Below are 286,985 nucleotides of genomic sequence, written 5' to 3' on the forward strand. Positions count from 1 at the left end.
TTATTAATAATAAAAAATATTTTAAATACTAATTTTTTTATATCAATTTAATTACAAACTAATTTCTAAACTTTTATTAATAATAAAAAATATTTTAAATACTAATTTTTTATATCAATTTAATTACAAACTAATTTTAAATTTTTATTAATAATAAAAACTATTTTAAATACTAATTTTTATGTTTATAAAATATGATTTAATTTATTTTATATAGTAATTAATTATTTCTTTTAAATTATTTTTTATTTAGTACTCTTTTGAATAAATAATAATCTTTTTATTGTTAATTAGAATTTTTTTTAAAAAAATTATAAGGAAGGTTTACCAAATTTTCTAGCTTTTGTTACTTATTTTATTCATGATAATTAATAATATTAAATACAGATTAAATGACTATAAATAAATTTAAACTCCTTTCCATAATTTTATCATTAAAAACTAATTTTTTAGACAATCTAACCAAAACATATATGATCTTTAAATCACCTTACCTAACATATTCAAACATTATCTTATGAAGTTAATCTATTATTCAAACAATTTCCTGAAAATTAACCCAAACATTCGCATATGCACATGTGCATTAGTGTATCTAATTTTTTTAAAAATAATTTTTTATTAATTTAATAGAATGATGAAAAAAAAAGGGAATACTACTTTTACATTTAACATGTTTTTCATGTTTCCAAACCTGTAATAAAGTCATTCAAAAACTGGTCAGTTTCTTGTGCTGTCATCATTCTTGCATTAAAAGTTTTAGCCTTTTTTGTTTTAGGTTTAGATTGAAAGTGGTGATCATGGTTTTAAGCCACAAATAATTTGCAAATGGCAATTATGCAATGCATGTGCTATTTATGGATAGCTAACTCTTTGCTGGGTCAATTTTTGGAAAAAAAACATGCTTAGATTAATTTATTATTAAATTATCAAGACTCAATACAGTAATAGATTCTCATTAAAGTAAGTAATATAAAAATAAAGAAACTAATAAACATATTTTATGTACAAGAATATACATAGAAATACTCATTTTATATACAACAATAAATATATTTTAAATCTCGAAGTATTATTATGTTAGAAATAAAATAAAAAATAATAAAGATAAACTATTTATATTTTTAAAATAACTAAATACATCACTTTTTTATAATATAATTATCTTTTTATTTTTTTTATATAAATGTTAAAATGATCACCAGTGTAGAAAAAGTTAAAGAGAATGACTCTTTTAGTAATCTATCAGCAAACAATCTATTTTAATGAGGTATAGATGGTGGTTCTAGAAACGCCATCTATAAGTCACATATAGATAAAAAAAATAAAAACAACACTAACTTCAAGGTTATGGCAACGACAACTGTGGAGGCCAGTGGTGAAGGGCAACATCGACAATAACGACAACGATAACAACAGTGAAGGACAACAACGACAGCGGTGGAGGGAATAGCGGAGCGTGGTGGTGGAGCAATGAACAAAAACATTAAACAATGAATCAATGAAAGAATGAGCAATGAACCAATAGGAAGAATGGAGGAAGAGTAAAAAATGAGGGTAAGAAAAACTTACAAAAGCGATGAGTGAAGAGAACGTTCAAAAGAGTTGAAGAGAAGACACAAAGAAAAAGAAAGAAATCGTAGAGAACGAAAGTGTAAATGACGCGAGACTTCGAATTAAGATAATAACAAGGGTATAAACAACGGTTGTAAGAGGGATATAGACAGCGGTTGTTGGGTTAGTATCACTGTCTATTTCTTATGTGATTTAAATAGACAACGATTCTTCTTACTACCGTTATCTATCTACCCATTTTAATTTAAAAATATTACCGCATTTTAATAAACAATGTTTGGTAATGAAATATTGTATATTAGCGGTCATAAATAAGCGTTTTTCAGTAGTGAAAGGATTTTTTAAAATATTTTCGTAAAGAATTTGGAAAAGATAGCAAAGTTAATAGAAGCATAAACAATTTATTCTACTCCAAAAATACCTTTATTTTTAAACATTTTTTCTTTCTACAAAATCATTTTAAACATATAGCAACAAAAAGTTGGTATCTTATGTCAGATCATTTATAGCAATTGATGAGTCAACATGTTCATGGCTATGCAGAATGGTATAATAGACTCAAAGCTACCCATTGTAATGGATCATCATCTTTGAGCCTTGTATATTCCATTATATGAACTTTAAGAAAGCTTTAACTCTAAAACATGTATAAGATAAGATGATGTGAGACTTAACAAAGTCTGAGATTCTTATACAAATGGCCTTATAGCTTTTCATGATAATCATAGTTACAACATAAATATTAATTTACTCAAAATTCGACATTATTTATTATTTTTATTATAATTAATGTTCATCTAAACTATATTATCTTAAAACTAGACATTATTTGTTATGATTAGAATTAATGTTCTTCTAAACTATCCTCTGTGAAAAGTAAACTGTTTTTAGATTAATGAGATCAAACAGTTAGATATTAGATAATTTGATTTTCACATATATTAGGAAAATAATATATATATATATATATATATATATATATATATATAATAGAAATCTCTTTTGCCTTTTTTTTGTACTTATCTCTTTTACCATTTATTTTTAATATAATTTATCTCTAATTTTAAATTGAATTTCAATATTTTTAAATAAAATATTCTTCAATAATTAAAAATGATTTTTTGAATAATAAATATCTATTAAGAGACCTTGAGAATTATTCCCAATTTCACAAAAATACACCACAATAATTTTCCTTTTATCACAACTTGAGTTATTTATTATAAATTTAAAATATAAGTTATATATATTTAAAATATTTATTTATTAGCTATAGCAAAAAAATATTTATTTAATATTTTTTTGACCCCAAATCTCCCAAGTCAAAATCATTAAGATCAAATATCATTCTATTATTCTTGGTTAACTTTATCGTTAAAAAACATTTTAGAAAATGACCAAGTATTACAATAAACAATTTGCATCGATTTTTTCTTGATTTAATACTAAGCAATCACTACAAGAGAATCATCAAATAAAAACCAATTTTTAGAAACCAAAATAATTAGTTGCAATAGTAACTAAATTAGAGACCATTTTAGAAACTAAAACAAAAATTGGTTTCTAAATTAGTTTCTATTATTTTCTATTATTGTTAAATATTGATATCTAATTAGCAACCAATGTTTTATCTACCAATTATTTAGTTTCTAAATTTAGTCTCTAAAACCTTGGTTGCTAATTAGAGACCAATTTAGAAACTATTTAACAATAATAGAAAATAATAGAAACTAATTTAGAAACCAATTTTTGTTTTAGTTTTTAAAATGGTTTCTAATTTAGTTACTGTTGCAACTAATTATTTTGGTCTCTAAAAATTGTTTCTATTTCATGATTTTCTTGTAGTGAATATGCACTGTAAAATCGATTAGACGATAAAAGGTTTGCACCAATTATTTTTTTGTTAAAGCACAAAAAAGTGTGCACCAATTAGTGGTTAAATGTTAATCTTTGTGCACCAATATATTTGTGGTTAAATATAAATCTTTGTGCACCAGCATCTCTGCTAAACCATAGTGTACTAATAATCCATATATTAAACATTTTGCACTACTAATCCTTATATTAACCATTTTGCACTAAGCTCTCTGAAGCACTAACAATTGAAACCATTTATATAAAGTTTAAGAGTTCTATAAGCGTTAACCAACGCATGCTTCAAAATTTAAAAACAAATACTAAACACGATGCTTCATTCTTTAAGAAAGAGCACTAAACATTGTACATGCTCCAATCTATGTAAACAAATACTAAAGTTATTCTTCAATATTTATAAAACGAGCACTAAACATTGTGATTCACTATTTATAAACTAGCACTAAAGTTTGTGGTTATAAGAAGTACTAAACGTTGTACGGTTGATTAAAGAGATTAGTACAAAATATTTGATGGTGGATCATGGAGAGTATTATTTCAGGGTTTGAAGAGTAAATTTGATTCTGTGGAGAAACATAAAGAGATTAGTTCTTTTCCAAGTCCGGAGAAATTGGTTCTTGGAAAATATCACATGAAAATTGGGAAACAAGAATAAAATTATGTTTTGGAAAGATTTTTGGATAGGGTAAGTTATCTTGAAAGAATGGTTCATCTCACTAATGAAAGACAATTAGTTTACGCATCATGATGAATGGGTATGGAAAGATGTGAGTTTGGAGAAATATACTCTTAATTTTTCATATAGGATTCTGTCAAAGGTTCAAATGGAACAAGAATTTGAGGTTTATACCAAATTTTGGAAATTTAAAGTATTACTCACTGCCACTATTTTCTGTTGGCGTGTTTTCATGATAAAATTGTAACAATTCAGAACCTTCTTCATAGAAATACTCGTCCACAAAAGCTAAATTGTGTTATGTGTGATAGGGAGTTAGAGAATTTAGATCACTTATTTTTCAACTGCTCGAAAGTTGTGAAAATTTGGAATATGATTGCTAATTGGTTAGGACTTGTAATCACACAGGCCTGGAAATGTACACTTTTGTGATTTTGATTTTGCGAGTTTTAATGCAAACAAAAATGATATCTTGAAGATTATTTAGATAGCTACAATTTGAAATATTTGGAATAGGAGAAGAAACAATATCATTTTTAATAATAAAATCCAGATGAACAACCAGTATTCATGATGGGACAATTAAAATCTTGGGTTTAGATTACAACTAAGTTCTCACTGACCATTTTTTCTTATTCTAACTGGTGTTTAAACCCTATCATTTGTATTCAAGGGTTAAACTAAACAAGATTTCAAGCCCAGATAAAAGCTTTCTTTGCAGCTTGTTAAGGATCAATGCCTAATGCAAGTCACGTTGGAAAAGTTGGTCTCATGAAGCATAGGCTTGGAGCGAAATTCCAACAGATAGACAAAATTGCAGTGTAAAGGATCAAAGTATAAGACACAAGTGTTTATTGTAGAACACCTCATGACAACTGCTGATGTATGATTTGCAAGTCTAAGGAAGGTTTTTGTTCATAGCTACTAGAACTTTGGCAAGGGTTTGTATGGTTGTACGAATCCTTTTGTATTTAAATTGTAAAAGCTCATCTACATATGCTCGCATTAGGTCCAACTTCTTATATTTGTGTAAGGAACCTTGAGGTTCAGGAGGGTCATGTGAGATGTCATTTTTATTTTAATCTCAACTTTTAACCCTTCTTTAATTTTTTATTATTAATATCTAAACAAATAAATGTTTATTAGTAAGAATTTGATTAATTTTTAAATTTAATTGTTATGGTTCTATATTTTATTCAGCGATTCTTTCTTTTATTTGTCAACAATATTATTATAAATAAACAACATCCTCATTGGTGTAAATGAATGAGAGACACTAGTATATCAATATTATAGAATTTATCATCAGTAGCCTCTACTTGTTTTTTCCTGTGTAAAATAACATACTAATGTTTTGAGTAGGATCTTTCACATAAAACACCTGAGGTGCTTGATGAGACATGGTAAAGGGCTCATTCTGATAACCTATCTTTTGAAAGTCAACTAATGTGAATCTTGATAAATGTGCTTTTGCAAAAGACTCAACTCCAACATCACGAATCATGTCCTCCAATCGATCATCAGTCACTGCATCATCCATGGTAGACTAAACATATTCTTGGGATACATACACACTTGGTAAATGTAATAATTCATCATGCCATGTTCAAGTTGTATAAGATTGTAAAATCCTATCACATAGAAAGTGCTCTCTGATATTGTTAACATTCAATTTTCTCTCATTCAAACAATTAACGCACGGACACCTAAACCTTACTCCATCACTATTATTGTTGGCATTACGTTGTATATATTCCTCTACTCCTCGTATTCATCACTTATGCAGGCTAAATTAATCTAATCCCGATCCATATGTATGTTTTGTAATGGTCATTGAGGTGTTGACTAATGCATATAAAATCTCATATTTTTTTTATTAAAGGTATGAACCTATCACATACGAGAAGATTCACTTTTATTATAATTCAATACTACATACACTTTAATCACCATCCCTTATATTTCACGAAATTTTGGTAGTATTTCACATTGGTCTTCAAGTGGCACGAAATGAAAGTGGTAACACAAAATCTCCACAATCAAATATACATTCGAAGAACACAAAATGCAATTAACCAAAATTACGTAAAATATATGAGATGTAGATTATAAGTTATGTACTATTGAACTAATAAAAAATGATTGTTCTTCCTAGATTGTCCAACTAAACAATTCAAGACTCAATAAATTTACTGTCATCAGAACCTTTTCTTCTTTTTATAAAATGTTTTAATTTTTTTTACAATTGGAGTAGTAGTAGACAAATACATGTATTAAATCACAAACAGGAAACTAAGGATCCCTCCATGAAAGTCTACTAAATTTGCATTCTTAATCCAAAATCTAACAATTTGCCAAAGGTCGGACACTTTCGGACTCAATAACAACACATATTAAAGAATTATAAATATACATGAAATTTAAAAAATTAACAATTCTTATTATAAATATTACAACTAATAATCAAATTAATCATTTAAATAATAAACTAAGTAAAATATTAATTATAAAACAAAAATTTCATTCATATTAGTAATATAAATAAAATAATATTAACTAAAATAATATTAATTGTAAACTCTAATATTAATTATAAAATTTTATTAATACTAATTATAAACCCTAATATTAACTAAAATAATACTAATTATAAACCCTAATATTAACTAAAATAATACTAATTATAAACCCTAATATTAACTAAAACTCTACTTGCAAAAAAGGTTAAGTTGCTTCCTTTCCACTTAGATAGTTTCTTTCTTATTTTATCAATGAACTCTTTCCAAAACTCATTCTTTCATTAAAGCGCAGTCTATGTAACATTGTAAATTTTTCCAGAAATACCACAAAATTAAAATAAAAATTCCAAAAATACCATAATGCCCAAATTATTTTCCAAAGTACCATATTCTTTTGAAGTTCAAAAAACTGCTCCACCAAACTTGACTTCTCATGAGCTAATTTTTATTTTCATCTCAACTTTTTACCCTCCCTTTAGTTTTTTAATTATTAATATCTGGACAAATTATATGTTTATTAGCAAGAATTTGATTAATTTTTAAATTCAACTGTTATGGTTCTTTATTTTATTCAGTGATTCTTTCTTTTTTGTGCCAGCAATATTATCATAAGTTACTCTGGTAGTTCAAGCATTATGTTTTCTAATCAATGTATCATTGTTTTAATCTATGCTTCTAATTTATGGCGATGATTACACTCTTGTCATAGTGAATACTGGGAAATGGAGTGTCCAATTTAGCAAAACAATAAGTGCAATGAAGATCAGAATGTTGTGGTGTAGGGATGAATGGATGAATCATACATTCAGTAGAAACTTGGGGGTGAGCCTGCAGAAAAGAATACACAGAAGCTCACCTATGGTGTTTTGCTTGTGGCCTTTAGTCAGAAAAATGGAGAAATCATATTGGAAAATATTTAGATGAAAAGGGTAAGAAAAAGGCTGATGAAAATTTATGAAGAAACCAATATTAAGACCTTATTGTAAATAGTATGTTGAAAATTTAGTTCTTATCAGAGATCAATGGCTTGATGCATGCAATTCACCTCTAGTGGGAATAATAAGGCTTGGTTGTTGTTGCTATAAAGAAACACAATGAAAAATGAAACAAGTTAGTGGAAAACTTTGTTTCAAGATCCACCAACAAATGTACAAGAATACTTGGAAGTCCAATAACTTGAACTTAGCTATCACTTTCTTCAGATATCTAGATATGAATTAGATGGGTTGAAAGTGCATGCAAAAATATAATTTAAAGGAACTTCATTAGGTCATTGCAGAATATAATATAGTAAGAACTAAAAACTAACTTGTCATAGCAGTAAAGTTTGATGGTTTCACATTATGGATACAGGCACAAAATTGTTTGACATGCATGCAAACCAGAAAATTGGCAATCATTTACCAACAAGTTTATTGTTCCATTGAAGCTTCTTGAATTTCCTTCTTAGGGTTAGGAAATTCAAGAAACGTTTGATGATAGAAAACTACACAATATGTTCTTAACATAATAAAACATAAATTTTGAAAATTGAGAAGAGACATGGAAAAGAAACCCAATCTACTTCAGAGGAAGCTGTGCAATGATGAAGACTAAGTTCATAATGCTCAGTAAAAGAATACTTTGCAAGAAATCTGGACAATGAGAAACACAATTACTTAAAAAAAATGTGAGAAGTGTAAACAGAGAAGAGGGCAGGCTTATCCAACAAGTCAAAGATGAAACCACCATACTCTTAATGATATATAGAGTTCTCTTCCCTCAATAGACTCTAAAACTTCTGCATATCACCACCTTCACCAATCACCAATTTCCTACACTGTCCTAAATACAAGCTACACATTTGATTGGAATTCTATTTCAACAGTGGATATTGATAATAGAAATTCTAGCATGTAAAACATAATTTTTTTTTAAACAAAGATGTGTGAATGAGGAAGGCAGTTCACACACCCTCCTTCAACAAACTAGTAATAAAATTTAGGTATAACATGTGTTGTTGCTGTTGTTTGCTAAATGTCAACTTTGAGAGTGAAATACCATTCCAATAAAGAAGATTGAATTTCAAAATCTGGAATGATAGTGCATGGAATTGTGACCTGATGAAAAGGGTAGACATATTAGAATCGGTACTTGAGTAATTTCGAAATTTAGTTCATCTAACTGATTTAATTATCAACCAGTTTGCTGTCAATGTGAGCAATCTTTCCTCAGTCCTTGCCTTTTGGTTTTTGGCAACTCTGTTTTGCAGTGGACTACCCAATTTGGAGAGTTGAAATGGATTGGGGTAGAGCATTGGAGGTTGGGGGCAGTGTTCAAGAATCAGTTCCTCAAGAAAAGAGAGGAGGCAGAGACTCTTGTAGTCCAGATTTTGAAGATCTCCACAACTATAGATCCACATAGAAGTAAGAGAGAGTGGCAACAAACTTTCTTCAGGAAAAGACTTCACATTCATGTTTCCAATCGACAAGGTTTCCAAAGAGGTGTTGGTTCCCAAATCCCTTTCAAGTGAGGCTAAAAGTTTGGATAATGAATTATCAAATAACCAACTTGGAAATTGAGTACACCATAGTTGCTGATTGACAAAGATTTAAGTGTTTCAAAGGTAGTAGATTCTGAAGTACTTCCCTCTCTTTCAACGAATAACTAGGGTGTTGGTTCAAATTCCATTCTAACTGTAGCTTCACAATGTTTGTTTTATTTTCAAATCTGCTGCTAATGCATTTAAGGGATTCACATATATTGAATACTTTAAATCTACAAAGTGTAAATATATTCTAAACATTATTATTTATACTAATTCAAGTTAATCTATAACTATTAGCAGGGATTGATTTTGTATAACAAACAACATCACTACTATATGTACAGTTTTTGAATGTGCGCAATCTTTTCCCAGTCTTCGTCTCCTTCTTTCTGGAAACGCTGTTCCAGCAAAGGACACTGCTTTATTGTAAGACTTAAAATTGATTTGGGAAGACCCTCCTCTGGTAGGCGTTGGAGGTTGGGGCAGTCAAAAAGTGTCATTGTTTGAAGGGATGAGAGTTGATAGAGACCCTTGTACTCCAGTTTCTCTAGATTTGGACAATGATAGATGGATAGAGAAGTAAGAGAGACTGGAAGCAAATCTTCATCAGGAAAACATTTTGCAACCAGCTTATCAATCCACAAGTTTTTCAAAGAAGAACTGTCTCCGAAAGCTCCTTTCAGTGAGCCAACAAGCCTAGAGCAATTCTTGAGAGTTATGTAATCTAGATTTGATTGGAAACCTCTTTGAGGGAAGGACTCAAGTCTTGGACAGTCTTCTATTTTCAGCTCTTCTAGATTTGATGAAAAACCTCCCTCAGGGAACGACTTCAGTTCTGTACAACCTTTTATTGTCAGAGTCTGGAGATTTGATGGGAAACCTTCATCAGGGAAGGACTCAAGTTTTGGACAGTCTTTTATTGTGAGAGTCTGGAGATTTGATGGGAAATCTCCATCAGGGAATGTCTTTAGTCCTGGACAGTCTCTTATGTATAACATCCTGAGAGATGGAAGCAGCATATGCATGCTTCCAGGCAATGATTCAAATTTAGGACAATTCTTGAGTGTCAGCTTTTTTAGATGATTAAGGATGAGACTCTGTGAAATCATCTCTAGATTATCAAACCCACACAAATCAAGCGTCCTGAGTGTTGGGAACAAATCCAGTTGAAAGGTCAGTAGAGAGTCCAGGGGTGAATCAATGCGCAAGTCTTCAAGAGTGTTGGACCTAACAATTTCCAGCAATGATGCTTTTTCCATTCTGAGTTTTTTCATTGTAGCACAGTCCAACTGCAGCTTTCCACAGTCACGTAGTTCTAAATCAAGAGCTCTGAGAGTGGAAGCCTCAAGTTGTTGGCAATCTGTAATGTGTAGTATTTTCAAAGGAACAAGTTGCTCTGGCAGTTGTCCTTTCAGCTTTGGACAATTTCTTATCACAAGAAATTGAAGATTTGGAAAAGCACCTGTCACAGCTTGGCATTCCCATTTTTCCCATTGTTTCATATCCTGGAACTCCAACCTTTCCAGGGACTTAAATGAAGAAGAGTTGTTGCCATGAAAATCAGCATCAATACTCACTATCTCATCAAACCCTGAAATCTCCAGCTTCTTCAGAAACGGCAAAAGACCAAGCGGAGGAAAACGTTGGCAACATATACAATTGCGCAGCTCTAAGGACACCAGATTTGGTAATGAATTATCGAGTAACCAATTTGGAAATTGTTTACCAATATAGTACCATATTGATAACTCCTTCAAGTGTTTTGAAGGTCGAAGATTCTCAATTACATCCCCAGCTTTTGTTGAATCAATAGAGGAGCTGCTCATAATATTCCACTCTAAATATAGCTTCACAAGGTGTGGTTTGTTCTTCAAATCTGCTTCTAATGCATAAGAGGGATTCTCAATATTCTGCAGCTCATGAATTGTTAGACTTCCATGGAGATTCAGTTCTCCTAATTGCTGAATACTGAATTCCTTACTTTTCTCAACGTCAAACGAACTCATCAATACTTGGAGATTCTTCAGCTTTCCCAAATGTGGTGGCACATTTTTCACTCCAGTATTTATAAATTCAAGGCAACGCAAATTGTAGAGTTGATGTAAACATGAGGGAAGCTCCTCTAGTTCTGTACAGTGGTTCAGCTTCAGTATTTGCAACTTATAGAGTAAACTTATTGAGTCAGGAAGTTTTTCTATGTCAGTATAGGAGAGATCTAATGAACGGAGATGCTTAAGATTTTCTACAGATTTAGGCACCTCTGTAAGATTACAACAGTTAGACAAAGATAAGACACGTATCAACTTAAATTTGGAAAACAGGTCATCTATTGGCATCGTGCAATGCCACTCCCAAGCTGTTTGTATAAATGTATGCAACTTTTGAGTATCAATCAAACTCCCAAACCCATCAAAATGTAAATCACGAGTGGTTGTAGATGACAAATGACGGATTGTTTTGGGTATACCTTTTGGTTCATCAACTCCTAACCTGATGCAGATGTCCTCATTCACGTATTTTGCCAAATCATTCAGAAGGTCATGCATGATAAAATGCTCTTTCGCTTCGTTGCCGGATTGTTGAAAGAAGGACCACGATAACAGATCATTGAAATATTGTTCTCCAACTTCTTTAGGACTCTTTTTCTGTAGAGGGCTTTCTAGAAAATTTTCAGCCAACCACAGTTGAATTAAACACTCCTTGTCAAACTCATAACCCTTGGGAAATAAGGCACAAAAAGCAAAACATTTCTTCAGATGAGAAGGAAGGTGGACGTAACTCAATCTTAAAGCAGGGAGTATATCACTATCATTTTCTGACAAATCCCATATCTCACTTTTCATAATGCTTTCCCATTCCCAAAAGGATGATTTATTGTGTAATAGACTTCCCATTGTTTTCAAGGCTAAAGGAAGCCCATTACATTTTTCAACTATCTTCTTACCAATCTCCACGAAGTCTGGATCCGGTTGAGGACTAACATTTTGGAATGCATGTTTTGCGAACAAGTCCCAGCAATAGTCTTTTCTTAATAGCTGCAGGAGGTGTTCTTCTGACCGCATGGCATTAGCAACATTCTTACTGCGTGTCGTCACAAGAAGCCTACTTCCTTGGGCCCCAAAACCAAGAGCTTTTTGCACTTGTTCCCATTTAGATTGGTTTTCGTTCCAATTGTCATCCAAAACAAGAAGAAATTTCTTCCCCGTCAATTTTTCTTTCAGTCTTCTCTGAACCACTTCCTGCTGTATACTATGCTCAGTTGAACCAGTAATTGTGTCAAGAATTGCTCTTGATACATTGAGAACATCAAATTCCTGTGGAACACTGATCCAAGCTTTAATATCAAATTTACCTTCAATCCTTGGGTCATTGAATACATGTTGGGCAAGTGAGGTCTTACCCAACCCACCCATGCCCACAATAGAAAGTATAGATAGGTTTCTATGAGTGTCAGATGTGAGCCAGTTAAACACAAAGTCTCTGTCTTCATCTCTGCCATACATAACACTTTCATTTGGCAAAGATGTATATGTTAATTTACTACTCGATGCCGATCCAACCCCAACACCACTAACCTTTTTCAAACCTAGAAAATCGCTTTGGGTTGCAAGATCTTCTAGGTCTTCAGTGACTTGTTCCATTCTGGATTCAATTTCATTTTCAAAGAAAGTGACAAAAGAAGATTTGAGGGAATTCCACACCTTGTTAGTAGCACTCTGAGACTCAGCTTCCACTTGGGTTTTGAAGAGTTCATAATCTATTTCCTCCAAGAGATCTTCTGCATCAAACACAACATCTTTGGCCCTGAGAAGCCAATCTCTCACACGTGGATCTGTGAACTGCTTTTGCTCTGCATCAAAAGCCACAACATCAATGGCTAGGAGCTTCATCTTCAAGTGGCTGAGTTGCTTCTTATTGTGTTTTCTTGCACCGAATATGTGGACAAAACGGGAAGCCAAAGTGTCAATAGTCCTATCGAGGAAAACAGAAAAAAGAGCACCGGTAACAATTTCTGCCATGGTAAGAATAGGAAAGGGAGTGGATAAATGAAACTGATAAGGGACTGCAATGGAAATAATAGTAATAAGCTAAGTTTTGAATGATGGGCTTGAGTTAAAGTTTAGTAATAAGCTTGGTGGGCATTTTTCCACGATGGCTCGTCAACAAGCAAAAGGTGTCGAGTGTTTCCACGGCTCTGTCATTGAAAAGCATTACTGAATTCCAAGACTTGTGAGTTATTACGTACAAGAGTAGAAAATGAATCACATGCATCCTTCTCCACTTGGATTGAATGGGGTCCATGGAAGAACAAGATAAATAAAAAGAGACTAATTCATAATTACAGAGACTAATGAGATAATAATAAAAAAGAAAGCAAAGAAAAGATAGAATAGAGAAAATAGTTGTATTTCCTTTTAAGTTAGATTTTTATCCATGGAAGTTTCACCCTTAGTAATCCCATAACAAGGTAAATCTAGCAACATATTTGGTATATTTTTAGAACACTACAAACAACATTGTTTAGTTTGTGTAACTAACCCCGAACTAATGAAAATAAGGATTATGTTATTGTTGATGTCACCATTGTTGACTTGGTGGATGTTATTATTTACAGTATATTACTAAGTTCTTTTTTGTGTCTAGTGTTATCTTCACATCCATATCATCTGGATCAGGTGCCACGTGGGAGTCATAGATTTCAGAATCCATTTCTGCCACACCACTTGTTATGAAGCTTTTTGTTTCCTAGAAAAAGATGGGAATTGAATAGGGACGCGGCACTGGTTCTTTCTTATCACATGCTTCCGTAGCAGAGACGTCTCTAACATTCAGATTCGTTTTTGCTGCATACTGTAAAACTCTAAACAGCTTCAACATGTACCATAGGAGCCCACAGAAACACCGACCGTTCTGCATTATTTAAATTATTTAATTTAATATACATTAACAAGAAATTTAAAATCAAAATAAAGTACATAAGTACTGATCTTAGTGATTTAAATAACTAAAGATATTGAACAGTTAGTCAACGTGGAGAACCACTTTGAAAGTTCATGATATAATATTATTCTTTTGTATCAAAATTTTAACAAGTTCCTCCATTATTAGTTCATTTTGGTGAATCATTTAACTATTATCTTCTCCACTTACACCACCAGAGGTCAACAATGGTGGTCTTATCTTCTTTCTGGGGCTCTGCACAATCACTGCTTGCCCTTGTGGCTATCATTATTGTGCTATTCCGGCAAACTCACGGTGCCCAGGATCGTCCATTCTGTGCTCCTTCTTCCTGTGGCAAAATTGGCAACATTAGTTATCCTTTCCGACTCAAAGGCGACCCACCTGGTTGCGGCCTCCCAAGGTACGAACTAGATTGTGTAAAGAATGTGACAGTGTTCACTTTATTTTCAGGGAAATACCATGTTCAGAATATCAACTATGAAACATACAAGATCCAATTGAGTGATGCAGGTCTTGAGGAGGACACTGCTTGCTTCATTCCTCGCTATTTCATCTCTACATGGAACTTCACTTACATTGGTGGTCCTCAAAGTTACGCCACCGATCCACTAACTTTCTGGAATGGGAATGAGACTCCTGATTGGCCTCCTTATGTAGCATTTCTAAACTGCAGTGATCCAGTGAGTGATGATCCTCGATACGTGGAAGTGAATGGCAGACTTTGTGATTCTGGAGGCCATGTCTATGCTGTTCTTTCTTCTTCTTCTAAATTCACAATGATGGACATCAAGGTTGGCTGCCATTTACAGTCTGCTACCTTTACAAACAATAACCATTGCAACAACCTTTCCTATGCTCATATCCATGACTGCCTGCATAATGGGTTTTCGTTGTCTTGGGTGATGCCAGTTATTTGTACAGACCAATGTGGAAAGGGTGCGAGATGCCTCATCAATCAAACCACTCATCAAATTGGATGTGTACAAGATTCCTATTGCCAAGTTTTGGGCGTAGGATTGGAAAAGAGGCACTGTGGTGAGAAAACATTCTTGTACCTGCAATTTTTCTGTCTCTTTTGTGAAGTACAAAATTTAATAAAAGGTGTGGTACAAAGAAATAGCTTTAGTCTTTACAATATAAGCTAATGTTTTCTTTTTCTGTTTAAGGAATTGAACACCAGATTCTTCAATATGCAGTTGGAATTCTAAACTATATAGCACGTAAGATGTCTCTTCCATATCTCTGTTCTTTCAGTTTGTAATGACTGCTTAAAGTTCATCATTTTGATTAATTAGTAAGCTATACAACTTCTGTACTATTCGTTCTAATAACCTGAAAGTTGTGCATCAAAGTTAATAAATTTTGAAACCCAAATCGTTCTATACTGAACTCACAAGTAGTTGACAGGATTTTCTAAACAAAAGCCTTGAAGGGATGTTCAATGGGAGTTTTCAGAGCATTCCTCCATAATGCATCATCTTTCTTTTTTCCTGCAAAACATAATTAACTAAAAGGGAGCATTTGATGGATGCTCAAACCCTTTTACACAAAAGAGGCAAGAAACCTCCCAAAGAAACAAAACCAGCAAGGCTATGATCCAACTCAGAAAAATTCTTCAAAACTCCAACAATTCTGCATGAAATGGTTTATACAGATCCTATTCCCCAGCTCCCACAAAAAACTTACAATCCCAAAAACAAAGCTAATAATTCCCCAGCCATAAGGCATCATCTATATTGCCATTATGCATTCACGATATTTCCAAATTCATTTCAACATTAACCAAGATATATTTGTTTGAAAATGATTTTGGGAAAAGACCATGAACTTCATTCCCCAAACACCAGATATATCAGAAACCAAAAAGTTATTTGAATGCATTGCATGACGCTAGAAATGCATAGAATCTTTAGACATAGACATTTGGTGGAAAAAGAAAAACTTAAGTTTTTTTATACTGTATCCAAAGTATATATCCTTTGAATATTGAGTGTTCTTTTCTTTTGATACTATTATATTTCTATTTTGCAGGCTATGTTGAATTCTTCATAATGGGTAATGGCTTGTCAACTGATTTCATATTTGAATAAACTTACTTATTAGACCAACCATGGTTTATTTCCTTACACATTCAATGAAATCTATCCTCACAGGACTAATCTATAGAATAACACGTTCACAGCACTTCTCGAAATGGAAAGTGGAAGGAGATTTGATTTTAATAGCCCCTGTTCTAATATTTGTGGCTGCAAGATTTTTATTTGGAGTGACACTTTTGCTTGCACTATTTATCCATACGTGGCGACGTAGGCATTACTCGATGTATGAAAACATTGAAACTTTTTTGCTAAACAACAATCTAAATCCTATTAGGTACGAATACAGAGAAATTAAGAAAATGAGCAGAGGTTACAAAGTTAAATTGGGTGAAGGAGGTTTCGGATCTGTATACAAAGGAAAACTTCGAAGTGGGTCAGAAGTAGCAATAAAGATGTTGAAAAAATCGAAAGCTGATGGACAAGATTTTATGAATGAAGTGGCTAGCATTGGAAGAATACATCATGTGAATGTGGTACATCTCATTGGATATTGTGCTGAAGGACAAAAGCGTGCTCTAGTTTATGACTACATGCCAAATGGTTCATTGGATAAATACATCTTCTCCAAAGAGGAAAGTATCCCTTTAAGTTATGAGAAAACATATGAAATATCTCTTGGCATAGCTCGTGGGATTGCTTATCTCCATCAAGGCTGTGATGTGCAAATTCTACATTTTGATATTAAGCCTCATAATATTCTTCTAGATGATGACTTCATTCCAAAGGTTTCAGATTTTGGACTTGCAAAGCTATATTCTTGCGAAGATACGTCTGTTGCTTTAACTATGGCTAGAGGAACTTTAGGTTACATGGCTCCAGAACTATTCTACAATAATATTGGTGGAGTATCCAATAAGGCCGATGTGTATAGTTTTGGAATGCTTTTGATGGAAATTGGAAGTAGGAGAAGGAACTCAAATCCTCATGCAGAACATTCAAGCCAACAGTACTTCCCCTTTTGGATATATGATCAAATTAAAGATGAAAAAGAGACTCACATAGAAGATGCCTCAGAAGAGGATAAGATTTTGGTGAAAAAAATGTATGTAGTTGCGCTTTGGTGTATACAACTGAAACCAAATGACCGTCCTACAATGAAGAGAGTTGTGGAGATGCTTGAAGAAAAAGTTGAAAGTCTTGAAATGCCTCCTAAGCCTGTTTATTATCCCCATGAAACAGTTGAACATGACTGTGGAGACAACTCAAACCAAACATCATGGAGTGGTTCAACTAGTTCTAGCGAATATGTTGGCAAAACCAACACTAACATCCATGGGAGAGCAACGATTTGACGAACAAGAAAATTGCTTAGAGCTAAATGTTGGTCGTCCTTTAACAGTTTGATTTGGAAGGACTTAGCTGTTAACAGGGAAAAAGGTTTTTAATTTTAGAGTTGTTGCTATTATATTTATTGTTCCCTAGTATACATCATGACCAAGAAAGTTTCATTTGATAATATATTTGAATAAATTGATTCTCCAAATTAAATGTACGTGAAGCTGTTGGCAAAACTTTGGGTTTCAAAGAACTATCAGTTGCACTTATGGATGACTAAAGACTCTCAGATAAAGTGAGTTTAATTGGACATGAGATAAAATCATGTCTATTTTGCCAAATTTATATATGCATACAAGTCTTTAGTTTTGGCATTTTGGCAATCTGTGCAGGCAAAGCTTCTTGAGTTCAGTTTTACATCATTCACCAAGTTTGCTGCCATGCTGATAATTACTCATTTTTCACTCCCTTCTGTTACACTTGCTGCACCTTTAATCATTTTTCTTTTTATATATGAACACTATGATATATGAAGATTCCCTAGTGATAGACACTTAAACACAAATGAATCATCTCTTGTTAGTTGTTTTCCAAAAATATGTCATTGTTTTTGTTCCAATTATCAGTGGCCTTTTTTCTGGCTGATGAACCAGCATTTAAAAAGGTTCCCCTCTCGATGTTGCAGTGCCTAGGGATATCCGGAATTAGCATGTTCATCAAATTTTATTTGAAATACTGGCTTTGGGGCCATAATACCAGATTTCTTCAATATCTCAAGATGAAATGTGACATGAAAGAATGGTGGACCTTTATCCTATTTACATAGATATTTTACTTTTATTGAATATAATACTTCAAGTAATATTTATTCATTTTATATAATTCTAATATCTTGAAAATAAAGAGTTATAAAATTAAATCCACACAAGATCTTGCTCAACTAAGTTTCAGACTCAAGCGAGAAAATCAAGAATGGAAACTATTTAAAACTTTCGACTCAAACTAGTTTTAAGATTTTTTTTCTCCTATTCTTGGAATAAATTATGCCATATTCATGTCAACGACAGTCTCCTATAATGCAATGAAATTAATTTCACATTACTCAACATATATGCATACTTCAATCAGAAATAAAAATGTACAAGGTAAAACCACTTTTGGCTATATTTTAGCTGTGTTGTGGAATAAAAAGAACGTTTTTTTTTTCTTGAAAATCAATTCTCATGCAATTTTGGAAACAAAATGAAAAAGTGGATTATTTTGTCTCAATAAATTCCCAGATCAGTGTAGCACATGAAAACCCTTTGATGATTATTTACAAAATCTACGAGTCCAAACCAAAAAACAACTTTGTGACATGTTGACCAAAGTCATGACAAAGGCCAGCTGACCTACATGGATAGGCGAATAGACATGGGTTGAACTTCCGAACTATTGGGATACTCAAATGTTCAAATAAAAATCAACTTAGAATAAAATTAATAGGGCTTCAACTCATGGTGGAGCATTGCACTCCACAGGCCGAAAATCACATTTAGATATACATTTAGATATTGCAGTGATCTTGGTAAGCACTCATCACTTTCTTACATGTAATTCATTTTACTTTTACAACATATACTGTTTCTAATTGTACAACATTATTAGAAGCGCCAATATGGTCATCCCCCTGAACCTGATGAACTCTTTATGGTTACCCACACAAACAAGAAGGGTGACTAGGTTGATACTCATGCTCGTGAAACTTATATAAGTTATTGTCTAAGGTTTTTTTAATTTCCTAACGTTTCCATCTCCTAATGACCTGTGTAGAAAAGCTATCATGAGCGCTTGAGAACCCTTCAAGCAAATAGTTCTCAAGACTCAAGCACTGATGTCCATCAAGTAGATCATACAACAAAGCTTCAAGCTTGAAAGGAAGTTGTTGGAAGAAAGAGTAGAGGTTAAGTTTATGGTACGACAGACTTGGTTGGTAACTTCCGCCAAGGACTCTCTTCCCTCTCGGCCTTCCTCTGGTTTTGACGCTTCTCAATTTGATCAATTGACTGAAAATCAACAACTTCGTGTAGAAGTTAGTATGTGGGGTCAAAAGTATGCATTCTTGGTAACAACGTGGTAATGCTTCCACTAATACAAGTCAATTGCACCATCAGTATGCTCTAGAGTATGATGACCAACCCCTTCCTTGAAGTGCATCCCATACTTTAAGTTGAATTATTTTACTATTCTATTATATACTAAATATTTTAGTTATTCACACTGTTTGTATTTTTTTACAGGTTTTTATGGATCACATCAGTGGTATTTCTACTTCATGGGACACATTTCATATTTTTAATTTGTAGTACTTTTTTATATAATTGTATCATGGTACATTTAGAGTTCTAGAACTTTTGGTTAATTTTTAATTTACAATTTTATTTTATACTTTATTTTATAGTAACATTATACATTTTAATTGCCAAGTTTTCTTTTATGCATTAATATTTAGTTTGACTAGAAATTATTTCGATATTTGAATGATTTTAATGGTTTGAATAAGTGGAATGAAATAGATAATTATCTAGATATTTAAATGAATTGGATGATTTTTCTGAATGAATATGAAAACTTTTTACCGGTGAAAACGAGTAGAGAAATAAAAATAAATTGCATTTTTTTCCAGATTTTATGCGTAAGCCAAACCCACACAAATCATTATTAATCCTTAATATATTTTTCTAGCTTGCATTTTTGTGTGGGTCAGACCCACGCTAGCTTTTATTTTTATTTTTATTTTTATTCTTTTTGCATTCTGCTTGGTCGACGCATTTTAGTGTTTTTGATACATTGCGTCGGTCTGACCAACAATATTTCATCCTCGTTTACGTCGATTATGTCACAATATTCGTGTTTGTCTCACTTCGGTTTAATCCATGCTATTTGCGTCATTCTCAGTGGCCGACACAAATTAACTTTGCTTCCACGTTTTTCTTGTCGACTTCTTGATCGACGCATAACCAACGTTTATTTGTCGTTTTTTTCTTTAATTTTCGTCCATCTTTTACCATTGAAAAATGATGTTTCTGTTGTAGTTATTTTACTATTCCGAAAGAATTGTTTCTTCTCTATTATATTGCCTAATATACAACATTGAACAATTCTTAATACAGAACTCGAGAGTCATAGTTAAAAAAATTGTAAGAGACAAGAAGTTAGAAGGTAGATAATTTTTTTTATTGGTCTGAAGATATAAAAACATAGTTCTTTATTTATCCAAAGCGTAAAAACACATCTTTATTTATGAAAAGTAAAGATCACAATATCATTTGTTCTACACAATACGACATGTTGGCTCTTGTGGACTCGCATATTACATTGGAATCTAGGAATGCACTTTAAATGATAGACCTGATCCACCTAATTTTTCTTCAATGATTTTGGATAATTTTTCTATCATAGAAGGAGAAAAGTAATTCATCCAATCTCCTATTTCACCCTTTCGAAAGAAATTTTTCTTCTCAAGAACATCGAATATACATCCTGATTTGTTCACTTCCAAATCCTTCATCTTCTCAAATCTACATAGTTTTATTATGTTTTCAATCACTGTGCTACTCTCTTCTCCTTGAATGATAGGAGAGTCCAAAAACTTTGCAATTCTTTTCACATGAAATACTGTATCCTCTTTAAGATCTTCATACTTTAAGAACAAAACTTTGTTTGGTGTAGTTATGCTCTCATTCCAGTAACCTAACATATGACTCCACCATGGACCAAACACGGTTATTCCGTTACAATACTTTTCAAATGCTTCCTCGAAAGTGAATTCAGGCTTTATTTTAGTAAAGAATTCCCATGCTGAAACAAAAGTATCAAATGGATTTCTACATATATAAATGATCTTGCAATTGGATTTTGTGATGGATTCAGGTAATGAATGGAATGGTAAGTGGGTAGAAAGAAGTCTTGGCTCACTCATGTTGGAGAGGGAAAGAATTTGGTCATGCATATCATTAGAATACATAAATTCAGGGTAGGGCACAAGTTCATGAGGATTGGAAGAGAGTAATGGATGGTTGTCCACAGAGGAAAAACGTTGATGGTTTGCAATTGCAAAAGTAAGAGCTTTCAACCAGGTAGTACCTGACTTCGGAAAGCTGGCAACAAAAACATCGTTGTCTTTTGCATCAAAATGTTTTTGAAACTTGTTAACTCCTTCAACATAAAATGTTGGGCACCAAAAATCTTGAAATAGATTTTTGAAACTTGTTAACTCCTTCAACATAAAATGTTGGGCACCAAAAATCTTGAAATAGATGGAGATAGGGAGTTGAACTCAAACCCGTCTCCTTCGGAAGGGAGAGGATGAACTCATTTTCTTCATTTGCTTCTTTGTGACTTGCCAAAGCCATTGGAGTAGCTTCAATATGAATGATGAGTGAATACTAGAATTGGATGAAAACATAGTTTAGCACGAGATAGCTTTTATAGAACTTTTTAAATTAATTTCTAGATTTTCAGCTTTTTACTTGCATTAATTATGGTATTTAGTTTTTTCGGATTTACCTTTTATTCTTCCATATGATAGAAAAATAATTTTTATTCATAATCACAACCAATATTTATTAAATATTTTTTCTATAAAAAATATCAAAGAAATAAAATATTCCAAAAAATTGTGAATATATATTAATTTAAAAATGCAAATAATATTATAAAATATTATGTATAAATATTTTAATTTTAAAAGAACGTGAAATAAAATAATAATTTAAATATTTTTTTTTATAAAAAATACTTTTTAAATTTTTTTAAAATTAAGTAAACTTTAAATCCTAAATCTAAATTAACTAACTTTAATTTTTTTATTTTTTTCATAAAACCTAATCAAATTAATTAAATCTGGTCAAAAATTAGTTAAAGAAAGGGGTGGCAGACATATAATTGATAGGTTGGGTAAATGAGCAATCATCAACAAATAAATAAATTAAAAATAATATTTCAGAAATATCATAACCTGTTCATCTTCTAAATTACAAACCAAAAAATATAACAATCACAAAGAACTAGATTTCATTGACACTTCTCCTCTTGCTTTAACATAACAATAATAAAGTGAAATATTACTTTAAAATACTATTTATATGAGAAAAGAATTGGAAAATTAGTTAAATTTTGGAAATAAATTATTATAATTGCGAACAAATATCACTACAAGAAGTTATTTAACGGAAATTAATATGACTGTGAAAATTGATTTAATTAACTGAGATTCTTTTTAACATTTCTTATGTAGATGTTTTTTAACCTTTGTTAAATTTTAAAGGTACATTTCAAAATCTTAATAAAATAACAAAGGTTTTTTTTACTTAAGTTAAACAAAATCAATCAAGAACCAAACTATTAGAGCAATACTGAATGCGAGAAGTAGTGTGAACAAGAACCCTAATCATAGTGAATGAGAGAGAACATAGAGAAGAAAAGAATGATAAAAGTGAAAGTGAGAATGAAGAGTATTATATAGAAGCGTAAAAGTAATTCAGTGTCAAATAGAAAAATGAAAGAGTATATATAGAAAAACGGTGCCTAAAAAGTTGGCAAAAAAACAGAAAAATAGTATGGGCCTAATGGAGGTCCAGAAGCTTTAACAATAAATATTACTAGAATTATCATATATATATATATATATATATATATCATGGGAATGAAAACAACATTGGGGAATTAACCATTTTTTGTTAGCATTATACAACATCATGACTAGTATTGATTCCTATGCAATGAGTTCAAAACACAATCCGAATAACGTAAATACCTAAATCCAATTACAATGAATGAAGATATGTTATGCATAGTACTCAAGTGAATGTTCTCCAAGCACTAGGAGCTAAAGGTAGAAAAAATATGTTTGATTGATTCTGATATAAAATTGGTAATTTGAATGAAGAACAATGAGCCACATTATAGTTAGCATGTTGAACTCTTGTAAAAATTTATTATCATGGATTATTGACACATGGGCTTCGCCTCACATTATATTGTGTCATCTTTGGTTGGGTTTCTAAAGGCAATTTCTTCCTCCACCATATCACTTTTAACCTGCACCATATCACTTTTTTTAAATTTCCAAAATTACCCTTATTTTGTATTTAAAAATCTAAAATAATAAATAAAATTTAAAACTAAAAAAATACATTCCAGATAAAAAAATCCAAAACAAAAAATTGAAAATATATTCCAGATAAGAATTTCTTAAATTTAAAAATGTGTTCTGGAAATTTAAATCCAGAATATTTCCGTAAAAAGAGTTTTGAAAGTAATTTTTATCCACACCCTCTTTATATCTAAGGTTATTTTCGTCATTTGTGGGGGTATTTTTGTCATTTTAAATAGTAAATTGGGTGTATGTTAGAATTGATATGGTGCCGGAAGAATTTGCCATTTCTAAATGGTGCAAAGGTCACATGTTTTTGACTGTTTCTTCCTACACCTCCATATTTTCTTCTGGCACCTCCATACACAACATGAAAATACATTTTTACCCTTCTTGTGCCACCTCATAGAATAACTTCCAGATTATGTAATCCGGAAACGCATTTGAAAAAAGACTTCCGAATTATGTAATCCGGAAGTTAAAAAAGACTTCCAGATTATGTAATCCGGAAAGTAATCATGCATCTGAAAAAAGACTTCTAGATTATATAATCCAGAAGCTAATTACAAATTTGAAAAATAACTTCCGGATTATGTAATCCGGAATATTATAGAGGAGCATTTTTGGAAATACGAAAATCTATGGAGGTGAGAGAAGAAGGTATGGAGGTGCAGGAAGAAGCAGCCCATGTTTTTTAATGAAGGAACTCTGGTTTTGGAAAAGAATTTGAAACTAGAGCATGTTCTTTTGTGTCTTAAATTGAAGTGTAGTCAGATTTATGTTTCGTTCCTAGTTCATTATTCTGGTTTTCTTATCCAATTAATTGAAAAATATTGTGTTAATCTATAGGTGTATGTTAAACTTTGTTCAGTTTTTTAAAGTTTATAATTAATCGCGGAGACAGTAAAAGACCAAATGAAAAATACTTCTTATTAAGTGATTTTAGTAGCTTTTATCTTTCAGTAGAGAAGATTTTTTCTTTTTGAAATTAGAATAATTTGTAAAATAATTTAAACGTATCCTTAAAGAAATATGGAGTGTAATTTCCACTGTTTTTCTATTAAGATTGTTGAGTTCCTCTTAACTTAACTGACTTCTATTAAGTAATGTTTTACCTTCAAATCTTTCAATGTAACCTCAACTACAATTTTCCGTTGAGCCTAAACTCATAATGACCATCAAATTTTGGGATGACAGGTTGAACAAATTTACGTGACTTAGACATCCTTCTTTCCTTTGTTTATGCACTCATAGTGTCTCCCAAACCTCACATAAAAATGTAAAAATAAACTAACAAACACATCTTTATTTAGCAAAAAGAAAGATCGAATATCATTTCATCTGCACGATACAACATGTTAGCTCTTATCTAGTTTCATATTACATTGGAATTTAAGAATGCACTTTAAATGATAAACCTGATCCACCTAATTTTTCTTCAACAATTTTGGATAACTTTTCTATCATAGAAGGAGAAAAGTAATTTATCCAATCTCCTATTTCACCCTTCCGAAAGAAGTGCTTCTTCTCTACAATATTGTCTATATATCCTGATTTGTTCACTTCCAAATCCTTCATCTTCTCAAATCTACATAGATTGACTATGTTTTCAATCACTGTGCTACTCTCTCCTCCTTGAATGATAGGAGAGTCCAAGAACTCTACAATTCTTTTCACATGAAATACTGTATCCTCTTTAAGATCTTCATACTTTAAGAACAAAACTTTGTTTGGTCTAGTTTTACTCTCATTCCAGTAACCTAACATATGCCTCCACCATGGACCAAACACGGTTATCCCGTTGCAATAGTTTTCAAATGCTTCCTCCAAAGTGAATTCAAGTGAAGACACTGACTTCATTTTAGTAACAAATTCCCATAACGAAACAAAAGTATCAAATGGATTTCTACATATATAAATGATCTTGCAACTGGATTTTGTGATGGATTCAGCTAAAGAAGAAAATGGTAAGTGAGTACCAAGAACTCTTGGCTCACTCATGTTGGAAAGGGAAAGAAGTTGGTCATGCAAATCATGAGACAAGATAAATTCAAGGCTGGACACAAGTTGATGAGGATTGGAAGAGAGTAATGGATGGTGGTCGAAAGAGGAAAAACGTTGATGGTTTACAATGGCAAAAGCAAGGGCTTTCAACCATGTAGTACCTGATTTTGGAAAGCTGGCAAGAAAAACATCATTGTCTTTTGCATGAAAATGTTTTTGAGAGTTGTTCACACCTTGAATACGAGATGGTAGGCACCAGAAATCTTGAAATAGATAGAGATAGGGAGATGAACTAAAACCCCTCTCCTTGGGAAGGGAGAGGATGAACTCATTTTCTTCATTTGCTTCTTTGTCACTTGCCAAAGACATTGGAGTAGCTTTGATACTAGAATTGGATGAAAACATAGCTTAGCAAGAGGTAGCTTTTATAGAACATTTTCAACTAGTTTCTAGATTTCCAGCTTTTTACTTGTATTAATTGTAGTATTTAGTTTGTTCGGAATCACAACCAAATATTTATGAAATAATATTTTCTATAAAAGTAAAAAATCAAATTAAAAGAAATAAAATAATATTATAAAAAATTGTGAATATATTAATTTAAAAATGCGAATAATATTATAAATATTATGTATAAATATTTTAATTTTAAAAGAACGTAAAATAAAGTAATAATTTAAATATCTTTTATAGAAAATACTTTTTTAAAAACTTTTGAAATTAACTAACTTTATCCAAAAAAATGCTAACCCTACAAAAAAACTGACCACAAATGCAAATTAAATATGGTAAAAAAATTAGTTAAAGAAAGGAGTGGCAGATATATAATTGATAGGTAGAGTAAATGAGAAATAATGAAGAACACCTACCACTACTGTGGGGGCAACAAGCTAATGCTCACACACTTTTCTTTTTTGCTAATGTTGAAGGAATTGGAACCAAGAATCAAGTGGAATGGGGAGGCAATGACATTACCCCTCCGTGATGACTTTTTAGGTACGTGCATCCGTTGTCAGAATTAATAATTAGATAATGAAAGATATCAAACCAAACAAAAAAATATCAAGTAAAATATTTAGTAAATGTAAAATAGAATAATAAAAGTTTGTAAGTTTGTTGAGAGTTGTTATGATGGCATGGATTAACAAGAAAATAAGTTACATAGTTGTTACTTCAATTGGGAAAATAGGAATTTGATTTCATCCTTTTCACTTTTTTGTATTTTGATTAGCATGAGAATATTGTGCTCTTTGATTGATATTGATGTGCGTATAAAAATAATTTATATCGATTTCTCGTATATAAAATTATTAAGATGCTTCCTAACATGGATTCTTAACACTCAAATATGTTAAATATTATTTATAGTTTAGGTCAGAACCCTAAAATGCTTTCCAGTCAAGTATAAGATTCAATATTATGAAAACCAATAGCATTTAAAAGAAAAACAAAAATACCAAACATCAATCAAGAACAAAATATTATGTTTAGATATCACCTCAATACATAAGAGTTTGAACAGATTACTCTCAATCCTAAAGGGTAGAATTAGCCACACATGATGACTGTTACACGCAGGGAGATTGACGACTGACTGTCTCCTCTAATGTTTCTCACACTTCCTATTCTCCTAATTGGGTTACAAGTCACTCAATGATGTTTTCCTCTCAATCTTGCACACTAGGGTTGTGCCTCAAGCCCCCTATTTAACCTAATTTGATTGGGCTTAAGTGAATTCTCACTCAAGCGAGAATGGGCTCGCTTGAGCGAGCAAAACGTCGTTCAACCCAATTTCATTAGTGCTATCTCATTCAAGCGAGATATAGCTCACTTGAGCAAGCTCAACAGGTGGTGAGACGACTCTTTTGCTCATTTGGGCAACATTAGTGAGTGTTCATGCATTCTAGCTTTCTCTTTTTAGTTTTGTATATTTTTCTTTTACCCAATTATCTCCATTCTTCTCTAGAATGGTTAAATTAACTCAAAATCTAGAAAAAAATTGTTCCTATTCAATTAAAAATCACAAAATATGTAAAAATGTATAAATTAATAAACTATTAATTATTTCATACTTATTTTAACAATTAATATTCATAAATATCTATATTTTAATATAAAATATTACTAAAATTTAACATTACCTACAGAGACAACCTCAATTAGACCACCGTTAGTATCTAATTTCTTGAGTAATTTCTGAGGGTGACAATATTATTAATTATAATAGAAGGTTTTGGAACTCACTAGACATACTTGAACTTAAATTATAGGAGATAATTATAAACAGATAAAGATAAAATGGTCACTAGATATAGTTAAGTTATAGGAGATAGTTAAATAGATAAGGATAAGATGTGGTGGGAATGAAGAAGAGGTAATAAGTTAAATTAAATATCCAAAAACTGACAATAAATGTAATGTTTATCTTAAAAACTCAAACAGCCAAAAACTGAAATTTTTGAAAATGCAAATTAAATCTGGTCCAAAAATTTGTTAAAAAAAGGGGTGGCAGACATATAAATAGGTGGGGTAAATGATAAATAATGAACAACACCCCTGCTGCTACTGTAGGGACACCAAGTTAATGCTCACACACTTTTTTTTTTTTTTGACTGATAAAAATTAATAAATTAAATAAAATATTTATAAGATGTTAACCTTAGAGATATATGTGTTTCTTTCAAATAACAAGATACATCTTCTTCAACTAACATATATTTTTATGAAATCATTTACCACAAAAAAATCCTCACTATTAACATTATAAAAAAATTATAAAATAAAAACTAATTTTAAAGATCAAAATAATTAATTATTATACAATTAAATTAAATTTTTTATAAATTAAAAAAATTCTTAATTCTAAATTACTTTCTATTATTAATAAAATTTTATAAAATTATTTTGTTATTAAGATTTTAGTTACTTACCATTTTATATTTTAAATTAGTTTCTAATAATTTTTTTAAAGATTAACTTAAAATTTAAAATATTAATCGCTAAAATTTAGATAATTAATTTAGATACAAATTTATAAATTATTTTATTAAATTTTATTAATAATTAATAAAAATGATTTAGATATAAAAAAATTTAATCTCTAATATCTAATTTAATTAATATAATTAATTAATTTTAATTTTTAAATTCGGTTATTATTTTATGATTTTTTTTATTATATAATAATATAAAGAAAATATTACATTAAATGATGTGTATCAGAAAACAGTTTAGAGACTAACATTGTCATCAAATCATTTATCAGAAAATCCTCTATTAATGATATAATAAAGTAAAATATTACTTTAAAGTACTATTTTTATTAGAAAAGAATTGGAAAAATAGTTAAATTTTAGAGATAGATTATTACAATAAATATTATTATTCAAATAAGAATTATAACCTTTTTCACACAATTGAAAGAGAAAATAAAACCTATAACTCTGTCCATTGTCAAACCAATCTCTTTTTAAAGAAAATAAGTCATAATCACCTTGTTAACACGTCTAGCCAACGAAGAAGATAGATTTTGTGCTTTCTCTTCATCAAACCAATTCATAGCTCCCAGAAAATAAACGTGTATTATTATAATTCCGTACAAATATATTAATAAGATTACTAACAAAGAAAAATTTATCAAAATTATACGCGTAGCATTGGTAAAAAATATATTTCCAACAACTATTATAATTTTATATAAAATTATATAGTAATAATAAGAATAAATCAAATTTTTTTTACCAAGATTTATGTTTAAAATAAAGGTTTTGCCAACTAAAATAATGAAATATATGATATTTATAATCTTAAAATTCAAAGGGTAAATATTAGGATAAACAAACTTCAAATTCCATAAAAAAACTTCAAAGGGTGATAACTTTTTTCCGAGAAGTCAGACAAAAAATGAATATTGCTCGAAACGGGGGTGGCGATTTGCATGTGTTATGTGCTGATTTGTCAGTAGTTTGAGGTTTGTGGAGACTTCATCTAGTAAATATTAGGATAAACAAACTTCAAATGACCATAAAAATACTTCAAAAGGTGATAACTTTTGACGGAGAAGTCAGACAAAAAATGAAAGTTGCTCGGAACGACGATGGCGATTTGCATGTGTTATGTGCTGATTTGTCAGTAGTTTGGGGTTTGTGGAGATTTCATTTAGTGAGTATTAGGTTAAAAAAACATCAAAATATGATATCTTTTGACGGAGAAGTCAGACAAAAAATGAAAGTTGCTCGGAACGGATTTTTCAACACTTTTGTGCAAACCAAGGCTATCCTCTACCTAAACTTGCGAAATTTCTCCCTACTCTCTGCAATTTTATTCTGGGTCCGTATTGCGTTGAAAAAATTCACACAAGTACTTTCATATGTTTTTTGCACCCAGGTAACGAGGCAGATCCATAAACAAATCACAAAAAGAAAATGCGGGGAAGAAAAGCTAGGACTTTTTGTTTTTGGAAAACCAGTTTTGTTCACTCTCGGTCTGAGACTTACTATGCCTGATTCCTTGGGTATTTTGGTCTGAAATTTTTACCAAACATTTGTCATTATATCCATTGAGTGTTGGCCGAGACTTGAGCACCAAATTCGTCCCAGAAGATTTGTAATAAATTTTTTATTCATCACTGCCAGGGCTGAAAAGAAGTTTCGTTTGTGTGTGAAACCGTTTGATTTTTTTGCTATGTGAATACTCATCCATTCCACCTGAAATTTGTCGCGTTTTGTCTCAAATTCAGTCAAGATTCTTACCTGAAATTTCAGGAAAAAACTATTTTGGGAGAATTTTACACAAACCAAGGCTATCTCCTCTACCAAAACTTGCGAAATTTCGCCTACTTTCTGCAATTTTATTCTAGGTGCGTATTGCATTTCAAAATTTCACACAAGTACTTTCATATGTTGTTTTCACCCAGGTAAGGTGGCAGGTCCATAAAAAAATCACAAAAAGAAGATACGGGGAAGAAAAGCAAGGACGTTTTATTTTCGGAAAACCAGTTTTGTTCACTCTCGGTCCGGGACTTACTACGCCTTACTCCTTGAGTATTTTGGTATGAAATTTTTACCTGACATTCGTCATTGTTTCCATTGAGTTTTGGCTGAGGCTTGAGCCCCAAATTCGTCTCACAAGATTTGCAATAAATTTTTTATTCATATCTGTCACGGCTGAAAGGAAGGTTCGTTTGTGTGTGAAACTGTTTGATTTTTTGGCTAAGTGAATACTCATCCGTTTGACCTGAACTTTATCGTGTTTTGCCCCAAATTCAGTCGAGATTCTAACCTGAAATTTCAGGAAAAAACATTTTTCGGAAGAATTTTCTAGAAATTTTGTGCAAACCAAGGCTATCCTCTACCAAAACTTTCAAAATTTCGCCCTACTTTTCGCAATTTTATTCTGGGTTTGTATTGCGTTGAAAAAATTCACCGAAGTACATTCATATGTTTTTTTGCACCCAGGTAAGGAGACAGGTCAATAAAAAAATCACAAAACGAATATACGGGGAAGAAAAGCCATGACGTTTTGTTTTCGGAACACCAGTTTTGATCACTCTCGGTCTGAGACTTACTACGCCTTACTCCTTGGGTATTTTTGTCTGAAATTTTTACCAGATATTCGCCATTGTTTCCATTGAGTTTTGGCTGAGACTTGAGCCCCAAGTTCGTCTCACAAGATTTGCAATAAATTTTTTATTCATCACTGCTGGGGTTGAAAGAAAGTTTCGTTTGTGTGAAACTGTTTGATTTTTTTGCTACCTAAACACTCATCCGTTTGACCTGAAATTTTTCGCATTTGGTCCCAAATTCAATCGAGATTCTTACCTGGAATTTCAAGAAAAATATATTTTGGGAGAATTTTACACAAACCAAGACTATCCTTTACCAAAACTTGCGAAATTTCGCCTACTTTCTGCAATTTTCTTCTAGGTCCGTATTGCATTTAAAAAATTCACACAAGTACTTTCATATGTTGTTTCCACCAAAGTAAGGTGGCAGGTCCATAAACAAATAACGAAAAGAAAAGAATATATGGGGAAGAAAAGCCAGGACATTTTGTTTTCGGAAAACCAGTTTTGTCCATTCTCGGTCTGGGACTTACTACGCCTTACTCCTTGGGTATTTTGGGCTGAAAATTTTACCAGACATTCGTCATTGTGTCCATTGAGTTTTGGCTGAGACTTGAGTCCCAAATTCGTCCCACAAGATTTTCAATAAATTTTTTATTCATCACTGCTAGGGTTGAAAGAAAGTTTCGTTTGTGTGTGAAACTGTTTGATTTTTTTGCTACCTAAACACTCATCCGTTTGACCTGAAATTTTTCGCGTTTGGTCCCAAATTCAATCGAGATTCTTACCTGGAATTTCAAGAAAAATATATTTTGGGAGAATTTTACACAAACCAAAACTATCCTTTACCAAAACTTGCGAAATTTCGCCTACTTTCTGCAATTTTCTTCTAGGTTCGTATTGCATTTAAAAAATTCACACAAGTACTTTCATATGTTGTTTCCACCAAAGTAAGGTGGCAGGTCCATAAACAAATAACGAAAAGAATATATGGGGAAGAAAAGCCAGGACATTTTGTTTTCGGAAAACCAGTTTTGTCCATTCTTGGTCTGGGACTTACTACGCCTTACTCCTTGGGTATTTTGGGCTGAAAATTTTACCAGACATTCGTCATTGTGTCCATTGAGTTTTTGCTGAGACTTGAGTCCCAAATTCGTCCCACAAGATTTTCAATAAATTTTTTATTCATCACTGCCAGGGCTGAAACGAAGGTTCGTTTGTGTGTGAAATTGTTTGATTTTCTAGCTAGGTGAATGCTCATCCCTTTGACCTGAACTTTATCACGTTTTGCCCCAAATTCAGTCTAGATTCTAATCAGAAATTTCAGGAGAAAAAATTTTTCAGGAGAATTTTCCAGAAATTTTGTGCAAACCAAGGCTATCCTCTACCAAAACTTTCGAAATTTCGCCCTACGTTCCGCAATTTTATCATGGGTCCTTATTGCATTGAAAAAATTCACCAAAGTACTTTCATATGTTTTTTGCACCCAGGTAAGGACGCAGGTCCATAAACAAATCACAAAACAAATATACGGGGAATAAAAGCCAGGACGTTTTGTTTTAGGAACACCAGTTTTGATCACTCTCGGTGTGGAACTTACTACTTCTTACTCCTTGGGTATTTTGGTCTGAAATTTTTACCAGACATTCGTCATTGTGTCCATTGTGTTTTGGTTGAGACCTTAGCCCCAAATTCGTCCCACAAGATTTGCTATAAATTTTTTATTCATCACTGCCAGGGGTGAAAGGAAGGTTCGTTTGTGTGTGAAATTGTTTGATTTTTTTGCTAGGTGAATACTCATCCGTTTGACCTGAAACTTCTAGTTTTTTGCCGCAAATTCAGTTGAGATTCTTACCATAAATTTTAGGAAAAAAATTTTTCCGGGAGAATTTTTCAGAAATTTTGTGCAAACCAAGGCTATCCTCTACCAAAAGTTGCGAAATTTGGCCCAACTTTCCACAATTTTATTCTGGGTCCGTATTGCGTTGAAAAAATTCACTGAAGTACTTTCATATGTTTTTTGCACCCAGGTATGGAGGCAGGTCTATAAACAAATCACAAAACGAATATCCGGGAAAGAAAAGTCAGGACGTTTTGTTTTCGGAACACCAGTTTTGATCACTCTCGGTCTGGGACTTACTACGCCTTACTCCTTAGGTATTTTTGTTTGAAATTTTTGGAAGACATTCGCCATTTTTCCATTGAGTTTTGGTTGAGACTTGAGCCCCAAGTTCGTCCCCCAAGATTTGCAATAAAATTTTTATTCATCACTTCCAGGGCTGGAAGTTTCGTTTGTGTGTGAAACTGTTTGATTTTTTTGCTACCTGAATACTCATCCGTTTGACCTGAAACTTTTCGCATTTGGTTCCAAATTTAATCGATATTCTTACCTAAAATTTCAAGAAAAATATAATTTGGGAGAATTTTACACAACCAAGACTATCCTCTACCAAAACTTGCGAAATTTCGCTTACTTTCTGCAATTTTCTTCTAGGTCCATATTGCATTTAAAAAAATTCACTCAAGTACTTTCATATGTTGTTTCCACCCAGGTAAGGTGGTACGTTCATAAACAAATAACAAAAAAAATATATGGGGAAGAAAAACCAGGACGTTTTGTTTTCGGAAAACCAGTTTTGTTCATTCTCGGTCTAACACTTACTATGCCTTAATCCTTGGGTATTTTGTTCTGAAATTTTTACCAGACATTCGTCATTGTGTCCATTAAGTTTTATTTGAGACTTGAGCCCCAAATTCGTCCCACAGGATTTGCAATAAATTTTTTATTCATCACTGCCAGGGTTGAAAAGAAAGTTTGTTTGTGTGTGAAACTGTTTGATTTTTTTGCTACGTGAATACTCATCCGTTTGACCTTAAACTTGTCGTGTTTTGCCGCAAATTCAGTTGAGATTCATACCATAAAATTTATGAAAAAACTATTTCGGGAGAATTTTTCAGAAATTTTGTGCAAACCAAGGCTGTCCTCTACCAAAACTTGTGTAATTTTGCCCTACTTTCTGAAATATTATTATGGGTCGCTGAAAAAATTTCACGCATGTACTTTCATATGTATTTTGCACCCAGGTAAGGAGGTACGTCCATAAACGAATCACAAAAAGAAGATACGGGGAAGCAAATCCAGGACGTTTTGTTTTCGGAAAACCAGTTTTGTTCACTCTCGGTCTGGGACTTACTACACCTTACTCCTTTGGTGTTTTGGCCTGAATTTTTTACCAGACGTTCGTCACTGTGTCTGCTGAGTTTCGGTTGAGATTTGAGTCCTAGATTCGTTCCACAAGATTGGCAATAAATTTTTTATTCATCACTGCCAGGGCTGAAAGGAAGGTTCTTCTGTGTACGAAACTGTTTGATTTTTTCGGTGGGTGAATACTCATCCGTTTGACCTGAAATTTGTCGCGTTTTGTCCCAAATTCAGTGGAGATTCTTACGTGGAATTTCAGGAAAAAACTCTTTCGGGAGAATTTTTCAGAAATTTTGTGCAAACCAAGGCTAACCTCTACCAAAACTTGTGAAATTTCGCCCTACTTTATGCTATTTCATTTCAGGCTCGTATTGCGCTGAAAAAATTCACACCATTACTTTCATATGTTGTTTGCACCTAGGTAAGGAGGCTCGTCCATAAACAAATCACAAAAAGAAGATACGTGGAAGAAAAGCCAGGACGTTTTGTTTTCGAAAAGCCAGTTTAGTTCACTCTCGGTCTGGGACTTACTACACCTTACTCTCTGGGTGTTTTGGTCTGAAATTTATACCAGACGTTCGTCATAGTGTCTGCTGAGTTTTGACTGAGATTTGAGCCACAGATTCGTCCCACAAGATTGACAATAAATTTTTTATTCATCACTGTTAGGGCTGAAAGGAAGGTTCGTCTATGTGCGAAACTGTTTGATTTTTTTCGTGGGTGAATACTCATCCGTTTGACCTGAAATTTGTCGCGTTTTGTCCCAAATTCAGTGGGGATTCTTAGGTGGAATTTCAGGAAAAAACTATTTTGGGAGAATTTTTCAGAAATTTTGTGCAAACCAAGGCTATCCTTTACCAAGACTTGGTGAAATTTTGCCTTACTATTTGCAATTTTATTCCGGGTCTGTATGGGGCTGGGAAAATTCACACAAGTACTTTCATATGTTGTTTGCCCTTAGGTAAGGAGGCACGTCCGTAAAAGAATCACAAAGAGAAGATATGGGGAAGAAAAACCAGCACGTTTTATTTTTGGAAAACCAGTTTTGTTCACTCTCGGTCTTGGACTTACTACACCATACTCCTTCGGTGTTTTCGTCTGAAATTTTTACCAGACGTTGGACACTGTGTCTATTGAGTTTTGGCTGAGATTTGAGCCCATATTCATCCCACTAGATTGGCAATAAAGTTTTCTTAATCACTGCCAGAGATGAAAGGAAGGTTCGTTTGTGTGTGAAACTATTTGATTTTTCTCGTGGTCTAATACTCATCCGTTTGACCTTAAATTTGTCGCGTTTTGTTTCAAATTCAGGGAAGATTCTTAGGTGGAATTTCAGGAAAAATATATTTCGGCAGAATTTTTAAAAAGGTTTGTGCAATACAAGGCTATCCTCTACCAAAACTTGTGAAATTTCGCCCTACTTTCGGCAATTTTATTCCGGGTACGTATTGCGTTGAAAGAATGCACACAAGTACTTTCATGTGTTGTTTGCACCCAGGTAAGGAGGCACGTCCGTAAACAAATAACAAAAAGAAGACACGGGGAAGATAAGCCAGGGTGTTTTGTTTTGGGAAAGCTAGTTTTGTTCACTCTCGGTCTGGGACTTATTACGTCTTACTCCTTTGGTGTTTTGCTTTGAAATTTTTACCAGACGTTCGTCACTGTGTCTGCTGAGTTTTGGCTGAGATTTGAGCCCCAGATTCGTCCCACAAGATTGGAAATAAATTTTTTATTCATCAATGCCAGGGCTGAAAGGAAGGTTTGTCTGTGTGCGAAACTCTTTAATTTTTTTCATGGGTGAATACTCATCCATTTTACCTAAAATTAGTCATGTTTTGTCCCAAATTCAGTGGAGATTCTTACGTGGAATTTTAGGAAAAAACTATTTCAGGAAAAAATTATTTCAGGACAATTTTTCAAAATTTTTTGTGCAAACCAAGGCTATCATCCTCTACCAAAACTTGTGAAATTTCTCTCTACTTTCTGGAATTTTATTCCGGGTCCGTATTGCGCTGAAAAAATAAACACAAGTATTTTCATATGTTGTTTGCACCCAGGTAAGGAGGCACGTCTGTAACCAAATCACAAAAAGAAGACACGGGAATGAAAAGCCAGGACGTTTTGTTTTCGGAAAGCTAATTTTGTTCACCCTCGGTCTGGGACATAATACGCCTTACTCCTTGGGTGTTTTGGTGTGAATTTTGTACCAGACGTTCGTCACTGTGTCTGCTGAGTTTTGGCTGAGAGTTCAGCGCGAGAAATGTCCCACAAGATGGGCAATAAATTTTTTATTCATCACTGTCAGAGCTGAAATGAAGGTTCGTCTATGTACGAAACTGTTTGATATTTTTCGTGGGTGAATACTCATCCGTTTGACCAGAAATTTGTCGCGTTTTGTCCCAAATTCAGTGGGGATTCTGACGTGGAATTTCAGGAAAAAACTATTTCGGGATAATTTCTGAGAAATTTTGTGCAAACCAAGCCTATCCTCTACCAAAACTTGTGAAATTTCGCCCTACTTTCTGGAATTTTATTCCGGGTGCTTATTGCGCTGAAAAAATTCACACAAGTACTTTCTTATATTGTTTGCACCCAGGTAAGGAGGCACGTCCGTAAATACATCACAACAAAAAGAGATGGGGGAAGAAAAGCCAATTTTGTTCACTCTCGGTCTAGGACTTACTACGCCTTACTCCTTGGGTGTTTTGGTATGAAATTTTTACCAGACGTTCGTCACTGTGTCTGCTGAGTTTTGGCTGAGATTTGAGCCCCACATTCATCCCACATGATTGGCTATAAATTTTTTATTCATCATTGCCAGGACTTAAAGGAAGATTCGTCTGTGTGCGAAACTGTTTGATTTTTTTCGTGGGTGAATACTCATTCGTTTGACCTGAAACTTTTTGCGTTTTGTCCCAAATTCAGTGGAGATTCTTACGTGTTATTTCAGGAAAAAACTATTTCAGGACGTTTGGTTTTCGAAAAGCCAGTTTTGTTCACTCTCGGTCTGGGACTTACTACGCCTTACTCCTTGGGTGTTTTGGCCTGAATTTTTTACCAGACGTTCGTCACTGTGTCTGCTGAGTTTCGGCTGAGATTTGAGTCCTAGATTCGTTCCACAAGATTGTCAATAAATTTTTTATTCATCACTGCCAGGGCTGAAAGGAAGGTTCTTCTGTGTGTGAAACTGTTTGATTTTTTCGGTGGGTGAATACTCATCCGTTTGACCTGAAATTTGTCGCGTTTTGTCCCAAATTCAGTGGAGATTCTTACGTGGAATTTCAGGAAAAAACTCTTTCGGGAGAATTTTTCAGAAATTTTGTGCAAACCAAGGCTAACCTCTACCAAAACTTGTGAAATTTCGCCCTACTTTCTGCTATTTCATTTCATGTTCGTATTGTGCTGAAAAAATTCACACAATTACTTTCATATGTTGTTTGCACCAAGGTAAGGAGGCTCGTCCGTAAACAAATCACAAAAAGAAGATACATGGAAGAAAAGCCAGGACGTTTTGTTTTCGAAAAGCCAGTTTTGTTCACTCTTGGTCTGGGACTTACTATGCCTTACTCCTTGGGTGTTTTGGTCTGAAATTTTTACCAGGCGTTCGTCACTGTGTCTGCTGAGTTTTAGCTGATATTTGAGCCCCAGATTTGTCCCACAAGAATGGAAATAAATTTTTTATTCATCACTGCCAGGGCTGAAAGGAAGGTTCCAATGTGTGCGAAACAATTTGATTTTTTTTGTGGGTGAATAATCACCCATTTGACCTGAAATTTCTCGTGTTTTGTCCCAAATTCAGTGGACATTTTTACGTAAAATTTCAGCAAAAAAGTATTTCGGGAGATATTCTAAAAAATTTTGTGCATATTTTATTCTGCAATTTCGCACTACTTTCTGCAATTTTATTCTGGGTCCGTATTGCGCTTAAAAAATTCACACAAGTACTTTCATATGTTGTTTGTACCCAGGTAAGGAGGCACGTCCGTAAACAAATCACAAAAAGAAGATATCGGGAAGAAAAACCAGGAAGTTTTGTTTTCGGAAAGCAAGTTTTGTTCACTCTTGGTCTGGGACTTACTACGCCTTACTCCTTGGGTGTTTTGGTCTGAAATTTTTACCAGACGTTCGTCACTGTGTGTTATGAGTTTTGGCTGATATTTGAGCCCCATATTTGTCCCACAAGATTGGAAATAAATTTTTTATTCATCACTGCCAAGGCCGAAAGGAAGTTTTGTCTATGTGCGAAATTGTTTCATTTTTTTCGTGGGTGAATACTCATCTGTTTTACCTGAAATTTTTCCCGTTTTGTCCCAAATTATGTGGAGATTATTACGTGGAATTTCAGGAAAAAAATATTTCGGGAGAATTTTTCAGAAATTTTGTGCAAACCAAGGCTCTAGCAAAACTTGTGAAATTTCGCTCTGACTTTCTGCAATTTTATTCCAGGTCCGTATTGTGCTGAAAAAATTCACACAACTACTTTCATATGTTGTTTGTACCCAGGTAAGGAGGCACGTTCGTAAAAAAATCAAAAAAACAATATACGGGGAAGAAAAGCCAGGACGTTTTGTTTTCGGAAAGCCAGTTTAGTTCACTCTCGGTCTGGGATTTACTACACCTTACTCCTTGGGTGTTTTGGTATGAAATTTCTACCAGACAATCTTCACTTTGTTTGCTAAGTATTGGCTGATATTTGATCCCCAGATTCGTCCCACAAGATTGAAAATAAATTTTTATTCATCATTGCCAGGGCCCAAAGGAAGGTTCGTCTGTGTTCAAAACTGTTTGATTTTTTTCGTGGGTGAATACTCATCCGTTTCACCTGAAATTTGTCGTGTTTTATCCCATATTTAGTGGATATTCTTACGTGGAATTTTAGGAAAAAACTGTTTCGGGAGAATTTTTCAGAAATTTTGTGTAAACCAAGGCTATCCTCTACCAAAACTTGTGAAATTTCGCCCTACTTTCTGCAATTTTATTCCAGGTGCGTATTTCGCTGAAAAAATTCACACAAGTAGTTTCATATGTTGTTTGCACCGAGGTAAGGAGCCACGTCCGTAAACAAATCACAAAAAAGAAAATACGGGGTAGAAAAACCAGGATGTTTTGTTTTCGGAAAGCCAGTTTTGTTCACTCTCGATCTGGGACTTAGTACGCCTTACTGCTTGGGTGTTTTGGTCTGAAATTTTTACCAGACGTTCGTCACTGTGTCTGTTGAGTTTTGGCTGAGATTTGAGCCCCAGATTCGTCCCACAAGATTGACAATAAATTTTTTAATCATTATTGCCAGAGCTGAAAGGAAGATTCGCCTGTGTGCAAAACTGTTTGATTTTTTTCGTGAGTGAATACTCATCCGTTTTACCTGAAATTTGTTGCGTTTTGTCCCAAATTCAGTAGAGATTCATACGTGGAAGTTCAGGAAAAAACTACTTCGGGATAATTTTTCAGAAGATTTGTACAAACCAAAGCTATCCTCTACCAAAACTTGTGAAATTTCGCCCTACTTTCTGCAATTTTATTCCAGGTCCGTATTGTGCTGAAAAAATTCACACATGTACTTTCATATGTTGTTTGCACGCAGGTAAGGAGGCACGTCCGTCAACAAATCGCAAAAAGAAGATACGGGGAAGAAAAGCCAGGACGTTTTGTTTTCGGAAAGCCAAGTTTGTTCACTCTCGGTCTAAGACTTACTACGCCTTACTCCTTGGGTGTTTTGGTCTGAAATTTTTACCAGAAAATCTTCACTGTGTCTGCTAAGTATTGGCTGATATTTGAGCCCCAGATTTGTCCCATAAGATTGGAAATAAATCTTTTATTAATCACTGCCATGGCCGAAAGGAAGATTCGTATGTGTTTGAAACAATTTGATTTTTTTCGTGGGTGAATACTCATCCGTTTGACCTGGAATAAATTGAAGAATAGAAGTATGATGATTTGATCCGTACAAATACATTGTTGAAATTAATTTTCTTAGCAGCAATTAATTGTCATATGTATCTATTTTGCCTTGTAGGAAATCTCTAAACCAAATGGCAGATAACTTTGGATATCTTTTGAGGTTATGGTAATCTACAAAGATTGTTCCAAACCTTGAAATGTACCCTAAATTCCATTCGAAGCTGTCAGTTAAAGACCATGCAAAATATCCTTTCACATTCACGCCATTCCTTATAAAATCAAACAAAAAAGTAATACATTATCATCATATAATTAGGAAGCTTTTTTCTGCCCTTAGCACATTTTGAACATGGTGTAAAGTACTTACTCGATTGCACTTTGAAGATAATAGAGGTGATCATAAAAGTAATCAATTCTTGAAGTATCTGCTAAGGCTTCTTCAAGTGATAGAGTGTGATCATTGAATTCATCTATACCTATATACACAAGTGAATAAATTGTTTCAGTATGAGAAGGGAAAACACATTATATCAATTCTCTCTCTTACTTCAATGATTTAAACTTTCATACATGAAAATTTCATGATTAAACTCAACTGCTACATTACCATTTTCAGTGATGTAGATCAAAGGGTTGTTGTACTTTTTTTTTATATACAGCAACAGATCATGAATTCCTTTTGGACAAACATACAACCATTTTGAAGTAGTCTGCAGAATACAACTTTCATTTTCTTCATTGAAAAACTAATTGAAATGAAGCTTTGATATGTAGTTACAGTTTCAATAAAATGTAATCACAAATTTACCATTTTACCAATAGGTGTTCCATTTCGCTCACCTGTCAATATTCTACATCATTCTCTACTATTAACAAAAATTAACAATATAAATACTTGATTTTGATTCATCAGCTGCAATTTGTGTTGGACCTCAAACATATATATAACTAAATTCCGTCATTTATCTTCTTTCACACGTTAAAGTCTATAATCAATAATGAGATAGATATTAAGGAGCCCTTACTTGTAAGAATAAGAAGAGAATCTGTGAGGTAGCTAGGCCTTGCTTCACTTAACTCAGGTGTATCAGTAGCATAATAAGAAGTATAGTAGTTTAATCCAATAAAATCAAAGGACCCTCTTACAAGTTTGATCTCATCAGCAGAAAACTTTGGTAATCGACTCCCTACCAAAGATTGCAAGGATTTAGGGTATTCTCCAATTGTCAATGGCTCCATAAACCTACAATACAGTAGTTGAATAAATTAGTTATAGAGATTATTAGTTTAATCCTAGCATTATAGTTGAGTAGATAATGAGTATTTATTGTAGGATTTTTCATCTGAATAACCTGTCATGGATTGGACTGCTCTTTTGGTGTTCTTCATGATAAGTTTTGTGTTCTTATCTGACCACTATATCAAGCTTTTGTCCCTTTAGTCAGACTATATATGTCTCTGACTAATCATAAAATGAAAGTAATTTCTCTAAGTACACACACATTCTATAACGTTCCAGAGTTAAATTGTTATGAGGAAAACATATTTCTCCTACAATATATTGACTTAAAATGAAAAAATAAGTTAGAATCACTATCATACTGTAGTTGAGCTCCACATAAGAATTTAGGTTCATAAAGTAGTTACCATCCAAACATAAAATCAAGGGCTCTTTCTGCAGCAAACTGATCGGACTCTGTATCATAGAGTGGTACTATCCAATGACATGACAGTGATATCCCATCACACCCTTTTGAGACACCTACATACATGAAGCAAAATTTAAGTTTAGGACTAGTTTATTATGACTCTTTGATTGAATAAGGAAACCAATACACTTATTTTGATTGCATTTCAAAATACAAAATTTGTAATTGAACCTGATATTTTGTCTTATAGACATTGAAAGCAGCCGCATGAGCAAGTAATTGATTGCAACTCACTGTGTAGGGTTCAATGGCTGAATCACCATCAGTACAAGATAAGTTTTGCCAGGTTGAACAAATTCTAGGTGGTGAAATAGCATCAGCATACCCATATTTACTAAAGGTCCATGGTTCATTTAATGTAATCCAATGTTTTACCCTGTCTCCAAATTCTTTAAAACAAAGTTCTGAAAATCTTGAAAATCATTCCTAGATAATGGTAAAAAAAAGTAGATATCAGTTAAAGTATGTTTACACAAATAATATATTTTGACTATTAAATATAAGAAATGTGAATTACACTATATCAAGACTTAAAAAACCATCATATTCGTAATGGTCACAAAGGTTTAAGACCTGCATTATGCCAACTCTATCGACATCTTGCAATGCCAACTCCAATCTGTTGGCATAAATGTGTGTAACCTTTCAACATCATGTACACTTCCAAACTCATCAAAATATTCTACATAATTGTTTGCAAATGTAAAATGACGGGTTGTTTTGGAATACCTTTTGCTTTGTCAACTCCCAATCTGAAACAGACGTCCTCACAAACATATTTTGCCAGATCGGTCATGCATGACAAAACATGTTTTATAACTGTTTGATTGTTGAAAGAAAGACCTCGATAATAGATCATTAAAATATTGTTCACCTGTATCTTCTGGACTCTTCTTAGCATGTTTATGACATTGTACAAAATTTTCAGCAATCCACTCCACAATTGAATTAAGCACTCCTTATCAAACTCATAATCTTTATGAAATAACGCACAATAAGCAATCTCTTGAGATGGGAGGGAAGATGGTTATATCTCAGTGATAAAGCAAGAATAACATCACTATCCTATAATTCCCAAATTTCACATTCTAATACATTTTTCCATTCTGAAACGGATGATTTATTCCATAGCAGTCTGTATTTGGTTGAGTATCATTTTGAAATACATGTTTTGCAAACAACTGCCAGCAATAGTCTTCTTGTAATTCCTTCAGGTGGTGTTCTTCTGAGTGCATGGGGAGAGCAACTTTCTTACTGCGTGTGGTCACAAGAATCCAACTTCCATAAGCCCTAGAATCAAGAGTTTTCTGCATTTGTTCCCATCTAGACCTTGTAGAGAAGCCAGCCTGTGAAATGCAACCTGAAGGAAAGCAGAGAGAAGAGCAGCACCAACCAACTCTGCAGCCATGGTAGGAACTCGGAAAGGGAGTAGAGTAGATGAATGAAAATTGCAGCTAGTGGCAATGGCTCAGTGCAGGGTTAATGTTCTGAGTCAATTGATCTTCTTTAATGCTGCTGAATCAACATAATCATCTTTTTCTTTGATTCCCAATCAATCAATAATAATGGTCAATTTTGGTGGAAACTAGTCAATAAATAAACCCAAATGATATAACATTGCGTTTATATCTGAAAACACCATATTATATATGACAAAGAGATTGATTTTAAATTTAAAAGTATTATTAACTAAAAATATAATATGATATTAAAACAAAAATACAAATAAACACAATTTTAAAATATATTAAAAACATAGAATTTATTTAAGGTTTATAAGTATTGCATTTATATTTCCTAATTAAAATGATGGAGGGTGAATGGTTACAAACTTTCTGCAGCACTACCAACAAAAGAGAAAAATAGTTGATACACAATCAAAACAAAAATAAATTGTTGCTCACCAAAACCACATTATTTAAAATAGTTCTCTATATATCTAGGCGTTGAATGTGAGCAATCTTTTCCCAGTCTTGGCCTCCTTCTTCGCAACGCTGTTTGAGCAAAGGACACTTGTATATTTCAAGATATGAAATTGATTTTGGAAGACCCTCCTTCGGTAAGCGTTGGAGGTTGCGGCAGACCAAAAGTCTGAGTGATTGAAGGGATGAGAGTTGATGGAGACCCTTGTAATCCAGTTTTTCTAGATTTGTACAATGAGAGATGGTTAGAGAAGTAAGAGAGAGTGGAAGCAAACCTTCAACAGGAAAACATTTTGCATCCACTTCTTCAATGCTCAACCTTTCAAGAGAAGAACTGTGTACGATAGCTCCTTTCGGTGAGCCAACAAGTCTAGAGCAGTTATTGATTTTCATCTCTTCTAGATTTGATGGCAAACCTCTGTCAGGGAACGACTCAAGTCTTGGACAGTCTTCTATGGATAGATACCTGAGAGATGGAAGCAGCATATGCATGTTTGCAGGCAATGATTCTAATTTATGGCACCTACTGATTTCCAGATGCTTCAGATGATTATGGATGAGACTCTGTGAAATCATCTGTAAATTACAAATCCCATTTAGTTGAAGGGTCGTGAGTGTTTGGAAGAAATCCAGTGGAAAGATACACAGAGAGACACAGTCATCAGTTATTGACTCCACAATTGAATATATCCGTAACTGATCAAAAGTGTTGGACGACCCTACAATTTCCCGAAATGATGCTTCCATGATGTGCCAACCAATTGTAAGCCATCTCATTGTAGCCAACTCCAACAGCAGCTTTCCACAGTCATGTAGTTTTAAATATATTGCCCTGGGAGCGCAACCCTCAAGTTGTTGGCAGTCTTCAATTTGTAGTCTTTCCAAAGGAACATCTGGCAGCTGTCCTTTCAGCTTCGGACAATTTCTTATGGAAAGCTGTCGTAGACATGGAAAAGCACCTGTAAGAGCTTGGCACTCCCATTTTTCCCATTGACTCATATTGGAGAACTCCAATGTTTCAAGCGATTTAAATGAACAAGAGTTGTTCCCATGAAAATCACCATCAATTCTCACTATCTCATCAAACCCTGAAATCTCCAGCTTCTTCAGAAATGGCAAAAGACCAAGCGGAGGAAAATGTTGGCAACATGTACATTTCATCAACGCTAAGGACACCAGATTCAGTAACGAATTATCGAGTAACCAATTTGGAAGTTGTTTACCAACATATTTCCTTACTGTTAACTTCTTCAAGTAGTTTGAAGGTCGTAGATTCTCAATTACATCCCCAACTTTGGTTGAATCAACAGAGGAGCTGCCCATAATATTCCATTCTAACTGTAGCTCCACAAGGTCTGGTTTGTTCTTCAAATCTGCTTCTAATGCATAAGAGGGATTCTCTATATTCTGCAGCTCATGAATTGTTAGACTTCCATGGAGATTGAGTTCTCCTAATTGCTGAATACTGAATTCCTTATTTTTCTCAACGTAAAACGAACTCATGGATACTTGGAGATTCTTCCGCTTTCCCAAATATGCTGGCACAATTTTCACTCCAGTTTTCATAAATTCAAGGCATCGCAAATTGTCCAGTTGTTGCAAATATGAGGGAAGCTCCTTCAATCTTGGACAATAGTTCAACTTCAGTATTTGCAACTTGTAGAGTAAACTTATGGAGTCAGGTAGTTTTTCTATGTCAGTAGAAGAGAGATCTAATGAACGGAGATGTTTAAGATTTCCTATAGATTTAGGCACCTCTGTAAGGTTACGACAATGAGACAAAGAGAAGACGCGTATGAACTTAAATTTGGAGAACAAGTCATCTATCGACATCTTACAATACCAAAACCAAAAAAAACTATACATTCCCCGATCAGTTGGCATAAATGTATGCAACTTTTGAGTATCAATCAAACTTCCAAACCCATCAAAATATTTGACACGAGTAGTTGGAAATGAAAAATGACGGCTAGTCTTGGGTATACCTTTTGGTTCATCAACTCCTAACCTGATGCAGATGTCCTCACAAACGAATTTTGCCAAATCATTTAGAAGGTCATGCATGATAAAATGCTTTGCCCCTTCTTTTCCGGATTCTTGAAAGAAGGACCAAGATAACAGATCATTGAAATAGTGTTCTCCAACCTCTTTAGGACTCCTTTTCTGTAGAGGGCTTTCTAGAAAATTTTCAGCCAACCACAGTTGAATTAAACACTCCTTGTCAAACTCATAACCTTTGGGAAACACCGCACAAAAAGCAAAGCATTTTTTCAGATGAGAAGGAAGGTGGTGATAACTCAGTCTTAAAGCAGGGAGAACATTACTTTCATTTTCTGAAAAATCCCATATCTCACTTTTCATAATGTTTTCCCATTCCCAAAAGGATGATTTATTGTGTAATAGACTTCCCATTGTTTTCAAGGCTAAAGGAAGCCCATTACATTTTTCAACTATCTTCTTACCAATCTCCATGAACTCTGGATCCGGTTGAGGACTACCACTTTGGAATGCATGTTTTGCGAACAGGGCCCGACAATAATCTTCTTTTAATACCTTCAAATGGTGTTCTTCTGACCGCATGGCAACAGCAACCTTCTCACTTCGTGTAGTGACAAGAATCCTACTTCCTTGGGCCCCAAAACGAAGAGCTTTCTGCACTTGTTCCCATTTAGATTGGTTTTCGTTCCAATTGTCATCCAAAACCAGAAGAAATTTCTTCCCCGTCAATTTTTCTTTCAGTCTTCTCTGAACCACTTCCTGCTGTATACTATGATCAGTTGAACCTGTAATTGTGTCAAGAATTGCTCTTGATACATTGAGAACATCAAATTCTTGTAAAACACTGACCCAAGCTTTAATATCAAATTTACCTTCAATCCTTGGGTCATTGAATACATGTTGAGCAAGTGAGGTCTTACCCAATCCACCCATGCCCAGAACAGAAAGTATAGAAAGGTTGCTGTGAGTGTCAGATGTGAGCCAGTTAAGGACAAATTCTTTGTCATCATCTCTGCCATAAATAACACTTTCATTTGGCAAGGATGTATATGTTAATTTACTACTCGATCCTGATCCAACCCCAACACCACTAGTCTTTTTCAAACCTAGAAATTCGCTTTGGGTTGCAAGATCTTCTAGGTCCTCAATGACTTGTTCCATCTTGGATTCAATTTCATTTTCAAAGAAAGTGACAAAAGAAGATTTGAGGGAATTCCACACCTTGTTAGTAGCACTCTGAGACTCAGCTTCCACTTGCCGGCTTTTGGAGAGTTCATAATCAATTTCTTCCAAGAGATCTTCTGCATCAAACACAACATCTTTGGCCCTGAGAAGCCAATCTCTCACACGTGGATCTGTGAACTGCTTTTGCTCTGCATCAAAAGCCACAGCATCAATGGCTAGGAGTTTCATCTTCAAGTCGCTGAGTTGCTTCTTTTTGTGTTTTCTTGCACGAAATATGTCGACAAAACGGGAAGCCAAAGTGTCAATAGTCCTCTCGATGAAAGTAGAAAGAAGAGCACCAGTAACCATTTCTGCTGCCATGGTAAGAAGAGGAAAGGGAGTGGATGAATGAAACTGAGTAATTTGGTGTGAAGCTTAGGCCTTTGATTGGGTGCAGTGCAATGGAAATAATAGTTAGCCAATAATGATGGTCAATTTCGGTGGCTAACTAATCAATAAATAAACCCAAATCATCTAACATTGCATGTATATATTTAGAAATAACATTGTAAAGGACAAAAAGAAATTGATGTTGCAGTAAAGTATAATATAACTGCAACTCATTACATGAATAATTAGATTATAACTAAGTATGATGCAGCTGCTATATAGTAGTAGATTAAAGTATGAGGCAGGTAACAGCAGTGTATTATAATAATGAGGAATTTTATGCATGGTTGCTTAAAGATGGTTCTGAAGTGCAGATAGTGGCAAGTTCTGACGAAATGAGTGGTAATGAGTTATTTTATGAATGATTGCTTTATTTTAAGGTTGGTGAGCATAATTTGTTTGTGATGGCCTAAGCCAATAATAATTATAAATTTCAGCCACAAACTAACAAGTAAATAAATCCAAGAAATCTAACATTGTGTGAATATTTGAAAACACCATATAGTATTGGACAAAGAGAAATTGAGTTTGCAGTAAAATATAATATAACATACCTGCAACTCTTTCCATATAATGCAACTCATTTCATAATATGCAAATAAAGTTACATTAATTGGTTAACATTCTCTTCATTTCAAAGGGAAAACCACATAATCAAAATTCTGTTGTCCATATAACGTCTTTCAATAATATTTTACAAAACTTCTTCCTTAACCTCCATTTTCCCTTTTAACTCCTTATTTTAAGTTTCAAAAATATTTTAACTCCCCACTTTTTTATTAACCTCCACACTTCCTCTAACTCTTATTTTGAGTTACTAACCCACAATCCTTTTGGGAAGGAATTCTTTTCAGAGAATAGGAAGAAGGCAAAAGTAACAGAAGTATCATTCTTTCTATTCCTAATTCCTATGTTTGCTCTCTAACGCAAGTTCCCTTCTATCTGAAAAGGCCGAGCAAATTAAAACAAATACCATCATAGTGCCGGGGAGATCCAACGGGTCATGAAGAGCTCCGACGAGGTCATGAAGGTTGAGCTTTTGCTTTCTTTCGCTTCCCCTTGAACATCACAGTTCCCCATGTAGAGCTCTTCCAAGCTTGTCAACCTCGATATCACGTTGCCAGGAATTCCTCCTAGTGTTGAGCAATCAGTCAAATCTAGCAACCGAAGATTACTTAATCCTCCTATTTCTGCAGGGAGCTCTTTAAGCTCAGATTTCTCCAAGCTGAGAATCTCTAAACTTGTGATTTCTCCAACAGTTGCTATGTCTTCCAACATGCACTGAAAGTGTGGAACAGGGAGGTTTTTGGGAATCTTCATACTACGAAGAGTAGGATTCTACAGGAGTTGGAGGTTCTAGACGGCAGAGACTGTAATGGGGGTCTAGAGGAAAGCGATAGAATCAAAAGAATGGAGCTGACAAGCCATTTGGTAGAGAATGATAAAAAACTTGAGTCTCTTATATGCCAAAAGGCTAGAACAAATTGGTTTAAGAGTGGAGATTCGTGTACTAGGTTTTTTCACTCATCTTTGAGGTGGAGAAGACTTAGGAACGAAGTGAAGGGTGTCCAGGTGGGGGACCGATGGTGTGAGGAACCGGGAACAGTCCGGTTGGAGGCGAAAAAGCTGTTTGAAGCCAGGTTCAATGCTACGAAAGATCTGGGGGTGAGGTTGGATGAGGTTGAGTTCAAGACTCTAACCTTAACGGATAATGAGGGGCTGGTGGCTGGTTTCACTGAGAAAGAGATTAAGGATGCTGTGTGGCAGTGTGATGGATCAAAGAGCCCAGGCCCAGATGGGTTCAATTTTAATTTTATCTGGAAAAGTTGGGACTTTGTGAAAGAGGAGTTAATGGTAACAATGGCCTCTTTTCAAGCAACAGGGAACATCCCGAAGGGTTGTAATGCTTCATTCATTGCACTTATCCCGAAGGTGAGGGACCCCGCTATGCTGGAGCAATACAAACCCATATCTTTGGTGGGTGTCATTTATAAAATTTGTACCGTCCCGTATCCGGGCGTTGACAAAGTCAAGGTCAAAGTCAACACCAGGAGTCAAGGTCAACACAAGGCGTCGCCTAGGTGAAGAGACGCCACGTACCAGTGTCGCCAAGAGGAAGCGTCGCCAAGGCAAGGCGTCGCCTAGGTGAAGGCGTCACCCAACCAGGGCGTCGCCAAGATCAAATATTACTAAGGCAAGGCAATCACAGTGTGGTTCCCCGATACCCATGGATAGGAAAGACCATGGAGGGAGCGACGCCGTGGGAAGGCCTCAGGTCCCGATGACCCGGGGGAGTGATAAAGAGAAGAGAAAGGTGGCTTCAAGGCCATAGTAACAACACCAGTGTAGGGTAGCCTGACTCGTGAAGTACCCCTGCCGCCCCAGAGACGCCTTTGGGACAGATACGACTCAAGAGGAAGGTCACGCCCAGGGTAGCCGGGTGCAGGGTGCGAGAGGAAGGCAGATACGCTCTCAAAGTGAGTGACTAGATGATTGGGGGCATGAGTTGGCACCCAAAAAGTCACCCCTTGCGTAGTAGCACTCCCAAGCAGGAGGACTCACACGTAGAAACGTCCCCGGATGGGGCCATGGCGCTGTGAGTCCCTCCACGAGTACGACAGCCAGGTCAGAATAGAAACACCCTTTAGCCAGGTACCAGGTAATTAAAGTCATTTAATACAGTTTCTGTTTCGAGCGTTTAAGGTACTATAAAGGCTCCCAAGCGTTTCAACGTCTTAAATGCGCTACGTTTTCTAATTAGACACGCTGATTGAGTGCGTTACGTTTGTGATTAAAAGCGCTTTAAGGCGCTTTAAATGCTTGGGTAGTTTAAATAGCGCTGAGAATGTTGGGAACGGGGTTGGGACTTTTGGCAAATTTTCCAGAAACTCTTTAGTTGCTTGCTCGAGCCTTGAGGTTACGCACAAGGGACTAGGGAAAGATCTTTGCCAAAAGGAGAAAATATACACTAGACACAGTTCCTTTTTTACCACCTTCAGAGTGCCATACGCGGTGCTCCGATACGGAGGTGCATAGTTTTTGGTGTTTCTTGCTGGCTGACTTGAGCGTCGGAGTGCAAACGGCCGCTAGGGCGCCCCTTTGTCTTTTTTTTGCAGGAATCCACAGGTACCCAAGGGAAAGGAGTCCCTAGCTGACGGTTGAGGTCGCGCACGAAGACGTCCCAGGTCAACCGGACGGAACAAAATCATTACAAAGGTGTTTGCTGGAAGATTGAAGAAGGTGTTGCCTGCGATTATTGATGAAAGCCAATCAGCGTTCCTTAAGGGTAGAGGGATCTTGGATAGTGTTCTGATGGCTAATGAAGTGGTGGAAGACCTCAGAAAGAAGGGGAGAAGCGGTATTTGCCTAAAAGTGGACTTTGAGAAGGCCTACGACTCGGTTAGATGGGATTTCCTTTATGATATGTTACACAAATTGGGGTTCCACAATGTTTGGATTTCGTGGATCAGAGGGTGTCTGGAATCTGCTACTGTGTTAGTCTTAGTGAATGGGAGTCCTACGGAGGAGTTTAAACCTTCTAGAGGGTTGCGACAGGGTGACCCCCTGGCACCCTTCTTGTTTATAGTGGTAGCTGAAGGACTTGCAGGGTTAGTAAGACAAGCGTTGAAGGTTAATTTGCTTACGGGCCTTAAGATAGGAAGGAATGAGGTGGAGATGTGTATGTTACAGTTTGCGGACGACACTCTCTTTCTGTGTGATGACACCTTTGGAAATGTGCTAACCTTGAAGGCCATTTTGAGGGGCTTTGAGCTAGCCTCAGGTCTGAAGATCAACTTCCATAAGTCAAGGTTAGCAGGCATTAATGTACAAAGCAGTAAGATAGGGTGTTTCACTAAGACGTTGAATTGCATTCAGATGGAAGTACCGTTCAAATATTTGGGTCTGGAGGTGGGAGGGAACCCAAGAAAGAAGCAATTCTGGAAACCAGTTATAAGCAAGTTGAAAGCAAAACTCAGTGTTTGGAAGGGGAGATTTTTATCCATGGCAAGGAGGATATGCCTAATCAATTCTGTTTTAACCGCAATTCCTTTGTATTACCTCTCTCTTTTCAGAGTACTGGCTTCGGTGTGTAAAAGGATTATTAGTATTCAAACAAGATTTTTATGGGGCTGGGGGAAACTAACCAAGCCAATTGCTTGGGTTAGCTGGAATGATGTTTGCAGACCAAAAGAGGAGAGAGGGTTGGGGTGTAGAGATATACGCTTGTTTAATCAAGCTCTACTAGCCAAGTGGAGATGGAGGTTTCTTTCGGAGGAGAACGGAAGATGGAAGATGCTGTTGGATTCTAAATACAACATGGGGGATGGAAACAGTCAAACACCTGTCAAATATCAATCTTGGTGGTGGAGAGACCTCGCTAAAGTATGCAAGGTTGGCGGAGGAAGAGGGTGGTTTCAGGAAGAGCTAGGTTGGGATGTAGGTTGTGGTGACAAAGCAAAGTTCTGGGAGGATGTATGGATTGGTAGTGTCGATCTTAAGTCCTTGTTCCCGCGCTTATACTCTTTATCTTTAAACCAAGGTAAAGCAGTGGGGGAGATGGGTGTATGGGATGATACGGAGTGGAGGTGGGACTTGAGGTGGAGGCGTGACAGATTTGTATGGGAATCATCTCTGGAGAGGGACCTTATTCTACTTCTATCAAGGGTCATTATGAGAAAGAATGTCCAGGATATCCAGGTTTGGGGGAAGGAGATACCGGGGCTGTTTTCGGTGAGCTCGGCGTATGAGTGTCTATCTAAGCATGGTAGAGGGAACAATGTCGAAGTGTTTAAGCTTCTGTGGGAGGTGAAGGCCTTTCCAAATGTATTGGTAACTGCCTGGAGGGTGTTTAAGGGGAGAATCCCCACTAGAGTGAGTTTGAGCCGGAGAGGAATGATATTGAACTCAACAGTGTGTCCCTTGTGTCTGCTACAGGAAGAGACCTGTCAACATCTCTTCATGGATTGTAAATATGCTCAACAGGTATGGTCTCAATGCCTTCAGTGGGTAGGCATTTCTTTTGTGGAGCATCATGATCTTAAGCGGCATTTCCTAAGTTTCCACTTGTTTCAAGTTAGTAACAAGCAGAATAAGATCTGGAAAGGGGTCTGGGTTAATGTTATTAGAAGTATATGGGACCAAAGGAATCTGATTACCTTTCATCAAGGGGTGGTAGATGCAGAGGAGATATTCCAGAGGGCCCAACTTAAGTCTTGGATGTGGCTGAAGCATAAAGCCCATTCGTTTTCTTATTCTTTTACAGATTGGATTTTCAACCCAATTATCTGCATTAAAAGCTGCTAATGTTTCCTGGTTTTGGGTCTCCTGAAGAAGCTGGTTTTTCTGGTTGGTATCATGTGAAGGTTATGGTTCGGTTGGAACCTGTGATGGTGATGGAGTGAATCCCTTGGGGTTGCTGCTGTTACCTGCATTGGGGTTGGTCGTGTAAAGGTGGACTGGTTGGCTGGTTGGACTGCTATATTTCGTATGTGTAGGGGGGTCGGTGAAGGAATGAAGGTTTCAATTGGAGAGGGTGTGATTAGAAGGGTGCCGTGGGGAGCAGCTTGGAAAACTGGTGAAGAGTGTTAGGATTTTTTAGGTGCTGTTGTGCTGTTCTTTGGAGTGCAGTTTGGTGTTGGGTGCTGTTATTTTATTGGTTCTGTCATTTGGTTCTTTTATAAGTGATGGTTTGGGTTTGACATTCCCTTTTGTAGACTTAGGGTTTTGGTTATACTTTCTTTTGTGGAAGTGTAACTTTGTGGCTGTGGTACACGGGTTGGGATACCCCTTAAGTATCCCCTTAATTTTATTATTGCTGATAAAAAAAAAATGAAGGTTGAGCTTGAAGAACGTCAAGGTTTGGATCTACACAAGAGTAACAACATCACAATCGAAGGTTGTTCGATTTGGACACAGTGGAAGAATTAAGGAGCAAGGCAATAATACAAAAAACAACTCAGAAAATGAGATTGGAGGCAAAATACTTGAGCAGGGTATGTCCAACAGAATTCAGAGAGATAGATCTGGTATTAAGGAAAGCAGGAGAATCAAATATGCATAGCAAGTTAGCACCAAAATGGATCAAACCTTATCAAATTCGAGAGGTGATCGGAAGAGGAGCATATCGATTGAAAATGTTAAATGGTGGACTCATACCAAGAACTTGGAACATGACTAATCTACGTTTTTATTACAGTTAATTAAACATTTGTGAAATATCTGTTGGTTTGTTTAAGTTGAATTTGATACAGTTTAATTTGTTTAAAAATTCATGTTTCTTGGAAATAAGATCGTTTATTCAGTATATTACAACATGGTGTGTACAAGTTTGTAATTCACAGGAGATCAGCCTCGGTCCTTTGAAAAACAAAAAAACCATGTAAGGGTCTTAATACAAAAACCATGTGTGGGTTCTTATCCTGCACGGTATGTAGCACAATTGTCGCTTCCTTGTGAATGAAGAACCAAGCATGAATGCCATAAGACAAAAAATAGTTGAGAGTCGAGAAATAAAAGAAAACCGGGAATGATCTCGGTCTAAAGCAAGGTACGAGGACTGCATAAAGCATATCATTATTCATAAATTATCTGTGTAAGTCATTCCAATTCGAATTTGCTTAAACATAAAGCATATCTTAGTGTATGAAAATTATAGTATTTGTTCAGAAGATGAGCAGGATCATAAACATGTTTGTTAAATAAGAGAGGTGGGATCATGGAAGAGACTAGTGGAATATATATACGTAGAGGCAATTCATTAAGCAGTTGCTAAAACAAAATATAAATATAGTAGCTCATAGTTAAAGTGTTTCTAAGAGTTTTTCAAGTTAAGACAGTAAAGAACTGAAAGTCATTGATCAACACTTTTGAAGGGATCAAACGTGGACGTATCCAGATGAGGGTAAAGAACGTGAAATTGCTCAAGTGCTCCATTGAAACCTTCGACAAAGCACCGACCACTCTCATCTTTGACAGTTTCCAAGGCAGTATTCAGGGTCGATATCTTGCCTTGGAGCATGTTCTCTGTAGACTCCCAAGCCCAATTTGCGGCTTCACGTTCATCGATGGTCCTTTGAAGTTTGGCAAGGGCATCGTCCCTATCTTGAGCCATTTCAGAAAGCTTGGCTTCAAGCTGAGCGACCTTCAGATTGGCGTCTTCAAGCTCTTTCTTGGATTTTTGAATTTCCTCGACTTCGTGTTTCAACTGATTCTGAACCATTCGATCAAAGGTAGAGAGGATTTCGGGCCACGAGGACTTCTGGCTTTGGAGAACAAGGGCATTGTCTCCTCTTTGACATGACCACGTGGAAGATGAGCCCTGATGGTTGGAAGCTTGCTCCTGGTGCAAGTCAGTATAGTAAGCAGAAGGGCGATTGGGAACAAGACGTTTTGTTTCGAAGGGCACGATGGCTGTCTTTTCGGAGTCGACGGCAGTAGGAGCGGTATTGGTTTTTTCCTTGATTTGATGTTCTCTTAATACCGGCAGGAGGTGCTTTTCTGATCGCATGGTAACAGAAACCTTCTCACTACGTGTAGTGACAATAATCTTACTGCCTTGGCCTCCGAAAAGTAGGGGCTTCTGCACATCTTTCCATTTCGATCGTCTTTCGTTCCCAACGTCATCCAAAATGAGAAGAAATTTCTTCCCTGTTAATTCTTCTTTCAGTCTTCTCTGAACCACTTCCTGCTCTATACTATGATCAGTTGAACCAGTAACTATGTCAAGAATTGCTCTTGATACATTGAGAACATCAAATTCAAGTCGAACACTCACCCAAACTTTAATATCAAAGTCAATCCTTGGGTCATTGAATACATGTTGGGCAAGTACAGTCTTACCCAAACCACCCATGCCCATAATAGAAAGTATAGATAGGTTTTTGTGAGTGTTAGATGTGAGCCATTTAAACACAAATTCTATGTCTTTATCTCTGCCATACATAACACCTTCATTTGGCAAAGATGTATATGTTAATTTACTACTTCATCCTGATCCAACACCAATACCACTAACCTTTTTCAAACCTAGAAAATCGCTTTGGGTTACAAGTTCTTCTAGGTCTTCAATGACTTGTTCCATCCTGGATTCAATTTCATTTTCAAAGAAAGTGACAAAAGAAGATTTGACAGAATTCCACACCTTGTTGGTAACAGTCTGAGACTCAGCTTCCACTTGGCTTTTGGAGAGTTCATACTCTATTTCCTTTAAGAGATCTTCTGCATCACACACAACATCTTTGGCCCTGAGAAGCCAATCTCTTACACGTGGATCTGTGAACTGCTTTTGCTTTGCATGAAAACCCACAACATCAATGGCTAGGAGCTTCGTCTTCAAGTCGCTGAGTTGCTTCTTTTTGTGTTTTCTTGCACGAAATATGTCGACAAAACGGGAAGCCAAAGTGTCAATAATCTTCTCGAGGAAAACAGAAACAAGAGCATCGGTAACAGTTTCTTTCATGGTAAGAAGAGGAAAGGGAGTGGATGAATGAAACTGAGTAATTTGGAGTGAAGCCTATGCCTTTGAATCGGTGAAGTGATATGTAAATAACAGTAACAACCTATTCTTTTTAAAGATGCCTTTGAAAGCTACTGGCTAACTAATTAATGAATAAACCCCAATCATCTAACATTGCATTGCATGTATAAACTTGGAAATAACATTGTAAAGGACAAAAAGATGATGTTGCAGTAAAATATAATTTAACTGCAACTTTAAACAAAATATTGTTTTTTGGCACCTTCACCAGAATTTTCACAATTAGTCTAAAATCAAAAAACTTTTTCCGGATAATTTAATCTTATTAGCATCTTTCAACAACAATTTATTTGAGTATTTTTTAATTGGTCATTGTTTGGACTTCCTTGTTAAATTTAATAATTTTATGCCATAAATATTAGTATTTCCTTCATATTCTTCTTTCAAGTAATCTTTAATTTGTTTGGACGATTTGAGGTTCTTGATTTTGGTAAAAAAATATTTTTTCAAGAACTTCAATTAAAGTTTTGTAATTTATTGAATACTTATTTTGAAAAGAAAAATATTATTAAATACTCAAATTAAAATCATTTCTGTCATGGTAAGAATAGTAAAGGGAGTGGATGAATGAAAGTGAGTAATTTGGAGTCACTAGTAAAAAAGGTAGATTAATGACGGTTAAAATCAACATTTAAAGACGGTTCCAGAACCGTCGTTATTATCGGCGTCGTTAAAAGGTTTAGTTTTTCACGACGGTTCTGGAACCGTTGTTAAAACCCCTACTTATAACGACGGTTCTCCCACAACCGTCGTTAAAGGTGACTTTTTTTTATTTTTTTTTAAAACGCACGGGGTCGCTGGAACGGTCAAGGTCGCGGTTGCAGGAGGTGCGGTCGGCGCGCGATCGCGATGCGGGGTCGCGGTCGCGGGCGGTGCGGTGTGGGGTCCCGGGCGGCGCGCAGTCGCGGGTTCGCGCGGGTGGTGCGGGGTCGCGGGCGGCGCGCGGTCACGGGTTCGCGCGGGCGGTGCGGTGCGGTGCGGGGTCGCGGGTTCGCGCGGGCTGTGCGGTCGTGGTGCGGGGGTCGCGGTGCGGTGCGGGATCGCGGGTTCGCGCGGGCTGTGCGGTCGTGGTGCGGGGGTCGCGGTGCGGTGCGGGGTCGCGGGTGGCGCGATCGCGGGTGGCGCGGTCGCCATGCGGGGGTCGCGGTGCGCAGTCGCGGCAGGGGTGCCGTCGCGGTCGACGCGGGGTCACGGGTCGTGCAGGCGGTGCGAGGTTTAGGGTCGCGGTGCGGTCGAGCGTTAGGGTTGCGGTCGCAGGTGGCAGTCGCAGTTGTGAGAAAGAAGGCAAGTTTTCTGAATGAAAATGGGAGAGTGTGAAAAGTGTTTAAAAAATTTGAGTGTGAAAAAGAAGCTTTTAACGACGGTTCTGGATGAACCGTCATAAAAAAAACCAAGCTTTTAACGACGGTTCTGGTTGAACCGTCGTTGTATCTCACCCATGCCACTTTTAACGACGGTTCTGGGTTGAACCGTCGTTAAAAGTCCAAAAAAAATTCGAAAAAATTACAGGATTGCCACCGCCTAGTTTTTAACGATGGTTGTCTTCAAACCGTCTTTGAAAGGTGTCGTTATTGAAGAATTTTGTACTAGTGAGTGAAGCTTAGGTCTTTGATTGGGGGCAGTGCAATGGAAATAATAGTAATAAGCTAATTTTTGAATGATGGGCTTAAGTTACAAAATAATAGTAATAACAGTACAAAATGAATCACATGCATCCTTCTCCTCTTCGATTGAATGGGGTCTATGGAAGAACAAGATAATAAAAAGAGACTGATTCAAAATTACAGAGTATACTGAGATAATAATAAAAAAGAAATGCTAAGAAAAGATACAATAGGGAAAATAGTTGTATTTCCTTCGAAGTTATATTTTAATCCATGGAAGTTTCACCCTTAATAACCCCATAACAAGGTAAATCTAGCAACATATTTGGTATATTTTTAGAAAATACAACAACATTGTTTAAGTTGTGTAACTAACCCCAAAGTAGTGAAAATAAGGAGTGTGTTATTATTGATTTCACCATTATTGCCTTGATGGATGTTATTATGTACAGTATATTACTCAAGTTATTGTGCCATGTGGGAGTCATAGATTTCAGAATCCTTTTCTGTCACATCACTTGTTATGAAGCTTGTTGTTTCCTAGAAAAAGATGAGAATTGCACTGGTTATTGCTTATCACACGCTTCCGTAGAGACGTTTCTTAACATTCAGATTCGTTTTTGTTTGTGTGCTGCATACTGTAAAACTCTACACACCTTCAACATCTACCATAGGAGCTCACAGAGATGAAATTGAGTGCCATATGTTGGTTTTTATGCTGGTTTTATATTGGATTTTACAATAATAATTTTCTTTCTCATAGAAATTCATAGAAGATTCCAACTCAAAAATAGACACTAACAAAACCATACTTTTACTTTATTGACACATAAATTGAAGAATAGAAGTATGATGATTTGATCCATACAAATACATTGTTGAAATTAATTTTCTTAGAAGCAATTAATTGTCATATGTATCTATTTTGATTGGGTGCAGTGCAGTGGAAATAATAGTAATAAGCTAATTTTTTAATGATGGGCTTGAGTTAAGGTTGGTGACCATTTTTGCTGCCATGGTAAGAATAGGAAAGGGAGTTGATGAATGGAACTGACTAATTTGAAGTGAAGCTTATGCCTTTGAATCTGTGCAATGATATGTAAATAACAGTAACACCTATTTTTTGTAATGATGCCTTTGAAGACTAGTGAGCCAATTATTTTTTTTAATGATGACTTTGAAGGCTAGTGAGCCAATAGTTGATCAATTTCGGTGGCTAACTAATCAATAAATAAACTCAAGGTGTGGTGTTGTGGGGATTAAAAGGAGGTTGTCAAGGAATATTCGTGTATGGAAACAAGAGACTTGGAGTTTATGGAAATTTTCGAGGAGGGTAAGAAGGATGGGGCTTTATGATTATAGTAAACTTAAACATTAGAGGTTTAGGGAGAGGCACAAAGGCACGGTATATGAGACATATTATAGGAAGGGAGGGAGCAGATTTTGTCTGTGTGCAAGAAACTAAGTCTAAAGAACTCTCAGATGCAAGATGTTTTTCTCTATGGGGTGATAATAAGGTGAGGTCGATGCATAACAAAGGAGACGAAGGAAGTGGAAGCTTGTTGTCTATGTGGAATAAAGAAGCCTTTGAATACGAAAATCATTTGATGGGAACAAGCTTTATTATCATCTTTGGCCATTACATAAAATCATCCTCTAAGTGTGTGGTGGTAAACATCTACTCTCCAAGCACGCTAAATGGTAAAAAGAGTTTGTGGGAGGACCTTACTAAAGTAAAAATGGCTCGCCATGAACCAGCTTGGTGCTTTTGTGGGGATTTCAACGCGATAAGAAGCAGAAGTGAAAGGAAAGGTGTTAGAGGTAGGGGAGAGCAGACAAGTGAGTTAATTGGCTTTAATAGTTTCATTGACTCCACCTTTCTACTAGATTTATCTCTAGTAGGTAAGAAGTTTACGTGGTTTAAACCTGATGGAACAGCAAAAAGTAGAATTGATAGAGTGTTTGTAAACGAAGAGTGGTTGCAGCTTTGGCCCATGAGTAAACAATATATATTAAGAAGGGAAGTGCCAGACCACTGTGCTATGGTGGTTAAGTCTGTAGAGAAAGACTGGGGTCCCAAACCCTTCAGAACCATTAATGCTTGGTTCCTGGAGAGAGGTTTCAGCAGGATGGTGCAAGACAAATGGCGGTCCTACTCGGTGCAGGGGTATGGCTTGACAAAGATTAAAGAAAAGCTTAAACTCCTCAAATCAGATCTGAAGTCCTGGAACAAGGATGTTTTTGGCAACCTTGACACTACCAAGAGAAGGATATTTCAGGATCTGAAGGCTCTAGATTGTCAAGATTGCTTGGGGGGTTTAGTGGAAAACGATAGATTGAAAAGATTGGAGTTGGTTAGTCACCTGAAAGAGAATGATAAGAAAATTGAATCTCTTAGTTTCCAAAAGGCGAGAGCTAACTGGTTCAAGAATGGTGATTCCTGTATTAGGTTTTTTCATTCCTCCTTGGGGTAGAGAAGGCTCAAAAACGAAGTGAAGGGCGTCCAGGTGGGGGACCATTGGTGTGAGGAACCAAGCATTGTCCGTTCAGAAGCAAATAAGCTTTTCGAAGCTAGATTCAAAAGCAACGAAAGATTTATAGGTAAGACTGGATGAAGTTGAATTCAAGTCGTTATCTCCGACTGATAACGAGGGTCTCCTAGCATCTTTCTCTGAGAAAGAGATTAGGGATGAATGTGGCAATGTGAAGGTACAAAAAGTTCGGGCCCAGATGGTTATAACTTCAACTTCATCAAAAAGAATTGGGAGTTGCTAAAAGAAGATTTTGTGGCAGCGCTGTCCCTGTTTAATGAGACGGGATGTATCCCAAAGGGCTATAACGCCTCTTTCATTGCCTTGGTTCCTAAAGTTAGGGACCCGTCACTAGAAGAAAAACACGAATTACATACAGATTGTTACATACGGATCAAAATCCGTATGTAAAATCAACATTACATACGGATTTTTACATACGGATTAAATTCCGCATGTAAACAAGTATTACATACGGATTTTTTCGTATGTAATTACATACGGATTTTTCCGTATGTAATTTTTGGCGCCATGGAGCGGGAATTAAACAGTTAGAATGTAAACAGGTTATTAAAAGCAACATTTTGTCAAATAGTTAGAAGACCAACATTTTTCAGGTTTCATTACTTTGTATGAGCATCTCTATGGCCACTTTTAAATTGTTCTATTAGAAAAAGCAAAAGAAAAACAAGAGATCAATTAGCTATATTTGGACTGTGTGCATCACTATGGTTTCATTAAATTCTAAATCATACCAATAGTACATTCTATTTAGAAGCAATTAAATTTTTCTCAAGAAAAGATATTGTCTGAAATAAGATAATTGAGAATTTTCAGGATTTTGAGGTTAGTCGGAAACAAAAACAATAAGACAGTATAAAACTTGAGAATTTTCAGGATTGCTTCACTTTTGAAGATCTAACATCTTTAAATGAAGAAGTTGTTGTGGCAGGTTTCCCCTTCATCTTGAAGCAATTCCTTACAGAATGACTTTGAACACATGCAAAAGCATCTATGATGTTGAACCAATTTTCCCATTGTCCCATAAAGGAGAACATCAATGTTTCCAAATTATGAGAATGATGTTGAGTAGCTGCCATAGAAGTCAGCATCAATACTCCTTGAGAAGGGGCAAAAGTCCAAGGGGAGGCAAACATGTGAAAGAATTACAGTTATTCAGCACCAAGCACACTACTTTTGATGATGAATTATCAAATGACCAGCTTGGAAATCCACAATAGTTCTTGATTGACAACAACTGTTTTGAAGGTGGCAGATTATCAAATACAGTTGCATTCCTTTCTTTGGCTAGATTATCAGCGTTTTGGTGCAAATCCCAGTCTGACTTGAGATCCAAATATTTATAACTAGTATAAGTTGTTCTAGCATTGTTACATGTTTTAAAATTTTGAAATACAAGAGTATTTATTAAAAGGCAGAAGAAGAAATCTTAAAACATGCATAAGGAATGCAATGATTCAGCTTATGATTTATTACATAAGCTCCTATAAGGAGACCAATGCAGAATAAAAATGGTGTAACAATGATGAGAGCTAACACAAAATACCAGCACTACCAAAACAGATCAGTAGTTTCCCTGCATAAATGTTGACATTCAACATGTTCATTCTACGCACCATCATGTCAATCGGTTTCCTATAATTTCAATTGTTTGCTACAATCTACATATTCAAATTATTCAAGTCGGGAAAAGTAAAACATTATGCATTCTTGAGAGTTTTTCTTTCGACAAAGAATGAAAGAATATATTAAAAACAGAACACTAACTCTTGTACAAAAGATGCTTCAGAGAGGTAGTTTATCTGTAATAGAGAATAAATTGTCGCAAAAAAAAAAACACATTTGACATAATAATGATTGGATATTCCAAAATTGGTGTCCAAAACAATCCATGTATAGTATAAGCATATGATAATTGTTCCATAGGTAGATTGCACTCCAGCATCTTTGAATATGCTTTCCTAAGCATTAGAGTTGGTTCCGTTAGTCTGGAAATCTTTAACCATTATTGAGAGTTGATACATACAAACTATAAAAAGTTGAACCTGAATTTCTTTCCCCATTGTTAATCACTACAAGAAAATCATACTGACATCTCAAGTAACAACAATTATATATCATTACACGAAAAAGTATTATTGAAAAAACACAAATATGGGAGGATCTAGACCAAAATCCATATGTTAAAAAAAATGGTACATAGGTACACTATACCTATTCATAAAAAATTCTAAAACAGACTAGAAGGAGACCTATTTTACCAATGAAATTATTTTCTATGAATAAATCCAAAATTAACCAACTTATCAGCACACACATTTCCTTCACGAAAAATATGAGTAAAAGTAAACCTGATTTTGTCACTGTAACTAAGACAAGTATTTCATCAATTACAAAGCATCCACGATACATTATTCCTAGTAGTAAATGCAACACAAACCAAGACAGAATCACATTCAAGCCATACACTAGTAAGCTTCATCCTTTAAGCTTCCTCCATAGCATATATAACTCCATAAAACTCAGCAACCAAAGCAGTCTAAATGTCAAGAAACGCATAGAACCCACTAATAAACTACCACATGCTCCCACGGAAAATACCTCCACAATTAGCAAGACCAGGATATCCCCGAGCAGCCCCGTCAGTGTTAATTTTAACCCAGCCTGGTGAAGGGAACTTCCATATAACAAGAATAGAACGAAGAATTTTACCAGTACGGTTATTAATACCAAAAAATTTAATGACATTGAAATCCAACATATCATTCTTCATTGAAGCTTTAGAGGAATTTCCCACAAGACAAGTTAAATATTTAATTACCAAAAATAAGCCTAGAAACATCAATTTTATCCTGAAATCTAGGATAATTCTTCATACGTCATATCATACAAAGAGAAAAAGTTATCACAACAAGCTTAAGTATTTAACTCATCACTCTTAATAAAATAAAGAAGATCATCCTTATTAGAGAATTGAGGAGTAAGAAAAATCTATCAAAGCCAACTCCAAATACGCAAAGCATTAGAACATTCAAAAAATAAATGTTGAATAGATTCTCCTTGCTTTCCACAAAGCAGATACATAGAACATATATGCAAACCTTTATACTGAATATGGTGATATGTAGGAAGTCACCCATGAAAAACTTTCCAGAGTACTAGAGTTTTGGAAGGCGGAATAGATGAAGACAAAATGAATTTACCCCAACCACAGAGAACTCTTAGTTCCAAGAAAAAAGTTTTTGCCGATTTAAGAGTGAAACGACCAGATCTGGAATGTTAGCACCATCAGATAACGCTGCAATATTTGCTAAAGAAGTAGTACAACACCATCTATCATTCTAAAAATTAACACTACACCAGTCCTGTTTTGTTGAGATATGTCCATAGAAGCTTTAACCATTACACCAGTCAAGTTTTGTTGTCATGTTATAATTATAATTCTATTTATAAGTATGATTATCAATATTAATATAATTAATAAAATAAAAATTAATAACATTTTTCATATATTTAATATCATTATTATTATTAATATTATAAATATTGTTTAATATTATTAATATTATTAATATCATTAAATATTACTAAATATTAGTAATATTATTAATATTATTAATATTATTAATATTATTAATATTATTATTTATTAATATTATTAATATTATTAATATTATTAATATTATTAATATTATTAAATATTATTAATATTATTAATATTATTAATATTATTAATATTATTAAATATTATTAATATTATTTTTATTAATATTATTAATATTATTAATATTATTAAATATTATTAATATTATTAATATTATTAATATTATTAAATTAATATTATTAATATTATTAATATTATTAATATTATTAATATTATTAATATTATTAAATATTATTAATATTATTAATATTATTAATATTATTAATATTATTAATATTATTAAATATTATTAATATTATTAATATTATTAATATTATTAATATTATTAAATATTATTAATATTATTAATATTATTAATATTATTAAATATTATTAATATTATTAATATTATTAATATTATTAAATATTATTAATATTATTAATATTATTTTTTTATATTATTAATATTATTAAATATTATTAATATTATTAATATTATTAATATTATTAATATTATTAATATTATTAATATTATTAATATTTTTTTTATTAATATTATTAATATTATTAATATTATTAATATTATTAATATTATTAATATTATTAATATTATTAATATTATTAATATTATTAATATTATTAATATTATTAATATTATTAATATTATTAATATTATTAATATTATTAAATATTATTAATATTATTAATATTATTAATATTATTAATATTATTAAATATTATTAATATTATTAATATTATTAAATATTAAATATTATTAATATTATTAATATTATTAATATTATTAAATATTATTAATATTATTAATATTATTAATATTATTAAATATTATTAATATTATTAATATTATTAATATTATTAAATATTATTAATATTATTAATATTATTAATATTATTAAATATTATTAATATTATTAATATTATTAATATTATTAAATATTATTAATATTATTAATATTATTAATATTATTAAATATTATTAATATTATTAATATTATTAATATTATTAAATATTATTAATATTATTAAATATTATTAATATTATTAATATTATTAATATTATTAAATATTATTAATATTATTAATATTATTAATATTATTAAATATTATTAATATTATTAATATTATTAATATTATTAATATTATTAATATTATTAATATTATTAAATATTATTAATATTATTAATATTATTAATATTATTAATATTATTAATATTATTAATATTATTAATATTATTAATATTATTAATATTATTAATATTATTAAATATTATTAATATTATTAAATATTATTAATATTATTAATATTATTAATATTATTAAATATTATTAATATTATTAATATTATTAATATTATTAAATATTATTAATATTATTAATATTATTAATATTATTAAATATTATTAATATTATTAATATTATTAATATTATTAAATATTATTAATATTATTAATATTATTAATATTATTAAATATTATTAATATTATTAATATTATTAATATTATTAAATATTATTAATATTATTAATATTATTAATATTATTAAATATTATTAATATTATTAATATTATTAATATTATTAAATATTATTAATATTATTAATATTATTAATATTATTAATATTATTAATATTATTAATATTATTAATATTATTAATATTATTAAATATTATTAATATTATTAATATTATTAATATTATTAAATATTATTAATATTATTATTATTATTATTATTAATATTATTAAATATTATTAATATTATTATTATTATTAATATTATTAAATATTATTAATATTATTAATTATTATTAATATTATTAAATATTATTAATATTATTAATTATTATTAATATTATTAAATATTATTAATATTATTAAATATTTATTAATATTAATATAATATAATTTTTTATATTATATTAATATTTTTAATATTATGTATATAATTATTATGATAATACTTGGTAGGTAATAATGATAAGTGGGTGATAGTTCGTAGGTAATCAAGATTCGTGAGTAATAGTTGATAGGTAATAGAGATCCGTAGGTAATAAGATCCGTAGGTAATAGTTGGTAGATAATGCTGAATTTACCTACGAATTCAGAATTTGTGGGTAATAGTTTGTAGGTAATGCTGAATTTACCTTTGGATTCAGAATCTGTAGGTAATGTCCGTAGGTAATGTTGTTCGTAGGTAATATCCGTAGGTAACGCTGAATTTACCTACGGACTCAGATCCGTGGGTAAAAATCCGTAGATAATACTGATTTTTTTTGTAGTGTAATAAAATTGAAATGTACCAACAATACAAAAAGTATTATAAGTATAGTAGAATAAAATTGCTTAATTTCGAACAAGAAAAATGAGAATCTATAAATCATTCTAAGCTCAGACACAGTTTGCAGGTCCCCGGTAACATATTTGCTTGTGTTCTTGGAATAAGAGAGTCCATCACCAAGAGAATCCAAATATATGATGTTGGAAACCTGACATTAATTCAGATGGATAAACACAGTTACTCTACAGATTATAAATTATTTGAGAAATAACTGTTTAATCACCTTAATTAATTGAGAAATAACTGCTGTTTTAATTAGATGGAAACTAATATAAACATTGACTTAACCCAACCTTGGAGCAGCGGTTGATATGCAAAGTGGGTAGATTCCCTTTTGATTTTGCAACCTCAAAGTTGAATGGTCCTGCATGCACCCACATTTCACAGTCAGATGTATATTATCAACAAAAGTAAAAATGATATAATAGTATTGATTCAAGGTGAGTAAAAAGGATGCACGTATTGGAAAAGTTGAAGTGAGAAATTAATACAAAACGCGTTATATTTATTAAAACTTGGTCCCCAACTTGATAAAGAAAGGCAACATCCAACCAGAAAAAAAAAGAGTGACAAAGATGGAACATGATGAGGTTAATGAATTAATTAACGTAGACCCCATTCCATACCCAAACAGTTGGAGATTAAATATCATGAGACATACAAGTAAAGTTCCCCAGGAATAAGAAAGAAGGCTACAATGATTAACATACCATGCTCATAAACGAACCCATCGAAGCACCATTCAGCCATAGATAGTATCTCCGTGAAAAATAGAAAAAAATAATTATAAGATCACTATGATACTACCAATCTCCACATGAAATGTAACTATATGTTAATAACTGAGTTGTAATTTGAAAATTTTGATTTAGTGATGAAAAGATGGTTGGGACAATAAACGTGTGGTGGGACAGAAGCATAAAGTAATGCTAACACTGCTCAAGATGATAAAGCTCCTAATTCCTAATTCTTCATGAACAAATGTCATGTGACTCACCAAATCGCGGAACTTGAGAATATACAACATCTCAATATTGTTGAATAAACTTTAATGTAATTTGTGGGTTTTAAAGTTAGAAGTTACTAAAAAAGAGTAGAATGGGAGTTTAGATATGTAAAAGGTCAAAAGTTGTGAGTGGGATTTTAATTGTGTTGTTAGTGGGATTTTAAGGCCATAATGAAGAATTTTCTAGAAGAGCTTCCTAAAGCCTGTAAATAGGATGCTCTCTCAATTGTAAGATACACCACAGAAAGAAACACAATAGAGAGAATTACAAAGAAGAGTGTTTCTTTTGGAGAGAATTTAAGTGTGAGTGAGTGTCTGTTTTTTACAATTTGGTATCAAGAGCCAATGGCGAATGTGATGGGTCAAATACCGCTACCACGGTTAACGAAGGTGACCAGATATGACAACTGGAGCATTCAAATGAAAGCTCTTCTCGGTTCTCAGGATTCATGGGAGGTGGTCGAAGAAGGTTTTGAAGAACCTACCAATACCACGGGTTATACGGCAGCTCAAACCAAGGCATTGAAAGAGATGCGATCGAAAGATAAGGCAGCTTTGTACATGTTGTATAGAGCTGTTGATGAGGCAATTTTTGAGAAGATTGTTGGTGCGTCCACTTCAAAGGAAGCATGGGACATATTGGAGAAGGTGTTCAAAGGAGCTGACCGAGTTAAGCAAGTGCGTCTACAAACTCTGTGTGGCGAGTTGGAGAACATGAAGATGATGGAGTTAGAAAGTGTATCTGACTACATCACGCGTGTACAGGCTGTGGTGAATCAACTCAGCCGAAACGATGAAACTCTGACCGATGCACGAGTTGTGGAGAAGATTTTGAGAACATTAACAGACAATTTTGAGAGTATTGTGTGCGCGATAGAAGAGTCAAAGGACCTTGCGATGCTCACAGTCGACGAGCTCGCCGGTTCTCTCGAGGCACACGAGCAACGAAAGAAGAAGAAGAAGGAGGAAACACTCGAGCAAGCACTTCAAACCAAGACGTTAATCAAAGACGAAAAGGTACTCTATCATCAAAATTCTCAATATAGAGGGCGTGGTCGTGGAAGTCGTGGAAACGGTCGTGGTGTAAAAGGCAGCAACCATGAAGGGTACTATAAGGAGAAGGAACAGTCGAGCCAACCAAATTGGCGTGGAAGAGGCGGCCGATCGAATTATTCCAACATCGAGTGCTACAAATGTCACAAATATGGTCACTATGCGAAGGATTGTAACTCTGACAAATGTTACAATTGTGGTAAAGTGGGGCATTTTGCAAAAGATTGTCGTGCTGATATAAAGATAGAAGAAACAACCAACCTAGCCTTGGAAGTCGAAACGAATGAAGGTGTTCTCTTGATGGCTCAAGATGAAGTCAACATTAACAATGACACTCTGTGGTACCTTGACTCTGGAGCAAGCAACCATATGTGCGGTCACGAGTACCTATTCAAAGATATGCAAAAGATTGAAGATGGTCATGTTTCATTTGGAGATGCATCAAAGGTGGAGGTCAAAGGGCGAGGTACGATTTGCTACTTACAAAAGGATGGCTTAATTGGGTCACTCCAAGATGTTTATTACGTACCAGACCTCAAGACCAACATTTTGAGTATGGGGCAACTCACGGAGAAAGGTTACTCGATATTTTTGAAAGATCGACTCCTACACTTGAAGAACAAGCAAGGGCGTTTGGTTGCTCGAATTGAGATGGCAAGAAATCGGATGTACAAGCTAAATTTGAGAAGCATACGAGAAAAATGTTTGCAAGTCAACCTAGAAGATAAGGCATCGTTGTGGCATCTCCGTTTTGGTCACCTACATCATGGTGGACTAAAAAAGTTAGCGAAGAAGAATATGGTGCACGAGCTACCCAACATGGACTACGAGGGAAAATTTTGTGAAGAATGTGTGCTCAGCAAGCATGTGAGAATCTCGTTTCCAAAGAAGGCTCAATATTGGGCTAAGCAAGCATGTGAGAACCTCTCGAATTGATTCATACCGACATATGTGGACCAATTACTCCAGATTCCTTCAACGGTAAAAGGTATTTCATTACCTTCATTGATGATTTCTCACGGAAAACTTGGGTTTACTTTCTGAAAGAAAAATTCGAGGCATTTGAGGTGTTCAAAAAGTTCAAGGTGATGGTGGAAAGGACAACTGATAAACAGATCAAAGTTGTACGATCTGATAGAGATGGCGAGTATACTTCAACGACTTTCATGGAGTATTGCGAGGAGCAAGGCATAAGGCGATTTCTAACTGCACCATACACTCCTCAACAAAATGGTGTGGTCGAGAGGAAGAATCGGACCATTCTCAACATGGTTCGATCAATGCTTAAGAGCAAAAAGATGCCAAAGGAATTTTGGGCGGAAGCTGTGCAATGCGCCATCTATGTGCAAAATCGATGTCCACATGTGAAGTTAGATGATCAAACACCACAAGAGGCATGGAGCGGACAAAAGCCAACAGTTTCTCATCTCAAAGTGTTTGGTAGTGTGGCTTATGCACACGTACCAGATCAACGAAGAACGAAGCTCGAAGACAAAAGCAAAAGGTATGTTTTTATTGGGTATGATGAGAAGACAAAAGGATACAAGCTCCTTGACCCGATAAGCAAGAAGGTGATGGTGAGTCGTGATGTGCAAATAAATGAAGCAAGCGAGTGGGATTGGAACAATTCTTCAGAGGTTATGATTGAAGTTGGAGAATCATCACCGACAAGTATAAATTCCGAAACAACCGATGATGAAGATGAACCACGACAACCTAAAATTCGAAGTTTGCATGATTTGTATGATTCGACAAATGAGGTACACCTAGTATGTCTTTTGGCAGATGCTGAAAATATCAGCTTTGAAGAGGCGGTGCGAGACAAGAAGTGGCAAACTGCCATGGATGAGGAGATTAAAGCGATTGACCGCAACAACACATGGGAGCTAACAGAATTGCCAGAGGGAAGTCAGCCCATTGGTGTGAAGTGGATATTCAAGAAAAAGATGAATGTTCAAGGTGAGATAGAGAGGTACAAGGCGCGACTCGTTGCGAAGGGATACAAACAAAATGAGGGAATTGACTACGATGAGGTGTTTGCTCCCGTTGTAAGAATGGAGACAATTCGATTGCTCATTTCCCAAGCGACTCAATTTAAATGGCCGATATTTCAAATGGATGTCAAGTCAGCATTCTTGAATGGTGTGCTTGAAGAAGAAGTCTACATCGAACAACCACCTGGGTACATGAAAATCGGAGAGAAGAAGAAGGTGCTAAAATTGAAGAAGGCCCTTTACGGGTTGAAGCAAGCACCGCGGGCATGGAATACTCGTATCGATACATACTTCAAGGAGAACGGGTTCAAGCAATGTCCTTACGAACATGCTCTTTACGCAAAGAACAGTGGAGGTAACATGATATTTGTTGCTCTTTATGTTGATGATCTCTTTTTTATGGGTAACAATAATGAGATGATAGAAGAGTTTAAGGACACAATGAGACGAGAATTCGAGATGACAGATTTGGGATTGATGAAGTTTTTCCTTGGCTTGGAAGTTAGACAAAAAGAGACAGGTATTTTTGTATCACAGCAGAAATATGCAAAGGAGATTTTGAAGAAGTACAAGATGGAAAATTGCAACCCAGTATCAATACCAATGGAACCAGGTGCAAAACTCTCAAAGTTCGATGGAGGAGAACGTGTCGATGCAAGTAGATACCGGAGTTTGGTAGGAAGCCTTCGTTATCTCACATGCACAAGGCCGGATCTTTCATTAAGTGTCGGCATCATAAGTCGATTCATGGAGGAACCGGTTTACTCACATTGGAAGGCGTTGAAGCGAGTCCTACGGTACATCCAAGGTACTGTATCACTCGGATTGTTCTACTCAAAAGCAGAGGATTACAAGTTGGTGGGTTACTCTGACAGCGATTGGTGCGGAGACATAGATGATCGGAAAAGTACATCGGGATATGTATTCTTTATGGGCAACACAACATTTTCTTGGCTTTCAAATAAGCAACCGATCGTGACGCTATCGACGTGTGAAGCTGAATATGTGGCAGCATCTTGGTGTGTATGTCATGCGATATGGCTAAGAAACTTGTTGAGTAAGATGGAGCTAAAGCAACTAGATGCAACTATGATTCAAGTTGACAACAAATCAGCAATTGAGTTGGCAAAGAACCCAGTGAACCATGAAAGAAGCAAACATATTGACATTCGTTTTCACTTTATTCGTGATCATGTGAAGAAAGGAAGTGTGGAATTGGTGCATGTGGCAAGTCAAGATCAAGTTGCTGATATCTTCACAAAACCGCTACCGAAAGTCTTTTTCGACAAATTCAAGAAGATGATTGGCATGATGGATGGTAGAAACATTTAAGTTTATGGGGGAGTTTTGTTGAATAAACTTTAATGTAATTTGTGGGTTTTAAAGTTAGAAGTTACTAGAAAAGAGTAGAATGGGAGTTTGGATATGTAAAAGGTCAAAAGTTGTGAGTGGGATTTTAATTGTGTTGTTAGTGGGGTTTTAAGGCCATAATGAAGACTTTTCTAGAAGAGCTTCCTAAAGCCTATAAATAGGATGCTCTCTCAATTGTAAGATACACCACAAAAAGAAATACAATAGAGAGAATTACAAAGAAGAGTGTTTCTTTTGGAGAGAATTTAAGTGTGAGTGAGTGTCTGTTTTTTACAAATATATCTTCCAGTTTCACGCCTCTCTATATTGATTCGACATTATGGAGAATTATGTTTTAGTTTTGGTTAGACTTACAACACATCATTTACTTTCTGTTCCCCATTTTCATTTTCATATGCTAGGACTGAATCTAAACTCTTTATGGACATTGTTGGAGGCATTTTGGGAAAACTGACTGCTAGATACCCAAATGAACTTAAAGGTTTGGTTGCAATTGAAGAAAATTATGAACAAATTGAATCATTGCTAAGAATTGGGTGAAGAGTAGTTAGAATGGTTGGAATATGGGGCATGGGTGGCATAGGAAAGACCACCCTTGCTACTGCTTTGTATGCACAACTTTTTCCTGAGTTCGAAGGTGGTTGCTTCCTCACAAATGTAAGGGAAGAAAATTCAAGTATTGAAACATAACTTGGTATAACTTCTGGATTGAAGTTGATGGATCAAATAATGAAAATGAGTGGAAAGAACTTCTTCATGTGATTACTTGATCGGTATGAAACTTCACCCACTCGTTCATCTAGCTTCCTTATTTTTATTTCTTTAATGAAACTAGTACTTCAAATATAGAATTTTTTACTTGGAATCTTGCTTCTATTGCAATAACAATGTGTTATACTTCAATTTTAGCAGGTTTTCTTTTGAAACACTTGTGGAGAAATTCATGGAAAATGAGTGAGTGCAGCATGCAGGAGAGTTGTTGAAAGTTGAATCTTAGTATTATATATTGGCCACACACCTTGCATTACTGTAACTATCTCAAACAAGGACAATCTTTCATATCATTTCCACTATCCTCTCCTATTCAACTTAACCCAAGACTACTGTTAGTCGTCCTTCTTCACCTATTCCTGAATTTGGCTTCCCCAAACAAAATTATGTATTGTGCAATCATTATTACAATTCAACAAATAAAAAAAATATATGTATCTCATCAATGGCTTATGATATATGAGGCAAGGAAGAAATAAACGAAAAGAAATACTGATTTTTATTGTTTGTAGAGAATGCTACTCTGTCATTTGGGTCCTTACTATTATCAATTTCCACTTTGTGCTCCTCTTTGTAAATTCATTGCAACCAAAGACATTAGCAATAGCACTCAACAAGGAGTGTGGATGGCAATTATATGGGTTTTATGGGCTCATAGAAATTCTGTCATTTTCAGGAATGGAGTAATAAATAGAGTTGAGGTTTTTACAGGAGTACAACTTAGAAGTCGAGGATGGTTAATAGCAAGATAAGCGAAGAAAATTTTAGCTATTGTGCTTAAGTCCTATAATTTGCCTTTAAGTCCATAGGATACTACTGATCAATAATCAGTGGTATCTCTTACTTATTTCAAATGTCTTTTGCATACCTCAGCATAAAAAAGACAGAAATACATATTAATCTCAAAGGTAGTATTCAATCAATTCTCATAGTTATTTATATATTTATAATTCTCTACATTCTTAATAAGGTGAACGTAATAGAATTTTCTACTTGTGAATCTCTCTCATCATCTTTGACAAACTCAATGATCATGATTCATATCTCTAAATGATCATATCTCTAAATAATAGCTTGACTCCCAAAACAAACTACCTTCTTCCACCTTGGTATAACAATACTCTCTTTTTTAGAACAATACTACTTCGTCATAAATTATTTGAGTTTTCTCGTGTTGCTTAATTATTTATTTTTTTGAAGTTGATGATAAATAAATGTGATAGACTAATATTATAAATTAAGCATCTAAAATTTATTTAACCTACTTTATTATTTTATATTTATACAACATTGAACAAAAAAATCACATCCTAGAAGATTACTTAAATAGGGAGATATAGGAAAAGTGGATCACAAATTTCATGTCAACACATTTATATATATTATCCGAAAGAATTCACTCTATACAAGTTATTAGTTAATTATACTCGCATAATTTATTGTTTTGCCTTCATAAATTTTAAAATTAATTATTATATATAATTTTTATTTATTGTTAGTTAATATATAAATATATATATATATATATATTTATTTATTTTCCATTTTGTAATGAATGAAGACAAAATATGTCAAGCTGATACAATTAATAACCGCAACAAAGTATAAAAAATGTTTATTGATACAGTGGCTGAGTTTTTTTTTGAAGGGGAGGTTTCTATCTTTGGCAGGTAGGAGTTGTGTAATTAAATCTGTGCTCACAGCAATGCCCCTCTTCTACCTATCTGTTTTCAAAGCCCCGGAATCGGTTTACAAAAGCATTATCAACATTCAAAGAAGATTCCTATGGGGGTGGGGTAAGGAGAATAGACCGATCTCATGGGTAAGCTGGGAAGACGTATGCAAAACAAAAGAAGAGGGAGGACTGGGAATCAAAGACATCAGAAAGCTAAACTGTGCCATGTTAGTGAAATGGAGATGGAGACTTATTTCGCAAGAGAAAGGGAAGTGGAAGGAGGTGCTTTTGTCAAAATATGGTCTCCAGCAAGAGGGTTCAAGTTATACAAGTATTCATGTGAAGTACCAGTCGTGGTGGTGGAGGGACATGGGAAAGGTCTGTAAGGAGGGGGAAGGAGAAGGGTGGTTCCAAAAAGAGTTACGGTGGAAACTAGGGAGAGGAGACAAGGTGAGATTCTGGGAGGATGTGTGGGTTGGTAATGCAAGTCTAAAAACATCCTTTCAGAGGTTGTTTTCTCTATCGGCTAACCAGGAGCAAAAGGTGGAAGAAGTTGGTGGGTGGGAGGGTTCCGAGTGGCAGTGGAGGTTATAGTGGCGGAGGAATAGATTTGAGTGGGAATCAGAATTGGTGATAAATCTCCACCAATGTATTACAAGGGCATCTGTGAAGAGATACATATCTGATGTCCGAGTGTGGGGGGAGGAGGAACTAGAGAAATATTCAGTGAACTCAGCATACAAATGTCTAGCAAGGAGAGCGAATGGGACACAGCAGGAGGTTTTTGAAATTCTTTGGAAAGCTACTGCTTTTCCAAGCGTGCTGACAACAGCTTGGAGAGCTCTTTTGGATAGAATTCCAACAAGGGAAGGCCTATATAGAAGAGGAGTGCAGGTCACCACTACCGAATGCGGACTGTGTCGGAGTAAGGAGGAATCTTCTAAGCATTTATTCATAGAATGCGTATATGCACAACGTGTATGGTCCTTATGCCAAAGGTGGTTGGGAATTACGTTAGTGCAACATAATGAGATTAAGAACCATTTTGAAAGTTTTCACTGCAGTCAGGCAAGTGTTAAGCAGAATCAAGTTTGGAAAGGTATTTGGGTAGCTGTTGTGAGGTGTATATGGGACCAAAGGAACACAATTCTATTCAAACAGGGAGTTGTTGATGTAGAAGAGATACTGCAGATGACTCAACTTAAATCGTGGTCTTGGTTGAAACACGGGACTAAATCTTTTAACTACTCTTTTGTAGACTGGACTTTGAATCTCGGCATCTGTATAGAGAGGTTGAAATAAGCTAGAACGAATGACAGAGGAAAATCTGAGGTGCAGTAATAAGACTGGCAAAGCAGGGCAGAGGGATAGGTGGAGAATTTCTCTGTTTGGCGCTGACAGGTGCTTTTGCTGGTAAATGCTGAAGTGTGGTTAGTCAGCAGTGACAACACTTATTCAGAATATCCTTAGTCAGGATCACCCAAAACGTTGTTAGTTGAGGGCTGTGGTACTGAGTTTATTTTTCTGGACCAGTAATTCAAATACAAACAATCGCATATGGAACCTCTCAAAGGTGTGCTTCAGGGGAGGTGCTGGAACAGGATATAAGCAAATAAACAAGCATGAGTGGTGGCTGCTGATTGAAGAACTTGTAGGTTTGAATGTGCGCCGCTGGTTTAGAGGGAGATGGGATAGCAAGCTGTAAGAAGAGGAAACCTGAAAAGTCATCGTGAAATCAACTATTTGGATGATATCTGCAATGTTGAGGCTTTTGTCAAACGTGGTGCGAACTGTTGTTGGAGGGTCCAATGCTTGGTTATCTATCAGGTTTCCTGTGTGGTGATCATAGCAGATCCAAAGATTTGCAATATAGCAAGGGCTGAACTAAAGGTCACATTTCTCTCAGCAATGTGCTTGTGGTGATAGGCTAACTGTAGGTACTGGGTTTTTGAATTTTATGCAAGTGCAGGTGCAAGTTGAGGTGCTATGATTTCAGTTAGATTGAAATTTCTTTGGGCTGATTTAACTGCTATTGGTGACCTGCGGTACCTCCAACCTTTTGTGGTCACTAGTTTAGTTAAATAGTATGGTGGTGGAGAAAGCACTTTTGCTCATTGTAGCTCTTTAGATTAAATTTACGCTTTTTTCAGTACATTCTTGGGTGCCCTGAATGTGAAGGTTGAAACCAAATTTTATCTAAATTAGGAGCACCTATATGATGTATACGGGTTTGGACATCCCTGAAATGTTCAATTTTAATTATATTTATTCTTTGCTGATAAAAAAAAAAACAGTAGCTGAGTTTTACATTTGATTAATGAATTATCATAAAAATATACATGAATGAACAAATATAAATATTCAATGATTTAAAATTTAAATTTCATTTCAAATTTAAAATAATAGTAATTATGATAATTGCTATACAATATATTCCTCTAATAAGAAAATTGTAACACATATATATATATATATAAAATGAAATTCATTAAACATGTAAAGATGATTTTAAACACATTATAATCAAATGAATTTTAGTTAGTAAAATAGTTTCAAATCTATAATATATATATATATATATAATATTTAACAAAAAAAATTGGTATATTAAAATTATTTCAAAAATTGTTTAAAAAATAATATAATATTAAAAATATGAATAAATATATTTTTAGAAAATGTAAACTAAACTTTTGTAATTTATTAAGTATTTGATCGAAAGAAAATAATTTATTAAATACGAAAGAAAAAAAAAATATTGAAAACACAAAACTAAGCTTATAATTATTGTATTTTATATTCCGTAACTTAATTGAAACTTTAAATCTACAAAGAGTAAATATATTTGGTATAACATAATATATTCTAAACATAAAAGGAAAAGGACTGATTTGTTAAAAGGTATCGCAGGAATACCAGCAAGAGAGGAACAGGAAAGTAGTTGATATACATTCTAAACAAAAGCAAAATAAGTAACCCAACAAATGCATCACTGTTCAAAACAAACAACATCATTGTCGTATAAACAAAATTTTAATGTGCGCAATCTTTTTCCAGTCTTCACCTCCTTCTTCCTGACAACGCGGTTCTAGCAAAGGACAACCACGAATATTAAGATATGAAATTGATTTGGGAAGACCCTCCTCAGGTAGGTGTTGGAGATTGGGGCACTTGTTAAGATTCAACTTCTGAAGGGATGAGAGTTGATGGAGACCCTTGTAGTCCAATTTTTCTAGATTTGGACAATCATAGATGATTAGAGAAGTAAGAGAGGGTGGAAGCAAACCTTCATCTGGAAAACATTTTGCATCTACTCCATGAATTCTCAAGGTTTTCAAAGAAGGACTGTCTGTGAAAACTCCTTTCAGTGAGCCAACAAGTCTAGAGCAATTTATGATTGTCAGATCCTTGAGTTCTGATGGGAAACCTTTGTCAGGGAACGTCTTTAGTCCTGGACAGTCTCTTATGGATAACTTCCTCAAAGATGGAAGCAACATATGCATGCTTCCAGGCAATGATTCTAATTTAGGACAATAGTTGAGTGTTAACTCCTCTAGATGATTATTGACGAGACTCTGTGAAATCATCTCTAGATTATCAAACCTACTGAGAGTAAGCGTCCTGAGTGTTGGGAACAAATCCAGTGGAAAGCTTCGTACAGAGACACAATCATCTTTGATTGACTCCAAGGGTGAATCAATCTGCAAGTTTTCAAGAGTGTCGGATAACCCAACAATTTCATGTAATGATGTTGTCATTGTGAGGCTTTTCATTGTACCCCACTCTAACTGCAGCTTTTCATCGTGAGCCCTTAGAACGGAAGCCTCAAGTTGTTGGCAGTCTTCAATTTCTAGTGTTTCCAAAGTAATAAGTTGCTTTGGCAGTTCTCCTTTCAGCTCCGGACAATTTCTTATGGAAAGATGTCGTAGACGTGGAAAAGCATTTGTCACAGCTTCGCAGTCCCACTTTTCCCATCGAATCATATTGGAGAACTCCAATGTTTCAAGGGATTTAAATGAACAAAAGTTGTTCCCATGAAAATCACCATCAATACTCACTATCCCATCAAGTTTTGTAATTCTCAAGAACTTGAGAAATGGCAAAATTCCAAGGGGAGGTAAATATTCACAAGATTCACATTCATTCAACACTAAGGACTCCATATTCCACAATAAGTTTCCTAGTAACCAATTTGGAAATTGTTTTCCACCATACCTAAAGATTGACAACTCCTTTAAGTTTTTGGAAGGTTGCAGATTCTCAATTACCTTCTCTTCTTTATTTGAATCAATAGAGTTCCGATTCCACCCCAATTCTAAGGTCAGGGCCACAAGGTGTGTTTTATTCTTCAAATACGCGGTTAATGCGTCCTCGGAATTCTCAACATTCTGCAGCTCCTCAATTGATAGAATTCCCTCAAGGTTGAGCTCTCCTATCAGTTGAACACCAAACTCCCTCCCATGGCCAACAATAAAGGAACTCATTACTACTTTAAGATTCTTCAATTTTCCCAAACACGGTGGAATCTTTCTCACTTTTGTCTGTATAAGTTCAAGGCGACACAAATTGGTGAGTAAGTGCAAATTTGAAGGTAGCTCTTCCAAATCTCTACAGTAGTTCAACTTTAGTATTTGCAAGTGGGAGAGTGAACATATTTTTTCGGTTAATTTTTTTATTGCAGTAAGGGAGAGGTCTAAGGAACGGAGATGCTCAAGATTGGAAACAGAGTCAGGTAACTCTTGAAGGTCAGAACAATGAGACAGAGATAAGATTCGTATGAACTTAAACTTGGAGAACAATTCATGTATCGACATTTTGATACTCCAAAGGAAACTATGTATCGACACAAATGTACGTAACTTTTCTGTATTACATAAAGTTCCAAACCCATCAAAACATTTGGGGTAACCAAGTTCAAATGAAAAATGACGAGTTACTTTTTGTATCTTTTCTATTTGATCAAGTTCGCACCTGAAGTATATGCCTCCACCGACATATGTTGCCAAATCATGTTGAAGGTCATGCATGAGAAATACTTCTTTATTTCCATCTGGTTGTTGGAAGAAGGACCTTAATAGTAGATCATTGAAGTATTGTTGGCAAACTTCTTCTGGAGTCCTACTATGTTGATGATAGTGAGCGAAATTTTCAGTCATCCATAACTGAATCAAATCCTCCTTTTTAAACTCATAATCCTTGGGGAATAAGGCACAATAAGCAAAGCACACCTTTAGATGGGAAGGAAGGTGGATATAGCTCAATGCTAAAGCAGGAATAATATCACAACGCTCTTTTGAAAATTCCCATATTTCACTTTGGAACACAGTTTTCCATTCTGTAATAGATGATTTGTTGTATAACATACTTCCCATTGTTTTCAAGGCGAGAGGTAGTCCTTTACATTTTTTAACAATCTTCATGCCAATATCCCTACACTCTGGATTTAGTTGAGTATCATCACCTCGAAATGCATATTTAGCAAACAACTTCCAACAATCATCTTCTTGTAATTGTTGTAGGGAGTATTCTTTTGACCACATGGTAGAAGCAACTTCCTTACTGCGTGTGGTAACAAGAATCTTACTCCCTTGGGCTCCTAAAACAAGGGGCTTCCGCACTTCCTCCCACTTAGTTTGGTTTTCGTTCCAAACATCATCCAAAACAAGAAGAAATTTCTTTCCCGTCAATTTTTCTCCCAATTTTTTGTGAACCATCTCCAGATCTCTGCTATCATCAGTTGATTTAGTAACTGCCTCAAGAATTGCTCTTGATATCTTGAAAACATCAAATTCTTCTGAAACACAAACCCAAGCTTTGACATCAAATTTAGCTTCATCCGCCCATGAGTCATTGAATACATGTTGAACAAGAGTGGTCTTACCCACCCCTCCCATTCCCACAATAGAAAGTATTAATGGCTGGTTACGATCGTTGAGGTCAGATGTCAGTGATTCAATGATTAGTCTTTTATCATGATCTCTGCCATAGATATCAGTTCCAACAACCAACGATGTTGTTTGTGATTTTTGTGGCAGTTCATTACTCGACCTAGATCTAAAACTGGTTGCTGTTTTCAAACCTAGATCACCCCTTAGGCTTGAGAGAAATTCTAAATAGTTAAGGATTTGGTTCATCTTACACTCAATTTCCTTGTTAAGGGAACTAATAGTAATAGGAGAAGATTTGAAGAAATTGAGTACCTTACAAGTACAGCCTGAGGTTTGAGATTCAGATTCAGCATCTACTTGTCTTTTGGAGAGCATTTGTATATCATCCAAGAGATCCTCTGCATTAAGGACAGCATCTTTGACCTTAAGCAGCCAGTTTCTGACAATAGGATCCGTAAACTGCTTTCGCTCTGCATCATCAGCCAAAGAATGGATGGAGTGCAGCTTGATTTCCAACTTGTTGAGCAGATTTTGATCAAGCTTTCTTGCATGAAAGAAATCGAGAATTTGAGGAGAAGCTAGCTTCTGGAATGCAACCTGAAGGAAAGCAGAAAGAAGAGCACCACCAACAAGTTCTAATGCCATGGTAGGAGAAAGATGAATGGATTCAACTTCTGCTAGCTTTTGCCAATGACTCGGTGGTTCATGAAAAGGGGAATAATCAGATATTTGATCAAAAAATTCTTCTTCAATAGTTAGTCAACATCATTTATGAATTAGTAGCTATTATTATACTATTCACCCAATAAGTGAATTGTTGAAATTAAGAGGTATATGAAAAAGCATGTTAAAATCTATTATTTTATTAGTTGATATATTAACTTTTAATGTGATTTTTTAATGCTGGCTTGCTTTTAAACAACTAATCAACAAGAAAATAAAGCAAGAGCTCATTACTACAACAACTACCCTCCTCTCCTCTGCATAAAATGCCTTCAACTACCATCCAGCTTAGATCACATTTAGGTTGACTTATAAAATTTACAGAAAATTATTTTCCATCAAAAAATTACCTACAGAATTATATCATAACAATTTGTGAAAGATGAGTTATTTCTGATCTTATTTTAAGAGTTCACAAAAAGAAATGCACTTAGTAGATGAAGATTTAATTGTGAAGTTGTTAAACATTGACTTAAATTATCTCGTCCATGAAATTTTATAATTAAAATCAGTATATTTGAAATAGTTGTTAGAACTTTATGAGAATTACAGAAATAATTTGTATTAAATTATAATTAAAACTTTAAAAATGAATTCATATATTATATTTAAAATTAGATTATTCAGAAGTAAATCATATTAATTTGGAAATAATAAGCTGTTAAGTTTCAGAATGAATCCTACCAGCATTTATTAGATTTAAGTTGGAAGAATTATGAGATTGCAAAAAAAAATTAAGGCAAAATTTAAAACTTATCAAATTTATAAAAATATTTAAACACTATGACATCACATAAATTCTGTCTTTTTAATCTATATTTTCCACCATTTTTTTAAACTTTGATCAATATTCTACCATGATTGAAACTACTATAAGCATATGCAATCCATACTTAGTCTAAACTTATGAAAATGAGAAACATTAGGTGATAATTTTAATGCTAAATTTAAATTACAAGTAAATTGTCACACAAAATATTGATTGTTCAATGTGTGTAAAAAGGACCTTCCAGAGAACAAAAAATCCAACATTTTCCACTTATATGCACGTATTCGAAAAGTTGAAGTGGAAATTAGTACAAAACACGTTATATTTATTAAAACTTGGTCCCCAACTTGATAAAGAAACGGCAACATCCAACCAGAAAAAAAAAGAGAGAGAGAAAAAGTTAGAAATGTTCCTAGAGTAGATGGAACATGATGAGGTTAATGAATTAATTAACGTAGACCCCTTTCCATACCGAAACAGTTGGATATTAAATATGATGAGACATACAAGTAACAATGATTAACATACCATGTCCTTCTCTGCACTTCTTTCTCAACTCACCAAGTAGTAAAACAGCTTCTTCCCATTCTCATCATTTCTAAATTTTGTTTCACAGAAAACTCAAGTTGTTGAATGCATAACTTTAGATACGTGTAATTTAAACAATATATTATCCTAGGCAATTTGAGGGTGGATGTGTCGTTTTCCCTGGAGACCATATCATGAATCACTGCGGATTTCATATTGGAGATAGTTCAATCACTATTCCTTATCTCTCACTACCTGAATTCTGTGGTTTCATCTGTTGTGTCATTGTTTCTGAGGGATCAGTAGAAGGAAATTTTCGTGTTCTATCTATCAAGAGGGATTGTAGTATTGATATAAATAGACAATAGAATAGAGAGAAAAAGGTTGCCCCCAAACTCCTATATAGAAAGATACCAGAGTCTACACTTTGCCTGCAACCCCCTTCACATTAGGCTATACCTTGCTGGATTCCAACTTTAATGCTCCCTCCTCGGCACATTAATGCCACTTGAAAAGAGTAATCAAGTGCTGGACACTGAAACACCATTCCCTCAATTGTGCAGCACTTAATCAGAATTTATGCACCAATTTTTCCTCAATTATGCAGAAACTTTATGCACCAATTTTAACTCAATTATGCAGAAACTTTATGCACAAATTTTAACTCAATTATGCAGAAACTTTATGCATAATTCACTACGTTCACATCAAACACTACTCAAACAGTCCAAGATGGAGACCCTTGTAGTCCAGTTTTTCTAAATTTGGACAATGAGAGATAATTAGAAAAGTAAGAGAGAGTGGAAGCAAACCCTTATCTGGAAAACATTTTGCATCCACTTCATCAATCTCTAATATTTTCAAAGAAGGACTATCTCTGAAAGCTCCTTTCAGTGACCCAACAAGTCTAGAGCACTTACTGATTTCCAGCTCTTCTAGATTTGATGGCAAGCCTCCGTCAGGGAACGACTCAAGTCTTGGACAGTCTCTTATCGATAAACTCCTGAGAGATGGAAGCAGCATATGCATGCTTCCAGGCAATGATTCAAATTTAAGACAATACTCGAGTTTTAGGTGTTCTAGATGATTATGGACGAAACTCTGTGAAATCATCTCTAGATTATCAAACCCACTGAGAGCAAGCGTCTTGAGTTTTGGGAACAAATCCAGTGGAAAGCTTCGTAGAGAGATACAACCATCATTGATTGACTCCAAGGGTGAATCAATGTACAAGTCTTCAAGAGTGTCGTACAACCCAACAATTTCAAACAATGATGTTTCCATTGTGAGCCTTTTCATTGTACCACACTCTAACTGCAGTTTTCCACAATTACGTAGTTGTAAATCTAGAGCCCTAGGAGCGAAAGCCTCAAGTTGTTGGCAGTCTTTAATTTGTAGTTTTTCCAGAGGAATAAGTTGCTTTGGCAACTGTCCTTTCAGCTTTGGACATTTTCTTATGGAAAGATCTCGTAGACGTGGAAAAGCATCTGCTTGACAATCCCATTTTTCCCATTGACGCATATAGGAGAAGTGCAATGTTTCAAGGGATTTAAATGAAGAAATGTTGTTCCCATGAAAATCACCATCAACAATACTCACTACGCCATCAAGTTTTATAATCTTCAAGACCTTCAGAAATGGCAAAAGTCCAAGGGGAGGTAAACGTTCACAAAATTCACATTCATCCAACACTAAGGACACTATATTCCACAATGAATTATCTAGTAACCAATTTGGAAATCGTTTCCCACCATAGTTAACGATTGACAACTCCTTTAAGTTTTTGGAAGGTTGCAGATTCACAATTACATCCTCTTCGCTTTTTGAGTCAATAGAGTCCCGATCCCAATCCCATCGCAACTTCAGCGTCACAAGGTGTGTTTTATTCTTCAAATCTGCTTCTAATGCATCCAGGGAATTCTCAACATTCTGCAGCTCCTCAATTGATATACTTCCCTCAAGGTTGAGCTCTCCTAGCTGTTGAATGCCATGGCCAACATTAAAGGAACTCATTACTACTTTAAGATTCGTCAGTTTTCCCAAATACGGTGGCATCTTTCTCACATTCGTCACTTTAATTTCAAGGCGACACAAATTGGTGAGTAAATGCAAATTTGAGGGTAACTCCTCCAAATCTCTACAATAATTCAACTTCAGTATTTGCAAGTAGGGAAGTACACATATCCTTTCGGATAGTTTTTCTATAGCAGTATGGGAAAGGTTTATCGAACGAAGATGCTCAAGATTGCTCACATAGTCAGGTAACTCTTTAAGGTCAGAACAATGAGAGAGTGATAAGATACGCAAGAACTTAAACTTGGTGAACAATTCATGTATCGAAATGTTGCAATGCCAATGATAGTAAAGTTGATATGTGTTCCTAGCTTTTGGCATAAATGTACGTAACCTTTTTGAATTACATAAAGTTCCAAACTCATCAAAATGTTGATTGTGACCAAGTTCAACTGAAAAATGACGAGTTACTTTTGGTATCTTTTCTGTTTGATCAAGTTCGCACCTGAAGTATAGGCCTCCACAAACATATTTTGCCAAATCATGTAGAAGGTCATGCATAACAAATACTTCTTTATTTTCATCTAATTTTTGTAAGAAAGATCTTGATACTAGATCATTGAAGTATTGTTGGCAAACTTCTTCTGGAGTCTTACTATGTTGACGACAGTGTGGGAGGTTTTCAGTCATCCACAAATGAATTAAACACTCCTTTTTAAACTCATAATCCTTAGGGAACAGGGCACAGTAAGCAAAGCATACCTTGAGTTGAGATGGAAGGTGGATATAACTCAATGCTAAAGAAGGAATAATGTTGCAACACTCATTCAAAAATTCCCATATTTCGCTTTGGAACACGGTTTTCCAATCTGAAATAGATGATTTGTTGTATAACAGACTTCCCATTGTTTTCAAGGCCAGAGGTAGTCCTTTACATTTTCTAACAATCTCCATGCCAATCTTCCTGCACTCTGGATCTGATTGAGTATCATCATCTCGGAAGGCATGTTTAGAAAACAACTTCCAACAATCATCTTCTTGTAATTGTTGTAGGGAGTGTTCATCTGATCGCATGGTAGAACAAACTTCCTTGCTACGCGTAGTCATAAGAATTCTACTTCCTTGGGCTCCGAAAAGAAGGGGCTTTTGCACTTCTTCCCATTTAAATTGGTTTTCGTTCCCAACATCATCCAAAATAAGAAGAAACTTTTTCCCTGTCAATTCTTCCTTCAAACTTGTGTGAACCATCTCTGTATCTCTACTGTCATCAGTTGATTTAGTAATTGCCTCAAGAATTGCTCTTGATATCTTGAAAACATCAAATTCATGTGAAACACAAACCCAAACTTTGACATCAAATTTAGCCTCATCCACCCTCGGGTCATTGAATACATGTTGAGTGAGAGTGGTCTTACCCACTCCACCCATTCCCACAATACAAAGTATTGATGGTTGGTTACCAGTGTTGATGTCAGAAGTCAGTCAGTCAATGATCAGTCTTTTATCATCATCTCTGCCATAGATATCACTTCCAACAACCAAAGATGTTTGTGATTTATGTGGCAGTTCATTACTCAACCCAGATTCAACACCGCCAGCAGTTTTCAATCCTAGATCACCCCTTTGGCTTGAGAGAAATTCTAAATCGTCAAGGATTTGTTCCATCTTACACTGAATTTCCTTGTTAAGGGAACTAATAGTAATAGGAGAAGATTTGAAGAAATTGAGTACCTTGCAAGTAGAGTCTGAGGTTTGAGATTCAGATTCAGCATCTAGTTGTCTTTTGGAGAGCTTTTGTATATCATCTAAGAGATCCTCTGCATCAAGGACAATATCTTTGACCTTAAGCAGCCAGTTTCTGACATGTGGATCCGCGAACTGCTTTCGCTCTGTATCATCAGCCAGAGAATGGATGGAATGCATCTTGGTTTCCAACTGGTTGAGCAGCTTTTGATCAAGCTCTCTTGCATGAAAAAAATCGAGAATTTGAGGAGAAGCTAGCTTCTGGAATGCAACCTGAAGGAAAGCCGAGAGAAGAGCACCACCAACAAGTTTGAATGCCATGGTAGGAGAAAGATGAATGGATTCAACTGCTGCTAGCTTTTGCCAATGACTCAATTGTTCATAAAAAGATATTTGATCAACATTTTTGTTCTTCAATAGTTAGTAAATCTATAATTTTTTATTCTTCCCAACATTACAAACTGCAACAGCTGTATTTCACTTATGAATGAGTGGGTATTGTTAAAGTATTAACTAAGTAAGGGAATTGTTTAAATTAAGAGATGTATTAAAAAGCGTGTTAACATTTATTACTTTATTAGTTGATATATTAAGTTTTAATGTGATTGTTTAGCTCTGCAGTGGGAATTTTTTCATGTGACAACAGTCTTCCACTTGAGTAAAGCACGAGATTTGATGCATTGTTTCTGGCAACAATAGAAATTGTAATGTTATTCATATTACAATAGTGAGTCACTTGAGTAAAGCACAACATTTGCACTATGCAACTGAGAAAAAGTAATGATTGAGTGCTGGAATCAAATGTAGTTTAACCTGGCTGATTATATCAAAACTTTGGCAAAACTTTCCGCTAATGATTGTAATGTTAAAAGGAGAAGGTAATATGAGATCAAACGAAGGTAAATGTTGGCTAGATTCACATTCATTCAACTTTAAGGACACCAAATTCGATAATGAATTTTCTAGTAACCAATTTGGAAATTGTTTGTCAACACAGTCAAAGATTGCCAACTCCTTTAATTTCTTGGAAGGTTGCAGAACGTCCTCAACATTTAATCTTTGTAGAATAATGTAACACTACATGTATTTTCTTTGTTGGAATTTTATATATTCTGCTATAGTTTACATATTTAAGATGACAGAGTGCATGAAACAACTTAACTAAGTCAGCAAATAGTTAAATAACTAAAAGATTCTTCTCTTTCACGTCAATTTTGACTGGCCAGACAATATGGCAGGGTTAGCATTACGATGAAACCAACGTTGATATTCTATTTTATGTTTACTGATAGCACTTTCAAATGGCTAGTAGCCTAGTATTACATTCTCGGTTTGAGCTGTTTCTTATTTTTAAAATCTCTATTCTTTCTTGTTATGAGAAACAAAATCAATTAAATCATCATAAACAAATTCAAAATTTGAAATGAAAATAGACATTTAACTCCACTTTAGATCCGTACGAGTGCACCTAATGGTCTTGATAAAACATTGACTTACCATGCTTACCAACTACCTTCTATATCTTGTGAGATTAAAATAAATTTTTCCTTGGTTAGATACAAGTTTGAATCCATTGGTATGCTACAGGCTTAGCATGTTTCATTTATCATCCATCATCCATGTGTCTTCTTGAATGTTAAGAGAATATTTTCTTTGAAATATGATCAAACCAACATTGAATTGTGCCACTTATATACCAAGGAAACACTTCAAGTGTCCAAGATATTTTATTTAGAACTTTTGATCAAGGTATTGTTTTATTTGTACAATCCACTCCTTATCACTACATGTGATAACAATGTCGTCCACGTGTACAATTCTTCCTTGAGCATGGAAGGATAATGAATTGAATTAGAAAGATTAGTGTAAAGTATGGTTGAGGGAAACATATTAATGGAATATATTGTTGTTCTAAGTTACTGTAAAATGAATTCTCAGTACCCTCTTTCTCTGTTTTCGAGGCAATTATGCAAGGGTTGAGAGAAAAAGATAAAATGAAGTACCTATGATTTTTGGTTAATGTGTACCTTGTTCAACACAAATTTAAAGTTCAATTACTCTATGCCAGAAGAATGTTCTATAGTAGATAAATTCTACTATGTTAATTTTCTGTACCTCCTTTCTTTATATACTTCTTATAACTGTTTGGGATCTTACTCTACTTTAAATTTTATGGTCAATGATTCGAATCCTTTAGGAGACCTTGTTTGACACTCTTAAACGCTTATCCAACATTCTTATGTTTCAATTTTATTATTATTTTATATTTATACAACATTGAATAGAAAAGTTATATCCCAGAAGATTACTTAAATAAGGAGATAGGTAGAGTGGATCACAAATTTCAATTTCAACATCTTTATGTTATCTGAAAGAAAACTTAGTTGCAGTAAAAAATTGAAGGCGAAACTTCCACTAGTAATTGTAGTAATTGTAATCTTAAAAGGAAAAGGAATGAATTGTTAAAAGCTATGGCAGAACTACTAAAATATTCTGAACAAAAACAAAATTAGGAACCCACCAAATGGATCACCATTCAGAACAAACGACATGACTACAATATATATAGTGTTTGAATGTGAGCAATCTTTTCCCAGTCTTTGCCTCCTTCTTTTTGGCAACACTGCTTCAACAAAGGACATCGGTCTATACACAGATACTTCAAATTTGATGGTAGACCTACGTCAGGGAATGACTCAAGCCTAGGAATGCCAACTATTACCAGATTTTCTAGATTTGATGGGAAACCTCCATATGGGAATGACTCAAGTTTTGGACAGTCTGCTATGTATAACTTTCTGAGAGATGGAAGTAGCATATGCATGTTTTCAGGCAATGATTTAAATTTATGGCAGCTAATGATTGTCAGCTCTTCTAGATTTGATGGGAAACCTCTGTCAAAGAACAACTCAAGTCTTGGACAGTCTTGTATGAATAACTTCCTGAGAGATGGAAGGTGCATATGCATGTTTCCAGGAAATGATTCAAATTTATGGCACCTAATGATTTCCAGACACTCTAGATGATTATGGATGAGACACTGTGAAATCATTTGAAAATTAACAAGCCCTATAAGATTAAGGGTCGAGAGTTTTGGGAAGAAATCCAGTGGAAAGGTCCATAGAGAAACACAGTCATCAGTGATTGACTCTGGGGGTGCAAAAATTTGTAAGTATTCAAGACTGTCGGACCCAACAATTTCCAACCATGAAGCTTCCATGTTGTGCCCACCCATTGTAAGCCTTTTCATTGTAGCCCACTCCAACTGCAACTTTCCACAGTCACGAAGTTCCAAATCTAGAGCCCTCGGAGCGGATGCATCAAGTTGTTGGCAGAATATAATGTCTAGTATTTCCAAAGGAACAAGTTGCTTTGGTAGTTGTCCTTTCAGCTTGGGACAATTTGATATGAAAAGCCTTATTAGACGTGGAAAGGCACCTATCACAACTTGGCAGTCCCACTTTTCCCATTGACTCATATGGGAGAAGTCCAATATTTCTAGGGATTTAAATGAACAAGAGTTGTTCCCATGAAAATCACCATCAACACTCACTATTTTATCAAACCCTGAAATCTTCAGCCTCTTCAGATAAGGCAAAAGACCAAGCGGAGGTAAACGTTGGCAAGATTCACATTTATCTAACTCTAAGAACACCAAATTCAAAAATGACTTATCCAGTAACCAATTTGGAAATTGTTTCCCGCCATACTTAAAAATTGACAACTTCCTTAAGTTTTTGGAAGGTTGCAGATTCTCAATTGTGTCCTCTTCTTTTTTTGAATCAATAGAGTTCCCATTCCTCCCCCATCCCAAGCTCAGCTCCACAAGGTGTGTTTTATTCTTCAAATCTGCTTCTAATGCTTCCGTGGAATCCTCAATGTTCTGCAGCTCCCCAATTGATATGCTTCCATCAAGGTTGATCTCTCTTAGCTGTTGAATACCCAACTCTTTGCTAAGGCCAACATTAAAGGAATTCATTACTACTTTAAGATTCTTCAGTTTTCCCAAATGCGGTGGCACCTTTCTCACTTTCGTCTCTTTTAATTCAAGGCGACACAAATTGCTTAATAAATGCAAATTTGAGGGCAACTCTTCCAAATGTATACAGTAGTTCAAATTCAGTATTTGCAAGTGGGAGAGTGAACATATCTTTTCAGTCAATCTTTTTATCATAGTATGGGAAAGGTCTAAGGAACGGAGATACTCAAGATTACCAAAAGAATCAGGTAACTCTTGAAGGTCAGAGCAATGAGATAGAGATAAGATACGTATGAACTTAAACTTCGAGAACAATTCATCTATCGACATTTTGATATCCCAACTCCACAAATAATTTAGGCTACTAGCATTTGGCATAAATGTACGTAACCTTTTTGTATTACATAAAGTTCCAAACCCATCAAAATATTGTTTGTGTTGAAATTCAAATGAAATATGACGAGCTACTTCCTGTATCTTTTCTGTTTGATCAAGTTCACACCTAAAGTATAGGCCTCCACCGACATATTTTGCCAAATCATGTAGAAGGTCATGCATGATAAATACTTCTTTATTTTCATTTGGTTGTTGGAAGAAGGACCTTGATAGTAGATCATTGAAGTATTGTTGGCAAACTTCTTCTGGAGTCCTACTATGTTGATGACAATGTGCAAAATTTTCAGTCATCCACAACTGAATCAACTCCTTCTTTTCTAACTCATAATCCTTGGGGAATAAGGCACAGTAAGCAAAGCATACCTTGAGATGAGAAGGAAGGTGGATATAGCTCAATGCTAAAGCGGGAATAATATCACAACGCTCTTTTGAAAATTCCCATATTTCGCTTTGGAGCACAGTTTTCCACTCTGAAACAGATGATTTGTTGTATAACATACTTCCCATTGTTTTCAAGGCGAGAGGTAATCCTTTACATTTCTTAACAATCTTCATTCCAATCTTCTTGCACTCTGGGTTTAGTTGAGTACAATCACCTCGAAATGCATGTTTAGCAAACAACTTCCAACAATCATCTTCTTGTAATTGTTGTAGGGAGTATTCTTCTGAACGCATGGTAGAAGCAACTTCCTTACTACGTGTGGTCACAAGAATCTTACTCCCTTGGACTCCTAAAACAAGGGGCTTCTGCACTTCCTCCCATTTAGGTTGGTTTTCGTTCCAAACGTCATCCAAAACAAGAAGAAATTTCTTTCCCGTCAATTCTTCTTTCATTCTTCTATGGACCATCTCCAGATCTCTACTATCATCGGTTGATTTAGTAACTGCCTCAAGAATTGCTCTAGATATCTTGAAAACATCAAATTCATCTGAAACACAAACCCAAACTTTAACATCAAATTTAGCCTCATCCACCCTCAGGTCATTGAATACATGTTGAGCGAGAGTGGTCTTACCCACTCCACCCATTCCCACAATAGAAATTATTGATGGTTGGTTACCACAATTGATGTCAGAAGTCAGCCAATCAATGATCAGTCTTTTATCATCATCTCTGCCATAGATATCAGTTCCAACAACCAACGATGTTGTTTGTGATTTTTGTGACAGATCATTACTCAACCCAGATCCAACACCGCCAGCGATTTTCAATCCTAGATCACCCCTTTGGGTTGAGAGAAATTCTAAATCATCAAGGATTTGTTCCATCCTACACTCAATTTCCTTGTTAAGGGAACTAATAGTAATAGGAGAAGATTTGAAGAAATTGAGTACCTTGCAAGTACAGCCTGAGGTTTGAGATTCAGATTCAGCATCTTGTCTTTTGGAGATCTTTTGTATATCATCCAAGAGATCCTCGGCATTAAGGACAGCATCTTTGACCTTAAGCAGCCAGTTTCTGACATGTGGATCCGTGAACTGCTTTCGCTCTGCATCATCAGCCAGAGAATGGATGGAGTGCATCTTGGTTTCCAACTTGTTGAGCAGCTTTTGATCAAGCTCTCTTGCATGAAAGAAATCGAGAATTTGAGGAGAAGCTAACTTGTCGAATGCAACCTGAAGGAAAGCAGAGAGAAGAGCACCACCAACAAGTTCTAAGGCCATGGTAGGAGAAAGATGAGTGGATTCAACTGCTGCTAGCTTTTGCCAATGACTCAGTGGTTCATAAAAAGATATTTGATCAACATTTTTGTTCTTCAAAAGTTAGTGAACCTATAATTTTTTATTCTTCCCAACATCACAAACTACAACAGCTGTATTGCACTTATGAATGAGTGGGAATTATTAAACTATTAACTAAGTAAGGGAATTGTTTAAATTAAGAGATATATTAAAAAGCATGTTAAAGTCTATTATTTTAATGTGATTTTTGTAGCTCTGCAGTGGGAATTCTTTTCATGAATTAAAATAATATTTACAGTAACAATCCATCATTTAATCTTTCTAGAATAATGTAACACTACATGTATTTTGTTTGTTGGAATTTTATATATTCTGGTATGGTTTACATATTTAAGATGACAGAGTGCATGAATCAACTTAACTAAGTCAACAAATAGTTAAATTACTGAAAGATTCTTCTCTTTCACATCAATTTTGACTGGGCAGAGCATGTGCAGAGTTAGCATTACGATGAAACCAACGTTGGTATTCTATTTTATGTTTACTGATAACACTTGCAAATGGCTAGTATTACATTCTCGGTTGGAGCTCTCTTATTTTTAAATCATCATAAACAAATTTGTTAACTACATTAACCGGAAAGGTAAGTGTTTCAAGATATAAAAGGAAAACTAAGATCAAAATAGTTGTGCCACTCAATCATATTCTACATTCAAAATTGTTAACTACAGAAAAAAAATCTCCGCTATGTTTCCTGAAGGCAGGACAGAAAAGCAGAGGTGTTGGCCTTAAACAATGTTGCAGAAGTAACAAATACATAACATAACTGATTGGACAATCCCTCAAATTGTATCAATGAATCTCCAAGTGTCGAATAGAATTTAAATGCAATGATGCTTACTGGGTTTAAAATGAAAAGTATGGAGCTTCTAGGTCCTCCATGACTTGTTCCATCTTTGATTCAATTTCGTTTTCAAATAATCTGAAAAAAGAAGATTTGAGGGAATTCCACACCTTCTTAGTAGCACTCTTAGACTCAGCTTCCACTTGGATTCATTTTTTTATCAGCTCCACTTGGCTTCATAATCTATTTCCTCCAAGAGATGTTCTGCATCAAACACAACATCTTTGGCCTTGAGAAGCCAATCTCTCACACGTGGATCTGTCAAGTGCTTTTGTTCTTCATCAAAAGCCACAACATCAATGGCTAGGAGATTCATCTTCAAGTCGCTGAATTGCTTCTTTTTGTGTTTTCTTCCACGAAATGTTGACAAAACGGGAAGCCAAAGTGTCAATAGTCCTCTCCAACAGAAGTAGAAACAAGAGCACCGGTAACAATTTAGAGTACTGCCATGGTTAGAATAGGAAAGGGAGTTGATGAATAAAACTGAGAAGGAAGTGCAATGGAAATAATAGTAATAAACTAATTTTTGAATGATGGGTTTGAGTTAAGGTCTGTGAACAACCAATAAGTGTTGAGTCTTCCCTCAGCTCTGTGATTCACAAGCTATACCAATCAGCATGAGTTTTTTATCCTTAACGTTCTCATATATGAAAGCAGCATATTCATGATTCCAGGTAATGATTCTAATTTATAGCACCTAATGATCTCCGGAAATCTTAGATTATTATGGATGAGACACTGTGAAATCATTTCTAGATTACCTCATTGAATCATATTGGATAAATACAATGCTTCAAGGGATTTAAATGAAGAAGAGTTGTTTCCATGAAAATCAGCATCAATATTCATTATCCCATCAAGTTTTGTAATGTTCAAAACCTTGAGAAATGACAAAAATCCAAGGGGAGGTGAACGTTGGCAAGATCCACATTCCTCTAACACTAAGGACACCATATTCCATAATGAATTCTCTAGTAACCATTTCGGAAATTGATTGCCACCATAGTCAAAGATTGCCAACTCGCTTGAGTTGTTGGAAGGTTGCAGATTCTCAATTAGGTTCTCTTCTTTTTTTTGAATCAATAGAGTTCCCATTCCTTCTCCATCGCAAATTTAGCTTCAGAAGGAGTGTTTTATTTTTCAAATATGCTTCTAATGCATCCAGGTAATTCTCAACATTCTGCAGCTCCTGAATTGATAGACTTCCATCAAGGTTGAGCTCTCGTAGCTGTTGAACACCCAAGTCCCTGCTAAAGTCAACATTAAAAGAATTCATTATTACTTTTAGAATCTTCGGTTTTCCCAAATGCAGTGACACCTTCACTTAAGTCTGTATAAGTTCAAGACGGCCCAAATTGGTGAGTAAATGCAAATTAGGGGACAACTCCTTCAAATCTCTACAGTAGTTCAACTTAAGTATTTGCAAGTGGGAGACTTGTTAGCATTAAACTCAAAGCCTTCAGCTGTCATCAGTTTTATTTTAGCATCTGAATAGACAATAATTATTATCTTTAATTCTAGTTTTGAAAGTCATTTATACTATGATTTAAATGTAAATTATAGTATAGGTTTTATGAGAGAGAAGGTAGAATTTGAGAAGTCTATTGTAAGACTATTTAGAGAGATTGTATTCTTATTTGAAAAATAACAGTGAAATAAAATATATATTTTCTGTTCACAAATATCTTGCTCTGTTTTTTTCCCTCAACACCAACAAGACTGAACATATTTTTTCGATTATTCTTTTTTCTATTGCAGTATGGGAGACGTCTAAGGAACGGAGATGTTCAAGATTGGCAACAGAGTCAGGTAAGTCTTGAGGGTCAGAACAATGAAACAGATATAAGATACGTATACACGAACATAAACTTGGAGAACAATTCATGTATGGACATTTTGATATTCCAACTCCAAATATAATTCAAGCTACAGCTTTTGGCATAAATGTACGTAACCTTTTTTGTATTACATAGAGTTCCAAACCCATCAAAATATTTAGTGTGACCAAGTTCAAGTGAAAAATGACGAGTTACCTTTTGTATCTTTTCTCGTTAATCAATTGCGCATCTGGTAATCATGTCCCCACCAACATATTTTGCCAAATCATTTAGAAGGTCATGCATAACAAATACGTCTCCTTTTTTACCTGATGGTTGAAAGAAGGACCTTGATAGTAGAACATTGAAGAATTGTTGGCAAACTTCTTCTCAAGTCATACTATGTTGACGAAAGTGGGGGAAATTTTCGAACATCCACAACTGAGTTAAACTCTCTTTTTTAAACTTATAATCCTTGGGTAATATGGCACAGTAAGTAAAGCATATAAGGTTAAGTCTGCTATTAGCTCTGAATTTGAACAACACATGATACTTAAGATGCCAAAAAGTTGAGTAATCAATTGCTAAAAAATATCAACTACTTAGCTGAACCATCAACTTGCAGGCGAGGCGAGACATACATAAGAGATTTCATTGTATATTAATCTCTTTAAGTTTCAACATTTGTTTTAAGTTTCAACATTTGTTGTTGAGTTTCAACCTTTGTTGTTGAGTCTTACAAGAGTATCTCCACAACCATCCATTACTTGAACTTAGTGATGTGTTGTTCTATTGGACATGGTAGTCCTTTATGACATATGCAGGTATTCTCTTAATATTCATAGACCAATGATCAACCCTATGTCATTTAAGCGCATCAAACAAATTTGTAGCATAAAAATATGTAGTTTTTAGAATTAATCCACATCATATTGATAAGGAACATGAATCATTATTCCAATTTTAATTCAACAATTTTAAAATACACTCTTTGCATATCTCTTCAGGGACTACAACCTGAGGCAATCCTTCAACCATTTTGTGGTTAGTGAATATATATATACAGATCCTTAAAGTTGAGGTGACCAAACCTAATATGCCATAACAATCCACCTTATCACACCTTATTCTTTACTAAAGCAAAACTCAGATGATTCATGATATTCATTCCAATCTGAAAAGTTAGGTTCAGAGATAGATTTGCATGTTTGACAAGTTTGTGATTTTTGTCAAACATCTTAAGGAAATTATCCTCCATTGTCATGACAAATCCTTTATGCAGCAGGTGGCCTAAACTCAACAGGTTTGTTTGTCTTCATGCCAGGCAGGCACATATACAACCTCATCAATGATTGTTTCTTTGCCATCTTTGTCTCTAAAAAAAACTCTGCCAATGCCTTTTGTAGTGAGACTGCTATCATCTGCAAGACCAACTCTTCTCTGCGATAAATCATTCAAACTAATGAACCATTCCCCCTTTCTTGTCGTATTTATATTTTGGCTGCTCATCAGATTCAATCATTGTTGTGATTGATGAGTTTGTTTTTCCATTTGGAAAGTGAGTTTCATATATATACATAATACTAGTTTGAATCACACTTCCTGAATTAAGCAAGTATAACATTGCTATAAACAAGTTTCATATATATGCATTCTAGTTTGAATCACACTTCCAGAATTAAGCAAGCTTAACATTACTGTAAACAAGTGTAATTATGCAGGCTGTTTACTTTTTACTGCAATATTTCAATGCTTATATATTACATGCAATACTTATCAAATGAACTTTGGAGAATGAATTAAATTAGAAAGACTGCTACAATATGTTTGAAGGAAATATACTGTTCTTCCACGTTACTTTGAAATGAATTTTCAATTCCCTCAAAACAAACAACATCCTTAGCATATATACCTAGGAATAGTTGCAACAAAAAGTTGAAAGCATTTGTGCTGAATGCGAAACTGTGCAGTAGTAATTGTTGTAATTCTAATGTTAAAAGGAAAAGGAATGAATAAAAGGTATAGCAGGAATACCACCAAAATAGGAAGAGGAAAGTAGTTGATACACATTCTAAACAAAAACAAAATAAGTAACCCACAAGTGCATCACTCTTCAAAACAAACAACATCATTACCATATATACAAACTTTTAATGTGCGCAATCTTTTCCCAGTCTTCGCCTCTTTCTTTCCTGCAACGCGGTACCAGCAAAGAACAATCACGAATACTAAGAATTGAAATTGATTTGGGAAGACCCTCCTCGGGTAAGCGTTGGAGATTGGGGCAGTTTTTAAGATTCAAATACTGAAGGGATGAGAGTTGATGGAGACCCTTGTAGTTCAGTTTTTCTAGATTTGGACAATCAGAGATGGCTAGAGAAGTAAGAGAGAGTGGAACCAAACCTTCATCTGGAAAACATTTTGCATCTACATCTTCAATCCACAAGCTTTTCAAAGAAGAATTGTCTGTGAAAGCTCCTTTCAGTGAGCTAACAAATCTAGAGCAATTAATGATTCTTAGATCCTTGAGATTTGATGGGAAACCTCCGCCAGGGAACAACTCAAGTACTGAACAACCTTCTATTCTCAGAGTATGGAGATTTGATGGGAAACCTCTGTGAGGGAACGACTTAAGTCTTGGACAATATTTTATTAATAAACGCTTGAGAATTGATGGGAAACCTTCGCGAGGGAATGACTCAAGTTCTGAACAGTCTTCTATTACCAGACTCTCAAGATTTGATGGGAAACCTCCGTCAGGGAATGACTTCAGTACTGAACAACCTTGTATCCATAACGTCCTCAGAGATGGAAGCAACATATGCATGCTTCCAGGCAATGATTCTAATTTATGACAATACTTGAGTGTTAGGTGTTCTAGATGAATATGGATGAGACTCTGTGAAATCATCTCTAGATTATCAAACCCGCTGAGATCAAGCTTCCTGAGCTTTGGGAATAAATCTAGTGGAAAGCTTTGTAAAGAGACACCATCATCATAGAGAGAATCAATCTGCAAGTTCTCAAGAGTGTCAGACGATCCAACAATTTCCAGCAATGATGTTTCCACTGTGAGGCTTTTCATTGTACCCCACTCTAATTGCAGCTTTCCACAATCACTTAGTTGTAAATCCAGAGCCCTAGGAGCGAAAGTCTCAAGTTGTTGGCAGTATTTAATTTGTAGCATTTCCAAAGGAATAAGTTGCTCTGGAAGCTGCCCTTTCAGCTTTGGACATTTTCTTATGGAAAGATGTCGTAGACGTGGAAAAGCATTTGTCACTGCTTGGCAATCCCACTTTTCCCATCGACTCAGAGATGAAAACTCCAATGTTTCAAGGGATTTAAATGAAGAAGAGTTGTTCCCATGAAAATCACCATCAATACTCACTATCCCATCAAGTTTTATAATACTCAAGACCTTGAGAAATGGCAAAAGTCCAAGGGGAGGTAAACGTTGGCAAGATTCACATTGATTCAACAATAACGACACCATATTCCACAATGAATTTTCTAGTAACCAATTTGGAAATCGTTTTCCACCATATCCATAGATTGACAACTCCTTTATGTTTTTAGAAGGATGCAGATTCTCAATTACGTCCTCTTCTTTTTTTGAATCAATAGAGTTCTGATTCCACCCCCAATTTAAGGTTAGCGCCACAAGGTCTGTTTTATTCTTCAAATCTGCTTTTAATGTATCCAAGGAATTCTCAACATTCTGCAGCTCCTCAATTGATAGACTTCCCTCAAGGTTGAGCTCTCCTAACTGTTGAAAGCCATGGCCAACATTAAAGGAACTCATTACTACTTTAAGATTCTTCAATTTTCCCAAATACGGTGGCATCTTTGTCACATTTGTCAGTCTAAGTTCAAGGTGACACAAATTGGTGAGTAAATGCAAATTTGAGGGTAGCTCCACCAAATATGTACAGTGGTTCAACATCAGTATTTGCAAGTGGGAGAGTGAACATATCTTTTCGCTTAATTTTTTCATTGCAGTACCCGAGAGGTCGAAGGAACGAAGATGCTCAAGATTGGCAACAGAGTCAGGTAACTCTTCAAGGTCAGAACAATCAGACAAAGATAAGACACGTAAGAACTTAAACTTGGACAACAATTCATGGATCGACATTTTGAAATAACTTAGGCTCCCATCTTTTGCCATAAATGTACGTAACCTTTCTATATTACATAAAGTTCCAAACCCATCGAAATATTGTCTGTATTTAACTTCGACTGAAAAATGACGAGTTACTTTTTGTACCTTTTCTGTTTGATCAAGTTCGCACCTGAAGTATAGGCCCCCACCGACATATTTTTCCAAATCATATAGAAGGTCATGCATTACAAATTCTTCTTTATTTTCATCTGGTTGTTGGAAAAAGGACCTTGATAGTAGATCATTGAAGTATTGTTGGCAAACTTCTTCTCGAGTCTTACTATGTTGATGACACTGGGCGAAATTTTCAATCATCCACAGTTGAATCAAATCCTTCTTTTTAAACTCATAATCCTTGGGGAATAAGGCACAATAAGCAAAGCATACCTTGAGATGGGAAGGAAGGTGGATATAGCTCAATGCTAAAGCAGGAATAATATCACAACGCTCTTTTGAAAATTCCCATATTTCACTTTGGAATACAGTTTTCCATTCTGAAAAAGATGATTTGTTATATAACATACTTCCCATTGTTTTTAAGGCTAGAGGTAGTACTTTACATTTTTTAACAATCTTCATGCTAATCTCCCTACACTCTGGATTTAGTTGAGTATCATCATCTCGGAATGCATGTTTAGCAAACAACTTCCAGCAATGATCTTCTTGTAATTGTTGTAGGGAGTATTCTTCTGACCACATGGTAGAAGCAACTTCCTTACTACGTGTGGTGACAAGAATCTTACTCCCTTTGGCCCTTAAAAGAAGGGGCTTCCTCACTTCCTCCCATTTAGGTTGGGTTTCGTTCCAAACATCATCCAAAATAAGAAGAAACCTTTTCCCTGTCAAATTTTCTTTCAATCTTATGTGAACCATCTCTGTATCTCTACTGTCATCCGTAGATGAAGTAACATGCTCAAGAATTGCTTTTGATACCTTGAAAACATCAAATTCATCTGAAACACAAACCCAAGCTTTGACATCAAATTTATCCTCATTCATCCTTGGGTCATTGAATACATGTTGGGCAAGAGTGGTCTTACCCATCCCTCCCATTCCCACAATAGAAAGTATTGATGGCTGGTTACGATCGTTGATGTCAGATGTCAGCCACTTAAAGATCAGTTCTTTATCATCATCTCTGCCATAAATATCAGTTCCAACAACCAAAGATGTTGTTTGTGATTGCTGTGGCAGTTCATTACTCAACCCATATCCAACACCGGTAGCTGTTTTCAATCCTAGATGACCCCTTTGGCTTGAGAGAAATTCTAAATCTTCAAGGATTTGTTCCATCTTACATTCAATTTCCTTGTTAAGGGAACTAATAGGAGAATATTTGAAGAAATTGAGTACCTTGCAAATACATCCTGAGGTTTGAGATTCAGATTCAGCATCTTGTCTTTTGGAGAGATTTTGTATATCATCCAAGAGATCCTCTGCATCAAGAACAACATCTTTGACCTTAAGCAGCCAGTTTCTGACATGTGGATCCGTGAACTGCTTTCGCTCTGCATCATCCGCCAGAGAATGGATGGAGTGCAACTTGATTTCTGTTCTCGAACTAGGTTGGGGGCTGGGAGAACTATTGTCTTCGGATGTCACTCGGTCGGTCGTACTTCACTTCCTCCTTCGGTCCTTCTCGTAGGATGACTCCTCAGGCGGGTGGGGTACCTGTAGATGGCACTCCAACGCTCAAGTCAGTGGGGTATCGTATTCGGCTGGCTGGAATACTGTAGATAATGACGTACCTTGTTCCTTGGAATGCGTGATATTTATATTACCTTGATGGGCCCTCGCTGTTGGGCCGGATTAGGGGGTTACTTAGCGATTAGGGTTGGATTAGGTCGTTTCCTAACCATAGGTTAACCTTCGTTAATTGGGTCAACCTTTGACTTGAGCACTTTGTGTCGGTCGGCCACGTGTGACACATGGTCGACCTCGTACCTTCAAGTATGGTCTTGACACATGGGTTGACCGGGTCAGAAGACCGGTCGGTCATCCCAGTACAGTTGCCTCCCAGGCTCTAGAGATGGTACAGCCGAAGAGTCTGAAGAATGGGTCCCGGGCGGACGGTGTAATGATGAGTGAAGTGATGTTTGGGGGCGTCTGAGTGATTGACGTGACGCGCATTAATGAGGGGTTTTTCTGGGCGCGAAGCGATGCGAACCGTTGGATCAAACGAATCCAACGGTTGGGGTTCTTGTGACGTTTGGGATTCCGAGGCCCTCCCGGGCTATAAATAGGGGCTGGGAATAGTAGCGTTCCACGCGTTATCTTTGCTTGAGCTCCGACACCTCGAATCAAACCGACCGCTCTTAGTTGCTTTCCTCGTTCGTTTTCAAGGTTAGTTATGTCTGCTCTTGCCGAGTCTCCCCCGGCTTGCTCGTCTTCTTCTTCGTCTTCTTCCTCTTCTTCTTCTTCTTCTTCTTCTTCTTCTGGCCAGGCTTCCCCGGTCGGGGACGTGCAGAGGGTTCCTTCTCCAGGCTTGGTGAGGGAAGACGCTGGTAATGCGTCGGACCGCTCGGCCCCTTTTGAGGGGCCGCGACCCCATGTGGGGCCGGCCTGGGTAGATCCCCGGGTATGTGAGGTGTCGTCCTCTTTTCTTACCGACACTTCTGTTGCCGAATTTTTGGATGAGGTTCCTGTCTTGAAGGCTTCGGCCGAGGAATCCTTGTTGGCGTTCGGTCCTTGCTCTTTGGAGGACCGTGTGTACCGGGAGCGGTCATCTACCGAGCCTCCTTTTTTCTTCATGTATGCTTGTCTTTTTTCAGACTTACATGTGTCTCTGCCCTTTGATGCCTTTACGGTCGGGGTTCTGAAGGAGCTGAACGTGGCTCTGACTCAGCTTCACCCCAACTCGTGGGCGTCGATGCAAGCGTTTCGCATTGTTTGCCGGACGTTTGGGTTGCGCCCTCTTCCCTCCTGCTTTCTTCATTTCTATTCGTCATACCCGGCCAAGCTTGCCAGTTGGCAATCGCTGGTCAGCCGGGCGGGTAGTGTGTTGTTCAAGCCCTTCACGGCCTCTTATAAGAACTTCAAGGAGAAGTTCTTTAAAGTGTACGTGGAGCCGGCCGGGACACGTTATTTTTTTGACGAGGTTGGCCGGTCTCGTTTCCCTCTTTTTTGGTCGAGGAGTCCGACGAAGATAACGGATTGGCCGAGGCCGGCGCATCCGAGCGAGCATGAGCGGCTCGTTTTTTCTTTATTTGATAGTCTCCCCAGGAAGCTCCCCGCACGACCGCTCATGTCGCTGTACAATGCGACCGATCGCGCGGAGGCTTTCGAGGGTATGTTCTTTTTCATGCACTTAGTCTTGTTATTTTCTGCGCTTTGTTCTGACTGACCGTTCTTTGTTTGGTTTGTAGAAATCGCCAAAAGAGAAATCCCCCAAGCCGTTGGGATGTTGCACTCGTTCAAGAACAAACTGAACGAGAAGAGGGGAGCCACCAGTGCTAGGCCCCGGGCGGAGGAGGCTGGCCCCTCCAAGAAGCGTGGCCGCGAGGGCGGCAATATTGCCCGAACCGTTCGGGCAGCGGGTCAGATGACCACCCCTCCTCCAGCGCGGTCCTCTAGGCCGACTGCCCCCCTACTGACGACTTTAACTGCCCTATTCCGACGGGGGTGGCGGTGCCTTTGGCCACAGCGGGCGGATCAATGCTCGCGCTCGGGGACGACCGGTCCTTCTCCAGGGCCGTGAGCTTCAAACTGCCCTCCAATATCGAGGGTGAGATCCGGTCGGTCCCTGACGACGACCTCCTTGACAGCGGCATCGAGATGATCTGCCGGGGTTTATTTTTGGCCCGCCGGGGCGCAGACGCTCGGAGAAGCCGGGTCGAGGACATATCGCGCCTCGAGCACGATCTCCAGGAGGTCGGCCAAAACCTAAAGCAGGCCGTGGAGGCCAACACAACTTACGAAAAGAAGTTGTGTGCACAAGCGGCCGAGCTGGAGCTGCGCCAGAATAGAGTGGCCGAGCTGGAGAAGGCCGATGCCGATAAAGCTGCGGAGGTTATTCTCCTTCGCAAGGCATTGGAAGCGGCCGACCGTCGGGCCACCCTAAAGGAGGAGGAAGTTGCGGCCGAACGCGAGGCCAAGAGGGTGGCGGAGGCTGAAGTTCTGAAGACCATGGAGGACACCATGGTGCTCATCGGCCAGAGCTTCGATCTTGCCGTTCGACAGGCTGAGGTGCTGTATGGCGGTCCACCTCCTTCTGGTCAATTTGACCAAGACATGGAAGTTGTGGATGGGCGTTTGGTCCCTGCAGCGGCCGGTCCTCCTCCTGCTGAAGAAGTTGAAGCTGATCCCTCTAATGAGGTGTTGAATATCGTAGATTAGGCGGTCAGCTTTAATTTTGGACCCTTGGGGCCGGGGTGTGGCCCCCACCTATCTTCAATTTAATATAAGTTTCCTTCTTTAATTGTTTCTGCATTTTCTGGACGATCGAGCCTTTACGAGCCGAATGGGCTGGAGTGGTTAAACTTAAATCATGGTGAAATTAACAAAGTAAAAAGAACTGAGCGACCGGTCGGTTAGATGAAATCAATTGAGTAACTTGCGATAAGTAAAATCAACTAAGTGATTGTAACGGACTTTGGTAAGTCGGCCGTCCTTTAGCGAATTCGATTGTTTAGGCGAACTGGTGCCGATCGTTGTGTATGCCGGTTGGGCCTCGGGGGGGTATGCCGGTTAAGGCTACGTCCTGGCCGAGTGGGTTCGGGAGGGTATGCCGATTAAGGCTACGTCCTGGCCGAGTGGGTTCGGGAGGGTATGCCGATTAAGGCTACATCCTGGCCGAGTGGGTTCGGGAGGGTATGCCGATTAAGGCTACATCCTGGCCGAGTGGGTTCGGGAGGGTATGCCGGTTAAGGCTACATCCTGGCCGAGTGGGTACGAGTTCGGGAGGGTATGCCGGTTGAGGCTACGTCCTGGCCGAACCGTGCATGTGACGGGAGGGTATGCCGATTAAGGCTACATCCTGGCCGAACCATTTTTGTCGTTCATTGTATACACTTATGTATGAAACGCCTCGTTAAAACCTCTCCGACCGATGGACCGGCCGGGCGAGGAAAGAGTGCGTATATTTTATTCATGTTTTTAGCTGAAATAAAACTTTAGGTGCGTGGCATTCCACGTCCTAGGTACAATTTTTCCCGATAGGTGTTCTAAGTGATAAGCTCCCCCTTCTCCCACTTCTCGGATTCGGAATGATCATTCCCAATTTGATGAGAACTTGCCGTCCGACTTCCTAGCGTTGCTGCGCATTCCCCAGACGAGGTCACCTTGTTGAAGCTTCTGGGTTGGACCTTTGAGTTGTATCTCCTTGCCGCTCGGAGCTTGCATGCCGCTTCTCGTATCTTGCTCTTATCTCGAAGCTCGTTCAAGAGGTCGAGGCCGACCGCCAGACTTTCCTTGTTGAGGGATAAGTCAAAGAGTTGGCGTCGGATGGATGGCTCCCCGACTTCTACTGGTATCATGGCCTCGGTGCCGTACGTGAGGCTGTAAGGGGTTTCTTGTGTGGTGGATTGTGGGGTGCAGCGGTATGCCCATAAGACTTCGGGCAGTTCCTCCGTCCATCTTCCCTTGGCGGTGCCGAGCCTCTTCCTTAGCTCGTTCAACAGAACCTTGTTGGCCGCTTCAGCTTGTCCGTTCGTCTGTGGGTGCTCAACGGAGCTTGTGAGGGATTTGATGCCGAGGTCGTCGTAGAAAGTCATGAGGCCTTGATCGATGAACTGCCGGCCGTTATCGGAGACTATCGAGTGTGGTATGCCGAACCGGCATACTACGTTTTTCCACACGAAGTTTTGGACGTTTCGGGCGGTGATTGTGGCCAGTGGTTCGGCCTCGATCCACTTGGTGAAGTAATCTACCGCGACCAGCAGATGCTTTGTCTGGCCTTTGCCTGGTGAGAATGGGCCGATGATGTCCATTCCCCACATGGCGAACGGCCAGGGTGATGTCATGCTGTGCAGCTCTTCTGGTTTTCGGTGGTGGAGGGGGCCAAACTCTTGGCATTTTTGGCATTTCTTGACGTAGTCAGCGCTGTCCCCGTGGACGGTCGGCCAATAATACCCTGCGCGGATTATTTTGGCTGCCATCGTTCGGGCTCCGGAGTGGCTCCCGCACGCCCCTTCGTGGATCTCTTGCAGCACGTATTGGGATTGTTCCTTGGTGAGGCACTTTAGGAGTGGCGTAGAGTACCCCCTTCGGTATAGATCCTGACCGATCATAGTGTACCGGGCGCACTGCCGTCTGATGTTCTTCTCTTCCCCCGGTTGGCATGTCCCGTGCTCCAAGTACTGAGTGATTGGGGTCATCCATGTGTGGGTCTCGGTGATTGTCATGCACTCGGCGTCGCCTACGCTCGGCTGTGCTAGTCGCACCTGGACGACCGATCGGTGGTGGCTTTGTTTTTTCGTAGATGCCAGGCGAGAGAGTGCATCGGCACGTTCGTTTTCCTCCCGTGGTATGTGTTGGACCGTTACCGTGTCGAATTTGGTCATGACGTTCTGGACGGTGTGGTAATATCGTTGGAGGAGGGGCTCCTTGACTTCGAACTCTCCTTTGATTTGACCGACGACCAACTGGGAGTCGCTCTTGCATTCAACCTCCCGCGCGCCTAGGTCATTTGCTAAGTTGAGGCCGGCCAGTATGGCCTCGTATTCCGCCTGGTTGTTCGTTGCTTTGAAGGAGAACTGGAGGGCTTGCTCAATCAGCAAGTCCCCAGGCCCTTCGAGGACGACCCCGGCTTCGCAGGCCGTTTTATTGGAAGAGCCGTCCACGTAGAGGACCCATTTGGCTGAGGTTTCTGTGTTCTTGGGGAGCTCGGCTGCGAAATCCGCTAGGCATTGGGATTTGATGGCACCCCTCAGTTCGTACTTGATGTCGAACACTGAAAGCTCGACCGACCACCCTATCATTCGTCCTGCAAGATCGGGTTTAGACAAAATTTTATATATGGGATAGTTGGTCTTTACCCTGATTTCGTGGTTCTGGAAGTATGGGCGCATTCTCCTTGCTGTCAGCACCAGGGCCAGTGCCACCTTCTCTATCATTTGGTACCTGGTCTCGGCTGCATGGAGAGTCCGGCTGACAAAGTATACCGGGTGTTCTTCGCGGTCCACCTCTTGGACGAGGGCGGCACTGACCGCCTCCTCTGATACCGCTAGGTAGACTACAATGGGTAGGTCTAGGCGGGGCTTTTGGATGACGGCCGGCGAGGACAGGAATTCTTTGAGCTGGCCGAAGATTTGCTCGCACTCCTCGTTCCAGCTAAATTTCGAAGTTTTGCGGAGCATTGTGGCTATCGGCCTGATCCGTTCGGCGAGGCAGGGTACGAATCTGGAAAGTGCTGTCAGCCGGCCAAGCAGTTGTTGAATTTCTTTCAAGTTTTTCAGGCTTCTCATCTCCGTTATGGCCTTGCACTTGTCGGGGTTCGCTTCGATTCCTCTGTGGGTCAGCATAAAGCCGAGGAACTTGCCGCCTTCAACGCCGAACGCGCACTTCTCGGGGTTAAGGCGCATGTTGACCCTTCTTAAGGCGTCGAAGACTTCTTGTAGGTCTTTGATGTGTTGGCCGCACGAGTCGGACTTCACCACGATATCGTCCACATACACCTCTACGCTTCGGCCAATCATTCCTTTGAAAATCTTGTCCATGAGCCTCTGGTAGGTAGCCCCGGCGTTCTTTAGGCCGAACGGCATTACCTAGTAGAAGTAGTTTGCACCGTCCGTCGTGAAGGCCGTTTTACCTCTATCGCTATGGTGCATGCTGATCTGGTTGTAGCCGGAGTAGGCGTCTAAGAAACTCAATATCTTATGGCCGGTCGCTCCGTCTACGAGCCTGTCGATGTTAGGAAGGGGATATGAGTCCTTGGGGCACGCCTTGTTGAGGTCTTTGTAGTCTACACACATCCGCCATTTGCCGCTTGACTTTTTGACCATCACGACGTTGGCCAGCCAAGTGGAGTATCGTGCCTCGACTATGAAGCCGGCTTTCAAGAGCTTCTCGGCCTCACTCCTGGCGGCCAGCCGCTTGTCCTCACCATGGTTCCTCTTCTTTTGCGCGACCGGGCGGGCTTCTTTATATACCGAGAGGCGATGGGTGATGATGTCCGGATGGACTCCTGGTACATCGGCCGTCGTCCAGGCAAAGAGGTCTACGTTTCTTTTGAGGGTTTGGTGAACGAAGTCCGCATCGGCGACGGCCATTGTCGTGCCTATGCTTGTATACCGATCCTCCCCGTCGAGTTTGGCTTGTCGCAGCTCGTCCTTGGCTTCAAGTCTTGGCTCAACTTCCCTGGGATCCAGGTCTGCCATGGTGATGCCCTTCTTTGGCTGGGGTGAGTGTCAGCGGGGGCTTCTTCCACGGCCGGCGATCTTTCGTCTGGGCGAGCGGCTGCCGCTGGGCCCCGGTTGTGTGGGCTCGACCCGCAGGCTTTCGGCGTAACATTCTCGGGCGACCTTTTGATCTACATGTATGGTCAGGATGTCGCCCGAGAGGGAAGGGAACTTCATTGCTAGATGGGGTGTGGAGACGATCGCTCCAAGTTTGTTGAGGGACGACCTGCCGAGGAGGATGTTGTAGGACGTGTTGGCGTTTATGACCAAGTATCTGATCTTGAGGGTTTTGCTGGCCCCTTCCAGGCCAAACGTTGTGTACAGCTCTATGTAGCCCCTCGTCCCTACGCGCTCCCCTGAGAAGCCGACCACGTGGTCGTTGTAGGGTATCATTTCTTCCTCCGGTATTCTCATGGCTTTGAAGGTATTCCAGTACAATATGTCGACCGAGCTCCCTTGGTCCACGAGGGTCTTTTTGATCGTGAAGTTATCGATATCGACCGATATCACCATGGGGTCGTCCTGGGTTGGGTTTATCCCCTTGAAATCTTCGTCTGTGAACGTGATTGGTGGCATTCTTGGTCGGGCGGAGACGAGATTTACCTGGTGGACGGCGCGAAGGTGTTTCTTGCGTGCGCTGTTGGTACTGCCTCCACCGCCGAACCCCCCAGCTATGGTGTTAATCACCTCTCGGCCTCTGCGAGTGTCGGTTTGTGGGAGGTCGTCTCTTCGTCCCCGTCGGTCTCCCCGCCTGTCACCCTCTCGCGGGCCTGGGGGGTTCGGTCTCTTCTCCTAACCGTTTGCTCCTTGCATGGGGAGCGGCGCGTTTCTCGGGTCCCACGCACGAAGCGTCTGAGGTGCCCGGCTTGGATAAGTTCCTCAATTTTGTCCTTCAGGGCTTGGCACTCTTCGGTAGAGTGGCCGGTATTCTTATGGTACCGGCATCGTTTGTTGCGGTCGGCATTTTCTGGGCTCAAGGCTATTCGGGGCGATGGTATTAGCTCGGCGTTCAGGGCCTCTTGCAAAATTTTGCTCCTCTCCGCGTTCAAAGGTGTGTAGCGGGAGAAGCAGGGTCCGCGATTGTCCCTTTTCTGGTCCCGACCGGTTCGGGACCTTCCTTGCCGTTCTCTGTCTTCTTTCTTTTCCCCGTTTGCCTCGGCTCGGGCGTTGTTTCTGAATTCACGAAGTTCCTCCAGCTGCATGAATTTGGCCGCTCGGCGTCTCAGGTCATCCAGGTTGGTAGCAGGCTGCATGCACAGGCTGTCGGCGAATGGGCCGGGTCTGAGGGCGGTCAGCATGTGATGCATCGCCACCTCAGGGCTGAGGTTGCGAATGCTCATAGCGGTCTTGCTGAACCGGTCAATGAACGTTCGGAGGGACTCTCCCTTCTCTTGACGAATGCCGACCAGGGCTATGGATGTCAGATGGTGGGGGCGGCTTGTTGCGAACTGGACGTCGAACTTGGCTACCAGGGTTTCGAAACAGTCTATAGAGTGTGCTGGGAGCTTGGTGAACCAGCTCAGAGCGCTGCCCTTCAGTGAGGTTGGAAAGACTCAGCAGAATACTGCGTCGTCCGTGGTGTACAGGCTCATATGGGTCGTGTACGCGTCCACATGTTCATCTGGGTCGGTCGTTCCATCATAACGATCCCTGTTAAAGCCTTTCCACTTGTCTGGCAAGGGGGTTTCCATGACACGGTCGGTGAAGGGATGGCGTCGGTCCGGACCCGCTGGAGCGGTGGTGTTGATTGTCTTGCTGGGATGGGACTCCCCATCCATTTCCAGAGTGAAGTCATTCTTGGTGTCTTTCTCGGCCTGGATGCCGGCCCCGGTGGCGTGGGACCTGCCGGCCTGATTAGTCATGGCGAGGGACGGCACCCCCTCGACCAGTCTCTTCATTCGCTTGTTCTCTTCTTGGAGGTTTTTGATCTCCTCCTCGTTCTTCTTAGCAGTTTCCTCGTGCGCCTTCTTCATCTCTGCTAGCTCCTTCTGAAGGGCCATCATCATTGCTGTTTGGTCTGCTTCGGTCATGCTTGCCATGCTGCGGGTAGATACCATCTACTGTTGTGGTTGTTGCTGGCTCTCCTCGGCCCCACGATGGGCGCCAATTGTTCTCGAACTAGGTTAGGGGCTGGGAGAACTATTGTCTTCGGATGTCACTCGGTCGGTCGTACTTCACTTCCTCCTTCGGTCCTTCTCGTAGGATGACTCCTCAGGCGGGTGGGGTACCTGCAGATGGCACTCCAACGCTCAAGTCAGTGGGGTATCGTATTCGGCTGGCTGGAATACTGTAGATAATGACGTACCTTGTTCCTTGGAATGCGTGATATTTATATTACCTTGATGGGCCCTCGCTGTTGGGCTGGATTAGGGGGTTACTTAGCTATTAGGGTTGGATTAGGTCGTTTCCTAACCATAAGTTAACCTTCGTTAATTGGGTCAACCTTTGACTTGAGCACTTTGTGTCGGTCGGCCACGTGTGACACATGGTCGACCTCGTACCTTAAAGTATGGTCTTGACACATGGGTTGACCGGGTCAGAAGACCGGTCGGTCATCCCAGTACAATTTCCAACTTGTTGAGAAGCTTTTGATGAAGCTGTCTTGCATGAAAGAAATGGAGAATTTGAGGAGAAGCAAGCTTCTGGAATGCAACCTGAAGGAAAGCAGAGAGAAGAGCACCACCAACAAGTTCTAACGCCATGGTAAGACAAAGATAAATGGATTCAACTGCTGCTAGCTTTTGCCAATGACTCAGTGGTTCATGAAAAGGGCAATAATCAGATATTTGATCAAAAACATTCTTCATCAATAGTTAGTCAACCAATTATTTATTATTCTTCCCCACATCACAAACGGCAACAGCATTTTGAATGAATTGTTTTATTAAAAAGCATGTTAAAATCTATTAGTTTATTAGTTGATATATTAACTTTTAATGTGTTTTTTTTAGCTGTGCAGGGTTTTTTTTCATGATATTAAAATAATATTTATAGTAATCATATATCATTTAATCTTTCTATAATAATCTAACATTATATGTATTTTCTTTGCAAAAAAAGTTATATTTTGGTATATTACACATATTTAAGATGACAGAGTGCATGTTTAGTTCTAAAACCATAATAAAAACAACTTAGCGAACTCTGCAAGCTAGTTAAATAACTTAAAAGATAATTTTCTTTCACTCTTAATTTTTATATTTAATTTTGATTGGCCAGACTAAATGCAGGGTTAACATAACTTTTATATATTACTTATTTAGGTTTTAAGTAACTCATAATTTTGGATAGTTTCATTTGAGTTTGTTTCAAACTTTTCGTCCAAAATATTTCTATTAATTTTGTTTAAGTATCATGTGTCTGATATCCTATCATTTGTAATATCCTCTACTTTAAGCTAGAGGATTTTAAGACTTTTAATATAAACTGTATATTCAAGAAATATAATCACAAATATATTAATCATCATATTTTGTCCATTACATTCTATTAAACAATCAAGTTTCTATAATAAATCATATTCAATACCACTCATGCCAGAAATCTACTAACATCAATACATAGAAACTTGATTTTACTTCCGGAAAACTCACGGTTAAATTTAACTCAGAGATATGCATCATGTCATATTGTCTTCATTGTGCTATCTCTTCACACCTTTTTTCCACCCTAGACAAATATACTTTTTTCGGATCAATGACATGTTTGGTACTTCAACAATGATACCACCATCTCCATTTCTTCTGGTTCCATCCATACATTCTTATTGACCCACAATGTCTTCATACTGGTCTGATATTCCAACTAAGGACAAACAATGGGATGACAATAACCCACCTTGGTCGCCTCTTAATCCATTTATCCAACAAGATCTACAAAGACGACATTCGAGACAACAACAAAGGTTCCAGTGTGACATAGGATCTCATAGATAGTTTGTTCCTCGTTAGGTTAAAACAATTACGCTATTGTTGAAATTAACTTGTCGTGTTCAGTCATTTTACTAAATGTCATTTTATTTACTCTTACTTTTTTTCATACATCTAAACAAATATGCATAGAAAACATCAATATAAACACCAATTACACATATATCATATATCCAGTTGGCTTTTTGGAGAATTTTTGTATATCATCCAAGAGATCCTCTGCATCAAGGACACCATCTCTGATATATGACAACGTTCCAAGTGACATAATCATCTAATAAAAATAATAAATTAGGAAAATGGACAATAATCAAGTGGAGTGGGTTCTGATAATTTTGCAGAATAAAAAAAATGTGTTTTCACATTTCTTCTATTTACGTCTTTGCTTTGCCGGCCTTCAGATGTATATTAAAGGCAGTTTAATGGATATAGTCAAATTTGGTGGCTAACTAATCAATAAACAAACCCAAACAACCATCAAATACTTACCAATGAATAATATTGTATTTCCATTTGTGGTTTGAATTTGTTGCCAATTTGCATAACCATCGCTGTTGAAGCCAATAGCTAATGATATATGAGGCAAGGGGAAATAAACAAAAACAAATACTGATTTTTATTATTTGTACAGAATGCTATTCATTCATTTGAGTCCTTATTACTATCAACTTCCACTTTGTGCTTCTGCTTGTAAATTGATTGCAAACAAAGAGTTGAGTAATCAATAAGTAGAAAATATCAAGTTCAGCTTTTTTAAAATGATATGGAGTCTGAAAGTTACTCCTGCTGCACATTTTGTGTGGAGATTGAGTCTTAACAGTGTGGCTAATAGGGAAAATCTTAGGCACAGATCTGTTGTACCCACTTCCTCTTTTTGTGTGCTTGTTCAATGCAATTACAATTTCAAATGTGTATCCCATTCCTTACTCCTTGATTCATCCCTTGATTTATCTAATACATTTTGGAATTTGTATCCTATCCATTAGTTGTTCAGTATGAAAACTTGCTAACTTCTAATACTATTATACTTACGCAACACGAGTACACTTTTCTTCCATAACAACTTTCATGGTACTTTGCTGTAGAAGTCATTGAATTTCCTAGCATATTGATTCGACATTATGGAGAATAATGTTTAGTTTTTGGTTAGACTTGCAACACGTCATTTACTTTTTGTTCCCCATTTTCATATGGTAGGACTGAATCTAAACTCCTTATGGACATTGTTTGAGACATTTTGAGAAAACTGACTACTGTTGTCCTTCTTCACCTATTCCTGTATTTGGCTTCCCCAAAAAAATTATGATTTTTGGAGTGCTAAACTGACGATATTCTTTTATTCTTAAGATTTCAGAGAAATTGTAGAAGATGACTTCATTGAACCCACATACATTTATGCATTAACAGTTGCTCCTGAGAAGTTTAAGGAAGGAGAATAAGTATAAAGGTTAAATGGCATTATAGAATTTCAGTTAATAAATATGAATGAATATGAAATTCTTAAAGACTACGATTTTAGAATTAAAAAATTAGTTACTCATTAGAATATACGGGAAAATCCACCATATCTCACCTTATTCTTTACCATAGCAAAACTTTGATGCTTCAGAATATTCATTCCAATTTGAAAAGTTAAGTTCAGAGATAGATTTCCTGTTGACAAGTTTGTGATTTTTGTCAAACATCTTAAGGCAATTATCCTCCATTGTCATGACAAATCCTTTATGCAGCAGGTGGCCTAAACTCAACAGGTTTGTCTTTGCCATCTTTGCCTCTAAAAAATAACTCTGCAATGCCTTTTGCGATGAGACTGCTCTAATAATCACAAGACCAACTCTTCTCTGTGATAAATCATTCAAACTAATGAACCATTCCTCTTTTCTTGTCATATAAGTAGAACAGCCAGGACCTAAGTAAAATGAAGTGTCAATTGAGGATTTAATGTTAGTGGTTACCATGAGCATCACAACTTTAGAATCTGATTCTTCATCTTGAGCCAAATTCGCACGGTTGATAGGCTTGTTCTTGGCACCTTCTCCATATGATACTCTTTTTCCTAATGACCAAGTTTTTAACAGTTATGCTCACTTTTCTCTTGTCAAATTTATACTCCTTACTATTGTTAGAGTTGTTGTCTTGCTTTTGTGATTGATAATTTTTATTTCCTTTAAAAGAATCACTAGTTTCACTAGATGTGTGATCTTGTTGTTCTGGTTAAAACTTGATTTGTTTCCTACCCAGGATCCTTTGCCTTTTCCCTTGTAATTTGATCGTGCTTGAAGTTTCAGTTCTTGAGTAGATATTCTCTCATTGATTCTGTTCTGATATCATATTCCTCAATGGAGTATTGCAGTTTGTTCAATCTCCACAGCATCTAACTCCTCTGACTTCTCGGTTGCAATATCTATATGATCAAATTATGATGGCAAAGTCGTCAATAAATATAGCACTTGCTGATATCAAATCTGCTCCTTGCAGACCCTCGTAGCATTGATCCGTTCTTGAACCATGTTAATGTAATCTACAATGGATTCTTTCTTCTCCATGCTTAGCAGTTCATAATGCCTTCTTAATGTATGCACCTTAACCTTACTCTTTTTTTTTTCTCTATCACCTTATGTTGTTGTTAGAATCTGCTGTGCTTTCTTTGAGGTAGAACCTTGGAAATCTTCTGGAATATCTTTGAATTGATACATTGGTAAATGAGCATGCATTGATATCAAGTTTTTGTTGTTGTCTGAACATTTATTGATGTTTTAATAAATAAAAACAATGAACAAAACATAACTTCGTTCTTCTTTTCTCATTTCCTATCTGGTTTCTGTCAATATAAAATGTGGAAAACTTCCAAAGATGGAGAAGAGATGTGATGTATTCATATCTCGCATGCTGAACATAAGAGGGTAAAGATTTGGGTTTATAAGATTTCAAGGAGTCATGAATTCGAATCGAGAAGCAACTAGATAATATAAGGATAGGGAATATGAAGCTTTATGTGAATAAACCAAGATATAGCTGCTATGGTACTATCTACACAAAACCAATTGGAAGATACAAGGAAGAGAAAGAACGTATACAAGAGAGAAGGAGGCATAACGAACATATGCAGAAGCTGTGAAAGAAGGAAGTAAGTTAGAGAATTCAAATGAAACTTGGAGAGGTATGGAGAAAATCTAAAAGAAAGTTTGATGTTAAATGGTATCAGTTTTATACAGTTGAGATATTTGGGTGATAATGAAGTTCTCATATCATATCAAATGAAGGCTACGAAAGAGAACTATGAGTGGCTATCCACATCTTGGAATGAATAACTACATGGAATGAAAATACAGTGGTGGGAAATAGAAGAGTGTGAGTAAGATGTTGGGTAATTCTGATATCAGTGTTGCATACAGTATTTTAGAAGAGTGGGGAAGGTTAGATATACATACTAGTGAGTTTCATATATATACATACATACTAGTTTGAATCTCACTTCCTGAATTAAGCAAGCATAACATTGCCTAAAACAAGTGTCATTATGCAGGCCGTTTACTGGTTACAGCAATATTTGAATGCTTAGATATTACATGTAATACTTACCAAATGAACTTTGGAGAATGAATTAAAGTAGAAAGATTGGTACAATATGTTTGAAGGAAATATAGTGTTATTCTAAGTTACTTTGAAATGAATTTTGAGTTCCCTCTTTCTCTGTTTTGTAGGCAATTAGGTAAGGTTACGTCTGCTCTGCTGCTGTCTCTGAATTTGAACAACACAGGATACTTAAATCAATTACTATAATTTATTAAGTATATAAATGTGATAGGCTAATGTCATATATTAAGCATCTAAAATTTATTTAACCTACTTTATTATTTTATATTAATACAACATTCAATAGAAAAATTACATCCTAGAAAATTACTTAAATAAGGAGATAGGGAAAGTGGATCACAAATTTCAATGTCAACATCTTTATGTTATTTACTAATTCAATTTAATATATAACCATTAATAAGGATTGATTTTCTAACTGTGTTTTTCTTTTAATATTCTTTTACCTCTTTTTACCCTTTTTGATTAAACAATTTTTTAATTTCCATACACTCTTAATCATGAATAAAAGTTAAAAATGTTTTTATTATATAATTATGAGAATTAATAAAAAAATTATTATTTTATGCATACTGTTCTTTGCAACACATATTTATTATCTTTGGTATCCACATTTTTTCTGAATTAAGTTTTTAGCTTTCATGAGGAAACTACCTGAGTAATTGCAATAAAAAGATGAAAGCATTTGTGCTAACGACGAAACTTTACAGTAGTAATTGTAGTGTTAAAAGGAAAAGGAATGAATTGTTAAAAGATATAGCAGGAATACACATTCTAAACAAATATATCACTGTTCAAAACAAACAACATCATTGCGGTATATACAGTCTTCGAATGTGCTTAATCTTTTCCCAGTCTTCGCCTCTTTCTCTTTGGCAACGCGGTTGCAGCAAAGGACAATCACGAATATCAAGACTTGAAATTGATTTGGGAAGACCCTCCTCCGGTAAGCGTTGGAGGTTGAAGCAATTTATAAGATTCAAATTCAGAAGGGATGAGAGTTGATGGAGACCCTTGTAGTCCAGTTTTTCTAGATTTGGACAATCAGAGATGATTAGAGAAGTAAGAGAGAGTGGAAGCAAACCTTCATCTGGAAAACATTCTGCATCTACTTTTTGAATCCACAATCTTTCCAAAGAAGAACTGTCTGTGAAAGCTCCTTTCAGTGAGCCAACAAGTCTAGAGCAATTACTGATTCTCAGACGCTTGAGATTTGATGGGAAACCTCTGTCAGGTAACGACTTAAGTCTTGGACAATCTTTTATTGTGAAATTCCGGAGATTTGATGGGAAACCTCCGTGAGGGAAGGACTCAAGTACTGAACAACCTCCTATTGTCAAAGTATGTAGATTTGATGGGAAACCTCCGTTAGGGAAGGACTCAAGTACTGAACAACCTTCTATTGTCAGACTTTGGAGATTTGATGGGAAAGATATATCAGGGAATGACTCAAGTTTTGGATAGTCTTTTATTGTCAGCACTTCTAGATTTGATGGCAAACCTCCTCCAGGAAACAACTCTAGTCTTGGGCAGTCTTCTATCCATAACCTCTTGAGAGATGGAAGCAACATATTCATGTTTCTAGGCAATGATTCAAATTTAGGACAATTCTTGAGTGTTAGCTCTTCTAGATGATTATGAATGGGACTCTGTGAAATCATTTGTAGATTACCAAACCCCCCGAGATGAAGCGTCCTAAGGGTTGGGAAAAAATCCAATGGAAAGGTACATAGAGAGACACAATCATCACTGATTGACTTAAGGGGTGAATAAATCTCTAAGTGTTCAAAAGTGTGGGACCCAACAATTTCCAACAATGATGTTTCCATTGTGAGACTTTTCAATGTAGCCCACTTCAGCTGCAACTTTCCACAGTGACATAGTTGTAAATCTAGAGCCATGGTAGCCATGGTAGCGGAAGCCTCAAGTTGTTGGCAGTCTTCAATTTGTAGTCTTTCCAGAGGAACAACTTGCTCTGGCAGCTGTCCTTTCAGCTTCGGACAATTTCTTATGGAAAGTTGTCGTAGACATGGAAAAGCACTTGTCACAGCTTGGCAGTCCCACTCTTCCCATCGACTCATATGGGAGAACTCCAATGTTTCAAGGGATTTAAATGAAGATGAGTTGTTCCCATGAAAATCACCATCAATACTAACTATCCCATCAAGTTTTCTAATCACCAACTTCCTAAGAAATGGCAAAAGTCCAAGAGGAGGTAAACGTTGGCAAGATTCACATTGCACCAACCCTAAGGACACCATATTCCACAATGAATTTTCTAGTAACCAATTTGGAAATCGTTTCCCACCATAGCCACTGATAAACAACTTCTTTAAGTTTTTGGAAGGTTGTAGATTCTCAATTATGTCCTCTTCTTTTTTTAAATCAACAGACTTTTGATTCCCCTCCCATAGCAACTCCAGCGAAACAAGGTGTGTTTTATTCTTCAAATCTGCTTCTAATGCATCCAGGGAATTCTCAATATTCTGAAGCTTTAGAATTGATAGACTTCCATCAAGGTTCAACTCTCTTAGCTGTTGAACACCCAACTCCCTGCCATGGCCAACATAAAAGAAATCCATTACTACTTTAAGATTCTTCAGTTTTCCCAAATGCGGTGGCATCTTTGTCACTCTAAACCCTTTAAATTCTAGCCGACACAAATTGGTAAGTAAATGCAAATTTGAGGGCAACTCCTCCAAATTTGTACAGTAGTTCAACTTCAGTATTTGCAAGTGGGAGAGTAAACATATTTTTTCAGTTAGTCTTTTTATTGCAGTATGGGTGAGGTCTAAGGAACGAAGATGTTGAAGATTAGCAACAGAGTCAGGTATGTCTTGAAGGTCAGAACAATAAGACAGAGATAAGATACGTATGAACTTAAACTTGGAAAACAATTCATGTATCGGCATTTTGATCTTCCACCTCCATAAAAACTTCAGGCTACTAGCTTTTGGCATAAATGTACGTAACCTTTTTGTATTACATAAAGTTCCAAACACATCAAAATATTTATTGTATCCAAGTTCAAATGAAAAATGACGAGTTATTTTTTGTATCTTTTCTGTTTGATCAAGTTCGCACCTGAAGTATAGGCCTCCAGCGACATATTTTGCCAAATCATGTAGAAGGTCATGCATGATAAATACTTCTTCGTTTTCACTTGATGGTTGAAAGAAGGACCTTGATAGTAAATCATTGAAGTATTGTTGGCAAACTTCTTCTGAAGTCTTACTATGTGAACGACACTGGGCAAAATTTTCAGTCATCCACAACTTAATCAAATCCTCCTTTTTAAACTCATAATCTTTGGGGAATAGGGCACAGTAGGCAAAGCATACCTTGAGATGGGAAGGAAGGTGGATATAGCTCAATGCTAAAGCAGGAATAATATCACAACGCTCTTTTGAAAATTCCCATATTTCGCTTCGGAACACAGTTTGCCATTCTGAAAAAGATGATTTGTTGTACAATAGACTACCCATTGTTTTTAAGGCGAGAGGTAGTCCTTTACATTTTTTAACAATCTTCATGCCAATCTCCCTACACTCTTGATTTGGTTGAGTACCATCATCTCGGAATGCATGTTTAGCAAACAACTTCCAACAATCATCTTCTTGTAATTGTTGTAGGGAGTATTCTTCTGACCACATGGTAGAAGCAACTTCCTTACTACGCGTGGTGACAAGAATCTTACTCCCTTGGGCCCCTAAAAGAAGGGGTTTCCGCACTTCCTCCCATTTAGGTTGGTTTTCATTCCAAACATCATCCAAAATAAGAAGAAACTTTTTCCCTAACAGTTTTTCTTTCAATCTTCTGTGAACCATCTCTGTATCTCTACTGTCATCAGTAGATGTAGTAACATCCTCAAGAATTGCTTTTGATACCTTGAAAACATCAAATTCATCTGAAACACAAACCCAAGCTTTGACATCAAATTTAGCCTCATCCGTCCTTGGGTCATTGAATACATTTTGAGCAAGAGTGGTCTTACCCACCCCTCCCATTCCCACAATAGAAAGTATAGATAGGTTGTTGTGAGTGTCAGATGTGAGCCAGTTACAGACAAATTGTTTGTCATCTTCTCTGCCATAGATCTCACTATCGTTTGGCAAATATGTTGATGATAATTTACTACCGGATCTGACCCCAACAGTATCAGCCTTTTTCAAACCTAGAACATGGCTGTGGGTTGCAAGATCTTCTAAGTCTTCAATGACTTGTTCTATCCTTGTTTCAATTTCATTTTCTTTAAAGAAACTGACAAAAGAAGATTTGAGGGAATTCAGTACCTTTTTAGCAGTACTCTGGGACTGAGCTTCCACTTGGCTTTTGGAAAGTGCAAAATCTATTTCATCCAAGAGATCCTCTGCATCAAACACCACACCCTTGGCTGCGAGAATCCAATCTCTGACACGTGGATCTGTGAATTGTTTTTGTTCTGCATCATCTGCCACAACATCAACTTCTAGGAGCTTCACCTTCAAGATGCTTAGCTGCTTCTTGTTGGCTTTTTTTCCACGAAATATGTCTCCAAAACGAGAAGCCAAATTGTCAATAGTGGTCTCAAGGAAGGTGGAGACAAGAGCATTGGTAATGAATTCAGCAGCCATGGTAGAAAATGTGAATGGAAAAGAGTGAGTGGAGAGATCTGAGTGATGATGAGATGAGTAGTAAGAAGTGTTTTTCTATGAATGATTGTTTAACTTGGATTGTAGATGCACTAATCACATGACCAAACATAACAATATCTTTAGGGATATTGATGACTTTGTCAAAGTTAAAATTGATTGGTGAATGGTTTTCACATTTATTCTATTTACGTCATTGCTTTGCCGGCTTTCAGATATATATTAAAGCCAGTTTAATTAATATAGTCATATTTGGTGGCTAACTAATCAATAAACAATCGCAAACAACCATGAAAACAAAATATAACTATTAAAATACTATAGGTTTAAAATACTATTAAAATATAGGATATAGTATAAAAAAATATAACCAAAATACTCATATCATAATTTGGTTTAAAGCCATCTATTAGAATAAATGATATAAAATAATTGCTTCGAATTATAGTGTCCTTCATATTTTGAGCCACATTATTTTGTACTTGTCCAATTAACCTTAAAGCACAAGAGAAATATCTGTTAGAAATTGGAAAATGAAGAGTTAATAATGTTTATATGCATTGTACTTAGCTATTTTGCAAGAAAGCTCAAGAGAAATGAGAGTTGATAATCTGTTAGAGCCTTCAGAAAATGAGACATTTGATGCCTCAAAATACCTCAATTTCCAACAAAATGACCAACAAGAGTGATGTGGGGTCTGATGAAATTTTCTTAGTCTTTTTATTGGGCTGCAGTTTGTATAAGGCCCATGTTGGGCTGCAGATAGTCAAAGGCTTTTTTTCTCTTTACACCTGTAATATAAGTATGCAGCCTTATCCCAAAAAGTTGTTTGACCATTTCTAAAATTCAAAACCAAGACCTTGACTACCGGTTCCCAGAATTGTACCTTCCTTGGGTTACCTCCTACTTCTAACCCCAAGTACTTGAAAGGCATCCTCATTGTCACTACAAGAAAATCATGAAATAGAAACCAATTTATAGAAACCAAAATAATTAGTTGCAATAATAACTAAATTAGAGACCATTTTAGAAACTAAAAAGAAATTTGGTTTCTAAATTAGTTTCTATTATTTACTATTATTGTTAAATAGTTTCTAAATTGGTATCTAATTAGCAACCAAGGTTTTAGAGACTAAATTTAGAAACTAAATAATTGGTATCTAAAACCTTAGTTGCTAATTAGATACCAATTTAGAAACTATTTAACAATAATAGAAAATAATAGAAACTAATTTAGAAACCAATTTTTTTGTTAGTTTCTAAAATGGTCTTTATTTTAGTTCCTATTGTAACTAATTATTTTGGTCTCTAAAAATTGGTTTCTATTTCATGATTTTCTTGTAGTGTGTGTTGCAATTAAGAGTCTTGGCGTAGGTTTCCAAGGTAAACCTATCAACATTTATCCCAGCCAATTTTGATTTGTGGAAGTTGATTTTCAAACCAGAAACTAGTTCGAAGCATCTAACAATCGTCTTTATAATGAATACATTAAGGAAAGAATCCTCACACAAGAAGAGAGTGTCATCTGCAAATTGAAACATGCTACATACAATTTCCCTCCTTCCCACCTTCACACCTGTTAGCATATTTTGCTTAGACGCTTGTCTCACTAAACCAGCTAAACCTTCAGCAACCACAAGAAACAAGAAAGGCGCCATAGGATCACCCTGCCTTAATCCTCTTGACGATTTGAATTCCTCTGTTGGGCTTCCATTAACGAGCACTGAGATGGAGGACGATTCCAAGCATCCTCTAACCCACCTCACCCATTTGCTATGAAAGCCTAGCCTCTGCAACATATCAAATAAGAAGTCTCACCTTACCGAATCGTAAGCCTTCTCGTAGTCCACCTTGAAGCAAAGAGCACTCCTACGATTCCTCCTAACCTCCTCCACCACCTCATTTTCCACGAGCACGTTGTCTAGCATTCCTCTATTCCTCAGAAAGGTAGATTGGTTTTCGTCGATAATCAAATGAAGAACATCCTTCATACGGCCATCTAAGACCTTAGTCACGATCTTATAGAACATACCTACAAGGGATATAGGCCTGAATTGATCCAGTGAAAGAGGGTCACACACTTTAGGTACCAAAGCAATGAAGGAAGCATTACAGCCTTTTGGTATAACCCCAGTATCTTGGAACAGGTTTACAGCTTCCATAACATCAGATTTAAGGACATCCCAGCAGTCCCAGCAGCTTCTATATCTTGTGAGATTATAATGAATTTTTCCTTGGTTAGATACAAGTTTGAATCCATTGGTATGCTACAGGCTTAGCATTTTTCATTTATCATCCATCATCCATGTGTCTTCTTGAATGTTAGGAACATATTTTCTTTGAGATATGAATGAAACCAACATTGAATTCTGCCACTTATATACCTAGGAAACACTTCAAGTATCCAAGATATTTTATTTAGAACTTTTGATCAAGGTATTGTTTTAGTTGTACAATCCACTCCTTATCACTACCTGTGATAACAATGTCGTCCACGTGTACAATTCTTCATTGAGCATGGAAGGATGTGTCGTTTCTTGGCCATCCTAGAGTTCTCAAGGAACAAGATTACCATTTGCATCATTCGAATTTGTTAACTAAAGAAAAGAAATATCCGCTATGTTTCCAGAAGAAAGGATAGAAAAGCAGAGGGGTTGTCCTTGAACAATGTTGCAGAAGTAACAAATATATAACAAAACTGATTGGACAATCCCTCAAATTGTATGAATGAATCTCCAAGTGTCGAATGGAATTGTCAGGTTTGACTTTCAGATTCAGCTTTTACTTCGCTTTTGGATAGTTCATTTTGTATTTCATCCAAAAGATCTCTCACATGTTGATAGCGAAACAGCTTCTGATCAAGGATAATGAATTGAATTAGAAAGATTGGTGTAAATTATGGTGAGGGAAACATATTATGGAATATATTGTTGTTCTATGTTAGTGTAAAATGAATTCTCAGTACCCTCTTTCTCTGTTTTGGAGGCAATTATGCAAGGGTTGAGAGAAAAAGATAAAATGAAGTGCCTATGATTTTTGGTTAATGTGTACCTTGTTCAACACAAATTTAAAGTTTAATGAATCTAGTCATATTTGGTGGCTAACTAATCAATAAATAAACCCAAGCAACCTTCAAAACAACAAATTAGACAACTCAATAGAGGATAACAAACTGCAATCAAACTAGTTAAATAGTTCTTTTTTTTTCTTTTCCATCCTTTTGATTACATATTTATATTGTTATGACAGTTATTCTGTGTTTATCTCCTTGTGTATTGGTTACTTATTTATATTTTGGTTGCTTCCACTTAATGCATCAGATTCAATTATTGATCTGATTGATCAGTTTATTTTTCCATTTGGAAAGTTAGTTTCATATATAAAGTGCCATTATGCAGGCTGTTTATTGCTTCCTGCAACATTTGAATGCTATGAACATGTTTCAGAAGCAGAGATACCTGAATAATCCAAAAGTTGGTGTATGAGTTTCTCTGTTTATACAAAGTAGGAGACTGTAAATTGAAAAGAGAAAACACCAACTTTAGTTACTACTTTTATTCTCCCAAAGTTGAGGCATTTGATTCTTCATATAGATAATGGTTAAAAGAAACAAAAAATGTAAGGCTGGCAACAGAGTGATTATAATACTCCTTCTCTGTGAAATCAGCAGCAGCTTCTCTTACATAGTGATTCATGACTCTAAACCTAAACCAAACCAAAATCCTTGGGAGAAATTAATGAGGCAGAACATTATTTTCTTCAGGTGAAGTCAATTTGAACTAGAAATGCTCATATTTTATCTGGCATCTAAACAACCAAAAATTTGTTTTAGATCAGACCAATCGGTGAACAACTATTTTACAGTTGACTAATGCAACCAACCATAGTTGAACAGATAATAATTAAATACTGATATATTTTAATGTTACATATTAATAGATAGCTCGTAACATAATGAATTAGAAGTACAAAAGGGAAAACGAGAATGAATTAAATTAGAAAGATTGCTACAGTATGTTTGAAGGAAATATATTAATGAAATCTACTGTTCTGCTAAGTTTACTTTGAATAGCGATTGTATCCAAGTTTAAATTAAAAATGACGAGTTACTTTCTCAATATTTTCTGTTTGATCAAGTTCGCACCTAAAGTATAGGCCTCCACCTACATAATTTGCCAAATCAAGTAGAAGATCATGCATGACAAATACTTCTTTATTTTTATCTGATTGTTGGAAGACAGACCTTGATAGTACATCATTGAAGTGTTGCATGTCAAATACTTTTTTATTTTCATCTAATGGTTGGAAGAAGGACCTTGATAGTAGATCATTGAAGTACTGTTGGCAAACTTCTTCTGGAGTCCTACTATGTTGATGACACTGGGTGAAATTTTCAGTCATCCACAACTGAATTAAACTCTCCTTTTTAAACTCATAATCCTTGGGGAATAGGGCACAATAAGCAAAGCATACCTTCAGATGGGATGGAAGGTGGATATAACTCAAAGCTAAAGAAGGAATAATACCGCAACACTCATTTGAAAATTCCCATATTTCGCTTTGGAACACAGTTTTCCATTCTAAAATAGATGATTTGTTGTATAATAGACTTCCCATTGTTTTCAAGGCAAGAGGTAGTCCTTTACATTTTTTAACAATCTTCATGCCAATCTTCCTGCACTTTGGATCTAGTTGAGTATCATCATCTTGGAATGCATGTTTAGCAAACAACTTCCAACAATCATCTTCCTGTAATTGCTTTAGGGAGTGGTCTTTTGACCGCATTGTGGAAGCAACTTCCTTACTACGTGTAGTCACAAGAATCCTACTCCCTTGGACTCCTAGAACAAGGGGCTTCTGCACTTCTTCCCACTTAGTTTTGTTTTCATTCCAAACATCATCCAAAACAATAAGAAATTTCTTCCCCGTCAATTTTTCTCCCAATCTTCTGTGAACCATCTCCATGTCTCTACTATCATCCGTTGATTTAGTAACTGCCTCAAGAATTGCTCTTGATATCTTGAAAACATCAAATTCATCTGAAACAAATTCCCAGGCTTTGACGACAAATTTAGCCTCATCCACCTTTGGGTCATTGAATACATGTTGAGCAAGAGTGGTCTTACCCACTCCGCCCATTCCCACGACAGAGAGTATTGATGGCTGGTTACTATTGTTTTTGTTAGATGTCATCCAGTCAAAGACCAGTTCTTTATCATCATCTCTGCCATAAATATCAGTTCCAACAACCAAAGATGTTGTTTGTGGTTTCTGTGGCAGTTCTTTTGATATTCTTTTACCTCCTTTTACCCTTTGCATTCTTCTTTTGATTAAACAATTTTTTAATTTCCATACACTCTTAATCATGAATAAAAATTAAAAATGTTCTTATTATATAATTATGACAATTAATAAAAAAAATTATTTTATGCGTACTTTATTGTAGTGTTAAAAGGAAAGCATTTGCACTGAGGGCGAAACTTTGCACTATTGTAGTGTTAAAAGGAAAAGGAATGAATTGTTAAAAGTATAGCAGGAATAGCAGCAAAAGATGAAGAGGAAAGTAGTTGATACACATTCTTAACAAAAACAAAATAAGTACTCCAACAAATGCATCATTGTTCAAAACAAACAACATCATTACCATATATACAAATTTGTAATGTGCACAATCTTTTCCCAGTCTTCGCCTTCTTCTCTCACGCAACGCGGTAGCAGTAAAGGACAACCACCAATATGAAGAGTTGAAATTGATTTGGGAAGACCCTCCTCCGGTAAGCATTGGAGATTGGGGCACTTGTTAAGATTCAACTTCTGAAGGGATGAGAGTTGATGGAGACCCTTGTAGTCCAATTTTTCTAGATTTGGACAATCATAGATGATTAGAGAAGTAAGAGAGGGTGGAAGCAAACCTTCATCTGGAAAACATTTTGCATCTACTCCATGAATTCTCAAGGTTTTCAAAGAAGGACTGTCTGTGAAAGCTCCTTTCAGTGAGCCAACAAGTCTAGAGCAATTTATGATTGTCAGATCCTTGAGTTCTGATGGGAAACCTTTGTCAGGGAACGTCTTTAGTCCTGGACAGTCTCTTATGGATAACTTCCTCAAAGATGGAAGCAACATATGCATGCTTCCAGGCAATGATTCTAATTTAGGACAATTCTTGAGTGTCACCTCTTCTAGATGATTATGAATCTGATTGTGTGAAATCATCTCTAGATTACCCAACCCACAGAGATAAAGTGTCCTGAGTGTTGGAAACATATCCAGTGAAAAATTTCGTAGAGTGACACAATCATCATTGATTGACTCCAGGGATGAAATAAGCATCAAGTATTCAAGAGTGTCGGACGACCTAACCGTTTCCAGCAATGATGTTGTCATTGTGAGGCTTTTCATTGTACCCCACTCTAACTGCAACTTTCCACAGTCACGTAGTTTTAATTCTAGAGCCCTAGGAGCGGATGCCTCAAGTTGTTGGCAGTCTTCAATTTCTAGTGTTTCCAAAGGAACAACTTTCTCTGGCAGCTGTCCTTTCAGCTTTGGACAATTTGTTATGGAAAGCTTTCGTAGACATGGAAAAGCACCTATCACAGCTTGGCACTCCCACTCTTCCCATTGACACATATGGGAGAACTCCAATGTTTCAAGGGATTTAAATGAAGAAGAGTTGTTCCCATGAAAATCACCATCAATACTAACTATCCCATCAAGTTTTCTAATCTCCAAGACCTTCAGAAATGGCAACAGTCCAAGGGGAGGTAAAAGTTGGCAATATTGACATCCCGTCAACTTTAAGGACACCATATTCCATAGTGAATTATCTAGTAACCAATTTGGAAATCGTTTCCCACCATAGCCAAAGATTGACAACTCCTTTAAGTTTCCAGAAGGTTGCAAATTCTCAATTACGTCCTCTTCTTTTTTTGAATCTATAGAGTTTTGATTCCTCTGCCATTGTAAGGTCAGCGCCACAAGGTGTGTTTTATTCTTCAAATCCGCTTCTAATGCATCCAGGGAATTCTCAACATTCTGCAGCCCCTTAATTGATAGACTTCCCTCAAGGTTGAGCTCTCTTAGTTGTTGAATGTCATCGTCAACATTAAAGGAACTCATTACTACTTTAAGATTCTTCATTTTTCCCAAATACGGTGGCATCTTTCTCACTTTCGTCAACATAAGTTCAAGGTGACACAAATTGGTGAGTAAATGCAAATTTGAGGGTAGTTCCTCCAAACATCTACAAGAGTTCAACTTGAGTATTAGCAAGTGGGAGAGTAAACATATCTTTTCATTTAGTCTTTTTATTGCAGTATGGGAGAGGTCTAAGGAACGGAGATACTCAAGATTGCCAATAGAGTCAGGTAACTCTAACTCTATAAGGTTAGAATAACGAGACATAGATAAAACACGTATGAACTTAAACTTGGAGAACAATTCATGTATAGACATTTTCATAACCCAACTCCACTGGTAATAATGTCGGTTGTTAGCATTGACACAAATGTACGTAACCTTTCTGTATTACATAAAGTTCCAAACCCATCAAAATATTTTTTGTATTTAAATTCAACTGAGAAATGACGATAGTAGATCATTGAAGTATTGTTGGCAAACTTCTTCTGGAGTCCTACTATGTTGACCATAGTGGGTGAAATTTTCAGTCATCCATAACAAAATCAAATCCTCCTTTTTAAACTCATAATCCTTGGGGAATAAGGCACAATTAGCATAGCATATCTTGAGATGGGAAGGAAGGTGGATATAGCTCAATGCTAAAGCGGGAATAATATCACAACGCTCTTTTGAAAATTCCCATATTTCACTTTGGAACACAGCTTTCCATTCTAAAATAGATGATTTGTTATATAACATACTTCCCATTGTTTTTAAGGCGAGAGGTAGTCCTTTACATTTTTTAACAATCTTCATGCCAATCTCCCTGCACTCTGGATTTAGTTGAGTATCATAATCTCGGAATGCATGTTTAGCAAACAACTTCCAACAATCATCTTCTTGTAATTGTTGTAGGGAGTATTCTTCTGACCACATGGTAGAAGCAACTTCCTTACTACGTGTGGTCACAAGAATCTTACTCCCTTGAGCTCCTAAAACAAGGGGTTTCCGTACTTCCTCCCACTTATTTTGGTTTTCGTTCCAAACATCATCCAAAACAAGAAGAAATTTCTTTCCCATCAATTCATCCTTCAATCTTGTGTGAACCATCTCTAGATCTTTACTATCATCAGTTGATTTAGTAACAGCCTCAATAATTGCTTTTGATATCTTGAAAACATCAAACTCATCTGAAACACAAACCCAGGCTTTTACAACAAATTTAGCCTCATCGACCTTTGGGTCATTGAATACATGTTGAGCAAGAGTGGTCTTGCCCACTCCACCCATTCCCACAACAGAAAGTATTGATGGTTGGTTACCATTGTTGATGTCAGAAGTCAGCCAGTCAATGATCAGTCTTTTATCATCATCTCTGCCATAGATATCAGCTCCAACAACCAACGATGTTGTTTGTGATTTCTGTGGCAGTTCATTACTCAACCCAGATCCAACACTGCCAGCTGTTTTCAATCCTAGATCACCCCTTTGGCTTGAGAGAAATTCTAAGCCGTCAAGGATTTGTTCCATCTTACACTCAATTTCCTTGTTAAGGGAACTAATAGTAATAGGAGAAGATTTGAAGAAATTGAGTACCTTGCAAGTACAGCCGGAGCTTTGAGATTCAGATTCAGCATCTTGTCTTTTGGAGAGCTTTTGTATATCATCCAAGAGATCCTCTGCATCAAGGATAGCATCTTTGACCTTAAGCAGCCAATTTCTGATATGAAGATCCATGAACTGCTTTCGCTCTGCATCATCAGCCAGAGAATGGATGGAGTGCAGCTTGATTTCCAACTTGTTGAGCAGCTTTTGATCAAGCTCTCTTGCATGAAAGAAATCGAGAATTTGAGGAGAAGCTAGCTTCTCGAATACAACCTGAAGGAAAGCAGAGAGAAGAGCACCACCAACAAGTTCTAAGGCCATGGTAGGAGAAAGATGAACTGCTGCTAGCTTTTGCCAATGACTCAGTGGTTCATTGAAAGATATTTTATCAACATTTTTGTTCTTCAATAGTTAGTCAAACTATAATTTTTTATTCTTCCCAACATCACAACCTGCAACAGCTGTATTGCACTCATGAATGAGTGGGTATTATTAAACTATTAACTAAGTAAGGGAATTAAATTTATTTAAGTTTTAAGTACCTCATAATTTTAAACAGTTTCATTTGTTTTTTTTACTAAAAACAGTACCTCATAATCTTAAGGATTTCATATAAACTGTAGAAGATGACTTCTGAATCACATACATTTCTGCATTAACATTTGCTCAGCCGAAGTTGAAGAAGAATAAAGATTAAATAGCATTATAAAGTTTGAGTTAATAAATATGAAATTATTAAAGAATAATAATTTAGAATTAAAGAATTAGTTAGTTGAATGACAATATACGGGAAAAATATTCTTAATATCAAAATTCTCAATAAAATTTTACTTTCTATTCTTCATAAATATAATGCAAATTTAAAGAAAAGTTTCATTGAAAAAAGAAAAGTAAAATATAAAAGTAAGATAAGGAAATAATAGAAATCATGTTCCAGATAATATAGATAATAAACATGAAATTGCAAATCAAGTTCTTTCAACAATGCTGAGTTATTTCTGTTGTCACTGTCAAAATTAACTATTTCTGTTGAACATCTGTTTTTCAGCTGCAAGATAGTTTACACAAGTTGGAACACAATAATCCTTTGAGCCATTTCCAACAGTTCTATCTACCTATTCAACTTAGACGAAAAGGAAATATGCTGTGGAAGGGTCTTTGGACAATGATTGTTTGGAGTTTATGGGAACAGAGAAACATAGTAATTTTTAAGGATGGAAAAGTAGATGCTGGAGAAGTTTTTTGGATGACCCAATTGAAAGTCTGAACTTGGTTGAAATATAAGATCCCTATACGGATTGGTAGCAATGTCCACTAGAGTGTATTAGAACTTTAAGGTAAATCTTGTGATGTACCTTAAGATGCAGCAAATTAAACTTTTACACAAGTCAGGCATAGAACTTTAAGGACTCCAAAGTTGTGTGCATGGACACAGGATTTTATCTGGGTGCAATTGTTGCAAATAAATCAAAGGTGTCCAATCTTCATTCAAGAACTGGATGCAGATGAAGAAACTAGTTTTGGCAAGGAAAAGTAGCTACAGAAGAGCATAATTATAGGCCTTGAATGGAAAATCTGCAGAAATGGAAACTCTATTTAAACTTGTTTAAACATACTTATACTTTATTTCTCCACGAAATACAATACATTGACTGAAATTATAGAGTTGGCTCAGTTAAATTGGACTGTTATCAAACAAAACAAACTCTGAAGTAGAAATATCTTTTCGGACATCACAAAATACCTGCCTTATTTCACAGGCACTAATAATGTCTCAGAAGGATATCTTCCTCTGATAACCTCTATCAATCATAGCAACCAGGAATTTAAAAAATTAAATTCATATCTACTAAACATGAAGCTCTTCAAGTATAAGTACATTTAAACACATGTTCTAACTACAATATCATACCTTTACAATGGAAACGAACAATTATCTTTTAAAAGTAAACTCTTTAAATTATAATAACAATAATTTAAAGGAGAAACTTTATTATTATAATTTCATTATAACAACAATTATATCAAAACTTTGTCGAAACTTTCCACTAATAATAGTAATGTTAAAAGGTATGGCAGGACTACCACCGAAAGAGGAAGAGGCAAGTATACATTCTAAACAAAAAAAAATAAGTAACCCACCAAATGCATCACTATTCAAAACAAACAACATCACTACAATATATACAGTTCTTGAATGTGAGCAATCTTTTCCTAGTCTTCGCCTCCTTCTTTCTGGCAACGCTATTTCACCAAAGGACACTGTATTTGAAGACTTGAAACTGATTTTGGAAGACCTTCCTCCGTTGGAGATTGGGGCAGTCCTTAAGAGCCAACATTTTAAGGGATGAGAGTTGATAAAGACCATTGTAGTCCAGTTTTCTAGATTTGGACAGCGACGAATGGTTAGAGAAGTAAGAGAGACTCGAAGCAAACCTTCATCTGGAAAACATTATGCATCCAATTATGAAATCCACAAGCTTTCCAAAGAAAAACGGTCTCTGAAAGCTCCTTTCTGTGAGCTAGCAAGTTTAGAGCAATTACTAGTTGCCAGCTTTTCCACATTTGATGGGAAACCTCTGTCAGAGAATGACTCAAGTCTTGGACAGTGAGAAAGAGCCAATGTTTGAAGGGATGAGAGTTGATAGAGACCCTTGTAGTTCAGTTTCTCTAGATTTCCACCACAAGAGATGGTTAGAGAAGTAAGAGAGAGTGGAAGCAAACCTTCATCTGGAGAACATTTTGCATCCAATTTTGCAATGCACAAGCTTTTCAGAGAAGAATTGTCCCCGAACCAAAAGCTCCTTTCTGTGAGCCAATAAGTCTAGAGTAATTATTGATTTCCAGATCTTCCAAATTTGATGGCAAACCTCCTTAAGGAAACGGCTCAAGTCTTGGACAGTCTTCTATGGATAGATACCTGAGAGATGGAAGCAGCATATGCATGTTTGTAGGCAATGATTCGAATTTATGGCACCTAATGATTTGCAGATCCTTCAGATGATTATGGATGAGACCCTGTGAAATCATCTGTAAATTAGGAAACCCAGTGAGATGAAGCGTGCTGAGTGTTGGGAAGATATCTAGTGGAAAGTTCCACAGAGAGACACAGTCATCACTGATTGACTCGAGAGGTGAATAAATCATTAAGTGTTCAAGACTGTCAGACCCAACAATTTCCTGCAATGATGATTCCATGTTGTGGCCACCCATTACAAGCCATTTCATTGTAGCCCACTCCAACTGCAGCTTTCCACTGTAACGTAGATTTAAATATAGAGCCCTGGGACTTGAAGCCTCAAGTTGTTCACAGTCTTCAATTTGTAGTATTTCCAAAGGAACAAGTTGCTGTGGTAGCTGTCCTTTCAGTTTGGGACAATTTGTTATGGAAAGCTCTTGTAGACGTGGAAAAGCACCTGTCACAGCTTGGCAGTCCCACTTTTCCCATTGACTCATATTGAAGAACTCCAATCTTTCTAGGGATTTAAATGAACAAGAGTTGTTCCCATAAAAATCACCATCAATATTCACTATCCCATCAAGTTTTGTAATCTCCAATGCCTTGAGAAACGGCAAAAGTCCAAGGGGAGGTAAACATTGACAAGATTTACATTCATCCAACACTAAAGACGTCATATTCCACAATGAATTTTCTAGTAACCATTTTGGAAATTGTTTCCCACTATAGCCAAAGATTGACAATTCCTTTAAGTTTTTGGAAGGTTTCAGATTCTCAATTATGTCCTCTTCTTTCTTTGAATCAATAGAGTTCCGATTCTCCTTCCATCGCAACTCCAACGTCACAAGGTGTGGTTTATTCTTCAAATCTGCTTCTAATGCATCTACCGAGTTCTCAACATTTTGTAGCTCCTCAATTGATAGGCTTTCATCAAGGTTGAGCTCTCCTAGTTGTTGAAAATTGAACTCCCTACTAAAGCCAACATTAAAAGAATTTATTACTACTTTAAGATTCTTCAGTTTTCCCAAATGCGGTGGAATCTTTCTCACTTTAGTCTCTTTAAATTCAAGGCGACACAAATTGGTGAGTAAATGCAAATTTGAGGGCAACACCTCCAAATCTTTACAGTAATTGAACTTCAGTATTTGCAAGTGAGAGAGTAAACATATTTTTTCAGTTATTCTTTTTATTGCAGTACGAGAGAGGTCTATGGAACATAGATGCTCAAGATTGCCAACAGAGTTTGGTAACTCTTGAAGGTTAGAAAAATAAGACAGAGATAAGATACGTATGAACTTAAACTTGGATAACAATTCATGTATCGACATTTTCATATGACAACTCCAGAAATAATTCAGGCTCATAGATTTTGACATAAATGTACGTAAGCTTTCTGTATTACATAAAGTTCCAAACCCATCAAAATATTGATTGTATCCAAGTTCAAATGAAAAATGACGAGTTGCTTTCTGTATATTTTCTGTTTGATTAAGTTCACACCTGAAGTATAGGCCTCCACCTACATATTTTGCCAAATCAAGTAGAAGGTCATGCATGACAAATACTTCTTTATTTTTATCTGATTGTTGGAAGAATGACCTTGATAGTACATCATTGAAGTGTTGCTTGTCAAATACCTTTTTATTTTCATCTAATGGTTGGAAGAAAGACCTTGATAGTAGATCATTGAAGTATTGTTGGCAAACTTCTTCTGGAGTCCTAATATGTTGACGACAATGTGGGAAATTTTCAGTCATCCACAACTGAATTAAACTCTCCTTTTTAAACTCATAATCCTTGGGGAATAGGGCACAGTAAGCAAAGCATACCTTTAGATGGGATGGAAGGTGGATATAGCTCAATGCTAAAGAAGGAATAATACCGCAACACTCATTTGAAAATTCCCATATTTCGCTTTGGAACACAGTTTTCCATTCTGAAATAGATGATTTGTTGTATAATAGACTTCCCATTGTTTTCAAGGCAAGAGGTAGTCCTTTACATTTTTTAACAATCTCCATGCCAATCTTCCTGCACTCTGGATCGGGTTGAGTATCATCATCTCGAAATGCATGTTTAGCAAACAACTTCCAACACTCATCTTCCTGTAATTGCTTTAGGGAGTGATCTTCTGACCGCATGGTGGAAGCAACTTTCTTACTACGTGTGGTAACAAGAATTCTACTCCCTTGGCCCCAAAAGTAAGGGGCTTCCGCACTTCCTCCCATTTAGGTTGGTTTTCATTCCAAACGTCATCCAAAACAAGAAGAAATTTCTTCTCCGTCAATTCTTCCTTCAATCTTGTGTGAACCATCTCTAGATCTCTACTATCATCAGTTGATTTAGTAACAGCCTCAAGAATTGCTCTTGATATCTTGAAAACATCAAATTCATCTGAAACAAATACCCAGGCTTTGACGACAAATTTAGCCTCATCCACCTTTGGGTCATTGAATACATGTTGAGCAAGAGTGGTCTTACCCACTCCACCCATGCCCACGATAGAGAGTATTGATGGCTGGTTACTATTGTTTTTGTTAGATGTCATCCAGTCAAAAACCAGTTCTTTATCATCATCTCTGCCATAAATATCAGTTCCAACAACCAAAGATGTTGTTTGGGATTTTTGTGGAAGTTCATTACTCAACCCATATCCAACACCGCTAGCTGTTTTCAATCCTAGATCACCCCTTTGGCTTGAGAGAAATTCTAAGTCGTCAAGGATTTGTTTCATCCTACACTCAATTTCCTTGTTAAGGGAACTAATAGTAGTAGGAGAAGATTTGAAGAAATTGAGTACCTTGCAAGTACAGTCTGAACAGCTTTGAGATTCAGATTCAGCATCTAGTTGTCTTTTGGAGAGTTTTTGTATATCATCCAAGAGATCCTCTGCATCAAGGACAACATCTTTGACCTTAAGCAGCCAGTTTCTGACATGAGGATCCATGAACTGCTTTCGCTCTGCATGATCAGCCAGAGAATGGATGGAGTGCAGCTTGATTTCCAAGTTGTTAAGCAGATTTTGATCAAGCTTTCTTGCATGAAAGAAATCGAGAATTTGAGGAGAAGCTAGCTTCTGAAATGCAACCTGAAGAAAAGCAGAGAGAAGAGCACCACCGACAAATTCTAAGGCCATGGTAGGACAAAGATGAAGGGATTCAACTTCTGCTAGCTTTTGCCAATGACTCAGTGGTTCATGAAAAGGGCAATAATCAGATATTTGATCAAAAAAATTCTTCTTCAATAGTTAGTCAACGATCCTTTTTATTCTTCCCTACATCACAAACGGCAACAGCATTTATGAATGAGTAGTTATTATTGTACTATTCACTCAATAAGTGAATTGCTTAAATTAAGAGGTATATGAAAAAGCATGTTAAAATCTATTATTTTATTAGTTCATATATTAACTTTTAATGTGATTTTTTTAGCTCTGCATGGTTTTTTTTCATGATATTAAATAATATTTAGTAATCATATATCATTTAATCAAACAGTCAGGGTTTAGTTATTTGTGATAACCTCTGCTGTCAGCAATCTCCATGTAGTGGTTGAAGATAATGTCTTAAAGGTGTTTGGTGAAATGCAACACTGACTGCATGAAAATTATTAAGATCACAGGTAAAAGATGGATACAGTAGGCATGACTTTCTAGGATATTGGATCAAACAATTGATAGCCCTTTGATTTGCAACTTACTCTATCTGTTTGAAGTGAATTCATCACTTCTATCTGTTATCAAACAAGTAACATATACCAACTTCTTTTTCAACATGGGCTTTGAAGCTTTTAAACATAGACTTTTCATTTAAGAAGTAAATCCAAATTTTACAGTAGAACTACTTGTTACTGTTTGAAGCTGGTTTGATAGGTCCAAGTATGTTTGCATATATAAGTTGAAGCTTGTTTGATGCTTTTTGCAAGCTTTTTTCTTTGACATAGAACTTTGACCTTGTTTTCCTACTAAGCAGTGTGTGCATAGATGCTTTGGGGGTGTGGTGATGGAGGGCAACCAATTTACCTTCTCTTTCAGAAAGTATCCTCAAGTTATTAAACTATTGGGTTAAAGATGAGATTCATTCTCTAGCTACATCTGAAAACAAGTAGGATATTTTGTTGCCACAGTAGCTAACAAGAAAAACATTTTGTTTCGCAACATTTCTGTCACCATAATTAGTCCTCTTCCAAAATGATAGACTTACATTTCCATTCAAATAGCTAGTTTTTTTTTTCTTTGAAGTTGTCCTATTAATAATAGATTGTTATAATAAACATTTGAGATTGCATGTGTAATTTCATTAATATTCAAGGGAACATTGCCTTTTCCCATCACAACCATTTTAGGATCATTGTCAAGCTTTATAGAATGTCTAAAGTTTTCATCCATCTCTAAAAAAACATCTCAATCAAGAAACCATTTATCTTTTTTTTTTTTGTCTTGCTTCATAACTACATAGCCGTTTAGAAGACTTTCTCTTCTTCCTTTTTTATTAAGAAGTGAAACTTTAATTCAATTTTATAAAACTAACTTATAATGTAAGATTTGCACCCACTTATATATTATGAAATGTCATATTTTATAGTCAATGTGGAATCTTTATCACACATCCTTCATGCCGAAGTTGCCAACTCGTGGGTGAGACTATATATTTATGGTAATCCGATACGATAGGCTTAAAATAACTCTGATATTAGGTTAAAAATTTAATTTTAAGCTTAACTCAACTTTATAAAATTGAGGTTTATACCCACTTATATATATATTATGAATATCTTATCTCTAATTAATATCATAACTTGGTCAATTTTATCCTCTACCTCCACAAAATTTGCCTTTTTCTCTCTAAACACTCTTACGGAAAATGTTTAAACTTAATACATTCAATTCAGTCTCACTTCTTCTTTTGATAGAGTCTCTTCCTCCTCTTCTTCCTAATAACTAAAGTCAAATTTATACTATCTTAATATGGATAGGCATTATAAAATATAGTTGTTCTTGTATAAATATTGTTTATATAAATAACATTGCTATTCCTATTGTCTTCTACTATGGACCTTTTCTAGTAATTAGGTTGTTTTGTTTGTATCTTCATTCTGAACATTTTAGACTATTATTGGAGAATTGCTTGTATGGAGTTTTTTTTTTATTTAAATTCAGACTGAGAAAAAAAAATAAGAACTCTAAACCAATTTAAACATAAGTTATTTTATTATATAAATATATTATATTAGAGTGTGTGTATATAATAATAACTTTTTTCATATAATATGTTTGTATTAGATATAATAAATTTATAACAATTAATATTTCATAATTAAATAAAAAAATATTATTAATAATAAAATTATTAATTTTTTAAAAAAAATCTGATTTTTCTACAAATTTTAAAGTTGCACTAATATTCTTTTAGGAAAAATATTTCTAGAATTTTTTATAGAAAAATTAAAGTAAAATTACTTATAAAATTTAAAGAAAACTATTATCCATTGAAAAATTACCTGCAGAATTATATCTGGACAATTTGTGAAAGATGAGTTATTTATGGTTTTATTTTAAGAGTTCACAGAAAGATATGCACTTTGTAGGTGGAGATTTAATAGTGAAGTTGTTAAACATTGACTTAAATTCTCTCTCATTAATGTTCATGAAATTTATAATTAAAATCAGTATTTTGAAATAGTTGTTTGAACTTTATGAGAATTTAATACAGAAATAACTTCTATTCAATTACAATTAAAACTTTAAAATTGAATTCATATATTATATTTAAAGTTAGAATATTCAGAAGTAAATCATATTAATTTGGAAATAATAAGCTATTAAGTTTCAGAATGAATACTACAAGCATTTATTAGATTTAAGTTGGAAAGAATTAGCACATTGAAAAAACAAATTAAGGCAAAATTTAAAACTTATCAAATTTATATAAAAAAAATAAACACTATGATATCACATAAATTCTGTCTTTTTAATTTATATTTTCCACCATTTTTTTTAACTTTGATCAATATGATTCAAACTACTAATACCCATAAAGAAAGTATTCACTTGAATACATCACTACAAGAAAATCATAAAATAGAAACCAATTTTTAGAGACCAAAATAATTAGTTACAATAGGAACTAAAATAGAGACTATTTTAGAAACTAACAAAAAAATTGGTTTCTAAATTAGTTTCTATTATTTTCTATTATTGTTAAATAGTTTTTAAATTGGTATCTAATTAGCAACTAAGGTTTTAGATACCAATTATTTAGTTTCTAAATTTAGTCTCTAAACTATTTAACAATAATAAAAAATAATATAAACTAATTTAGAAACCAAATTTCCTTTTAGTTTTTAAAATGGTCTCTAATTTAGTTACTATTGCAACTAATTATTTTGGTTTCTAAAAATTGGTTTTTATTTCATGATTTTCTTGTAGTGCATGCAATCCATACTTTAGGAATACAAACTTAAACATACATGAATATATTTATAAAATTAATATTTATCATAATATAATATACTATATATTATAAAATTATACATTATAAAAATTAATGGTTACATTATACTATACTATTTTTTTAAAATGTTATTTATAAATACTAAAAAAAGGCACTTTTGTGTATATCCATTTTTTTATTTTTTCATGTTTTAATTGAAAATAAATGTTGTAAAAGATATTTTTTATATAATAACAGTTACAATTGTGGATGACTCAATTGAAAAAGAAAAGAAAGATATTTAAAACATAGAAAAAAATAAATTCCTTTGGAACAGGTACAATAATGAAAGATAAAGAGAGAGAGAATGAAAATTAAATTTCATTATTAAATAAATACCTTATTTATGATACATACGAGAAATTACTAAATTGACCCTAACTCTCTTGAGACAACATTTTGGCGGGAAAATTTCCTGTAGGGCACAGCCAGTGGCGCCAAAACGCGACAACTTTTTTCATTTTTAATTGAAAAACATTTCAATATCCATTTATTATTATTAAAAAAATAAAACAAAAAACAAAACAAAAACTCACACAACAACAACAGAACCAAACAGACAAAGCAACACAACAACACAAAGTTGCGTTTCATAAAGAAAAGAAGAGAAAAAAAAAAAACACTTCTCTCTCTCCATATCTATATTGTCCATTCTCCTTTAGGGTTTCTCAATTCCTATTCGTCTTTGGTTTTTTCGCAATTCCTCCATACCAACTCTAGGAATCCAGCCACTCTGCGTGTGATCTGAGCCAATTAGGGTTCCCGCATGAGTCCTCCAGCTGAATCCAACATGAGAGAAGATGGCAAGCCAGAAAATGTCACAGACCAAGTTGTGTCTCGCTTCGTAGAGTTCCTCAAGGTTCTGTTTTTTTTTTGCTCGTTCTATAAGTTAATTTTGGAGATTTTTTTTTTTTTTTGGCTAAATTAGTGTTGTGTGTGTTGTACACTGTAGTCGTATGTGGGTTTCAGAGGGAGCTGTGTGTATGCAGAAAGTCGAGATCTTTAAGTTTTTTAGTTAATGGGTATAAACATTTGATATTTTATTTTATTTTATTTTTGTTAAGTACCTTTCTAAGTTAAGTTTGTATTTTTTTTAGTTGAGAACAAGAAGATGCTGCCGAAAATGTTTAATTGTTCAGTGGAAAATTAGTTGTTAATGTTTGTGCATTCCTGTTTGAGACAAAGGACAGTGAAATGTATAATGCTTTTTCATTTAGGAGATAAGTGGAATGACGGTGTCCTAATGAAAGCAAAAATTAAATGGAGTTTCTCACTAAATATTCATTGAGTGACCCCATGTGCTTGTGATGTTGAATGCCTATTCATGATTGATTTTTAGAGAATGTGCGTTTGTATGTGTCAGTGACCGTGAGTGTGGAAGTAGTCAATAGTGAGACTTAGGTCCTCTGCAGCATTGTAGTGGAGTATTGCAGCTGCTAGCAGTCATAAGTAATTTCTAGACTTGAATAGTCAGAATAGAAGCTGAATTCACAACTAGTAGCAACTGAGTTGTGGAGAATATAATAGTCATCTGGGTATCACCTGTGTGCATCTCACTCACTCCTTTCTTTGGGAAATCCTTAAGAATTGTGGAGTATTGAGTAGCCATAAGGATATCTATCACCTTTAACATTTCCACACTTGCATTTTTTTTAATCTAAATTAATGCTGTTGCATTGTTGGAGTTGGCTGATATACTCAACAAATGTGGATAGTTTACCAACATGTGTGTGTTGGTTAGGATCTTGAATCCATATCAAGTTGAGATTGGGTTAATAAGTGAATGTCAAAATAGAAGAAATGTCCATATATGGTTTCATATGCATTAAGTAACATTTAAATTGAGATCCCTTACCTGTTAAATTCTACACTGATGTCTTTTCTGTGACAGAATGAGTTAGCATTGGAAGAGAAAAGCTGTAAAGAAGCAATCGATTTGCTAGGAGAAACCAAACATATTCTTCTGACAAATTTTTCATCAATGGGGAATGGAACGGTATTTATGAATATTATTAATATCCTTCTTTGAAATAATGATGTGTGATATTTTATTTGAATTCATGATGCTGTATAATTCTTTTCCAGGCTGAAGAAGCAGAGCGGTATTGGTTTGCTTTTATTTCATACTCTGTCAAGAAATTGATCCACAATAATGAGGAGGCTGGGAAGGAAGAGAATGCGATCACTGCACTTAGCTTGTGTCGTATATTGAGAGCAACTAAGCTCAAGTATTTTACTGGCCTTTTGACTAGCATGTTAGTTTGTACTTTGTAGGTTTTTATATTACTTATGTCATTTATTTTCTATTAAACAGCATTGCAGATTTTTTCAAAGAACTTCCACAGTTTGTTGTTAAGGCTGGTCCAACTTTGAGTAATCTATATGGAACAGATTGGGAAAACAAGCTGGAGGTATTGACTAAGTAGAGACTAATGGTCGCAAAGTTTGAGCCCTTGTGTGATTTTCTTTTTTAATTAATCCTTAGAATAGATTTCTATTAAACCATTTTTTATGTTGGTATGTCTATACCAGGCAAAGGAGATACATGCCAATGCTATTCACTTAAAGATTCTTAGCAAGTGAGTACTCCACCTTTTCCATACATTTCTTTGATTGATATCTAAGGTGCTCGTTGTTATTCGTTAATTTATGGTATTAGTGAAACTCTTTACCCATGTATTATTTCCTTTTGTATAATAATTCAGCAAACCTGACATGTGCCAATTCTAGGAACCATATTTTTCCATGGATGGTTATTTAGTAATCCATGTGTGTGCATCTCATGTTCCTTTCATAAGGTTGCAGTTGCTCATTTTGGTAGTGAAGTTTACATTGCCTTATGTATTGTGTTATTTACTGTTATTGTATTTTGTTAATATGTAATATGTGTTGACAATATGTCATAAATGAAATCTATTTTTGTGAAGAAAAAAAAAATACAAATGTGTTTATAATAGAGGATGCCAGACTACTTAAGGGGGTACATGCATTCTGAAGGGGTAATAGTACTTAATGAAATATGGAAGCAACTGAAAATTTGTAGTTAACCTATCAAAGTCTAGATGCTCTTATCTGGAACTATAATTATGTTATGTTCCAATATTTCATACTACTGTTATTTTTAACTATCCAATAAATCAGATTCTTTTGTTTGTATCATTTAGTCATCTCTCAGACTTTGCAATGATATATGCTGATCATTCCTATTTTAGGTGTATATAGTCGTTTGCTTTGATTATCATGTGTGCAGTGCAACATGCCTACATGAGCTGAGATGACATGAAAACTTATGTTCGATGGTGTAGGTACTATAAACGTGTATTTGGAGAGTTCTTTGTGACAACTGACTCAAATGCTGAAAGGAACTCATCTGTTATTGTTCATGCATCTGAATACCATCGAATTGGATGGTTGCTTTTCTTGGCTCTCCGTGTACATGCTTTCAGCCGCTTCAAAGACTTGGTGACTTGCACCAATGGTCTAATTTCAATCTTGGTAACTTAGATTCTCATGGCACTCCTTTCTGTTGAGATAATTATTAAAACTTTGAACACTTCAATTTTTTAAGGAAATATATGTTTGATTATTGAAACCTTGAACACTTGTATTTTTTATGAGTTCTAATAACTTAAGTGTTGCTTTTGTGAGGGAAATGAAGGAAATAGTTTCTCATTTTCTGGTTGTATCTGTTACAGGCCATCTTAATTATTCATGTTCCTACTCGATTTCGGAATTTCAACATTCATGACTCCTCACGCTTTGGTAATCCTCTTTGTTCTCACCGCTTTCCTGCATTTGGTTTAAATTTGTTATCTTTCCTGTGGGGCTTCACTTTTACATGCATGCAGTAAATACAGCATGTATGATCTTTCCTGTTCTCAAACATCCATTTACTTGTAGGTTTTTTTTGTTGATGGCCTTAAAAGTGAATTTTTTCTTATTGATAGAAAAATGAGGCATTGTGAATTTAACTTACAATGTCATATGATTTTCTGGTGAGGCTCTTGTATCTTGTCAGAAATCACAAGAACCACATAAGGAACAATTAGGAATATTGCTTGGGAAAAACCGAGCTGTGCCTCTGGGGCCATTCTCATTAAATAGCAATGGGATCTTTAAAATAGAGAATTTTAGCTGTTAAAGATATGTACAGTAGTTCTTGAAGAGATTGTAACTATTAAATTAACTAGTAATTACAGAATTGTAATGTCTAATTAAATAGTAATGACGACCTAAAAGACTGATTTCTTTATTTACAATTGTAACATCTAAATAAATAATAATTGCAATAGCCTATAGGACATTAGCAGTAATATCCTCGTATCTTCTTTCAGTTAAGAAAAATAATAAAGGTGTGGACCTCCTTGCTTCCCTTTGCAACATATGCAACACTACTGAAGATGAGTTGAGGAAAACAATGGAGAAAGCCAATAATGTAATAGCAGATATATTGAAGAAGAAGCCCTGTTTGGCATCTGAATGCGAAACTGAAAACCTAGAAAATATCGATAAAGGTTCATTTTCCTTTTGTCATTATTCTTTATTTTTCATTAATAACTGATGTCTAACTGATATTTTTTATCCTTTTCTTTATAGATGGTTTGACCTATTTTAAAGACCTGATGGAAGAATCTTCTCTACCTTCTAGTTTAAATTTATTAGAAAAAGATTATGATTACATGATTCGCACCAAGAGTGAACTGGATGAGAGGTTATTCATTAATGAGGATGATAGCCTGTTAGCTTCAGGAAGCTTGTCTGGAGGTTCTATTTCAGCAGGTGGTGTGAAGGTATGTTCAATGGAAACTTTGTTTCTATCATGTATAAGATAACACCTAAATCATCTTTTGTTGTGTTCTATAGAGGAAATTTGATTCACTGGCATCACCTGTTAAGACCATTACAAGTCCACTATCACCTCACCGCTCTCCCTCGTCACATCCTAATGGCATCCCAGGTAGCGCGAACTCAAAGATGGCAGCCACCCCTGTAAGCACAGCAATGACTACAGCAAAGTGGCTTCGAACTGTCATTTCTCCACTTGCACCGAAGCCCTCTCCAGAGCTGGAACGATTTCTGACATCATGTGATAGGGATGTTACAAGTGATGTAGTGCGCAGAGCACAGATTATATTGCAGGCTACATTTCCTAGTAGTCCACTTGGAGAACTATGTGTAACTGGAAGCCTGCAAAGTGCAAACCTCATGGACAATATATGGGCAGAACAACGAAGATTGGAAGCACTGAAGTTATACTACAGGGTATTGGAGGCAATGTGCAGAGCTGAAGCTCAAGTTTTTCATGCAACTAATTTGACCCCTCTTCTTACCAATGAGAGGTTCCATCGGTGTATGCTTGCATGTTCTGCAGAATTAGTCCTGGCAACTCATAAGACTGTAACAATGTTGTTCCCTGCAGTACTTGAGAGGACTGGAATTACAGCCTTTGATCTTAGCAAGGTGATTGAAAGTTTCATTAGACATGAAGAATCTCTGCCAAGAGAATTGAGGCGACATCTGAATTCATTGGAAGAACGACTTCTGGAGAGCATGGTATGGGAAAAGGGTTCTTCAATGTATAATTCTTTGGCAGTTGCCAGACCTGCCCTTTCTGCTGAGATAAATCGCCTGGGTCTGTTAGCTGAACCAATGCCATCATTGGACGAAATTGCAATGCAAATTAACTTCTCTTGTGGAGGACTGCCACCAGTGCCTACCTTGCCTAAGCTTGAAAGTTCACCAAGTAATAGTTCTCTTCTCTCCTTCTAGTTCTAACTTGAAGTCCTTGGGTCATGTTTTCTGAGTTCTCATATAATTCTTTGTGCTTACTACATAAGTTTAACTCGAAAGGCCCACGGTGAAAATAAATACTGTTCATCTTGAGTAACATCTGTAAATCAATTTCAGCTCAGAATGGGGATATAAGATCACCCAAGCGAAATGTATTGATGGAAAGAAATTCTCTAACTTCTCCTGTGAAAGATCGGCTTCTTCCCTTCAGCAACCTTAAGTCAAAACTACCGCCACCACCTTTGCAGTCTGCATTTTCCAGGTATGACAGGTTCTTTGGTATTCATGTAAATTTTCATTAATTTTTATTTTTAGCCAATTTACTATTCCCTTTTGGTGCTTTGTGTTGAATTTTTATTCGATGCAGCCCAACAAAGCCAAATCCAGCAGGTGGAGGGGAAACGTGTGCAGAAACTGGGATCAACATCTTTTTTGGCAAGGTATTGATCATAACACTGATTTGCCATGTTCACTAGGTTTCATTTGATAACTATCTTTACCTTTTAGCTTAGTGAATTCTAAGGAAACCACCTTAGTGTGCGACTCTGTCTGTATATGTGTTGCGATGAGCTCTTTATTCAATTCAATGTGACAACACCTCTATCTGTTACTTCAAAGCTCCAGGTTTTGACCATTGTGTTTCCAGGGACAACATGGTGTAGATGTTTTTTTATATTGAGAATTTACTTTGCCTTTTGAAATTAACTGTTACATTACACCACTTCAATTTGAATTATTTCATGCTGAGGGAGCAGTTCTGATTCGTCTGTTTATTTAAGATGCAATGTTTGTTTTTCTCCACTAAATCAATTTTAAGCATTTCAGCCTGTGTACATTTCCTATGTTTGCTAGATCATTAAGTTGGGAGCAGTCAGAATTAGTGGCATGGTTGAAAGACTACAATTATCTCAGCAGATAAGGGAGAATGTATACTGTCTTTTCCAGCGGATTCTAAATCAACGGACATCTCTCTTTTTCAACCATCATATAGACCAAATCATCTTGTGTTGTTTCTATGGAGTTGCAAAGGTTTCTTTTTACATTTAGAAAATTTGGAGTGTAACGTGTTTTCTATTATTACCTTTTTCTCATTCTATTCTCTTTTGCAGATTTCACAATTAAACCTAACCTTTAGAGAGATAGTATACAACTACAGAAAGCAGCCACATTGCAAACCACAAGTTTTCCGCAGTGTATTTGTTGATTGGTCATTAGCACGCCGAAATGGGGTATGTAACCGATGGTTAAAATTCAATGCTTATGCAAACTTTTCTGATACCATGACCTCATAACTGAGCTTAATGAAAACAGAGAACAGGACAGGAGCATGTTGACATCATCACCTTTTACAATGAAATATTTATTCCCTCTGTAAAGCCACTGCTGGTTGAACTTGACCCTTCTGGAGCAACTACAAAAAGCGACCGAATACCTGAAGTTAATAATAAAAATGATGGTACTTGCTTATTTGTGATTTTACTTTCAATGGCTTACCTGACTTCCGGTACTGTGCCAATCTTGTGATCTATTTATTGACTTGTGTGTTTTTTCTCTTTACAGGCCATTTAGCTCAATGTCCAGGATCTCCTAAAATATCATCTTTCCCTACCCTTCCCGATATGTCTCCAAAAAAAGTATCTGCTACACACAATGTTTATGTCTCTCCATTACGATCGTCCAAGGTACTAATTTATTTGTTTGGATTTCTTTTTCGGACCGGATCTCCAAGGTTCTGATTATTACTAGTGCATACAAACCAAACCATCTAACATTATGATGTCAAAGTGAGCACTGTAGTGTTCAATCTGTTCTATTTTCAAAGATGACTATTTTTTTAATTTGCTATTTGATAAGATCTCTAGTGCACACAATAAATTCGTTTCTACAAAACCATTCATTGGAAAACAAAATCTTGGAACACTTATGTTCATCTGTTATCTACACAGATGGACGCTCTAATATCACACAGCTCAAAAAGCTATTATGCATGTGTTGGGGAGAGCACTCATGCTTATCAGAGCCCTTCAAAAGACCTGACTGCTATCAATAACCGTTTGAATGGGTATGCTTTTCTCCATCCCTTGACCTTTTGAACCTTATTATTTACTCATTTTGTTCCTTTTCATCTGTCTATTAAGGTTTTTATGTAGAAAAAAACAAATACAATGAATTTTCTTGATCCTAATAAAATATTTATGACATTACCTGTTTTACCTCAACTTTTTCCGAAAGCAAAAGTATAATTGACTGAAGGGTAATTAATGTTATATTTTGAATTTTGAAGATGTCAGATAAAAAGAAATAATTTTTTCAAAAATTTAACCACTCTTGAGTATTAATTTATTTGTGTTTGATTCTATGTATTAGCAACAGGAAGGTGAGAGGACCCCTGAATTTTGATGATGTTGATGTGGGCTTGGTTAGTGATTCTATGGTTGCAAACAGCCTCTATCTGCAGAATGGAAGTTGTGCATCATCATCAGGTGCACCAGTGAAATCAGAGCAACCTGACTCTTAAAGTTCAATGATGTGTATATTCTGCTTGTCTCCTTTCTCGAGTCCATATAATATTATTAGCTGCTTTATGAGAAGGGGTATTGAATGAGCGGTGAGATTGTAGAATGCCGCCACTGCCCTCTTGTACTTCTGTGTATGTTGTTAGGAATTAAATGCAGAATGTAGGTCTCTGATTATCTAATCAATAATAGTTTCCTTTCCTAGTTCAACTTGGTTTTAATCTTCATTGTTCATATACTCTTTCTTTTACCAATCTTCAGGGATAGGTCAAGCTCATCTACAATCTGTTTTGGTCTTTTATTAGGCTACAATGTTAAGTTAAACATTTGAACAGGTTAGGTTAAACCTAATAGCTTTGGTTTCTAAACTATAAGACTCGTACATGCAGCTTAAATGGTGGGTCAGTGTTGGACACATATATTAGATACTGATACTCGTATGACCCTTGTAGGATACGTATTGGACACATATATTAGATACTGATACTCGTATGACACTTGTAGGATACGTATTGATAAAGTGTCTAATTTAAAAAATATTTGTTGTATTTCTGACAATTTTAATATGATTTTAACACAATTTTAAAAAAGATAAATATATTAATTTTTTAACAAATTAAATTTATTGTATAAATTTTTATTATGATAATAAGAATAAATAACAAATTCTTTTGAACTAGTCATATAAAAACATTTTTTTTTAAAAAAAATAATTGAAACATATAAACCTTTAGTATTGTATATTATATAGTTCATAATTATATATTATATAAAATTGTGTTTTTATATTTTAAAAATTATACATATTTTTTGAAAAAATAAAAAACATGGGCTTTTACTTTTTACTCTAAACCAATGGCATATATTTTTGGAACATATGGGATGAGGTTTTAGGTAAATTTTGTTTAGAATATATGAGATGCTTTTTAGAATTAAATTGAACAAAATTTTTGAAACTTATACAAAACCTTTCAAACTAGCTTCCCGAACATGTTTACCATCAAACTCACTGTTTTACTCTTTCTCTATATCTACTTCTTCTTCCTCCTTAAAGTGCAATGGCAATGAACAGTGAAGGAGGATATTTTAATCCTTTCGCTCTTATTATGGGGTGTAGGGAGTGATCATGGGAGTGCAAGATAGAAAAGTAATGAACAAGAAGTTGAAATCTAGGAGGAAAAAAAAGGATATTTTTTTCTGCACCTCCCTAGGTTCTTTCAGCACCCCCATAATTTTTATAATTTAAAAATTATTCTTTGGTAAAAAAGTTAAAATGGTTGACGGTTTGGTTATGGAGTTGTGCTTTTTTTAATATATTTTGGAGGGTGTAATCTGGTGATTATTTGGATTACAACATCTTTAATTAATTGAAACGTGTGTTTACCTTCTAAATTAGACAATTTGAAACTTGTTATTGGATCTGATAAATGCAAATTTACATTCCCAGTTATGCAATATGGAATGTGTCTAAAAGTGTTTTCAAGATTGGTAAAATTCGAAATAATTTTTTGAAAAAACACATTATAGATTGTCATAATGTTTTCTATCCTCTACTTTGATATGCTTGTCTCATATACACTGATGGAAGAAGTTACAACTTTCACATGATAAAGTAGTTAAGTGTATGAATGTGCTTAATTACCTTAATAGTTAATTAGTTAATCACATATGTTTGTTTGTCTCATTTGCTTTATTAGATGTTCACTTTCTTCTTTCTAAAATTTGTAACGTTTATTATATGTCTTATCTTTGATTTGACTTTATATGATAAAACTGAAATACGGTTTATCGATGATTTTGATTATGTTCACTTTGTTAAATATCATTTTTCCTTTTGTAGTGAGAAATGATATGAAAGTAAATATATATATATATAATTTATATTTAATAAATGATTTACTACAAAAATAACTTATTTTTTTAAAAAATATAACGTAAATATTCAATTATAGTTAAGAATAATTTATTGATAAACATATAAGATAATAATAGTTGGTGAAATTTTTTATTACACATTTGCAAGTGAAAAATTACAAATACTTTATAAATTTGTGAGAAAGTGTGATATTATGTATAAAATTATGATTGAAACTATGTAACTTGACAAGTAAATACACTATAATAAATATGATATATGTTAATTTTAAGTGTTTAAACTCAATATATATTTTGATTATTAAATCTTATCTCTGCTGAAGTAAATAAAAAAACTGTGTTTTATTTAATCATTAAATAGTTTTTTTAATATTTTTTCATAAATGTTTTGATATTATATAACATACTTATTCTCTAGTGATCCCTTTCTTTTATCATGATTGTTTTGGTACGTGAACATGTAATGGTACAACATGGGTCATTTGAGGTTCAATATAAATATATATATATATATATATATATATATATAATAATAATAATAATAATAATAAGTCTTCGATATATTGTCAAATATGTTTTTTTTCAAAATTTTATTTTTAAAAGGCAGTTGACTTTTCTCTCAAAAGATTAGTTTTTTTGGGATATATTTTAGCTTCTATAATATACAGAATAAAATAATCTCAGATAACAGATATTTCCTCAATTTAAAAGTAACTGTATTTTACTAAAAAAACAATTACTTGAAAGATTAATGATTGATATAATTTATTTATATTACCAAATCTTTTCATTTTTTTCTATAATGTTTCCAAAACTATATTTAAACAACTTTATTTTCTTATTTATTTTTTCAAATTACATTACTTTAACATAATGAAAAAGAGAAAAATAAAGTTCTGTTTCCGCTAATTTATAATAGAATTAATATTTGCAGATTCAATAATATTTACTTATCTTTGTAACAAAGCTTCAACATATATCAGTATATAACTAATGAGATAATTTATAATTATGCTAAATTTTATTTTTTAATCACTATAATAATTTATTATTATTATTAAACTTATAAACTATTTAGTATTAAAGGGAATCGAATTAAGGTCTAACAGTCACAATAACAATCCTATTTTTTTCTTATGGTTTTAGTTACTTTTTATGGTTTTATAATAGTAGTTATTTTGTATTTAGTAAAATATTTTAATTTTTCCATTTATTATTTTTATCAAAATATAATTTTTAATTACAATAATATAATGAGAATTAGATATTTTTTATATTTTATTTTATTTACATACGAATATTTGAGATTACCCTTCTTGAAGTACAACGGCGCCAAAGTGATATTAGGTATTTTGTGTATTCAAAACCTCTTCCGTCTCAAGCTTCCGCCGCACCTTCTCCTCTTCCTCTCAACCACCGTGCAAAACTCCATTCGCCGCCGCTCCGCCGCCATAAACTGCATTCGCCTCGGTCGCAACCTCCTCCGCGCAACGCTACCGCGGCGCGAAGCACCTGCGTGTCCGGCGAGACCGTAACGCGACTCCAAGAGCAGCGAAGATGGTGGCTAAACCAGGTTCGGTACCGGACTTCGAGGCGCTGAGAGAGCTGTTTAAGCATCACATAGAGTCCTTCGATCACATGGTAAAAGCTGGATTGGAAACCACTCTGCTACACATCAAACCCATCGAAGTGTTGGACGATTTCACGACCACAAAGCTTAGAAATATCCTTTTTCTTTACAACATCGATTAATTTGCGCCACAACATGCGTGTTTAGCTTTTACTGTTTGTGTTCGGAACTGTTTTTTTTTTTCTTGGAATATGGGGTTGCTATGTGAAGTTGGAGTGGTGATTATTGCTAAGTTGTTGAACTTTCTTATGCCCTGTTTGGACAGATTTATCCACAAGAGAGGAAAAAAAATAAGGAGGTAAAATGAAGTAAGATTCTCTATAAGCTAAAATAGCTAAAATAAAAATTTACGTACTCTGTTTCTGGAAGAGGAATTATATGAGAGCTTCGATGAAGATTGACTGCATTAGTTAAAATAATAGTTCTATTTCTTTTTTTTTCAAAAAAAGGGATTTCCCATTTTTTCTTGAAAATGATTAGAGTTCACATAGGATTTTACTGGGTTGAGGGATGTTAGTTTACTTGGATCCACATAGATGATGATGGGATTGGTGTTTGTTCTCTTAACTTTGTTCTTACTTTGGTTGGAGAATCCGGTGGTGTATCCACCGCAGAAGGAGCGAATTTCGAAGACGATGCGGGAGGCTTTACTTCCGTTTGAAGCAAGTTTCAACTCAAAATTTCATTCTTTATATTGTGCAGAATTTTATTATTGTTTTTATTTTTAATTCATTGATCGATTCAGTTTGTGATGGTTTTTTATTTTTTTCTGTGAGCAGTGTAGACAGGCAAAGATTTCCTATGCAGGAAAGATAACTATAGATGTTTGCTTTCAATATAATGACGGGCCTGTTATTAGAGAAAATGTTAATTTTGGGCAGTTTCCCATAATGTTGCAGGTTTGTTTGCTTCCCTTAAAGTATGAAATGAGACGTTTTTACGTGGTTCTGGTTAAACTAGTTTCAGAGACAAACAAGTACATGATATATTTGATTTTTTTTGTGTTCTTTCTTTAAGGAAAGGGTTATTGTAAATAAATAAAGATTTGTGGAATTATCCATTCTCATAGGTTTTATTGTTTGTCTGTATATAAAGAGGAGTGTGAAATGTGATTTTTTATTTTATTTCTGCATGTTTGATGGTTGGAGAGCAGATATAGTTCTGGGTGGATGCAAGAAATATTTACATTTAATGATTCACAACTTACTTTTCAAATGTGCAGTTTGAATTTGCCATTTTAATTTGTGAACCTGTTTATTAGCATTGTACCCTTTAAAAAACGTGAGTGTTTGAATTGAATTTTACATTATTAATTCATATGCTTTTACAAGCTAACAAGTTGTTTCTTATTTATAAACCCCCTCTGTTTCTACATAAATTTTGTTTTGCATATTTTCTTGTGCATTTGTGTGTATTGTTTTTTTTTGAGTTCTACTGTGCTCCGAACCTTACTAGTTGTGCTAGAAAATTGGCTTTTAATTATCTAATTCCACAGTTGTGTTGAATGTTTTTCTTTTTGTACTGGTGCAGTCAAAGTTATGTAACTTGAGAGGTGCTGATCCCAAAAAACTTGTTTCCTGTAAGGAAGAAGCATCGGAAATGGGCGGGTAAGTGGTTAATCCCTGTCTGTGAAACTTAATACATAATATTACAATAAAGGTGTACTTTTAGTTGTAGAAGCCCTTATACACTCAATGTTTCCTTTTGAAATATAAATTATGTGCCTGCATTTAGGACACTTGGTTCTTCATGTAGTAGCACAATACAAGAGCTTCTATGACTCAGAAGTTCATTTTATTATAATATTACGTTGATGATATGGTCTGCTTTGTTTCCTCTTTTTACCTTAGGATTTCTAAATTTCTGACTTATGAGAGCAAAAGCTAATTAAATTTGAATAGTTGTGCAAACACATATTTGTTATTCACAACTTAAACTTAAACTTGAAAAATGCTGTTAATGATAAGCTATGAATTATATATTACTTTAGATTACAGTTACTGAATAAATACTGAATCATCACAGCTCTTCTGTCATGAAGCTTGATTTTAAATAAATATTTTGTTTGTAAGCATTATTTGATTTGCTTTTTTGCCATTCCATTTCTTAATTTGTTTCAAGATCATTTGCTGATAATTGGTTTATCAAACACCTTTCTTTTCAGTTACTTCATCTTGAATGGCCTCGAGAGAGTTATCCGACTGTTAATTTTGCCGAAACGGAATTATGTAAGCAATATTTTTTTGTTATGTGCTTAGGTTGCATTGAGTAAGCCCGAGAAGTTGTATGCCTACCTAGTTTCTGCATAATGCCTAATCATGGATTTCTCAATTCCTTGTCATAGCTTATTAATTTATTTTCTGGTTCCTTAAATGTTGTAGCCAATGAGTATGGTGCGGAGTTCATTTTGTGATCGGCGAGAAGGATATACAGATAAAGCAGTTGTAATAAGGTTTGTAATTGGAAAAACTTGCATGTCACTCAAATATTGTTTCTTGTATGTGCATCAAGAGAAAAGGGTTGTATGGGCTTTATAAAAAGTAGTTCTATACAATTTATGTGATAAATAGTTTTCTATGGGTTTTATAAACAATTAATTTGTATCCCAACCCAAAACAGTGTTAATGACACTAAAAGTTAACAATATATATGCCTTAACAAAATTTGTTATAAACTTAGAAGTCAAAAGATGATAATCTTTAATTAATTCTATCATATTTGATTTTCACTCTTTTCCTTGTTCTATCTCCTTTCTTCCAATGGGTTACTTTTCTTTCATAAAAATTGGGCTAATTGCAATTTAGGACAAGCTAGTTGACATATTTGTAATTTAGTATGATTAAGCTAAGAGAGGTGAGCATCTTTCAAAGATAGTGATTATAATTGATTGGACAATGGCATTTAGTTTTGGTTAACTAGTCCTAAATGGGAATATGTCCAGCCAGATATTCTAATTGTGTTTTCTTCAGAAAAAAATTGCCTTCTATAATTATATTATATTAACATCTAATGCTTTTTATTTAGTTTGCACAGAATAGATGCCCAATGCATGCATTACTATTTAAATTTTCTCCATTCATGGAATTCTATCCTGTTTATCATTTTTCTTATCAATTACGCCATTTATTTTATCCAAAAGCGAAATACGTTGATTTCTTTAGTGTTTAACCCATTGCATAATATTTTAGTATGATTTCTTTAAGGTTTTATGTTTAATTGTTAGGTGTGTAAGAGCTGATCAGTCCTCGTTGTCAATAAGATTGTATTACCTTCGTAATGGGAGCGCAAGACTTGGTTTCTGGTAAACAACCTTATGTTGATTTAGAACACCTAGTCCAAGCTATATTTTGTACTCCTGTTTTGCACTCCTAAAAAAATTCCCGTGATTTGAGATGTAAGTAGACATATTTCATTGTGATAATCATTTTTCAGGTTAAGGGGAAGGGAGTACTTACTTCCTGTGGGCATTGTTTTGAAGGTAATGATTGTTGACTCTATTATTTTACAATAAAGTTGTCTTAGTATAGCTTCCTTTATTCATCTTATTTCCTCCCTTATTTGTTTTTGTTTTTTGGAAGATTTATTTATGGTGCTAATGGACATCTATAACAGGCCCTCATTGACACAACTGACCGTGAAATTTATGTAAATTTGACAAGTTGCTATAATGAGAAGTATGCAAAGGGAAAGGGTGCTGTTGGGACCCAGCTTGTTGGTGAAAGGGCGAAAATAATCTTAGATGAACTTCGGGATTTGTCTCTATTCACCCGTCGTCAATGTCTAGAGTATATTGGTAGTCAACGTGACACTCTTCAAGGTCCCTTTGGCAAATAATTTGTATATTTTTGTACTAATTCTTCATTTTAAATTCAGGAGAGCACTTCCAACCTATTATGCCTGAACTTATGAAAGACAGTTATGCTATTGTAAGTCTTTATGATTTCATTATTATATATTAATGGTAGATTATACTTCCGTTGTGAAACATGTTAAAATTTAACAGCCTTTATTTTGATATACTATATTCCCCTTCTTGTAGAGATTAACTTGTGCTACACTTTAGTCTAATTTGACAAGAAAAATCTTTATGTTTTCATTATATATTAATGGTGAATTATACTTCCCTCATGAAAAATGCTTAAATTTAACTGACTTCTCTTCTGCACTTTAGTCTAATTCGACATGGCAAGCCTGATAGAAACCTGATATCTTATTAAAAAGAAATAGGGATTCCTCCCTGAAATACTGTGTCCTACGTATGAAACTTGTAGGAGTTCATCTTCCAATGCCCAAAAATCCCAAATTATGCAGAAAAAGGAGAGAAACAAACTAAACTGTTTATTATTTTCACACACTAAACTAAGGTCACAAGGTTATTTACAAGCAATCACTTACAACAAAAGCTACTTTTAGTAATAGTTGACAGCTGTAACGGTAAAGGTTAACAATTGTTCACTCTAACAAAAGAAAAACTCTACACGTTGAGTTTGCCTCTAAGAAAATCAAAACGAGGCTCATTTGTTTAATTTGCTAAACATAGAGGATTGGTTAGCACATCTGCCAATTATCAAATGCAAGAATATGATAATGAAGGGCTGTGTTTCCATAATCTTTTCCCCCACAAAGAAAACATCAATCTCTATGTGTTTAGTGCAATTATGAAACACCAGATTGTGAGGAATAGACACAACACTTGGACTGACACAAAGAAGAACAAGTGTAGTAAATGGATCTTGCAATCCAGTGAGCACTAGCTCACTATTGTGGGACCATCAAGATATTAAATTGAGACCAAGAAAGATGGCTGCTTCTGAAGTAGACACGCATATCATCATTATCAGATGCCCAATCAGGATCTCAAAAGGCTTTCTGTGACAAGGTTGGACAAGAAATGCAGATGGAAAATGAGACTGTAGTATGCGTTTAATCAAAATCCAATAAGAATTCCATGGTTTGGCCATAAATTGACAGACTTTGTTCACAACGAAGCTGATTTATGGTATTGTAAGAGCGACATATTGCGAAGCACCTACCACTGAACAATATAAGGTAGGGTATAAATAGATCAGTCCAAAACTTGGATAACTTCCAATTAGAAACCACAGGGGAAGAAATGGAATGGGCTTTTGCCATATGTGTTTGGTGAAGCAAGTCTAAAATATATTTGCTTGGAGGCATAAGAATAGACTTAATATGTAAACATTTACTTTCAAGGCCAAGAAAAATAATCTTGATGACCAAGTTGTTTTGTAGAAAAAGCTACATGAAGTTTGGTTGTTGTAATACGTTGAATCAGAGTAGATTGTAATCTGTCAAACCATTGTCCTGGTCCTTGTTTTAGTCCATTATTGATTTATAAACTAGAGATTTGTTCGTCTCTTCAAATCCTGGATGTTGTGCCATATAAACTGTTTCTTCAAGGAAACCATTCAAAAAGGCATTATTGATATCAAGTTGAAACAATTTCCATCCATAGGAGATAGCAAGAGTAAGAACAATCTAATTGTAATTGTCTTTACCATTGGAGAGAAGATTTCATGAAAATCAATGTCATGTACTTGATGAAACTCCTTAGCAACCATCCTTGATTTATAATTATTTATAGAGCCATCTGCATTTTCTTTGACTCTAAAAAAAAACCCACTTACAACCAACAACTTGTCTATGAGGAGGTAGAGATACTAAGTCCCATGTATTTTTCTGCATAACTGGATTATATTCCTGCTGCATTGTAGCCAACCAATTAGCATCCTCAAGTGCTTATTTAACATTTTTAGGTTCATCATTAGAGAAATTTTAGATGAATTGTGGACTGAAGAATATCAAATTCAGATCTAGTCTGCATAGGATGAGTATTCACTATTGGAGTTGTATTATAAACAGAAATAGACTCAGAAGATGATGGGTTAACTATATTTAGGAAGAGACAGAGTCTCAAAAGACGATGGTGTTAAACGATGTAATGCTAGATTCAAGTGTAATAGTTGGTGAAGAAGTTGGAGAATTTTGAGGTGGTGTAAGAGTGAGACTTAAACTGAAATACAAATTAAGATCTTTGACAAAATTGTGTGCGATAGAAAAAAGATTAGCATAAGGAAATCTATGTTCATTAAACAAAAGTACTACGATGTTTATACAACTTACATTTAATATTGTATAACACATTTTATCTCCCAGGGTGTTGCCATAACTGGTCACTACTACTATGAGGTTTTATACAACTTACATTTAATATGGTATAATACATTTTATCTCCCAAGGGAGGCCATGTGAATTTAAGGATTCTAACACATTGTATGAAGGTAGAGGGAGAAAGTCCAGAAATACCAAATTTTCACTTTGTATTTGAACCCCACCCTCACTTCTGCTTGAAAGAAATCTTTTACTTTTATAAACAGGTTAAAAAATTAAAATCCAGACATCGGTCCAGTAATTTTTTGAAGTTTTTTTTTTCTAGGTGGCTGATGCTGTTTTGAAGGATTGCATATTAGTTCATCTGGATAATGATTTCGACAAATTCAATCTTCTCATGTTAGCTACTTGCTCTTCTAATTTATGTTATGATTTTAAATTAGTCAGATTAATTCTTTTGGACAAGAAATACTTTTAGTAATGATTTATGTATTGTTTTCTCACATTGTGTGTGGTATTTGGTTGCTCCTTTCTTCTGGCTTTAGCTTCATGCTGCAGAAACTTTTCTCGCTTATAGATCAGACATCAGTTCCAGACAATCCTGATTCCTTGCAAAATCATGAGGTTTTACTCCCTGGCCACCTGATTTCACTTTATATCAAGGTATAAATTTTTTCCATTTTAATGGCCTAATGGCATACACTTACAGTTTATATTTGGTCCCATTTGGCTTTTGGAAATTGATTCTGAATTCTAGCATAGAATGGATGTCAATTTCTGAAATTCCTGTTCAGTTGTGCCTCTTTGAATTGGTCAAATTCTTATAAAACCCCAACAACATTACATCAAACCTTTATTAATTGTATTCTCGTGTTGACCCTCTTGTTCTAATATATCTTGAAAGTTCACGCTCATTTCAGCTTTTAGTTCCATTACTTTATCCTAAGCTCTGGTTCACGTTTCTTTCCATCACTTAATGTTGATTTCTTGTATTTACATACTATTGATCTTAGGAAAAACTGGAAGATTGGCTGCAAAAAGGGAAAAAGCTTCTTATGGACGAGATCCAAAAAAAGAGCAATAAATTTGATTTCAGCGACAGTATGTAGATATTTGTTGATTATTTCTAGCTGTTGTTTGTATTCCTGTTTTGCTCCATCTGCTTTACATTTTGGTTAGTATGCTTAGTTGCTGTAGTAGTTTACTGTGTCCGGAATGATCTTGGAACTTTTTTCTGTAGTCTGCAAAGTAGTATGACTTAAGTTGATGATTTTTAATCATATATAACTTTTTGTCAATTTATTGTTTACTTCTCCGGTATTGCAGTTGCTCAAGTGAAGAAAATCATGGATAAAAATTCAGCAAAGCTAGTCAGTGCATCAGTTGAAAACTTGTTGAAAACTGGAAGATTGGTGACCCAAACGGGTCTAGATCTGCAACAGGTATTGACTTTCCAGTGCTTAGTTAAATTATGCCATTGTTTATAATTTTGCATTTGCCACCAGTCAATTGTTAATTTCTTATTTTTGTTTTCTCTCAAATTTTTTATTTCCTATTATTTAATAATAAACTTAATGTCCTTATACAAACCAACCCAATTTAGTATCAATGTTATCAAATATTGGCCATGGTAGATTGTGGTCATGCTTCTGTCTTCGGTTGCTACAACAGGACATTGGTTAATCCATTTTGTGGTAAATCAACACAGTATGGTGCTACAAATCGGTCATGGCAGAAATGCTGTTGCTGCCTGGTCTTCTTGAGGAAGGAAGAATAGTTTTGCATCACGCAACCTGATCTTAGTCAAGGCTTAAGTATTCCTAATCTTTTCTTTCTTTTGTACGCTCAAGTCTTCTTACTTGGCCAGGCCCACTTCAATTGTTTTATTTTTTTAAAAAGGGTTGGGCCAACCCACAATTCAAACCAAACCCAAACAAAATTGAAAAACCCAACATTCTCTTGTTCCTCACTTCCTCATGTTGCAACCTCCTAGTCTGCTGTTGGTGACTTATCCTCCATGTGCTATTGCATTCACTGTCGAGTTGTCCATTGTCATCTAGTTTGTCCTTATGATGTAGGGCACCACTTACTGTGATTTGTGCTTCTGTCAGTTGACACGGTTGTGCCACCATTGTCCATCCACCGTTGACTTCAACCTCATTAGGAAAGTGAACAGATATTGTTTGTACAACGAATTGTGTGTACCACAAAAGGCATGCGATTTTCCCATGGCAGCCGCTTTTGGCATCTTGGGATGCTAACAAAAAACGGAAATATCGAAAAAGGCAGAGAAAAACACTGTAACAACGGTGGTGGAAAATGAAGAATAAGGGACCAGTGGCGCATGAAAAAGATAGAACACCTAAACCTAATTTTGAAAAACCCTAATAAGTTTTGGCCTTTGGCCCATTCCAACTTTTAACTAATAAAACCCTAAAACCCTAATTATTAAATAAAATTTGAATTGTTGCATTTGCATCAGCTATTAAACCTAATTAAGAGTTCAAAACCTACTTATGTTAAGTTTGAGCCTTTGGCCCATTGCAACTTTAAACTAATAAAACCCTAAAACCCTAATTATTCAAATAAAATTTGAATGTGCTGTAGGTGCATCAGCTATTAAACCTAATTAAAAGTTCAAAACCTACTTAAATTAAGTTTGGGCCTTTGGCCCATTTCAACTTTTAAGTAATAAAATCCTAATTATTCAAATAAAATTTGAATGTGCTGCTGCTACATGAGCTGTTAAACCTAATTTAGAGTTCAAAACTTACTTAAAATTAGGTTATCCGATATCAAGAACACTAATCTTGATTCATTTCGTTTGAGAAAAGAGGATTTAATTTGATTACTTAATTGACACAACACACTCTAGGAGTTGAAGTTTCCTAAGTTCACGAACCATTTTGTTTTAATTTTCGTAAGTGTGGATGAACCAAGTGATTATGTAAAGGTTTAGGAGATTGGAATGCAAGACAAGATAGATAATTTGGTTCTAAAATAGCATAGTCTTCTGGATTCATATCTTCCCCTAATCAATTGACATGGACCATTTTTTTGTGTGACAAATGAATTGGCATCAAAGGTTATTGAACAATTTAATGATTTAAAGAAATAAGGTCAAAGGGGCATGACTTGTACTCCAACTGTAGTGGAAGGATGAAAAAAGTGGTTGAAATCGGGACAAGAGAAGCTGTCGAATTTGGTAAAGGTGGTGTGATAGTGTTCCAATAACGGGAAGGTGACGGGTGAATGATTTACGTTTGAGTGAGCTGCACAAAGAAGTTGTGAATTGCGGCGTGTGAGGAGGAATTAGCCTCTGGGTCAATCAGGTTTTGCTTTCAAATCTGGTGCTTGCTGGTGGTGGTAGATGGTGGCCAACGGTGGTGGAAGATGTTTTTTTTTGGGTGTCAATACATGCTGTTGTCTAGGTAAATGAGTTGGGTATTGAGTTTTGAACCAGAAGATTTCTGAAAATGCCTATAGTTAATAGGTGTTTCCTGCAATTGAGCCAAAATATATTGAGATTGAGTACACTATATCAATGAAATATGATGCTAATTATGGCGAGACTACTTTCCTATTTGATTTAAATATCTTGTTTTGTTAGCTTGTTCCCTTACAAGTTATTCATAGCCTATTTTTGGCTGAATCAGAGGGCAGGTTATACAGTTCAGGCTGAAAGGCTAAACTTTTTACGATTTATGTCACATTTTCGTGCTGTTCATAGAGGGGCCTCATTTGCTGGACTCCGTACAACAACTGTTCGGAAGCTATTACCTGAGTTAGTACTTTTTACATAATCAACAGATTGTGATATTTTATAATATACTTCCATATATATGTTTTTATGTAACTTTTTATGTTTATTTATTTATATAAATAGATCTTGGGGCTTTCTTTGCCCTGTTCACACACCTGATGGAGAGCCTTGTGGATTGTTGAATCATATGACTCGCACTTGTAGTAAGTTACTACTCTGATTTTCCTATTTTTTCTGATTCAGTTATCTTCCTCTGTTTTCTTCTCTCTTAAATACTAGACATTCTTTGACTGCCTTGATATTCTTGCACGTGGGAGATTGTTATTTATTAGTAATTTGATGAGATTGTAAATTGCCTTTTTTCAGTCTGTAGTTGCCTCTTTAAACAAAGTGAAATGGGTCCCCTAAACTACATTTTTAGAGACATGCTTATTAGCTTTCAATTTATTTTAGGGAAAAATATAAAATAAGGCTTGGTTATTAAAAACTCCTGTTTTGTAATTGTAACTTCCCGATCATGTACTGATATTACATGTATACTCTCGTGCTTTCACATGGCTTGATTTTGAACATAGATGCATGATTTCATTTTATTTAAACTCATGTATACTCTTCCTTTTCGATGTGTTTTCTATCACAGTTGATCTCAACAGAAGTGTGAATAACAGCTTCGTGATTTTGATCACAAGGCTTTTGTGTCCCTGTGCTCAATAGTGTCATGTCAGTTACCATCTTTAATGCAGCTATATAATAGTGTTGACCTCGAAATATATTGCTAAATATGTTAATTGTGATTTTTTCTGTACACCTAGCTATCTAATTTTATTTAACAAAATATTGCAATCCTAGATGCTAAAGTTTAAATAGTTAATTAATATTAATATAATGAAGGCTTAGCATTTTTTGATCTCTATAAAATGAACGTGTTTTTTATTTTGGTCTTTGTAAATTTTATACTTTGTGTTTAGTACTCTAAAATTGAAAATTATTCTTTTTATTTCGTATAAAATGCATGAATTTTGGTTTCTTTTTCATCCTTCAGAAATTTGAAATGACTAATTTTGATACCTAACATTCATTTTAGATGGATAAATAACATTTATATTTATAAAAAATTAAAGACTTGCTGACTTATATCACAATACAACTAGACATTATTTTAGAGAGATTAAAAACAAAGGAAATTTTATAGGGGTTAAAAATATATTTAAGCCTGTAATGAATTCATTACAATACAAAGACTTCTACATAAAAATATATTTATGGAATGGACATCAACACCCATTTTGTAATTGCACTTGCAAAATCAATTTGTATTGCAAGTTTTCAAATGACGTTGTGTATCAATCAATTTTTTTAAACATTTCGTTTCCGAACAAAACTCTCAATTTACTTATAACCGATTCTGTAAATCACATTAATTCAAATCAATTCTACAAATACATTTCCAGCATGCACTTGGTATGAACTATTAGGGTATGTGAATTTGTTTTTGAGGATACTGATTTCTTTAACATACACTTAAAGAATTTTTAATTGCATTTCGAAATAACATGGATATCACCCTCTGGAATGATATAATGGATTGCACTAAATGAACAATAGATGGAGGAGGAGCAGCAACAAAATGGACGACAATTAGCAATTATATTTCTCAAATATAGTATTGCGTTTCTCATGATACTGGCATGGGTGATCCAAATTAAAATTATGGCTAAGTAGTCCGCAGTTGGAGTGACTTGGTTGGAACTTTTGGTTTAAGTTGGCCAGAAGAGTGGTGCAAATAAAATCCTCAATCTAATATAGCATGGTCTAAATGTTTACTATTTCTAGCTATCAAACTAGAACACTACTATTAATTTGTGTCTGATAAAATATTTAATATTATTTACAACCTTCATTAGTGGCATTTTTGCATTAGCAAGAAGATTAATTGTTCATTAATCCACAATCTAATCATTGTAGTTAACTGTTTTTTTCCACTTCTGTATTTCAGGGATAACATCATTTTTTGATTCTCAAGGAAACATTAAAGATTATTTTAAAATACAAAAGTCCATCCGAGATATTTTAATGGAGGTTGGGATGACATCATCATTGCCAAAGATATTTCTTCCTGGTCCACCTGAAGCTCTCACTGTTCTCTTAGATGGTTGTGTAGTTGGTTGTATAGCATCCAGTGAAGTGGAGAAAGTTGTGGCTTACATACGAGAATTAAAAGTCTCATCTGCTTCAGTGGTTCGTTTTCGGTCAAAATGTCCTTGCTTCATTAGTTAAATATTTATTGGTATTGACTTAAAACTAACGTGGCACAGATTCCTGGTGATATGGAAGTGGGATATGTTCCTTTGAGCATGGGTGGAGCCTATCCTGGCTTATATCTGTTCACATCCCCTTCAAGATTTGTCCGACCAGTAAAAAATATATCAATTCCTTCCAATGGAAGTGAAAGCATCGAACTCATTGGGCCATTTGAGCAGGTCATTATACTTTTTTCTTTAGTATATTGTATGATTTGGAGCTATTCTAAAAAAACATCATCACAGATTAGTGCTTTGAACTGAGGATTTGCCAAATTTTAATTATGCTGTATATTTTTTTAACAGGTTTTTATGGAAATTAGATGTCTTGATGGAGGAGACGGTGGAAGAAAAAGTTCATTTCCTGCAACTCATGAAGAAATCCACCCCACAGAAATGCTTAGTGTAGTTGCAAATCTCACCCCGTGGTCAGATCATAATCAGAGTCCACGAAATATGTACCAGTGCCAGGTTCTATAATCTTTTGTACTTGCCATGGTATCTAAATCTACCTAAGATACAAATTTTTTTACTCTGGGTTATGATGTAGATGGCAAAGCAAACAATGGCATTCTCTTCACAAACTATTCAACATCGTGCAGATCAGAAGTTGTATCATCTTCAGGTTTGTTCAAATCAGCATGTTGAAATTGCAGCTATGCTATGTTACAATTTAATCTTTGTATGTGATGTGGGAACCAAAGTAATTGGTCTCGAAGTATGTGATATGTAATTAGATCGCTTGCATGTGTGTGATATATAGTTTATCTTTGCCTAATCATAACTATCGGTCTCCAAATTATATCCACTGCTTTTAATATAATGTTATTATTTGTACTTGATTCTCATTAGATTGTTATAAACTTAAATGTTTTGGCGTATTTCCAGACTCCTCAGACTCCCATAGTACGCACAAGTACATATACTAAATACAACATTGATGAATTTCCGACAGGCACAAATGCTATAGTTGCAGTTCTGGCTTATACAGGGTAAGTGCTTTAATGCAAACCAACTGTAGCTTCAATCTTCCTGTGATATTAACAATATCTTTGTTAACTAATTACAGATATGATATGGAGGATGCCATGATTCTAAATAAATCTTCAGTGGAACGTGGAATGTTTCATGGACAAATATATCAGGTCAGAGACTGCCGCATCTGATTATGTTCTTGATATAATGAATCATAATTAATTTTGTATGTTACTTCATATTGAAATACTATGACTTTGTTTCATAATGCACTCTATTAACGTAGTGATGAATTTACAGGGCCTAGTTTTCCTATTTGATATATAGATATACATTTAATCTTAATCATATCATATGTACAATGAACCTGGACAGCAAACTGAAATAGATTTACATATTCAACAATGTTTTTATATTTGACATCCTTTTTACTCTTTTCTGATGTTCTCATGGTCTGCTTATATTTGCTTCTTTTGTTGTTAATTTGTGTTTCTGCAAGATGCCAAACTTCTTTTTATGACTGTTTTTGGCAGACGGAAACTATTGACTTAACTGAACAAAGAGGGAAGTCAGACAGATCTTCGAGAATATTCAGAAAAAGTAATGTAGAGAAATTAGGTTGTCCCTCGATTGATTCAGATGGACTTCCACATGTTGGTCAGGTATTATGCCTTTGCCGATCTGTCTCTTTTCTCTTGACTTCAATTTTGTCATGTTAAAACTTATTTTATGACTTTCAGATGATACGACCAGATGAACCCTATTGTAGCATTTATAATGAAGTCACAAGTTCCACACAGACCTACAAAAGAAAGGGTTCTGAAGCTGTTTATGTTGATTATGTTGCTGTGGATGTCAAAAACAAGAAGCACATTCAGAAGGTGAATCAAGAAAGCTCATTATAATTTTCGCTCTTTATTTAGTGAACTTGTGTTTCTATTTAAAAAAGAACAGTATATGATGCTCCATTCAGGTTTTTGTTTCGTTCTTTTCTATTTTGAATGTTCAAGGAACTGAGAGGTGTATTGTGCTGATTACTCTTTTTTTACTTGCTGCCACCCTATTGTTATATACTTGAAGGATGCTATTGTAGTTTCTTTTTTATCTTTTTATAATTCATAAGACGATAATTGTATTCCTAAATTTGATATGTTTATGTGACAACAGAATATTTTATTTGTAGTTGAAGTTTATAATTTTTATGCATCCCTGATATTTTTATTTTTTTTTATATTTTCTGTTAGACTGCATAATTCTGCATTTGTAACCTGAATGTTGTTACAAGAGATATGTTATTAGCAATGGAAACATAAACTCAAGCTAGATTACCATATATTCAGTATAGTTTGATTTGATTAGTCAGTTTATGTATTTTTTTACTGATCTTGTAGTTCTTTGTTGGATTATTCACTTTCATCTGCTGATGTATATAATATATGCTTGTAATTATTGGAGCAGGTTAACATACGCTTTCGACATCCTCGGAACCCTGTTATTGGGGACAAATTTAGCAGTAGACATGGACAGAAAGGTGTTTGCTCTCAGTTGTGGCCAGACGTTGATATGCCATTTTCTGGAAATACTGGCATGCGCCCAGATCTCATCATCAATCCTCATGCATTTCCTTCCAGGATGACAATTGCTATGCTTTTGGAATCAGTTGCTGCTAAGGTACTACTATGAAAAAATGTGTAAAAACATCATATTACAAAAGCCGCCTTATCAATGAAGATTATCATATAACTTGTGAAAATTTCCATTTTAAGTAGTTGATGTCACAGTAGTCAGTAGTGCACTAGCGAAGTGGAGTGCCCCTCGACTGCTATTGGACTCTATTTGTGGGTAGCTTTCAGTAGCGGCCATTGTTTGCGGTCAAAATAGTGGCTTTTCTCAGACCATAGTAGCGTTCATTAATTAATTCTTACCCCTGAAACACAGTAGTTATGTTCTGACCTCTGTTATTTCACAGCCTATAAGACTTTTTTCACCTGCTTTTGTTCTTTCTTCTGTCAGACTTCCCTGTTCACATTCTTCTAGTTGCTATCTAATTTCTTGTGCTTCTTTTCTATTAAAATCACCACCATCTTTCTTTTTCTTCTGACTTCGTTACTATGTTCTTGAATTATTTATTATAAATTTCTTTAATTTAGGGTGTTTGTTTTTATGGCAAATTTACAATTTCTAGATAAAACAACTTTTCTTCTTCTAATGATACCCTTATTTCTATTTTTATTATGCTTTGAAAATTTGTTGGAAAGAGAAAACTGAAAGGAGTATAACATTTCATTAAAAATAGAAGAATTAAATGTTTTTCTTGGTTTAGGTGAAAGAACCTTGAACGATTATTATATAGGAACAAAGGTACTGTTTAGTTTGTATCATGACATGTAAAAAATAGTAGTCACCCTGCTATCCAGCTAGAGCAATTTCGATGTTGACCAGTACCCACTATCCAAAATTCATCACTATGGCTGGTGGAAGACAAAGATATGTGGTTCCCTTGATTATTTTTCTGAGGATCGTTGTTTAGGTTTGTCCTCACTTTTTACCAATTATGTTAGTAACTTGAAGCACTATACTTGTACATACAAAAAATACTTGTACCCACAAACCAAAATTCATCACTACGGTTGGTGGAAGACAAAAATACGTGGTTCCCTTAATTATTTGAGGATCGTTGTTTAGATTTGTCTTTACTTTTTGCAAATTATATTAGTAACACGAAGCACCATATTTGTACAAACAAAAATGGTTGCTGTATTAGTAGTGTTCACGAAACATCTTTCAAGTTTAAATTATTTATTAAAATTTTGTACCTATACAAGTGGGATTGTACTATATTTATATATATTACAGTATCTATTGTATGTTCAATGACTAATAATGACTTAGAAACTTGATATGTTTATTCTAATTACTATTTGTATTTTTATGTTAATATTATATCAATTTCTTTGGTTTTGTATCTTAATTGTGCCGTATCAGTCTCACTTCTGAAGGCATGCATGATTCATGATAATTTCTTCTTGCAGGGAGGTTCCTTGCGTGGAGAGTTTGTAGATGCAACTCCATTTCGAAGTTCAACAAAGAAAGACGGTGAGGGGTCTGATTCAAAATCAGGCTCACTTGTTGATGATCTTGGTGTCCTGCTAAAAGAAAAGGGATTTAATTATCACGGTTTGGAGGTTCTATACAGTGGTGTTTATGGAACAGAACTAACATGCGAAATATTTATTGGGCCTGTTTATTATCAGCGGCTGCGTCACATGGTTTCAGACAAATTTCAGGTGAACAAATTCACTGCTTTTACTTCCTATAAAATCTTGCTGACGAGTACATTGCTTGTTTCAATAAAGTGTTAAGTTCACAGCCCCAAACTAAACAATAACAACAAATGTTGTTTAATGCCAAGTGCTTTTTCCATATTACAGGTTCGATCTACCGGCACAATTGACCAAGTCACCCGGCAGCCAATAAAAGGGCGGAAGCGCGGTGGAGGAATTCGATTTGGTGAAATGGAACGTGACTCTCTGCTTGCACACGGAGCTGCATATCTTCTGCATGATAGGCTGCACACCTGTTCTGATTATCACATTGCTGATGTATGTTCTCTTTGTGGAAGCATGCTTTCAACAACATTCATCCAGCCTCAAAAGAGACCAGTGCGCCAGATTGGAGGGCTACCCCCTGGAAGGCTACCCCCTGGAAGAGCTGCAAAAAAGGTTTCTTGTCATGCTTGCCAAACGAGTAAAGGCATGGAGACTGTCGCCATGCCCTATGTATTCAGATACTTGGCTGCAGAGTTAGCAGCAATGAACATAAAAATGACTCTCAAGCTCAATGATGGAGCTGAAGTTGGAGCCTAATATGTTTAGACTATGGCATAGTCTCAGTTGTCTTCATGGCACATCCTTAAACTGATTGGATTTGCTGAGCTTGTGATTGCGACATGAATATCCAATGGAGCTCAGAGATGCTTGCTCACATCATGGGGAGTTGAAAATTTTGCTGACCCTTTTAACATATCCAGATAGTTGCGCAAGGATTGAAGTGTTATTCATGTTGTCAATTGTTATGTGAAAATTGTTCAACGGATTCAGACGCTGGATTTTGATTTTATGATATTGTAAATTCCATACTGGTGTCTTAATTATTGCTTGAAGATGAATACAAGTTTTTATTATTGTTATTTTTGCATATTAAAAGTAAATTTATACAAGCTTTTTAGTTTAATCATATACGTAGTATGTAGATTTCTTTTATACCGTCACTTAATTGAAAAACACTTTAACTATAACTTTTAAAGTAAATATTATAAAAATATTTTTCTTATTTATATGAAAATTTATGACTTCAGTATATTTCATTAAGTTTTAGTAAGAAAAAATCTATTATAATCTATAGAGTAATCTGATTGTAAAACTTCGAGTGTGAATGATTTTAGAGTAAAACTTTAGAGTAATCTATTATAATTGCAAAACTAAGTGTAATTTTACATTTTTAATACTTCATGTAGACAGAATATAAAGTGTGAATGATTGTCACAAGTATAAAGTGTAATTATCTCTGTACACATCTTTAATTACTTTGACAATATCCGGAACAAAATAAATATCAAACAATATCTTAGAATATTTGTGATTTATTAAGACTTTCTTCTTTATTATATTTTATCTTCTTTCAATTTCTTTCCGTGTTAGTATTAGATGACAACATTGTACCATAATTACTTTTAACTTGAATATTATTCCACAACATTTTTAGAAAAACTTTTTGATGTAGAAAATATCCATGCTCTATTTTTCAAAGACTTTATAGTAAAATACTATTTATTCAAATTCTTTCTAAAATAATCTTATTTGAAAAATATAATTTAAGAATATCAAATAAGATTTACAATTGAATAGGTACTGTCATCAATCATTCAAATAATAAGAAAGTTAATATGGACATTTGTCATGTTGAAGATGCTTGTATCGTTTGACTATGCAATCTCCAATGTGCCTCTAATGCTTGTAAAAATGTGTGTTTGCCTTGTGTTGTCTAAGGGCTTTGTCTCATAATATTCTAATAAGTTTTTCAACACTTGGATCGTCTGATGTGATCTTTCTCAATTGTATGGTCTAATCCACCATCCGATGAGGTTTTTTTATGAGCTTTGTTTGATACGTCCTTTGTCTACCCAGAACTTCGTCTAATGTGTGTTTTTTCATATGATGTTTTTATGTGCATAACTTCTTTATTTTCAATGTTCTCTTTGAATATATTGGTCACTTAGAGAATAGACACGAATGTTGAATCATCTTAGAATCTTTTGTTGTGAATATGTGTCATTGTTTGTCTAACAACCTTTTTTTGTTGTTGTATCGATTAATGAGTCTAGCTCGTCTAGTGAGTCTTGCTCATCAGCTTTATTGTTTTTGTCTTAATTTATACTGCACATAAGTGAGATTTGTTATATCATAACACACTTTATAATATTTGTTATCATCAAAATATATAAACTCATATAATGAGATCGTCTTATGGGTATTGGATTGTATATACACTTAACAAATCCAAGTCCAAGTCCAAGTGTGAGTTTGAGTCTCCATATTTAGTAAAGATAAGAAAGTTAAACAACATATAAGGAGAAAATTGTCTCAAGATTTTGGATTGAATTGAAAGTGATATCCAATATAAGCTTAACTCAATATTCAATGGTACCAAATTTTCCATGTGTATACCCTCAGGAATCCCAATAGTGTCATCCAAGTTGAAGTTCCAAAAGAAAAGGGAGGAGTTTTAGATTAGTAGAGTCAACATTGGGCCTCTGTATAGAGGTTAGTGTTGATTTTTTTTTATTTGTAGAATAACATGCATGTGGGGTGGGGTCTAGCTTAATCCTACTTTTGGCACCTATATAATAAAATAATCATTTAACAACTTAATAAATTAATATTTAATTTATATTTATTTTATTTTTAACTTAAAATATTATTATAATAAGTAAGTGTTTTTCGGTGTCAAACAATTTTTATGCAAAACGAAATAATACTATTGTAAGAAATTAAACACAATCTTTATGCAAAACCAAATAATACTATTGTAAGAGGTTAAAAATATATAATAATATAATAAAAATAAAAATAACAAGTATATATGAAATAAAAAATTTGCTTTTCTGAAAACAAAAAATAGAACTTGGATTGGATCCATACTGAAATTTGGAATTCAAACACAGAATTGTTCCGATTTCTTGAGAGCTGAGGTTAGTTCGCTCTGCTCTCACTCTCAAGAGTCCTCTAGCTCAGCTCAAGCGACAAGAAAACTTCAATTTTTGCTTCCAATTCACATACCCATTTGACTTTTCTGCTTTCTCTCTTCTCCATTATCCGCATTTTGAAGATCCATTCAGGTACCCCTCTCTTTGCTTCACTTGGAAAGAAAGGGCAACCACTGTTTCAAAATCAAAACGTGTTTTTGTCACGTGGTTCACCACCCCACACGAAAATTCAACTTGGGTTTTTGTTTTTTGGTTGAAAGTTCTTGCTTTTCACTTTATTTTTTATAAAATGCTTGAGCAGTCTGAACTGGGTCGAATCTGATCTCGTATTTTGCTTAATATCAGTTTTCTTCTGCAACTTGTTTTGTTGGAATGGTCTTGATTTATAGTGGGAGTGTGGGATTTTAGTTTTCCAGTGTTTTGATTTTGTATGCTTCATATTATCTTGTAACATTCAGTGTTATAATTGTTTTCAGCTCTGTGTTGGAGAGATAGCACAATTGTTGAAGTTGGTCGGAGTTCAATATAGTTGTATCTTTATCAGCAATGGAAGAGTAAGTGTCTCTTTGTTCCTTCATTAATTTATCATGTGATGGGACCCTTACTTGTGGTGATTTGATGAGTTGCAGAGAGAATGCCATAGAGCTTCTCCAGAGATACAGGAGGGACAGAAGAGTTCTTCTTGATTTTATACTTTCAGGGAGCTTAATCAAGAAAGTTGTAATGCCACCTGGTGCAGTTACACTGGATGATGTGGATCTAGATCAAGTCAGTGTTGATTATGTCCTCAACTGTGCAAAAAAGAGTTAGTTGAATTCGGTCTTTCTTGCTTATTAGTTATCATCCTCTCTTTTTTTTTCCTTGTCTTAATGTTAAATTCCTTCAATGCAGGTACAATGCTTGAACTTTCAGAAGCAATTAGAGATTATCATGATCATACTGGGTTACCACAAATGGTATGTTATGTTATGGCCTTTTTGATGTTTTTATTTATTTTTTAAATTGTGTATTTAGGGCCATTTATACATTTAAGTATTAATATTATAAGTGAAGTACTGATATGGCTTGTGCACTTCTTAATGACAATTTTATACTAAAGTCATTCTTAGTTTCTTCCTATATTTATTTGTCATTGCTGCATTTTGCCATTTTAAACACGCAATGACTAGTCTGCCAACTCTACTCTTTTATATAATACTTGCGGAGGAATATGATGCATCTTTAAAACAACTGAGCTATTTTCTTTACTGTCATGACATGCTTTATAAGTTTTGATTTCCTCACATTTCATTCAAAGCTTTTGCTTAATTGTTTGAGGATCATGTTTGGATTGTAAATGTTCCTGGCTTTAACAGAGTGATACAGGTTCAGTCGGTGAATTTTATTTGGTCACTGATCCTGAGTCTTCAGGTTCACCTCCCAGAAGGCCGCCACCAACTGTTCCTGTTCCTGCAGTGTCTCATGTTGCAGTTTCCACTCCTCCTGTTTTTCCACCATCCCCAATTGCATCTAATGTATCGAGATCGGAGTCTTTTGACACTACAAAGGAGCTAACTGTGGATGACATTGAAGACTTTGAGGATGATGATGATGTTTCAGTCGTTGAAGGCTTCAGGGCTAAACGGACTCTTAATGATGCTTCAGATCTTGCAGTGAAATTGCCTTCCTTCTCCACAGGTGATTGCTCTAGAAATCTTATCTGTTGGATATGTTCTTTCATCCTCACAATTCCTAAGCTGTGTGACTGCAAAGGTGGAAACCGGTATAGAGAAGGAATCTGACATTTCTCTCATTGCCCTTGTGCTTCTACATGGGTCAAAAACATGTTAACCGGAAATTTCTCCCTTCTGATTTTGTTGTCACAGAATAGTTTTCTTGACTTCTATCTGGTGTCAGCCCATGGTTGTTTTAGGGTTAGGGGGTGTTTCTATAATAGATATCCATAGATGGTGGAGGTCTCTTTTGGGATGATGGATTTGTGTATTTTATTTTGTAGCTCTAGCAGGACATTTTATCCCCATTCTTTGTACTTCTCATTCTTCATACTATCCTAATAATTTCTTCTTTTGTTGAAAATACTAAGTAAGAGATAATATATTGATGTTTTATGCCTCAAATTTTAAATTGAAAGGTTCAAATGAAAGCTATCATGAATTTCCTAATTTCTGTTTTTACCGATTCCAGGTATATCAGATGATGATCTTCGTGAAACTGCGTACGAGGTTCTCTTGGCTTGTGCTGGAGCCACAGGGTCTGTTGCCAATATATGTTTAATTTGAGGGGATTTTTTCTTGTGAAAGATTTATATATATGTGAACTCTTTGATGTGTTTCTTGTTCATCAGGGGTCTGATTGTCCCATCTAAAGAAAAAAAGAAAGAGAAAAAATCCAGCTTGATTAGGAAGCTTGGGCGCAGCAAAAGTGGAAGTGTTGTTTCCCAGTCTCAGAGTGCTCCTGGATTAGTTGGCTTGCTGGAAACGATGCGTGTTCAAATGGAGGTATATAGGGGCATATGTTCCATTTACTTATGCTTTGATCCTTTGGTCCTTCCATTGATTTTTTTCTGCCATTATGTTTCTTATTAATGTTTTCTTTTGCAACAGATTTCAAGTGTACTCTTATAGTGTGCAAGGGCTTTCTTCTAATGAATATGATAATTTTTTAAAACCTTTATAACATTGTGGCTTCCTTTTTTTGCTAAGGGAGATGGTTTAGAGGTTGTATTGGCTTGTACCGCGATGGACTTTGGAAGCTTGTCGGTTGTTATAAAAAATTAATATCATAGGGTGATAAATAAGAGCTTATTGTTTTTGGTGTTGCTACATTTGTTTTAGTAGCTAAAGGGACTTTGGGCTCTTTGCTCTAAGGCTCTTTTGAATTTGGTGGGTTTTGAATCCGTGATCAGTTCAATATGCATTGTGGATTCTGTCTAGTTCTTATTTTGGACTCATACTCGTAAGCATGGGCTCTTTCCTACGAATTTATATTCAAAACTGTATAGTAACCATTGGTTACTAACCAAGCCTTTTCCTACCAGGGATGGTTGGATTGGATACATAATGTTCTTCTCTGAATGAAGTCTTAGGACAAATTGTTGAGCTTTAAATCCTTCATAATAGTTTTGCATATAGTTTTTCTTGGTCTCCCTCTATCTCTAGCCCTACTACTAGGGCTATCTTCCAGCTAATCTATTGAATGACACAGCTAATATTTGCAAACCCTGAAAATCAAGAAATTCTTAAATTTGTATTTGCTTACATTTTCTGCATCCTGCACTGATATTTATAGATAATATTTGGATGCAGATATCCGAGTCAATGGATATTAGAACAAGACAAGGCTTGCTAAATGCTCTTGTGGGAAAGGCAGGGAAAAGGATGGATACTCTATTGGTTCCTTTGGAGTTGCTTTGCTGTATTTCACGTTCAGAATTTTCTGATAAGAAGGCTTTTATACGTTGGCAAAAGCGGCAGGTAGTAAGATCCATTATAGAATTTTCTCTGCGCTCTTTCATTCATATACTCTATTAGCTTGTTAATATGTTGATGGAGAGATGAGGATGCCAGTCTATAGCTTTTTTTGTCGTTGTTGAACATTTCCAAATTTGTGTCGTTCAGTTAAAAGTTTTGGAGGAGGGGCTTGTTAATCACCCTGCTGTTGGATTTGGTGAATCTGGACGCAAGACAAATGAGTTGAGGATTCTCTTAGCCAAGATTGAAGAAGCAGAGGTGTGTGATTCTCCATTTCGATGTTCATATTTTACCTATCCTCTGTTGGAATTAAGTCATAAGAATTGGCTTACCTGTGTTATGCTTGATTGACTGTGACTAATATGATTTTCATTTTATTTTTTGAAGTTTCTCCCCTCTTCCAGTGGTGAAATTCAAAGGACAGAATGCTTGAGATCCCTTAGAGAGATTGCCATTCCCTTGGCTGAGCGTCCAGCTCGGGGTGACTTAACTGGTGAAATATGTCATTGGTCAGACGGTTACCACTTAAATGTGAGACTATATGAGAAGTTACTTTTAAGTGTGTTTGACATGCTAGATGAAGGAAAACTGACAGAGGTTGGTGTCTTCTACTTTCAAAGGCTATTATAGCGAAAATTGAGCCATTACATCTTTAAATTGTTATTGCTAATTCTGTTTTTATTTGTTTATTTGCTGAATATTAAGGCTTTAACAAGTGAATTGTGATATGGTCTTTGGTTCCTGAGTACATGGGCTGTGCAAGTGATGTGTATAACTTTTGTAAATGTGATGTGAAAAGAATCAGAGGGTTCTTGTGGACATAGTTACTTGAAATCTGTCGTTAAAACTGAATTCTATTTTATTAAGAAGAAACAATTGTAAAGAAACTCTTATTTGAGTAGAAATTGGACTGTATCACTTTTGTGGATTCTAAATTGTGATCCGTGTTCTGTCTAATTTCTAGGAAGTGGAGGAAATTCTTGAACTTTTAAAGTCAACATGGAGAGTTTTAGGAATCACAGAGACAATCCATCACACTTGCTATGCATGGGTTTTGTTTCGTCAGGTAATAGCCATCACATTTTTTTAATGTTGTTTTTTAACAATCACAATCAATTTATAGTTGGACTACTATAGTGGACTGCCTCAACTTATTTGTATTTACAAAAAACCTTGAACAACACACATGTGTTTCTCATGTAGGACTAATCTTTACTACCACTTTGTGGCCTTGTTTTTCTGTGTTTTTCTTTCACATTTCACTATATATATACAAATGTTTCATTTCACCTAATTTGTCTTTCTCTATTTTCTCTTCTGAAGTTTGACTTTTGCTTTAGACCCTAATCTAATCCGGTAGATGAACACCATCAGGGACATTGAGAATGAATTCTTATTCTTCTTGACTAATGGCTGAGGTAGTAATCCCTATGGATGGTGCCAAAAAGTTTTGTTGAATACTGAGAAAAGTAAGACATATGGGTGAATCCATGTATCCTTATCCTAATTAATTACTAAAATGCTTGACACTGACATGATTATCAAATTTGATTTCTTCCCGACAGATTTAAAATGAGCATGAAAATAGTGAACTCCAGAATGTTTATAAGCTGTTTTATATTTCAACCAAACATTTAGCACATACTATTAACCTATTTTCTTTTGGATGTTTACCTCTTTAATTTTTAATATGCATACGACTCTTTCATTGACTTTATTTAATCAAGACAAAGAAGTCTTTTGTTTGATGGTATCAAGATTAATGTTGCATTGTTAAAATTCCACTCATTGGGATATATATTGATTATACGGCATTCAGTGTATTTTCCATTGCTGTTTGGCTGTTTTCTTTATTTCCTTTTGCATTACTGTACTATTTGACTAATTAATATTTGTTGAATAATGGGACACAACCCTTTCTTCAATCATTATTAATTGTTAAATTTCTTTACTTTATTATGGGTTTACAGTATGTTATCACAAGGGAGCATGGGATTTTATTGCATGCACTTGAGCAATTAAATAAAATACCACTAATGGAACAACGAGGCCAACAAGAGAGGTTGCACTTGAAAAGCTTGCGTTCCAAGGTTGAGGGTGAACGGGATCTATCTTTCTTACAGTCTTTCTTAACACCAATTCAGAGATGGACGGACAAGCACCTTGGAGATTACCATATGCACTTCAACGAGGTTTGTTCAACTTATTAGGTTGTTTGGAAGTACTGGATCAGACACTTTGATATGTTTTTCTGTGTTTTCCCTTTTAAAACATATTTTTGAAGTCTTTTCCCCTCTCCTTTTCTCTCCAAAAGCTTTGTTTTTAATTTTTAATCAAATAATTATAATATCTCGTGTTGCACCTTTAATTTTGTTTTACAAAACTTCTCACATACTTTTCAGGGTTCAGCTGCTATGGAAAAGATTGTAGCAGCTGCAATGATTACCAGGAGGCTTCTACTGGAAGAACCAGAAACTGTGTGTAATCTTTTTCTTTGACATCTTTCACATTTGGATTGATAGTTTTGTATAAAATACTATGGTAGGCTATAAATTTCAGTTATTAAAGTTTCTTTACTATTTTCCTGCAGACCTCACAGTCCCTGCCAATTAGTGATCGTGATCAGATAGAGATATATATATCATCATCAATTAAGAATGCATTTTCAAGGGTGAGTAGTAATTTGCAAATATGTTTGAATACATATTGTTCTTTTAATTTCTATCTTTATTGAAATCCAAATTTGGTAACTGCGTATTATTCCACACACTTGACTGAAATGATAGACAACTCGTAAAGCTTCGTGTTCATTGTTAATGATTATATACATTCTAAAGTGAATTTCTTTTAAGCATGACTTAATTACATATTCATATTTTGATTGAATTTGTCCTAAGCTTTAAATATATATTCTAGAATTTGGAATCTATTGTGTTCCTAGAACTGTTTTATGTCTTCTTGATTCTGCTATGTGATTTGAATGTGTGTGAGAACATCTGCTTTTTATTTCCATCTTTTTAAATTGCAAACTACTTGATAGAACATGTCCTTTTTTTGCAGTCCATTTTGTGCCAATTTTATAAATTTAAGGAACCTGTTTACTTTCTGCAGACAGTGCAAGTTGTTGAAAGAGTTGATATGTCAAACGAGCATCCCCTGGCATTGCTTGCAGAAGAACTCAAGAAGCTCCTAAAACGAGAATCAGTAACTTTCTTGCCTGTTTTATCTCAGAGGCATCCTCAAGCAACTGTTGTATCTGGATCACTAGTTCACAAACTTTATGGCCTCAGACTGGTGAGTGTATATATGGTTTGTGTTGAATGTATGTATGTGTGAATATATATATATATATATATATATTCTGATTACATTATGGAATATATCTTCAAAACCACTGAATTTTTTTTTTTTTTTTTCAGAAACCCTTTTCGGATGGTGCAGAACATTTAACTGACGATGTCATTTCTGTATTCCCTGCAGCTGAAAGTCTAGAGCAGTTCATAATGGCACTTATTACATCTGTGTGCCATGAAGAAAATGCTGAGATCTTGTTGAAGAAATTGAATCTCTACCAGGTTAGGTGATTAAATTGCTTTTAGAGCATGCAAAATTGGTTTTAATGAGATGATATATCATTCTATAAATTTTATGCAAGAACCTGTTCACATGTGCCACATGCTTGTACTCATTTGAAGATATCAATAGGGATAAAAGTATGTTTAGATAAATCATGATTTCTTGGTCAAACACCATGTTGTGATTGACAGTTGGAGGGTATAATTAGGATTATTTTCTTTTGTTCTTTAGCTTCATCCCATTTGTGTTTCAAATAGTCTTACATTTGTCCACTCTTAGGCAAATTTATCATATAGGGTCTGTTTGGAGAAACTTTTGCATAAGCATATCTAGGAGAGACAAATAATACAAAAAGGTAAAATTAGTTTATCCATAACCTAAGATTAGCTTAAATGATTTAAGCTAATCTGTAGAAACTATTTTGTATTAATTTCTCCAAAATCTGTTTTTCAATTTACATGTAAGCTAATTTTAGCTTTTGGAGAAGTTAATTTCATTTTCCTTTTTATTTTTCTCTCCTAAAAGTGCTTATGGAGATATTTTCTCCAAACAGACCCGTAGTCTTTTGTCATCTATCTATCCGTCTATTCAATATTGTCCTAAACTTTGGTCCTTGCCCTTTTTTCTTGCGATAGATTGAGACAAAATCTGGAACTTTGGTGTTACGTTGGATCAACTCACAGCTTGGAAGAATTTTAGGTTGGGTAGAGCGGGTTTTTCAACAAGAGGTAAATCCTTTATCAATAGTGCTATACTGTCAAATTCCTGCCGTTTTGATTATGTCTATTACTGAGACCTTTCTCAAGGTCTAGTTCATTGTTTCATTTTAGAAGATTATTTTCGTAATTATCTATTGTATATTTAAATTAGCATCAGAGTACTTAATCCTGGATAGTGGTGTGGAGTGGCTGACCCCAAAATTGGTATAATGAAGCAGATAATGAAATGACTAATAAAGGATTCGATGCATATAATTTATAGTGCACACATTTTCCCAAAAATAGTAAAAATGAATAACTATAAATAAACATATATTCATCATTAATAATCAAAACCAGTAGTCTATAAATCACTATTAGTTTGATTAATGAATAATTAAGTAGAGTCAAGTAGCCTAATCAGAATGCAGAGGCAGCACAGCACTGAAGATTGAAGTGAGAAAAAAAGGAAATGATTTAATGATAATGAGTGAGATGGGTTTTAAATTCCAGAATCCTTCTGATGCTAAAAAGGATTAGGATTTGCCATGAAAAGTTCATTTGTGTTGGATTGATTTTAGCCTTATTCTCTCTCTCTCTCTCTCTCTCTCTCTATATATATATATATACAATAAAAAATAATTTATAATTTTACTTGTTAACAAGGTTTAACAAAATAAAATCAAGATATGAATCTATTGTTAAAGTAATACTTTTACTTTTGCAATGGTGCAACTACTACTTTTCTTCATTTTCTATGCTTCTTCCATAGTTCTACTAAACTTCCTCATTGAAAAGGCTTTACTAACTTATTAGTAAACTTTCACAGCATTGGGATCCAATATCTCCTCAACAGCGGCATGCTGGTTCTATTGTGGAAGTTTACAGGATTGTTGAGGAGGTAAGTATGCAGTTGTCTTCATTGAATTTTTATTATAGGTTGTGTAACAACATAATTTTTCATTATCTTCCTGTGTAGACTTTACTACAGTGTATGTTGTGTAAGTTATGTTTTGCCATTTCTACATCATTTTCCTTTTTTGTATTACACATAATAAGAAAAAAATACTGTATTTCCCTTTACCTCAGAAAAGGTAGAAAATATAGTCTAATTGATAATTGAAATTGTTCAACTAATCAAGAGGTCTTCCTCCATGGCAGAGGGATATTATAGGTTATTTTACATCATTTGGAACCTTGATTCTGCGATTGGAAACTTGGTTAAATTCATTATCAAAAGGATGCTTCCTTCCTGCTCATATGGCATCCAAAATTGCAGAAATGTTACATATTTTCTGTTGTTCACTTGCATTAAAATAGAGGAAAATAGAACCTTGATCTGGCCAAGATTTACAGGAATTGTGTTATAAGAAACATATGATTCTCTATTTTTAAGGAATAGTAATAGTATTGATATAATAAAAGGAAAAAAATGTAATCCCTAAAATTAAGGCTATTCAATATTTCCCGATTTGCATAATCATATCTTTAACACCTTAATTACTACTCACCTTAGAGGAGTCAGATCCAAAATAATATTTCTTTATTTTTTGGTCATGGAGCCACTTATTAGTTTTATTGTCGTTATAATATAAATATAACTAAAACGAAAATTCTAACTAATTTCATATCTTATTGGGTGCAGACAGTTGATCAATTTTTCGGTCTCAAAGTTCCAATGAGGTTTACAGAATTGAATAGCTTGTTTCGTGGCATTGACAACGCTCTTCAAGTGTATGCAAATAATGTTGTTAATGACTTGGGTGAGTAGATACTGCATATTTTTTATTTGCTGACTGTTCTCATAAGAAATATTTTAATGATGGTTTTGGAATCTGTTGTCCATGAAATACTGAATTATTTTCATCATAAGGATCTGGATCAACTCTGTTAATAGTGGTGTCTTTAAGAATTTGCTTTGCATCCTAGTCTCCAAAGTTAACTCTCTAATGGTAAAAGAGTATCCAACACCCCATTGTAGCAAGTTTAGACGTTCTCATTTTAGTCTTATTTAACCATCTTTCAATTATTTTTCTGTCTTGTCATGATTTTAAAGTTTACCTGATTATATAGTGTCTAGTTTGCTTGATAATTATGAGGCTGATGTGATGAAGTTTTTGATTGGTGCATAGTAAAATTTGGTGGTTACAATATTTTACCGAATGTGAGTAGTTTATTGCCTATATCCTTACTATTACCAATTTCTTAACTATAATATGTTCTTGAGTAGAAGGTGTCATTGGTGCATCCTGCATATTTTTCTAATGTTTTCCAAAAGATTTTTTATATACCAGTTTTCATCCTCTGTTAAGATTATTCATATTCTATATACATTATATTGTTATGAATTATGAATCTTAAGGTGTCCCTTTAATTACACAGCCAGCAAGGAGGATCTAATACCACCTGTGCCTATTCTCACACGGTACAAAAAGGAAGCTGGAATAAAGGCTTTTGTAAAGAAGGAACTATTTGATACTCGTGTGCCTGAGCCTGATGAGTTAAGGCCCAGCCAAATTAGTGTTCTAACAACTCCAACACTTTGTGTTCAATTAAATACATTATACGTGAGTTCAACCAAACTTGATTATACCTGTATTATTTTCAATCTCTTTTCTGTGGATATGAGCATATTTCTTTTTCCTTTTTCATTCAAGCAACCTTTTTAAGGCGCTGCTGTTCCATTCTGGTTAAATTTGTCATATTATTTTTAGAAATTAAATATTTCATTTTTTATTAAAGGTTTCTTTTAATTTTTAGCAGTTTTTTTTTTCCTTCAACAACATTTTATGGAAATTTTGTAGTTCACGTGGTTCAATAGAAAAATTAATGGATGCTGCTGGAATATTATATTAAAATTGCTAGGTGTTAAAGAGAGGATGCAGAATTGAATTTTGTTGTTTTAAAATAGTCAGATATTCAATCATATGATAAAACAGTTGTTTAGTTGTATAAGAAATTTAACATGTACTTTTGGTACTGTCCTCACTGTATTATAGATTTGAAAAGTAGTTTGTGGTGCTTGTGCCGAATCTTCTTTCATGTTGTGATATTAATGCAAGTTTTGTTTGCATTTACAGTATGCGATTAGTCATCTGAATAAATTGGAAGACAACATCTGGGAGCGATGGACAAGTAAAAGGTCCCATGAAAAACTCATAAGTATGTGCTGAACTGTTGTCATTGTATTGTATCTGTATTTTTGTTTTGTAGGGTTACTATTAAAATTATGTTGTTTCATCTAATGAACGAAAATTTTATTGAATTAAATAAAATAATTGTCATTGGATTAAATAGTGCCATCAGGCTCTATTTGGATTGGGAGGGAGCTTTGTCATAAAGTACTTTTTGAACTTTTTTTCTGTCCTCAATGAAAGTTCTGTTCAAATAAATTGCAATGCTAGATATGATTCAATTTATCAATGAAAAATGTCATTTCTACAATACATTGACGCAATCATTATGCCCGGGTTTTGATCTCTTTTATTGTTACCATGTACATGAGAAAATGACAATATTACATCTGTATACTGTTTTTGTGTCTTTTTTTTTCTCAAATTGATAACAATGATAATTGATAAGAGTACTGAAACCGATATAATTTCTGACTCTTACCCTATAATCCTTTTGTCAATAGAGAAATCCTTAGACGAGAAGTCCAAAAGTTTTTCCCAAAAGGATACTTTTGAGGGAAGTAGAAAAATTATAAATGCTGCTCTGGACCGCATTTGTGAGTACACAGGTGAGAATATGGATCTTTTTCTCTTTTTAACTTGTAAATCAAACTTCTCTAATCACCTTGTTGGGTTAATTATCCACCTGCAGGAACCAAAATTGTCTTTTGTGATCTGAGAGTTCAATTTATGGACAATTTATACAAACCCAGTGTCTCTGGCTATAGGTTGGATGCACTTATAGAACCTCTTGATATGGTAACGTTTGTCTCATTTGAAAAATGCCATTGTTTTATATTATACTTGTTAGATCTCATTTAATTGCAAATACATTGTGTGAATAATATATATTGTAAAAGGTAAAATCTTAAACTGCATCAATTTCATTTAACTACTCTTCACGCTTAACTGACTAAAATCCGCCTTGTTCCAGTTTCGACTTCTATTTATGGTGTTATAATAGGGTAGTTTAGTGTTACCCCTGATGATAGGGTAAGTCATGCTGTGTTGACGATGAATGTTAATGTAATATGCATTGCATATACACTATTGTTATTTGTGTTTGAATTTTGATAAATAAAAATAGAGTAAAAACAGGGTTGCATAATCAATTAGGCATATGCTGATGGGCTTCACTTTTGTGTAGGCCAAAAGTATAAAAAGTAAAGTGTTGAATTTTTAATTTCAGAATATATAGATGTTGAAATTAAAAGACCAGTTGGAATATTAATTGTGGATTCACTTGAAAAGATTTTTAAATGTCTGTTAACAAGCATTACTTACCAGATTTTATGCAGATAAAGTCTTAAACTATTACCAATTTAATTGATCTTTTGCTTTTCACTTTTGACTCATTATAGGAACTTAGCCAACTTTGTGATATTGTTGTGGAGCCTCTGAGGGATCGCATAGTGACAAGTCTTCTTCAGGCATCATTGGTTGATATCTTAGCCTTTCTTTCTATAAATATTTTGTTACTATAATTATGATTTTAACATTTTCCTGCATAACCAGGATGGCTTACTCCGTGTTATCTTAGATGGGGGTCCATCAAGAGTTTTCTTTCCCAGTGATGCAAAATTATTAGAGGAAGATCTGGAGATCTTAAAGGTAGATTATCTGACTCGAGTCAATTCAATGCCATCTACAATTTGCAAAATACATTTGTTAGATTTTTTTAACTTTCTTTTGAATAAGAATGAGTTGTGAGTAGGTTAACATTTCAAAATCAATGAATGCTGATGTGCTTCTTGTAGGAATTCTTTATATCCGGAGGGGACGGCCTCCCTCGGGGTGTGGTCGAAAATCAGGTTGCACGTGTTCGGCATGTGATCAAATTGCATGGCTATGAGGTTAGTTCACCCATGTCTTGAGGCCATGCTTGGTATTGGATTAGCTAGTTTTCAAATAGCCTTAGCCGTATCATAAGGGCTTGTTTGGTGTTAGTGACTGTGTTCTTATTGTTGTCAAATTCATCGTTATATTTAAATGGTTTAAATATGTTTTTGGTCTCTCAACTCAACTATGTTTTGGTTTTTCTTTTGGTCTCTAATAAATGTTATCTTGCCTTTTGGTCCCAGAAAAAAGGTTGTATTTCATCCTTGCCTTTACATTGACTTTGTTCACTAGACACATTATCATCAGATGAAAAATGTGATAAAATTTTAGAGGGACCACTTATCAAACTTAGATTTTTCCGCAGATGAAATACTGTTATTTTTTCAGGGTTCTGAAGTTATGAAAAATTTATTAAGACTAGAAGAAAAATCCAAATATAGTTAGGGAACAAACATATTTAAACCTTTTGAACATTGTCTCTAACTAGTTGTTCATTGGTAGACATACCCTACGATTATTACTATTAGGCAAAGTTCTTATATCAACAAATTATACATTGGCTGCTGAAGGCCTAATAAAGCCTTGAAACAGATATAGTTAAGTACTGATAGAAAATACTTTCTTGCAACAATCATTCATCAGAAAGTGTGCAATAATCTGTGTTATTCTGCAGACCCGAGAGTTGATTGATGACTTGAAATCTGCTAGTAGCATGGAAATGCAAGGTGGCAAAAGCAAACTGGGAACTGATTCCAAAACTCTATTGAGAATATTATGCCACAGGACTGACTCAGAAGCCTCTCAATTTCTGAAGAAACAATACAAAATACCCAGTTCTTCTGTATAGAGGAATGCGTACAACAAAAGGGAAGCAGAAAAATTTTCATTTTGGTGCTAGCTTTCTGTGAATATTCATTGCTGCCAATGTTCCATTTTTGGTTGGAACTGGAATTATTGAAGTTACTCATTTTGTGTATGATTACGAGGCATAACTGATATTTCTTACCTTTTTTTGTTTTAACTTCTCTAAAATGTTGTTGATCTTCATTTGTAAAATTTCCTCCTTGTGAATACTGTAAGAATTTAGTTAATGAAGCTGTGATTCTTCTTACAAGGGTACCTGTTTTATGTTGAGAAAGCTTCAACTGAATTTGCAATTTAAAACCTAACTTCCCATAAAGCAATTTTCTTTCTATTTTACATGATTGGACAAAATGAGTAAGATTGAATACTCATATTTGGTATGAAGAAGCTTTTTTTCAAATTTTAAGGGTTGATTGAATCAATAATTGAGCATGAAAGCTTTTCTTAGTATGCTCTGGTTTGTCTGTTAATTTGACTGAAAGATAGTACAAATAATTTAAAAGATTATTTTTTTTTGCATGATATTATTTGTATAATATAAATATATAATAATATTGTAAATTAAAAATTAATATTATATATTAAATTTTAATTATTAGCAATAATTAAGTAATTTAATAATTTACTAATTTATTTTAAAAGATATTACTCAACTAATTAAAGATTTAAGCATATCGAAATGGTTAAATGTTAAAGTAACAAATTTTAACTCAAATAAATTAATACTTGAATTTTTTTAATCATTATTCAATCTCCACCAGAGCATGACATTACAAACTAATTACAAATTAAAAATATGAAATTATTTTGAATTCTGGTTATAAACTATTTATATAATATAATTTAGTATTAAGCACATGTTTATTTTTTTTTTGATAAAAGATAAGTATTATAATATTTGTTAAAATAAAGAATATCATTAAATTATAAAAAAATTGACAAAAATAATTATAAAAATAAATAATTATTAAAATTTTATTGTACATAGTTTTTTTTTTTTAGTTGGGGGTAGTTAATCAAGTTAGAAAAACAGATACAAAAGTAAAAAAAGTATATTGATAAGAATATATGTAAAAAGAAACAGATACAAAAGTAAAAAAAAAAAAAAAATAGATTGATAAGAATTTATGTAAAAAATACTTTAAGAAAGATAATATATTTTTGTTAATATACTCTCAAACTATATCTCTACGTTATACACCTCATTTATAATTTTCTTTGGAGTCATTTTAAAAAATTTTACTTTTAAAAAAATAAAAAATAATTTATTTAATAAAATGAATAATTAAATATTTTCTTATTTTAAAATAATTATATATTTTAATATTAATTTTACAAAATTATATATATTAAATTATATATCTTTTCATTAATTATTCATAAAAATGTGGATATATATATGCATGACAGCTCATATTGTTAGTATATATAATTTGTAAGAATTATTTTTTAAACATTTAAATAATAACTTACAATATATATAATTTTGTAAGAGTGGTATTAAAGAATGTATATGAGAGTTATAATTAGAAAAATTATTTTTTAATAAGAATGAGAAATTGTTCCATTATTTATTTTATTAAATAAATTTATTTTTATTTATTAAAAAATAAAATTTATAAAGAAATATATCATTGTATATTGATTATAGATCATTCAAAATGTGGTATAACCCTCTTCCACGTGTACGTCAACCATTCAATCACAGTGTTGAGTAAAAAAAACCAAAAAATGTTTAACTTACACGAAATTCATCATGGACCATCCAAAATACTCCATCCACGAATCAAAGGTCAAGATGCTGAGATGTTCATGACGAAATCTATTTAACTAGAAAAGTAATGAAATTCAACGGTGCAGATTCATCCACAACCGTTAAGCAACGGTCACACAACGAAACAAAATAGCTTTCAACCACTTCACTCCTAGTTGTCCCCTTCTACTCAAACACTTTTTTTTATTATTAAAAAGATTTAATAATAAATTTTAAATGAACACTATTATTTTCCTTCAATTAATAATTTTTTATATTTTTTAAGTTATTATCTTTTTAATCTCTATTTTTATTTCAAATTAACTTTAGTATTCTAATTTTAATTTATCAATCACTAAAATAATTATATAACATAATATAAATTATTTCTTATAAATATAAAACATAACTTATATATTAAAAAATTCATCTAATACCATTATGTAAAGAGGATACACTATGTGTTGATTTTCTTAGGTTTAACTGGACAATTTTAATTTTTAATAAATTAAAATTAATTTATTTTTTATTTAATCAAATAAATAGTTGTATAACTTTTTTATTTATCTCAAAATAATTAAATAAATTATATTTTTTTACATAAACAGTTACATAATTTTGTAATACTACTTTTTTAATAAAATTATATATATATATATATATATATGAATTTCTAATCATTTTTAATTTTAATTAATATATAAAATTATATAAAAATAAAAATATATTTTTTATTAGTAGAAATATATAGATAAATAAAATTATATAAATAACTTAAAAATGAAAAAAAATATCTGTAAAATATATATATATATATATATATTATTTGATATTATTTTTGGTGTCATATTTTAATTAGAAAATTTTATTCTTTAATAATTAAATTTCTTTATTAAAAAATTAAAAAATTTCTCACTTAAAAAATAATAATTATATAATTTTTTAAACTAATTTTACAATTTTATATATTTTTTAAAATGTATAATTATTTTTAATTTAATAAAAATGTGAATCCACATTATAACGCATATATTTTGGCTAATTATAATTTAATGGATAAAATTTATTTATTATAAATTTTACAATTTATATAAAATAAACATGTTTATTTACATTTATCTTTTTAAAATAGTATTTGTTATATTTTGAATGTAAAACTTTTATAATGTCAGTTAAGTTAATGTGACTTTAATGTAGCAAAATAAAAGTTAATAAATCTATCTCATATGTGTTTTGAATACCATATATATATATATATATTATGAAGTCTCTTTTTATTTATCATTGAACAATTAGTACTGATTTTCTTTGGATGGATCATAATGCCCTTTAATTATTTATAAATGAATGTTTTTATGAGAGAATATAAGTTTTTGAAAAAGGAAATGAAAAAAAAAAGAGAGCAAAAGTTGACATTCTTGAATCAACCAAATATGAATGAAATCAAGATAGGTAGGAGAATTCTCTAGTCTAAGAAAAATTATTATACGATAGTTTCATCTTTCTAGAAATAAACATTAGATGATGGTTGTAAACGAGTATTTTACTATTTTTTACTCTGAAAAGCAATAAGAATTCGACATGATTCAAAACACTCTAAAGTGATGGAGAATTAAAGTATAATACCTTCTTGAATTATTTTGAAATTTATAGGATGTATTAGAATAAAGGAGCATATACTAATTAATACAACAACGAAACAATGAGTTAACTATCTTAATTAATCAAACTTATTAACATTCATCAACATTCTTCTAATGAACTGCTTTAGGCATAGTACAAGATTATCTACTAGAAAAAGAAAGATGAATAGAAGATGAAACAATAATTCAATTTCGTCTACATAAGTCAGAGTGATTCTTAGATTCAACATATATTCATTCAAGTTCATACATGCTTTTCTATATCAAATTGACTCTGGTGGCATAGAAAAGTTACGACTTCCATCTAGTATTAATGAGAGTATGGGTTATAGGTAAAGATTAACGTTGAGTGAGCAACATTTCTAAAAACAATTGAATTTTCTACCACGTTGATACTCCACCCTTGTGTCAGAAAGTAAGTTGAAATATCAATCGTGCATGCGTTAGGGAGGTTAGGAGCATCCATCAAGTTCTTTAGTTATAATTTATAAGTAAACAATAAGAAAATTGGAAAGTGAGATATACATATGTTAAAATAATTTTTTTTTTATCTAAAGTAGTAAATAATACATGCTCCAGACAATACTTGAAATAGGTTCATGAGACGATGAGTGAGACAAATTCATTAGATGATGCAATTATTTTAAAGAAGTTTTTTGGAAGAATAAATTAAGAATAATGTTTGGGGTATCATTGGATTTAACATTGAGAATAACATTAGGAATAACAATATTAGGAATGGCACAAAAGATTTCAATTGTAGTGACTTGTCAGGATAAATGAGTAATCAACATATCATCACCCTCCAACCAAGAAGGTGAGTAAAGATTTGCTAATGTTTAATCGTATAGAATGATATAAACATTCACAATAGAAGACCATCAAAATATCCTATCTTAACCTTAATGTAACTAAGAGTTTTTAAAGATAACATTTAAAAAAGAAAAAATAAACTAGACTATACTAAAGAAACGCAAACAAAATAAAATACAAAGTAAACGTTATTACAACGGTTAGACGAACTACACACATCATATGTTGTATAAAACGACTATGGCACATATTGATCAGACAATGTATATCAAACGACTATACATATCAAACTATCATTATTTTTACAAATTATGGATGTTACATATGTTGTATACAAAATTATTAGTAATTCTATTAAATAAGATATTAAATAATATATTTATTAACAATGTACACTAAATTGTTTAATTTTATAGATGAAATTATTTGGTAATGAATAATATTTTGAAAAGAAATGATTATAATTCATTTTGCATATACAAAATAAACAATTAAGAAATTCAAATATTTAAATAAAACAAAACAAGTTAATATAAGATAATGGATATTTTTTTTATTAATTACAAGAAAAGAAAAAAGTACTGAAAATTATATCTAATAAATTGATAATATCCATAATATACTGAAATTATCTAATTTAGAACATAGATATAAAAATATTATTTTATTGTTGGGTGGGTCCCACTATTCTCCATGGAATGCTTAACTCACTCTCCCATGAAAGAGAAGAGAAAGAAGAGAGAGTTTTTGTGTATATAAAATCCGATAGGTAATTTCACTCTAACCCCTCTCTCTCTCTTTCTCTCTCTACAATCAGGTTCTCTTCTCTCTCTAAAACTCTCTCTCTGATTTTCTTGCCGTTCCTTCTTTTCTCACGTTTTCTCGCCCCTTTTTTTACGTTTTGTGTGCGTTTGGTGGTTTCGCTGTGGATTTTGATCGTTTGTGTTTTCGATGCAGCGGTGGTTTTGTTTATAGGAGGATCTGATGTACTCGCTCGTGGATCTCAACTTTATTCACGATCATGATGGCCCTTGAAAATTCAGGTTCGTCTTTCAATTGCTGAATTTTGTTCTGAAAATTTGTTTTAATTCGGGTTTTGATTTTTTTAATTGAGGTAACTTTTCTCTGTTGGTTTAATTTTTGGTTTTATGGTGCGGGTGCGCATCTTTTGCATGTCTAGTGGTTGATTGTGATTTTTTTTGCTGTGGGGAGTACTGTGTCATTGGCTGCTTGCTTCGTGGTGGTTCAATTTTGGTTTTTTCGGTGGTTTGGTGCGGTTGGGAGTAATGTGTGTGTGAATTGGGTTTGGATTGGGCGGTTTTTACTTGTTTGGGGTTGAATTTGCTGGTTGAACTGCAGGAAAGGTGGATTTTGCGGTTATGCAACTGAGGTGTTGAGATTTGGATTGTTAGATATGTGGGAGTGAGGATGGAAGTGGGTATCTAGTGTGAGAGTGTCTGTTGGTTTGAGTTGGATGGATGCGTGAATAGTTTGGACTTTAGTGTTAAAGGCGTGTATGCCAGAGTGAATAGTGTGGAAATTCTGACACGGGGAGCAGAATTTTGGAACTTAGTTCATTAGATAAAAAATATAAATCTTTTGGATAGCAATTTATTTGACTCTACTTGGTCGGCAGACCCATATTGGTTAATGTGCATCTGATAGCAGAGTGTGAAGAAGATTTTCTTTTTTTGTGGTGAGAGATCTTTTGATTGTTGACTGTTCATTTTAAGTGCTTGTTGAAAATGAATTGAAATGTCAGTTGTCATCATTCATTAGAAATAGATTCATGGTTTCAATTTTCCAATCCTTTTAGGATAACTGAATATCTTAGTGTGTTCTAACTTCTAAGTGCAAATAGATATATTTTAGTCTCTGATCTTTTAAATGTAAGATTTTTTCAAGATTTCCCATATTCTTGCTTGGGCCTATCATGATCCTTTTTCTTTCTTTTGTGCAGAAAATATGCAAATAAACTGTGAGGCATCTTTAAAATGCCTCCCGGGCAAGGTATTTCCTTGCAATTTTCAGAGTAATGGAAGTTCTATGGAAGGTTTTACGGAGCTTAAAAATGAGCCTGGTACTCACCCAGCTGGGGATGTTACTGAGCCTAACTGCCATCTGGGCAGTGAGTTTCTTGAGCCTTCCAATGAATTTCACAGCAAACCTAGTTATCATCAAAACTACAGCACCTGGACACCCTGCCATTTTAATGCTCACAAGGTGCAGCAATGCCAAATGAATGGTTTTGAGAGCCATTTTTATCCTTATCCTGTTGAGAACCAGCTTCAGTATGTTCCAATTAACATGGTTGCTCAGGGTTATCCACGTGAGCAATATCAGGAATTTCAGTATTTTGTGGTGATAGACTTTGAGGCTACATGTGACAAGGAGAAAAATCCCCACCCTCAAGAAATAATTGAGTTTCCATCTGTTATAGTGAGTAGCATCACTGGCCAGCTGGAAGCCTGTTTTCAAACATATGTGAGGCCCACCTGCAATCACCTTCTGACTGACTTCTGCAAGGATCTGACTGGTATCCAGCAAATTCAGGTGTGTTAAGGCAAATCTTACAACAACTTATGAGAATGAAATGATGCAGAAATAGCAGGACAACCATTATAAGCATTTTTTCTGTGATTTTTACCTCTTCATTTGTCGTTATGATTGAACTAACATTTATATTTCTCTGTGAATATCAAATGTCTTGATTTCTAAAGTATTTGTAAATGGTAACTCCCTTGACACAATGTAGCAGCCCATACTACTCTTGTTAACCAGTAATATCTGCTGGAGAGTGATAGCAAAACAGCAAGATTTCATGGAGTAGAAATTAATTCATTATTTGTATTGAATTAGAGAAACGCTTTAGGCTAAACTTACATCTAATCAACCCACACAGGAAACTGTTTATACAATGTGCAATATTAATTATTAATTACAGGAAGAATGGTTTGTTAAATTAGAGCTAACCAACAATAATATAATCACCCAATAGTAATGTCAGCAAAGCTCACACTTATACATATGCTTAATTTTAGCATTCTACTTCTAAGCTGGTACATATATGTCATATGGGCCAACTGTTCAACAAATTAAGTCAATTTGAGCTCCAATCTTAAGAGATTAGTGAATATATAAGCTTCCAAGGACCTTTTTCTGAGAAAATGGCAGTCAATCTCAATGTTCAGTGCAGTATTAATTGCAGTAGGCATCATTATTTAGATTAGAGCTAATCATCACTGATTAGGTATTACATAGAGTTAGTGACATAGTAATGTTACTCTTTGTTCACGTGCTTAATTTAATTCTAAAGTAAATATTCTGTATTGTATAAGTTACCAGAGGATTTGATGGAAACCATCCAGCCTCAAAACCATTGGCTAAGAGGATAGAAGAAGAGGAAGCCTCATGGAGGAAGAATAACATTTGAAAGAAGAATATTAAAATCTTTTCCTTCTTCTTAGTCTTATAAAAATGTATGGACGTAGCCTTGTATAAAAATAGAAGTAGAAATTCTTGTATAGAAAATAGTGTTTTTCTTATGTAAAAATAGAAGCATATGTGGGCTTAATTTGGGCCTAATTAGGGTTTGATTTGGGGTAAAATCCCTAAGTTGTGGAGTCAACATGCAACCCTATTCATTAGAGAAGTCAAAACCCTAATTGGAAAGACCAAGGAGTGAGCAATACGGACCATCACACACCCACATGGTCATGCAAGTTTCAAGAGAGCTTTGGAGCTTATAAACACATGAAGAAGTCTTGAACTGAGAGACGTGGGACTTAGATACATAAGGTGACGAAATTTTCAAGTGCAGCTGCACTTTGCACAGTTAGTGCCACATCACCACCTAGATTATTGAGTTAAGAGCTCCTCTATCTATAAATAAAGCCCTACCCGCTCTTGTAACTCACCCTTTGAATGCTACAATGCTTGTGTTCTTGTTCTTCTTGGGTCTCAAAAAGGGAGTATTCTCTTAAGGATCTTCTTCAAGGAACCTTCCGAAACCTAGTTCCAAGTTTTCTAAGGAACTTGGGAAAGTTTAAAATTTTCCAAGTCTTCCATTGCCTCTGAGAGTACTTCCATTGGGGGTCATTTCCTAATAAGAGCTTAAAATTTTCTAAGTCTTGTGTTGCCTCAGAGAGTGCTCCATCAGGAGTCATTTCCTAGTAAGAGCTAACCATCTAAGATGACCTAAGAGTTAATGATTATATGTGCTTAAACATAGCTTTTAATATTAACAATTTGAATTCCTCTATGGTAGGGGCGATATGTGCTATGCATTATAGAACTAAATTATGATGTGCTTTGCAATTATGATATAAAGTAAAAGATACTGAGAACAAGGATGTTGGAAAGAATTATGAAGGATATCTTTATTTGATGCTCTTGATCCCCTCCCTTTTATTCACTAGGTTTTGTTTGAGTATGGATGTGCAGTGCTTTAATGGCTTCTCACACAATTTTGCATCCATTCATTTTCAGCATCATCTGTGTGCATGTGTGTTTCTTCATTCAGCCTGATTGGACAATAAGTAATATCCATTTTGAGGTTGACCCAGCTCTATTTGGGATGGGCTCACTTGATTTTTATATCCTAAAGTTACCTTTCTAGACACAAAAGTTGCGTCCCAAACTGACTTGAATGGTAGAAATACTCCATTGCTTTATAAAGTTCTATACCTTGTAACATTTCTGTTGCTCCTTTACTATTGCACTTACCAATTCACTATTGCTGCAAATGATTGTTAATTGGATTTATTACCATTTGGTTCAGGTGGACAGGGGTGTTACATTGAGTGAGGCTCTCCTTAGGCATGACAAATGGCTTGAGAAGAAGGGAATAAAGAATTCCAACTTTGCTGTGGTTACATGGTCTAACTGGGATTGTAGGGTGATGCTTGAATCTGAGTGCCGATTTAAAAAAATACGGAAGCCTCCTTATTTTAACCGGTAAATGCTGCAGCATAGAAATGATGACATGTTTACCAGAATTTCATTTCATCTGACTTTTGCTTATTTGCTTGTTAGCTGGATCAACTTAAGGATTCCTTTCCGTGAGGTATTTGGTTCTGTGAGGTGCAATCTAAAGGAAGCTGTTGAGATAGCGGGCCTGGCCTGGCAGGGCCGTGCACATTGCGGCCTTGATGATGCCAAAAATACTGCTCGCCTCTTGGCACTGCTCATGCACCGGGGTTTTAAATTTTCCATTACCAATACCATAATGTGGCAGCCATCTGATCGATCACTGGTGTGGAAACAGTCTCCTGAACAGCCAATCATTTTCCCCCACGGCCCCTACAAAGCAAAGGATGTCACCACTCCCATGGTTCAGTATAGCCCTTTCTGCTTCTGTGGGGTGAAAAGCAGCAGGGGCATGGTGAGGAAACCAGGTCCCAAGCAAGGGAGTCTTTTCTTTGGATGTGGGAATTGGACTGCAACTAGAGGTGCTCGCTGCCATTACTTTGAATGGGCTTCAAACTGAGTGCACCTTTTGATCTACTGTGATCAAATCCTAAGTTTTCTAATATGTTCTATGTAAAAAAAGAAATGGAAAAAAAGAATAAAAAAGCAAAAAAATCAAAGAGAAAGTGAGTTATGAAAGTAGTGAGTGGTATTGTCTCTAGTGGAAGCATGTATTCCTGACTGCGCGGTAAGGTTTGTGCTTCTTGATGAGGTGTAGAGAAAAATTAGTTGCCTCAATTGCTATTAATAGTGACTGCTAAACTTCAAAGTAGTCTTTGTGTCTGTCTTGACTTAAAGAGAGAGGGAGCTTCAACCTGTAAAGTTGACTTGTTGACTGGAGAATCATTGGGGAATGTGAAGAATGGGTAGTGGTTAGGATTGATGCTTTTACATGCCTAGGCATGCTAAGTTATCTTTTAAATAATCCGTGAAATAGGACTGCTTCTTTCCTTGCTCTGAATGGGAATGCTATAGTTTCCTGTGCTCCCTTTTGCTGCATGTCACACTAGTCATCATTATTACGTTCTCACTCTCACCTTTCATGCACTGCCACCCACTTCCCTTATGGAATTCTCTAGTGTGTTGTGGGGGCAGAAAAATGCTTATAATTGGTTGCCACCAAAAGGATAACAAAAGAGAGCAATTGAAGTTAATCATTTAGCAGAGTTTGTTGTTTTCTCTCTTGTTTGTTGATTTTTCCATTATGTGTTCTATCAATGCTTAACTCAAAACACAGATTAGAGATATAGCCAAAAATATATGAATTGGTATGTATTACTGTTTGAAGAAAAAAAAGAGAAAAAATAACTTAGGTCCTAATGGACTCAAAAGCTTATATAGTTTTAAACTTGGCAATGCTTCGTGCACCCTCAACTCAATCAATTCTTTCAACACCAAAGATTTTTTTTACCTTCCCAATTGCCTTATCTATATCCAACAAATTTTAGGATCAAATTTTTACATTTTGGAATTTAGAAAGAATCTAAGGGAGTGTAGAATGTAATTGTCTTAAAACTTTCTTTGCTTGGAGTGTTTTGTTATCTATGAGGAATGATTTGATATGTTTGTGTTTGTGATGATTGTGCGTGGTTTAGATGATTTGAGATTTCTTGAAAAAATTTGAGAGAGAAATCGAATGGAAGATAATAGAAAATCAAGAATTCATGGGGGTTGATTGAAAATTGTTATTTTATGTTTAATAGGAATATTTATTTGTATAATTATTTTTTAATACTTATTATTGTTATTTAATAATAAATAATTTATTTAAAAATTTATCAATCTTTATTAATTAAATTAAATTAATTATATATACCAATAAATTTTTGTTTGTTTTTATCTCTTGTTAAATTAAATTATTTTATTTTCCACTCATCTTTGTCTATAAAGCATCGTAATGGGTACAAAAAGTGACATTTTCAAAGAAATTTTGTATATAGTTGAATATAACTTTTTTAATATATATATATATATATATATGTATATGTATATAAAAAATAAAATTAATTGTTAATATGATTGAACTTTACAAGTTGTTAAACATAAATAAACATAATATAGTAGTAATGTAACCTAAAATTACATAATTAAAATATATCTCATAATAAAAAGCCGCCATATGTCAATTTTAACAAAAAGTAGTATAAGACCTATAACAATTTTGAGCCAATCATATTAATTTTTCATATTTGTTTTTATCCTTTATATATATAAAAACTAACTCTTTAGATCTTTTAGGATTAAATCTATTTCTTTTAGTAAAATAAATAAATAAACGTGTTCTAGTTTTTTTAATTTATTGAAATATAGAAATTACAATGATTCATCATTCCTTTAAGTTTCATCTATTTCATAACAAATTAAAATTGGTCAAAATCTTTTTTACTATTTGAATTTATTTATTTGTTTAACTTGTATACGGGTTGAATACATGTTAAAAAAGTATCCTTAACGCATTCCGAACAAATTATCTAAGACTAAGAATATTACTCTAAATTGAGGATTTACAAAAATCCTTAGAAAAATAAATTCAGAAAATCGAAGTTCATGAATGATAATAATGATTCCCTTTAAATTTATTTTTTATTATGAATAAATTATAATTGAAACATGTGGTTTTTAAAATTGTAAATATATTTAGAAATAATTTATTTTACAGTGCATATTCCAACTATTAAAAAAAGTCTATAATATATATTTTCTATAGATATTATTCCTCTTTTTACAAGATTGATGAGAATGCTTAGGATTTCTACAAGTATGAATCGTTTATTTAATATCTTTACAAGAAACCGAAAATAAAAAATGAAATATTTTTTAATTAATTAAAGAAAAATTATACCTGAATTAAAAATAAACTTTGATTTAAGATTTGGGAGAATGGTTTAATTGCAGGGACCACCCTCTATAATAAGTAATAATGGTGATTATATAAAAATAATGAATGGTTTGTCTGTATTCTGTTTTAAAATCCGTTTTTGTGTGAAATTGTTTTATTTTTTTTCCTAGGTGAATACTTATATGTTCGATCTGAAATTTGTCGCGTTTTGTTCCAAATTTAGTCAAGATTCTTACGTGAAATTTCAGGAAAAAACTACTTCAGGAGCATTTTTAAAAAATTTATTCTGAACTTCTACGTTAGAATCTCGACTGAATTTAGGACAAAACATGACAAATTTCAGGTCAAACGGATGAGTATTCACATAGGAAAAAAATCAAACAGTTTCACACAAACGAACCTTCATTTCACCCCTGACAGTGATGAATAAAAAATTTATTTCAAATCTTGGGGGACGAATTTGGGGCTCAAATCTCAGCCAAAACTCAATAGACACAATGAAGAATGTCTAGTAAAAATTTTAAACCAAAACTAGTTTTCCAAAAATAAAACGTCCTGACTTTTCTTACCCGCATCTTCTTTTTGTGATTTGTTTATGGACGTGCCTCCTTACCTGGGTGCAAACAACATATAAAAATATTTGTTTGAATTTTTTCAATGCAGTACGGACCTAAAATAAAATTGCAGAAAGTCAGGGAAAATTTCACAAGTTTTGGTAAAGGATAGCCTCGGTTTGCACAAAATTTTTGAAAAATTCTTCAAAAATAATTTTTTTTCTGAAATTTCACGTAAGAATCTCGACTGAATTTGGGACAAAACGCGACAAAATTAAGGTCAAACGGATGAGCATTCACATAGGAAAAAAATTAAAAAGTTTCACACACAAACGAACTTTTATTTCACCCCTGGCAGTTATGAATAAAAAAATTATTTCAAATCTTTTTGGACGAATTTGAGGCTCAAATCTCAGCCAAAACTCATTAGACACAACGACTAATGTTTGGTAAAAATTTCAGACCAAAATACCCAAAGGAGTAAGGCGTAGTAAGTTCCAGACCGAGAATGATCAAAATTGGTTTTCCGAAAACAAAACGTCCTGGCTTTTCTTCTCCTTATCTTCTTTTTGTGATTTGTTTATAGACGTGCCTCCTTACCTTGTTGCAAAAAACATATGAAAATACTTGTGTGATTTTTTTTCAATGCAGTACAGACCCAAAATAAAATTGCAGAAAGTAGGGCGAAATTTTGACAAGTTTTGGTAGATGATAGTCTTGGTTTGCACAAATATTTTGAAAAATTCTCCAGAAATAATTTTTTTTCTAAAATTTCACGTAAGAATCTCGACTGAATTTGGGACAAAACGCGACAAAATTCAAGTCAAACGGATGAACATTTACATAGGAAAAAAATGAAACAGTTTCACACATAAACGAACTTTTCTTTTACCCGTGACAATGATGAATAAAAAATTTATTTCAAATCTTTTTGGATGAATTTGGGGCTCAAATCTCAGCCAAAACTTAGTAGACACAATAACCAATGTCTGATACCCAAGGAGTAAGGCGTGGTAAGTCCCAGATCGAGAGTGAATAAAACTAGTTTTTCGAAAACAAAATGTCCTGGCTTTTCTTTTCCGTATATTTTTTTGTGATTCGTTTATGGATGTGCCTTCTTACCTGGGTGCAAACAACATATAAAAACACTTGTGTAAATTTTTTCAACGCAGTACGGGCCCAAAATAAAATGGCAGAAAGTAAGGCGAAATTTCACAAGTTTTGGTAGAGGATAACCTTGGTTTGCACAAAAATTCTCCATAAATAGTTTTTTTTCCTGAAATTCGACGTAAGAATCTCGAATGAATTTGGGACAAAACGCGACAAATTTTAGGTCAAACGGATGAATATTTACATAGGAAAAATATCAAAAGTTTGACACACAAACGAACCTTCCTTTCACTCTTGAGAGTGATGAATAAAAAATTTATTGCAAATCTTGTGGGACAAATTTGGGGCTCAAATATCAGTCAAATTTCAATAGACACAATGACGAATGTCTGGTAAAAATTTCAGACCAAAATACCCAAGGAGTAAGGCGTGGTAAGTCCCAGATTAAGAGTGAATAAAGTTGGTTTTCCGAAAACAAACGTTATGTCTTTTCTTCCCCGTATCTTTTTTTGTGATTTATTTATGGACGTGACTCCTTACCTGGGTGCAAACAACATATGAAAGTACTTGTGTGAATTTTTTCAATGCATTACGAATCCAAAATAAAATTGCAGAAAGTATGACGAAATTTCATAAGTTTTGGTATGGTTTACATATGAGTTTTATTATTGAAACAAAATCAAGTTATTTTTAATATTTTAGATAAGTTATATTTACTTTTTTAATTTGAAATATAGTTAAGAGTATAATATAAACATAAACATAAAATATGTATATCAAATAGTGCAAGTTTCTTTATATATTATTATAGATTATAGATATTTGTTATTATTACTATTATCGATATATATATTATAAAATTATTATGTAATTTTAGATATAAAATAAATAATATTGTAATAGATAAAGAGTATGAATTGAAATTTATGGTGTAAAGTAGGGATTGCAAAGCGGGGCGGGCCATGCGGGCCGGCTCGCGGCCCACAGGTAAAAAACGCGGGACGGGCTAACCTTTTCAACCCGCTAACCCGCATTAGCCCGCGACTCGCGCGGGCCAGTAGCGGGGCGGGTTGGCCCGCTAACTCGCAAGCAAAAAAAATGACATTGTTTTAATGTGTGCAGATGACGAGGGAAGATTATAATTATGAAAAAATGGATGAAAGTTCTTCTAAGGCGGCATCCAATGTTATTGAAATGAAAGAATGTCAATAATGTTTATGTTTAATGTTTTTGAATTAATGTTTATGTTTAATGTTTTGGAAGTGAAAGAATAGTGATATTTGATATTTGTCTTAATGTTTAATTTTTTGATGTTTGATTATGTTTGAAAAGAAGAAAAAAAATTGGGTTTGATAGTAACAAATATATAGGTTTAATTTGATAATTTTTTTAAGAACAAAATGTAAAAAAAAAATATTTAATTTAAAAAAAAACGCGGACGGGCTCGCAAATCCACGGGTCAGCTCTTATGCGGCCCGTCCCGCATTTTTATGGGCAGGTCAATGCGGGGCGGACTGACTCGCTTTGCCACCCCTAGTGTAAAGTTCTTTATATAAAGAGGAAAAAAAAGAAAGTAACATTTGAGAGATAAAAGTGAAATTATCAAAGTTAGATAAAAATATATTTAAATTAGAAAATCAGTTTCTTTAAAAACAATACTAAAAGATAAAGATAAAACAGCCTAAAAAATACATATTTAAACTTAAATATATTATTTACTTAAGATAAAGGGCTAAATAAGTTTTTAACATCTTTTAAAATTCTTCGTCTGTATCACAATAAATATTATTACATAATCATCTTAGTTAAATTCGTTAATTCAAAAGTAATAAAATCTGAATACATAATTAACATATTTATTAAGTAGGTATGAAAATTGTTTTGTTTCGAGTACTTAATAAATCATAAAATTTTAAAATTCTGATTTAAGTGTATAATCTTTTTATTTGCATCTTATTTCTATTTTTATGTTAATTTTTTGATTAATTCCTATAATATATTTTTATTTTTCTTTTGTTTTATAACTTTCTATTGTCATGTTTACGTAGTATAGATAATAGAAGAAATTTAATATATATCATAACAATATATGATAATGACACATGAAATATAAGAGAGTAAAACTAAATTATTTAATTTGAAAAAATAAATATCATATTAATTTTTTTTAATAAGATATGTAATTTTTTTTATTTTTTATTTTTTCACTTTTTCGATTTGTATGTGAACGTTGGTGCTCTGTTTCAATGGTGAAAACAGAGTCTTCAACAAATTCTTTATCTAATTTTGCTTCTAAACCCCAAATCACAGAACCACCGCAACCCCTCCAACGTAAAGCTTTGCGCTTTCGTTAGCTTCAGCCATTGTCGCCGTTAGGGTTGGATCTCACACTCAGGGTCGGAGTAGGGTTGGACCTCACACCCAGGTTCGGGGTTAGGGTTGGCGCTTCGTGTTGTGTTCATTACGGTAAGTAGTTGTTGTGAAATCACAAATATGGAACTTATTTCTGATTCTGAAATCTCAATTGTTGTGATTACTTTAGCCACTTCGTTTTCCACCACTGTTTTAGATTATATAGTCATGCTTTCTGAATATTATCCCAATTTTTCTTCTATGGTTCTTTATATTTCAATTTTGTTCTGTTTTTATATTCTTCTAATTTGGGTTCGACTTGGTCTGGCTTTTTGTGGCATGGAGTAGTAGTCAAACTTTGATGCCCGCTGTTGAGTTTGTGGTAAAGGGTCTCAAAATGCTTCTGAATTTATATTATAGGTGATGTTCACATACACTCCATAGATTCCTTTGTATGAACAATACAGGGTTTAATTATGTTCATGAAGTTACTTGTGGGGGTAAACTAATTTTTTTTGGAGGCAAATATAGGTGTTAAAAATATCAAGTTCTTGCCTTATGATCATTAAGATCGCTCTTTGTTTTTGGGTACACATGATATATTGTTCTATATTGTAGAGGCTAATAGGAACCATGCGTTACAGCCTTTAAGTTATCTGTTTTACATGCAAGAATTTCTATTATCAATATCCAATGTTGAAATAGAATTCCTGAAATGTGTAGTTTGTATTTAGGACAGTGTAGGAAATTGGTGATTAGTGAAGGTAGTGATATGCAGAAGTTTTGGAGTCTACTGAGTGAAGAGAACTCTATATATCATTTGAGATTTCTTGCAAAGTATCTTTCTTACTAAGCATTATGAACTTAGTCTTCATCACTGCACAGCTTCCTCTGAAGTAGATTGGGTTTCTTTCCATGTCTCTTCTCAATTTTCAAAATTTATGTTCTATTATTTTAAGAACATATTGTGTAGTTTTCTATCATCAAACGTTTCTTGAATTTCCTAACCCTAAGAAGGAAATTCAAGAAGCTTCAATGGAAAATAAATTATTGGTAAATGACTGCCAATTTTCTGGTTCCTATAGAAAGATCAACAAACCCACATGGCTCAAGAATTTCATTTGACTACTACAATTACTATGAATATTTCAATTAAAATAATTGACATTGGTGCTACCTACACTGTTTGTAATTTGGGTATTTTTAAAATCCAACTTAGGAAATGAAAGGCCAGGATTTTATTAACGTTTTTTTTTTTGCATTTTACATAACCTACTGTGCACTTCATACCAAAAGGGGTCATGTAACTGTGTTGCATTCTAATCTAACTTAATTTTTTTTCTGGAGAAGCTCTTGATAAAGGAAACATAGCAAATTTGTTTTGCTTGCCCTTTGCTTAAGAACATCACACTTTATTTCATTCTATTTTTCTTTGGTTTGATCTGTACAGTTAAGCAATGAAGTTTGATAGAACAGATGCTCTGTCAATTTTGTCACAAATTAAGCGCCAGGATAAACAGATTAAACTTAAGAGTAGGTAAGGTACTCATTCTTGTATCTCAACCTTGTTTTTGTTTTTCTGTGTTAGATTTTAATTATATTGATCTGAAATTGGTGCAGATGGTTACTCAGCATTCCTCCCACAAGATCTGAGAGGAAGAAGTTGAAAAAATATTTCAAAAATAGGTTAGTGCCTTATTTGTTCAATGATTTGGTGTTAGGTTTTCACTCTAATGATATATTTTATTTTTCCTTTTGGTCATTAGGAATTTGTCTGAGTCTTTGATCAGGGAAGATGATGTAAGTATTACTATTTCCTTTGATTTATTGTAACTATGGTTAGTTGCATTACTATTTGAATGATAAATTGACAATCTAGTAATCCTCAGATGTTTTATGAGTCAGTAAAAGCTCATGTTGAAGATGCCCTTGGAGCACACCGCTTTGAACAAGAGAGCGATATCCCTAAGGGAGATATGGATTTGATTCAAACACTGAACGTGAAAAGGTTGATATCACCGTTGCTTGATAATTTGACTACCAAAGGTCTCTACCTTCTTGCTATGATAGTTACTGGTAGCTCATTTAATTCTGAAATAACTCGTTGCAAAATGAAAAAGGTTATCAAGGGTTCCCTTTCAAGTGTTTTCGGCAGAAAAAGCAGCTATAACCATCTTGAAACTTGTAAACAGATTTTTTCACTTCTCAACAATCCACAGAATTTCCGAGACAGGTGTGAGCCTTTGGGTGCATTGAGATCCCTCTCTTGTCATGCTGCTGCGGAAAACGTATTGCACAGGCTTCAAAACTTGTCATCTCAGACCTTGATTGCAATGCGTAGAAAACTTAAAGGAGTGAAAGCACCAGTACCGCAGTTACAACCCCGCAAGCATGGATGGGCACGAGACCATCTAATCAAGCTAGTGAAGAAGATCGGTCTGGAAATGCTTTCAAAACTTGATAAAGAAAGTGAGTTGCAAGAGCCATTAGCCAATGCTATGGCAGTAGCAGACTTGTCACTGAAACTGACAACTGGTTCTCATAACATATTTTCAAAAGAATTTTATCAATTCTCTCCTGAGGTGAAGTCCTTGCAAAGTGATATTATGAATGCTATATGGTCTGTTAAGAAAGTAACGACAGTTCCAGAGCTAAGAAATTTACAGCTTCTCATAGAACCAAAGGCTATAATATCAAACAGGTGCATTCGGACAGCTTTTGTAAATTTTTTGACTGAATTTCTTTTTGAGTGCAGTGATATGGATAGTGTTCCAAAGTCTCTATCACAGACCCTAAATGTTATTAACAGAGGTCCTAATAGTGGTGGCTTACACAATGTATTATTCAAGAAGAAGTATATTGAAGAAGAAGTTGATGGCGTACTAAACATCAGTGCTTTGACAAAGCAAATTGTCTTGGATTTGTTACCTGATGATGAATTTGATAAAGACTTCACTGATGCTTACATGGAGCAATTGGAAGAAAGTGACGACAGTGACAGTGATGAGGATGATGGTAGTCAACTTCAGGAGGATATACAATTCAGAAATGGATCATTTGATTCAATCGATTCATGCCATGAGGCAGAAAGTATTGGAGATTTTGTACCATTTGAGCTCCTTTCTTGTACTATCAAAATTGAGGAAAATGTTTCATCTTCTCCACTTGCAGTTAGTGATAGGTGGAATAGTGGTTCCGAACAGATTCAATCTAATAAATGTTTTAGTGCAAATTTGGAATCTGAATTTCGCAATACTCCACGGAACATGTTAACTGACCAATGCCAAGCAGAAAGCACAGAGCATTTTAGTACATTTACGGCTGGCAAAAACAATAATTCCTCATTTGTTTCACCTGACAGAGAGTTGGATGAAAAGGTTGTAAAGAGAAACCATTTGTTTGAATCTGGTACTATAATAGCTGCAACGGACACAACTAATTGGTTTTCTGAGGACAAAGAACCCGTGCCCAGTAAGTACAGTGCGTGCAAAAACCAATACCTCGCTATCCAAGACGCTTGTGATAAGACAAGTATGCTTGCATATAGTCTCGTAGGTCATATGTTGGAAGAGTTTGTCAAAACTGAAGGCCAAGATTTAAGCTTGAGCAAGAGTTTATACCTCAGCGGTAATATTCCCATTGAAGATGTTGAAGGTATTTAATGTTTATGCTATATCACCCTTAAATAACCGAAACATATACTATTTCTACCAATTTAAAGATATTGTTTGATCATATTGCTACTATATATATTAAAAGTAATTTTCATTCCCTGACACGATTTTGTCTTTTTTGCCCCTTCCTTAAGCTTCAACAAAGTAAAACATGTCAGTATACCTTTCTTTAATTATTATTGAATGAAATGTCATTTGTCTCACACAAAAACTGTATCTTTTTGATACACACTAATGGTAACCGTTATTTTGTGTAAAACCTGAGATTGTTTCATTCTTTCAATGCATAGTAGTTTTGCCATAGCTTTGTCATGTCTGCTGTAGGAGTGCGAATTTGGAACATATTTTTGAAGTTAGAGGTCAAATGCTCGTATATGCGTTTCTGCATTGCAAAATTCTTATTTATCTCGAAAGTTACAACTCCATCAAAGTCCCCTATCTTACCAGTATTTTACCACGAAATGTCCTTTGTCTCACCCACAGAAACTGTATCTTTTTTTCTGGAAACTATTTCTTTTTGAGTCCTGCATGTGCTCAGTTTATGGTACGAACTAATGATAACTGTAATTTTCTGTAAAACCTAAGATTGTTTCATGCTGTGAATGCATAGTAGTTTAGCCATAACTTTGTGATACGTGTGCTATAGGAGTGCTGAATTTGTAACTTATTTTTAAATTTAGAGGCCAAATTCTCATATATGCATTTCTGCATTGCAAAATTCTTACTTATCTCTAAAGTTACAACTCCATCGAAGTCCCCATTTTATCTAACCAGCATTTTACCATGAAATGATTGCAAATAATATGTTCATGGATTATGGTTGATTCCATACTAAAATATGTCTGATTTCAAATCCCACTGATTGCATGCCTGGATACTATAGAATTTGAGATGATGAAACTGTTAGATGCTTTTTCTGTAAGACAATGCGAGAGACATTGAGCAATGAAAATTGGACATCAACTTGCTTTTTGTATTCTTAATGTTTGCCCTGTGTCTTTTTTTCATATTTTAAGCTGAATATGAAATGAGGTCTAGAATAGTTATATGATGGCAAAATAACAAAAAACTGTACTACTACTATGCCTTATGCATAGGTTTTTGTGATAAACATCTAACTTGTGATTTGGCATACATTTTGTAAATTATGAATATAGAGATTTGATAAGTTGAATCCAATACTCTGTTAGTATCATTTTGTTGTGCAGTCTAAATTGATTAGCCTGTTCTATTACATGCAGATATAGAAGAGAAGTCATCATCAGGGAAACATGCAAGGGATTTTGTTCAAGTAATTGAAGAGTTGATTCCTTCCTTTCCAGATAGGTATTTGGCACATTCTTCAAATATGATAAATAACTTAATAGTGTTGTATTTAATGTGCATGCTTCTTTTCCTAGATAACCCTTTTAGTTGAAAGCTTCTTACTTGCTTTATTCATTTGCATCGTGTGTTCAAGGCAAATATATTAGATGATTACATGGGCATAAAAGTGCATAGTAAAAATCCAAAGTTATGTCTCTTTAACTTTGAGTTACTCGTGTTTTGGACACTGCAGTAGCATGGAAAGACTGAAGATGTTGATTGGCTCACGATAATGGAAGAACTCAGGGTTTCTGGTTCAAACATTTTCAAATGGATTTCACCCAATTGTGAGTTTGTTTAGTGTGAGCTCTACCCTTCCCTCCAAGGATTTTTTTGTCACAAATTGATTCTATGCCACAACAAAAAAGCTCGCCATGGAAGAATCATATAATTATAACTCTCCATCAATTCTTTGCTACAACAGATGGTTATCCTGGTCACTGAGTCTATGTACCCATAGAAACATCCTGGTTGTATGCCTTTTTGAGTACATTTTTTATGTGAAAATTCAATGTACTGGAATGTTATAGTTTGCGGCATTTATTAAGGATAAAATTAATTGCAATATTTCATTGTGAAACAGCTATTACATATAGTGTGAAGTTCAATAAAAATGTCACTAAGGAAAAAGACATGGCTGGTCAAATTGGTAACCTTTTATCTGTACGGAATCCATTGCGTAGAAAAATGAATATGTATTCTGCTCTTGATTTTTAAAAGCAAAGACGTTATCAAATTTCTTCGTTATTGAAGTGTTCAGTTGCAGAATTTGAGAAAGCTCAGTGGTCCTGAGCAGTGAAAGACTATGGTCCTTTAGTAAGATTATTCGATATTGTGGGAAAGGAGAGTTATCCGTTCCATGGTAAAAAGGTAGGTCAGATAAAATGCATTATGATTATGGAATCAAACCGCAAAAAATCACAAAATTGTTATATATTATTTGGAATGAGTTATTATTACCAAAGATGGTATATATCTTTTATTGTTCTACATACATTTATACGTATTGAAAATAAAGAAAACAAAAACAAACTTAAATAAATAAAAAAATAACACGATTATCAAATTAAACTAAAGTTTGTCATAAAAAAACTTACAATTAATCCTTAAATTCAAAGGAAGAATATAAATAATATATAATTATTTAACTATTATCTCTTTGACGTCTACTGTGTAAACAATAATATTTAACATATGTAATGTAATCATGACCTTATCAAGCAAGACAATTGCTTTCTGCATTATGACTTTCACCCGACGAACTTTTAAAACTTTCATTGTGCCCTTCTCTTCTTCACTTTGAAAAATAGTGTATGGTGAGGTAGAGAAAGTTCACTGTTGTGGTGAAGCTTTGTTTTTAGCTGCAGAAGAACAAATGAAAAATTTCATAGAAGCCAAGTGTCATAACTACCTAACACTAATATGGATATTAATATCCGCAGAACAACAAATTCCGGATAAAAATATCCACAAGTCAAAAGTCCATTACCGATAAAAATATCTGGAAGGCAATAATGAACTACGGATAAAAATATCCAGAAGCCAATAATGAACTACAGATAAAAATATCCGGAAGACAATACTCAACTATGGATAAAAATATCCGGAAGTCATGTCAATGTACCTTGACTTTTTCGTTCCTTCTTCGACTTTCGAAGTTGACCGTGACGGCTGCTGCTCTGCCTGCGATGATGAAGGTCACTGACGGTGAAGCAAACGAACGGAGACGAAGGTGGCTGACCGTGATGGCTGTGCCTACGGCTGCTGGTTCACGCACAAACGGAGAAGAAGAAGAATAAGGTTGGGTGCAGATTACACTTAAGGTATTTTCAAATTCATTAAGAGTAGTTTAGTCTTTTTCTATATGCAATTGGGTGCCAATTCAAAATGATCGGGTGCAAAGCGATCAATCTACAAATATTATTTTTTGGCAGCATAAGGTGGCTTAATGTTTTATTTCCGGCCTCTTACATTTTTCTTTCTACACCCCTACATATTTTAAAATACCAAATTACTCTGACAGTTTTTTTGGGTGATTTCAGATTAGAGAGTGTTCTGTAGGTAAAAGATTACGGAATAATAATTTTGAAAGACAGAAATCATTTTGGAATATCCTTTCTAAAATACATTTTTTTACTTTCCAAATGGTAAATACAAAATTCATGTATTTCAAAAATATATTTCAGGATGATTATGGATTGTCCTTTCTGAAAATAGATTAAAGATTGTCTTTTCCAGAACGTAACATGCATACACTCTCCCATCTTATTTTGGATTTGTCACTTCCACATATATTATGGATTATCATTTCCAAAAGAAGAAAAAAAGAAAAAATCTTGCCTTTATTCCAGAAGGAGACGTTGCGCTTGGGTTCTTAAAACCTTAGGATTACTTTTGTCAATTAACATTTCTGATGGGTGCAGGAAGCCAAATGTAGGGGTGTATGAAGAAACAACCTTATATTGTATTGTACAATATTATGGAAACAGTGGAACTTATCCATTTTTGGTTTATGTTTGATTGTACAGGTCTGATGCAAAAAAAGTAAAACATGTTCCCTGGAATAGAAGAAAAGATTGAAGATAAGGTGATGTCGACCTTTGCTTTATTGGTTTTATTCATGTCCATTCAAATGCAATAAAAGATTGAATATAAGTATATATTGTCAACCTTTTGTATATTGGTTTTATTGTTCACAGCTCTGCATAATTAGGTAGTGTTTTATGTTGAAAATAAATAGAATGTTTTGTTCTTGGAGATGGGTGTGTAATTTCCAAAATTTATAGTATTTTTAAATCACAATATTATTAAATGATTTAAGTATTTTACACGTTTTGATTTTAAGCAACACAAATAATAAATAATATATGTGAGAAGAGATCAAAAGGGAAAGTGAATTCTTTATAATCACCACAGATCTTATTCTGTTTTTTTATCCTTTGGTAGATTTGTGCATCTCGTGGTGTTTACTCTAACATTAAAAAACTCAAACATTGCTGAAGTGGGTCAATTATGGCAAAAAGCAATTAATCATTCAAGAATGGTTATTTTTAAATAGAAGATTAGAAATTAACATTGGTTTGTTTGTTTTGTATATACTTTTTATGAAAAGTAATTTAAAAAAATAGAAAATTACCCTTTTATTATATTTTATTTAAAAACATGTTAAGATTTTAGTTGGTTTCCTTTAACTTTCCATTAAAACAAATCATGTTGTTTACTGTATCATTATGCTTATCTTTTGCAAATCAGATTTCTGCATTATTTATTTGAAAATACAGGTCACCTTAAGGTGGATTTCTGTATAAAATAGAATTTAGTTTTAATATATATTATATTTGCTTTGCAATAATAAGACTTCATTAGTTAAATTCATACGTAATAGTGCACACATCTGCCATGAAAGTGAGTATGAAGATTGCAGCTATGGCATTCAATTTGCATCTTCTCTCTGGTGTTTTGCTGCTTATGATATCAGTACCAATCTGCATTGAAGGTTCAATTTCAATTTTTTCCACTGATGATTTTAGGAGTACATCTCTCAACAGGAGCAGTTTTCCCAAAGATTTTATATTTGGAGCAGCATCATCTGCTTATCAGGTTCTTCCGAAACAGTGATAATTTTATATTTTGAGATTTCTTTTATAAATATCTAGTGAAATATTATAAATTTTAGAGAAAATTACATATTCTTGTCAACTTTTTGTAAAAATTATGTAGGAAAAGTTTCAGAAATGGTCCAAATTTTGCAATAATCCTTTTCTTTCCAAAGAATTTTTATTTTTGCAATAATCTTTAAGTTTGAAAGAGATTAATTGCCATATAAACTAGTGTGAAGGTGCAGCAAATGTGGGTGGCAGAGGACCAAGCATATGGGATACATACACTCATAATCGCCCAGGTTTTATTTTTTTCCTTGCTTATAGTACAATCCATGTTCACTGTAATTTTTTTTAGTGTGTTCAATTATAGCTTGTTGTGTATGGTAATTTATTGAGTTTATATTATTGTATTAAAATGTAATGTAGTTTTGATAGAGTTTTCTTAGTTAATTTTGCTAAAATTATTACTATGTTCTTGATCTGCCAGAGAAATGTCTGTAGTTACAAATTCTAGCATATTTTGTTTGAAACATGACAGATAAAATACTGGACAGAAGTAATGGAGATGTTAGCATTGATCAGTACCATCGTTATAAGGTATGATAATAAGGACCCTTTAATACTTAATATGTAGTGAAGCAATAAAATAAAGCATAATTGAAATTGTTTTCATAACTAATAACACAGGAAGATGTTGAAAACATCAAGGAAATGAACATGGATGCTTACAGATTCTCAATCTCTTGGTCCAGAATACTTCCAAGTAAGAAACAGGGAACTATATAAGAGCTTCTCCTTCTTATAATTTTGTACATTAGCACTCCTTAATCATAGCAATAAAAAATATATCTTGTATAAATTGATGGCTATTATTTGAATCTTAGATTCTTTGGCTAATTTCAGAAGGAAAGGTTAGTGGAGGTGTGAACAAGGAAGGAATCAACTATTACAACAACCTCATCAATGAACTGTTAGCTAAAGGTTAATATGTAGATAAGTATATTTTTAAATATCATTTTCTCTAATTTAGTTTTGAAATTGAAACAACTAACTCAATTTTTTGACATCCATAATGCAGGTCTTAAACCCTTTGTGACCATTTTTCATTGGGACCTTCCTCAAGCCTTAGAAGACGAATATGATGGTTTTTTAAGTCCTAATATAGTGTAACTCACATTTCTTATATATAATAATCAAAACATATTGTTTGTGTGAACATACTTGAACTGATATCTACTTTTTTTACCATTATCTAGGAATGATTTTCAAGATTATGCAGAACTTTGTTTTAAAGAATTTGGAGACAGGGTAAAACATTGGATTACATTAAATGAACCATGGACCTTTAGTAAATATGGGTATGCTGATGCTATTTCACCACCTGGAAGATGTTCAGCCTGGCAAAACTTATCTTGTACTACTGGTGATTCAGCCACTGAACCCTACATAGTGAGTCACAATCAATTACTTGCTCATGCAGCTTCTGTCAATGTCTACAAGACAAAATATCAGGTTCAATCACAAATTTTGTATTTTGAAATGCAATCAGAATAAGTGTATTGGTTTCCTTATTCAATCAAAGAGTCATAATAAACTAGTCCTAAACTTAAATTTGCTTCATGTATGTAGGTGTCTCAAAAGGGTGTGATAGGGATATCACTGTCATGTCATTGGATAGTACCACTCTATGATACTGAGTCCGATCAGTTTGCTGCAGAAAGAGCCCTTGATTTTATGTTTGGATGGTAACTACTTTATGAACCTAAATTCTAATGTGGAGCTCAACTATAGTATGATAGTGATTCTAAATTATTTTGTCCTTTTAAGTCAATATATTGTAGGAGAAAGGTTTAAATCTTGTCACACAATGAGGTCTCATGATATAATATGTTTTTCTCATAACAATTTAACTCTGGAATGTAATAGAATGTGTGTGTACTTAGAGAAAATTACTTTATGATTAATCAGAGACATAAATAGTCTAATTAAAGGGACAAAATATAGTGGTCAGACAAGAACACAAAACTTATCATGAAGAGCACCAAAAGAGCAGTCCAATCCATGACAGGTTATTGAGATGAAAAATCCTACAATAAATACTCATTATCTACCCAACTATAATGCTAGGATTAAACTAATAATCTCTATAACTAATTTATTCAAATACTTCATTGTAGGTTTATGGAGCCATTGACAATTGGAGAATACCCTAAATCCATGCAATCTTTGGTAGGGAGTCGATTGCCAAAGTTTTCTGCTGATGAGATCAAACTTGTAAGAGGGTCCTTTGATTTTATTGGAATAAACTACTATACTTCTTATTATGCTTCTGATACACCTGAGTTAAGTGAAGCAAGGCCTAGCTACCTCACAGACTCTCTTGTTATTCTTACAAGTAAGTGCTCCTCAATATCAATTTTTCCCTCCTATTACTGAAATGGGTAGTCTTTTAAAATATTACAAGGTTGGAGAATTGGTGCCAACGTGACACAACTTTATTGTGAAGTAATCGTGCCAAGGTGACATGATTTTTGCTATATCAAAATGAAGTCATGCTAATGTGACACAACTTCAATTCAAAATGATTAAATATAAGTCGTCTCACCTTTACACATTTTCAATTTTTCTTCACAATAAAATCATACCACGTTTGCACGACTTCTGCAACCTTGTAATATTTTAAACAACGACCCCATTTTAGTAATAAGGGACAAAGATTGCCTTAGTTTTGTACAAAAACCGATAAATGACATTATAACTATATGATACCACTCAAACTATCATTGTTATTCTAATCCATCATTTAATTTATATATATGTTTGAGGTGCAACACAAATTGCAGCTGATGAATCAGAATCAAGTATTTATATTGGTAATTTTTGTTATTATTAGAGAATGATGTAGAATATTGACAGGTGAGCGTAATGGAATACCTATTGGTAAAATGGTAAGTTTGTAATTACATTTTATTGAAAGTGCAACTACATATCAGTGCTTCATTTCAATTAGTTTTTATTGAAGGAAAGTTGTATTCTGCAGACTACTTCAAAATGGTTGTATGTTTGTCCGAAAGGAATTCATGATCTGTTGCTGTATATCAAAACAAAGTACAACAACCCTTTGATCTATATCACTGAAAATGGTAATGTAGCAGTTCAGTTTAATCATGAAATTTTCATTTATCAAAGTTTAAATCATTGAAGTAAGAGAGAGAATTGATATAATGTGTTTTTCCTTCTCATAGTGATATGTTAAAGAAACAATTTATTCACTTGTGTATATAGGTATAGATGAATTCAATGATCACACTCTATCACTTGAAGAAGCCTTAGCAGATACTTCAAGAATTGATTACTTTTATGATCATCTCTATTATCTTCAAAGTGCAATCGAGTAAGTGCTTTACACCATCTTCAAAATGTGTTAAGGCCAGAAAAAAGCTTCCTAATTATATGATAATGTATTACTTTTTTGTTTTGATTTTATTAGGAATGGCGTGAATGTGAAAGGATATTTTGCATGGTCTTTAACTGACAGCTTCGAATGGAATTTAGGGTACATTTCAAGATTTGGAACAATCTTTGTAGATTACCATAACCTCAAAAGATATCCAAAGTCATCTGCCATTTGGTTTAGAGATTTCCTACAAGGCAAAATAGATACATATGACAATTAGTTGCTGCTAAGAAAATTAATTTCAACAGTGTAATTGTACGATTCAAATCATCATACTTCTATTCTTCAATTTATGTGTCAATAATGTAAAAGTATGGTTTTGTTAGTGTCTATTTTGAGTTGGAATCTTCTATGGATTTATATGGGAAAGAACATTATTATTATTATTATTATTATTATTATTATTATTATTATTATTTAGATTAGGCTGACACTCTAGGTTTCAGCAATTTATATTACGAAAATCTATATTAACAAGAGATAATCAAGTCAAAGCTATAATAACTATAAATTGTTTGTTTTAAATTATATTCTTTACCTCAATTTTTTTTAAATAAAGAATGTAGAATTCTTATTTATAAGTTCATTCCAAGATCAAATCTCTTTTCTTAATTGATATAAGTTCACTCCAAGATCAAATCTCTTTTCTTAATCCGTATGTAATGTAAAAAAATTTATTTTTAATTTTTTCATTATTATTAATTATTATTTTATCCTATTTATATTTTTTATTAATCCTGGAGGCATTCTGCACTGGATTGGACTCGAACCCAAGTCATAAGACCCGAACCCAAGCCCCTAGCCTTGGTATTTTTTGAAAAATTCTTCCGGAATAGTTTTTTCCTGAAATTCCATGTAAGAATCTCCACAGAATTTGGGACAAAACGCGACAAATTTCCGAAAACAGAACGTCCTGACTTATCTTTCGAATATCTTCTTTTTGTGATTCTTTTATGGACGTGCCTCCTTACCTGGGTGCAAACAACATATGAAAGTACTTGTGTGAATTTTTTCAACGCGATACGAATCCAGAATAAAAATTGCAGAAAGTAGGACGAAATTTCACAAGTTTTGGTAGAGGATATAGCCTTGGTATTTTCTGAAAAATTCTCCCGGAATATTTTTTTCCTGAAATTCCACGTAAAAATCTCCATTGAATTTGACACAAAACGCCACAAATTTCAGGTCAAACGGATGAGTATTCACCCACAAAAAAATCAAACAGTTTCACACACAAACGAACCTTCCCTTCAACCGTGGCTGTGATCAATAAAAAATTTATTGCCAATCTTGTGGGACGAATCTGGGGCTCAAATCTCAGCCAAAACTCAAAAGACACAGTTTCGAAAGTCTGGTAAAAATTTCAGACCAAAAGACCCAAGGAGTAAGGTGTAGTAACTCCCAGACCCAGACTGAACAAAACTGGTTTTTCGAAAACCGAACATCCTGGCTTTTCTTCCGCGTATCTTCTTTTTGTGATTTGTTTATGGACGTGCCTTCTTACCTGCGTGCAAACAACATATGAAAGTATTTGTGTGGTTTTTTTCAGCGCGATACGGATCCAGAATAAAAATTGCAGAAAGTAGGGCGATATTTCATAAGTTTTGGTAGAGGATAGCCTTGGTATAATCTGAAAAATTCTCCCGGAATAGTTTTATCACAAAGTTCCACGTAAGAATCTCCACTGAATATGGGACAAAACGCGACAAATTTCAGGTCAAACGGATGAGTATTCACCCACGAAAAAAATCAAACAGTTTCACACACAAACGAACCTTCCCTTCAACCCTGACAGTGATGAAGAAAAAAATTATTGCCAATCCTCTGGGACAAATCTGAGGCTTAACTCTCAGCCAAAACTCAATAGACACAGTTTCGAACGCCTGGTAAAAATTTAAGACCAAAACACCCAAGGAGTAAGGCGTTGTAAGTCCCAGACCCAGACTGAACAAAACTCGTTTTCCAAAAACAGAACGTCCTGACTTTTCTTCCTCGTATCTTCCTTTTGTGATTTTTTTATGGACGTGCCTCCTTACCTGGGTGCAAACAACATATGAAAGTACTTGTGTGGATTTTTTCAGTGCGATACGGATCCAAAATAAAAATTGCAGAAAGTAGGGCGAAATTTCACAAGTTTTGCTAAAGAATGATAGCCTTGGTATTTTCTGAAAAATTTCCCGGATTAGTTTTTTCCTGGAATTTGACGTAAGAATCTCCACTGAATTGGGGACAAAACGCGACAAATTTCAGGTCAAACGGATGAGTATTCACCCACGAGAAAAATCAAACAGTTTCACACACAAACCAACTTTTCCTTCAACCCTGACAGTGATCAATAAAAAATTTATTGCCAATCTTTTGGGATGAATCTGAGGCTCAAATCTCAGCCAAAACTCAATAGACACAGTTTCGAACGTCTGGTAAAAATTTTAGACTAAAACACCCAAGGAGTAAGGCGTAGTATGTCCCAGACCCAGGCAGAACAAAACTGGTTTTCCGAAAACAAAACTGGTTTTGTTCCGCGTATCTTCCTTTTGTGATTTGTTTATGGACGTGCTTCCTTACCTGGGTGCAAACAACATACGGATCCAGAATAAAAATTGCAGAAAGTAGGGCGAAATTTCACTCAAACCCACCCAAGTCATAGGATTGAGTTATTTCCACCTTCCTTCTCATCTGAAGAAATGTTTTGCTTTTTTGCCTTATTTCCCAAAGGTTATGAGTTTGACAAGGAGTGTTTAATTCAACTGTGAATGACTGAAAATTTTCTAGCAACCCCTTTGCAGAAAAGGAGTCCTAAAGAAGTTGGAGAACAGTATTTCAATGATATGTTATCTTGGTCCTTTTTTCATGAATCTGGAAAAGAAGAGGAAAAGCATTTTATAATGCATGACCTTTTAAATGATTTGGCAAAATTTGTTTGTGAGGACATCTGCATCAGGTTAGGAGTTGATGATCCAATACTCAAGGCAAGCCGTCATTTTTAATTATATGAAATTAATTTTATTGCATTATAGAGACTATCGTTGACATTATTTGGCATCATTTATTCCAATAACAGGAGAAAAAAAATTCTTAAAACTAGTTTGAGTCGAAAGTTTTAAATAGTTTCCATTCTTGATTTTCGCTTGAGTCTGGAACTTTAGTTGAGCACATGTGTGGATTTGATTTTATAACAAAACGTCTTGTTCCCAATCACCCTTCTGCTTACTATACTGACTTGCACCAGGAGCACTCTTCCAACCATCAGGGCTCGTCTTCCACGTCGTCATGTCAAAGAGGAGACAATGCCCTTGTTCTCCAAAGCCAGAAGTCCTCGTGGCCCGAAATCCTCTCTACCTTTGATGGAACGGTTCAGAATCAGTTGAAACACGAAGTGGAGGAAATTCAAAAGTCCAAGAAAGAGCTTGAAGACGCCAATCTGAAGGTCGCTCAGCTTGAAGCCAAGCTTTCTGAAATGGCTCAAGATAGGGACGATGCCCTTGGCAAACTTCAAAGGACCGTCGAAGATTATGCTCGGCACCGAGATGAACGTCACGCCGCAAATCGGGCTTGGGAGTATACAGAGAACATGCTCCAAGACAGGATATCGACCCTGAATACTGCCTTGGAAACTGTCAAAGATGAGAGTGGTCGGTGCTTTGTCGAAGGTTTCAATGGAGCACTTGAGCAATTTCACGTTCTTTACCCTCATCTGGATACGTCCACGTTTGATCCCTTCAAAAGTGTTGATCAATGACTTTCAGTTCTTTACTGTCTTAACTTGAAAAACTCTTAGAAACACTTTAAGTATGGATGTATGAGCTAGTATATTTATATTTTGCTTTAGCAACTGCTTAATGAATTGCCTCTACGTATATATATTCCACTAGTCTCTTCCATGATCCCACCTCTCTTATTTAACACACATGTTTATGATCCTGCTCATCTTCTGAACAAATACTATAATTTTCATACACTAAGATATGCTTTATGTTTAAGCAAATTCGAATTGGAATGACTTACACAGATAATTTATGAATAATGATATGCTTTATGCAGTCCTCGTACCTTGCTTTAGACCGAGATCATTCCCGGTTTTCTTTTATTTCTCCACTCTCAACTAGTTTTTGTCTTATGGCATTCATACTTGGTTCTTCATTCACAAGGAAGCGACAATTGTGCTAGATACCGTGCAGGATAAGAACCCATACATGGTTTTTGTATTAAGACCCTTACATGGTTTTTTCATTTTCATAAGGAACGAGGCTGATCTCCTGTGAATTACAAACTTGTACACACCATGTTGTAATATACTGAATAAACGATCTTATTTCCAAGAAACATGAATTTTTAAACAAACCAACAGAAATTTCACAAATGTTTAATTAACTGTAATAAAAACGTAGATTAATCATGTTCCAAGTTTTATACTGTCTTATTGTTTTTGTTTCCAACCAACCTCAAAATCCTGAAAAATTCTCAACTATCTAATTTCAGACAATATCCTTTTTTGAGAAAAATTTAATTGCTTTTTCTAATAGAACAATTTAAAAGTGGCCATAGAGATGTTCATACAAAGTAATGAAACCTGGAAAATGTTGGTCTTCTAACTATTTGACAAAATGTCTCACTCAAACAAAGGTAGCAGTAGCTCCTTCATATTGTCATTATGGAATTAACAAAGAATCTTCCTCTGTAAGTTATATGAGAATAGGGTGACATAAGCAATAAAACTTTCTAAAATAAGATTACAAGATCAGTTTTATAATTAGTTTTGAATGACTTGAATAAGTTGAGTTTATAATATATAATTGAGGACCTAGAAAATCTTGCAACCCAAATCGATTTTCTAGGTTTGAAAAAGGTTAGTGGTGTTGGGGTTGGATCAGGATCGAGTAGTAAATTAACATATACATCTTTGCCAAATGAAAGTGTTAAGTATGGCAGAGATGAAGACAGAGACTTTGTCTTTAACTGGCTCACATGTGACACTCACAACAACCTATCTATACTTTGTATTGTGGGCATGGGTGGGTTGGGTAAGACCTCACTTGCTCAACATGTATTCAATGACCCAAGGATTGAAGGTAAATTTGATATTAAAGCTTGGATCAGTGTTCCACAGGAATTTGATGTTCTCAATGTATCAAAAGCAATTCTTGACACAATTACTGGTTCAGATGATCATAGTATACAGCAGGAAGTGGTTCAGAAAAGACTGAAAGAAAAATTGACGGGGAAGAAATTTCTTCTCATTTTGGATGACGTTTGGAATAAAAGACAATCTAAATGGGAAGATGTATAGAAGCCCCTACTTTTCGGAGGCCAAGGCAGTAGGATTCTTGTCACTACACGTAGTGAGAAGGTTGCTGCTACCATGCAATCAGAAAAGCACCTCCTGGAGGTGTTAAGAAAAGATTATGGCTGGGACTTGTTCGCAAAACATGCATTTCAAAGTGCTAGTCAACAACCGGATCCAGAGTTCATAGAGATTGGTAAGAAGATAGTTGAAAAATGTAATGGGCTTCCTTTAGCCTTGAAAACAATGGGAAGTCTATTGCACAATAAATCATCCTTCTGGGAATGGGAAATCATTATGAAAAGTGAGATATGGGATTTTTCAGAAAATGAAAGTGATATACTCCCTGCTTTAAGATTGAGTTATCTCCACCTTCCTTCTCATCTGAAGAAATGTTTTGCTTTTTGTGCCTTATTTCCCAAAGGTTATAAGTTTGACAAGGAGTGTTTAATTCAACTGTGGTTGGCTGAAAATTTTCTAGAAAGCACTCTACAGAAGAGGAGTCCTAAAGAAGTTGGAGAACATTATTTCAATGATCTGTTATCTTGGTCCTTCTTTCAAGAATCTAGAAAAGAAGAGGAAAAGCATTTTATGATGCATGACCTTCTAAATGATTTGGCAAAATTCGTCTGTGAGGACATTTGCATCAGGTTAGGAGTTGATGAAACAAAAGGTATATCCAAGACAAACCGTCATCTTTCATTTCCAACCACTCATATTCATTATTTTGATGGGTTTGGAAGCTTGATTGATCCTCAAAAGTTGCATACATTTATGCAAACTGAATCGAGAATGTATAAAGCTTTTTGTCACCCTTGGTATTGTGAGATGTCGATAGATGACTTGTTCACCAAATTTAAGTTCATACCCGTCTTGTCTTTGTGTCGTTGTAGTAATCTTACAGAGTTTCCGCAATCTGTAGGAAATCTTAAACATCTCCGTTCCTTAGATCTTTCTTACACTGACATAGAGAAACTACCTGACTCGATAAGTTTACTCTACATGTTACAAATACTGAAGCTGAACTATTGTCAAAGACTGAAGGAGCTTCCCTCATGTTTGCATCAACTGGACAATTTGCGATGCCTTGAATTTATAAATACTGGAGTGAAAAATGTGCCAGCACATTTGGGAAGGCTGAAGAATCTCCAAGTATTGATGAGTTCGTTTTTCGTTGAGAAAAGTAAGGAATTCAGTATTCAGCAATTAGGAGAACTGAATCTTCATGGAAGTCTAAGAATTCATGAGCTGCAGAATATTGAGAATCCCTCTTATGCATTAGAAGCAGATTAGAGTTAGAATGGAAGTATATGGGCATCGGTTCAACAAAAGATGGGGATGTCATTGAGAATCTACAACCTTCAAAATACTTGAAGAAGTTGTCAATAAGAAACTATGTTGGTAAACAATTTCCAAATTGGTTACTCAATAATTCATTACCCAATCTGGTGTCTCTAGTGTTGCGCAATTGTAAATCTTGCCAACGTTTTCCACCCCTTGGTCTTTTGCCATTTCTGAAGAAGCTGGTGATTTCAAGGTGTTATAAGATAGTGATAATTGATGATGATTTTCATGGGAACAACTCTTGTTCATTTAAATCCCTAGAGACATTGGCGTTCTCCTTTATGGAACATTGGGAAAAATGGGAATGCCAAGCTATGACAGGCGCTTTTCCACGTCTACAATACCTTTCAATAACGGTTTGCCCAAAGCTGCAGTTGGAGTGGAGTACAATGAAAAGACTCAGAATGGATGGGTCCGACACTTCTCTTCAACACTTGGACATTTATTCATTCCCAAAGGCAATGAGTGATGACTATCTCTCTCCAAGTACCTTTCCACTACATTTCTTCCCAAAACTCAGGACGCTTGAACTCTATGAGTTCCTTAATCTACAAATGATATCACAGGGTCTCATTTGTAATCATCTAGAAGAGCTGGAAATCAGAAGATGCCATAGATTTGAATCATTGCCTAGAAACATGCATACGCTACTTCCATCCCTCAGGAGGCTACGGATAGAAGACTGTCCAAGACTTGAGAGTCGTTCCCCGATGGAGGTTTGCCATCGAATCTAGAAGAGCTGAAAATCATTAAGTGTTATAGACTTGTTGGCTCACTGAAAGGAGCTTTTGGAAACAGTTCTTCTTTGCAAAACTTGTGTATTGAACAAATGGATGCAGAATGTTTTCCTGATGAAGGTTTGCTTCCACTCTCTCTTACTTCTCTATCCCTCTATCATTGTCCAAATCTAGAGAAACTGGATTACAAGGGTCTCCATCAACTCTCATCTCTCAAAAGATTGATTCTTTTTTACTGCCCCAATGTCCAATGCTTACCAGATGAGGGTCTTCCCAAATCAGTTTCAAATCTTCATATAAGTGAGTGTTATTGGCTGAAACAGCGTTGCCAAAACGAAGGCGAAGACTGGGAAAAGATTACTCACATTAAAGATGTGTACATGGAGTAGTGATGTTTGTTTTGAACACTGATGCATGGCTACAATTTATTTTTCTTTTGAATGTGTGTCAATTGTAGTAGTGCCATGACCATCAGTTCATTCCCTAAGTTTATCATTGTTGTTTCGTGCCCTGGGGTATGTTAGGATCATAGAGGGTAAGGAGGGAACCATGTATCTGGTTTATCTGTTATATCAGTTTTATATGTTAAGCTGCAGCTACACATGCAGGGTCCCTTAAGAGGATGTATCTGGTTTGAGTAGTTTATCTTCATGTGTAAATGCTAGCTAAATGGGGTCTTTATAAAAGGGTTTAAGTGTGCCCTTTTTAATTTAATTTATTCTTTGTGGATAAAAAAAAACTTTAACTGATATCTACTTTTTTTTTACCATTATCTAGGAAGGATTTTCAAGATTATGCGGAACTTTGTTTTAAAGAATTTGGAGACAGGGTAAAACATTGGATTACATTAAATGAACCATGGACCTTTAGTAAATATGGGTATGCTGATGTTATTTCACCATCTGGAAGATGTTCAACCTGGCAAAACTTTATCTTGTGCTAATGGTGATTCAGCCACTGAACCCTACATAGTGAGTCACAATCAATTACTTGCTCATGCAGCTGCTGTCAATGTCTATAAGACAAAATATCAGGTTCAATTACAACTTTTGTATTTTGAAATGCAATCAGAATAAGTGTATTGATTTCCTTATTCAATCAAAGAGTCATAATAAACTAGTCCTAAACTTAAATTTTGCTTCATGTATGTACGTGTCTCAAAAGGGTGTGATAGGGATATCACTGTCATGTCATTGGATAGTACCACTCTATTATACAGAGTCCGATCACCACCTTGGTTTTATATTTGGATGGTAACTACTTTATGAACCTAAATTCTAATGTGGAGCTCAAGTATAGTATGATAGTGATTCTATATTATTTTGTCATTTTAATTCAATATATTGTAGGAGAAAGATTCAAATCTTGTCACACAATGAGGCCTCATGATATAATATGTTTTCCTCCATAACAATTTAACACTGGAATGTAATAGAATGTGTGTGTACTTAGAAAAAATTACTTTCATTTTATGATTAGTCAGAGACATAAAAATTAAAGGGACAAAAGCTTGATATAGTGGTCAGATAAGAACACAAAACTTATCATGAAGAACACCCAAAGAGCAGTCCAATCCATGACAGGTTATTCAGATGAAAAATCCTACAATAAATACATATTATCTACTCAACTATATATAATGCTATGATTAAACTAATAATCCCAATAACTAATTTATTCAAATACTGTATTGTAGGTTTAAAAAACGACCTCATTTTGGTAATAAGGGGCAAAAGAGATTGCCTCAGTTTCGTACAAAAACCGATAAATGAGATTATAACTATATGATACCATTCAAACTATCTTTGTTATTCTAATCCATCATTTTAATTTAGTTATATATATATGTTTGAGGTGCAACACAAATTGCAGCTGATGAATCAAAATCAAGTATTTATATTGTTAATTTTTGTTTTTAGTAGAGAATGATGTAGAATATTGACAGGTGAGCGTAATGGAACACCTACTGGTAAAATGGTAAGTTTGTAATTACATTTTATTGAAAGTGCAACTACATATCAGTGCTTCATTTCAATTAGTTTTTCAATGAAGAAAAGGAAAGTTGTATTCTGCAGACTACTTCAAAATGGTTGCATGTTTGTCCGAAAGGAATTCATGATCTGTTGCTGTATATCAAAACAAAGTATAACAACCCTTTGATCAACATCACTGAAAATGGTAATGTAGCAGTTGAGTTTAATCATGAAATTTTCATTTATCAAAGTTTAAATCATTGAAGTAAGAGAGAGAATTGATATAATGTGTTTTTCCTTCTCATACTGATATATGTTAAAGAAACAATTTATTCACTTGTGTATATAGGTATAGATGAATTCAATGATCACACTCTATCACTTGAAGAAGCCTTAGCAGATACTTCAAGAATTGATTACTTTTATGATCACCTCTATTATCTTCAAAGTGCAATCGAGTAAGTACTTTACACCATGTTCAAAATGTGCTAAGGGCAGAAAAAAGCTTCCTAATTATATGATGATAATGTATTACTTTTTGTTTGATTTTATTAGGAATGGCGTGAATGTGAAAGGATATTTTGCATGGTCTTTAACTGACAGCTTCGAATGGAATTTAGGGTACATTTCAAGGTTTGGAACAATCTTTGTAGATTACCATAACCTCAAAAGATATCCAAAGTTATCTGCCATTTGGTTTAGAGATTTCCTACAAGGCAAAATAGATACATATGACAATTAATTGCTGCTAAACTCTATCTATTACTCCATTTTTTAAAATGACAGAGTTTCTATTAGCCCATAAAACCCATATAACTGCCATCCACACTCCTTGTTGGTATACCCTTCTTTATTATTCCTGGGAAACTTTATTTCTATGTCTCCTCATATTTAATCTCCAACTGTTTCGGTATGGATGGGGTCTACGTTAATGAATTCTCATCATGTTCCATCTTTGTCTCTTTTTTTTTCTGGTTTGATGTTGCCTTTCTTTATCAAGTTGGGGACCAAGTTTATTAAATATAACACGTTTTGTATTAATTTCTCACTTCAACTTTTCGAATACGTGCATATAAGTTAAAAATCTAGGATGTTTTTGTTCTCTGGAAGGTCCTTTTTACTCACCTTTGAGGCTGCAAAATCAAAAGGGAATCTACCCACTTGCATATCAACCCTTACAGCTGCTCCAAGCCACATGTCATGTACCAAAAGGTGTGGTCATCACTGCTGTAACACTTTAGCAGCAGTGATTTATTTACACAAGCTTCAACTTATGTAGGAAAACATACTTAGACCTATCAAACCAGCTTCAACCAGTAACAAGAAGTTCTACTGTAAAATTTGATTTACTTCTTAAATGAAAAGTCTAGGTTTAAAAGCTTCAATGCCCATGTTGAAAAAGAAGTTAGTATATGTATTACTTGTTTGAGAACAGATAGAAGTGATGTTCACCTCAAACAGTTAGAGTAAGTTGCAAACCAAAGGGCTATCAATTGTTTGATCCAATATCCTAGAAAGTCATGCCTACTGTATCCATCTTTTACCTGTGATCTTAATAATGACAAAGATGTTAAGAAGTGGGCTTTAACGTACTATGAAAGACTCTAATCTTTAGTCGATGTGGGATCTCCAACACACCCCTCCAACTCGTGCGTGGAAATATATGTTATGGGTGGTCCGATAACCATGACTCTGATACCATCTTACGAAGTGGACTTTAAGCCTAACTCAACCTCATAAAACTGGCTCAATGAGGTGAGGTTTGTATCCACTTATATACTATGAAAGACTCTAATCTCTAGTCGATGTGAGATCTCCAACACACCCCTCACGTCGAGGCTACCAACTCGTGCGCGGAGATATATGTTATGGGTGGTCCGATTACGGTCCAATAGCGGATGACCTGCTAAACCCAACAAATATTCGCTAGAATAGGCTCCAAATTAATTTGGTCAATTAACCTTTCTGATGGAGTGTAGGAAGCAAATGTAATGATGGAGGAAGCCAAATGTTGTAGGAAGAAACACCCTATATTATATTGTACAATATTATAGAAACAGAGAAACTTATACATTTTTGCTTTATCTTTGATTGTACAGGTCTGATGCAAAACAAGTAAAACGTGTTAATTGGAATAGAAGAACAGATTGAAGATAAGGTGATGTCGACAGCTCTGCATAGTTAGGTAGTGCCTTTATGTTTAAAACTAATATATAAAGTAGTAGTTTGAAAATAGAAAATTACCCTTTTATTATATTTTATTTAAAAATATGTTAAGATTTTAGTTGGTTTCCTTTAACTTCTTCCATTAAAACAAATCTTTCCTTATAATTATGATTATGATTATGGTTATCTTTCCTTTCTTTTATCTTGATTTTCAAATCAGATTTCTCCATTATTTATTTGCAAATACAGGTGGTGGATTTTGTATAAAAATAAAATTTAGTTTTAATATATATTATATTTGCAATAGACTTCATTAGTTAAATTCGTATATATATTAGTGCACACATCTGGAATGAGAGTGAAAAAACTATGAAGATTGTAGCTATGGTATTGAGTTGGAATCTTCTCTCTGGTGTTTTGCTGCTTATGCTATCAGTACCAATCTGCATTGAAGGTTCAGTTTCAATTTTTTCCACTGATGATTTTAGGAGTACATCTCTCAACAGAAGCAGTTTTCCAAAAGGTTTTATATTTGGGGCAGGATCATCTTCTTATCAGGTTCTTCCAAAACAGTGATACTTTTTTTATATTTTGAAACTTTTTTTTATAAACATCTACTGAAATATTGTAAACTTTAGAGAAAGTTTCACAGGGAGCGTATTTCTTGTAAATTTCTGTAAAAAGTATGTAGGAAAAGTTTCACAAATCGTCGAAATTTTGCAATAATCTTTAAGTTTGAAAGAGATTAATTAATTGCCATATAAACTAGTGTGAAGGTGCAGCAAATGTTGGTGGCAGAGGACCAAGCATATGGGATACATTCACTCATACTCACCCAGGTTTTATTTTTTTCCTTGCTTATAGTACAATCCATGTTCACTGTAATTTTTTTTAGTGTGTTCAATTATAGCTTGTTGTGTATGGTAATTTATTGAGTTTATATTATTGTATTAAAATGTAATGTAGTTTTGATAGAGTTTTCTAATTATTACTATGTTCTTGATCTGCCAGAGAAATGTCTGTAGTTACAAATTCTAGCATATTTTGTTTGAAACATGACAGATAAAATACTGGACGGAAGTAATGGAGATGTTAGCATTGATCAATACCATCGTTATAAGGTATGATAATAAGGACCCTTTAATACTTAATATGTGGTGAAGCAATAAAATAAAGCATACTTGAAATTCTTTTCATGACTAATAACACAGGAAGATGTTGAAAACATTAAGGAAATGAACATGGATGCTTTCAGATTTTCAATCTCTTGGTCCAGAATACTTCCAAGTAAGAAACAGGAAACTATATATGAGCTTCTCTTTCTTATAATTTTGTACATTAGTACTCCTTAATCATAGCAATAAAAAATATGTATTGTATAAATTGATGGCTATTATTTAAATCTTAGATTCTTTGGCTAATTTCAGAAGGAAAGGTTAGCGGAGGTGTGAACAAGGAAGGAATCAACTATTACAACAACCTCATTAATGAACTGTTAGATAAAGGTTAATATGTAGATAACTATATTTTTTAAATTTCATTTTCTCTAATTTAGTTTTGAAATTGAAACAAGTAACTCAATTTACTGACATCCATAATGCAGGTCTTAAACCCTTTGCGACCCTTTTTCATTGGGACCTTCCTCAAGCCTTAGAAGACGAATATGATGGTTTTTTAAGTCCTAATATAGTGTAACTCACATTTCTTATATCTAATAATCAAAATATATTATTTGTGAGAACATTCTCTAACTAATATCTACTTTTTTATCATTATCTAGGGATGATTTTAAAGATTATGCAGAACTTTGTTTTAAAGAATTTGGAGACAGGGTAAAACATTGGACTACATTAAATGAACCATGGACCTTTAGTACATATGGGTATGCTGAGGCTGCTTTCCCACCTGGAAGATGTTCAACCTGGCAAAACTTATCTTGTACTGCTGGTGATTCAGCCACTGAACCCTACATAGTGACTCACAATCAATTACTTGCTCATGCAGCTGCTGTCAATGTCTATAAGACAAAATATCAGGTAAGGTTTAATTACATATTTTGTATTTTGAAATGCGATCAGAATAAGTGTATTGATTTCCTTATTCAATAAAAGAGTCATAATAAACAAGTCCTAAACTAAAATTTTGCTTCATGTATGTAGGTGTCTCAAAAGGGTGTGATAGGGATATCGCTGGCATGTCATTGGATAGTACCACTCTATGATACAGAGTTGGATCAGTTTGCTGCAGAAAGAGCCCTTGATTTTTTAATCGGATGGTAACTACTTTATGAACCTAAATTCTATGTGGAGCTCAACTATAGTATGATAGTGATTCTAAATTATTTTGTCATTTTAATTCAATATATTGTAGGAGAAAGATTGAAATATTGTCACACAATGAGGCCTCATGATATATTATGTTTTCCTCATAACAATTTAACTCTGGAATGTAATAGAATGTGTGTGTACTTTGAGAAAATTACTTTCATTTTATGATTAGTCAGAGACATAAATAGTTTAATTAAAGGGACAAAAGCTTGATATAGTGGTCAGATAAGAACACTAAACTTATGAAGAACACCAAAAGAGTAGTCCAATCCATTACAGGTTATTCAGATGAAAAATCCTACAATTAATACTGATTATCTACTCAACTATAATGCTAGGATTAAACTAATAATATGTATAACTAATTTATTCAAATACTGTATTGTAGGTTTATGGAGCCAATGACAATTGGAGAATACCCTAAATCCATGCAATCTCTGGTAGGGAGTCGATTACCAAAGTTTTCTGCTGATGAGATCAAACTTGTAAGAGGGTCCTTTGATTTTATTGGAATAAACTACTATACTTCTTATTATGCTTCTGATACACCTGAGTTAAGTGAAGCAAGGCCTAGCGCCCTCACAGATTCTCTTGTTATTCTTACAAGTAAGTGCTCCTTAATATCTATCTCATTATTGACTATATATAGACTTTAACGTATGAAAGAAGATAAATGACCGAATTTGTACGAAACTCATACAATTTTTACCTCTGTAATGGGTCGTCATTTAAAATATTACGAGGTTGGAAAATTCATGCCAACATGACATGACTTTATTATGAAGAAATCGTAGGAAAAATACTATGACTTTTGTTATGTCAATGTGATGTCATGTCAAGGTGACACGACTTCAATTCAAAATGATTACATAAAAGTCGTGTCACCTTATACAATTTCAAATTTTCTTCACAATAAAATCATACCATATTTGCACGACTTCTCCAACCTTGTAGTATTTTAAAAAACAACCCCATTTTAGTAATAAGGGGCAATGATTGCCTCAGTTTCTTACAAAAACCGATAAATGACATTATAACTATATGATACCATTCAAACTATCATTGTTATTCTAATCCATCATTTAATTTAGTTATATATATGTTTGAGGTCAAACACAAATTGCAGCTGATGTATCAAAATCAAGTATTTATATTGTTAATTTATGTTATTAGTAGAGAATGATGTAGAATATTAACAGGTGAGCGTAATGGAATACCTATTGGTAAAGTGGTAAGTTTGTGATTACATTTTATTGAAACTGCAACTACATATCAGTGCTTCATTTCAATTAGTTTTTCAATAAAGAAAAGGAAAGTTGTATTCTGCAGAGTACTTCAAAATGGTTCTATGTTTGTCCAAAAGGAATTCATGATCTGTTGCTGTATATGAAAACAAAGTACAACAACCCTTTGCTCTACATCACTGAAAATGGTAATGTAGCTGTTGAGTTTAATCATGAAATTTTCATTTATGAATGTTTAAATCATTGAAGTAAGAGAGAGAATTGATATAATGTGTTTTTCCTTCTCATACTGAAACAATTTATTCACTTGTGTATATAGGTATAGATGAAATCATTGATGAAACTCTATCACTTGAAGAAGCCTTAGCAGATACTTCAAGAGTTGATTACTTTCATGATCATCTCTATTATCTTCAAATTGCAATCGAGTAAGTGCTTTACACCATCTTCAAAATGTGTTAATGCCAGAAAAAAGCTTCCTAATTATATTATGATAATGTATTACTTTTTTGTTTTGATTTTATTAGGAATGGCGCGAATGTGAAAGGATATTTTGCATGGTCTTTAACTGACAACTTCGGATGGAGTTTAGGGTCCATTACAAGGTTTGGAACAATCTTTGTAGATTACCATAATCTCAAAAGATATCCAAAGTTATCTGCCATTTGGTTTAGAGATTTCCTACAAGGCAAAATAGATACATATGACCATTAATTGCTGCTAAGAAAATTAATTTCAACAATGTATTTGTACGGATCAAATCATCATACTTCTATTCTTCAATTTATGTGTCAATAATGTAAAAGTATGGTTTTGTTAGTGTCTATTTTGAGTTGGAATCTTCTATGGATTTATATGGGAAAGAACATTATTATTATTATTATTATTATTATTATTATTATTATTTAGATTAGGCTGACACTCTAGGTTTCAGCAATTTATATTACGAAAATCTATATTAACAAGAGATAATAAAGTCAAAGCTATAAAAATTATAAATTGTTTGTTTTAAATTATATTCTTTATCTCAATTTTTTTTAAATAAAGAATGTAGAATTCTTATTTATAAGTTCATTCCAAGATCAAATCTCTTTTCTTAATTGATATAAGTAACAAGTATTACATTCTGGCTGGTTTTATTATTTATCATTAGCCCTTCTAAGTTCTTTTTCATTAGGACTACTGTTGGCTCTTTTTCCTAAATAGGCTACAAATCTCATGTACTCTAAAATATGAAATGATAAAAATTGTTCTTCAACATTTTTAAACTTTATTATACGCGCAGTAAGATTTTATCCCTTGGAGAAAAACTTTCAAAAGGAATTGAACATATATATTTTCAGAAACCTTTTCAAAATATGAGATTATCAACATGAAATACACTATTAAGAAGAACTCAGAGTTCATGCATAGATATGCTTTTGGACTCATCATCAAATTGTTCATTAATGTTTAAGGAAGATATATTGTCGGTTATTTTGGATTTGCCTTGACAAAACAAACAATATAAGCTTATTTGCATAAAATTTTCCATAAATAATTGCAAGACAAAAAATTATACAGAAAAAAATAATGCAATAAGCATTTTCAAAAGTTAAAATTTTCTCTTAGCTAGTTAAAAGTCAAATTTCAAATCAGCTAATAAAAGAAGTTTATGCAAATTTGATTGTGCACAAACTAACTTCAATTTTGAAGAAACTTATTTTTGTCTTGAAAAGAACTACTTTTGACATACAACTACTGATATCCTTATTAAAGTTTTGTCATGGACTTTGGTTCATTAACAATGGGGGAAGAAATTCAGGTTCAACTTTTTCTAGTTTGTATGTATCAACCCTCAAGAATGGTTAAAGATTTCAAGACTAGCAGAACCAACTATAATGCTTAGGAAAACATATTCAAAGATGCTGGAGTACAATTTACCTATGGAACAATTATCATAATGCTTGTACTATGCATATACATGGATTGTTTTGGACACCAATTTTGGAATATCCAATCATTATGCTCTATTACAGATAAACTACCTCTCCGAAGGATCTTTTGTATAAGAGTTAGAAATTTTAGACACCAATTTTGGAATATCCGTCATTATGTCAAATGTGTTTTTTAGTTAGACAATTTGTTCTCTATGACAGAGAAACTACCTCTTTGGAACATATTTTGTATAAGAGTTAGAGCACTACTGAATGTTCTGTTTTTAATATATTTATTCATTCTTAAAACTCTCAAGAATGCATAATGTTTTGCTTTTCCCGACTTGAATAATTTGAATATGTAGATTGTAGCAAACAATGGAAATTATAGGAGACTTGGATTGACATGATGGTGCGTAGAATGAACATGCTGAATGTCAACATTTATGCAGGGAAACTACTGATCTCTGTTTTGGTAGTGCTGGTATTTTGTGTTAGCTCTCATCATTGTTACACCATTTTTATTCTGCATTTGTCTCCTTATAGGAGCTTATGTCATAGATCATATGCTGAATCATATTCCTTATGCATGTTTTAAGATTTCTTCTTCTTCCTTTTAATAAATACTCTTGTATTTCAAAATTTTAAAACATGTAACAATGTTAGAACAACTTATACTAGTTATAAATATTTGGATCTAAAGTCAGACTGGGATTTGGACCAAAGCGCTGATGATCTAGCCAAAGAAAGGAATGCAACTGTATTGTATATAGTTAGAATTTTTGGACATAGTTGGAATTTTTGGAATTTTTTCTGTGTTTTAGTATTTTAGAAAAACAGAAAAATGAGTTTTGATGTGGTTGGTGAGAATGGATGGAATTTAGAAGGAAAATTAGAGGAGTAGAAAATTGCAACAGAATTTAATGAATATGATGGAAACAAAATGATGGCTACTCATTCATTGATGGACAACAGCTGTGAAGGTTTGTGTTGAGTGGTGACCTTAAACTAAACCATCATTCATAACAAAACATCTTCTTACTACTCTTCTCATCATCACTCATATCTCTCCACTAACTCTTTTCCATTCACATTTTCTACCATGGCTGCTGAATTCATTACCAATGCTCTTGTCTCCACCTTCGTTGAGACCACCATTGACAATTTGGCTTCTCGTTTTGGAGACATATTTCGTGGAAAAAAATACAAGGAGCAGCTAACCAACTTGAAGCTGAAGCTCCTAGCACTTGATGTTGTGACTGATGATGCAGAACAGAAACAATTCACAGATCCACGTGTCAGAGAATGGCTTCTCTCATCTAAGAGCTTCGTGATTGATGCAGAGGATCTCTTGGATGAAATAGATAATGCACTCTCCAAAAGCCAAGTGGAAGCTCAGTCTCAGGGTGCTATTAAAAAGGTATTCAATTCCCTCAAATTTTCTTTTGTCAGTTTCTTTAAAGAAAATGAAATTGAAACAAGGATAGAACAAATCATTGCGGTCTTAGAAGATCTTGAAAACCGCAGCAAAATTCTAGACTTGAAAAAGACTGATGATGTTGGGGTCAGATCCGGTAGTAGATTATCATCTACATCTTTGCCAAACGAAACTGATATCTATGGCAGAGAACATGACAAACAATTTGTCTTTAACTGGCTCACATCCGACACTCACAACAACCTATCAATACTTTCTATTGTGGGAATGGGAGGGGTGGGTAAGACCACTCTTGCTCAACATGTATTCAATGACCCAAGGATGGATGAAACTAATAAATTTGATGTCAAAGCTTGGGTTTGTGTTTCAGATGAATTTGATGTTTTCAAGGTATCAAAAACAATTCTTGAGCATGTTACTAAACCCACTGATGATGACACTAGAGATCTGGAGATGGTTCACAGAAGATTAAAAAAAGAATTGACGGGGAAGAAATTTTTTCTTGTTTTGGATGACATTTGGAACGAAAACCAACCTAAATGGGAGGAAGTGCGAAAGCCCCTTGTTTTCGGAGCCCAAGGGAGTAGGATTCTAGTGACTACACGTAGTAAGGAAGTTGCTTCTACCATGCGGTCTGAGGAACACTCCCTAGAACAACTACAAGAAGATGATTGTTGGAAGTTGTTTGCTAAACACGCATTCCGAGATGATGATACTCAACCCAATCAAGAGTGCAGGGAGATTGGCATGAAGATTGTTAAAAAATGTAAAGGACTACCTCTTGCCTTAAAAGCAATGGGAAGCATGTTATATAACAAATCGTATGTTTCAGAGTGGCAAACTGTATTCCAAAGCGAAATATGGGAATTTTCAAAAGAGCGTTGTGATATTATTCCCGCTTTAGCATTGAGCTATATTCACCTTCCTTCCCATCTCAAGGTATGCTTTGCTTACTGCGCCCTATTCCCCAAGGATTATGAGTTTGTAAAGGAAGATTTGATTCAGTTGTGGATGACTGAAAATCATTGTCGTCAACATAGGACTCCAGAAGAAGTTTGCCAACAATACTTCAATGATCTACTATCAAGGTCCTTTTTCCAACAATCACATGAAAAATCACATGAATATAAAGAAGTATTTTTCATGCATGACCTTCTACATGATTTGGCAAAATATGTCGGTGGAGGCCTATACTTCACGTGCGAACTTGATCAAACAGAAAAGATGTAGAAAGTAACTCGTCATTTTTCATTTGGTTACTCCCGAGGTTCTGATAGGTTTGGAACTTTATGTAATGCAGAAAGCTTACGTACATTTGTGTCGATACATAGTTTCTTTGGGGGTTTCAAAATGTCGATACATGAATTGTTCTCCAAGTTTAAGTTCATACGAATCTTATCTCTGTCTCATTGTTCTGACCTTCAATGGTTACCTGACTCTGTTGCCAATCTTGAGCATCTTCGTTCCTTAGACCTATCCAATACTGACATAAAAAGACTAAATGAAAAGATATGTTTACTCTCCCACTTGCAAATACTGAAGTTGAACTATTGTAAAGTTTTGAAGCAGTTGCCTTCAAATTTGTATTTACTCACCAATTTGTGTCGCCTTGAGTTTAAAGGAACTAAAGTGACGAAGGTGCCACCGTATTTGGGGAAACTGAAGAATCTTAAAATAGTAATGGGTTCCTTTAATGTTGGCCATGATAGGGAGTTGGGTATTCAACGGCTAGGAGAGCTCAACCTTGAGGGAAGTCTAATAATTCAGGGGCTGCAGAATGTTGAGAATTCCCTGGATGCATTAGAAGCAGATTTGCAGAATAAAACACACCTTGTGGCGCTGAAGTTGGCATGGGAGTCTGATCAGAATTCTAATGATTCAAATGATCGGAACTCTAATGATTCCAAAAAGGAAGAAGAGGTAATTGAGAATCTGCAACCTTCCAAAAACTTAAAGAAGTTGTCAATCTGTAGGTATGGTGGGAAACGATTTCCAAATTGGTTACTAGAAAATTCACTGTGGAATATGACGTCCGTAGTGTTGGAAGAATGTAAATCTTGTGAACGTTTACCTCCCCTTGGACTTTTGCCATTTCTGAAGTTCTTGAGGATTAGAAACCTTGATGGGATAATGACAATTGATGGTGATTTTTATGGTAGCAACTCTTGTTCATTTAAATCCCTTGAAACATTGGACTTCTTATTTCTGAGTCGATGGGAAAAGTGGGACTGCCAAGCTGTGGGTGCTTTTCCACGTCTGCGAAGGCTGCACATAGCATATTGTAAGAAGTTGAAAGGACAGCTACCAGAGCAACTTAATCCTTTGGAAACACTACGAATTATATACTGCCCACAACTTCAGACTTCTGCTCCTAGGGCTCTAGATTTAGAACTATATCACTAGGGAGAGCTGCAGTTAGAGTGGGGTCCAATGAAAAGGCTCACAGTGGATTCTATCTATGATGATTGGCTCTCTCTACGAAGTTTTCCACTGGATTTGTGCCCAACACTCAAGATGCTTAATCTCAGTAAGATTGGTAATCTAGAGATGATTTCACAAAGTCTCATCCATAATCATCTAGAAGAGCTGACACTCAATTCTTGTCCTAAATTTCAATCATTGCCTGGAAGCATGCATTTGCTGCTTCCATCTCTGAGGGAGTTATCCATAAGACAATGTTCAGGACTACAGGCGTTCCCTGACGGAGGTTTGCCATCAAATCTCCAAACTCTGAAAATACAAGGTTGTTTAGTACTCGAGTCATTTCCTAATGAAGGTTGGCCATCAAATCTCCAGACTTTAGTAATAGAAGATTGTCCAAGACTTAAGTCGTTCTCTGACAGAGGTTTCCCATCAAATCTCCAAACTCTGAAAATACAAGGTTGTTTAGTACTTGAGTCATTTCTTGATGAAGGTTTGCCATCAAATCTCCAGAGTTTAGTAATAGAAGATTGTCCAAGACTTAAGTCGTTCCCCGACAGAGGTCTTCCATCAAATCTCCAAACTCTGACAATACAAGGTTGTTTAGTACTTGAGTCATTTCCTGATGAAGGTTGGCCATCAAATCTCCAGACTTTAGTAATAGAAGATTGTCCAAGACTTAAGCCGTTACCTGAGAGAGGTTTCCCATCAAATCTCCAGACTTTGAAAATTGAAGGTTGTTTAGTACCTGAGTCATTCCCCGGCGAAGGTTTGTCATCAAATCTCCAGACTATAACAATAAAAGATTGTCCAAGACTTAAGTTGTTCCCTCACAGAAGTCTCCCATCAAATCTCCAAACTCTGACAATAAAAGGTTGTTCAGTACTTGAGTCGTTCTCTGACGAAGGTTTCCCACAAAATCTCAAAACTTTAGAAATAAAAGATTGTCCAAGACTTAAGTCCTTCCCTGGCGGAGGTTTACCATCAAATCTCAAGAATCTGACAATCAGTAATTGCTCTAGACTTGTTGGCTCACTGAAAGGAGCTTTCACAGACAGTTCTTCTTTGGAATGGTTGTGGATTAAAAAAGTAGATGCAAAATGTTTTCCTAATGAAGGTTTGCTTCCACTCTCTCTTACTTATCTAAGCATCTCTGATTGTCCAAATCTAGAAAAACTGGACTCCAAGGGTCTCCATCAACTCTCATCCCTTCAGATTTTGTATCTTAAGAACTGCCCCAATCTCCAACGCTTACCGGAAGAGGGTCTTCCCAAATCAATTTCAGAACTTGATATTAGTGATTGTCCTTTGCTGCAAACGAGTTGCCAAAAAGATGGAGGCGAAGACTGAAAAAAGATTATCGATGATTGTATCAAGGATGTTTCCGATAGTGATGAATAGTGATGCATTTGGTGGGTTAGTAATATTTGTTTTTGTTTACAATGTGTTACCTTCTAACAATTCATTCCTTTTCCTTTTTACATTACAATTACTAGTACAAAATGCTTTCAACTTTTTATTGCAACTACTCCTAGGTAGTTTCCTGTAAATCATCTAAACTAAAAACTTAATTCAGACAAAAATGAGGATGCCAAAGATAATAAATATGTGTTGTAAAAAACACTTATAAAGTATGCATAAAATAATAATTTTTTTTATTAATTGTCATAATTATATAATAAAAACATTTTTTTTTCATGATTAAGAATGTATGGAAATTTAAAAAAAAATTAATCAAAAGAAGAATGCAAAGGATAGAAAGAGGTAAAAGAATATTAAAAGAAAAAATACAGGTATCGAATACTATTAAAAGAATATTATGATTGTATAGCAATTATCATAATACTATTATATGAAATTTAAATTTTAAATTATCGAATATTTATTTGTTTTATGATAATTAATTAATCAAAGGTAAAATTCAGCCACTGTATCAGTAAAGTATTAGATGCTTAATATATGACATTAGCCTATCACATTTAAATGCTTAATAAATTATAGTATGGATTACTCAACTTTTTTGAATCTTAAGTATCCTGTGTTGTTCAAATTCAGAGACAACAGCAGACGTAACCTTACCTAATTGTCTCCAAAACAGAGAAAGAGGGAACTCAAAATTCATTTCAAAGTTCATTTCAATATTCGATATACCTGCATAATGACACTTGTTTAAGGCAATGTTATGCTTGCTTAATTCAGGAAGTGTGATTCAAACTAGTATGTATATATATCAAACTCACTTTCCAAATGGAAAAACAAACTCATCAATCACACAAAAATGATTGATTGTGAAAGTGGATGCAGAATATTTTCCTGATGAAGGTTTGCTTCCATTCTCTTACTTCTCTAGCCATCTCTGATTGTCCAAATCTTAAAAAACTGGACGTCTGCATCAACTCTCATCTCTCAAAACATTGGAACTTCAAAACTGCCCCAACCTGCAAGGCATACTCGAGGAGGATCTTCCCAAATTAATTTCACATTTTTCAATTCGGGGCAACTGCCCTTTGCTCAAACAGGGTTACCAGAAAGTTGGGGAAGACTGGGAAAAGATTGCTCACATTCAACATCTGAATATATATTAGTGATGATGTTTCTTAAGAATTTTCATGAAACTTCTACGTGTACGTGCTTGGATTTTAGCTCCTAAATGTACTTGTATACTTGAAGGGCTTGTTGTATATGTGCCTGACATAAAGACAAACCTGTTGAGTTTAGGCCAACTGCTGCATAAAGGATTTGTCATGACAATGGACGATAATTGCCTTAAGATGTTTGACAAAAATCACAAACTTGTCAAAAGCAAATCAATCTCTGAACTTAACTTTCAGATTGGAATGAATATTCTGAAGCATCAAAGTTTTGCTATAGTAAAGAATAAGGTGTGATAAGGTGGATTGTAATGGCATTTTAGGTTTGGTCACCTCAACTAAAGCCAATTATCTTTTCCTTTTTTTCATCTCGTCCATATGATGCCAACATACTTCCCCTTAACACCTTTCTTGTCTTGCATATCCGCAACCATCGATTGAAACAAATGCACAATGTTCGGATCTTTCATTCCTCGTCAACAATAAATATGTAAAAACAAATATAGTATAAAGAATATTAAATTGTGAAATAAAAAACCAATAACTTCTTTGATAAAAGTTCTATTTGTACTCTTTAGACATAAGACATGACTCACTCCCTAAACAAAATAGTAATAAGAATTTTGAAAGTGGCTGTGATTTGAGCCTAGATTCGTCCCACAAGATTGCCAATAAATTTTTCATTAATCACTGTCAGGGCTGAAAGAAATGTTTGGTTGTGTGTGAAACCGTTTGATTTTTTTTCATGGGTGAATACTCACTCGTTTGAACTAAAATCTGTCACGTTTTGTCCCAAATTCAGTGGAGATTGATACATGGAATTTCAGGAAAAAACTATTTCAGGAGAATTTTTCAGAAGTTTTGTGCAGACAAAGGCTATCATGTACCAAAACTTGTGAAATTTGCACCCAGGTAAGGATGCACGTCCATAAAAAAATCAAAAAAAGAAGATACGAGGAAGAAAAGTCAGGATGTTCTGTTTTCGGAAAACCAGTTTTCTTTAGTCTGGGTCTGAGACTTACTACGCCTTACTCTTTTGGTGTTTTGGTATAAAATTTTTACTAGACGTTCGACACTGTGTCTATTGAGTTTTGGATAAGATTTGAGACCTAGATTCGTCCCACAAGATTGACAATAAATTTTTTATTGATCACTGCCAGGGCTGAAAGGAAGGTTCGTTTGTGTGTGAAACTGTTTGATTTTTTGCATGGGTGAATTCTCATCTGTTTGACCTGAAATTTGTCGCGTTTTGTCCCAAATTCAGTGGAGATTCTTACGTGGAATTTCAGGAAAAATCTATTTCGAGAGAATTTTTTAGAAATTTTATGCAGACCAAGGCTACCCTATACCAAAACTTGTGAAATTTTGCCCCTTTCTGCAATTTTTGTTCTAAGTCCGTATCGCGCTGAAAAAATTCACACAAGTACTTTCAAATGTTGTTTTCACCCAGGTAAGGAGACACGTCCTAAACAAATCACAAAAAGAAGATACAGGGAAGAAAAGCCATGACGTTTTGTTTTCGAAAACCCAATTTTGTTCACTCTAGGTCTGAGACTTACTACGCCTCACTCCTTGGGTACTTTGGTCTGACATTTTTACCACACGTTCGACACTGTGTCTATTTAGTTTTGCTGAGATTTAAGGCCCAGATTCGTCCCACAAGATTGACAATAAATTTTTTATTGATCATTGCCAAGACTGAAAGGAAGGTTCGTTTGTGTGTGAAACTGTTTGATTTTTTGCGTGGGTGAATTCTCATCTGTTTGACCTAAAATTTGTCGCGTTTTGTCCCAAATTCAGTGGAGATTCTTACATGGAATTTCAGGAAAAATCTATTTAGAGAGAATTTTTTAGAAATTTTATGCAGACCAAGGCTACCCTATACCAAAACTTGTGAAATTTTGCCCCTTTCTGCAATTTTTGTTCTAAGTCCGTATCGCGCTGAAAAAATTCACACAAGTACTCTCATATGTTGTTTTCACCCAGGTAAGGAGGCACGTCCTAAACAAATCACAAAAAGAAGATACAGGGAAGAAAAGCCATGACGTTTTGTTTTCGAAAACCCAATTTTGTTCACTATGGGTCTAGGACTTACTACGCCTCACTCCTTGGGTACTTTGGTCTGACATTTTTACCACACGTTCAACACTGTGTCTATTGAGTTTTGCTGAGAATTAAGGCCCAGATTCGTCCCACAAGATTGGCAATAAATTTTTTATTGATCACTGCCAGGGCTGAAAAGATGGTTCGTTTGTGTGTGAAACCGTTTGATTTTTTTTCGTGGGTGAATACTCATCCGTTTGAACTGAAATATGTCACATTTTGTCCCAAATTCAGTGGAGATTCATACGTGGAATTTCACGAAAAAACTACTTCAGGAGAATTTTTCAGAAATTTTGTGCAGACCAAGGCTATCCTCTGTACCAAAACTTATGAAATTTGCACCCAGGTAAGGAGGCACGTCCATAAACAAATCACAAAAACAAGATACGGGGAAGATAAGTAAGGACAGTTTTGTTTTCGGAAAAGTAGTTTTGTTCAGTCTGGGTCTGGGACTTTCTACGCCTTACTCCTTTGGTGTTTTGGTATGAAATTTTTACCACCCGTTTGACATTGTGTTTATAAAGTTTTGGCTGAGATTTGAGCCACAAATTCGTCCCACAAAATTGGCAACAAATTTTTTATTTATCACTGCCAGGGTTGAAAGGAAGGTTCGTTTGTGTGTGAAACTGTTTGATTTTGTGTGTGGGTGAATTCTCATCTGTTTGACCTGAAATTTGTCGCGTTTTGTCCAAAATTCAGTGGCGATTCTTATGTTGAATTTCAGGAAAAATCTATTTCAAGAGATTTTTTCAGAAATGTTGTGCAGACCAAGGCTATCCTCTACCAAAATCTGTGAAATTTCGCCCTACTTTCTGCAATTTTTGTTCTAAGTCCGTATCGCGCATAAAAAATTCACACAAGTACTTTCATATGTTGTTTGCACCCAGGTAAGGAAGCACGACCATAAACAAATCACAAAAAGAAGATACGCAGAAGAAAAGACAGGACGTTCTGTTTTCGGAAAACTAGTTTTGTTCAGTTTTTCGTCTAGGACTTACTACGCCTTAATCCTTGGGTGTTTTGGTATGAGATTTTTACTAGACGTTCGACACTGTGTCTATTGACCTTTGGTTGAGATTTGAGCCCCAGACTCGTCCCACAAGATTGACTATAAAGTTTTTAGTGATCACTGCCAGGGCTGAAGGGAAGGTTCGTTGGTGTGTGAAACTGTTTATTTTTTTCATGGGTGAATACTCATCCGTTTTACCTGAAATTTGTCGCGTTTTGTCCCAAATTTAGTGGAGATTCTTCAGTGAAATCTCAGAAAAAAAAACTATTCCGGGAGAATTTTTTAGAAATTTTGTGCAGACCAAGGCTATCCTCTACCAAAACTTGTGAAATTTCGCCCTACTTTCTGCAACTTTTATTTTGGATGCGTATCGCGCTGAAAAAATTCACACAAGTACTTTCATATGTTGTTTGCACCAAGGTAAGGAGGCATGTCCATAATCAAATCACAAAAAGATGATACGTGGAAGAAAAGACAGGACGTTCTATTTTCGGAAAACCAGTTTTTTTCAGTCTGGGTCTGGGACTTACTACACCTTACTCCTTGGGTGTTTTGGTCTAAAATTTTTACAAGATGTTCGACACTGTGGCTATTGAGTTTTGCTGAGATTTGAGCTCCACATTCGTCCCACAAGATTGACAATAAATTTTTAGTGATCACTGCCAGGGCAGAAGGGAAGGTTCGTTGGTGTGTTAAACTGTTTGATTTTTTTCGTGGGTGAATACTTATCCGTTTGACCTGAAATATGTCACGTTTTGTCCTAAATTCCATGGAGATTGTTACGTGAAATTTCAGGAAAAAACTATTCCGGAAGAATTTTCCAGAAATTTTGTGCAATAAATTTGTGCTAAAAAAAAATTCAACGTGTGAAATAAATTACAAGATCTAACTATATGGTCTTCATAATAGATGATTTAAGTGTTTAGAATGCACTTAGAGAGTTCATATTCCAACTTTGTTCACATGCATTATAATGTATATATTGCATTTGCCTAATACTTTTTATTTTATTTTATTTTATTTTATTTTCAGGTTTAGTTATGAATTAAACAAATCATGGTAAGATTCTCTTAAAAGAGCAATGTAAAATGTGAAAATGAGAGAGGCTTGGCGCATTGGTTACTCAAAAGAAAATGAGGTTTAACAAGTGTTGAAAGATCTTCCCCCATGTCCAAGGCAAGACCTTTAAGATTTATTAGTCTATTGACAAAAGGAAAGTATAAATTACAATCCATTAGAAAAAATAATTTATCTTTGTTTCACTATAACTTTTCCTCTTCACTCAAAAGCTATCATTTCTATTGGTCTATACTCAATTGACATAACTTGTTGACTAGTTTGGACGTGTGCAATGCTCTTGGAAAGAAAGTAATTTGATATTTTGAACAACTAATGGTTTCATGGAAAAAATTCAGTGTCTGAGAAATCATTATTAATGAATTACTGAGTTATTCATATGAATGAGTACAAAGGACAAAGAGATTTTTGTGAAACTTGACCGTTTCTTCTGATGCCGAGTGCCAACCTCTGGCTTCTTATCATCATCTTCAATGAAAATTGTGCTAGTCTCAGCACTGATGATGCCATCTTAATGGTTTTCATGAAGAGTCAGAGAATAGCACCAAAATTGTTTATCCCCTCTAAAAATATTGAGTGGTTTCAGTTTTCTTAGTTCTCCACAACGCTGTTTTTAGCTCTATAACTCTCAAGCTTAGTACTCAATGGACTTTATTCTTTTTGTAATGAGTTGCATAGTTCATATACTGTTTTTCCCTTCTGAAACAGTCTTCACAGCAGCGGAGACTTCATCCCTTGCACAATCACAGTCCCTCAGTTACAGACAGACCTTAGTTTCCCCACGTGGAATATTTGAACTCGGTTTCTTCAACCTTGGGAATCCCAACAAAATCTACCTCGGAATCTGGTACAAGAATATCTCTCTACAAAACATAGTATGGGTTGCAAACAGTGCCATCCCAACCAAGGACTCTTCTGCCATCTTGAAACTAAACAGTTCTGGCAATTTGGTCTTCACACAAAACAACTCGGTTATTTGGTGCACAGGTTCTGAAGAAAAGGCACAGAATCCAGTGGTAGAACTCTTGGACTCTGGAAATCTTGTGATAAGAGATGAGAATGAAGCAAAGGCAGAGGCATATCTGTGGCAAAGCTTTGATCATCCATCTAATACATTGCTGCCAGGAATGAAGCTTGGATGGGACCTCAAAAGAAATCTTAGTGTTTTCCTGACAGCTTGGAAAAATGATGATGATCCGATACCTGGAGACTTATCTTGGGGCATTGTTCTGCATCCTTATGCTGAGATGTATATGATGAAGGGACCAAAAAAGTAATGGAGACTTGGGCCATGGAATGGTTTGCGTTTCAGTGGAAGGCCACTTAACACCATTCACCGTTATGAGTTTGTCTCCAACCAGGAAGAGGTTTATTTCAGATGGAGCCCCGAACAAACTAGTTTAGTAACAAAAGTGGTACTGAACCAAACTGCACAAGGGCGTCAACTTTATGTATGGTCAGAGAAATCATGGATTTGGTATACAACAATGCCAGATGACCACTGTGATAGTTATGGAGTTTGTGGAGCAAATACTTATTGCACCACTTCTGCATCAGCAATGTGTGATTGCTTAAAAGGGTTCAAGCCTAAGTCTCCTGAGAAATGGAACTCAATGGAATGGTCCCAAGGATGTGTCCCCGAACATCCAATTAGCTGCAAAGACAAGTTGGGTGATGATTTTTTCTTCATGGATGGCTTGAAAGTGCCGGATACTGAATATACGTTTGTGGATGAGACTATTGATTTAAAACAATGCAGAACCATGTGCTTGAGTAATTGTTCATGCATGACATATACCAATTCAAATATAAGTGGAGCAGGCAGTGGCTGTGTCATGTGGTTTGGTGATTTATTTGACATCAAACTGTATTCAAATCCAGAAATGGGGCAGCGCCTATATATAAGGTTGAATCCTTCAAAATTAGGTAAATACTTTTGCAGTTTGATCTTTCTATTATTTCTCTCTTCCGAATTTCAATCTTGTGATAGAGAGTTTAAGCTTGGTCCTTCATATATATGGAATTGAACTAATGTTGTTTTATTTTATCCAATTCAACCGTGAAGAGTCTATCAGGCACAAGAACTCTACAATGGTATTTGTAATCTCCATTGCTGCAACTATTGGAGTGATGCTCTCTGTTTATTTTGTCTACAGAAGGAACACTACAGGTAAAATTATTCTTCTCTTCACATTTATAAAAATTATAAGTGAATAGTTCTATATATTATATTCTTAATGGAAATTCTGCTATTTGTCCATTCGCTTGACAAGTGCTGTTATTGGTCTTATTGAGCATTCTCTGAAATCTTGGTTAACTTACCTTATAGCAGGGTTCTATTCAGTGTCTCTTTGACAAATTTCATGGTAGTAGAGTTTAATGAATTGAACATAAAAACAATGACAAAATTATCATGTTTTCTTTTCTCAGAGAAGTCAAAAGCAGAAATTAGTTATGACAGTTATGTGGATGAGCTAGATCCCTCATTACTTGATTTGTCAATAATTATTGCAGCCAATGATTATTTATGTGTTTGATCAAAATTAACCATGAAGACCTCTGCCCCATCATAGACACAACTAAAGCTAATAGCTACCACAGTTGGTGCGATTAGTGGGAAACATTTTATTTTGCATTTTGTCATATACTGTTACGACCAAACCAAGAAAAACACACCGAAGATAAGCCAAGAACACCAAAATCTACTGAATAATTCTTTTTATTATTGATTCTGCACTTTACATTCAGAACACCCACAAAGAAAAATATTATTCCTTTTACACAGGATTTCCCTGTCTACCAAACTGAATACACAAAACATAACCCCCTTCACCAAACCGGTTGATTTTTATTTAAAGACCACTAACCACACTAACCACTACTTTACAAATCACTAACCGCTATCTTACCCTTTATTCCTTACAAGTCCTATCCTTATTTTGTGTCCTAACATATACATAGTCCTAAACATTGCTGCTATATCTTTGTGACTAATATTAACATATCTCTTCTCATATATATATATATATATATATAACTGGCAATGAGGCCTGTAGCTTGTTATGATGGGATTTTCAACTTGCTAAAAATTAAAGAAAATGAGTTCAACAATACATTTTGTGCCCTTCCCTTATTGAACATTACAAATTTATCTATTTAAATCAGTTCCAATCCCTCCATGTTTCATAATATTATTGAATGGTTTATTCTTTTCTTCCTTTTGCAGATAAGTCAAAGACAAAAGAGAACATTGAAAGGAAGCTACATGTTCTGGATGTGACTTTGTTTGATCTTTTATCAATCACAACCGCCACTAACAATTTCTCATTGAATAATAAGATTGGACAAGGTGGTTTTGGACCTGTATATAAGGTAATTCAATATTTAAGCACTTAACAGAAAAGAAACAACTAGAGTCCAGAAATGTATTGTTATGAAAATATCTTCTGAAATTAAATGAATGCAATTATGCAGGGAAAATTAGTGGGTGATCGAGAAATTGCTGTCAAGAGACTTTCAAGTAGCTCAGGACAAGGAATAACTGAGTTCATGACAGAAGTGAATGTGATTGCAAAGCTTCAACACCGAAATCTTGTAAAGCTCCTTGGTTGTTGCTTTCAAGGACAAGAAAAGTTACTAGTATATGAATACATGGTTAATGGCAGCCTAGACACCTTTCTTTTTGGTATGTAATATGAGGAATGCTTAGGATTGAATTCTTTTTAGGTAAACTTTCACACAAGCACTTTTTGGAGAGAAAAAAAATAAATCTACTTTAAAATTACTATATGTAAAAACTAATTTATAGAATTTCTCTCATTTAACTTCTCAAAAATTATATTTGAACTTGTATAAGTTAGTTTTAGATACCTTTTTTTTCATAATTTCTTCTTCTAGAAGTGGTTACAAATAAATTTACTGAACAGCCCTATCAGTCATATTTTTGCAGCTATCTAATGTTGAACAACATATGTTTGTGGAATAAAAAAACAGATAAAATAAAAGCTAAATTGCTGGAATGGCCCCAACGTCTGCACATAATATTTGGGATTGCCAGGGGCCTTTTGTATCTACATCAAGATTCCCAGTTGAGGATTATTCATAGAGATCTCAAAGCAAGTAATATTTTACTTGACCAAAAGTTAAATCCAAAAATATCAGATTTTGGAATGGCCAAGGCTTTTGGAGGAGACCAAATAGAAGGAAACACAAATAAAGTTGTTGGGACTGAGTGTTTGTCTAACTATACTACACCACACTTGTTTAGGTATGATTTTTTTAATCTAAATTTTTCAGCTGATGGACTATATTCAATCAAATCAGACGTTTTCAGCTTTGGTATTTTGTTGTTGGAGATTATATGTGGCAACAAAAATAGAGCTCTTTGTCATGGAAACCAAACTCTGAACCTTGTTGGTTATGTAAGCACTCAAACTTATTATTTATCTATGGTGGAGTTTTTTGTCACGAAACCCGTTTCATCGATAACTAATCTCCATTAAGAAATTGATTGATAATCTTAGGTGAGTTCTTCCCTTCCTTCCACAAGACAATTTGAGACTTTATTTAAAAGAAGCAAGTGTAGTACCACAGATACCAAGAACTTGTTGGTTATTGTAAGTTTGAACATGAATAACTTTTTTCTCTTTCATTGTTTCAGGCATGGACACTTTGGAAAGAGCAAAATGTTTCACAGTTGATTGACTCAAGCATAAAAGACTCGTGTGTTGTCTCAGAAGTACTGCGATGCACCCATGTTAGTCTCTTGTGCGTGCAACAATACCCGGATGATAGGCCAACCATGAGCTCGGTTATTCAAATGTTAGGGAGTGAGATGGAACTGGTTGAGCCAAAAGAGCCTGGTTTCTTTCCAACAAGAAGGATTTCGAACCAAGGAAAATTGAGCTCAAATCTAAACCAAAAGACTTCAAATACTGAATTAACCATTACCTCATTAAATGGCAGGTGAAAGTTATGGAGTCAGCTGAACATATTGCATGGACACACAATTTGCTTTGCAAGTACCTTCATTCCCAAAAGATTATTGTTTCAAAACCTGTTTAGATAACTACGTATAAAATTCATCAAAGGTTTTAAAATGATATTACTTTCTTCAATGGGCAGAAAAACTGATATTGATAGCATAAATGATACATGCTGTGTAATAAATAAAGGCTTCACTGCATGAGATAATCCTAGCCACAAATTCCATGTTAGTCTACTACTGGTGCAACAATAACTAGAGGAACTTCATTATTTGAATTTCGTGTTAGTCTGCTTCTTTTAGGAACTTCATTATACCAACTTGAATTTCGGAATCTGTATTCTTCTGACCAAAGCAGCCATGTGGAAGACTATGTTATCCGGTTAAAGCCTTCACTTAATTTGGGAAGTTGTTTACTGTCTTCAGACTTGATTGTCATTAGTTTTACCAATAACAGTACCCGTGTGCACACAAAGATAAGGTTGTGTACATCGAACCCACAACAGAACCCCACAATCTCTCCACGTATGGTGGTAAGATTGCAAACTAAGGCTATCCTCTACCAAAACTTGTGAAATTTCGTCATACTTTCTGCGATTTTATTTTGGGTCCGAATTGCGCTGAAAAAATTCACACAAGTACCCCCATATGTTGTTTGCACCCAGGTAAGGAGGCACGTCCACAAAAGAATCACAAAAGGAAGATACAGGGAAGAAAAGCCAGGACGTTTTGCTTTCGGAATACCAGTTTTGTTCACTCTCGGTCTGGGACCTACGACTCTTTACTCCTTCGGTATTTTGATCTGAAATATTTACTAGACATTAGCCATTGTGCCTACTGAGTTTTGGGTGAGATTTGAGCCCCAAATTCGTCTCACAAGATTTGCAATAATTTTTTTATTAATCACTGCCAGAGCTGAAAGGAAGGTTCGTTTGTGTGTAAAACTATTTGATTTTTTTCCTAGGTGAATACTCACCCGTTCTACTTGAAATATGTCGCGTTTTGTCCCAAATTCATTCGAAATTCTTACGTGGAATTTCAGGAAAAAACTAGTTCGGGAGATTTTTTCAGAAATTTTGTGCAAACCAAGGCTATCCGCTACCAAAACTTGTGAACTTTTGTCATACTTTCTGCGATTTTATTCTGGGTCAGAATTAGGCTGAAAATATTAACACAAGTACCCCCAAATGTTGTTTGCACCCAGGTAAGGAGGCACGTCCATAAAAGAATCACAAAAGGAAGATACGGGGAAGAAAAGCCAGGACGTTTTGTTTTCAGAATACCAGTTTTGTTCACTCTCGGACTGGGACCTACGACGCTTTACTGCTTCGGTATTTTGATCTGAAATATTTATTAGCCATTCGCCATTGTGCCTACTGAGTTTTGGGTGAGATTTGACCCCCAAATTCGTCTCACAAGATTTGCAATAATATTTTATTAATCACTGCTAGAGCTGAAAGGAAGGTTCGTTTGAGTGTAACATTATTTGATTTTTTTCCTAGGTGAATACTCACCCGTTCTACTTGAAATATGTCGCGTTTTGTCCCAAATTTAGTCGAAATTCTTATGTGGAATTTATTGAAAAATCAAGTTCAGGAGATTTTTTCAGAAATTTTGTGCAAACCAAGGCTATCCGCAGCCAAAACTTGTGAAATTTTGCCCTACTTACTTCGATTTTATTTTGGGTCAGTATTAGGCTGAAAATATTAACACAAGTACCCCCATACGTTCTTTGCACCCAAGTAAGGAGGCACGTCCATAAAAAAATCACAGAAAGAAGATACGGGGAAAAAAGCGACGACGTTTTCTTTTTGGAAAACCAGTTTTGTGCATTCTCGGTCTGGGACCTACTGCGCTTTACTTCTTGGATATTTTGATCTGAAATTTTTACTAGACATTCGTCATTGAGCCTACTGAGTTTTGACCGAGATTTGAGGCCCAAATTTGTCCCTCAAGATTTGAAATAATTTTTTTATTAATCATTGAATAGGCTGAAAGGAAGATTCGTTTGTGTGTGAAACTGTTTGATTTTTTTCCAAGGTGAATACTCACCCGTTTGACCTGAATTCTGTCGCGTTTTGTCCCGAATTCAGTGGAGATTCTTACGTGGAATTTCAAGAAAAAACTATTGCGGGAGAATTTTTCAGAAGTTTTGTGTAGACCAAGGCTATCCTCTACCAAAACTTGTGAAATTTCGCACTACTTTCTGCAATTTTTATTCTGGATCCGTATCGCGCTGAAAAAATTCAAAAAAGTACTTTCATATGTTGTTCGCACCCAGGTAAGGAGGCATGTCCATAAACAAATCACAAAAAGAAGATACGCGGAAGAAAAGCCAGGACGTTCTGTTTTCGGAAAACCAGTTATATTCAGTCTGGGTCTGAAACTTACTACGCCTTACTCCTTGGGTGTTTTGGTATGAAATTTTTACCAGACATTCGACACTGTATCTATTTAGTTTTCGCTGAGATTTAAGCCACAGATTCATCCCACAAGATTGACAATAAATTATTTATTGATCACTGCCTGGGTTGAAGGGAAGGTTCGTTTGTGTGTGAAACTGTTTGATTTTTTTCCAAGGTGAATACTCACCCGTTTGACCTGAATTCTGTCGCGTTTTGTCCCGAATTCAGTGGAGATTCTTACGTGGAATTTCAAGAAAAAACTATTGCGGGAGAATTTTTCAGAAGTTTTGTGCAGACCAAGGTTATCCTCTACCAAAACTTGTGAAATTTCGCACTACTTTCTGCAATTTTTATTCTGGATCCGTATCGCGCTGAAAAATTTCAAAAAAGTACTTTCATATGTTGTTCGCACCCAGGTAAGGAGGCATGTCCATAAACAAATCACAAAAAGAAGATACGCGGAAGAAAAGCCAGGACGTTCTGTTTTCGGAAAACCAGTTATATTCAGTCTGGGTCTAGGACTTACTACGCCTTACTCCTTGGGTGTTTTGGTATAAAATTTTTACCAGACATTCGACACTGTATCTATTTAGTTTTGGCTGAGATTTAAGCCACATATTCCTCCCACAAGATTGACAATAAATTTTTTATTGATCACTGCCTGGGTTGAAGGGAAGGTTCGTTTGTGTGTGAAACTGTTTGATTTTTTTCCAAGGTGAATACTCACCCGTTTGACCTGAATTCTGTCGCGTTTTGTCCCGAATTCAGTGGAGATTCTTACGTGGAATTTCAAGAAAAAACTATTGCGGGAGAATTTTTCAGAAGTTTTGTGCAGACCAAGGCTATCCTCTACCAAAACTTGTGAAATTTCGCACTACTTTCTGCAACTTTTATTCTGGATCCGTATCGCGCTGAAAAAATTCAAAAAAGTACTTTCATATGTTGTTCGCACCCAGGTAAGGAGGCACGTCCATAAACAAATCACAAAAAGAAGATACGCGGAAGAAAAGCCAGGACGTTCTGTTTTCGGAAAACCAGTTATCTTCAGTCTGGGTCTGGGACTTACTACGCCTTACTCCTTGGGTGTTTTGGTATGAAATTTTTACCAGACATTCGACACTGTATCTATTTAGTTTTGGCTGAGATTTAAGCCACAGATTCATCCCACAAGATTGACAATAAATTTTTTATTGATCACTGCCTGGGTTGAAGGGAAGGTTCGTTTGTGTGTGAAACTGTTTGATTTTTTTCCAAGGTGAACACTCATCCGTTTGACCTGAAATTTGTCGAGTTTTGTCCCAAATTCAGTGGAGATTCTGACGTGGAGTTTCAGGAAAAAACTATTCCGGGAGAATTTTTCAGAAATTTTGTGCAGACCAAGGCTATATCCTCTACCAAAACTTGTGAAATTTCGCACTACTTTCTGCAATTTTTATTCTGGATCCGTATCGCGCTGAAAAAATTCAAAAAAGTACTTTCATATGTTGTTCGCACCCAGGTAAGGAGGCACGTCCATAAACAAATCACAAAAAGAAGATACGTGGAAGAAAAGCCAGGACGTTCTGTTTTCGAAAACCAGTTATCTTCATTTTGGGTTTGGGACTTACTACGCCTTACTCCTTGGGTATTTTGGAATGAAATTTTTACCAGACATTCGACACTGTATCTATTTAGTTTTGGCTGAGATTTAAGCCACAGATTCATCCCACAAGATTGACAATAAATTTTTTATTTATCACTGCCTGGGTTGATGGGAAGGTTCGTTTGTGTGTGAAACTGTTTGATTTTTTTCGTGGGTGAACACTCATCCGTTTGACCTGAAATTTGTCGCGTTTTGTCCCACATTCAGGGGAGATTCTTACGTGGAGTTTCAGGAAAAAACTATTCCGGGAGAATTTTTTTCAGAAATTTTGTGTAGACCAAGGCTATATCCTCTACCAAAACTTGTGAAATTTCGCACTACTTTCTGCAATTTTTATTCTATATCCGTATCGCGCTGAAAAAATTCAAAAAAGTACTTTCATATGTTGTTCGCCCCAGGTAAGGAGGCACGTCCATAAACAAATCACAAAAAGAAGATACGCGGAAGTAAAGCCAGGACGTTCTGTTTTCGGAAAACCAGTTATCTTCAGTCTGGGTCTGGGACTTACCACGCCTTACTCCTTGGGTGTTTTGGTATGAAATTTTTACCAGACATTCGACACTGTATCTATTTAGTTTTGGCTGAGATTTAAGCCACAGATTCATCCCACAAGATTGACAATAAATTTTTTATTGATCACTGCCTGGGTTGAAGGGAAGGTTCGTTTGTGTGTGAAACTGTTTGATTTTTTTCCAAGGTGAATACTCACCCGTTTGACCTGAATTCTGTCGCGTTTTGTTCCGAATTCAGTGGAGATTCTTACGTGGAATTTCAAGAAAAAACTATTGCGGGAGAATTTTTCAGAAGTTTTGTGCAGACCAAGGCTATCCTCTACCAAAACTTGTGAAATTTCGCACTACTTTCTGCAATTTTTCTTCTGGATCCGTATCGCGCTGAAAAAATTCAAAAAAGTACTTTCATATGTTGTTCGCCCCAGGTAAGGAGGCACGTCCATAAACAAATCACAAAAAGAAGATACGCGGAAGTAAAGCCAGGACGTTCTGTTTTCGGAAAACCAGTTATCTTCAGTCTGGGTCTGGGACTTACCACGCCTTACTCCTTGGGTGTTTTGGTATGAAATTTTTACCAGACATTCGACACTGTATCTATTTAGTTTTCGCTGAGATTTAAGCCACAGATTCATCCCACAAGATTGACAATAAATTCTTTATTGATCACTGCCTGGGTTGAAGGGAAGGTTCGTTCGTGTGTGAAACTGTTTGATTTTTTCCGTGACATTTGTCAAGTTTTGTCCCAAATTCAGTGGAGATTTTTACGTGGATATTAAGGAAAAAACTCTTCCGAGAGAATTTTTCAGAAATTTTGCGCAGACCAAGGCTATCCTCTTCCAAAACTTGTGAAATTTCGCCCTACTTTCTGCAAGTTTTATTTTGGATCCGTATCGTGCTGAAAAAATTCACACAAGTACTTTTATATGTTGTTTTCATCCAGGTAAGGAGGCACGTCCATAAACAAATCACAAAAAGAAGATACGCGGAAGTAAAGCCAGGACGTTCTATTTTCGGAAAACGAATTTTGTTCAGTCTGTGTCAGGGACTTACTACGCCATACTCCTTCGGTGTTTTGGTTTGTAATTTTTACCAGACGTTCGAAACATTTTCTATTGAGTTTTGGCTGAGGTTTGAGCCCAAGAATCATCCCAAAAGATTGGCAACAAATTTTTTATTGATCACTGCCAGGGTTGAAGGGAAGGTTCGTTTGTGCGTGAAACTGTTTGATTTTTTTCGTGGGTGAAAACTCGTCCGTTTGACCTGAAATTTGTCGCGTTATTTTCGAAATTCAGTTGAGATTCTTACGTGGAGTTTCAGGAAAAAACTATTCTGGGAGAATTTTTCAGAAATTTTGTGCAGACCAAGCCTCATGTACCAAAACTTGTGAAATTTCGACTTACTTTCTGCAATTTTTATTCTTGATCCGTATCGCGCTGAAAAAATTCACACATGTAATTTCATATGTTGTTTGCATTGAGGTATGGAGGCACGTCCATAAACAAATCAGAAAGAGAAGGTACGCGGAAGAAAATCCTGAACGTTCTGTTTTGGGAAAACCATATTTTGTTCAGTTTGGGTCTTGGACTTACTACGCCTTACTCCTTGGGTGTTTTGGCCTGAAATTTTTAGCAGACGTTCGAAACTGTGTCTATTGAGGTTTGGCTGAGATTTGAGCCGCAGATTCGTCCCACAAGAGTGGCAATAAATTTTTTATTGATCACTGCCAGGGTTGAAGGGAAGGTTCGTTTGTGCGTGAAACTGTTTGATTTTTTTCGTGGGTGAATATTCGTCCGTTTGACCTTAAATTTGTTGCAATTTGTCCCAAATTCAGTGGATAATCTTACGTAGAGTTTCATGAAAAAACTATTCCGGGAGAATTTTTTAGAAATTTTGTGCAGACCACGACTGTCCTCTACCAAAACTTGTGAAATTTCGCCCTACTTTCTGCAATTTTTATTCTCGATCCGTATCGCGCTGAAAAAATTCACAGAAGTACTTTCATATGTTGTTTGCACCTAGGTAAGGAGGCAGGTCCATAAACAAATCACAAAGAGAAGATACGCGGAAGAAAAGCCAGGGCGTTCTGTTTTTGGAAAACCAGTTTTGTTCAGTCTGGGTCTGGGACTTACTACGCCTTACTCCTTGAGTGTTTTGGTCTGAAATTTTTACCAGACGTTCGAAACTGTGTCTATTGAGTTTTCGCTGAGATTTGAGCCCCAGATTCGTCCAACTTGATTAGCAATACATTTTTTAATGATCACTACCAGGGTTCAAGGGAAGGTTCGTTTGTGCGTGAAACTGTTTGATTTTTTCGTGGGTGAATACTCGTCCGTTTGACCTGAATTTTGTCGCAATTTGTCCCAAATTCAGTGGATATTCTAACGTGAAGTTTCAGGAAAAAACTCTTCCAAGAGAATTTTTAGAAATTTTGTGCAGACCAAGGCTGTCCTCTACCAAAACTTGTGAAATTTCGCACTACTTTCTGCAATTTTTATTCTCGATCCGTATCGCGCTGAAAAAATTCACAGAAGTACTTTCATATGTTGTTTGCACCCAGGTAAGGAGGCAGGTCCATAAACAAATCACAAAGAGAAGATACGCGGAAGAAAAGCCAGGGCGTTCTGTTTTTGGAAAACCAGTATTGTTCAGTCTGGGTCTGGGACTTACTACGCCTTACTCCTTGAGTGTTTTGGTCTGAAATTTCTACCAGACGTTCGAAACTGTGTCTATTGAGTTTTCGCTGAGATTTGAGCTCCAGATTCGTCCCACAAGATTGGCAATAAATTTTTTAATGATCACTGCCAGGGTTCAAGGGAAGGTTCGTTTGTGCGTGAAACTGTTTGATTTTTTCGTGGGTGAATACTCGTCCTTTTGACCTGAAATTTGACGCGTTTTTTCCCAAATTCAGTGGAGATTCTTAGGTGGAGTTTCAGGAAAAAACTTTTCCGGGAGAATTTTTCAGAAATTTTGTGCAGACCAAGGCTATCCTCTACCATAACTTGTGAAATTTCTCCCTACTTTCTGCAATTTTTATTCTCGTTCCGTATCGTGCTGAAAAAATCACACAAGTACTTTCATATGTTGTTTGCACCCAGGTAAAGGGGCACGTCCATAAACAAATCACAAAAAGAAGATACGCGGAAGTAAAGCCAGGATGTTTTCTTTTCGGAACACCAGTTTTGTTCAGTCTGGGTCTGGGACTTACTACGCCTTACTCCTTGGGTGTTTTGGTCTGAAATTTTTACCAGACGTTCGAAACTGTGTCTATTAAGTTTTGGCTGAGATTTGAGCCCCAGATTCGTCCCATAAATTTGGCAATAAATTTTTTATTGATCACTGCCAGGGTTGAAGGGAAGGTTCGTTTGTGCGTGAAACTATTTGATTTTTTTTCGTGGGTGAATACTCGTCCGTTTGACCTAAAATTTGTTGCAATTTGTCCCAAATTCAGTGGATAATCTTACGTTGAGTTTCAGAAAAAAAACTACTTCGGGAGAATTTTTTAGAAATTTTGTGCAGATCAAGGCTGTCCTCTACCAAAACTTGTGAAATTTCGCCCTACTTTCTGCAATTTTTATTCTGGATCCGTATCGCGCTGAAAAAATTCACACAAGTACTTTCATATGTTGTTTGCACCAAGGTAAGGAGGCAGGTCCATAAACAAATCACAAAGTGAAGATACGCGGAAGAAAAGCCAGGGCGTTCTGTTTTTGGAAAACCAATTTTTCCAGTCTGGGTCTGGGACTTACTACGCTTTACTCCTTGGGTGTTTTGGTCTGAAATATGTACCAGACGATCGAAACTGTGTCTATTGAGTTTTGGCTGAGATTTGAGCCCTAAATTCGTCCCACAAGATTGGGAATAAATTTTTTATTGATCACTGCCAGGGTTGAAGGGAAGGTTCGTTTGTGAGTGAAACTGTTTGATTTTTTTGTGGGTGAATACTCGTCCGTTTGACCCGAAATTTGTCTCGTTTTGTCACAAATTCAGTGGAGATTCTTATGTGGAGATTCAGGAAAAACTATTCCGGGAGAATTTTTGATAAATTTTGTGCAGACCAAGGCTATCCTTTACCAAAACATGTGAAATTTTGCCCTACTCTCTGTAATTTTTATTCTGGATCCGTATCGCGTTGCAAAATTCACACAAGTACTTTCATATGTTGTTTGCACCCAGGTAAGGAGGCACGTCCATAAACAAATCACAAAAAGAAGATAGGTGGAAGAAAAGCCAGGACGATCTGTTTTCGGAAAACCAGTTTTGTTAAGTCTGGGTCTGGGACTTACTACGGCTTACTCCTTCGGTGTTTTGGTATGAAATTTTTAACAGACGTTCGAAACTGTGTCTATTGAGTTTTGGCTGAGATTTGAGCCCCATATTCGTCCCACAAGATTGGCAATAAATTTTTTACTGATCACTGCTAGTGTTGAAGGGAAGGTTCATTTGTGCGTGAAACTGTTTGATTTTTTTCGTTGGTGAACACTAGTCCGTTTGACCTGAAATTTGTCGTGTTTTGTCCCAAATTTAGTGGAGATTCCTACGTGGAGTTTCAGGAAAAAACGATTCCGGGAGAATTTTTTAGCAATTTTGTGCAGACCAAGGCTATCCTCTACCAAAACTCTTGAAATTTCGCCCTACTTTCTGCAATTTTTATTCTTGTTCCGTATCGTGTTGAAGAAATTCACAACAGTACTTTCATATATTGTTTGCACCCAGGTAAGGAGGCAAGTCCATAAAAAAATCACAAAAAGAAGATACGCGGAAGAAAAGCCAGGACGTTCTGTTTTCGGAAAACCAATTTTGTTCAGTTTGGGTCTGGGACTTACTACGCCTTACTCCTTGGGTATTTTGGTTTGAAATTTTTACCAGACATTCGAAACTGTGTCTATTAAGTTTTGGCTGAGATTTGAGCCCCAGATTCGTCCCAAAAATTTGGCAATAGATTTTTTATTGATCACTGCCAGGATTGAAGGGAAGGTTCGTTTGTGAGTGAAACTGTTTGATTATTTTTGTGTGTGAATACACGTCCGTTTGACCAGAAATTTGTCGCGTTTGGTCACAAATTCAGTGAAGATTCTTACGTGCAGATTCAGGAAAAAACTATTCCGGAAGAATTTTTCAGGAATTTTGTGCAGACGAAGGCTAACCTCTACCAAAACTTGTGAAATTTCGCCCTACTCTCTGCAATTTTTATTCTGGATCCGTATCGCGCTGACAAAATTCACACAAGTACTTTAATATGTTGTTTGCACCCAGGTAAGGAATCACGTCCATAAACAAATCACAAAAAGAAGATACGCGGACGAAAAGCCAGGACATTCTATTTTCGGAAAACCAATTTTTTTAAGTCTGGGTCTGGGCTTACTACACCTTACTCCTTGGGTGTTTTGGTCTGAAATTTTTACCAGACATTCGAAACTGTGTCTATTGAGTTTTGGCTGAGATTTGAGCCCCAGATTCGTCCCACAAGATTGGCAATAAATTTTTTATTGATCACTGCCAGGGTTGAAGGGATGGTTCGTTTGTGCGTGAAACTGTTTGATTTTTTTCGTGGGTGAATACTCGTTCGCTTGAGCTAAAATTTGTCGCGTTTTGTCCCAAATTCAGTTGATATTCTTACGTGGAGTTTTAGGACAAAACTATTCCTGGATAATTTTTCAGAAATTTTGTGCAGACCAAGGCTATCCTCAACCAAAACATGTGAAATTTCGCCCTATTTTCTGCAATTTTTATTCTGGATCCGTATCGCGCTGAAAAAATTCACACAAGTACTTTCATTCGTTGTTTGCACCCAAGTAAGGAGGCACGTCCATAAACAAATCACAAAAAGAAGATAACCGTAAGAAAAGCCAGGACGTTCTATTTTCGGAAAACCAATTTTGTTCAGTCTGGGTCTAGGACTTACTACGCCTTATTCCTTGAGTGTTTTGGTCTGAAATTTTTACCAGACGTTCGAAACTGTGTCTATTGAGTTTTAGCTAAGATTTGAGCCCAGATACGTCCCACAAGATTGGCAATAAATTTTTTATTGATCAGTGCAAGGGTTGAAGGGAAGGTTCGTTTTTGAGTGAAACTGTTCGATTTTTGTCCTGAGTGAATACTCGTCAGTTTGACCTGAAATTTGTCGCGTTTTGTCCCAAATTCAGTTGATATTCTTACGTGGAGTTTTAGGAAAAAACTATTCCTGGATAATTTTTCAGAAATTTTGTGCAGACCTAGGCTATCCTCAACCAAAACATGTGAAATTTCGCCCTATTTTCTGCAATTTTTATTCTGGATCCGTATCGCGCTGAAAAAATTCACACAAGTACTTTCATTCGTTGCTTGCACCCAAGTAAGGAGGCACGTCCATAAACAAATCACAAAAAGAAGATAACCGTAAGAAAAGCCAGGACGTTCTATTTTCGGAAAACCAATTTTGTTCAGTCTGGGTCTAGGACTTACTACGCCTTATTCCTTGAGTGTTTTGGTCTGAAATTTTTACCAGACGTTCGAAACTGTGTCTATTGAGTTTTAGCTAAGATTTTAGCCCCAGATACGTCCCACAAGATTGGCAATAAATTTTTTATTCATCACTGCCAGGGTTGAAGGGAAGGTTCGTTTGTGCGGGAAACTATTTGATTTTTTTTCGTGGGTGAATACTCGTCCGTTTGACCTGAAATTTGTTGCAATTTGTCCCAAATTCAGTGGATAATCTTACGTTGAGTTTCAGAAAAAAACTATTTCGGGAGAAGTTTTTAGAAATTTTGTGCAGATCAAAGGTGTCCTCTACCAAAACTTGTGAAATTTCGCCCTACTTTCTGCAATTTTTATTCTGGATCCGTATCGCGCTGATAAAATTCACACAAGTACATTCATATGCTTTTTGGACCCAGGTAAGGAGGCAGGTCCATAAACAAATCACAAAAAGAAGATACGCGGAAGAAAAGCCAGGACGTTCTGTTTTCGGATAACCAATTTTGTTCAGTCTGCGTCTGGGACTTACTACGCCTTACTCCTTGGGTGTTTTGGTATGAAATTTTTACCAGACGTTCGAAACTGTGTCTATTGAGTTTTGGGTGAGATTTGAGCCCCAGATTCGTCCCACAATATTGGCAATAAATTTTTTATTGATCACTGCCAGGGTTGAAGGGAAGGTTCGTTTGTGCGTGAATCTGTTTGTTTTTTTTTCGTGGTTGAATACTCGTCTTTCTGACCTGAAATTTGTCGCGTTTTGTCCCAAATTCAGTGGAGATTCTGACGTGGAGTTTCAGGAAAAAACTATTCCGGGTGAATTTTCCAGAAATTTTTGCAGACCAAGGCTATATCCTCTACCAAAACGTGTGAAATTTCGCCCTACTTTTTGCAATTTTTATTCTGGATCCGTATCGCGTTGAAAAAATTCACACAAGTACTTTCATATGTTTTTTGGACCCAGGTAAGGAGGCACGTCCATAAACAAATCACAAAAAGAAGATACGCGGACGAAAAGCCAGGACGTTCTGTTTTCGGAAAACCAGTTTTGTTCAGTCTGGGTCTGGGACTTACTACGCCTTACTCCTTGGGTGTTCTGGTCTGAAATTTTTCCAAACGTTCGAAACTGTGTCTATTGAGTTTTGGCTAAGTTTTGAGCCCCAGATTCGTCCCACAAGATTGGCAATAAATTTTTATTGATCACTGCTAGGGTTGAAGGGATGGTTCGTTTGTGCGTGAAACTGTTTGAGTTTTTTCGTGGGTGAATACTCGTCCGTTTGACCTGAAATTTGTCGCATTTTGTCCCAAATTCGGTGGATATTCTTACGTGGAGTTTCAGGAAAAAACTATTCCTGGAGAATTTTTTAGAAATTTTGTGCAGAACAAGGTTATCCTCTACCAAAACTTGTGAAATTTCGCCCTACTTTCTGCAACTTTTATTCAGGTTCCGTATCGCGCTGAAAAAAGTCACACAAGTACTTTCATAATTAATTTGCACACAGGTAAGGAGGCACGTCCATAAACAAATCACAAAAAGAAGATACGCGGAAGAAAAGCCAGGACGTTCTGTTTTCGGAAAACCAGTTTTGTTTAGGCTGGGTCTGGAACTTACTACGCCTTACCCCTTTGGTGTTCTGGTATGAAATTTTTACCAAACGTTCAAAACTGTGTCTATTGAGTTTTGGCTGAGATTTGAGCCCCAGATTCGTCCCACAAAATTGGCAATAAAGTTTTTATTGATCAGTGCAAGGTTTGAAGGGAAGGTTCGTTTGTGCGTTAAACTGTTTGATTTTTTTCGTGGGTGAATACTCATTCGTTTGACCTGAAATTTGTCGCGTTTTGTCCCAAATTCAGTGGAGATTCTTACGTGGAGTTTCTGGAAAAAACCATTCCGGGAGAATTGTTCAGAAATTTTGTGCAGATTAAGGTTATACTCTACCAAAACTTGTGAAATTTCGTCCTACTTTTTGCAATTTTTATTCTGGATTCGTATCCCGTTGAAAAAATTCACACAAGTACTTTCATATGTTGTTTGCACCCAGGTAAGGAGGAACGTCCATAAACAAATCACAAAAAGAAGAGACGCGGAAGAAAAGCCAGGACGTTCTGTTTTCGGAATAGCAGTTTTGTTTAGTCTGGGTCTGGAACTTACTACGCCTTACTCCTTTGGTGTTTTGGTCTGAAATTTTTACCAGATGTACCTCCCTGATAGTCGGGAGTAATGACGTGGCGTCGAGCTATTATATAGGCGTGTTGGATGGGGCACCTGGCTGGCAGAAGGGGAGGAAGTCGGGGGGTTCGCGTAGTCGCCAGTTATTAAGCTGGCGTGCTCCGATCTCCATCATACCTAAACCGGCGGTCACCGAGTTGAAGATGAAGTCACCAGATGTGAACCCAGGCGACCAAGTGATTAGAGATCGCCGAAGCAAGGACATCGCCGAAGATGAAGGCAGATAGACACTTCCCAGTTGACCAGAGGATGAGGTCGGGGGACAGCTTACTTAAGCATATACGGTGAAACAGGTGGTGCAGATCATGAAGGCGGCCGGCGAGACCATAGGGAAGGTGTGTACGAAGGCACCCGAACTCGCCATCCAGAAGAGATCACGCTCCAAGGCAACTATGCACTGAGTAGTATCATGCATAAGTAACTTAGCCAAAGAAGAGTCAGGAGTAGTGCCCAAGTCAAGGATGCTCCAGATGAAGGCACGTGTACAGCTGGATGCGAGCCACGTGTCCAGATGTGTAACTGCCAGGAGAGAGAAAGTGCCCAGGTATATAAGAGTTCCCAACGAACTTCTGAGGTACGCACGTTCAGATTGTTTTCTTTACGCTTGCGAGTCTTGAGTGCACTGAGAGAGAATTGGTCACGGTTCCTTAGAGTTCTTGAGTTCTACTCTTGAGTAATTGGTGGTTCAGTCGCTGACTTGGGCGTCGGAGCGCGATCGGCCGCAGCGGCGCCGTTTCGTCTTTTGCAGGTTCTTGAGGTGGGATCGCGCTGAAGGACGGAGGCTAACACGGCGCATGCGTCGATCCAAGTTTGACGAGGCAAAGCTCCAGCGTTTTGGTCAACAGGCAGGATCACCAGACGTTCAAAGCTGTGTCTATTGAGTTTTGGCTGATATTTGAGCCCCAGATTCGTCTCACAAGTTTGCCAATAAATTTTTTATTGATCACTGTCAGGGTTGAAGGGAAGGTGTGTTTGTGTGTGAAACTGTTTGACTTTTTTTGTGGGTGAATACTCATCCGTTTGACCTGGAATTTGTCGCGTTTAGTCCCAAATTCAGTGGAGATTCTTACGTGGAGTTTCAGGAAAAACTATTCCGGGAGAATTTTTCATAAATTTTTGCACACCAAGGTTATCCTCTACCAAAACTTGTGAAATTTCGGCCTACTTTTTGCAAAGATTGGCATTAAATTTTTTATTGATCACTGTCAGGGTTGAAGGGAAGGTTCGTTTGTGTGTGAAACTGTTTGACTTTTTTCGTGGGTGAATACTCATCCGTTTGACCTGAAATTTGTCGCGTTTAGTCCCAAATTCAGTGGAGATTCTTACGTGGAGTTTCAGGAAAAACTATTCCGGGAGAATTTTTCATAAATTTTTGCACACCAAGGTTATCCTCTACCAAAACTTGTGAAATTTCGGCCTACTTTTTGCAAAGATTGGCATTAAATTTTTATTGATCACTGTCAGGGTTGAAGGGAAGGTTTGTTTGTGTGTGAAACTGTTTGACTTTTTTCGTGGGTGAATACTCATCCGTTTGACCTGAAATTTGTCGCGTTTAGTCCCAAATTCAGTGGAGATTCTTACGTGGAGTTTCAGGAAAAAAATATTCCGGGAAAATTTTTCATAAATTTTTGCACACCAAGGCTATCCTCTACCAAAACTTGTGAAATTTCGTCCTACTTTTTGCAATTTTTATTCTGGATCCGTATCGCACTGAAAAAATTCACACAAGTACTTTCATATGTTGTTTGCACCCAGGTAAGGAGGCACGTCCATAAACATATCACAAAAGGAAGATACGCGGAAGAAAAGGCAGGACCTTCTGTTTTCGAAAAACCAGTTTTGTTCAGTCTGGGTTTGGGACTTACTATGCCTTACCCCTTGTATGTTTTGGTCTGAACTTTTTACCAGACGTTCGAAACTGTGTCTATTGAGTTTTGGCTGAGATTTGAGCCCCAGATTCTTCCCACAAGATTGGCATGGAATTTTTTATTGATCACTACCAGGGTTGAAAGGATGGTTTTTTGTGTGTGAAACTGTTTGATTTTTTTCATGGGTGAATACTCATCCGTTTGACCTGAAATTTGTCGCGTTTTGTCCCAAATTCAGTGGAAATTCTTACTTGGAGTTTCAGGAAAAAACTATTCCGGGAGAATTTTTCAGACATTTTGGGCAGACCAACGCTATCCTCTACCAAAACTTCTGCATTTCGCCATACTTTCTGCTTTTTTATTCTGGATCCGTATCGCACTGAGAAAATTCACACAAGTACATTCATATGTTGTTTGAACCCAGTAAAGGAGGCACGTCCATAAACAAATCACAAAACGAAGATACGCAGAAGAAAAGCCAGGACGTTCTGTCTTCGGAAAACCATTTTTGTTTAGTCTGGGTCTGGAACTTACTACGCCTTACCCCTTTGGTGTTTTGGTATGAAATTTTTACCAGACGTTCGAAGCTGTGCCTATTGAGTTTTGGATGAGATTTGAGCCCTAGATTCGTCTCACAAGATTGGCAATAAATTTTTTATTGAGCACTGTCAGATTTGAAGGGAAGGTTTGTTTGTGTGTGAAACTGTTTAATTTTTTTCGTGGGTGAATACTCATACGTTTAACCTGAAATTTGTCGCGTTTTGTCTCAAATTCAGTGGAGATTCTTACGTGGAGTTTCAGGAAAGAACTATTTCGGGAGAATTTTTCAGAAATTTTGTGCAGACTAAGGCTATCCTCTACCAAAACATGTGATATTTCGCCCTACTTTCTGCAATTTTTATTCTGGATCCGTGTCGCGCTGAAAAAATTTACACAAGTACTTTCATATGTTGTTTGCTCCCAGGTAAGGAGGCACGTCCATAAACAAATCACAAAAGGAAGATACGCAGAAGAAAAGCCAGGACGTTCTGTTTTAGGAAAACTAGTTTTGATCAGTCTAGGTCTGGGATTTACTACGCCTTACTCCTTAGGTGTTTTGGTCTGAAATTTTTACCAGACGTTCAAAACTGTGTCTATTGAGTTTTGGCTTATATTTGAGCCCCAGATTCGTCCCACAAGATTGACAATAAATTATTTATTGATCACTGCCTGGGTTGAAGGGAAGGTTCGTTTGTGTGTGAAACTGTTTGATTTTTTTCCAAGGTGAATACTCACCCGTTTGACCTGAATTCTGTCGCGTTTTGTTCTGAATTCAGTGGAGATTCTTACGTGGAATTTCAAGAAAAAACTATTGCGGGATAATTTTTCAGAAGTTTTGTGCAGACCAAGGCTATCCTCTACCAAAACTTGTGAAATTTCGCACTACTTTCTGCAATTTTTATTATGGATCAGTACCGTGCTGAAAAAATCACACAAGTACTTCCATATGTCTTTTGCACCGAGGTAAGGAGACACGTCCATAAACAAATCACAAAAAGAAGATACGCGGAAGAAAAGCTAGGACGTTCTGTTTTCGGAAAACCAGTTTTGTTTAGTCTGGGTCTGGGACTTACTACGCCTTACTGCTTGGGTGTTTTCATCTGAAATTTTTACCAGACGTTCGAAACTGTGTCTATTGAATTTTGGCTGACATTTGAGCTCCATTTTCGTCCCACAAGATTGGCAATAAATTTTTTATTGATCACTGCCAGGGTTGAAGGGAAGGTTTGATAGTGTGTGAAACTGTTTGACTTTTTTCGTGGGTGAATACTCATCCGTTTGACCTGAAATTTATCGCGTTTTGTCCCAAATTCAGTAGAGATTGTTACGTGAGGTTTCAGGAAAAAAATATTCTGGGAAAATTTTTCAGAAATTTTGTGCAGACCAAGGCTATCCTCTACCTAAACTTGTGAAATTTCGCCCTACTTTCTGCAATATTTATTCTGGATCCGTATCGAGCTGAAAAAATTGACACAAGTACTTTCATATGTTGTTTGCACCCAGGTAAGCAGGCACCTCCGTAAACAAATCACAAAAAAAGATACGCGGAAGAAAAGCCAGGACGTTATGTTTTCGGAAAACCAGTTTTGTTCAGTTTGGGTTTAGGACTTACTACGCCTTACTCCTTGGGTGTTTTGGTTTGAAATTTTTACCAGATGTTCGAAACTGTGTTTATTGAGTTTTGGCTAAGATTTGAGTCCTAGATTCGTCCCACAAGATTGGCAATAAATTTTTTATTGATCAGTGCAAGGGTTGAAGGGAAGGTTCGTTTGTGAGTGAAACTGTTCGATTTTTGTCCTGAGTGAATACTCGTCAGTTTGACCTGAAATTTGTCGCGTTTTGTACCAAAATCAGTTGAGATTCTAACATGGAATTTCAGCAAAAAACTATTGCAGGAGAATTTTTCTGAAATTTTGTGCAGATTAAGGCTATCCTCTACCAAAACTTGTGAAATTTCGCCCTACTTTCTACAATTTTTATTATGGATTCATATCATGCTGTAAAAATTCACACAAGTACTTTCATATGTTGTTTTCACCTAGGTAAGGAGGCACGTCCATAAACAAATCATAAAAAGAAGATACGCGGTAGAAAAGCCAGGACGTTCTGTTTTCGGAAAACCAGTTTTGTTTAGTCTTGGTTTGGGACTTACTACGCCTTACTCCTTGGGTGTTTTGATCTGAAATTTTTACCAGACGTTCGAAACTGTGTCTATTGAGTTTTGGCTGAGATTTGAGCCCCAGATTCGTCCCACGAGATTGGCGATAAATTTTTTATCGATCACTGCTACGGTTGAGCGGAATGTTCATTTGTGTGTGAAACTGTTTGATTTTTTTCGTGGGTGAATACACATCGGTTTGACCTGAAATTTGTCGCGTTTTATCCCAATTCATTGGAGATTCTTACGCGGAATTTTGGGAAAAAACTATTCCAGGAGAATTTTTCAGAAATTTTGTGCAGACCAAGGCTATCCTTTACAAAAACTTGTGAAATTTCGCCCTACTTTCTGCAATTTTTCTTCTGGATTCGTATCGCACTGAAAAAATTCACACAAGTACTTTCATATGTTGTTTTCACCCAGGTAAGGAGGCACGTCCATAAACAAATCACAAAAAGAAGATAGGTGGAAGAAAAGCCAGGACGATCTGTTTTCGGAAAACCAGTTTTGTTAAGTCTGGGTCATGGATTTACTACGCCTTACTCCTTGGGTGTTTTGGTCTGAAATTTTTACCAGATGTTCGAAACTGTTTCTATTGAGTTTTGGCTGAGATTTGAGCCGCAGATTTATCCCACTAGATTGGTAATAAATTTTTTATTGATCACTGCCAGGGTTGAAGGAATGTTCGTTTGTGTGTGAAACTGTTTGATTTTTTTGTGGATGAATACTCATTTGTTTGACCTGAATATTGTTGCATTTTGTCCTAAATTCAGGGGAGATTCTTACGTGGAATTTTAGGAAAAAACTAGTCCGGGAATATTTTTCAGAAATTTTGTGCAGACCACGGCTTTTCTCTACCAAAACTTTTGAAATTTCGCCCTAGTTTCAGCAATTTTTATTCTGAATCCGTATCGCGCTGAGAAAATTCACACAAGTACATTCATATGTTGTTTGCACCCAGGTAAGGAGGAACGTCCATAAACAAATCACAAAAAGAAGAGACGCGGAAGAAAAGCCAGGACATTCTGTTTTTGGAAAACCAGTTTTGTTATGTCTGGGTCTGGGACTTACTATGCCTTACTCCTTGGGTGTTTTGGTCTGAAATTTTTACCAGACGTTCGAAACTCTGTTTATTGAGTTTTGGTTGAGATTTGAGCCCCAGATTCGTCGCACAAGATTGACAATAAATTTTTGGGGTTAGTTACACAAACTAAACAATGTTCTTGTATAGTTTTCTAAAAATATACCAAATATGTTGCTAGATTTACCTTGTTACGGGGTTACTAAAGGTGAAACTTACATGGATTAAAATCTAACATAGAAGGAAATATATAATTATAATTATTATTAGATGATAACTTTGTTGGGAGTGTTTTTTTTTTTTCATTATGCTTATGGAAGAAGGTAATACTATGATCAAGGATGTGGATAGAGTAAGAAAATTTAATTCTAAAAGTTTTAATAGACTTTCATGAATGTTTAAGTAAGCCAAGAAAAAGGTAAAAAACATGCATGGGTGGAATGAAAAGAAATGTGTGGAACAATATATAAGAAAAGTAAAATATGTCTTTTATAGATAAAAGTGTGATACAGTTAAGAAAAATCAAAGGAGTTTTGCACACTACGAACTCCATCACCATGCACGAACATGCAATTCCCTTGATATTAATCCTTTAATGTATTCATTTATAAGTTAAACAATTATGTATTAACTGATTATAATGTTTCTTTTACAGACAATGACACTTGATCGCTTAGTACACGAAGATGAGGATTTTCAACATACACATACAAAAGAATACCTAATAATTTGTCAATGACAGATATAGGCGAACACACATGAGTATGTCCTTTAGTTCAAATATTTGGATTATATTTGGATTTTTAGTTCAAATATTTGAATTATATTGTATGTGTATCTAGATCAATATTTCTTTATATTTCAAAGTTTTGGTTTTAAACAAAAACCAACCAAATTAAAAAAATATCTAAAATTTAAGTCAAATTATACACTATTTATCGTAAATTTATGTTGGACTTGATTCAACGTACATAGATTCTATTGTAGTGTAGTTCAATAAAGAAATACGGTTTTTACTTGTATTTTGTCTGAGGCAAATTTACGTGTCTCTCATTCATATCAAACTTTTACCTAACGTAGTAACATAATCAACCTTATATAGTCATGTGTTCTGTTTTATCTGAAGTGTCTGTCAACATTCATATTACAGGAACATCTTCAAATTGTAACACAAATGCTTTCTTTCTCTTAGTTATCTGAAAGCGTTATTTTGTATTAATTAGTATACAGCTATTTTCTCTTTTGTATCTTTTCTTAGCTTTCTTTTTTATTATTATCTCATTAGTCTTGTAATTATGAATTAGTCTTTTTTTATTAATCTTGTTCTTCCATGGACCCCATTCAATTGAAGAGGAGAAGGATGCATTTGAATCATTTTCTACTCTTTGTACGTAATAACTGACAAGTCTTGGAAAATATAAAAAAAGGTTATGTAGCTTGACTATATCATAACCACTCATTTATTCATGCTAATTCATTAACTAAGGTTCACCAACCTTCTTGCTGATGATGTTCACTATAAGAAAGTCTTGGAATAAATAAATGTTCACCAACCTTCTTAACTCAATCCCATCATTCAAAAATTAGCTTATTACTATTATTTCCATTGCACTGCAACCAATCAAAGGCCTAAGCTTCATTCATAACAAAACATCTTCATACTACTCATCTCAACATCATTCAGATCTCTCCACTCACTCTTTTCCATTCACATTTTCTACCATGGCTGCTGAGTTCATTACCAATGCTCTTGTCTCCACCTTCGTTGAGACCACCATTGACAATTTGGCTTCTCGTTTTGGGGACATATTTCGTGGAAAAAAAGCCAACAAGAAGCAGCTAAGCATTTTGAAGGTGAAGCTCCTAGCAGTTGAGGTTGTGGCTGATGATGCAGAACAGAAACAGTTCACAGATCCACGTGTAAGAGATTGGCTTCTCGCAGCCAAGGGCGTGGTGTTTGATGCAGAGGATCTCTTGGATGAAATAGATTTTGCACTCTCCAAAAGCCAAGTGGAAGCTCAGTCTCAGAGTGCTGCTAAAAAGGTACTGAATTCCCTCAAATCTTCTTTTGTCAGTTTCTTTAAAGAAAATGAAATTGAAACAAGGATGGAACAAGTCATTGAGGACTTAGAAGATCTTGCAACCCGCAGCCATGTTCTAGGTTTGAAAAAGGCTGATGATGTCGGGATCAGATCCGGTAGTAGATTATCATCAACATATTTGCCAAACGAAAGTGATATCTATGGCAGAGAAGATGACAAACAATTTATCTTTAACTGGCTCACATCTAACACTGACAACAACCTATCTATACTTTCTATTGTGGGAATGGGAGGGGTGGGTAAGACCACTCTTGCCCAACATGTATTCAATGACCCAAGGATGGATGAGGTTAAATTTGATGTCAAAGCTTGGGTTTGTGTTTCGGATGAATTTGATGTTTTCAAGGTATCAAAAGAAATTCTTGAGCATGTTACTAAACCTACTGATGATGACACTAGAGATCTGGAGATGGTTCATAGAAGAACGAAAAAAGAATTGACGGGGAAGAAATTTCTTCTTGTTTTAGATGACATTTGGAACGAAAACCAACTTAAATGGGAGGAAGTTCGAAAACCCCTTCTTTTCGGAGTCCAAGGGAGTAGGATTCTTGTGACTACACGTAGTAAGGAAGTTGCTTCTACCATGCAGTCAGAGGAACACTCCCTAGAGCAATTACAAGAAAATGATTGTTGGAAGTTGTTTGCTAAACATGCATTTCCAGATGATGATACTCAACCAAATCAAGAGTGCAGAGAAATTGGCATGAAGATTGTTAAAAAATGTAAAGGACTACCTCTCGCCTTAAAAACAATGGGAAGCATGTTATATAACAAATCATCTGTTTCAGAATGGCAAACTGTGTTCCAAAGTGAAATATGGGAATTTTCAAAAGAGAGTTGTGATATTGTTCCCGCTTTAGCATTGAGCTATTTTCACCTTCCTTCCCATCTCAAGGTATGTTTTGCTTACTGTGCCCTATTCCCCAAGGATTATGAGTTTAAAAAGGAGGATTTGATTCAGTTGTGGATGACTGAGAATCATTGTCGTCAACATAGGACTCCAGAAGAAGTTTGCCAACAATACTTCAATGATCTACTATCAAGGTCCTTCTTCCAACAACCAGATGGAAATAGAGAAGTATTTGTCATGCATTACCTTCTACATGATTTGGCAAAATATGTCGGTGGAGGCCTATACTTCATGTGCGAACTTGATCAAATAGAAAATGTACAGAAAGTAACTCGTCATTTTTCAGTTGAACTTGGATACGATCAATATTTTGATGGGTTTGGAACTTTTTGTAATACAGAAAGGTTACGCACATTTATTCCAAACGATAGGAGGAGACTGCACCATTTTTACCGAAGGTGGGGTATCAAAATGTCGATACATGAATTGTTGTCCAAGTTTAAGTTCTTACGTATCTTATCTCTTTCTTATTGTTCTGACCTTCAAGAGTTACCTGACTCTGTTGGCAATCTTAAGCATCTACGTTCCATAGACCTCTCCCATACTGCAATAAAAAGAATAACTGAAAAAATATGTTTATTCTCCCACTTGCAAATACTGAAGTTGAACAACTGTACACATTTGGAGGAGTTGCCCTCAAATTTGCATTTACTCACCAATTTGTTACGGCTTGAATTTATACACACTAAAGTGAGAAAGGTGCCACCGCATTTGGGAAATTTGATGAATCTAAAAGTAGTAATGAATTCTTTTGATGTTGGTCATGGCAAGGAGTTGGGTATTAAAAATATACAAGAGCTTAACCTTGAGGGAAGTCTATTAATTGGGGACCTAAAGAATATTTCGAATTCCGTGGATGCATTAGAAGCGGATTTGAAGAATAAATCACACCTTGTGAAGCTCACCTTAGAATGGGGGTGGAATCGAAACTCTATTGATTCAAAAAAAGAAGAGGACGTAATTGAGAATTTGCAACCTTCCAAAACCTTAAAGGAGTTGTCAATCCGTAGGTATGGTGGGAAACGATTTCCAAATTGGTTACTAGATAATTCGCTGTGGAATATGGTGCGCTTAGTGTTGGTGGGATGTAAATCTTGCGAACATTTACCTCCCCTTGGACTGTTGCCATTTCTCAAGGTCTTGAATATTACATATCTTAATGGGATAGTTAGTATTGATGCTGATTTTTATGGTAACAACTCTTCTTCATTTAAATCCCTTGAAACATTGGAGTTCTCCTATATGTGGCAATGGGAAAAGTGGGACTGTCAAGCTGTGACAGGTGCTTTTCCACGTCTGCGAAGGCTTTCCATAACACATTGTTACAAGTTTAAAGAACAGCTGCCAGAGCAAGTTGTTTCGTTGGAAAGACTAAAAATTGAATACTGCCAAGAACTTGAGGCTTCAGCTCCTAGGGCTCTACATTTAGAACTAGGTAATTGTGGAAAGTTGCAGTTGGAGTGGGCTACAATGAAAAGGCTCACAATGAAAGAATCACCATTGCTGGAAATTGTTAGGTCCAACACTCTTGAAGACTTGCAAATTGATTCACCCGTGGAGTCAATCAATGATGATTGTGTCTCTCTACTCACCTTTCAAATGGATTTGTTCCCAACACTCAGGACGCTTCATCTTAGTGGGTTTGGTAATCTACAAATGATTTCACAGAGTCTTATCCATGATCATCTAGAAGAGCTAACACTCAAGAATTGTCGTAAATTACAATCATTGCTTGGAAGCATGCAAATGCTACTTCCATCTCTCAGGAAGTTATGGATACAAGACTGTCCAAAAATTGAGTCATTCCCTGAGGGAGGTTTTCCACCAAATCTCGAGACTCTGACAATACAAGGTTGTTCAGTACTTGAGTCATTCCCCGACCCCGACAAAGGTTTCCCATCAAATCTCCATACTTTAAAAATAAAAGGTTGTCCAAGACTTAAGTCGTTTCCTCACAGAGTTTTCCCATCAAATCTTAAGAACCTGACAATCGAAAATTGTTCTAGACTTCTTGGTTCACTGGAAGGAGTTTTCACACACAGTTATTCTTTGGAAACCTTGTGGATTGGAAACCTAGATACAAAATGTTTTCCAGTTGAAAGTTTGCTTCCACTCTCTCTTACTTCTCTAACCATCTTTGATTGTCCAAATCTAGAAAAACTGGACTACAAGAGTCTCCACCAACTCTCATCCCTTAAGATGTTGAATCTTTCCCATTGCCTCAACCTCCAATGCTTACCTGAGGAGGGTCTTCCAAAATCAATTTCATATCTTAGTATTAGTGCTTGTCCTTTGCTGGAACCGCGTTGCCAGAAAGAAAGAGGCGAAGACTGGAAAAAGATTGCGCACATTAAGAATATATTGCTTCGATGATGTTTGTTTTGAAGAGTGATGCATTTGTTGGGTTACATATTTTGTTTTTGTTTTGAATGTGTATCAACTACTTTCCTCTTCCTCTTTTGCTACTATTCCTCCTATACTTTTAACAATTCATTTTTTTTTTCCTTTTAACACTTCAATTACTGCAACTACTTTTACAGCAATGTTATGCTTGCTTAATTCAGGAAGTGTGATTCAAAACAGAGAAAGAAGGAACTCAATATTCATTTCAAAGTAACTTAGAACAACACTATATTTCCTTCTTCAAACATATAGCAGCAATCTTTCTAATTTAATTCATTCTGCAAAGTTCATTTGGTTAGTATTACATGTAATATCTAAACATTCAAATTTTACAGTAAAGAGTAAATAGCCTGCATGACACTTGTTTACAGCAATGTTATGCTTGCTTAATTCAGGAAGTGTGATTCAAACTAGTATGTATATATATCAAACTCACTTTCCAAATTAGTTTGAAAAATTATGGAAGTAAGAACCACATAATATTCTTGTTAATGAGAACATTTTGGATCAATACATTTAGTAAAAACTCAAATGAAACTGTTTAAAATTATGAGGTACTTAAAACTTAAATAAAACTAATTTTAAATAATAAATATATAATTTTAAATAGTATTATATTAAGTTCTTTAAAAATATAAACTCAAATAAAAGTTTGATTTTAGAGTATAACTGCATAATAAAATTATTAGTACAAGTAAGTTTAGTTTTTTAAAGCATACATTTAAATAAGTTATAAGACAAAATATAAATTTAATTTCTTAATAATAAATTTAATGTTATAAATATAAATAAAATTTAATCATCAATATTTCTTTCATGGATATAAAGAAAGAAATATCTAAATGAAAATGACTAAGTATATCTAACCTTATCCATTCATCCAATGCACTTGTGAAAGAGCTCACAACACCAAACGCAATACTTGCTATTTGGAAGTGTTACAGTAAACCATCACTCCTAAAATAGATTATTACCATTCATTTCATCGTAATATTAACCCTGCATTTAATCTGGCTAATCAAAATTAATACATAAAAAACAAGAGTGAAAGAAAATTATGTTCAAGTTATTTAACTAGCTTGCTAGTTAGCTAAGTTGTTTTTATGGTTTTAGAAGTAAACATGCCCTCTTTCATCTCAAATGTGTAAATTATATCAAAATATATAAAATTTTTGCAAAGAAAGATTAAAGGATATATGATTCTTGCCAACCATGAACCATCTTTGTCTTTCTTGATACAAGAGCAATCCCAAAAGCCGCTGGTACATGCTGCATAATTATGCAGGTTTGCTTATGCTTTATAGTATGCTGTACAATTATGTTTGCATTGTTTTTCAATGTTTTATGTTTTTGGATGTAGCTCATATTGCTTTTGGAAAGTTGAAAGCTAGATGTAGTAAGAGGAGGTTCTTGTATTTTATTCATTCTTGCTGATAAAGAAAAATAAAAAAATAATAGATTTTAACATACTTTTTAATATATCTCTTAATTTAAACAAATCCCTTACTTAGTTAATAGTTTAATAATATCCACTCATTTATAAGTGCAATACAGCTGTTGCAGTTTGATGTTGGGAAGAATAAAAAAATATAGGTAGACTAACTATTGAAGAAGAAAACTGTTGATCAAATATCTTTTCATGAACCACTGAGTCATTGGAAAAAGCTAGCAGCAGTTGAATCCATTCATCTTTCTCCTACAATGGCCTTAGAACTTGTTGGTGGTGCTCTTCTCTCTGCTTTCCTTCAGGTTGCATTCAACAAGCTAGCTTCTCCCCAAATTCTCGATTTCTTTCATGTAAGAGAGCTTGATCAAAAGCTCCTCAACAAGTTGGAAACCAAGATGCACTCCATCAATTCTCTGGCTGATGATGCAGAGCGAAAGCAGTTCATGGATCCACATGTCAGAAACTAGCTGCTTAAGGTCAAAGATGTTGTCCTTGATGCTGAATCTGAATCACAAACCTCAGGCTGTACTTGCAAGGTACTCAATTTCTTCAAATCTTCTTCTATTAGTTCCCTTAACAAGGAAATTGAGTCTAAGATGGAACAAATCCTTGACGAATTAGAATTTCTCTCGAGCCAAAGGGGTGATCTAGGATTAAAAACAGCTACCGGTGTTGGATCTGGGTCGAGTAATGAACTACCACAGAAATCACAAACAACATCTTTGATTCTTGGAACTGATATTTATGGCAGAGATGATGATAAAGAATTGATCTTTAACTGGCTGACATCTGACTTCAACGATTCTAACCAGCCATCAATACTTTGTATTGTGGGAATGCGAGGGGTGGGTAAGACCACTCTTGCCCAACATGTATTCAATGACCCAAGGATGGATGAGGCTAAGTTTGATGTCAAAGTCTGGGTTTGTGTTTCAGAAGAATTTGATGTTTTCAAGGTATCAAAAGCAATTCTTGAGCATGTTACTACATCGACTGATAACAGTAGAGATACAGAGATGGTTCACAAAAGATTGAAACAAAATTTGACTGGAAAAAAGTTTCTTCTTATTTTGGATGATGTTTGGAACGAAAACCAATTTAAATGGGAAGAAGTGCAGAAGCCCCTTCTTTTCGGAGCCCAAGGGAGTAAGATTCTTGTGACTACACGTAGTAAGGAAGTTGCTTCTACCATGCGGTCAGAGGAACACTCCCTAAAGCAATTACAAAAAGATCATTGCTGGAAGTTGTTTGCTAAACATGCATTCCAAGATGATGATACTCAACCAAACCAAGAGTGCAAGGAGATTGGCATGAAGATTGTTAAAAAATGTAAAGGACTACCTCTCGCCTTAAAAACAATGGGAATTCTGTTATACAACAAATCATCTAGAATGGCAAACTATGTTCCAAAGTGAAATATGGGAGTTTTCAAAAGAGCGTTGTGATATTATTCCCGCTTTAGCATTGAGCTATTTTCACCTTCCTCCCCATCTCAAGGTATGCTTTGCTTACTGTGCCCTATTCCCCAAGGATTATGAGTTTAAAAAGGAGTGTTTAATTCAGTTGTGGATGACTGAAAATTTTCCACACTGTCGCCGTCAACTTAGTAGGACTCCAGAAGATGTTTGCCAACAATACTTCAATGATCTACTATCAAGGTCCTTCTTCCAACAATCAGATGGAAATAAAGAAGTATTTGTCATGCATGACCTTCTACATGATTTGGCAAAGTATGTCAGTGGGGGCCTATACTTTAGGTGCGAACTTGATCAAACTGAAAAGGTATAGAAAGTAACTCGTCATTTTTCAGTTGAACTTGAATATTTTGATGGGTTTGGAACTTTATGTAATACAGAAAGGTTACGTACATTTGTATCAAAACCTAAGAGTCGGCATGATTTTCGGTGGCGTTGGGGTATGAAAATGTCGATAGATGAATTGTTCTCCAAGTTTAAGTTCATACGTATTTTATCTGTGTCTCATTGTTTTGGCCTTCAAGAGTTACCTGACTGTATTGGCAATCTTGAGTATCTCCGTTCCTTAGACCTCTCCCGTACTACAATAAAAAGATTAAATGAAAAGATATGTTTATTCTCCCACTTGCAAATATTGAAGTTGAACTCCTAATACACATTTGGAGGAGTTACCCTCCGATTTTCATTTACTCACCAATTTGTGTCGCCTTGAACTTATAGAGACGAGAGTGAGAAAGATGCCACCGTATTTTGCAAAACTGAAGAATCTTAAAGTAGTAATGAGTTCCTTTAATGTTGACGATGGCATTCAACGACTAGGAGAGCTCAACCTTGAGGGAAGTCTATCAATTTGGAACCTAGAGAATATTTGGAATTCTCTGGATGTATTAGAAGCGGATTTGAAGAATAAAACACATCTTGTGGCGCTGACCTTAGAATGGGGTTGGAATCGAAACTCTATTGATTCAGAAAAAGAAGAGGACATAATAGAGAATCTGCAACCTTCCAAAAACTTAAAGGAGTTGTTAATCCTTAGGTATGGTGGGAAACTATTTCCAAATTGGTTACTAGAAAATTCATTGTGGAATATGGTGTCCTTAGTGTTGAAAGAATGTGAATCTTGCGAACATCTACCACCCCTTGGACTTTTGCCATTTCTAAAGGTCTTGAAGATTATAGAACTTAATGGGATAGTGATTATTGATGGTGATTTTCATGGGAACAACTCTTCTTCATTTAAATCCCTTGAAACATTGGAGTTCATATCTCTGAGTCGATGGGAAAAGTGGGAGTGCCAAGCGGTGACAAATGCTTTTCCACGTCTACGAGTTCTTTCCATAAGAAATTGTCTGAAGTTGAAAGGACAATTTCTCTCCTACAAATTGAACACTGCCAACAACTTGAGGCTTCCGCTCCTAGGGCTTTATATTTAGAGCTATGTAACTGTGGAAAGCTGCAGTTAGAGTGGGGTACAATGAAAAGCCTCATAATGGGAACACCATTGCTGGAAATTGTTAATGGGTCGTCAGAAACTCTTGAAAATTTTACTGGAATTGGTTGTGTCTCTCCACAAAGCTTTCCATTGGATTTGTTCCCAACACTCAGGACGCTTCATCTTAGAGGGTTTGGTAATCTGGAGAGGATTTCACAGAGTCTCGTCCATAATCATCTAGAAGAGCTAACACTCAAGTATTGTCTTAAATTTGAATCATTTTCTGGAAGCATGCACATGCTGCTTCCATCTCTGAGGAGGTTATGTATACAAGACTGCCCAAGACTAAAGTTGTTCCCTGAAGGAGGTTTCCCATCAAATCTCCAGACTTTGACAATACAAGGGTGTTTAATACTTGAGTTGTTCCCTGACAGAGGTTTCCCATCAAATCTCAAGGTTCTGAGAATCTTTAATTGCTCTAGACTTGTTGGCTCACTGAAAGGAGCTTTCACAGACAATTCTTCTTTGAAAATCTTGTGCATTGGGAAAATAGATGCAAAATGTTTTCCTGATGAAGGTTTTCTTCCACTCTCTCTTACTTCTCTATCCATCTTTGATTGTCCAAATCTAGAAAAACTTGACTACAAGGGTCTCCATCAACTCTCATCTCTTAAGGAGTTGAATCTCAGATATTGCCCCAATCTCCAAGGCTTACCAGAGGAGGGTCTTTCCAAGTCAATTTCAAAACTTGGTATTCATTGTTGTCCTTTGCTAAAATCGCGTTGCCAGAAAAGAGGTGAAGACTGGGAAAAGATTGCGCAAATTAAACAGCATATGTATAGTAATGATGATGTTGTTTTTGTTTAGAATGTGTATCAACACATTAAAAGGTATGCTATTCTTGCCATACCTTTTAACTTTCAACTTGCTGAAATCCTCGCCCTCAGCGCACAAATGCTTTCAACTTTTTATTGCTCAACTTTTTTATTGCAACTACTCCTAGATAGTTTTCTGTAAATCATGAAAACTAAAAACTTAATTCAGAAAAAAATAGTATATAATAAACTTAATTCACATAGGCTCATGACTCTTGAAACCTTACAAACCCAAATCTTTACCCTCTTATGTTCAGCATGCGAGATATGAATACATCATATCTTTTCTCCATCTTCGGAAGTTTTCCACATTTTATATTGACTGAAGCCAGATAGGAAATGAGAAAAGAAGAACGAAGTTGTGGATGCTTTGTCCATAGTTTTTATATATTAAAACATTAATAAATGTTCAAGCAACAACAAAAACTTGATATCAATGCATGCTCATTTGCCAATGTATCAATTCAAAGATATTCAACAAGATTTCCAAGGTGTCTACCTCAAAGAAAGCACAGCAGATTCTAATGAAAACATATGGTGATAGAGAAAGAAAAAAAGAGTAAGGTTAAGGTGCATACATTAAGAAGGCAATATGAACTGCTAAGCATGGTGAAGAAAGAATCCATTGTAGATTACATTAACATGCTTCAACAACCCATCAATCCTATGAGGGCCTGCAAGGAGCAGATTTCATATTAGCAAGTGGTAGACAATATATTGACGACTTTGCCATCATAATTTGATCATATAGATGTTGCAACTGAGGAGTCTGAGGAGTTAGATGCTGTGGAGATTGAAGAACTGAAATACTCCATTGAGGAATATTAGCTCAGAATCAATGAGAGAAGATCCACTCAAGAACTGGAACTTCTAGCACGATCAAATTACAAGGGAAAAGGCAAAGGATCCTGAAAAGGAAACAAATCAAGTTTTAACCAAAAACATCAAGATCACACATCTAGTGAAACTAGTGATTCTTTTAAAGGAAATAAAAATTATCAATCACAAAAGCAAGACAACAGCTCTAACAGTAGTAAGGAGTAGAAATTTTACAAGAGAAAAGTGAGATGTCATAACTGTCAAAAACTTGGTCATTATGCAAAAGAGTATTGGCAAGGAGAAGGTGCCAAGAACAAGCCCACAACCGAGCGAATTTGGCTGATGATGAAGAATCAGATTCTAAAGTTGTGATGCTCATGGCAACCACTAACATTAAATCCTCAAATGACACTTCATTTTACTTAGATCCTGGCTGTTCTACTCATATCACAAGAAAAGAGGAATGGTTCATTAGTTTGAATGATTTATCACAGAGAAGAGTTGGTCTTGTAGATTTAGCAGTCTCATCGCAAAAGGCATTGGCAGAGTTTTTTTTTAGAGACAGAGATGGCAAAGACAAACCTGTTGAGTTTAGGCCACCTGCTGCATAAAGTATTTGTCATGACAATGGAGGATAATAGCCTTAAGATGTTTGACAAAAATCACAAACTTCTCAACAGTAAATCTATCTCCGAACTTAACTTTTCAGATTGGAATGAATATCTCTGAACTTAACCTTTGTACTTGTTCTCCTTCCTTAAACTTCTCCGGAGCAACTGTTAATGCATAAATGTATGTGGGTTCAATGAAGTCATCTTCTACAATTTCTCTGAAATCTTAAGAATAAAAGAATATCTTCAGTTTAGCACTCCAAAAATCATAATTTTTTGGGGGAAGCCAAATACAGGAATAGGTGAAGAATGACTAACAGTAGTCTTGGGTTAAGATTTCTTATTTTTTTTTATGAATGAATAGTTAGAATATTTGGAGATAATAGGATATTATTATTAGATCAGCCAACTTAACTTTAGTAGCAGTTTTAGTATTTTAGAAAAATAGAAAAATGAGTTTTGATGTTGGTAAGTGAGAATGGATGGAGTTTAGAAGGAAAAGGAAAGATATATTTATGGTGGCGGGTAGCAATCTGTTTGGAGGAATGCAATATTGATTTCTATAACTTGACTATAGGAGAAATAATTTAAGTTGAATAACAGAGGATAGTGGAAATGAGATGAAAATTGATAGATAGAACACGAAAAATGTCCCTCTATTGATCCCTCAGAAAGAATGACACAAAAAATGAAACCACACAATTCAGGTAGTGAGAGATAAGGAATAGTTATTGAACTATCTCTAGTATGAAAATCCGCAGTGATTCAAGATATGGTCTCCAGGGAAAACGACACATCCACCCTCAAATTGCTTAGGACAATATTGTTTGGGTAAGCAGAACGTGCAACTTTGTAACATGTGTTAAAAAAAAAGTAATTGACTGAAGACTGTCTCCAGAAAAGTGCTGTTATAGGCTGTCAGCATTTTCAAGGTTGGTGGAAGCTTTGATAGAGACACGAGTTTCCTGCAATCATCTAACTTCAATAGTGTCATCATTGAAAGCTTTTTTATGCTTTCAGGCAAATTCTCCACAAGTAGTTCCACTTAAGTCTAAAGTTTCTAAACAGAACAAGTGGCCAATGATGGTTTTCAATCTCTGTACAGCCACAAGTGGCCAATTGTAAGCTTAGGGAGAGATGATATGGAAGAGTGGAGCTTACATATCTAAAGCTATGCATTCAACAACTTGAGTTCCCTTTGGTTCTCTAAAATGAAACTCTCTAACGAAAAAGAAACAATTATGAATCTACCAGTTATACCAATCTCACCCCTAGAGTTCCTACTGGTGCTCTTAAATGCTTATGTAACAGTATAGCACCCATGTTGATCACCTTTCCATCTCCATCAGTCACTCTCATTTTGTAAAACTTTGCTTTTATCTAATTTTTGCATAAAATTATTCAGCACTCCAATCTGTCCTCCATTCTAATCTCCATACCCACCTATCATTCATCCAAACCCACAGTCTTTCTCTTTAATAAAGGAAAGGAAAAAAATAAAGATTTAATTTATATTTGAAGGCTAACTGATATGGAAAGGAAACTATTGTACTTGGTTGAATGAAGGTCTTCTTTTGTGCTAATCAAATAGTTGTTTGTTTCTTTAGCAGTGAATATGTAGATTCCCATTTTGAAAGGCAATTTGCTACATTCTAATCTTGTTGAACACTATACAAAATATCATTATTCTATGAAATTGGACTTCAAGGATTACCTTTTCTCTAGTATTTGGATAGTCTTTCAAAATCATAGAGGTTTAGTTACCATATAGTCAGCAAAAAAGTGGTAATCAGATCAAAATTCTCGTGTTTGTAGCCTCCCATCCAAGCTGATTGTTGCAGTAGTTGATATTTTCTAGTAATTGATTACTCAAATTTTTTTGAATCTTAATTATCCTGTGTTGTTCAAATTGAGAGACAACAGCATTCGTAACCTTACCTAATTGCCTCGAGAACAGAGAAAGAGGGTACTGAAAATTCATTTCAAAGTAAGTTAGAAGAACAGTAGATTTCCTTCAAACATATTGTAGCAATCTTTCTAATTCATTCCCCAAAGTTCATTTGGTAAGTAGCATTGAAATATTGTTAATGTGATGAAGTATATAGTATAACGTCTGTTGTTCAATATTACTCTATGATATTAAAATTAAAGAGACTACTTCAGAAGGGCCGCATAAAAAAACCAGAAGCACATCCAACAATAAAAAGCTACCAAAGCAAAACATACTCTACTAACACAACACAAACCCCCAGCCCGCAAAAAGGGTCACTACATACCCAAAAAGAGCATAAAAACCTACTGCTCCCTGTTTGAACACCAGGACTCAAAGACTGCTCATGGAACTAAAAGTAATGTCAGGAGACTATTAGTATGGATACCTAACATATTTAATTTTCAGAGAAATACCTGAATCATCAATAATCCATACAACATGACCCTTCGCATCACTAATCATTTAAATATTATGATTATGAAAGGGTGGAATATTAAGAAAAAAGATGGAATGAACCATCATGTACCATACCAAGCACTAACTACCTTAACCTTTAAATTAAAACTAAAATGAGAAGGGATAACTACTGGTTGCTCAATAATGCCATTTAATCTTTGTATTTGTTCTCCTTCAAGTTTTCGTGAGCAACTTTTGGTGCAGAAATGTATATGGTTCAATGAAGTGATATTTTTTTGGAGAAAGTTGGATACTATTATTAGATCATCCAACGTAAACTGAATTATATATAAACTTCTGCATATTACCTATTTTAGGAAAACAGAAAAATGAGTTTTGATGTGGGTTGGTGAGAATGGATGGACTTTAGAAGGAAGAGGATTAGTCGGCAAAGGAATATATATTACCCATTTTTTTGAAAATTTTGTTAGATATAGAGATTATTAGTATGGATCGAGATTTATAATTGTTGTAGTAAAATTTAATAAATAAAATTAGGGTTTATAATTAGAGTAATAAAATTTTATAAATAATTTTAGAGTAACAATCTCTACTACCAAAACTGATGGGCAAAGGAAATGCGAGCGACTATAATTAACAACCATAACATAGCGATCTTAACCACGACGTAAACCCTAATCTAAACTCGTCAACTTGATCACACACTCACGAATTTAAGCAAACTCACATTGTTTACATCAAGTATGCCAAATCTAACTCGTCTAAAATAGTTGAAAACGTCAACTGAAAGGAATTAACAAGTTAATTCATAGTTTGATGATTATAATTGTAATTATTCAAACAGAATTATTTTTTGAATTACATATATAACATCATAATCATATAATTTTAAATTCATATGAAATCAGGACCAATTGAATTGTGTTAACTAAATATCATGTTTCAGTGAGTGAACTTAATAATCATTATGTTTGTAATTTGTGTGCAACAGAAAATAAATGAAAACTTAATAATTGTTTATTTTTTTACCGGTATAAAAACCAATATAAAACTCAATTTCATATCTAAAAGTGTGCGCTAAATCTCACTGTAAAAAAATAAAATAGATTATATATATATATATATATATATATTCTCATTATTTGGTTTCAGATTTATTTTTTTCTTTCTATTAAAAAAAATTAATTAATTAATTTTTAGGATTTACGGTTTATTAGTGTGTTGATCATCGTGATTAATGCCTCCTATTTATAGAATGATTTGTAATCATTGCTTTTAGTTGTATTAGGATTTTTTAAATTGGAACTTAACTACATTCTGATAATGGTTTTCAAATTAGCTGATTATTTGGATAAAAATTTATTCCTAACATTAAATGCGTTTAGATCTTAGCTCCTTATAAAATAGGTGAAAACTGATTTGGCACTGTCTGTGAATTTATGAGAGTGGTCCCATTTCAGTTTTATCTCATTCAAAGCTTTTTATCACGTTTCTGGTAGCTCCTTTATCTTTATTATTTGCTATGAATTCACGTAAGTCACGCAGTGATTGTGCAGAGCAGCAGAAAGAAGATAAGACCACCATTGTTGACCTCTGGTCGTGTAAGTGGACAAGATCTTAGTTAAATGATTCACCAAAATCAAGTAATAATGGCGGATCTTGTTAAAACTTTGATACAAAAGAATAATATTATATCATGAACTTTCAAAGAGGTTCTCCACGTTCACTAACTGTTCATTATATCTTTAGTTATTTAAATCACTAAGATGAGTACTTAAGTTTTATTTTGATTTTCAATTTGTTGCTAATGTATATTAAATTAAATAATTTCAACGCTGGGTGTTTCTGTGGGCTCCTATGGTAGATGTTGAAGGTGTGTAGAGTTTTAGAGTATGCAGCACACAAACAAAAACGAATCTGAATGTTAAGAAATGTCTGCTACGGAAACAACAAGCTTCAGTCCCTATTCATTTCCCATTTTTTCAGGGAAACAACAAGCTTCGTAACAAGTGATGTGACAGAAAGGATTCTCAAATCTATGACTCCCACATGGCACAGTAACTACAGTAATGGTGAAATTTCAAGGAAACAACAAGTGATATGACAGAAAGGGATTCTGAAATCCATGACTCCCACATGGCACAGTAACTTCAGTAATATACTGTACATAATAACATCCAAGGCAACAATGGTGAAATCAACAATAACAATAGTTACACAAACTAAACAATGTTGTTGTAGTTTTCTAAAAAATATACCAAATATGTTGCTAGATTTACCTTGTTATGGAGTTACTAAGGGTGAAACTTCCATGGATTAAAATCTAACTTAGAAGGAAATATATAATTATAATTATTAGATGATAACTTTGTTGGGAGTGTTTTTTTTTTTTTCATTATGCTTATGGAGGAAGGTGACACTAGGGTCAAGGATGTGGATAGAGTAAGAAAATTTCATTCTAAAAGTTTTTATAGACTTTCATGAATGTTTAAGAGAGCCAACAAAAAGGTAAAAAATCATGGGTGGAATGAAAATAAATGTGTGGAACAATATATAAGAAAAGTGAAATATGTCTTTTATCGATAAAAGTGTGATAGAGCTAAGAAAAATCAAGGAAGTTTGCACACTAAGAGCTACATCACTATGCACGAACATGCAATTCCCTTGATATTAATCCTTTAATGTATTGATTTATGAGTTAAACAATTATGTACTAAATGATTATAATGTTTGCTTTATAGACAATGAAACTTGGTCGCTTAGTACACGAAGATGAGGATTTTCAACATACACATACAAAAGAATACCATACAACTTGTCGATAACGGATATAGGCAAACACACATGAGTACTTTCTATGCATCTTATTTACAAAGTCATTTAATTATTATACATATAACAAATTTCTTGTTCAAATAGGAGGATTTTGAGAGTATACTTTCTCTATCATGTATGATGAGTCTACTTCTAGGGTCAATGTTTCAAATGCATTCCTCCCTATGTCCTATTGAGGAAGAGAGACTTAAGAATCAATGTGAGTTGTAGCTAGAAGATATGAGTTAGATTTATAGGATTGAATATGTTGATCACATAAGGATTGTGTTAAAAATTACTTCCAACAAACATAAACATATTGTAGTCAACAAGTTGATTCCTAAGATATTAATCAAATATAAAATAAATAGATTTGTTGAGCCTTAATCCATCTAGAAATCAAGGAACCCAAGGATATAAATTCAACAATACTTTCAAATATAGATAAGTATTCACGAGAACATATTTACTTGATTCCATATATTGAAGGGTCATTTTCTAACTTTGTATTTTTTAAATTATATTAATTATATAAGTAATATTTTGTCATTCTGCATAGGTCTCATTAATAGTTACTTGTAATTATACTAAGGATCATATAATGTGATTTTTTCGCTTCAAAGAAAATCCAACTAAACTAAGAAATAAAATGTTTATTACAAGGGAACTTTAACATTTTTCATTAACTTGGAAAAATATAAGTGTTTTTTGATTAACATATTTCTTTATTGTAATTCAAGTTGTAACTCACACAAATATTTTAAGTGAAGGAGCAAGACAAAGTTACTGCAATTCATGATACATACAATAATTAATTAATTTAAAAGTTGCATGAAAAATAATTTTGGTCACTTGTTTATCATTTTATAGTAATAGGCAAACTTATTTGTTTGAATTTTACTAATACATCATGTATTGTAAGATTCATCATTTGTGTGGGTGAATGAGGTGATACAATCAACATTTGCTTCTTTTACCTTTATGACTATTGCATAATAACCTCAGTTTGTTCAATGATCAATTTTCATTATTTTAGGATGACATTTAACAAATAATAGATCTGTGAGTAGTTTTTCTTCTCTAACATGTATAAATAGTGTAGTTAAATTGAACTTCTTATTGGACTTTTAGTTCAAATATTTGGATTATATTGTGTGTGTATGTACATCTCGATATTTTTTTTTATATTTCAAGTTTTGGTTTTAAACAAAAATGAATTAAATTAAAAAAAATATCTAAAATTTAAGTCAAATTATACACTATTTATCGTAAATTTATGTTGGACTTGATTCAACGTACATAGATTCCCTGTGTAATTCACACTCAAATCTGTTCTAATTTTTTGTCTTTCTTTTTTCATTGTTTATCAAAATATTAATATTAACTTTTATTTTATATTGACTTGTAGTGTAATAAACAACTGGGAGGCTATGAGTGTTACTACTAGGTTATGCAATGGATGACTACCATTATAAGACTGGCATTCGAAAAGATTAGGAGCATGTACTAATATTTAAATTATTCTTTATAATTCTTTAAAGTATATTTATCTTAACACTAATTTGAACCTTATTTTGTAATGTAGTTATTTATGGATGAGCAACCACTGCCTTTGGAGGCCCTACATTATGTGAGAAATGTTTGGGTCACATATTTCTTTAATTACTATAACTAATGAATAGTATAAGAATTAGATAGATAGGAATATGTATTGTTGTTTGTAATACATTTTATCAATATATATATATATATATATATAATTTGCTTCTTTGAATGAATGTGTCTAAATTTATGTATCTGGCTTACTGGATTTTAAAGGAATAAATTAATTTGTTAGAATATATGACTTTAAACTATAGGGGAGTGAATTGTTTAAAGAGGGTTTTCGCAAACTTTTAAGTCAAGAATGAAATTATCTCAAGAAACAAATGATAAAGAATTCAGTTTGCCAAAATTTAAAGCAAAAACAACTGCACCAAAAAAACAATCGGTTGTTTCGCATAAACAATCGGTTGTTTATACCAGTTTGCAAATATTAAAACTGAATTTAAAGAGATTAAGGATAGAGAGAATGCACACAAATGTTTATACTGGTTCACTCTAAACCCAGAGCTACATCCAGTCTTCTCTTCTCAGAAATCACTGAGGAATTCCACTAAGCAATCAAAGCTAGATCACTTAGAACACAACCAAGAAAGTGACTTTGATCCCCTCAAGAAACACACTTCTCTTGGCCAACACACCAACACTGAGAATGCTGATCTTGATCCCCTCAAGAACACACAACACTTCTCAGCAAACACACAAAGATTCTTGTTCAACAGATACAAGGATTACACTTGTTACAGAAGCAAATCTGAAATCAATACAAGCAGAAATCCTAAGCAATCTCAACTTTTTAAAATCTCAAAATCTTGTGTTAATTGAAAAACTCAAATTTGTTTTTCTAAATATATTCAAAGTTGTTTTTTGTTATCAAATCTTAACAAACTATTCATTGCATTTAAAGATTGGTTAAATCATTAAAAACTGGAGCGTAAACAGTTAGAAAATCATTTAAAGCTCAATCAAAGCAAAAACCATTTTTCTGTTATGGTACCAAAACAAAGAATCGGTTTTTTCCTTGGATTAATTGGTTGTTTTGGTTTTAACAGCTCAACCATTTGAAAAACATATTTCAATCTTTTCTAAAAACACCTAAGTATAAAACAATTGGTTGTTTCGACAAAACAACAGGTTGTTTTTCACTTAGCTTGAAAAAAACTTTTTCTTTTAAAAAGATTGAGAATGCTTATGCTTTCAATTCAATCAAACAAAACTCAATCTACCCAGATCCTATCTAAGACAACTCAGCAATAGCAAGCACAACCTAGCCTTCAACATCCTTCAAAGGGTTTGGATTCTTCAAAGCTTGAACACCACTTCGTTCAACATAATTAAGAAGGGAGAACGCATAAAATATAATGAACTAAAAAAAGACCATAATAGACGACAGTTATGGGCATAACCACTATTTAGACCTCTTAGGGGGTATAAACGACAGTTTTGTACAATAACCACCGTCTATACCTCGACCATGTAATTTTTGGAGTAGTGTCAGGGAAGGTATAAATGACAATTTTGGACAATAACCGTCATTTATACCCTTCCTGACACTGTGTATACCCATATATGATTTTCGTTATACACTGCGACTGTGAAAAGAACCATCGTCTAGATGTTATTTATAAATCACGATTTTGGAATATTTATAAATCACGATTTTGGAATCTCTGTCTATTCCACAATAGTATAGACTACGTGCTGATAGACTGTAGTTACAAAAATTGTTGTCTAATCACTAAAAAAACGTTGTCTAAGGGCTTTTCTGCAGTAGTGTCTCTTACGTCTTGCTCCTTCGTGCCTTGGGTTGTCGCTGCCTACCACCACCAAGTTAATAAAGTTTTTTATTTTATAATGTTAAATATTTTGCTTTTGTTTTTCCAGTATTATTTTTTTAGTATGTTAGTTTATCTTTTCTTTTTATATTTTTTGTATTTATTTTTTCAATAATTTATGTTTTTTATTTTATTTTTGTTAGGTTAGAATTATTAATTGGTTAGATTATTATTAGTTATATTTATAAAGTTTTAGAATTCTAAATTATTAAGTGATAAAGAATTGTGTGATAGTGTTGCATTGAGTTTGGGGTGTTTGATTCCAATAAATATTGTTCTATTTTTGGAAAGTTCATATTTTAAGCGTAATGCTGCTGAAAATTTGTTAGATATAAGTTCATTATGAGAATGTTAGTATGGATCGAGATTTATAATTAGAGTAATAAAACTTAATAAATAATTTTAGGATTTATAATTAATATTAGGGTTTATAACTATAGTAATAAAATTTTATAAATAATTTTAGAGTAATAATCTTCATGACCAAAACTGAGACAAAGGTGAACATGAACTTTATGAAAGCAACCACAAACAGAGGCGAGGTGAGCGACCATGAACACAATTGAGACAAGCGACCATGGTCAAAAACAAGGCGAGCGACCACAAACACAATCAACAATGACAACATAGCTACCTCAACCATAATGCGAACCCTAATTTAGAATAAGTGGGAACGTCATTTCAAACAAGTTAACGAGTTAATTTACGAGTTTGATAATCATTATTATAATTGTTATAATCTAAAATAATTATTTTTTGAATTGCGTGTATAAAATCATAACCATACAATCTGAAAAATAGTATAAAACCAGCATAAAAACCAACCAATATATGGCACTCAATCTCATATCTAAAAATAAGTGTGAGATTTAGGGGTGTCTCCTATTTTTTCCTACTTTGGGGTTGTTAAGGTGGCTTCAAACCTCTCTGAAACGGTTACAAACAGTTTTTTCATAATTCTTGAATCATTTAACATAGATCCAAGCAACCTTTACGGATTCTGACTTCTTCATTCTCTGCAATTCAAACTCCCTTATTAGATTCAGGCTATCCTCTCATCACCTTCATATTCTGCCTTGAGGTAATCCCAGATTATTTTTGTTGAGTTCAAGGATATTATCCTTCTGAATACCATAGGAGATATAGATGCAAATAGGCATACGCTTGCCTTTGATCTCTTCAATTATTTTTGCTAATAATTACATTTATAATACTCGCAGTAACCGACTCTTAAATGATTTTATGAAAAGTTACTTAAAAATATTAATTCAACAATTAAAACAGAAGAATAAAATATCACGTGCACTTATGTGCATTTATATGTAGTAAAAAACACACAATATCCAACACATACCTTTGTACTGCAGTCTTCATATCTTGGCTTCCTATGTAGTGAGCAAAACCAGACAACAATGTTGTCTATTAGGCAAATAAGCATCAATTTCCATTGAGACCTGGTATAAAACATTTCATTAGTCATTTTTATAATTATGTAAACTCTAAATGTAACAAATTTTACTTACCCATTTATAAAAGGAGCAAAATAAATATTTTTTCTGGATGTTTGAATCCATCTTTGAATGTAAGTATGACAATAAGTTTTTTATTCTCATTTTGTATGGATAGTGACTCAAGGAAATCATAAGTATCAAAATTTTCCATGTTGTATATGATTTATATACCTACATTGTTAATATAAATATGAGTGACATGATTCATGAAACATCATTCAATTAAATAACATGTAATTATTAAGGGTACTTACATCATCCATAGTTGAATAACTGCGATGTTCAACAATTGATTACCTTGGATGATTATGTACAATGGTGTACCACCATGTTCAACTCCAAATAATGTGGCATCTCAAAGAATTACACAAGAATCATGAAACATTTGATGTGAAACCTTGACCAACTCTGTAATAGAGAACAATTTGTCTAACAAAATAACACATTTGACATAATAATGATTGGATATTCCAAAATTGGTGCCCAAAACAATCCATGTATAGTACAAGATAATTGTTCCATAGATAGATTGTACTCCAGCATCTTTGAATAGGTTAGTCTTGAAATCTTTAACCATTATTGAGGGTTGATACATACAAACTAGAAAAAGTTGAACCTGAATTTCTTCCTCTATTGTTAATGAAGCAAAGTCCATGACAAAACTTTAATAAGATATCAGTGGTTGAATGTCAAAAGTAGTTTTTTCCAAGACAAGTTTCTTCAAAATTAAAGTAAGTTTGTGCACAATCTAATTTGCATCCTTTTTTAGCTTATTTGAAATTTGATTTTTAAGAGAAAATTTTAACTTCAGAAACAGCTTATTGCACTTTTTTTCTGTGGAACTTTTTATCTTACAATTATTTAAGGAAAAGTTTATGGAAATAAGCTAGTATTGTTTGTTTTGTCAATGCAAATCCAAAATAACCGATATATCTTCCTTAAACATGAATGAACAATTTGATGACGAGTCCAAAAGCATATCTGTGCATGAACTCTTAAGTTCTTCTGAAAACTTTATTTCATGTTAATAAATCTCATTTTGAAATGATTTTTCTGAAAATATGTTCAATTCCTTTTGAAATAGTTTTTCACGAAGGGATAAATCTTAGTTCAAGAACAATTTTATCATTTCATATTTATTACAGTACATTAGATTTGTAGTCTATTTAGGAAAAAGAGCAAGCAGTAGTCCTACTATAAGAACATAGAAGGGCTACTGATAAATGATAAAACCAGAAATAATGTAATACTTTGTTACTTATATTAATTAAGAAAAGAGATTTGATAACTTATAAATTAGAATTCTACATTTTTATTTAAAAAAAATAGGTAAAAATATAATTGAAACAAAAATTATAGTTTGTCACATAATTATCTATTGTTAATATATATATATTTGTAATATAGATAGTTTGAAACTTAGAAGTGTCAACCTAACCTAACATGTATCAGTTATCACACAGTGATACCTAACTAATATAATAGTTTTTACTTAACAAAAGTAAAATTGAGTGTACAACATAAAACAATATATGCTCCACTTTATTTTGCTGATAAAATAACAATAATACATAGAAGATTCCAACTCAAAATAGACACTAACAAAACCATACTTTTACATTATTGAAACATAAATAGAAGTATGATGATTTGATCCGTACAAATACATTGTTGAAATTAATTTTCTTAGCAGCAATTAATTGTCATATGTATCTATTTTGCCTTGTAGGAAATCTCTAAACCAAATGGCAGATAACTTTGGATATCTTTTGAGATTATGGTAATCTACAAAGATTATTCCAAACCTTGAAGTGTACCCTAAACTCCATCCGAAGCTGTCAGTTAAAGACCATGCAAAATATCCTTTCACATTCACGCCATTCCTAATAAAATCAAAACAAAAAAGTAATACATTATCATCATATAATTAGGAAGCTTTTTTCTGGCCTTAACACATTTTGAATATGGTGTAAAACACTTACTCGATTGCGCTTTGAAGATAATAGAGATGATCATGAAAGTAATCAATTCTTGAAGTATCTGCTAAGGCTTCTTCAAGTGATAGAGTTTGATCATTGAATTCATCTATACCTATATCACAAGTGAATAAATTGTTTCAGTATGAGAAGGAAAAACACATTATATCAATTCTCTCTCTTACTTCAATGATTTAAACTTTCATAAATGAAAATGTCATGATTAAACTCAACTGCTACATTACCATTTTCAGTGATGTAGATCAAAGGGTTGTTGTACTTCGTTTTGATATACAGCAACAGATCATGAATTCCTTTCGGACAAACATACAACAATTTTGAACTCTGCAGAATACAACTTTCCTTTTCTTCATTGAAAAACTAATTGAAATGAAGCAGTGATATGTAGTTGCACTTTCAATAAAATGTAATCACAAACTTACCACTTTACAAATAGGTGTTCCATTACGCTCACCTGTTAATATTCTACATCATTCTCTACTAATAACAAAAATTAACAATATAAATACTTGATTTTGATTCATCAGCTGCAATTTGTGTTGGACCTCAAACATATATATAACTAAATTAAATGATGGATTAGAATAACAATGATAATTTGGATGGTATCATACAGTTATAACATTTATCTGTTTTTGTACGAAACTGGGGCAATCATTGCCCCTTATTACTAAAATGAGGTTGCTTTTCAAAATATTACATGGTTGGAGAAGTCTTGCAAAAGTGGTATGATTTTATTGTGAAGAAAAATTGAAATTGTGCCGGCACGACTTTTATGTAATCATTTTCAATTAAAGTTGTGTCACCTTGACATAACTTCACTTCGACATAACTTTGACATAGCAAAAAATCATAGTATTTTGACACGAT

The 286,985-nt window shown here is 34.8% G+C and overlaps 25 protein-coding genes, 3 long non-coding RNA genes and 7 pseudogenes across 41 annotated transcripts in view; 18 read left to right on the plus strand and 17 right to left on the minus strand.

The window, feature by feature from the left end:
• Positions 1-9,361: 9,361 nt before the first annotated feature.
• LOC137823712 (putative disease resistance RPP13-like protein 1) lies at positions 9,362-13,397 on the minus strand. The gene has a single exon (XM_068628951.1). It carries the CDS (start codon positions 13,189-13,191, stop codon positions 9,505-9,507), a length of 3,687 nt encoding a protein of 1,228 aa, XP_068485052.1. The 5' UTR covers positions 13,192-13,397; the 3' UTR covers positions 9,362-9,504.
• A 557-nt stretch (positions 13,398-13,954) lies between these two features.
• On the plus strand, positions 13,955-17,725 carry LOC137823734 (rust resistance kinase Lr10-like). Its single transcript, XM_068628983.1, has 4 exons — positions 13,955-15,169; positions 15,301-15,354; positions 16,166-16,189; positions 16,288-17,725. Exons 1-4 carry the CDS (start codon positions 14,341-14,343, stop codon positions 17,523-17,525), a joined length of 2,145 nt encoding a protein of 714 aa, XP_068485084.1. The 5' UTR covers positions 13,955-14,340; the 3' UTR covers positions 17,526-17,725.
• Positions 17,726-20,791: 3,066 nt separating this feature from the next.
• Positions 20,792-21,775, minus strand: LOC137809799 (cytosolic sulfotransferase 15-like). Its single transcript, XM_068610877.1, has one exon. The coding sequence runs from the start codon at positions 21,773-21,775 to the stop codon at positions 20,873-20,875; it is 903 nt and encodes a 300-aa protein (XP_068466978.1). The 3' UTR covers positions 20,792-20,872.
• Positions 21,776-24,948: 3,173 nt separating this feature from the next.
• Positions 24,949-26,056, minus strand: LOC137823740 (cytosolic sulfotransferase 15-like). The gene has a single exon (XM_068628995.1). The coding sequence runs from the start codon at positions 26,051-26,053 to the stop codon at positions 25,037-25,039; it is 1,017 nt and encodes a 338-aa protein (XP_068485096.1). The 5' UTR covers positions 26,054-26,056; the 3' UTR covers positions 24,949-25,036.
• Positions 26,057-40,302: 14,246 nt separating this feature from the next.
• Positions 40,303-43,428, minus strand: LOC137809811 (beta-glucosidase 12-like; annotated as a pseudogene).
• Positions 43,035-47,601, minus strand: LOC137823721 (putative disease resistance RPP13-like protein 1). Of its 2 annotated transcripts, XM_068628972.1 has the most exons (2): positions 46,813-47,601; positions 43,035-46,725 (listed from the first exon to the last, which is right to left on the minus strand). In XM_068628972.1, exons 1-2 carry the CDS (start codon positions 47,483-47,485, stop codon positions 43,952-43,954), a joined length of 3,447 nt encoding a protein of 1,148 aa, XP_068485073.1. In that variant the 5' UTR covers positions 47,486-47,601; the 3' UTR covers positions 43,035-43,951. The 2 variants fall into 2 exon arrangements, with proteins under 2 accessions (XP_068485073.1, XP_068485063.1); XM_068628962.1 differs by having other exon boundaries at positions 43,035-47,601.
• A 6,666-nt stretch (positions 47,602-54,267) lies between these two features.
• LOC137823748 (putative disease resistance protein RGA3) lies at positions 54,268-56,108 on the minus strand. The gene has a single exon (XM_068629008.1). The coding sequence runs from the start codon at positions 55,494-55,496 to the stop codon at positions 54,405-54,407; it is 1,092 nt and encodes a 363-aa protein (XP_068485109.1). The 5' UTR covers positions 55,497-56,108; the 3' UTR covers positions 54,268-54,404.
• A 2,995-nt stretch (positions 56,109-59,103) lies between these two features.
• Positions 59,104-60,168, plus strand: LOC137809832 (uncharacterized). The gene has a single exon (XM_068610905.1). It carries the CDS (start codon positions 59,104-59,106, stop codon positions 60,166-60,168), a length of 1,065 nt encoding a protein of 354 aa, XP_068467006.1.
• A 6,186-nt stretch (positions 60,169-66,354) lies between these two features.
• Positions 66,355-67,272, minus strand: LOC137823813 (uncharacterized). Its single transcript, XR_011083164.1, has 3 exons — positions 66,954-67,272; positions 66,537-66,607; positions 66,355-66,391 (listed from the first exon to the last, which is right to left on the minus strand). It is a non-coding gene; the product is annotated as an uncharacterized lncRNA (long non-coding RNA).
• A 9,715-nt stretch (positions 67,273-76,987) lies between these two features.
• Positions 76,988-80,653, minus strand: LOC137823756 (putative disease resistance RPP13-like protein 1). The gene has a single exon (XM_068629019.1). It carries the CDS (start codon positions 80,644-80,646, stop codon positions 77,125-77,127), a length of 3,522 nt encoding a protein of 1,173 aa, XP_068485120.1. The 5' UTR covers positions 80,647-80,653; the 3' UTR covers positions 76,988-77,124.
• A 2,079-nt stretch (positions 80,654-82,732) lies between these two features.
• LOC137823797 (putative disease resistance RPP13-like protein 1) lies at positions 82,733-88,058 on the minus strand. Its single transcript, XM_068629075.1, has one exon. The coding sequence runs from the start codon at positions 85,460-85,462 to the stop codon at positions 82,736-82,738; it is 2,727 nt and encodes a 908-aa protein (XP_068485176.1). The 5' UTR covers positions 85,463-88,058; the 3' UTR covers positions 82,733-82,735.
• A 129-nt stretch (positions 88,059-88,187) lies between these two features.
• LOC137823766 (putative disease resistance RPP13-like protein 1) lies at positions 88,188-91,964 on the minus strand. Of its 5 annotated transcripts, XM_068629063.1 has the most exons (3): positions 91,488-91,851; positions 91,169-91,377; positions 88,188-91,081 (listed from the first exon to the last, which is right to left on the minus strand). In XM_068629063.1, exons 1-3 carry the CDS (start codon positions 91,721-91,723, stop codon positions 88,332-88,334), a joined length of 3,195 nt encoding a protein of 1,064 aa, XP_068485164.1. In that variant the 5' UTR covers positions 91,724-91,851; the 3' UTR covers positions 88,188-88,331. The 5 variants fall into 5 exon arrangements, with proteins under 5 accessions (XP_068485164.1, XP_068485140.1, XP_068485148.1 ...); XM_068629039.1 differs by having other exon boundaries at positions 91,169-91,925; XM_068629047.1 differs by having other exon boundaries at positions 91,214-91,924.
• Positions 91,965-92,485: 521 nt separating this feature from the next.
• On the minus strand, positions 92,486-95,056 carry LOC137823806 (uncharacterized). The gene is made up of 2 exons (XR_011083163.1): positions 94,773-95,056; positions 92,486-93,986 (listed from the first exon to the last, which is right to left on the minus strand). It is a non-coding gene; the product is annotated as an uncharacterized lncRNA (long non-coding RNA).
• A 1,354-nt stretch (positions 95,057-96,410) lies between these two features.
• On the minus strand, positions 96,411-109,788 carry LOC137823818 (putative disease resistance RPP13-like protein 1). The gene is made up of 3 exons (XM_068629104.1): positions 109,626-109,788; positions 97,341-100,270; positions 96,411-97,133 (listed from the first exon to the last, which is right to left on the minus strand). Exons 1-3 carry the CDS (start codon positions 109,751-109,753, stop codon positions 96,688-96,690), a joined length of 3,504 nt encoding a protein of 1,167 aa, XP_068485205.1. The 5' UTR covers positions 109,754-109,788; the 3' UTR covers positions 96,411-96,687.
• A 2,626-nt stretch (positions 109,789-112,414) lies between these two features.
• On the plus strand, positions 112,415-113,703 carry LOC137823833 (uncharacterized). Its single transcript, XR_011083168.1, has 2 exons — positions 112,415-112,731; positions 113,334-113,703. It is a non-coding gene; the product is annotated as an uncharacterized lncRNA (long non-coding RNA).
• Positions 113,704-115,261: 1,558 nt separating this feature from the next.
• LOC137823826 (putative disease resistance RPP13-like protein 1) lies at positions 115,262-119,392 on the minus strand. The gene has a single exon (XM_068629115.1). The coding sequence runs from the start codon at positions 119,188-119,190 to the stop codon at positions 115,387-115,389; it is 3,804 nt and encodes a 1,267-aa protein (XP_068485216.1). The 5' UTR covers positions 119,191-119,392; the 3' UTR covers positions 115,262-115,386.
• A 3,902-nt stretch (positions 119,393-123,294) lies between these two features.
• LOC137828502 (putative disease resistance RPP13-like protein 1) lies at positions 123,295-124,520 on the minus strand. Its single transcript, XM_068635111.1, has one exon. The coding sequence runs from the start codon at positions 124,399-124,401 to the stop codon at positions 123,301-123,303; it is 1,101 nt and encodes a 366-aa protein (XP_068491212.1). The 5' UTR covers positions 124,402-124,520; the 3' UTR covers positions 123,295-123,300.
• A 240-nt stretch (positions 124,521-124,760) lies between these two features.
• Positions 124,761-128,316, minus strand: LOC137828490 (putative disease resistance RPP13-like protein 1; annotated as a pseudogene).
• Positions 128,317-130,259: 1,943 nt separating this feature from the next.
• Positions 130,260-134,161, minus strand: LOC137830926 (putative disease resistance RPP13-like protein 1; annotated as a pseudogene).
• A 3,744-nt stretch (positions 134,162-137,905) lies between these two features.
• Positions 137,906-145,895, plus strand: LOC137817946 (retinoblastoma-related protein 1). 2 transcript variants are annotated; one of them, XM_068621171.1, is made up of 18 exons: positions 137,906-138,238; positions 139,271-139,375; positions 139,465-139,607; positions 139,694-139,790; positions 139,912-139,958; positions 140,685-140,874; positions 141,075-141,141; positions 141,714-141,893; positions 141,976-142,169; positions 142,243-143,122; positions 143,287-143,431; positions 143,537-143,609; positions 144,022-144,198; positions 144,279-144,398; positions 144,481-144,625; positions 144,730-144,851; positions 145,116-145,231; positions 145,537-145,895. In XM_068621171.1, the coding sequence occupies exons 1-18, from the start codon at positions 138,146-138,148 to the stop codon at positions 145,685-145,687; spliced, it is 3,045 nt and encodes a 1,014-aa protein (XP_068477272.1). In that variant the 5' UTR covers positions 137,906-138,145; the 3' UTR covers positions 145,688-145,895. The 2 variants fall into 2 exon arrangements, with proteins under 2 accessions (XP_068477272.1, XP_068477275.1); XM_068621174.1 differs by having other exon boundaries at positions 137,914-138,238; positions 145,543-145,895.
• Positions 145,896-148,871: 2,976 nt separating this feature from the next.
• Positions 148,872-166,549, plus strand: LOC137816062 (DNA-directed RNA polymerase I subunit 2). The gene is made up of 27 exons (XM_068619181.1): positions 148,872-149,283; positions 149,770-149,852; positions 149,970-150,089; positions 150,721-150,797; positions 151,355-151,418; positions 151,572-151,642; positions 152,414-152,491; positions 152,623-152,668; positions 152,803-152,983; positions 153,064-153,116; positions 155,648-155,721; positions 155,868-155,985; positions 156,336-156,423; positions 156,649-156,764; positions 158,979-159,106; positions 159,209-159,288; positions 161,082-161,323; positions 161,401-161,565; positions 161,692-161,856; positions 161,936-162,010; positions 162,274-162,377; positions 162,455-162,530; positions 162,894-163,022; positions 163,101-163,241; positions 163,819-164,031; positions 165,393-165,647; positions 165,792-166,549. Exons 1-27 carry the CDS (start codon positions 149,118-149,120, stop codon positions 166,224-166,226), a joined length of 3,543 nt encoding a protein of 1,180 aa, XP_068475282.1. The 5' UTR covers positions 148,872-149,117; the 3' UTR covers positions 166,227-166,549.
• A 1,976-nt stretch (positions 166,550-168,525) lies between these two features.
• Positions 168,526-182,495, plus strand: LOC137829114 (protein unc-13 homolog). The gene is made up of 27 exons (XM_068635909.1): positions 168,526-168,757; positions 169,102-169,179; positions 169,255-169,430; positions 169,517-169,581; positions 169,981-170,302; positions 170,810-170,876; positions 170,970-171,123; positions 171,931-172,098; positions 172,243-172,353; positions 172,483-172,692; positions 173,060-173,161; positions 174,066-174,287; positions 174,498-174,572; positions 174,686-174,766; positions 175,207-175,389; positions 175,515-175,670; positions 176,307-176,399; positions 177,199-177,270; positions 178,015-178,132; positions 178,752-178,936; positions 179,450-179,531; positions 180,007-180,111; positions 180,195-180,301; positions 180,904-180,981; positions 181,058-181,153; positions 181,300-181,395; positions 182,055-182,495. The coding sequence occupies exons 2-27, from the start codon at positions 169,172-169,174 to the stop codon at positions 182,226-182,228; spliced, it is 3,306 nt and encodes a 1,101-aa protein (XP_068492010.1). The 5' UTR covers positions 168,526-168,757; positions 169,102-169,171; the 3' UTR covers positions 182,229-182,495.
• Positions 182,496-187,107: 4,612 nt separating this feature from the next.
• LOC137829119 (uncharacterized exonuclease domain-containing protein At3g15140-like) lies at positions 187,108-192,409 on the plus strand. Of its 2 annotated transcripts, none has more exons than XM_068635918.1 (5): positions 187,108-187,223; positions 187,412-187,497; positions 188,415-189,007; positions 191,235-191,410; positions 191,489-192,409. In XM_068635918.1, exons 2-5 carry the CDS (start codon positions 187,476-187,478, stop codon positions 191,940-191,942), a joined length of 1,245 nt encoding a protein of 414 aa, XP_068492019.1. In that variant the 5' UTR covers positions 187,108-187,223; positions 187,412-187,475; the 3' UTR covers positions 191,943-192,409. The 2 variants fall into 2 exon arrangements, with proteins under 2 accessions (XP_068492019.1, XP_068492015.1); XM_068635914.1 differs by having other exon boundaries at positions 187,150-187,271.
• A 5,689-nt stretch (positions 192,410-198,098) lies between these two features.
• LOC137810271 (uncharacterized) lies at positions 198,099-203,881 on the plus strand. Of its 5 annotated transcripts, none has more exons than XM_068611462.1 (8): positions 198,111-198,391; positions 198,626-198,697; positions 199,728-199,814; positions 199,898-199,963; positions 200,044-200,077; positions 200,167-201,931; positions 203,193-203,277; positions 203,510-203,881. In XM_068611462.1, the coding sequence occupies exons 3-8, from the start codon at positions 199,735-199,737 to the stop codon at positions 203,547-203,549; spliced, it is 2,070 nt and encodes a 689-aa protein (XP_068467563.1). In that variant the 5' UTR covers positions 198,111-198,391; positions 198,626-198,697; positions 199,728-199,734; the 3' UTR covers positions 203,550-203,881. The 5 variants fall into 5 exon arrangements, with proteins under 5 accessions (XP_068467555.1, XP_068467563.1, XP_068467571.1 ...); XM_068611478.1 differs by having other exon boundaries at positions 198,220-198,391; positions 199,728-199,819; XM_068611454.1 differs by lacking the exon at positions 198,626-198,697 and having other exon boundaries at positions 198,099-198,391.
• Positions 203,882-206,021: 2,140 nt separating this feature from the next.
• On the plus strand, positions 206,022-210,761 carry LOC137810301 (beta-glucosidase 12-like). Its single transcript, XM_068611493.1, has 13 exons — positions 206,022-206,916; positions 207,148-207,217; positions 207,457-207,515; positions 207,606-207,681; positions 207,822-207,899; positions 207,997-208,084; positions 208,175-208,430; positions 208,548-208,663; positions 209,096-209,313; positions 209,835-209,866; positions 209,959-210,061; positions 210,204-210,312; positions 210,409-210,761. The coding sequence occupies exons 1-13, from the start codon at positions 206,716-206,718 to the stop codon at positions 210,593-210,595; spliced, it is 1,593 nt and encodes a 530-aa protein (XP_068467594.1). The 5' UTR covers positions 206,022-206,715; the 3' UTR covers positions 210,596-210,761.
• A 2,266-nt stretch (positions 210,762-213,027) lies between these two features.
• On the plus strand, positions 213,028-214,259 carry LOC137831157 (uncharacterized). Its single transcript, XM_068638729.1, has 2 exons — positions 213,028-213,344; positions 213,605-214,259. Exons 1-2 carry the CDS (start codon positions 213,129-213,131, stop codon positions 214,112-214,114), a joined length of 726 nt encoding a protein of 241 aa, XP_068494830.1. The 5' UTR covers positions 213,028-213,128; the 3' UTR covers positions 214,115-214,259.
• A 921-nt stretch (positions 214,260-215,180) lies between these two features.
• Positions 215,181-216,949, plus strand: LOC137809861 (putative disease resistance RPP13-like protein 1; annotated as a pseudogene).
• Positions 216,950-216,966: 17 nt separating this feature from the next.
• Positions 216,967-217,734, plus strand: LOC137809868 (putative disease resistance RPP13-like protein 1). Its single transcript, XM_068610932.1, has one exon. It carries the CDS (start codon positions 216,967-216,969, stop codon positions 217,732-217,734), a length of 768 nt encoding a protein of 255 aa, XP_068467033.1.
• Positions 217,735-219,575: 1,841 nt separating this feature from the next.
• Positions 219,576-220,456, plus strand: LOC137810323 (isoflavonoid 7-O-beta-apiosyl-glucoside beta-glycosidase-like). Its single transcript, XM_068611525.1, has 4 exons — positions 219,576-219,714; positions 219,813-219,915; positions 220,060-220,168; positions 220,266-220,456. Exons 1-4 carry the CDS (start codon positions 219,712-219,714, stop codon positions 220,450-220,452), a joined length of 402 nt encoding a protein of 133 aa, XP_068467626.1. The 5' UTR covers positions 219,576-219,711; the 3' UTR covers positions 220,453-220,456.
• Positions 220,457-222,077: 1,621 nt separating this feature from the next.
• Positions 222,078-226,327, plus strand: LOC137810308 (beta-glucosidase 12-like). 2 transcript variants are annotated; one of them, XM_068611506.1, is made up of 13 exons: positions 222,078-222,434; positions 222,646-222,715; positions 222,939-222,997; positions 223,088-223,163; positions 223,304-223,381; positions 223,480-223,567; positions 223,657-223,912; positions 224,036-224,151; positions 224,592-224,809; positions 225,403-225,434; positions 225,533-225,635; positions 225,767-225,875; positions 225,975-226,327. In XM_068611506.1, exons 1-13 carry the CDS (start codon positions 222,246-222,248, stop codon positions 226,159-226,161), a joined length of 1,581 nt encoding a protein of 526 aa, XP_068467607.1. In that variant the 5' UTR covers positions 222,078-222,245; the 3' UTR covers positions 226,162-226,327. The 2 variants fall into 2 exon arrangements, with proteins under 2 accessions (XP_068467607.1, XP_068467614.1); XM_068611513.1 differs by lacking the exon at positions 222,078-222,434 and having other exon boundaries at positions 222,667-222,715; positions 222,888-222,997.
• Positions 226,328-228,334: 2,007 nt separating this feature from the next.
• LOC137810264 (putative disease resistance RPP13-like protein 1) lies at positions 228,335-232,664 on the plus strand (annotated as a pseudogene).
• A 5,717-nt stretch (positions 232,665-238,381) lies between these two features.
• On the plus strand, positions 238,382-243,223 carry LOC137831004 (G-type lectin S-receptor-like serine/threonine-protein kinase At4g27290; annotated as a pseudogene).
• Positions 243,224-263,486: 20,263 nt separating this feature from the next.
• Positions 263,487-267,257, plus strand: LOC137824701 (putative disease resistance RPP13-like protein 1). 2 transcript variants are annotated; one of them, XM_068630377.1, is made up of 2 exons: positions 263,487-266,700; positions 266,843-267,242. In XM_068630377.1, the coding sequence occupies exons 1-2, from the start codon at positions 263,595-263,597 to the stop codon at positions 266,869-266,871; spliced, it is 3,135 nt and encodes a 1,044-aa protein (XP_068486478.1). In that variant the 5' UTR covers positions 263,487-263,594; the 3' UTR covers positions 266,872-267,242. The 2 variants fall into 2 exon arrangements, with proteins under 2 accessions (XP_068486478.1, XP_068486474.1); XM_068630373.1 differs by having other exon boundaries at positions 263,508-267,257.
• Positions 267,258-268,874: 1,617 nt separating this feature from the next.
• On the plus strand, positions 268,875-272,703 carry LOC137824696 (putative disease resistance RPP13-like protein 1; annotated as a pseudogene).
• A 12,929-nt stretch (positions 272,704-285,632) lies between these two features.
• LOC137824713 (beta-glucosidase 12-like) overlaps positions 285,633-286,985 on the minus strand; it is a 4,286-nt gene continuing 2,933 nt past the window's right edge. Inside the window, exons 10-13 of the mRNA XM_068630387.1 lie at positions 286,538-286,569; positions 286,340-286,439; positions 286,101-286,209; positions 285,633-286,001 (exon numbers count right to left, since the gene is read on the minus strand). Coding sequence (XP_068486488.1) covers positions 285,815-286,001; positions 286,101-286,209; positions 286,340-286,439; positions 286,538-286,569 — 428 coding nt within the window. The 3' untranslated portion in view covers positions 285,633-285,814. The remainder of the gene's footprint in view (positions 286,002-286,100; positions 286,210-286,339; positions 286,440-286,537; positions 286,570-286,985) is intronic.

The sequence above is a fragment of the Phaseolus vulgaris genome, chromosome 11 (assembly GCF_000499845.2).
Source record: "Phaseolus vulgaris cultivar G19833 chromosome 11, P. vulgaris v2.0, whole genome shotgun sequence".
In the NCBI taxonomy this organism is placed as follows: domain Eukaryota; kingdom Viridiplantae; phylum Streptophyta; class Magnoliopsida; order Fabales; family Fabaceae; genus Phaseolus; species Phaseolus vulgaris.

What these genes read in the sequence shown, in the direction of transcription:
- LOC137823712 (XM_068628951.1), bottom strand. Translation starts at nt 13,191, where the DNA reads ATGGCAGAAATTGTTACCGGTGCTCTTTTTTCTGTTTTCCTCGATAGG.
- LOC137823734 (XM_068628983.1), top strand. Translation starts at nt 14,341, where the DNA reads ATGGTGGTCTTATCTTCTTTCTGGGGCTCTGCACAATCACTGCTTGCC. An exon ending in ATTGGAAAAGAGGCACTGTG is followed by an intron (nt 15,170 to 15,300) that starts GTGAGAAAACAT and finishes TTTCTGTTTAAG; the next exon opens with GAATTGAACACCAGATTCTT. An exon ending in AATTCTAAACTATATAGCAC is followed by an intron (nt 15,355 to 16,165) that starts GTAAGATGTCTC and finishes TCTATTTTGCAG; the next exon opens with GCTATGTTGAATTCTTCATA.
- LOC137809799 (XM_068610877.1), bottom strand. Translation starts at nt 21,775, where the DNA reads ATGTTGAAGGAGTTAACAAGTTTCAAAAATCTATTTCAAGATTTTTGG.
- LOC137823740 (XM_068628995.1), bottom strand. Translation starts at nt 26,053, where the DNA reads ATGTTTTCATCCAATTCTAGTATCAAAGCTACTCCAATGTCTTTGGCA.
- LOC137823721 (XM_068628962.1), bottom strand. Translation starts at nt 47,485, where the DNA reads ATGGCAGCAGAAATGGTTACTGGTGCTCTTCTTTCTACTTTCATCGAG.
- LOC137823748 (XM_068629008.1), bottom strand. Translation starts at nt 55,496, where the DNA reads ATGTATGGCAGAGATAAAGACATAGAATTTGTGTTTAAATGGCTCACA.
- LOC137809832 (XM_068610905.1), top strand. Translation starts at nt 59,104, where the DNA reads ATGAGACATATTATAGGAAGGGAGGGAGCAGATTTTGTCTGTGTGCAA.
- LOC137823756 (XM_068629019.1), bottom strand. Translation starts at nt 80,646, where the DNA reads ATGGCATTAGAACTTGTTGGTGGTGCTCTTCTTTCTGCTTTCCTTCAG.
- LOC137823797 (XM_068629075.1), bottom strand. Translation starts at nt 85,462, where the DNA reads ATGGGTGGAGTGGGTAAGACCACTCTCACTCAACATGTATTCAATGAC.
- LOC137823766 (XM_068629031.1), bottom strand. Translation starts at nt 91,817, where the DNA reads ATGGCCTTAGAACTTGTTGGTGGTGCTCTTCTCTCTGCTTTCCTTCAG.
- LOC137823818 (XM_068629104.1), bottom strand. Translation starts at nt 109,753, where the DNA reads ATGGCGTTAGAACTTGTTGGTGGTGCTCTTCTCTCTGCTTTCCTTCAG. An exon ending in CATCAAAAGCTTCTCAACAA is followed by an intron (nt 100,271 to 109,625) that starts GTTGGAAATTGT and finishes ACCTAGTTCGAG; the next exon opens with AACAGAAATCAAGTTGCACT. An exon ending in GAGGACGTTATGGATACAAG is followed by an intron (nt 97,134 to 97,340) that starts GTTGTTCAGTAC and finishes TGAGAATAGAAG; the next exon opens with GTTGTTCAGTACTTGAGTTG.
- LOC137823826 (XM_068629115.1), bottom strand. Translation starts at nt 119,190, where the DNA reads ATGGCTGCTGAATTCATTACCAATGCTCTTGTCTCCACCTTCCTTGAG.
- LOC137828502 (XM_068635111.1), bottom strand. Translation starts at nt 124,401, where the DNA reads ATGACATCTAACAAAAACAATAGTAACCAGCCATCAATACTCTCTGTC.
- LOC137817946 (XM_068621171.1), top strand. Translation starts at nt 138,146, where the DNA reads ATGAGTCCTCCAGCTGAATCCAACATGAGAGAAGATGGCAAGCCAGAA. An exon ending in CCTAGAAAATATCGATAAAG is followed by an intron (nt 141,894 to 141,975) that starts GTTCATTTTCCT and finishes TTTTCTTTATAG; the next exon opens with ATGGTTTGACCTATTTTAAA. An exon ending in GTTTCTATGGAGTTGCAAAG is followed by an intron (nt 144,199 to 144,278) that starts GTTTCTTTTTAC and finishes TCTCTTTTGCAG; the next exon opens with ATTTCACAATTAAACCTAAC.
- LOC137816062 (XM_068619181.1), top strand. Translation starts at nt 149,118, where the DNA reads ATGGTGGCTAAACCAGGTTCGGTACCGGACTTCGAGGCGCTGAGAGAG. An exon ending in GATAAAGCAGTTGTAATAAG is followed by an intron (nt 151,643 to 152,413) that starts GTTTGTAATTGG and finishes TTTAATTGTTAG; the next exon opens with GTGTGTAAGAGCTGATCAGT. An exon ending in AGCGCAAGACTTGGTTTCTG is followed by an intron (nt 152,492 to 152,622) that starts GTAAACAACCTT and finishes ATCATTTTTCAG; the next exon opens with GTTAAGGGGAAGGGAGTACT.
- LOC137829114 (XM_068635909.1), top strand. An exon ending in CCTCAACTGTGCAAAAAAGA is followed by an intron (nt 169,431 to 169,516) that starts GTTAGTTGAATT and finishes CCTTCAATGCAG; the next exon opens with GTACAATGCTTGAACTTTCA. An exon ending in CCGCATTTGTGAGTACACAG is followed by an intron (nt 180,112 to 180,194) that starts GTGAGAATATGG and finishes ATCCACCTGCAG; the next exon opens with GAACCAAAATTGTCTTTTGT.
- LOC137829119 (XM_068635918.1), top strand. Translation starts at nt 187,476, where the DNA reads ATGATGGCCCTTGAAAATTCAG. An exon ending in CTGGTATCCAGCAAATTCAG is followed by an intron (nt 189,008 to 191,234) that starts GTGTGTTAAGGC and finishes CATTTGGTTCAG; the next exon opens with GTGGACAGGGGTGTTACATT. An exon ending in AAGCCTCCTTATTTTAACCG is followed by an intron (nt 191,411 to 191,488) that starts GTAAATGCTGCA and finishes TTTGCTTGTTAG; the next exon opens with CTGGATCAACTTAAGGATTC.
- LOC137810271 (XM_068611454.1), top strand. Translation starts at nt 199,735, where the DNA reads ATGAAGTTTGATAGAACAGATGCTCTGTCAATTTTGTCACAAATTAAG. An exon ending in AAAAAATATTTCAAAAATAG is followed by an intron (nt 199,964 to 200,043) that starts GTTAGTGCCTTA and finishes TTTGGTCATTAG; the next exon opens with GAATTTGTCTGAGTCTTTGA. An exon ending in ATTCCTTCCTTTCCAGATAG is followed by an intron (nt 203,278 to 203,509) that starts GTATTTGGCACA and finishes TGGACACTGCAG; the next exon opens with TAGCATGGAAAGACTGAAGA.
- LOC137810301 (XM_068611493.1), top strand. Translation starts at nt 206,716, where the DNA reads ATGAAAGTGAGTATGAAGATTGCAGCTATGGCATTCAATTTGCATCTT. An exon ending in ATACACTCATAATCGCCCAG is followed by an intron (nt 207,218 to 207,456) that starts GTTTTATTTTTT and finishes GAAACATGACAG; the next exon opens with ATAAAATACTGGACAGAAGT. An exon ending in CTTGATTTTATGTTTGGATG is followed by an intron (nt 208,664 to 209,095) that starts GTAACTACTTTA and finishes ACTTCATTGTAG; the next exon opens with GTTTATGGAGCCATTGACAA.
- LOC137831157 (XM_068638729.1), top strand. Translation starts at nt 213,129, where the DNA reads ATGACTGAAAATTTTCTAGCAACCCCTTTGCAGAAAAGGAGTCCTAAA. An exon ending in TTGATGATCCAATACTCAAG is followed by an intron (nt 213,345 to 213,604) that starts GCAAGCCGTCAT and finishes GACTTGCACCAG; the next exon opens with GAGCACTCTTCCAACCATCA.
- LOC137809868 (XM_068610932.1), top strand. Translation starts at nt 216,967, where the DNA reads ATGGGCATCGGTTCAACAAAAGATGGGGATGTCATTGAGAATCTACAA.
- LOC137810323 (XM_068611525.1), top strand. An exon ending in GATCAACATCACTGAAAATG is followed by an intron (nt 219,916 to 220,059) that starts GTAATGTAGCAG and finishes TTGTGTATATAG; the next exon opens with GTATAGATGAATTCAATGAT. An exon ending in TATCTTCAAAGTGCAATCGA is followed by an intron (nt 220,169 to 220,265) that starts GTAAGTACTTTA and finishes TGATTTTATTAG; the next exon opens with GAATGGCGTGAATGTGAAAG.
- LOC137810308 (XM_068611506.1), top strand. Translation starts at nt 222,246, where the DNA reads ATGAAGATTGTAGCTATGGTATTGAGTTGGAATCTTCTCTCTGGTGTT. An exon ending in TTGGTCCAGAATACTTCCAA is followed by an intron (nt 223,164 to 223,303) that starts GTAAGAAACAGG and finishes GGCTAATTTCAG; the next exon opens with AAGGAAAGGTTAGCGGAGGT. An exon ending in CTTGATTTTTTAATCGGATG is followed by an intron (nt 224,152 to 224,591) that starts GTAACTACTTTA and finishes ACTGTATTGTAG; the next exon opens with GTTTATGGAGCCAATGACAA.
- LOC137824701 (XM_068630373.1), top strand. Translation starts at nt 263,595, where the DNA reads ATGGCTGCTGAGTTCATTACCAATGCTCTTGTCTCCACCTTCGTTGAG.